Source organism: Petromyzon marinus, chromosome 7 (assembly GCF_048934315.1).
Source record: "Petromyzon marinus isolate PM22_M1 ecotype Great Lakes invasive population chromosome 7, UKy_Petmar_22M1.pri1.0, whole genome shotgun sequence".
In the NCBI taxonomy this organism is placed as follows: domain Eukaryota; kingdom Metazoa; phylum Chordata; class Hyperoartia; order Petromyzontiformes; family Petromyzontidae; genus Petromyzon; species Petromyzon marinus.
Genome location: NC_133673.1, coordinates 3,119,052 through 3,407,409, shown reverse-complemented (window position 1 = coordinate 3,407,409; position 288,358 = coordinate 3,119,052). Strand labels below are relative to the sequence as shown.

Here is a 288,358-nt window from a genome sequence, read left to right as displayed (position 1 = left end):
AACGAACTCCTCTGCCGTGGTAGATCACTGTTACAATTCAGTGGGCTCACATGACATTGACTTCTCCAAGACGGAGGTTCTTTGCAAACCAACCGGCTACCATGAGAGATTCGTTCATGAGGCCATTCACATATACAAGCACAGAGACAATTTCAACCGAGAAGATGGATTCTGGCTTAGTAACCATTGGAAAGATGTTTTAAACCATTTCGGTTCTTAATTAATTGTATTTTACGATGACCTTCAGACCGCAGCTCTTTCGCTGGCATTGACTCTTAATACCTCTCACACCACGGTTAATGGTATGGTTTACAACATGGAGTACAACAGCGCCTCGCAGCTGTCTCTCTCCCCCTCCTCTGTTCCGACCATGGATGAACTCGTCCGTCTGAACGGGGCCTGTAGCTATCCGTGTTGCTAAAGTTGAGGGTAAGAATCCACCCATTTTTTCGCCATATAGCATTGTGATACATAACGACTTAATGTTGGTAGCTTAGCTGATTGGAGAATATATAGAGTTTATTGATAACATGGAGGTAATTTATATTTTAGTTTTGTATTGGTTCACTATATCGTATTCATTATATATTGTAGTGTATACCCAGTTACTGTGAATAGCTCAGATGTGTAGGCCTTGACTTCAACATAGCCATTTCTGTGACCAGTCACAAGCTAATCACTCAGTTATTTCAATGCTAAATTCGCCTAGTTATTTCAATGCTAAATTCTCCTGTTTGATTTGTACTAGGTGCCTTTGTGAATGTGTATGCTCTGACTTTAACATAGCTATTTCTGTGACCAGTTACAAGCTAATCACTCAGCTATTTCAATGCTAAATTCTATGCTAATTCCTTTGTCAAGGGGTGCTTCTGCGGATGTGTATGCTTTAACTTAGCTATTTCAACGCTAAATTCTATGCTAATTCCTTTGTCAAGGGGTGCCTCTGAGGATGTGTATGCTTTATCTTTAACATAGCCATTTCTGTGACCAGTCACAAGCTAATCACTCAGCCATTTCAATGCTAAATTCTATGATAATTCCTTTGTCAAAGCGCTTTGTTTCTTCTCACACAGCTTAAAGGTCGCGATCTGAGCGTGGCTTTTTCACTCTAGCGCTGTCCTCCAGACAGTCTCGTCCCCTTCACCTGATGAAGGCCGCTTGTGTTGTGGCCGAAACGTCGTGAGAATATTATTGTGTTATTTTATTTGATCAATTTATTATTTTATTCTCATTCTACGTGACTTTACCGAAAGAACCAAAGAAGATGAACTCATGTTCCTGCAGCTACTCACCATTCAACAGGAGACAATCATGACGTGACCCCATGTTGCTCAAGTCACATTCTGATCGATGCTCATTTGATCCAGTTATCCAAACCGTTTACATTTTCATGAATTTTTGTAAAACCGTGTCAAATACGATTGTGCAGCCAATCCGATAGTCCTCAGCTTTCAAGCCAGCTTCGTGACTCGGGTCTTGATCAATGTCACAGCCGAGTGGTCACTAGACGCCCCGGTGGCGAGATGTTAACTACCTCATCTGGTATACAGGAGGTCGTGGGTTCGATCCTGATCCTGACGCCTGCTGTATATTTGCTGTTTCCATGTTCTCCCCGTGGTCTAGTAGATTTTCTTCACATTTAGAAACATGTGTTTTAGAATATTCAGCTGCTATACATTTCCACATGATAAGCCACTTAATTAGGCTATCATTTGTGGTCAGATCGCTTCTGAAAAATATCTATATAGCTCAGTAGGCTTTACCTGGTAAAATACATTAATTTCATTGTTTAGTTTATAGACACTCATAATTAGATGAATTATCACAATTCAAGCTCGCGATTTGATTGAAGAATAAAATATTGTATGAAAAAATCAGCACCAGGTTACAATTGTAATTTAAATGTTGCGAGCCATTCCATGGCATCTGGGGTAGCTGAGTGAAGTAGTCCGCTTGTTCCACCAGAACACAGCGTGGTTGTGTTGGGAAGGCAGTCATCAGTGATCTACGCCTGATGGTGTATACCTCGCCACACTCACAGGTTGGTGAGTCATTTGATCTTCTACGCTCTTAATACTAATGACAGCTAATAATGTGCCGTATTCTCTGGTGTATAAGATGCTCCAGAAAGCAAGATGCGCCCCTAACTTGTGCCTGGTGTCAAGAAAGTTATACACATCTGTGAACACACACATACACATTTTGAACTCTAAGTTGTGCCTACAACTTTGGTTTTATTATACAGTATAGCAGGAAAAATATACGTCTCCTAGTCTGGAGAATAGAGTATAGTATTTAGAATATCGACTCTTACTCACGATTTAGACCAGAACTATTTCTCAAAGCAAATACGCAAAAGACAATGGCATTACATCACACCGTAGATATTGTTGTGAGAAGCACATTCTGTACTGCTGTGCCCTTCAGAGAGAGAAGGCGTCAGTCCGCATTGACGCCCAATTGCTGCAAGCGCTCACAAAATATTTCAGCGATATTAGGTCACTGAAACATATATATGAAGGCCTGTGTGTCTCGAGAGACAATTCTTTGTGCTTTCGAGGTCAGCTGCTGGTTATGCAGCGCCTTATGTGGCTGAGTAGGCCAATCTTTTGAGTGGCAATCTTCCTGACACCTATTGTCAAGGGAACAAACACGACCATTACCGATAACCGGGGAACGCGGTCCAGCTCGAGTTGTTGCCATTCCCTTGTCCTCTCGGTGCTGTAAAATGTTAATGACGTGAATTCGACTCGAGGCTGAAGGAGGATATAGGGGGCGGATGTAATCGGTTTGCACAAAATCACAAAGGAATTTGACAACTCTTTCCACGTGACCGTTGAGTTCTGCATTATAAATCACATTTCGGGTAAGCAAGTTTATTCGTAATAATTTAAATCTATTTATCAGGCGCCTTCCACGAATGTAAGAATACGGAAACGCCAAGAGAGAAGGAGAAGATAAATAGAATAAACTGACTTTGAAAATGTGTTTGACGACGAGACTTAAAAGTATCGAAATTATCGGACAAAACGAATTTTCAACGGTAAAGAATTCCACAACCGTGGGGCAACCATAGCACGTGGCCGCTCGCCCCAAGGAACGCAGCCGGGATCGAATGTACGTACAGAAGGGTCAGAATCTGCAGATCTTAACGACCTTGAGGGAGAGTACGGCTGAATTAACTCGTGAAATGTATGGCGGTGGTGCCAGCCCATGCAATGCATTCAAGACGAGACGAATGCTCTTAACGTCTACCCGTTTCAAGATGGAAAGTTCCCTTCATGTGATCGCCATTGTCACAACATAAATTGCGCGACGTGCAATCGAGAATTGTCTGGGAGCTTGGCGCAGCGCTTGCACGCACTGTGCCGCTCGTGAAGTTGGGACACCACCCGCTCCCTGTGAGGTAACACTGACATCACGTGGCAGCAATTTGGCGGAGAATGTATATACGAATGGGCGACGTGTGCATGTTTCCAATGTTATTTGCACGTGTTTTATTTTCTCCCTTTCATGATGGGCCGCCGTACAGAATGTGGGGCGGTTGTTGACTTTGTCATCTTGAATTCAAGTCAGTGGGTCAACTGGTTTTTTTCTGAAATGCGCAAAGTATGAACAAATGTTTCCAATAACAGACTTCACTACGTTCTTGTCATACGCATAACCAAGCTGTTGGTACGTGTTTTCACGTGTAATGTAAGTAAATTAAGGTTATTTGAAAGTTAAGCATTGTTTGAAGTTATAAAGGTGGCTCTTATGACCAGCCAAAATACAAAAGTGATTATATACAATATTTAATTATGATAGCCATTTGATTAAAGCAACACTCCTTTACTCTTTCCATATCATGTTGATATTCAACAAGCCAAATTTAGAAGCTTCAAAATGTTGCACGAAAAACAAAAAACAAAAGATTTTCCGAGTTAATGAGCTAATGTTATTGACATGCCATATTTGTGTCGAGAATAGCTGTTGAACATGTGGTTTCACTAATCAGTGTTTTATATCGTTTGACGTATAATCTGATTGCCGCAACCGATAGACATCGCAGGTGCTCTGCGTGAAGAGTTTCTGGCTATCGTTTCCAAATCGTTTATCATGGAATAGCAGCCGTTGTTCGTGCAAAGTCGACCCCATTCTGGACTTTCTAATTTATAGATGGTGCTTCGTGTCATCCCGCCACGAGCTTTTGCCTGCTCGGCGATTTGGGCCACGGTGTCAGATTTTCCCATGAGCCACTAGGTCTCATGTAGATTTGCGGAATCCTGCCACTGGGAAACGGGCGTGTTACGTGAGTGTGGTGGCACATTCACTGGCATTGCATGAGAAACTCCACCATATCCAGTCAAGATGAAGTGGACATTCCTTCACGAAAAATGCCTTTCTGACCCTCCAGGAAAGAGGTAATCTGCGGTGGAGTAAGGGTGGATATACAATATCCTATTACTGTCGGATCCGTGCCATCACTGGCAGACCCATCCCACGCAGCCTTCAAAGAGCCCCTGTTGTAGTGTTTAACAAACTGTTGGGGAATGTGCTCTTAGTGAGCAACTGTTAAGGCTGGTACAGCACTCAAGTGGGTGGTGTGGCCAGAAGCACGGCCATCTCCAGTGTTGATATGTACAATCCACAGCAGGTAGCAATGCCAAGGACAAGTGTGTATATCACTCACTGCTGATGTTACCCATGGCTGAAAAATTTACTTAGGTCACCGGGCTCGTAGCACGGTGTATGAACACTGAGCCACCGCTTTCCACACCAATCTACACACATACAGGGCATACAATGTACACTCACTCAAGCACACAGCTAAGCAGCTTTAAACATGTATACATCAGTCTACAAATCATAGGCATAATGGCAATTTAAATTTGTTGGTGATTTCCAGAATATCATCAATAGTACGCAAGGTTTCCCTCGCTCTATGTGGTGGATGCGTTATAAAAAAGCTAAACCGCATGAGACAGCTGTCTGCCCAGTAGCGCACACAGTACACACACGCACAATGTTGTCCCACGTCCAACCACACAACCACATAAACGTGTAGAGCAAATTTTGGGTAGAAATAGCTTAGCCGCGAATACGTGAAATTGCGCAAACTGAACAGGCATAAAGCGAGAGAAACGTGGATGTGGTCAATGCTAGAGACATTTTTCCCAAAACCCTGTTTGCTCTTGTGGTTGATTGGCCTCTGATTTTGTTGTTATTTTGTTCCCAGGGACATTCGTGAAATACGTACTGTGTGCACGTGCAATAATAGGCTCATGGGGTCTGTAGATCTACAATCACTTATGATCAGACTTGTTAATTTCGACAAGGTAGTGCCAGTCATGCAGTGGTCTTTGGTGGATAGTCATAGTCACTTGAGATGACTTTCATCCAATCAAGGTGATCGTTGCTCTGAAGTTAATAAATAAACAAACTTGCGGACGAAATTTTTCGGTAATTAATTTAGCTTGGGGAAATAAACACTGCACGCAAAACCGACAAGACAACGTTGAGTGTCTACTCTACTCTCACCTGCAGATGGTGCTATTAAGCAACTTTATCCAGGGACTTGTCGATACCACGTCGGTCACTTTGAAGGCACAAGGTTGTTCAATTGATGAAAAACGTTTCACGTGTTTTTTTGTTGCACACATGTGCTAAACATTACGCCAATATTTTGCCGAGGTATGGCAACAACACATTGGAGTCAAATTCACATACGGGAATCATAATAGTAGAAATGATAAACGTGCGGTAGGCATTACGCATTAATGCTGAAGATTACTGTCACCGTTTCTTTTAGTATGAATACCAATATAATATTGGATGGCCTGAGTGCTGAGGCATTTGAAAGGATGCTACAAATTCTGCCCTAAATTATCTGCTTTGCCATCAATTAACCGAAACAGTGTTTGGTATGTCTATATCTAATCAAAAGCTTCAGAAAACAAGTACCCTAGTTATGTTTAAACAGTGTCACTTTCTAGTTTATGTGCGAATATATGCTGTTAACAATGGTGTTTTTTTTTAACGGAGTCTGTCATTTATGCAACTAAATGCATTATTGTAGATTAACCTGGCAACCTGAGTTTGATCCCTGGCAGTAGGTAACATAAGTGGCGAGTACTATCAGACCTGGTCCTGCGTCACCTCTCTTCACAGAGCTGCAGTGACCAGGGTGGTGAAGTATGGTCAACAACCCACCCATGACCGAGATGGCATTCATCCACAAGTGGATTGATAGGAGGCTCTGATTTCTTTAAATATACTGTATATTTGTAAGACGCTTAAATAAATGGAAAGTATGAATTTTTTTAGAAAAATTACCAGCATCTGAATATTACACTTTAACAATTTTTTTTGTTCTTGGGCAGTGTTATTTCCTAATTGCTTATGCCTCAACAGTACAGGAAATTGCTATTATTCCTCACAAACTTTGCTTTTGTGAGCAGGGCAGTGATATTTTGAAATGTACCTATTTTCCAGAAAGATTCCTGCTAAGATGTGTGAGGCCTTCAAGGCAGATTTCGAATGCCTGTTGGGAATCAAGACAAACCCTCATTTTACCTGCGAGCAATGCAAAACAACTCTGGAAGGTAAGATGGGCAATTGCTGTTCGGAATTTTAGGCTATAAAATTTGTAAAAAAAAATTTAAGTTTACATTTTTTAAATGTTTAACAATTTTCAAAGTTATTGATTTTTTTTATCATATATGAAAAATGTTGCGAGAATCTTTTACACATTAGTCATGGGTGAAATGAATTTATTTTTGTAAGATGGTACAGAGGGGAAAAGAGAGCCATGAAGTTGGCTATCCCAAGAATTTGGCGGGAATCCACGGACCACTCAAGCAACTGCTACTTCTGCATGGTGGACCCTTCCAAACGTCGGACTGCCAAGAATGCACCTGCTATCACGTATCCATCCATCGCCCTGGTGCCACACTGCCATGAGCTCCCCATACCCGCTCCTCCGGAGAGAGAGCAGCCGTCTTTAGAAGAGAGCAGCAAGTCAAAGAGCGAGGACGACGTTGTAGATCCAGATGACAATTTCATACTGCCCCAAACAAAAAGACCTCAACGACTTGATCAGAGATATTGGTCTCACCAAGTCCAATGCTGAGCTTTTGACGTCTTGGCTCAAGCAGTGGAACTTGTTGGATGAAAGTGTGTAAGTCGCAGATCATTGGAAGCGTCACCAACCTTTCTGCAGTTTCTTCACCCATCAAGATGGGCTCTGTTTCTGCCACAATGTGACCAGTCTGTCCGAGGCAATCGGAATCGCCTGTAACCAGAATGAGTGGCACCTCTTCATTGACAGCTCATCCAGGAGCCTCAAAGCCGTGCTTCTCCATAATGGTAACAAGTACCCGTCTCTTCCCCTGGCTCACTCGGTGCACCTCAAAGAGGATTACAACAGCATCAAGACCTTGCTGGACGCCTTGAAGTATGATGAGTACGGCTGTGATGTCATCGGAGACTTCAAAAATGGTGGCATTCCTGATGGGTCTCCAAGGCGGTTTTACCAATTTTCCCTGCTAGCATTGCCTTTGGGACAGCAGGGACACCAAGGCGCACTACCACAGGCAGGACTGGCCACTGCGGACCGAGTTCTCTGTGGGGAGGAACAACGTCAAGTGGGAGCCACTGGTGGACCCCCGGAAAGTGCTGATGCCACCACTGCACATCAAATTGGGCCTAATGAAACAATTTGTGCAATGAATTCCCCAAGAAGCTCACTAGTAAGGAGAAAGCGGCTTGGAACAGTTTTGTCGCAGTGGTTCGTGGCTTCCTGTGCAATCACAAGGTTGAAAACTATGTGGAGCTGGTTGAGACTCTACGGCACAATGGGCTGTAGGATGTCCCTCAAAGTACATATCCTTGATGCTCATCTTGATAAATTCAAGGAGAACATGGGAGTGTACTCGGAGGAGCAAGGCAAGCACTTCCACCAGGATTTACTGGACTTTGAACGCCGCTACCAAGGACAGTATAACGAGAAAATGATGGGAGACTACATTTGGGGGCTGATTCGTGAAAGTGATTTACAGGATAATCGTAAATCTCGAAAATATACTCACTTATACACCTTTTGTAGTAATTTTTGTATTAATTTAGTAGAATACATGTTAATTTCGATTACTATGTTGTTTTTTTCTGACTTTATGTGAACGAAAAGACACAAATTCGCCCGTTTTCTCATTGAAAATAAGTACTTTTCAAAATATTACTATCCTGGTCACAAAAGCAAAGTTTGCAAGGAATAATAGCCATTTTCTATACTTTTTAGGCATAAGCAATTACGAAATAACGCTTGCTACCCAGGAACAAAACTTGTGTTACATGGTGTTATTTATTCTGTACATTCATTAGAATAGGGTTTTACAATTAATTCCACATTGTTGGCTCATATTCACATACAGTTCCAAAATCGTAGTTATTTCCAGTCATACGTTTGTAATTTAAAACTCTTTATTCGCCCTTGCACAAAGAACTTACATTTTTTTGTAGGAGTGATTGCGGCCATAAAAACACATTGTGAGTAAAGTAACATTTTATTGCTTGCAATTATGAGCAGAAGAGTCTGCTCTCAATGCTCACGATTTTTATCGATTACAAAAATGTAAACTTGCACGACAAATCACGAAACATTCACTCTGCTCCATCCAACTCCTATTCAGTTAGAACCGCGTGCCTACGTCCCCCCCCACCCTTCTAAAAGCTCTCACGGAGTAGTCTCCCTTCGTTTGAGTATGCTGAAGGGTGATGATGTCCGACTGTTGACCGTGTGACACGCGCCTCTGATTGGAAGTAAAAAAAAAGATTTATTGACAGCTGCTGTCTGATAACAGTTAATCCTCAGGTCAGGATTTAACCTACGGGCTCTCGTGGAAGCCGGTCTGCATGGATTCGGAAACATCAGGAGAGAAGCATGTGTGATCTCTGAAACAGACCGTGTTATATGCCTCGATGTCAACGCTGTTAAGGTCAAATTTCTGCGTTCGTGTGCTGTATACAATTGTCCATGATAAATCACAACTTCCATGACTCGTCTTATATCTAAATAAATAAGTCGGCAATTTGTGTAATCAGAAAATTAAAAAAATGCAGTGATGCTATTCAAGGTATATACAGAGATGTCATGCACAAAAAGACAAGGTATGTGACACACTCTACAATTAAATTGATTTCCTTTGTCAGAGCCACAGTTTTCATATTAGCATGAAAAGAGCATTTTCCTCGGAGTTCCACATGTGCAGAATAAGTAAAAAATATATAAAAAAATATTCATGAAGGCCCCGGTATGCAATCATTGGTTGGATCCAGAGGAAAAAGAGTCAAAGATCAGTCTAAAGAAGGACCTAATAAACAGCAGGTGCTTTTGGCTTGCTGGTCCCCAAATTTTGAGCAGAAAAAAGTTGCTCAGCTGTACGGTGATAAATGCGAATAACATTTATCACTGCAGGATCATCCATTGTCTGACACATGCACTTACATTACTACAAGTTGGTGCGATCAGGTTAGGGTTTTACTGTCAAGAACAAAATTAATTGGATAACACTCTCTGCCACATGCACGAAAATGCAATTAGAGTTCTATTCCTCGACAGTGTAATAAAAATAATAATAATAAATAACAATTTCAAGAGCGCTGTAACATGGCAAGCCATTACCAGGGCACTGTTGTTGCATGCCCTCATTTCACTGATTTGCTTTTCCAGGTACACGCAGTATCAATTGTATCACTTGGTACGTGTGTTGTGGTGGTATCGACGAGTAATGTTCAGATGTTATGTGCCATGCTACCATCAGGGAAAGTAAATTAAATAAAAAATGGTTTTCCCCTCTACAATATGATTTGAGAGTGCTCCAATGATACCATTTCAATTTGCCTCGGATGTCCCAACCGCCTGGCACGTTAGTTAGAGGGCCTTGCTGCCGGACCTTTGCCAAGTCCCCAGGGAGAGTATTGCAAAGAGAGCTCGAATTAGAAACATTTCACGCTTTTCCAAATGCAGGAGATGACTCATCGAGGTTTGTGATGTATCTCACCTCGCAAGGACTTACAAGCAAGCAAGCCGGCTGGTAAACCGGGACGTGCTGCTTAATCTGTGATGTTTCATTGCAGAATACAATTACCCAATGTGGAAGTAATTAAATACTAAATAAGATTAGTGTTTTTACTTTGTTCTGGGGCGGGGATGTTATCCATTGAGACGTTCAGCCGACTCCTTTTTAATTGGAGGAAAATTGGAGCAACCAAAGAAACCTCACCCATAAGAGCGATAACACTCAAAGAAGCTCCATACAGACTGGCCGCAAAAAAACAATCTGTTGTACTCCTGGCTAGGGCTGAACGATTGATCGATTTTAAATCGAAAACACGATTTGAAAAAAATGCGATGAGCAAATCACAAAGGCTGCGATTTTAAAAGTCCTATTACTTTCTTATTGGAATTGTTTTATTTTTGATTATTAAAACTTTAGTTATTTAGCTTAACAATTGTTCTATGTTTGATTATTCTATTTCAATATTTTTTTTGAATAAATACATGTTGGAAGCAATTAATATATTTTAAGTTCTCATCCTTGCATTAGAATATATAAAGCAGTTCATATTTTGATGGTATCACGTGGTAATGCTCCATCACATGTTTTAAATCTATTGCACAGTGAATATTGAACTGAAGCTTGACTTAAAAAAAATTAAATCGCAAATCAAATCGCAATCGCAATATCTATCAGAAAAATCGCAATTAAATATTTTGCCCAAATCGTTCAGCCCTACTCCTGGCCATCTTGCAATTGAGTGACGTCTGGGAGTCTGTCAGCACATGTCATCTGCTTGCTCCACCAACCGTGCTTCTGACGCGCTGATTGACAGGTGTGTACCCTCATACCTGCATTAGGGATCGCAGGCTCAAGGCGAGCACAAGAGATGAGTCATACATCCTGCATTAATGCAATTGCCAATCACCGCACTTTGATGTGCCTCTTACAGCTGATACTTTCCCAAACATTCTCATGGTTTTGGAGGTTAACTTTGGACAGAGCATCCCCTCGGGCATATTTTTGGAACCCTTACGCAAAACGTGTTCAAAGCATCTCTTTGACCATGCATAATTGGGTCTGACCAGCCTCATGTGAACTATACCTATTCATAATATGTCCAAACAAGATTTATAAGAAAAAGTGATATTAGAGAAGGATGTCTTGCTGCTCTTTTTCCAGATACAATCCCTCCACCCCCTACATTTACCAGCCCACCCATGTTCATACAGGATAACACAAGTCCCTACCTCTGCACAATGAGCATGCATTTACCTCATGAAAATGTTTGTGTCTTTTTCTCGACTGTATATTTTCTGAATGTGCAAATTACGTGAATTATAGAGCAATGTTTTTTTGCTTTTGCTGACTATTCTGCTAATGCGAGAAGATAACATCCTGCTGGAGAAGAGCTTTGGAATGAAGATATTTTAAAGACTCACCTTTGTTTATAATTTCATGATCATTTACGTTCTATGCAGAAATTACTCTTTAACTGCAAAGGACGAACAGCAAAACTCAACACATTTGTCAATGCCACTGCCCTCAAGAAGCATGTATCTATATCTGGCTATATGAAATAGTCAACGCTTTTGGCAATGGTTCTTATTTACAGCAGGAGGAGATGCCAGAGAGACAGCGAAGAATAGTTTGAGACTACGCAATACATCGTGGGGGCCCTGATAGAATTTAATAATGTAAAATAAAATACTCTTTCCAAATTGCAGTTCATTAAAAAATAAATCAGTACAATAAAAAAATCACTTAACATTGTATTTGTTGAAGTACACTTCATTATTTGTATGAAATGTACCATCACTTGCCATATTTTGTGCTAATTATTATAAGTATCTGGCATGATTATGACCTTGGAAATTGTACAATTTCTCTGGAAAATACCCAACTATATAAACGCTGTCATTATTCACTGAAATGTATTTTCGGGAATTTTTATTTGGATAATGCTGGCAGTCAGGGATTACTTCCCGTTAAGATTAATGAGCCTACATTGCTGGGATATTGGGTTCTTACTTATCCCGTAATACCTTGAAACTGCACGTGAGAGCCAATAACTCACTGCACCTTAGCTCCGCGAGACTGTATTAACTGACCTTGATCAGTCTGATCATCGACATAAAGGGAAACCTTGAATTAGTTCGCTTCTGCGAATTCCAAATGCGGACATAATAGCCACCCCAAGTCTACTGATTGCGCCCCCACCCCCTCATAAGCATTGCATTACATCTCATGGTAATTTTGTACGTTGTTAGCATACTTATGGTTGAACTAGATAACTTTCAACACTCGCCGGAAAAGACGTTTTAACTACTAATTTTAGGAATGGCAAAATACGTTGTGGCTATCGTGTGTTTGCAACGATGCAATGCGGAGGTTTGACATTCAAACAGTGGACAAAGTCACATTCCCTGACCCGCATGTTAATATTTTACTTGATATACATCATTCACAGCCTAAACTACAACAATCAATTTTCAAACGAGTTTGATCTCGTTCGTCACTTTATTGCAATTCCACCCTGTTTGGATGCATTGCTCTACGAAGGCAGATTTATTTTTTGAATGAACTTTTGTCAGGTAGGTGTTTGAGGCAGGTACTGTATGCGTTGGAATCAGGGTAGAGGGCAGGGCCTTAATAGAGGAACCTCAAGAGGAGCCTCGAGAATTCGAGTGCATGTGGAAAATGTTGTGCATTTCGTAGCAAGGAGGTGGTTGGTTGGTTGGTTGTGATCAGAGCACTGAGCTGGCACCGCTGAGAACCTGGGTTTTCATTCGGGTGGCCACTCATAATTAAACCGAGATCTCAAGTGTTGTGAACCCGTTAGCAATGACCGCACAGCAAATCATCTTGCAAAAAGTTAGTTTTGCACCTAATGTGGCTACAATTGCCAGTAATATAATTGAAAATTGATGTTTTATGGTCGTGACAAACAGTCTCAAAACTGAAAAACTAAATGAATCAAAAACACTCGTCAAAAACACTGCCTGAAAAGAAAATAATAATGGATGACGGTTTGGGCAATGGCCCTTCATAGCAGCATGTATGTAAATGTGTGACCTCCAATGAGTAAAGAGTTAAAAGGCCACGTGCAGGATTTTTTCTTCAAAAGTCATATAAAGAATCTTTTCTGCAGCCATTGCCTGATACATATGGTGCATTGCTGCGCAATATTCAAATGGATTATTTTGTTTCATGATGAAGATGCCAACGGCACACATTCTAAAACAAAAATACCGGTAAATAGGGGAATGTCATGGCAACATAGAATGAGAAACGTGTAAAAGCTCATAATAGAACGTGACAGCAAAGGGGAGGTTGTAATGGGTGGTGTACACATGTGTAGAACTGAGGAAGCAAGGTTACTGAGACGCTGTGATCGGCATTGGGGTAACATCCAGAATGCAGCAATCACGGGGAAGAACTCAAGACAGTTCTGTGGGAGACTGTAAAAACAGACTTTGATGATCAGGACGGTGCAACAGTGGTGCGGTCTGCCAGAAAGAAGGTGGCGATGCGTGGTTGCATGAATGGCATCGATGCGATAATATCTTGATCTTGAAGCTTGCCCCAAATGGACAGTAGGGTACACATTCACACCAGGCATCCATTTCAATGAAGGCCATTGTGTTTGAAAGCACGTGAAATAATCAACATTTCGAATTAGCCAGGACCGAATTTGCGAATGAATGCAAATCACTCATTTAGACCAAGTGCCCATTCTTTGGCAGTTGTGGAACTTAAAGACGCAGAGGGCAGCTAAATACCGAAGCTGCTACCGGATGAACCTCAACGCCTTTTCAGCGAAAAGCGTCATTTATTGATGTTGATTTCAGTCACGAGAAGCCTTCAGGCACCCGTGATATTTAATTGGTCAGAATTTGATGAATACACTGGCACGTATAAATTATATATTTGTAAACGTGACAATCATGTTGGATGGTAGAGGGGTAAATAACAATAATTTTGGTATAAAACTATCAAGAGGCCAAACTTAAAAGCATATAAAAAGCATTGTGTTACACTTTGGTTCTTTCGGTAAAGTCACGTAGGTAGAAAAATACAATAAAAAAGTAATATATCAAGACGTTTCGATCGTCCTCAGGCGGAAAAATAATCCATAATCCACTGCTGTGGATTCATAATCCATTATTTTTTTCCGCCTGAGGACGACCGCTTGTGTTGCGATCGAAACGTCGTGATATATTATTTTTTTGTTTCATTAAATTTTTCTACCTACGTGACTTTACCGAAAGGACCAAAGAGTATGGATTAGTGCAGTCACGAAAGCTTCAAATAAAGATCATTGTGTTAGCTATGGAAACGTATGTTTAAAGTGCAGTCGTCCACAGTTTTTTTAGTTGTTTTGATGCTTAAAGGTAATACCTGCAGCTACCTGGCATCTGAATTAGTTTGAGTCGTGTGCCTGCCTAAGTACGCTTCATGCAGTTCTATTCCCATGGTGAAATTAACATTAACACCTCGTGCTACTCATTGTCCTCTCAATATCCTTTGAATTCTGCCGCCCAGGTTTTAGAAAAAAATAAAACCACTGATGGTTTTCAGTTTTTTCAGTTTCATTTATTTGGTATAGCCCTGTGAGCCATTCGGCTCTTGAATCGGGCGCAACCGCAACAAACAAAAAAAACAAAAACATGAACAAGAAAACATCTTAAAGTGACTATGTGACTGTGCAAACACGAAATCCAGGAAAAAACAGCAAAACATTCCTGAAAAAGCACCATACACCAACGCTGTGTGCAAAAATCCCAGTGGGATGCAAGTCAAACAACAACCACAAGACAACTTAGATTAAGGCCATCAGTCTAACTCCGTACTACAACAAAAACACATGGCCAAACCAAAATACGTTTTCGACATCACCAAAATAACGCCATAAAAGCAATGTAACAGTGATCATAGGACATTTTCACAATAAACGACATAAACAACATGTAACACCAAACCCTAGAGCCATAACTGATGCCGAGAGTGTCTCCTCCAAATGATTCACAACCACATGTAAATTGCAAAGCTGCTTGAGATGGATAAAATAGCAATGCACCTGAGGAAGATGCTCACTCCTGTTGGCATACAAAAACGATGCATTATCCAAGCTGTTGAAGATATATTGACACCGCATCACGGCAGCACTCAGCCATCTCTCTCTCGATCTCTCTGTTTGCTCCATTATCTCAATAAGTTTCCTTTAATGCAATCACGGCAATGACAAAGTCATTATTCCCAATCCCGTTTAGGCGAAAGTTTGAATTGTGCTCGCGGGTAAACAATTACAGCAACTCGTGGGGATGCCGAGTAAAAGCCACACAACATTAGTGTCCAACACATCGAAGCACGGTAATATAAACTAGCAGTTGAGTAAAGTTTCGCAACATATGCACAATTGTCCTCCCTTGAACCTCCTTCAGTCTCCAATGTGGTATAAGCCCAGCCAGAAGATTGCTAAATAAATACTACAATACCTCAGCTTCACTAGGGAGGTCAGGTGGTATACACTTTATGCATAACAGATTGCTTATATTCAGGCCTCCTGTTCAGGTTCCATTGGGATACAGCAACAATTCATCTTACTTATTTGCACTGCTCACAAGCCAAACACGTGGCTCTCAAGGTATATCATTTTTTTCCATTTCAGTGGCATCAGCAGCCTTAATTTTGGCCCAGACCGGATGGCAGAACTCCACTACACAAATATTTTGCTGTCTTTGAATCGTCTCTCCACATGCAGGGATAAACACGGCATTGAGAACGTATCGCCGTTTGGAAAAAAAAAAATTACTTTATTCGCGTCCCCAGATAATTTCGCGCGGGGAATGTGCTGAAACCCGTCCACTTTGAAAAACATTGAAGACGTTTCATGCGCTGTTGTGTACCCCGTCTGAGTAAGTTGCATTTCACCCAGGGGTTTGGAACGGACGGATGGGCGGCAGACGCTCAATGCGTCCTCTCTCCTGGAAGACTCTCGCACAACAACGATGCCTGCTCAAGCTGGGGGATCTTCGGCGAAGCGCTTTCTGCTGCAAACACTGTTCGCACTTCCGCTCGCAACGTATAACCGTCACAAGCAAACGGATGTCTCTGGAAACTGCAGATAATTCCCATTTCAATGGAAAGCTACAAGTCGCCACATTGGCCTTGGAAGGGGTTAACGGAGCGTGTCGTCGAAGGGTGCCACTGCTGTTCTCGGAGCGCGGTGCAATTTCGATCCGCGCAGACTGGCCGCAGACTCATTTGCATTCATATTGGAAGGCAAGCGATATTTTGCAGAGGTCCCGTAAAATGATTAAGCATAAATTCCCCTCTCGGCTATATTGGGTGACCTGTTTCGACTCTCGACTCGCCGTCAATCAAAATGCTTAAAAAAAAATTGTTGAATCTCCAAACGTGGAAGTCTGCTAATATACCGCATAACAGATATTATATATTTTTTAAAAAAATATTTATCTTTGTCTCATTTGAGTGCACGCATGATGATGAGCCATGCCAAGTTGAACACTGGGGATATGTGGCTGGAAACTCCAACAAATGTTTTCTTAGCAATAGCCGGGAGATATATTTGCTGCCTCTGTTAGTGTAATTCCTTGTTGTTGTCTACAGAAATCCAGCTGGTCCACATCTAACAGTACCCCTTTATCACCTTCCTGTCGTCCCTGTCTAACCTAATCCATTATTAGTCCACTTTGGCCACACTCGTATACATTTGATTTCTCACTTTACTATCTATCCAATATCCGAAATATAAATAAATATAAACCACTTTAGTATGTATGTTGAACTTCTTTTGCACCGTACGTAGCCAGTCATGCTAACCAGAGGTGCAGGATATTTTATATGGAGATGATATTTATTAGTTTTTATCTGTAAAGTTTTTATTTTCAAATAAGCATATGGGTTATTGTTCAAGATGTTACTTAAAAAATATATATATTTCTGCCTTTCATTTCAATAGTATATGTTCACATATATTACGTAATTTCTTTACAACAAATGATAATAGCAATATGAATACAAATACATGTGGATTTACAGCCCTTGATCAATCCACTGCTGGTGAAGACCTGTCTATGCTTTTCCGTCCCAGGGATCGTTTGACCTTACTTCAAGACGCTAGGCAGTGTGGGTTGGTGACCATATTAAGTCCACCTCCTCTTCAGTCAAAGCCATCTTGCAGGTTACACATCTCTGAGCTTCCAGAGATACGTAGCCTGCTCAAAACTCTTTAATCATGAACGATGGTTTTAAATATTTGTTAATGTTGTTTGTTTCATTCCAAGGGGTCTCTATCTTCCCTTGAGGATAAATTCAAAATAACTCTCATACGTGTTGCACATTGCTCCGTGTCTGCGTTGCATTTTTTGAGTGGCCATTCCTTGAGCCGCTTGGATTCAGACTCTCAACTGATCAAAACATTTTTTTGTCATGAGACCACAAACAAAACATGCCGATCCTAATATATATACGTAAAACATATAAACAGTGAGTTTGATTAGCCTATAAATAACCGAACCGGTCATTTATATGGATATATTAACCGCCCCCTCCCCACTCCGAACTCTGGCCTTCGCACCTGATTGGCTCACAAGTGATGAGATCACATTCATTCTTCTATTTAAGACCGAAACAGGAGGAGTATTTCTACAAAACTCTCGCTGTAGCCTGATGAGGCTGGTTTTAATTACTGGCAAAACGTCATACTCGAATGGTAAATGTTGTGGGTTTACTCTCCAACACACCGGTGTGCTGAACCAGTAACGAATTGACATGCTTTGTTTACGTGACAAACCTTACTAATTGGCTGTGTCGGGTGGTGGCAAGTTGAACAACACATTTATATTTAGGCGATCTAACCCAAAAACCTCTATCATGAACAAATGAGCATATTTGCTAATTTCCTCGACATTTGTCACCCAGCTATAACAATGATTGTCCTCGACAACTTGTGCGTACAATTTGTTGTTCACAAGTTTATCCTCAGCGGGCCTTTTGGGGCTTCCCCCACGTGCACGCAGCTAATCGCATCTTATAATTCCACGTCAACGTCGTCAACAGAGGGAACCGGGAAAAAAAGAGCCGTTCTTGTAACAATGGTAACATATGGGCACGGCTCACATTATTCTACATATGCCGTCGCTGTGTAAATAGCCGCGTATTTGTTTCGCTGGTGTTGCCTTGCGTTCTGGCCTGCCGCGTTCATCACGCTTGACTCTCGAGTGTCAGGAACCCGTGGGGTAAACTGCGCCTTGTGGGACCACGCGTTGGACAGCACGCAGGGAGGAAGACGTCGGGCAGACGTTGGGCAGACGTTGAGGTCGCCTGTGCGGCAGCCGATGCGGCGTCACCCCGAGCAGCAAAGCGCGTCAGCTTTAGACATCAGTGTCGCAGGGATTTTCCGTGGTTGTTATCTAGCTGCGGTTTGTGGAATGAACTTGTACGCAGGATCGACCACCGTGTTGGTTATGTGAAAAAAGATATATCGATATGTATTTTTTTTGCAAAGCATTCACTCTTACTGCCACATGCCCTGCTCATGATGCACGGGTGCTTATTTCTCTTGGTCGTCCTGAGCCAGCGGCAGATATTTCACTTCAGCGTGGGTCAACTACCTCCATAATACACCCACTTTTGCCCTTTCGAGGCACCCCGCCCGACCCATCCATCCCTTTACCCCTGCTAGTGCGGAGTGGGAGGATACTTTAAAGCCCTAAGTTAACTGTGCACAATCTGATAATACCTCAGAAGTTAAGTACGCTTGAGCCTGGATAGTAATTTGGGTGACCACTGTATTTTTATAATTTTATTGTTTCCCTTCTACGTGACTTTACCGAAAGAACCAAGAATATGAATCCCTGCAGTCACGAAAGCTTTCAATCAAAATTTCACTATTAACAGGTTGCTATAGGCTGCAGTGCTCAGTGGCATCCAGCAGAGGGCTGCAAAGTCAATTGTTGTAATGTACTTGTATGGTCCACGTCTATGATCCCTGCATTGACTGAATGCCACACTGACCAGCGTGGTGATGTGCGGTCAAATAAACCACCACTTGGGGTTGATCTCATCCAGCAGTGAACTGACAGAGCAGTAGATTGACTAGTGCTGGAGGTGGTGCGTTTTGGATAGCGGGGAGTTTGGTTTGTATTGGAAGGTAAGAGATAGGATGCTGTAATTGACAGGAGGGTTTGGTGGATAGTTTAAAGATATATAGTGTCTATGGCTTTTAAGGACATAAAGCAGAGAGGATAATGGTGAAATACTCACAAAAGGGCAACGTATGCAAATTCTGTTCTATTCGATGTCCCCACGAACCTTTCCTGCTGAAACACGAATCTATTCTTGCGTATAGCAATATGTTCAGGAACTAAATGCCATCGCCGAGGTCTGCTCGCTACGAGAGGCCTTCCGGAGAGAGAGAGAGTTCGTGTAGTTATGCCATTCCACCGTTGAAGGAGTGCAGACCACAGTGGCGACCTATCCCAGTGCATGTGCTTTGAGGTTACAGTTTTCGGCAGTTTCGATCACCGCACGGATTTTCTTTAAATCCCCCGCACGTAAAAGGTGAAAAATCTATTACACGATCCTTTGTAAGCAAACGTGACGGGTGGCTTGCAAAAATCCAAAGATCACGTTACGCCAGTTAATCCTCCTCAAACATCACCCCCTTTTCCCATTGTAGCAGGCTACAACATCAGCACTGCGTTTTTTGCGTGTGTCTTTTTTTTTAAACGCAGTCTAAAGGGCTGGCTTTTAAACGCTTAACATTAAAAAAACTCTTCAACGGACAAACATGGCAGTTGGGTTTTACTGTGAAAACAGTTTTCTTTTCATACGTGAGCGTTTAACAAAAATAATGTTTTTTTGGGATGGCAGGAAAGGTTCTGTTCTATATATCTGTGGCTCTTGTTTTCACAACAAGTGGTGTTTACGCTATCTGGGGCACTGCTTTCTTCATTTTAATTCCTTGCTGCAGTTTCTTTTGCTCCCCGGAAAAAAAGTGAAGGTGGGCCCAAAAAAGAAGCATTGGAATAAAAAAAAATACACCAAAGTCCCTTGTGTAGCATATATTTTTTATGAGCGTGCCAGATGTTTTAGAGTACCTCGCCGTATGGATAATGTGGTAACGTTGCTCCAGGGAGGTGGTGAAATGCCAGGATAGTGGATTAATCATCACAGCAAGAGCATTCCGTCACAATGCTGTCAACAATGCTTCTAAAAATTATACTAATGTATTAAAATTATTTCTTTTAAACTATGGCTGGCCTGACTTAAATAAATATGCAAAAATGTTTTAGAGAACGTTTAAACACGGGTTCAAGGATATCTAATTTATACATTACGTGGTGCATTGAAATGTTACATTCAGTTGCTACCACCCGTCCTGAGAAATATGGTGGGTCATTATTTTGTTAATTGTGCTAACCTGCATTTTAATTGTATCCTTGACCAAGAAGTTAATTTACGTTTGTGTTAAGTTACATTTTTATATTCACAGATAGATGCTGGAAGTAAATGGCAATCATGCGAGAGGTGAGAACGTTTTTGGTATTGTGCTTTACGTTTATTATAACCTTCAATCAGTTAGGACATCCATGCACTGCTTATATTTCAAATAACAAAACAATGCATGTTATTGCATCTCATAACCTTTTCACCTGCACATTGTTAAAACACAAAACCCACCTTGGCACATTTATCCACATTAGCTGAACAACGTATTGTTACTACATTCACCGTCACTGAACACAAGCTGGCGGTGACGTCACCACCACAATGCCCGTCGGCAGGCATGGTGCACAGCAAGGCCAAGTGGGGTTGAGGAGACTCGCTGACGTGCGGCTTGTCACCTGTCCTGATATTTCCCAGGATCGTCCTCTTGTCGAGGCATCCGCTGTCCTGGGACATTTCTACGTCTGTTAAGAATCCCCGATTAGCACATGCGGTGCAAAAGAAGTTCAACATACATACACACATACGACGAAACACCACTAAAGATATTCTTAGCTCTTTCGGTAAAGTCACGTTGAAGGGAAACAATAAAATAATAAAATATATATAACAATAAAAATTCTCACGACGTTTCGACCAAAACACAAACGGTCGTCATCAGGTGTTTCCCTTCAACGTGACTGTACCGAAATAGCTAAGAATATGAATTACAGCAGTCACGAAAGCTTTAAATCAAAATTTAACCACTAAAGATAATGCATTTTTACGTAATGCAGTTTTCCCCTCTACCGTTGTTGTTTAGAGATGTTTTATTTCCTACGTCCTTCCACCTGTACGGTGTGCTATTTTTTCTTTACAATCCAGCTTTCTCTCTGTATCCCAACAAATTGTCGCCGAGTAAAATGAAGCAGGGCCTATTTAAAGGAAATGTTAACACTGGTCGTATGGGGCTCTGTCGTGTATTCATGAAAGCTCATAACAAGTGCTGTTACGAACCAGATTCGAAGCTTTCGTGACTGCAGGAATTACTCTTTGGTTCTGCGTGACTTTACCGAAAGAACCTAAGAGTAAGTGCTGTTACAGGATACAGAGAAACTGTTAGAATACCTACGGATGTGTATGCAGAGTTACATTTGTATTTAATTACTGACCATTTATAGGTTTAACGTTGACCAAAGTTGGATTGGTTGTCACTCACCATTAAAATTGGCCTTGAAATTAAGATGTAACAATGAAAAACAATTTACAGTCCTTTTGCAATCTACTGCAATCTACTACCTCAGATTAGCACGGTTGGCTACGTACGGTGAGAAAAGCGTTCACCATACATACACCCCCACGCCGAGTCCGTTATGGTGGTTGTTTAACCATACTTCATCACGCTGGTCAGTGCAGGTTAGGTGATGAGGATGCCCAGCACGTGTTCATTTCAGATATGTCTCGCCACTGATGGCCAGGAATCGAACCCACATGGGCGAGTTTACAGTGTATGAACCACTACACCCCTCAATATAGATAAAAAAAATCAATGTTTCAACATTCTTTACATTTATCCAGGAAAAGATCACTTTATTTGCGGCAGAATAATTTGGTTCGATTAATCCACCAGCTAAATGTTCCGTTCCATTCTGTTCATAACCCACATCCGCAATTGCTGCCACTCAATGGCATTTCAAAGCGATGCGAACGATTTGAATTGCTGAAGTTTAAATGGTGCAAGATGATGTATGTTGAACTTTTTTTTTGCAGCAGACGTAGCCAACCGCACGAATCGGAGGTGTGGGATTACAATGATGTGCAGTTCCAGTACTGCACAAGGAGGCGTGTACACCACCGGGAGTACATTGTTTTACTCAAAAGCCTAAATCTGAATGTTCCTCATAACTTACCTAATCTGCAAAATGTAACAATAACAGGAGGATGTTCTTGTTATGCTTTGTGCTTTCCTCCCTCCATGTATGTGATCACTGCCAATCACGGACACTCACGTCACTGTATTGGCCTCTTATGCACACTCATTGAACATTAAATGATGATGAGGATAACGATTGTGAAACGTATGATGTTGATATGGGGTGCACTGCACGGCCATTCACATGGATGCTGCATGAGCTTTTTTGTTTTTTGCTACTGCTCAGCGGGTGGAGCCATACATACACACATAGCTAAGTAGGTGTAGGTGTGTGATTAATCACCTCGGTTCATACGCAGGGCTGATGCACACTCATTGAACATTAAATGATGATGAGGATAACGATTGTGAAACGTATGATGTTGATATGGGGTGCACTGCACGGCCATTCACATGGATGCTGCATGAGCTTTTTTGTTTTTGCTACTGCTCAGCGGGTGGAGCCATACATACACACATAGCTAAGTAGGTGTAGGTGTGTGATTAATCACCTCGGTTCATACGCAGGGCTGATGCCATTGTGCAGGGACACGCGTGGCTGAATGCCCGTGCCCTAGTTTTCCAATTGGCTTCCAGGATCAATACAGAACAGTGGCACTCCCCACTCTGAGACAAAACTGGTTTAAAAAGGTGTACGTCGACTTTCATGAAATATTTGTTGGACATTTCACTGGTGCAACATTTCGAGAAAAGTCTGAATATGAAGAGCATGTGAATTGGGCCATAAGCTGTAAGGCTTAGAGCTGTGCTCCTCAGAGCTCAGATGAAAGCTCTGTTAATTTTATTATCATTAAATGTTTGTTCCACACCAAATTGAATCCAAACGATCCAACTCCATGGTATTCCTTTATCCACGTACACTTGTGGATTAAATAAATAATTTAGCAGGTGGCAAGCCTCACGTCTAGCCAACGATCCCTCAACCCCATTTGGCCTTGCTGTGCACCATGCCTGCTGACGGGTATTGTAGTTTCAAATCGACGACATTCAGATGAGAATGAAGTTGATATTTGGATTCGCAAGAAGCGTGAGCCCGTGGATAAGCGGAGTTTTCCAAAATCAATTCAGGGCCGCAGGTGATAAGTGCTCCTGTCCGGTCTTGGCCTGCAAACTCTGCGATGTCATCTCGCTTGTCCACTGCCTTCCTCTGCTTTTTATGCCATCTCTTGTTCACTGCTCCGTTGTTCATTTTATCTCTTAAATTCTGTATCTAGTCGGCTGTTCTCATGACAGGTGCTGCCCATTTCCACTTGAATTCCTTTGCTCTAACGACGCTAACGGTAACCCCCTGTTCCTTTCATTATATTTTCATTGCTTAACCTGTCTTTTTGAATTTATCCCAGCATTCCTCTTCCCATAGATCTTCGGCAAACTTGTTACTGTTTTATTTCTGAGTTAATGGCCATGCCTGTGATCCATAAACTAAAACTGCCAAAATGCACATATTCTACATTTTTATTTTAAGTAACATAGGCAAATCTTCCTTCATGAAGTATTTAAAGACCATTGTTTCCTTGGACTTAATATACTGAATTACTGGGTAACAGGTTACAGATAGTGGGAGAATCACGCGGATGTAGAGTATATACCGGTTGTGAATGAAAATAGTTGCTTTTCCCTTCCCCGGACAACATAAAAAAAGGAAAATTGGAAATATAAAGTATAAAAAACACACCAAACACCACCTGAGTGGCAGGGCCTTTTAAATTCCTGTGTTGCTTGGGATATTTTGCAAATTCCTTGGATAGTTTCTCAATATGGGAGGAAAACAGAACGAGATACAGATAGAAAATCCAAACTCTGCACAGCTAATTGTAGATGTGAATCCTACTTGATGCACTGTCGGCAGTATGCACCACCTTGTTGACACGGAGGCGATTATCCCGTGCACAAATTGCCCCATGTATATGTGCGCTTTGCTAAGCCTGCCACCCAAATCACTCGATTAGAGACGTGCATCGATCTCCACGCGAAATTGCCCAATGGGTTAACATTGGTGGATGTGACTGTTTTGACAATGTTAAGTCACACGGATCTGCGTTTGTAAACTCCGCATCATTTTCTGGTTTGGATTCTAGTAGAATGGTGTATCCCACAATGAGATCATTAATGCAGGATTTTAAGTCCAAAGAAAGCATGGCCTTCATGAAACAAGATTTGCCTATGTGACTTGTGAGAGAAAATGCAGACCATGTGCATTTTGCCAGTTTTAGTTTATTCATTCAAGACATGGCCGTTAACTAAGAAAGACATAAAATGGCTACAAGTTCACCAAATATCTATGGAAATAAGTACGCCACAAAGACAGGTTAAGGAATAAAAAAAGATAATAAGGAAAATAACACGGGGTCATTGTAGCTGGTGTTAAAGCACAGGAAATCACGTGGAAAATGGGCAGCAAACAACGTGATAACAGCTGGCTAGAGGGATGAGAGAGACAGTTAACCAGGGAGTGAAGGCCAAGGGAGGGCAAAAGAGGCAGAGGAGAGACAGCAGAAGAGGTGGCTCCAGTGAGATAACACCAGAGATTTCGGAGGCCACAACGAGACAGGGGCAACTAAGGAAAGGAAGGCATGGAAGAGGATGGAGCAGCCCTTTTCCCAGCAGTGAGAAGTTACAGGATGACAACTACAAGATAATACAGAGACCCAGAGAGTCACATATGGCCTGAGAGACTCACGTAGAGACCCATAGACTCACTAAGGAAGGAATGGAAAAGGATAGGGGAAGTTTAAGGCTGACAACAACAACAAGCATTGTAGACCTGGTGGTGCATGGCTGCGGTCCAGAGGCAGGATTTCTTTCATTCAAGTATTAACGAGGCTAGAATCTGCTTAGCTTCCGAGATCGGACAAGATCGAGCGCATTCAGGGTGATATGGCCGTAGGCCATAGGCAGAGTTTCTGACTTTTGCACATTTCATCTTACATTGTGAAACCTCCAACTTTCTGTTTTGCAAGGTAACTAGGAGATGGCAAGAGAGCATGTGGGTTTATAATCCATGCATACGAATCTTTGAGCAATATTCCCTGATAAGTGTGGGTTTTCTCCAGGTAGTCCAGTTTCCTCCCACATGTAAACATTGTGCAGGAGTCCAAATGCAGGATCATGCTGAAAAAAACATTTTTGAGACTCAATAAAGCTTTTCTGGTAAATTTGCTACTGGTATTATTATTCTATTATCATGTTGTTGAAGATGCACACAGAAAAATATATATTTAATGCAACTATAGAATTGAGAATGTTTATTATAATGGAATATGTCGCACTGCGTAAACGTGTACAGAATGATTATGAGACATTTGTCTGCTGAAACATGTCACATTCATGAATTGTTGGCTATGCAAGGGCGATAAAACAGATTCACCATTAAAGAGTATTTGCATTTATTGTTTCAATATATGGGTGCGTTAACACAGATTAAAGTGTGAATGCTTCCTTAAAAAAACTACTAGTACATTTCTTTGGTGGCAGCCACGGATTGTCCTATTAAACGTAGTGCCATTTATTATGTTCTGACAGTGTTGTATAAACAGCCCTTATGTGAAATATATATGCGGAAAAATCTTTGAACTTTTGTTTTAAAACCTGACAAGCAGACTGCGTAATTTACTAAGCCATTTACAGTAATGTCACAACGAACAAATCACGTATTTTGAGACATGAACCTGCTGTAGGCTAGTGAAAGTTCAACATTATAAACAACATTTCTGAACAATGAGTACGTATAGGTATTGGTATATATGGCTGCTAAATTATGCAAGCATAAAAAATATGTTTCACTCTTGGGCTAGCCTACTGATGTGAAAATTATACGTGACAAGTGCTGTGCACTTAATTACAAGTACACCTTTTGCTGAAATAAATACAATTTGGAGTTTAACTAAACACCACACCTGTGGCTCTCAATATACTGTAAGTTAATGCACAGTATCTTCCAGTACATCATTGAACGCATCATATAATCGCCATACCGGCCAATTATTACACATTAAATTCCCACACGCAAAGGCACGTGACATTTACACATCCAAGCTTTATCCAAATTCTCACAGAATGATCTCACAGCCACTGGCTCTAAGCAACCACTCTGGAATTAATTTCCCTGCTCCTCGGTGTGGAGCCGTGCTTCGAACCAATAGAAGCAAGTGGTTGCATAGTCGTAGGTTAATCGCAAATGACCAAGTGATAGCAATGGACGGATGCATTTAGACTTGAAATGTATACAAAGGATTTTGCCCTAAGAATGCAAATATACTTTGAAGACATTTAGAACTTCTGGGCTTTTCCTTTGGTCCTGCTTGCAGTTATGGGCATGGATGCGCACTCTGAGAGCACCCTATCTGGTCTCATCGTTTCGACCTCACAGGAAGCACTGCGTGCCTCTCTCAAGCTTGGCTACCGACGTTGTGGATTCAGATGACGATCACAGTGAACATCTGAAAATGTCGACAGTTCACACTTTGTTCCCCCCCCCCCCCTTCAGTAAACAGCACAGTATGTAACAGTTTAAATACAAGTGTAGAGGCGTAAATAGCGCCTCTACGGTTTATATGCCGACTACAACTAGAATTAGTAAAGGAGGGTGCATGTACGTCTCGAGGGAGCCGACGGAGACGTGGCGGAGAAGCAGGCCCTACAGCGCAGGCTCCCGTCGCAGAGAGAGAGGGGACGTGCCATCTCAGGGGAGTGAAGGGGGCCTGGAAACGGGGGCCTGGAGGACATGTGACGCTGGCTCTGGTTCTGTGTTGAGAGACACCGAGGAAGGGGCATGGCCAGAGTCAGAGCGAGGTTACACTCGGGAGGATAATAGGGACGGGGTCGGAGCGATCGGGGTTGTCTGGCAGGGGAGCTAACCGTGCGGCGTTGCTTCGGGGGTCTTGGAGCGTCAGTCGTCGGGGACTCAGTTTTTTATAGAGACCCCTTTGGGGGTCTAGAGTAACCCCGAGTATTGTTAACCCATAGCCCTGTTCGGTTGTGAATAAATTGTGGTGCCTCCAGAATTCTGTGTGTGCCTTATGAGAGACGCACTACATCTGGTGCCAGAAGTGAAAATACTTTATAGCTAGGTGATAGCGTAGGCTTAAAATGTACACGAGAAGAAGACAACCTACCAGGGCTTCTTCGGAGGAGGAAGACAAAGAGGGGGTGATCCCCTAGACAACACTGGGAGAGGCAGCCCCGGAGATGGACCACGAGGGGTTTGGGCCTGCGGAGCAGCTCCAGGAGCGTGACCTCGCCACGCCGCCAGCAGCGGGGAGAGACAGGCGGGCGCGTGGTCAGCGCTTAGCCGACCTACTGTCCGCTGTGGCAGTACTCGTCGCGGAGATGGAACTGGACGAGCCAGCTGAACGAGTTGGAGGACGGGAGCTGTGGGGCAAAAACTCCGCTGCTGCTAAGTCCTTCACGCGGGAAATGCGGGAATCGCGGGAAACACAGCCTTCCGGCCACATCTACAAAGGGTGCCAGACCGAGCGTGGGAGACCCTCCAGGACGTCGTCTTCCTTCGGCTGACCGTCGTCCGCTCCACAGGGCCCTCAGGCGAGTCGGGCTACACCACACACCTGGCCCTCACACTCACCTTACTCATCCAGTTCATGCGTCGGTCTTGGTTCGCGTGTGGGGCTGTCCACTCGGGGCGCAGGGCGGGTAGCTCAGAATTTGGCGGCCGACGGATGGCCATGGCGACCTGGTCAGTGGTCGGCGTTGGGCCAACGCATTGTGGCCGCGACCGCGGCATCATCGGCCGTTATTGGCACCGTGCAAGGGGTGGAGGTGTGGATGCTAATTGACACAGGGGCATCCATCACCATCATATCTGAAAGATTTTTGACTGTTTACCTGTTAAATTGGCTAACCTCCGTCCGGTCGATGTCCTGTGCTTTGCGGCCAACGGCGGCTCGTTGGGCATTATGGGGCAAATGTCGGCGACCGTGGCCATTGGCAATATTCAAATAACTGGCCCGGTATTAGTTTCCCCCATTCGGCAGAACCCATACAGGCTGAGCCCGACTGAGAAGAAGCATGTCCGCCATGCAGTCGGGGAGATGCTAGCCGCGGATATTATCGCCCCTTCCGCCAGTTTGTGGGGGGCTCCATTTGTCCTTGTCAAAAAGCAGGATGGCTCCTTGCGGTTTTGTGTGGATTTCCGGAAGTTAAATAAAGTATCCGTTGCCGACGCGTACTCACTTCCGCGGATGGATGATTCCCTGGATTGTCCTATCAGGGGCATGGTTCTTTTCAACCCTTGGCTTGCTTTCCGGCTTTTGGCAGCTGCCCTTAGACGATAGCTCTAAGCCCAAAACTGCATTTTGTACACCCCAGGGCTTGTTTGAGTGTAATTGGCTGCCCAGCCATATTCCAACGGCTCATGGAATTGGTTTTAGCAGGGCTCCAGTGGAACTCCTTTATCTCGATGACGTCATTGTCTTTGCATGTACATTCGAGGAACACCGACAACGGTTGTGAGCCATCTTTCTGAAAATGCGGGCAGCAAATAAAAAAATTAAAGCCGCAATAATGCCATTTTCTGCAGAGGTTGGTCCAATATCTCGGCCACATTGTGAATGAATCCAGAATAGCGATGGACCCAAACAAAATGCCGTGTGTGCGTACGTGGCCGACCCCAAAGATCGTGTGTGAAGTGCAAAGTTTCGTTGGGTTTGCCTCTTACTACCATCGATTTGTGCCTGGCTCTGCAACTATCGCAAAACCCCCCACATGTCCTTACTGCCAAAGGCCGAAATTTTGTTGGAGGAGGGAAGAGGAGGCGGCTTTTGTCGCACTGCAGGAGGGTTTGGTCAAGGCACCTCCTCTCCGCTATCCTGACTTCTCCCGACCCTTTCTCCTCGACACGGACGCAAGTGACACTGGCATTGGCGCCGTGCTGTCCCAGGTGGTGGACGGGGTTGAAAGGGTCGTGGCTTATGGGAGTCGAATGTTGTCCCCTGCGGAACAGCGGTACTGCGTGACGTGACGAGAATTGTTGGCCATCATATATTTCATCCAATTGTATTGTCCGTACCTCTATGGGAGGGCGTTTGAGGTGCGGTCGGATCACGCGGCCCTTTAGTACACGCTGTGCATGGGACAACCGTCCAGGCAGCTCTCGCAGTGGCTAGAGGTCCTTCACAACTATACCTTTAAAGTCTCATACAGGATGGGCGTTCGCCATAGTAACGTGGACGCACTCTCAAAACTGCCACCTCGAGACTCATGTGCGTGCCTCTCGGGGGCGGGACGCTGCAAACCCCATGCTGGGGAGTTGCCTGAGGCTATGGCGGCGTCCACGGACACTCTGCCTCTGGATACAGGTCACATGCGTGATAGGACGCTCGGCCTCACGCATGATGAATGGGGGCGACTCCAGATGTAGGACGCCTTCCTGCTCATGCTGCGGCGCCGTATCGGTCAGGGTAACAGACGAGTCGTTGCATCGGTCATCCTAGACGGTAGCTTGCTGATGAAATGGAATGAAAAATCCCATCGATATGCCATGGTGGTGCCATCTGTTCTGGGGGGGAAGGTTATACGGGCGGAGCACGAGCGGCTAATGCACCTTAGTGTCCAAAACACTTTGGCTGCTATAAAAAATATTTCTTTCTGGCCGGGCATGGCCGACAACGTTTATATTGTGCTGCAAGGTTGCACGGAATGCACTCGCCGCAAACCTCCACCAAGAGTAGATCACCCACTGCTAAAATCCATCTGCGTTTCTCGGGTGAACGAACTTGTCGCGCTCGATGTTCTCGGTCCGTTCCCCATCACTCCGCGGGGGAATAAATACTTATTGGTGGGGGTGGAGTATTTGTCGCGTTGGCCAATGGCCTGGCCATTACCAACCTAGTCAGCTGAGACCATCACAAACGCGTTCCTTCATGGCTACGTATTAGATAAAGGCGCCCCAAACGTCTCTTGACAGACCAAGAGGCAAAACAAAAATTCATCCAAGCTGTTGAAGGAGGTTTGCGAGCAATTGGTTACCAAAAAGGTGCATATGTCGCCTTATCACCCCCAGACAGACGGTATGGTGGAGAAGTTACACAGAACCCTGACTTCAATGTTTTGCCAATGTGTCAATGAAGCCCAGTCTGACTGGGACTTACAGGTTCCAGGCATGCTCGCAGCATACAGTTCCGCCCCGCACGCTTATACCAGGTTTTCCCCGTTCTTTTTAATGTATGGAAGGGAGCTTGACCCACCAATTGATGTGCAGCTCAAACCACTAGAGAATTGTACTAGGATATCGAACCCCATGTGGCTTACCCTACAGCGATTAGCACAAGCTAGGAAGGCGTCTCGGGGGAACTCGGCCTTGCGGCAGGCGGCCAACGAACGGCTCATCAAGCCTCGCCAGTCCACTACCGTATGGACGCCAGGGGACAAGGCGTGGCTCCACTGCCCCCATGTCCCGATGGGTACCTCCCAGAAATTACATAAACCATGGCAGGGGCCGCTCGAAGTGGTGGAGGTGAGGAGTGAACAGTGCGTGCTGATTCAGTGTGGTTGCCGCCACTGGTTTGTGTACCTGTCGTGGCTAAAACTTTTTTTCCACCTGCCGTTAGTCTTTCATCTCCACTTCCCGAGGGCTGGGTGTCTGGTCAGCCCGATGAGCTGGGGCTCGCGTCGGCTGATGTCCTTCCTCAGGACAGTTCTATCATTTCGTCCGCAGGGTCCAAGTGCCTAACGGGACCAACGTCACCGGTCATACCGGCCCGGGGGGAACGGGGGAGTCACTCGACCCCTTACCACATGGGGGTTCTTCGGCTCAGGAGGTGCATGCTCGTTGAGCCATATTCCGGCTGCCCCCTAAGCCTCCAGGGGACCCGCACCCTCCTCGCTTGACGGCCCGGCATCAAGGACTCAGGCAAAGACGGCTCGATTTAAATGACCATCCTCTGGTGTCAAAGTGCACCTACACCCGTGGTCCGCAGCCGCCACTCGAGCCAGATGGGTCAATGGCTGACCCGGGCTCATCTTGTGCTCGAGTGCGGTGTTGCATGTGCGAGGTGTAGTTGTAGCCTGTCCGGGGGGTGGCTCGTCCATTGTAAATAGTTGTAACTAAGTTTTTTTATCTTCTCTCTTCCTCCAACTCTTCTTCTCTCCTTGGTCCTGTACATAGTGTATATATCGGTTCTTCCTCGTTTGGGATTATTTGTTGTTGTTGTTGTTGTTCTCTTGTTGCATTCTAAATTGGAGGCCCACACGTTGTGTTGATGTAGAGACGTAAATAGAATCTCTATGGCATATATGCAAGGTGATGGTTTTGATTGTGTCCTCAGATGGTTCTTTCCCATCACCTTGCCATACATAGCAGGGGTCACCAAAAATAAGATTTCCAAAATCTTGAGCAAACACAAGATCCAGGCTCGATTTAACACAGTACATTCAATTTGTCATCTGATCCCAACTGTGAAGGATAGGATCCCCGATATGCAATACCCTGGCATCTACAAACTAAGCTGTGTCTGCAGCAGTAGTTACATTGGGGAAACTAAGCAACATGTCTTCGACCGTGTTCGTGAGCATAAGGCAGATTTGAAACACGGTAGGACCAATTCCTCGGCCGTGGCTGATTATTGTTTTAACGCAGTTGGCTCACACGAAATTGATTTCTTAAAGACGAAGGTATTTTGTAAGCCCACTGGCTATCAACAAAGATTCGCTCATGAAGCCATCCATTTCTACACACAGACACAATTTGAACCGAGAAGATGGTTACAAACTTATACAGGAGGCCTAGTCTCTCATGTGCTTGCCTGCGAGTTAACATGAATACTCACAATGTATTGTGGAATTCCCTATCGTTGGAAATTCATTTAACCGACAATGTGGAAACTTTAAAGTCACGTCCAAAAACACATTTTCTTTATTCCTTTTATTATATGTTGCTCTCTTTCTCTCTTGGCCTTTCCTTAACCTTATTCTCACAAGGCACCTTATAAATAAATGGAAATGATTATTGTTGTTTTCAGGTCCATGGAACTGTACCCTCAGAGTGGATCCCATCTCCAGTTTTGATGCACACCTCACCTGGTGCACAGATTTCACCAACGGACACGTCTCAATTTGACGATATTAATTTAAGTAGAGTAATTTATTTAAGAACCGATTCTTTTATCTGTTTTATTTGTGCAGGTTTGTACCCCATCGGTAGCGTAAATGTAACAGTATGTACTTTGCATGTAATTCTCATATACTCTATGTAAATAATTGCTTCTCAAGCAAACACCATGCAATGCACCTACCATGGTCATAACAACGGATTTTCATAGATGAATTGAAGCATTGTCAAATGCCTGATAAATATTGAATGCGCATCTCATTTGGATTTGCTTGTAAAAATTTTACTGAAAATTTCACAATTTTTATGAACTCGCAAGTTCATTCACAAAGTATTTTGTCTTCCTCACATTTGCTGAAATAATTTATAAAAGTTATAAAATAAAGGTCATATATATGAAGCAGAACCTTAAAAAATATGTTCATGCATTGTTTACATATTTTGTATTCATCATCATGTTGATAATGTGCCTCACAAATCCCATGCAGTGCATTTCAAGGTGGTTATAGCATGACGAAAACCTTTACCCTCAGTTGAGGATTATTTGATGTGGTTGCGGAGTGTGCCGAGTTGGTGACATTTCAATGTGTGGTTATAACTGACTCTGCAATACCTTTCCTGGCCTTAGAGAGGACGGCACAGGCAGTGAGCTCCCCACACCCAGGATAAACCGCTGAGCTCGTGGGATACTTCCAGTGTTTCTTTTCTAAGACGATTGTGAGTTTCAAGTTAATTTATTAGGTATAGCCCTGTGAGCCATGCGGCTCTTAAGTCGGGTGCAACCGCAACAAACAAAATATGAACAGAGAACATCTTAAAGCGACGACGCGCAACAGAAACATCCTGGATAACCCAGCAAATCTAAAAAAAAAACGTATTACAACGCTGTGTGCAAAAATCCTAGTGTGATGCAAGTAAAATAATAACCATAAGACAATTTAGATTAACCATATGCTTTCAAAATCACCAAAATAAAGCTATGAAAACAATGTAACAACAGTAATCATCGGAACTGTGATTCTCATTTAACAATAACCAATATACATAACATCTGCGACCAAACTAGCAGCCATAGCAGGCAGCATGCCACTCCCAGTGTATGATGTGTGAGTGAGTCAGTGGTAGTGTGAGTGAGTGTATGATGTGTGAGTCAGCGTATGATGCGTGGATCAGTATGATGTGTGAGTGAGTCAGTGGTAGTGTGATTGAGTGTATGATGTGTGAGTCAGCGTATGATGAGTGAATGGTTCAGTGGTTGTGTGAGTGAGTGTATGATGTGTGAGTGAGTCAGCGTATGATGAGTGAGTGTATGATGAGTGAATAGGTCAGTGGTAGTGTGAGTGAGTGTATGATGTGTGAGTGAGTCAGCGTGTAATGAGTGAGTGTATGATGAGTGAATTAGTGTATGATGGGTGAATGGTTCAGTGGTTGTGTGAGTGAGTGTATGATGTGTGAGTGAGTCAGCGTATGATGAGTGAGTCAGCGTATGATGAGTGAGTCAGTGTATGATGTGTGAGTGAGTCAATGTAAGATGAGTGAGTGTATCACGGCATCATGCACACCATCACGGCCTCCTCCCTGCCATCACGGCCTCCTTCCCATCATCACGGCCTCCTTCACGCCATCACGGCCAAGTGAATCGCATGCGATGACATAACATCAGGGAGGTCACTCCGCTTCGAACAATAACGGTGGCTTATAAACCGCCTTGTCTGTCTTGAACCAATTCTCTCAGGTCAGAACTGCAGGAAAACTCGTTGACTCACACGAATGGTCGCTGATTGGACATTCCCAATTAAGCACAGCTGTGTTTGTGATGAACATTTTTTCAAGTTCTCAGATTCTCATGTTTCTGGGCCCAATTTTGGGTTTGAGTTTGTATATTCGTTTGTTGAGATTATACCAAATGTTTATTGTTAACGTGCAAAATGTAAATATTTTGATTATTATAAATATGAATCACTGACTGTTTTGTTTTTACTCTCCAGCGGCAAATTAGTAATATTAATGTAAGTCACGCCATGGTAGTTATGTCATCTCCTGTGACCGTAACGTTTTTGGATCAGTCCGAAACTATTTTCTTTCGTATCATTAGCAATTTTTGCATGTAGGCCCATATTTTTCCGATTCATACGTGAATATCGGCAACACATCCATCGCTTATTCAAGCATAAAATGAAATGCTTTTTTTTGCTCACTGATAGCACTTTTGCGACTAGTTTTATTTTAGAGTCCACTGTTACAGTGGAGTAAAAAAACGCATGCTCATTGGATAACCTACACTGTTGCTGCCACGTGATCCAATATATGCCCACGTTGTCTTTGGCAGATTATTTATCAGCATGGAATAACGCTGAATGACAAAATATGAAATGGTAAATGGTAAAAATATATATATATATATTTATGTGGGTGGTCTTCAACATTTCAGCGGACATTTTTGGTGCCTTTTTTATACTTGGAAAAAATATTTATCAGTTGCAAAATAAAAACTGCTTCTTCTCAGCTTGTAGTTTGTAAAACATGTCCCTTTTTTTTACTTTGGCAGTTTATGTTAAATCTCTGTGGGAATCTTTCACCAGCGGCCCAACTGCGCGAGAAAACATGCACGCGCCGTGTTTAATCTGCCCGCTCTCAGCTCGAGTCAGGGTCGCCTCACGAGAAGCCACACTCACTTCCAGGTGCAATCGACCACATGCCAAAGCACCCCCCCCCCCCACCGCCAAAAATGACAATTCCTGGACAGGATAAATGAAACCTCAATGCATGTGTGCATTCCTCGTAGTAAACACGGATTCTAGGCATGAGGACATCATTGGCGGAGGCTTGACAAACATTGTATTGCTGCCCGGATGGTTGCCGTGGATCATCAGGCCAAGCTGCCCACCAATAAATTCCAACTCGGCGAGGGAAAATTGGCATTGGGAGGACCCCCACAAATCCTAGGGGGATGACTGAGACAAGACTTTTCACGTATGTATGTTGAACCTCTTTTGCACCGCACGTATCCAAGCATGTTTATCGGAGTTCACCAATCGTGCATTGTGACAATACACAGGATTCAATCATACGCACATTAAAACATTGTGGCATGGAGTTCAAACGGAACAATTATTACCACAAGCTTTCAAAATCAAATCCGTTCAATATTGAGATTGACGTCAATATGCACGCTCCGTCTCAAAGCTTGTTTACTTTCCAGCGCTGCTATGGACCACGCGTGTCCACAGCCTATTCTCTACACTCCCGTGCCGCCACTTTGCCGCTGCCTGTTGTGCACGGCACACCACGTAACCTTGTTCTATTCATCCCACAAATGGGCCCAACTCACATTCAGAATTTCTGTTTGGTCCATTGGCTTTGACTTGTACTGTGGTTCTTCTTTGGTTCTTTCGGTAAAGTCATGTAGAATGAGAATAAAATAATAAATTGATAAAATAAAATAACACAGAATATTATTGTGTTATTTTATTTTATCAATTTATTATTTTATTCTCATTCTACGTGACTTTACCGAAAGAACCAAAGAAGATGAATCATTGCAGTCACGAAAGCTTTAAATCGAAATTTGTACTGTGGTTATTGCGCTTTGAACCCGGCAGCAGTAATCTCGTGGTTAGCCCGCTGTGCCACAAATCCAGCGACCTGAGTTCAATTCTCGCTCACGGCCAAAACCAGTGACGATTATCTGAACCGATCCTGGGCCTCCCCCGAGGTCGACTCAGCCTCAAAATGAGTACCTGGTGCGGTGTTTAAACATCGCCACTAGGGAGACGAAGGCGGGCGGGCGTGATCTTGGCAACCCACCCCCTCGTGTGCTGTTCCGACTTTCACACAGGTGCTCGCCAACAGCACTGGCCCCTAGAGTCTGTTAAGGCTTTTCGGGGGATCTTTGTTCTTTGATACAAACCCGGAAACCCAAATTCAATCCTCGGTCACGACCAACGTCATTCGCGAGTGAGACCAGAACCGGCCCTGTCTACCTCAATCCCATATCCCCTCCCAACCATTCATCAGCCTGTACTGACCAGCGTGGTGAAGTATGACACCCCCCCCCCCCCCCCCGCAATCAAATATGGTGTAGAAAAGCCTTCATCCATTGTTGGATGGCCAATGGATGGACTTTCCGAAAATTATTATCGGTTCCCATTAGTTTGGTCAGGTCATGGTTATATGAAAAATATAACAACATAATAATTTGAGTCATTGTAGAGAATATAAGCAATATGATATGCCGCTCTGCACGTAAAAATACATAATACATCAGCCCCCGTAAGAGTGCACATATTTTTCAAGTTTTTTTTTTTATTGAACTAACGATTCATGTACACACAGAGGGCATGCGTGAAAATTTACACCAAGAGAGACACAATTTCAAAAACAAAGACTTTTACCAACGGGGTTTATTTATTTATTTTGAAACCTATGCCGTGTGTTTCAATAAACTCAACATCCCTGGTATCTACTTCCTTAATTAGGATAATCCTCTAGGTGGCGTACAGAATTTTAGTAGAATTTAACGTCAAACTCTGGACCGGATATTACATACTGTGTCTCATCAGCAGTCAGACTTGCTTAAATCAATTCTGCCAAATTGCCAAATGTTACAGACAAAGATATTGGTCATATCTCGACACCAAATTATATAATACATAACACAACAAAATAATAAAACTATAATAACAATTTATAAGGCACACACATTTTGTGAATCGGACCCAATATTCGATCGAGAACTTGGAGATGTGAAGCTAGAGCTCAAAATCCCTTGTATGCCACCCTGAACACGTCAGATTCTGAACGGGTGAGAGCATGAACAGGTGAGAGCATGAACAAATTGGTAAGATTATAAACAGGTGAGCACCTGAATGCCCGAGTACCTGAACAGGGGAGAGCCTGAACAAATTGGTAAGCTTATGAACAGGTGAGCACCTGAATGGGTGAGTGCCTGAACAAGTGAGCCATGAGCTGCTGCTTGGATCATACATAAAATAATCATTAGCATCATTGTGGAGAACATAAGTAACAAAATACATAAGCAGAAATCCCTCCGTGTACAAAATAAAAGTATTTTAAAGTTCATCTATTTGAAAAATAGACAAAAAAATTGCGAAGTTTGTTATTTCTCACTCGTAAGCAGCTTTCTGTTCATCGGTCAATTTGTAATTAAGAAAATTGACAAAGCCAACTTGGGGTGAGTTTAGTTAGTAAGATGACACGATTAACACGGAGTGGGGACAGGGGACAATGATACCATTGTTATTTATTTAATGATTTGCCGAAGTGGCATTGAGCAAACATTTAAAAGCTGGAAGTGATATAGTTTGTGTTGCCTTATATATGTAGAAATAAAATGTATCTTCCTTTTACTTATTTAGATATTGGTAAGCATATTTAGATTTCTGTTTTATCGTGAAACTTTGCAACTATTTTTACAGATTTGTCTGGGAAATTGATTTTCACTGGAGAAATAACATTTATATTATGTAGACTCTCCAGCACTATAAAATAACTGCTGATGGATTTGCTAAATCTTTCCGGATTTCTATATTATTCAATACAAATGCAGGGGGAAAATGACATTTTTTGTTTGCGCAGTGCAGGGAAAATGTTTTTTGTGATTAAAAACAAAGCATTTTTTCCGTAGCACAATAGATAAAGGACCGTTACAATTGAATGTCAAAAATGAAATATATGAGTTAAGAGCCCTCTGTTCTAGCGCTTTCCATTCCACAAGGTGCATTGTGCACATTCCCCCTCACTACACCCCTCCCCCTCCCCATAAAACCTCCATTTACCCAGCTGCCTACAGTCGAAATGCCTCTCTGTGAAACTGGGACTTACAAAGAAAGAAAGGAAGGAGACTCACTGGCCTTCAATATGAAAGCCTTCTGGGTATGTCTGAAAATGTCTTTTGAGCAATGCAACGAACAAGAACGTTCTGAAAAGACGAGAGATGTCGACAAATCAATGAAGGCTGCCAAGTGACGTCAAATGCAGGAAAATGCGATGTGATTTCAGACGCGTGACCAGCATGGTAACCGGCGGCAAGGAATGGAAAGGGAGGTCACACCGCAAAGATACGAAGGTAGGAGGAAGACCGCGATCTGAGTGGACGTCAAACATAAAAAAAAATTGGAGGGGAATGAAAGCCGTCTCAGTTGAACGATGCGGTGACGGAGAGAAGTGGAGGAAGTGGCCATGCCTCAATGTCCCAAAAGGCCAAGGGACTCGGAGAAGGAGACAATCTATCAGAAACAGAAGTAAGGGTGAATGTGAGATTGACACTTCATCCATGGTGACTGCTGCCCAATTCCCCAACTCTGAAAGGGACAACCTGTGACCTCTAAAAACCTCGACACCACAATCTGATTAGCACGCTTGGCTACGTACGGCGCGAAAGACGTTCAGTGTACGTAAGACACACACATTGCAATGCTTATAGTTACCACACGTCCCAGAGTCGTCGTATGCTGCACATTTGTGGCTCTTGAACCTTCGCGGCGGCCACTCTGTCCCCGTTCCTCAGGGGGCGTAATGGAGAGGCCCTCCCGCCCCTCTCCCGCATAGCGGAATGGGCCGCATTTTCATTGCAAATTGCGTAATGGAGCCGACATTCCAGAAAACACAATCGTCATTCCACCAAACAGAATGACAGATAAACGTGCATCATGAGTTGAGCCCACTGTCCAAGTTTTGCGCGTATTGTGTATGCGTCTACGTAGGTATAAACCATAGCAAAGGAATGCACTTTTTTTACGATGACCTGCTTGCATTAATGCTCCACTGGCAGTGTCACATATTAATTCGTAAAATGCAGAATACAAAGACGCAGAGACGGCGAGATATTTCACATTGTTCGTAGTTCATAGGCGGCTGCTCTGTGTAAATCCAGTGCTGTTTGGGACGGCGGTACATTTGACTCCCTCTTCCCTGCCTTCCTCCTCCTCTTATAATGACTCTAGCCTGTGAATGCTGTCAATTAAGGGTAAATGGAGATGCCCCATTGACTTTGCTGGCAACATTGCGGAGTCAATGCGGGGGGAACCAACATTGCGGGGTCAACGTGGCAGACAATGCAGCCAGGGACGGGCAGTCTGGGCGCCACAAAGCTCAAGTCTTGAAATTGCTTCCAGGTGGAGGAAGCTGCCCTGATTGAGGTCTAGCGAGGCTGGCCACGGTGAGATCATGCCCAAGTAGAGGGCATTTAAGCCACGTTAAATTACCGTGGAAATTCACTTTTGACTGAATTGCATTAGTGTCATAATCTACAGTACCGCAGACTGCTTCATACAGAACCCATGCCAATGAATCACTCTGCGCGTGTCTCCTGTGCCAAGCCAGGCATTGATCTGTCCATGAATTAGTACTCTTTTTTAAATTACTGAACCAAACGAAACGTCATGGACTCATGTGAAATTGCGATAGAGTTAAATGTATTGACACTTCTGACCTAATCTTGACCTTGAAATACCTAAACAATTTAGCATGACATTTAACGAGTGTATTGCAAAGCACGATACATATTACATATTATTCAATAATGCCATAACTTCAAATGTTAAATGAGATACCTTCCTTCGATGAGTGGCCACAGATATATGAATGCCATAGTGTGCTCAGACCCTTCAATTTCCCACAACTGTAACCAAGGAGTAATGAAACTGCATTGGAATGCATTTGTGAATGTCACACTGAAACCATAACTGCCGGCATGCGTGGAGTGCAAATATTGCATAAACAATGCATTCACCTGTTTTTTAATAAGCCATGGGCTAGAAATGAAATGTATTTATGGACACTGAATAGAATGCCAATAAGACTGTCATTTTTTCGTGATTATAAATGAACATAACTGCACATTCGTGTCTCTGCATAACACTGACTACAGATATGCAGATTTGGTACGAAGCATTTTAGAGTACAGTGCTCGTGCCAATTTCATTCAAGGTAAAGGCGTAGCCCCGCAAAGGCTTGCTCACACTCCTGCTGGTGGAATGGAGCTCTCGACAACCATTCTAGAGGGCACTTTGGCTGACTCTTCGACGCTGGCCAGACGTCTTAGAAGAAGTGGGAGTACCCTGACTTTTGTGTTAACTTTGTTGTGCTTCCCCCCCACCTCTGATTAGCGTGGTCATCTACGTACGGTGTGAAAGAAGTTCAACATACATATATACCCACACTTTTCCCCACCACAGCTGACCTATCTATAGATAAATTATTGTGTCCTCATTTATACAGTGTGATAGCCATTACACCACGGCAGCATTAAAAAATATCATCACAGAAAATGAATTAAAACATTGGTAGAAATATCAAACCACTAATTTGAAACAACTAATTTAGTTGAGGGTGTTTTTTTAAGCTGATTTTTGTTCAATAATAAGTGCTATATAACACTTTCCGTGTGCATGTTTTGGAACAGCACTGCTCACCTTCTTTGGTTCTTTCGGTAAAGTCACGTAGAATGATAATAAAATAATAGCACTGCTCACGTCAGTATTTGACAACTACACCTCCAGGCATTCCCAGTGAAACCAAGAGCATGTGATATAAAGTTACAATAGAGATCAGCCTAACAGCATATTGTGTAAACCAGTCCGATACAGCACCTGTTTATATACAGGTATACGGATGAAGACAAAGCGCTAATAAATTAGAATTATAATTCACCATTATGTTGTTTTGCGCCAGGTTGTGTGAGCTTGCACGCAGGGAACGCTATGGAACCTAATCGTGTTTTAAAAAAAAAAAATGTTGTGTTTGTTGTAACAAAATGTGAGCATGGTACAGATGTCACAGTACCTCCGGAGAATAGTCCCGACTCTACTGAACCATATAAAATAGGTGGGTGAGATAAAGAGGTGGGGGGGGGGGGAGAGGGGCTCTCTGCTCACACCAAGTGGGGACATCACGTCGGGGAGAGGATGGAATGGAACTTTAAATGCCGAAGGGATAATTGGGGAAGCCGGCATGCGGGCGGGTGTGGTTATTAATCTTAAAGGCATTGTATTTATTTCGTTGTGTCTATTATCTGAGGTCTCTTTGGTGTTGTTATTTTTTTGTTTGGAATGGGCTGCGGTCGCTTTGAGATTTATGGGGGTTACTTTAGCGACATTCATGGCCCACGTCTGGTTGAACTTTTTCCCACTTCACGTGCCCGGTCACACAGCCCTTGTAGCGGTGGGGAATGTTTTTTTTTTGTTTGAGTAAAGACTTTATGAATCCCATGTCAATTGAACTCTCGTGAGTTTGGACGAGCATTTATTGTCAAAAAATGCACCCTGATGACTGACTTTATTGAGTACGAGTCAATACGGTGCGTTGTGTGCTGACATTTTCAACTTTGAATTGTGTCGCAAGTGAGTAACAGTTCACTTGCAACATGACTGCCACTTTTCATGTTGTATTGTCAATGCAGAATATGGCATCTTATCCATCATGCATGCTTCCTAACATCTGTGTGGTGTGTCCTATCCACGCCTCTACACAGTCAAAACTTCTGTTGGCCACAATTCCACCGTAAAAGGAAGCATCGCAACAAGTACATACGCGCAGTTGACTCATACAATCGCTGAAAACGGTGACATTCCTTTGCATTGCAACTGCAAGTTGAAAGAGAGAACATCTATGACGTTTCAAAGCTACATGGGAATTACTAGAGTCCTTTGTGAGGTGCATGTTTAGCTTCTAACATGCACAATTATTGGGTGATATTTACTTTTGCGAATGCCTCGGTGTAACAAGTGTGTGTGTGTATATTGGCAATTATACAGTCTGGACATGTTAACAAAAGGACTTTCCTCTTGAGTGATTTTGACATTCTATGCAAGACTTACAAAGTATCTTTATACTGAAATCTATATAATGGGTTTGTTGAATAAAAAACAATTATATATAACACACATTTTACCTTTCTGCCCTTTGGATTCGCCATTATATCTGTCGATCAGGCCTGACTGCAGCTATTCGATTTCTGATCTTGCAGGCTGCCTACTTTGCCTTCTTACTAAAGCTGGCTCAGGGAACTATTTGAAAAGTAACAGAAGATTGGAGCTCCAATCTTCTGACTCCAATGGGCTTTGAAAAATAAACGACATGAATGCTCTACATTTCTACCGCAGCTCAGAAGGCTCACATCGAATGCTTCCAAAATGTCAAACATTTCATGGCAAAAAAAAGTCTTGATTTAAAGCTTTCGTGACTGCAGTAATTCATATTCTTAGTTTTTTCGGTAAAGTCACGTTGAAGAGAAACAACAAAATAATAAAATATATATAAAACGTGACTTTATCGAAAAAACTAAGAATATAAATAAAGTCTTCTCAAGTAAAAAAAAGGCTTAATGGGCACTCCACGTAATTGAAATGTAAGTGCGCGACTTACGAGCGTGGTTGTTTCTCCAATGCGTGTGTGCTTGTGTGAATGGTGTTTTCGTGTTGGAAGCAGAGTAATAAATTATTTTGATAGAAATACAAGGTTCTTAAAAAAATGCGAACACGTATATGGAAGTTCTCGTTTTTAATGATAACAAATGTATGTTAATAGCTTCAAAAAGTCTCCACTTGTTCGCCGGCGTTGTCAACACGTGCCTGGAATCTTATTCAGGTGGTCTCCAGAGCCCGGAGGAAGCACATTTTTCGTGATATTGTTGCAAATTCTCAGAAGTGTTAACATTTTTGAAGCACCCTGTACACTCATTTGCTTACTAACAAGGTCACAACACATTAGCATTGCTGATAATGGTGTGACGCTGCATTGTCATCATCCGCATTAATGTTTCATACACCTCTTCGCCTTCCACAATGGTCAAAAAATTGGTGTGACTCTACAGGGAACGTGTATGTCGAACTTCTTTCGCACCCATACGTAGGCAACCTCGCTCATTAGAGGTGCTGGTGGAAGGGTGGCAAACTGAACACAAAACGCAGTTCTAAAGAAATTAGTTTTCAGTCTAAGATGAAATTAGTTTTCAATCTAGAGTTCACGTGTACGTGTAAAATAGGTTTGTGTGTATGGCTTCCCATGTTTGTAATATTCTTGTCAGAAAAAAAAAGCTTTGACCACTTTGTTTGTGTGTATTCGATATATGAAGGGTGTTTTTGAAGGGAATGGAACCACATTTATCGGAATATATTTTTTTTCCCGAACCACATTGGCTTAGTCAGGGTCATTCATGAATGCACACATCCAGAGAGTGGATAATTGAAGCAATCCCAACAAACATAAAGTAAATATGAAGCGAGTAAATAAATAAATATATATCCCCCCCTCATCCCCGCCGCATAGTTTATACAGCCAACGGAAAATACGTTGACAATGGAGAAGAACAGCATACCAGACTCGTAGTGAGAAAAGTTTTGCCCCCTCCCTTGTCAGTGATGTACAAAGAAGGGCCACTCCAAATCAAATATTCCACACCTGTGCTGCCATCACCACCACTTTCTATGGAGCTACACAGGTGTTTGGTGTTCGGTGAAAAGCGTCTTGTTCTGTGTCCAACGGTAAGTAAAGGCTCCACGAACCCCATCCGTGCACAGGCTTGCAAGCTGTTCAATACAAATGTTAAACAACTCTCACACTCTAACCTTTTCAGGTGCAAGACTAGCTGGCGGGGGGGTGGGTTAGGTTCATAAAGGTTATGAGGTGGGTGGGTGGGAGGAGAGGATTGCGGGTTAAGGGTGGCCCGGACAATGGACTTCACATGGGGGACCCTGGATCTCCATGGAGCTGGGTCTGATCGCACTTACAGATGAACCACGATGGATCAGCACCCCATTCCCACAGCAATAAACTAAAAAAGAATGAACTTAAATCTGTGACCTCTCTATGGTAAGGAAGGAGCAAATAATGACCTGGATCGCATTGCATGTCAAACCTTAAGTTGCGCGCAATGCATAACTGCTACAGAGTAACCGAAATGGCGTGCGCAAAAAAAATGGAGAATGCCCGTCGAGGATAATGGTCATCGGAAACGAAACACGCAGGTCATTGAAAACAGAGACAAAGTGAGGGCCATGTTACACACACTTAACACAGTTATTGTGAATGTACTTTCTGTTCTCTTTCATTTGTGTGTGTTTTTTTTTCTTCTGAAAGGGTTGGCCGTAGGATATCGGCATTCTTGCGGAGCTGCTTTTTTCTTTGCATTTTTTTTTTAAAGAAGCTTGTTATCGCAGATCTTCTCGGGTTCCACACGCTGTGATTGTGTGAGCGCTGCCCTACCCCGCGGGCTGGGAAAACCGGAGACTCCGTCCTTTCACATTGCGGCAGCACGGGGGGGGGGGGGGGGGCGGCGGAAGTGGGCATTAACCCAACGGGTCACTTTTTTTTTTCACGGCTCACGTTTCTTGACCTGTGTGGCCCATTAGGGGAGGAGCGCACGGTATTAAGCAATGTCTACGACTACATTGGGCACCTGCAATTGTGTATACAAATTAAGCTTATTTTCACCGTGATTTTCTTTGTCCGTTCGTTAATTATACATTGTGTAACAATTTTTTTTTCATTTCTTGGTCCTGGGTAGTAAGTGTTATTTCCACATTGTGTAACAATTTTTTTTTTCATTTCTTGGTCCTGGGTAGTAAGTGTTATTTCCTAATTGCTTATGCCTCAAAAGTACAGAAAATTGCAATTATTCCCAACAAACTTTGCTTTGGTTACCAGGACAGTGTTATTTAGAAATTTACTTATTTTCCAGAACATTCCAGATAGATTCAGTGCTGAGTAAACTTGCAGTAACTTCTAGAACATTCTAGAACTTTCCAGTAACATAAATAGTAGTTTAAATGCAGGTGCCCTAAGCCAACCAGTTCAGTTTAGTTCCAGCTGTCTAAGTGGATACATATCTGTATTTTTCTGAGATGGCATCAAGAGGCTGCAAGCATCCGGCAGACGCATTTTGCTATGTCTGCTGTCAATTTATCAAGACAAGAGCGAAAAATAACTCTGTGGAAGCATCTGCTAAGTTGTGTGAGGCCTACAAGGCATATTTCGGCATGCCTGTCGGGGATGAAGACAAACCCTGGGCACCTCATTTCACCTGCGAGTAATGCAAAAAAACTCTGGAAGGTAAGATGGCCAATTTTTGCTCGGAATTTTATGTTATAAAATTTGTAAAAAAAATTTAATTGTAAAAGTTTAAAAATTTTAAATGCTTTACAATTTTCAATGTATTGAAAAATATATATATCATATATGAAAAATGTTGCGAGAATCTCTTACACATTAGTTATGGGTGAAATAAATGTATTTTTGTAGGATGGTACAGAGGGGAAAGAGAGCCATGAAGTTCAATATCCCAAGAATTTGGCGGGAACCCCCTAACCACTCAAGCAACTGCTACTTCTGCATGCTGGACCATTCTAAACGTCGGACTGGCAAAAATGCACCTGCTATCACGTATCCGGACCTTCATCCATCGCCCTGGTGCCACACTGCCATGAGCTCCCCATACCCACTCCTCCGGAGAGAGAGCAGCCGTCTTTAGAAGAGAGCAGCAAGTCAGAGAGCGAGGACGACGTTGTAGATCTAGATGACAATTTCAGGGGTGGAGCTGAGGAGAGACACCCATACTATCCCAACCAGAAAGACCTCAAGGACTTGATCAGAGATCTTGGTCTCACCAAGTCCAATGCCTAGCTTTTGACGTCTAGGCTCAAGCAGGAACGTGCTGGATGAAAGTGTACAAGTCGCATATCAGAGGAAGCGTCACCAACCTTTTTACAGCTTCTTCACCCGTCAAGATGGGCTCTGCTTCTGCCACAATGTGACCAGTCTATCCGAGGCAATCAGAATCGCCAGTAACCAGAATGAGTTGCGCCTCTTCATTGACAGCTCATCCAGGAGCCTCAAAGCCATGCTGCTCCTTAATAGTAACAAGTACCCGTCTCTTCCCCTGGCTCACTCGGTGCACCTCAAAGAAGATTACAACAGCATCAAGACCTTGCTGGATGCCTTGAAGTATGATGAGTACGGCTGTGATGTCAACGGAAACTTCTAAATGGTGGCATTCCTGATGGGTCTCCAAGGCGGTTTTACCAAGTGTCCATCCTAACTTTGCCTTTGGGACAGCAGGGACACCAAGGCGCACTACCACAGGCGGGACTGGCCACAGCGGACCGAGTTCTCTGTGGAGAGGAACAACGTCAAGTGGGAGCCACTGGTGGACCCCCGGAAGGTGCTGATGCCACCACTGCACATCAAATTGGGCCTTATGAAACAATTTGTCAAAGGTGTAGACAAGTAGTCGGGATCCTTCAAGCATACCTTCAAGACTTCTTTCCTAAGCTGTCTGAGGCAAAGGTCAAAGCCGGTGTCTTCGTCGGACCACAGATAAAGAAGATCCTGAAGTGCAATGAATTCCCCAAGAAGCTCACTAGTAAGGAGAAAGCGACTTGGGGACAGCTTTGTCGCAGTGGTTCATGGCTTCTTGGGCAATCACAAGGTCTAAAACGATGTGGAGCTGGTTGAGACTCTGCTGAAGAACTATGGCACAATGGGCTGTAGGATGTCCCTCAAAGTCCATATCTTTGATACTCATCTTGATAAATTCAAGGAGAACATGGGAGCGTATTTGGAGGAGGAAGTCGAGCGCTTCAACCAGGATATCCTGGACTTTGAACGCCGCTACCAAGGACAGTATAACGAGAAAATGATGGGAGACTATCTTCTTTGGTTCTTTCGGTAAAGTCACGTAGAATGAGAATAAAATAATAAATTGATAAAATGAAATGACACAATAATATTCTCACGACGTTTCGGCCACAACACAAGCGGCCTTCATCAGGTGAAGGGACGAGAAAGTGGTTTTACAGTATAATCGTAAATCTCGAAAACTACTCACTTCTAATTCACTTCTAGTAATGTTTCTATTACTTTAGTACAAATGCATGTTTATTTTGATTCATATGCTTCTTGTGACTTTATGTGAACGAAAATATACAAATACGTCCGTTTTCTCATTGAAAATAGGTACATTTCAAAATATCACTGTTCTGATCACAAAAGCAAAGTTTGTGGGGAACAATAGCCATTTTCTATACTTTTTAGGCAAAAGCAATTACGAAATAACACTTACTACCCAGGAACAAAAATGGTGTTGCATAGTGTCATGGGTTCGCTCTTTATGCAAGTTTTGCGCGTGGAGGAGTGGATCGCATGTTCAGCGAGCCGCGCTAAGGCACGGTCAAGGTGCTGGCGCGCTTTCCGCTTGTTGCAGAAGCTCGCGGTTCGAAACCAGCAGCCACAATGGTTAATACTGTGGCTGTATTAACCATACTACTGTGGGTATATTAACCATACCACTGTGGGTGTATTATCCATAAGATACTCCACACCATCTGCTTCACAGGGGATATTGAAAATCACGGGATATTAAAAAATAATACACCATGTGTGCTGGCATCATCGTCCAAATGTGTTATTATTACGTTGCAACTTTCCTGATAGGGTAAAAAAAACATAGCAACATTTCCCCAATTGTGATGCTTCTGCAAACTAAATTTGTCTGTAAAACATAGCACCTTCGTGATACCGTTGTGCTCTAAGAATTGTGGAAGCAGCGCATATATTCAAGATTTGATTTGAGTGCTTCAGCCCCAATAATGTTTGGTGCATTCTTCACTATGCTCATCAGGGAAACGTGCTAATTTTCCTGAACCTGCTTTTAGTTATATAACACATGACACAAAAACGTATTTACATCTTGGTGGAAACTTTAATTAACAAAATCCACAATCAGACAATCAACCTCCGACCCATATCTGCCACTCCATATCAATGAGATGTGTAAAAAAATAATACAAAATTCGAATGCGTAACTATCTCCTATGATCAGGAAATTTATAACAGCTTAGTCTTCTAGGGAAAACTTCTTCATGATTCAACTTCTTTGGTTCTTTCAGTAAAGTCACGTAGAATGAGAATAAAATAATAAATTGATAAAATAAAATAACACAATAATATTCTCACGGCGTTTATCAATTTATTATTTTATTCTCATTCTACGTGACTTTACCGAAAGAACCAAAGAAGATGAATCCTTGCAGTCACGAAAGCTTTAAATCGAAATTCTTCATGATTGATCGTAAATATGTACACAATAAATATACTCTACAAACAATTCTGAATTGAACAGCCCTGAGGATAATACATCTTCTGTTGCAATAAGCATAACATACCAATGATTGTTTCTAAGATAGCAAACCATTTATTCTTTATTCAGAGGTAATAATATTCTGTAGAGTGCAAACTTTTTCACATTACATTTGCACTGTTAATGATTCGGGGGTGTTTCTTTTACGGCCATCAAATACCTTATTTGTTCATTGTGCAATATTCCTGAAGGAGCCTGAACTCGTCCTGAACTGTTTTTGTCGTTGCTGCTGCTGCTGTGCTCAAGCAGCACCACGGATCTCCCGTGTAAAATATTCATTTTATTTGTAATCAATCAAATTAACCTAAAACGAACGTAACCTTAAGGAGAGCTGAGTGGCTATACCCCATGTGTTAACCATGAATGCCCCCCCCCCCTTCCCACCGATTCAATAAAGGTTTTGATTCAGCCACCCTGAATTCATAGGCATTCATGACAATTCATTGCAATCTACAGCCTCATATAAAGTATCAGCAAGCGTTAAGTCGTGCGGTCTTCAGCACATTTTTTGTGCAATGAAAGATCGCACTCCAACTCCACAAACTACATGTCACATGCAACATTAATCAGTTAAACTATGCAACATACACCTTAACTATTGGCAACAATAACTCTCCCTCAAATTCTATGTTTCTTACGGCACTGAAGCACATATATTAAATGAGTACCCGGTGTCGTGTGCAAACATGAGCACCGTTGGAGACAAAGGTGGCAAAGTGTTGTTTGTGTCCACCCGACCCCACGCGTGCCATGCCGGCCTGCATAAGTGCTCGCTAAACAGGACTTGCACCAATTATCTGTTCAGGTTATAGAGGGGAACCATTTTATCTGCCATTGCACTTATATGAGGCATTTAAATCAATGCCCTTTTAAAACAAACGGGGTTTTCTATGCAGCTATTGTTACGCAACAATTCCGCACCCAATTGCAGTGAAATCTGAATGGAGAGAAGTTTTTGCTTCAGCCCAGCCTAGGTTTACTATAACGTATAACGAGGTGCTATTGTACTTCCAATATATATCTGGAATCGTATCAAAATGAAAGCTGGCAGTAGTGCCAGCCTACACTGAGGACACACGTGGCTGAATGCCATGTCAACACCAGGTCAGGCTTGACGTCACGCAAGGCTAGCCGAGTGGCAGCATGTGTTCGCATGCCATGCCGGCATGAGTGGGCTCGACACTGGATTTCAGTTGCCGTAGAAATTCAGTTTCATTTGGGGAATGAAAACAGTGTGTTCTGCTTGCCGTAGATAGCGAAAAAAAGCATCTGAGCCACTCTTTCCCTAGCTTCTCTGCACTTACCTTCCTTACCTACTTCCACTTTGGATCTCAAAATTTGTAAAAAAAAAATCTAACAAGCCGTACTTATTTCACACAGTACGTAGCCAAGCACGCTAATCGGAGGTGCAGGGGAAGGACAACAAACTAAACTAAACATTCAATTGAAATGAGATGGATTAATTTACTTCCCTCTGATTATAGCTTGTGATGCGAATCAAATATTGTATTTTCACCCAATAGATCCTGTCAGCAGCACGTTCAGTTATTGGAAATTTGAATCCATGAAACCTCGTTTCAAACCACATATCCCTTCCCTCCCATAACACTAATCTTTCAATCGTTTTTATTAGGAAATACTCACATACATATTAATGCCGGAACAATTGTATTAATTTTAACTTTAGTTTAAACAAAAATGTAACCGGTTCTCTCACTCAATGTGTGAGAAAAGAACAACAGTTTGTGCTCTGCCTCAATTGGCTCTGGTTTTCAGCAGCCATGTCATGAAAGTTATTTTCTTCTCAACTCCTTTTACTGCCCCTGCTGAGCAAGTGGTGGAAGTTCCACGTTCCTATGACGGCACGAGTATATCTCTACCGTCGAGTTATTGACTGGTTTTGACCAAATGACACATTTTGCCGGAGAGTTAAATCTGCTCCGGTCAAACGCTTGCAAGGAAACAGCTGTTCGCTTGTGCCGCTGGTAATGAAGATGTCTGCTTTCCGTCACCTTCTCCATAAAGGTGCACCTGCCCGAGTATGTTGCAGCAATGGGCCCTCCACTCTACCCGCCTTTGCTATCAGGAAAACTTATTCAGATAAATGATCAAGTTTTATAGCAGCTGCGTAGCTTGCTTGGTGTCCTACTTAAGGATCGTTGGGTAGCGTTACATTTATTGTTGTTGTAACGTGCTGACCCGCCCATACAAGACATATGTGAAACAAACCTTCATGGCTCATTTTATTCCTCCAATCTAAATAAAAATTCTGATTCTGATTATGCTGGATATTCTGGGACCTAATTTCATTGACGACATTTGAATTTAAGGAAGCTGCTTGGTCTCATAATCCACACAAAACTTGGCACATCGCTTAAGATTCCTGTCAATCACCCTAACTGCTTTGTTCTGTTAATAGGTTTTTCCCATTTTTCAACGGTTTTACTTAACTTGACTCCTATGTTTGTCGTGGTCAAATCTTGTAATCAAAATGTAGTCTACTTTCTGTTGTCCAATGAATTCCAAAATGTACACACGTACTCAGATCCGGTGACAATGCATGCCTGTATCAAAATCGGCATCAATGGATCAATTAATAGACTCTTTTAAAGCAATTCACGTTTCTATAGACGGCTCATTAATGAAATATTTATGTGGGTAGGTCAAAAACGCCGCGGTCCCAAAACTCTGGAATCTCCTCGCCCAAGAAGCAGACGCCACTTGTCTCTTATAATCAAGATGTCGTCCACTTCCCGTTGGCCAATCGAGTAATTTACTTTTTAGTGCACTTTAAAATAAAACCGTTGTTTTAACAAACTTTATTTAAGGAATTTATTCTGGCAACGAAACAGGTGTTGATGTTAAAACACCAAACTGAAACCTTTTTAAAAGGAATCATGTCTGCATTAACCACAATTATTGTGGTCAGAATACAAACAATAAACATACTCTGATAATATATACATTGTCCTTGAAACGGATTGGTCCACACCAGAGACAGCTTTCTTTTGAGCCTCGTCTCAAACGGTGTTAGACCAGAGGACGTCCTCTGACTACAAGCATTGTGGTTAATGCAGACAATATTCCTTGTAAAAAGGTTTCAGTTAGGTGTTTTAACATCTTAACACCTCATTAGACCTCCTTTGCCAGTACCAAAATGTAATAATAGGGTTTTTCCTCTTTTTTCTGGCAACAAAACTGAAACCTTTTTACAAGGATATGCATTGTCACTGAAACTGATTGGTCCAATCAGTTTCAAGGACAATGCATATATTATCATAGTATGTTTTTTTGTTTGCATTTTGACTGCAGGTATTGTGGTTAATGCAGACGTGAATCCTTGTAAAAAAGTTTCAGTTTTGTTGCCAGAAAAAAGGGGGAAAAACGCTATAGGAATAGGTTTTACCCTTTTAACTGGCACAAAAACTGACACCTTTATTCAAGGCATCATGTTTGGCGTCTTCTGGTCCAACACCAATGGAGACTAGGCTCTAAGAAAAGCTGTCTCGGGTGTGGACCAATCAAATTCAAGGACAGTGCCAATATTATTGGTTATTGCAAACATGATGCCTTGAATAAAGGTGTCAGTTTTTGTGCCAGCTAAAAGGGTAAAACCTATTCCTATATCTTGTTTCTGGCAAAGGAGGTCTCATAATGAAAAAAAAACCCCTATTATTATTATTATATCTTAACACCTGTTGTTTTGTTGCCAGAAAAAAATGGAAAAAACAATTAAACATATTTTGGTCCCATGATGCTTTGTACTGGTTATTTTGAAAAAAAGGTTTTTTTGGATAAAAAAATCGAATTATTCTTCCGAACTTGTCCATTGGTTACATATGCTGATATGGAGAAATGTTCTTCTGGATTGCCCACAGTGAGAAGTCAGTGAATGGCCACCGGAAGATAATATTACAAAACTACTTCGGAAATTATTTCACTATTTTGCCCATATCTGCTACCAAATAGGTAAAAAAATTTGCCCTGTAAAATATTTGTCACATAACCAACTAAAATTTAATGAAAGCTGAAATATGCAGTATTATTTGAAAATGCCTAATTACGTTTTTCTCTCAATGTAATATATGTACTACACTTGAGGACCTGGTTTAATCGTCGTTGGCTGCCTCGTCTGAAAAGCAAGCAGTCTTGAGTAGGACACGTCGCTAGAAGGGATGATGGCCAATTGTCAAGAAGAATGATGGAGTGGCTGCCAAGGCAATGAACGCATCACAGAGGAGCATTTAATTCAAGTGCTAGGGGGATTATTACATCGTCAGAACATGAGGGATTGTGGTGACCCATCCAGCAGTATATTGCTTATGGCTGCTGATGACGACCATGATGAAAGAAGCTTATACCGTTACCCAGGATTTCATTAGTCTCAGCTGAGTACTTTGGTATGGGAAATCGTTCCCTCACCACCTCCCATGTGAAGTCTATTCCTTGGCTTGCAATCAAAAAATTGCCCTCACTCTACTTGGCCTTGCTCTGCATGAACTCTGTCACACAAGATGTCGACAAGGCAACCAGCACATAATGATGAATGCTGTTGTTGCTAGTGCCAACGCCATCATTCTTTGAGTGACGTCCGCAAATTTGTGCGCGTTATAAATTGCATTATTATTATTAGTACATGAACCTGTCACACCCAGTGTCATGGTGAAAGATGCTTGTTATCGTGATTGTGTGTGAAGTTTGTATTTCTGCATCAGATACAGTTAACCTCATGCATGTTTGGAGCAATTATGTTATCAATCGCCCACAAATTTAAATGTGGTATGGGTAAAATGAGGGCTAGGTTTATCTTGGTAAGGCCAAGTCTCAGATCGGGAACTGATTTCGAGTGTGCAGGTTACTAGGATCAGTACGCGGGGCGAACCACCATATCACCACTCCCGTGAAGTGTACGTTTGTGTGTATAAGTAATATTACAAGCTAATTTCAAGCTTGGCACAGATTCCATTGTAATGTAAAAACTACTTGTAAATGGCACAGTGTGTTATTATTCTATCTTTCAAGGTCGTATATATTATAAATCAAATTTGTGCTCTCATGGCAATTTAATGAAAGCAGAAATATGCAGAATTAATGAAAATGCCTAATTACGTTTTTTTCTCTCAATGTAATATATGTACTACACTTGAGGACCTGGTTTAAAATAAATAACTTTGCTGAGTTATACTTTTAAACGTTGTGCTGTTGCTGAATCACTATCCCCTTTCTCAAAACGACTCAACTGGAAAGACACATCTCCAAGCCAATTGCGACAAATCCACATTTTCAGACGTGCCAATTCGACCGAGTTAAGTGGTTCGCTGACAATTTTTGAAGCATTTTTAACCGCACATCACATTTTCACGGCAAAACTATGAATCGTAAAAAAAATATTTTCTATCAAAAAGTTTTATATATATAAAAAAGCGGTATTAGCTTTGAAAATCGGGGACAAGGCCAAATAAAATTTCGGCAGTTTTCCGCTTAAATCAGATGGGCTGTGGCAAGCGTGAATTTTTCTGGCAATGGTCACTGCTAGGATAGGACAACTTCTGTTGACTTTCCTCAAAGCGGTACTCATTTAAGTAACCTTGCAAGGATGGGCCAAACACAAGCCACACATTTATTTGGTCTCCGGTACCACAGATAACTCACAGATAAGCCAACGCTTCTAGATTTAAAGCTTTCGTGACTGCTAGGATCCATACTCTTTGGTTCTATTGGGTAAAGTCACGTAGGTGAAAATAAAATAACAAAGCTTACTTTAGCTACGAAGCATCAGCGTGCAGTGAGGAATTGACATGCTTCCTGGCACATGGCGTCCATGATGCGGCATGAAGACACGTGCAACATAAAACCTCCAATTCAAAAAGACAGACATGCGCCTACATTTAATTGCATGCTGCAGATTATTGCACAACGCTTCCTAAGCAGAATTGGAAAACGCGTATTATCTTGAGTTGTGTGCTTGTTGCCAAAAGCAACGCATGTTGATCGTTTGATTTTTTTCCCCCCCACCAACAAATGTACGGTACCATTCCGCCAAAACTGGCCAAGTTAAACATACTCGGTAAAGTGACGTAGATAGGAAAATAAATAACTAATATATCACGCCGTTTCGATCGCAACAACAAGCGATCGTCCTCAGGTGAAAAAGAGAAACATGCCTCTGTAACGAGGCATTGTATAGAGGGGGAGGGGGGGAGGCCGTAAAGAGGCGAATGGGTGGGGATAAAATTCAAAGAGGGCTTGGGTGAGAGAGAGAAAATAAATGTGACAAGGAAGCTTAGATAATCAAGATTGGCCAAGTGAAATTCACATCCACCTGGGCTGCATGCACGGGTGACCACACATCAGAATAAACGTAAAGCTCGTGGAGGGCTTTGCTCCCGGAGTTATCACTGAAGGGATAAATATCCCATTGTGAAAACCGTTATCAGGCCGCCCTTTGTGTGTGTGTGCGTGTGTGGGCCCTCTGATTGCTTGCAAGCAGATGTCTCCCTCCGAATCAATAAAGCGTAATTTCATTGGCTGTGTAATGCCACTTGGAAGCTGTCTCGCCTGTCGCTACACTTGAAGTTCCATTCAGTTGCCATCATGCGCCATCTTCTTTGCGCTTGTGAAGCACGGACCCCTCCCATAGGAACATCTGCACCAGCTTGAAACGTTCAGGCTGCTCCTGTATATGATTCAAGCTGGGTTTAAACATTAAGACTACCGTTGTAAACACCTGTACAAGTTGTATTGAGACCATGATAGGTGATGACCGTTTAGCGAACAATTTTTACATACTTTAAAATGTGACTCAATTCCTCTAGGCTATGGAAACTAAATAACAAAGGTACTAAGAGTGTTCTCTTAGGAAGATGGTGTAAGCCGTGTAGTTTGCAATTTATGGCTGTGTTCTTACCACTTCCTATTAGAATTTCACTCACTCTAGGAAAATGTCTTCTTTTAAAGATCCACGTTTTTTAAACCTTCACAAAATGAGAAACAAACAGGACGTCAGTCCGTATTCATGCCAAGAAATGGTCCATCCGTCATCAAGACCAAAAAAACGTATATTTTGTAATCGTATAAACAGTATTGTCCTTGTGAAGCCTTTGCACTTGCTATCACGAGAGATGGTATCAGGCAGAGCACTGCCAATGAAGATGACTCTATGGCCACTTTACGAAGGCAAGTGTTGATATCTGGTGTGGAATGATTTCAAACCCAAAGCCGAGCACGCAATCGCTGACTTCAGAAGTAACCTCAGATAAGACATATGCCAAAAACGACTGGGGGGTGGGGTGGGGTGGGGGAACAATTAGGTAATCTCCATGAGTTGGCTTTTCCTGGTTGCTTACTCATTTGATTGCACGAGTCATTTATTATAACACACAGTACTTAAAACTATTTCCATCGCAGTTGGTGAGATCAAATGTAGAAAATATGTAAAAATGTGGTCGTAATAAGACGTACATTTGTGCATTTGATACTATAATTTGTTATGCATCACCTGGATTTTAAGGGCATTAGCTTGCTAGATTTGTATGATAGAGCCTATCAAGACAGAGTGAGTTAAGCTGCAGATTGAGAAAACAAATCTCAGCCTTGACGAGAAAGAAACTTTGTTTGAAGTTATATTTGGGTAATAAACACAACTTCTCATTATTCATTATTCTCCGAAAATATCTTCTATTGGCACCTTGAGTCATATTCGTGGAAATTCCATATTCTTATGGCCAGGGAGAGGGTATCCAGATGACAGGCACTTTTCACTCCCCCCAGTCAGAACTGGTGTGGGGTGTCCTACCCCCTGAAGTGTTCTGCACGAAGAACCCACAAATGGCGGCCAACCTCTAAGGCTGCCACTATGCAAAATAGTACTCATTGGAATAATTTCATTTTCAACTTGTAATGCTCCATACAGTGTTGGCTCACTCTCAACGAGATACAATGACTCATAGACACGAGGAGGAATCGCAGACCTGTGGGAAGGCAAAGTTGTTTTAAGCATTTCTTACTTAACAAGCCTCAGATTTTACTTCGAGCATACAATTCATTACGAAATTTTTTTTTTACCATTATCCGACCAGCGTTTTGCTGGAAAAATGGCCATTTTTTTGTGCAAACTTCGTAAAATGTTACAGTTTGCAATTCATGGAGCTCCATTTCTCTCCACTTGCAAACAACTTACTTGCACTTATCGGTGTGCTCATCAGAACAAATCAGAATCGGAGCCCAGTCTGTTGGTTTCTGGCAGTAGGGTGGGGGATCATGCCGTAACTCGATAGTCCCTCGCCCTGCCCCTAACGTGAATTTCAAGCTCAAGATGTCATCGTGGCCAACGCTGTTGATGCTATCACATCTTACTAATGCATTAATATAGCAGATAAGCACCCGATCCATTCCAGGGGCCTATGGTGTCAACGTTAGTTCGTGATAATGATGGAGTGGATTTTTTTCAGGAAGTTAGTATGATCGACGGATATTTCAACAAAGCCTTATGCAATCCCATTCATGAATTGGTCCCCTCGTCTAAAAAAAATGGCACCTCATAAAGCACGATGCCTCTAATAGTCTGATGAAAACCAGCATAGTAGAGCTGCACATTGTTATACTATACAAACAAATGCCCCTTTTTATTTGCTGATCTAATAAATGCATACAAAATAATATTATTGATTCACTCTTCAACACACCGGTGGGCTATAGAAGTGAATTTTTGTCCTTTGTAAACGTGACACATTTTTTACTGTTTGGCCGTGTCGGATGGTGGAGGGTTACAACACAATTATAAATAACGCGATCTAACCCAAAAACCTTTATTATAAATACTATTGGTCGCAAAAGCCTACGTGTTAAAAAATAATATTGTAATGGCAATTACAGATATTTAAATATAATTATGGATGGGACATCCGGTCTTCATGGGTCATGTGCTGGCCTTCAATACCAACGATACTATGACCGGCAAGGTGAACTATCTTTTTTCCTCTGAGAACACCATATGACATTGTCAAACGAAAATGCTGTATAAATAAATATATATTTGAGATCTGAGAAACAGCATTTATCAGATCGAGTGCATCTTGTGACGTGGCTATTTCAGTGTCGTGTGTTTTATACAAGCGATGTCGTGCAGAGAATAATCGTTTTTCTCAGACTTTTGGGCCCTTCCACAATGCTGCAAGACATCAATCAAACACAATGAGCACAGGTCTGTATTGAGGGGACAGTTGAGTGTGACCCATATTTAATTTACTTGATTTTTTATTTATTTATAGGTTTCAAGAAGCTTTTAAGCTACAGTTTAACTAAAATGCATTGATTTTTTTTGCAAGAAAGAAGGCCCAATTTTGTTTCCTTCGGCCACATTTGAGTATATATATATTTTTTATAATTGATAGACATTAAGAAGAATTATTAAGTAAACTTAAAGTGTTATCTAACAAAGCTAAGTTTTACAGACTGCACTATTTGTAGCTTTATTTCAGAACGTGTTGATTAAAATCGCTTTTGAGATGATTACCCCTACAATATTTTACAAAAGAGGAATATTTTCTTAATATTTTAAATAAGGCTTCTCGTGGTAATTTGAAATGTAAAGCAACACAAAGTGAGCAGTGTTGTCAATGTTTCAGATTGCTCAAATAATACATTAATGGGTTTAAACATTAGGTAACCTGTTCTAATCGCAAGTATTTGGCCTTTTGTAGACCAATTGTGCATGAAGGCAGGGTGAGGCAGTGTAATCTGTCCTTGTTCAGGGCTCAGAGCTTTGGAATGACAACACAAAAGGAATGAGAGGTTGGCTTTGGAAAATCCTTGTCACAGGCCATCTCTAGTTGTGTGGTCTGAGCTGAGAGCTTGAAGGATGCTAATGGTTATTGGCTACACAATTAAAATGTAAACATCAATGTGCACTGCTCATTGTGAATTAAGTCGATGTGTTCACATTGCGCAGGTGACCTATTAAATTGTGAGATGCACCAGGAAACATTGGTCCAAAAAACAGTAAATGTGCTTTCCTAATCGACAGGGTATTCGAAGGAGAGCTCCGTTCATGACTGTTGTCTGAGACCAAAAAGAATGACTTTGAACTCAACAGGTTAATGTACAGAACCTTGCCTGATTGATAACATTTTACGTGAACAAAACAACCCTTGCACTTACACCACAATCTTTCTCACCCAAACATCCAACAAAATCTCCACATGCGGGTCCGGTCCCAAGCTAGATTAGTCGGGACTAGGATTATAACTTCACAATCTATAAAATGCTTAAAATACATACGCTGTCAGAAGATGATTGTTGCCAATTACTCTTAAAAAAGTTTTTTTAAACCCCGGGCAATTTACCATTCATTATTATCATCGCGAATTTTACTCAGGAACTGAAATATTTATGCAAAAAATTAAACGAATGACGATAATCATGGCATGTCAATATTTTCCATAACTGATGATTGCATACACAATTATCGTTGATCTTATAATGTACAATATACTGTATCACCACACCGTAGGAACCCTTAGAGTGGCATACGTGATTTTGTACACGTATGCCACTGTAAGCAACAAACGTGTACGAACGCAGATCTAGTACGCCGCATGACTCATGACATGTTGCGTACTGAAGAACGCGGAAACCTCCCTCCGATCCACTGTGTGGTCCATACTTTGGGTGGGAGGCAGTTTCCGTCTCACGATCCACCCGTTACATGTTTTCCTGTTACCTTCTGACACAACTAATTACCGGCATCGAGGCGAAATGCACGTCATTAACTGAATGACACGACTATTACAATGTAACGCCATCCTGAACATAAATGCTCCTGCTGCATCGGACATTTTAGAGAATGTGTGCATACACGTGAATGCCATCGTGAATGAAACTGAGGGGGGAAAAATCTATGTAAAAAATGTTCTTTAACTTTTTTTAAATCAATGTATAACAGAAAAGACTCGCTAACATGTTATGTTACATGTATAAATATATCTGTCCCTTCAGACATTTTAAATTCTTAATTTTCTATTATGAGATCTCTCATTTACAGCAGTGAATATTGGTGTCAAAGGTTATTTAAAGCTTACATCACAGCTGATAGCCTATATTAACTGGGTGGCTATACGATTCAAACTAGCTTACTCTTGTAAATCAGTGGCCATTTCTACCGACCAATATAGCACAAAGCCACCTACATGGTGACAGCAATATGAGTGTTAAACTGGCTAAGGCTATTTTCATACCTTTAAGGGCCATCCATTTAGTCCGTACGCAAAAATCTGTCCAAACTTGACCCCTCCCCCACTCCCTGTACGCCCGCGGACCTTTTACCCCCCCCTCCCCCCCCACCTGCGTACGAACAGCTTGACGCCCCCCCCCACTCCCCCGAATCCTATTGAACGACCGATATTTAATCGACGCAGAACCGATCAAGGATTAATAATATTAACGTGTTTAAGCAAACAGATAGTCCACCGCCGGAATATCTAATTTGAAGGCCAATGTAGATAAATTATTATCGAGGCTTCACCCACCCCCCATCCCGTTTCCTATGCGTACCTACATTGTCACTAGACCCCCTTTAGGCAAGCGTACGCATTTGGGTTCACCCCCCCCCCCTCTCTCCCCTCCATGCGTACGTACTAACTGCATGGCCCGAACAAGTCACGTTATAATCACCCTTTCACCCACTCACGGTAATTCGATAACCTTATACGGTATTCCACGGCTGCTTCTGTATTCGTAGCGCGACGCTCAATAATCATAGAAAATAAACTCCACACAGTGCAGCAGGTGCTTCCATGAACATATATATTTTTTTCAGTCACGAGAGAGCGTTACCAAGACCAATGTGGCAGCGTGCTAGCTCGATGTGTGGGCTGAGCCCGCGTTGCTCCAGTTGCCAGACTGGCCCGATTAGAGGGAAGGCCCATAGGGCTGTACCTACGGATAACAGGTGTTGCACACTTGAAATGAAGGAGGTGGGCAGGTGCGTGGAATTTTTTCCGGGTGCTCCAGTTTTCCCCCTCCACATTTGGTATTTGTCCGCTAAATATTTCCACGTGATAAACCACTCCGTTGAGCTGTCACGTGTGGCCAGATCGCTTCTGAAAAAGAGCTACATAGCTCAGTGTGCCTTACCCGGTAAAATTAAAAGAGTAGTAGTATAACCAGGAGTGATCCACAATGCCATTGGTGACAGCTGCACCACGCTTCACACATTGCCCTCGCAGCCCCAGGATGAATTTACTCAGAATAACACCGCTCTCGCAGATACATGCAACAAAGGTCGTGAAATAACGACACGAGTTTTTTGGGCAGAAATATGAGACCGCTTTAGAGTACAGCTTTTATTTTATAAACACAACTGCTCCAGATACAAAAAAAATTCCATCAGTGTGTCGCACGCAGAACTACAAAGGGCGATTACGTCTTGCTTGACGGGTCCAGTGTTTGTGTGCGCAGTGCACATAGCGTGCATGTGTGTGTGTGTGTAACACGTGTGCGCATCATCCCATGGGTCGTTATGCAAGTCTCTTTGTTATTGTTGTTGCACTTGGAATTTGAAGCCACAGAGAGTCGCCATCTGTTGATTCACCTGGTCGCGCAGTCTTTATGCGCATTTCTACAACGGCTTTAAGTGCACACGAGCGATGTGTTTTTTTTTTAACAAACAGCAATGAGAACGGAGAGTGCGTGGCAGCAGCAGCAGCAGCAGTGTCAAAGCCAAAAAGGCACCAGTTACAAGAAAAAGGCTATTTGCCTGCGTATTGTTACCGGTCTGTTTACTTCTATTCAGCTTTTATTTGTGCAAAAAAAAGGTGGCTTTCCAGTCCCTTCTTTGAGTGTTATTTTAACTTTTGCCATTAAATCTTGTACAAACATTTGTTATACCGCACTGAATGAACAGGAGTCGGTTCTGGACACACTTGGTGGGGGTCGGTCTCTGGTGCATTTGGTTGGATGGCTGAAGCTAATGGAAAACTCTCAGAATTGTTGAAGTCGTTTGCTACAATGCTTAAAACTTTGACGACAAAGCCATGTCACCGTGTCTAAATATTATTAATGTGCATTTACGCGTAGAATTTTATTTTAATATTCCACTAAAATCTTATCACTGTAATCATACGTGGGTACATTTCAGTCACGGGCAATTTTAAGTTATTTTTGCGTTTATTTGCTAAGATCGTTTTAAACGTTTAGCTGTTTATCACGAGACAATTTGGCATTTGGCTGGCAAACATCTCTGCGAGGTGAGTCAGTGGAGCGCCATCCTGGCTTACCAGGTAACACCTGGTCACCCAGTGGGCCAGTTCAGTCGTGTTGGTCACACGACCAGAGTACACAAAGCCATTCTTGCTACGTTCTCACACCCACTGGGAACCAGACCTGGTCGCCTAGGTATGGCCCTGGGCCATGAAAGGGTCAGCAGCAGGGCCCGCGCTGCCAGTGACAGGGTCCTCCCGTTTCAATTCCCCTTTCGACTCCCCTCCCGCCCCGCCCAATGCAACCCAGTGGAAAGCGATCTTTCAAAACAAAACAAAAATGTACGTTTTAAAATAACGCTTCACGCAGGCTCGGATTTGGGGTTTGATTTCATTCCAAAACACTCATTCCTGAAATTTGCCCAAATATTTCAATCTGTCCCGAAGATACCGTGCCGGTAGTGTGAGGCGAAACCTTGAGAGAAGGCACGCTTAAACACACAGCCCAGCCCAGAGAACGGAACTTGAATTACAAGCGGCTGTGAAGAAGAAAAAAACCCGGCACTTTGACTGAGCTTTCACGTTGAATATTGCCATGTAAAATGCAAATTTTATGATTACGCTACTGCGTAGGATTTTAGCAGCTGTGCTACTGCACACGGGGACGCAATCCTTAAGAGACGAACGCTGCTTCTGACTGCCACAAATGGTACCTTCCAGATGCTCGCAAACGCACGCTTCCACTCGTTCACGAACGCAGTCGTTATTAAGTCAGACATGGGATTTTAATTATCCGCGGAATGCAACGTTTGTTTTAAGGTCGTCTTAGCGATGGGGCGCGCCGCTCCGAGCAACGTACGATCAATTTCAGCGTCTTGCTCCAGATGGGCGATGGGCGAGCCTTCGCTCGATCAATGCGGCCTTTTTTTTGTCGTTGTTGCGACTCGATTGTTCTCAATGACAGACGGTGTGAGCTGTCATCCCATTGTACACAATTCAAGTCGACGTTGTCTCGCTCGCTCAAGCGGGCGCTTAGCTCCGTTTGTGTCCTCGAGCTAATGGTGGAAATGACACGTTCCTATGGTGGGGTGGGGGGGGATGGTCAGTCCACCCACAGATCAATCAATGCGTGGTTTCCTTTACAGGCATATGGCATATACGCTCTGACCGATACTTTACGTGATATGTACATATAGTTAAAAAAGGTAAAGGTGCAGCACTGTAATATCTCGCTCACGCCGCTGCTGGCGGAAGGGCCTCCACTAGGGGGAGCTCCAGAGAGCCTCTCTGCTGGGTTCTTGGCCTACTCTTCCATGTTGTTTAACGTTTTTGAACGTTGTTGAACTTCTGTTGCACCGTACGTAGGTACGGGGGGGAAGAACAACAAACTAAACACAAAAAAGTAGCTTTAAAGAAATGAGTTTTTAATCTACATTTAAAAGTGCATAGCTCCAGTGGCTTCCTAACATATGAAGGAAGATTATTCCAGACGGCCGAAATCGCGCAATGCAGTAACCATCTTGTTCGTTGGCTCGCCAAAAGCCGCTGCGAGGATGAGCGGAGTTCGCGTGATGGTTTTTGTTCCTTGACGAGATCAGCAAGGCATTGCGATTCATTTGTGGAAAGCGCTTTGTGTGGTGGGTCAGACGTCTTGGAAGAGGTGGGCGCACACGCACTTTAACCGATCGACTCACTGTGGCCGTACCCGTTGATACTGCTGGATGGACAGCGGCGGGGGATTGAAGAAACTCGCATCGTTGTTTCAACCGCTGCCTCGGCAGCCCGAATCGAACCGTGGACCTCTGGATTTTGCAAGTCCAGTGTGCTGACAGTTACATCACAGCATGAGTGACGGTGACATCCTCGGGAGGGCTTCATCCAGCAGTGGAGTCATTGGTTAGCCATCGAACAGAGACATTCACTGCATCACGCGCGTGTCAGATGGGCATCTACGGCCATCCGGAATGCTCTCCCTTGCAATGTTAGGAAGCCACTGGAGCTTCACACTTTTAAATCTAGAGTGAAAACTCTTGATAACTGATTTTTGTGTTTAGTTTTATTGTCCTTCCCCTGTACCTCCGATTAGCATGGTTAGCTACATACTGTGCGAAATAAGTTCAACATACATACATCATGGACGATGGCACATCGTGTTTATATGTAAAAAGGAAATTTCAATAATTTAAGATATAGATAATGTGCAAATTATGTTCGCGTGATTTTGATATTTAAAAACTACATGACAAGGCATGATACCGGTAATATATATTTTTATCCACAGTTTAGAGTCAGTGGACATGTCACGTAATAAAAGATGGTGGTGCCCTTGCACAACTGCACATTAGAAAAGAAGGGAGCTATTTGATGTGTCCTCAGAGGGTGCGAAAGGCAAGTAAAATTGATTAAATAATCAAACTCAAATATTCTTAATCATGGCAATGTTTAGATATTGCTGTAAAGGACAGCAATTGTGATGTCAATAATGTTTGCATGACCAGCCAGTACAAATTAAGCCACAATTTGGCAGTCATAAGAATAAGTGTAGGAACAGTTTATTCAGTAAATTCCTGGCGTGATGCATTTAGAAAAACTGTACGCCCATTGAGTGCCAAAAATTTCAACTGTGATTGTAGTGCCTTATCAGCCATAAACCTATATGAAGGAAATACGTTTTCGTCTCGAATGATCATCGCCAACGAAACCTGAATTCATCATTACGCCCAGGCTCTTCAAGTTAAGAAAAAAAAGCGAGTCTCAAACTTCTTTTGTAAAAGTATTGAAGATATCTTTTTTGGCGGGGCAGAAGGGGGGGATGCAGGATCTGATAACAGTTTGACTTCCAAGAAAATAGACAGAGAGTTAGTCACCAGTGCTTCCTCCTTTTGCGTGTTGTTGGAGACCAAATTAAACCTCAGGTGAGTTGGAAATGCCGTGTTCTGTTAAGAAAGGGTGTTTCAACACGACATTACAATGGTGTCTTATGGTTGTTATTGTTTGACTTGCATCACACTGGGATTTTTGCACACAGCGTTGTATTACGGTGGGGGTTTTTTTCTGGAAGATTTGCTGCTTTATCCCAGGATGCTTCTGTTGCGAGTCGTCGCTTTAAGATGTTTCTCTGCTCATATTTTGTTTGTTGCGGTTGCACTCGACTCAAGAGCCACGTGGCTCACAGGGCTATACCTAATACATGAAACTTGAAAACTTGAATACACGTCCACACTCTGCATGTACAACAACACACGTTTTGCGAACTCCACCACGCGGCCCATACCTCCTATCCCCCTTTTGGTCTCCCATCTGCGCAGAGCTCTGAAAGAAGATGTACGTGGAAGGGAGTTATGCAACCATTGATGCAGTCGTTGCTTCAGGACCAACTTACAAGATTTCTGTGTCGATGACATTATGACGCCTGCAGACTGCCGTGACAAGTGTGGTTTATGGTAAGAGTTAAGTTTAGAAATAGTCTATCACGTCGATGCAAATAAATGTTGACTGAAAAAATAACATTTCCCTTTCATTGGACCGCTGTTGTACAATGACCCCAGTGGTCACATATGAATGACATATCCTGGGGCAAAACACGATCAACAAAGTCCACACCAACAATTTTTTCTTTTAATCCTCCGAACAATAAACACAACAACAACAACAATAACGTTGTTTCCTTCTTCACCGCCAAAAGAAGATATTCGTGTACGTCCCAGAAATTGATGGATGCTGTATCTTACAATCGGCGAGAGACCCGTGGCGGACTTCTGATGGACAGAATGCCGCAAAAGTTTATTTTGAAATTACTTTAACAACCCATTCCGTGGTAAGCGCCGCCAAAGCGAAGCCCGCGGGAGTCCACGGATCGGGCGCTCACACGGCCACGTGGGATCCCGTGTGGCCTCTTTGTATCACCTTGGTAAACCTGACCCATTTAGCCTACGGCTCCAGGCTGAGGATGACAGATTTATACATCACAACTGTGTGTAAACTTAACAAAAAAAATCTCTCCCTCTCACCCTCTTCTCATTATTTCTCATCTCGGTCCTTCCCCCAATTACTCCCTCTCCCCGGGAAAATAGAACAAAAAAAATCCATCTGTCTTTAAAGGTAAACACGTCTGAGAAAATGACAGTAAGCTCGGCGTGTTGTCCAACTGTATACAATGTGGCATAGAAAGCATGCCATTGTGCGCGCGGGCAGAGCAAACCTATAAATAATTACGGTTGTACCTGGCTACAGCCTACACCCAGCGCATGCACACAGAGCTGTATTCATGTCAAGGCACTTATGTAAGCATTGCGAATCTCGCCCCATGTGAGTTTAGCTCGCTAGATACACGTGTCAATCCTTCAAGGCATGCCTGATGCGCATATGCAAATGATACATTGACAATCCGCAACACGCCTTGCACGTCATTTGTAACGACTGGTTTTGTAGAACGCTGTTTGTATACATATGGTCAAGTATCCGAAGGAGAGCCCAGATAAACAATGTGTTACATGAACCATTTGAGACTTTCCACTTTTACATGAAAATGCTAACAAGATGCAGAACATGGCAGTGCCGTTTAAACATTGCACCAACTTAAAAAAAAGGCTCGCAGGTTTTCACGATTAACTTGGTAATGTATGATATCAACTTCATTTGGCTGAACGTTGTGTTTCTAGCTTGGCTGTGTTTTTCACGTTGTAGTCAATACATGTTAGATACACTGCATACATGTGTAACCATGTCGACATTGGCAGTACAAGGCATGAGTATTGTTCCATGGAAATGGCCATTTATATGATTTTATTCGCCTCACTGACTCTCACGACTTTTTCAGGAGGCTTTTTTTTGGCCAATACAAGTTACGTTTATACGTATTTGTAGCTGTGGAAGGGATCCAGAGAATCCACAGGAAACCCACGCACAACATGGGGAGAACATACAAATTCGACACAGAAAGGTACCCGAGTCGGGATTCGAACCTAGGAACCTTCTTACTGTGCAGAATGAGTGTTACCACCGTGCCATCCCGCAATACAATTGTAATACATCGTAGAACTGTTATGCATATTCATGCGAGAAATCCGAATTTCTTGTCAACCTGTTGATTGTAAAAATATTAAAAAAATAAAACATTTTACAACCAAAGTCTTCATTTAGAAATTTTATTTTTGATGGTTATTTGGCAGTGGTGCACAAATAAAGCAAAAACTCAACACATTTGAACATAACACTGTCCTAAAACATAAGAAGAGATGACATTTTGGGCAATGGCCCTCATTCATAGCGTAACATAAAATGTTTAACTTTAGATTGGCCATCAATGCTCATACTTCACAAAAGTAACTTTCGTGATCACACTCTACTTTTTAAACACTTAATAAAACAAAAATAAAAGCTACGAGGTCATACCAAGGAGATAGCATGCCTGAGGGTAATGCTTATAAAGCATTTGTATACGTTAAGAAGAACATCTCAAGAGAATCTCACTGCATTCAGACAATGATACTCTGCAGCTGTACATTCACGTATCATGGAAAACCAAATAGTTGTACATATTACATTTCCAAGAGGAAATGTAAGAGACGGGAAGGATATTTCATACATTGTGACCACGTTTTTTTGTTTCACTGCATAAACGTGTGTGTTTTTTATCGAAAGGTAAAGCGACAAAAGGTGTTGTCTGTTTTTGTTTAAGAATTGATAAACACGCAAAAGAGATTTTTGCAAATGTTACCCGTAAAGTACACATTATCCAAGAGTGCATTATGTGCCCGTGTCACTGAGGATGACATTACGTTTGGCAGTGTGTGTGTGTGTTTGAGCACTATGGAAACTACACAAGTATGTGTGAGAGCAAAACAATAATCCTAAACATCGATGATTCTCAACATCTTCTCACCTTGACTGGAAATGTTAAAAAGCACAAGGCGGGGTTTCTGTTTAAGAGACGAGACGCTGATCTGTCCCCGCTGGGCAGGACCGCATTTTCACTCTCGCGAACACAAGCTCAACCCTTCTCATCTCTTCAAGGAAGATCCCAGCGCCGATAATGTTGTCAAAATTAAAGGCAACACAAAAACAAATCTTTCACACCCATCCAACAAAACAAATCAGTAGGCGAAGACTTTTTGATTTCGCAGATATGTCATAAAATACCACCCCCCCCCACGAAAAAAAATGACTACAAACGGTCGGATGACCTGCGACAGGTCTCAGGTGATCCACGTTTTTTCACGGCGCGTGATTATTTAATGGCGTTATGACTTTGCCGTTAGCAATAACAAGGTCAGGCATTAGATGTTTTTTTTTTACTGCATCATATGTGGTCGAAAGTTTGTTCCACAGATATCATCTACATATGCTACTTTTGCGCAAAATGTTGTCCTTCCCCCTTACGTCAGATTTTAATGTATGTGTGTATGTTGAACTTCTTTCGCACCGTACATAGCTAACCGTGCGAATCGGAGGTGCGGGGAAAGGCAATAAAATACACACACAGAAGCACAGTTGGCAACGGTGCGATGCGAAAAAAGTTCAATATACGTACATACAATATGCACACGACCTGAAATTATCAGGCAAATATTCACACAACACTTACAGAATGTAGATCAGACAGTGTGCTTTAATTTATTCAAGATAAGTCAGCCATAATAATAATAATAAAATCAAGTGTACTAAATGTATTGTGGGTTTACCAAAACGAAATAATTAATACACACCATATCGTAATATCTCTCGATGTAACCAGTCGCCAATTGTTAGCCGTATAGCAGCGAGAGTAGCCAACTTTGAAATGAGGCTACGGTGACTAAAGGTGTATAAATATGTCCTCATGGGAACCCTCGGCACATTCAATCGACTCGTTCAGTAGGCAGCTCCTGTAGAGAGCAAACAGCCACCGCACTGCAGTCCGGAACGAATGTGTAAACGAATTGTTCAAACCATATAACAGCCCATAAAGGCATGTTTATTTCGCCATGAAGACTCGAATGTAATAATACACTGAAGGAACACATCATTACTTGCTGGGGGAATGCGTGGCTATCTTTGGAGACGACCAGCAGCAATGGTAATATTAGCTGAGAGTTTTGCATTTTAAAAAAAAAATGACTCGTAAAATTCGGCATCCGCCTCGCAATAATCAACCGATGCAGTAAGCGGCGCTGCTGCTGAAGTGGGCTCGGCTGGGGTAACGTGCAGCAATTAGCGACGCGAGTTTAAAGGCCCCCCGGAGCTTAACGTGCGCCTTGCTGCCACTCGAAGTTGTGCCAGGGAGTGGCAGCAAGGGAGCAACAGGGCGGCGCACACGTTGCGGGCAACACATCCTCCGTGTGCCCCATAGAGGCAGCCACTCTTAGATCCGCCCTGCCCTCTGTCCTCCCGGGTACCCTCCCGTAGGTCAACGTGTCTGTTGCCCTGCTGAGCTACGTCAAGCGCTGCCGTCTTGGGGTGCTGCACACACATCACGATGTCTCGCGAGTTTGACTCCGATGGCATCTCACCGATGCGACATGTGTTGGGTACAACTCCCGGCACGTGATTGACCACTGGGTAATTCAAGGAAGATCACTTTGCGATACTGGCTGCTGTGTTTTGAGGATCTGCACCCTGGTGTTGAGCAGCAGACAGCAAGCACAGCATTGGATACATTTTGTTTGGTGTGCTGTTCCCTGGCCAGATGTGTATTGTGTCCTATATAAGTAATATTCTACAATAAAAAAATAACATTTGAATAGTGTTAATATTTCGCATTACTTTGTATGTTTTAAATGAGTGCAATATTTTACATACTGTATTTGCACTGATGTAAAGCATACAACATTGACTTAAAGCTTTCGTGACTGCAGGAATTCATATTCTTTGGGTCTTTCGGTAAAGTCACGTAGATAGTGACTTTACTGAAATACCCAAAGAAAATCCAACATTACTGACACATTTTTTTCCGTCTTTACCCAATAACAAGTATTTTGAGAAATTCGAATTCGTACCATCTTTGTAATGTTAAGAGAAGCATTTTGAATCGACATTGCCCATGCACAATTGAGCTGAACTACATTTATCGCAACCACGAACACGAGGACATTGTATTTCCACTGTATTGCTCTCATCCCAATGCTGACAAATTTGCTGCATATCAGTCAATGATAATTTCACGCAGCAACATTTCTGCATACTGCGTAATCTTGGCAGGACCCTCCTAAAAAAGAGTTTTAAGACTCAGTGAGGCCTCCCTGGGTTAAACGAGCATATAACAATAGAGCATAGTAACACAAATATCTCTCTCTCTCTCCCCTTCAGGATTCCTTTGTAGGTAGTAGGTTGGACACTGCTTTCATATTGGCTTCGCCCCTCTATATCGTTTTGTTGTATCTGTAGTGACATCGGGGATGTCACTGTAAGGTGCCGGCCTGAGAGGGCCACGGCACGCGATGCACTGTCGTCATCGCGTACACCCCTAAGGCGGGTGTAGTACCAGCCCTAGCGGGGCTTGGTGAGCGCTGGGATACCGCGTGCACCACGCACGGCGTGCAGTGCGGGCTCCCACAGGGGGCAGTGGGAGAGTGTCAGCCCAGGGGCAGGGTTGCCCCGGGCCATGGCACTCTGGTTGACCCCACAGACACGTGATCCGGAGTGTCCACAGAGAGGGCACCAGGTGGGGGGAACAGGGTGTGATCACGTGTCCGGGGAGAGCTCTCGGGAGGGATCGAGAGGGAGCTAGAAGGCTCCAGAAGACGGGCGGGGCCGAGTGCGGAGCAGCCTTCGTAGCTGTGGGGGGATATAAGGCGGGTCCCTGAGAGGGACCGGGGTCGCTGGATCCTACAAGCTGAAGCTCCACGTCCACAAGCTGAAGCTCAACGTCATGCAAGACATCAACACGTGGTCGAGGACCCGAGAGAGAGGGCCCGACCCTTCGTAGCTGTAACTCCTCAGCGTAGCGTAATAAGCTGGGTGGTCACCAACCTAGGCTGTATCTGGTGAAGGGGCAGTTACCCCTTTCTGTTAGGTGTTGATGTTATCATAAAAGTGTTGCCTCCAAAGGACAACGTCTGCAACTCAGTTGGACTCACTTACATATCTATAATAAATTGCACTTGAAGTCGTAACTGATTGGCACGTTTTGTTTACGTGACAAACCTTACTAATTCGCGGGTGGTGGCGGATTTAACGGCATATTTATATTTACACGATCTTACCCATAAAAAAACCTTTATTATTGATCATATTTGTCACGAAAGCCTACGTGTTAAAGAGTTTGGTTTTATTTTTGCATAATTTTCTTTTCAAAGATTTGCAATATTATAAATATGTTTACTCGTGAACATCTGGCGGAGTCTCAGGATTTATTTTTCAGGAAGATCCTGTTCGGGATTATTTTTCTTTTGGGAGGAAATTGACCTCCGTGACTCCATGCATATGAGGAAAGAATCCTCCAACTCTACAGATGGGTCATGAGCCTACTTACTGCAGATCTAGATTGCACTATATACTGCTATAAGCACCCCATTTGCACTTACACGCACATATCTCGCACATGATTTCAGCATGGGCCACAAGTCACACCTACTGCAAGGATGCATTTGTATATAGTTCCTCAAGCGGCTAAAATGTATGACACTGTGCATTGGCACGTATTATAGGGACTGTCCCTACATATGCCGTGTTCCTATGCTGAGTAAGTAGAGACCTTAATTGTTTTGAAAGCTAGACAGAGATGCACAATGGGCTCAGTTGACGAAGAAATTGTTTACTAATCTGAGTCTCTACCGTAAGCAATGACTCTGGGCCATGTGATTCACAAATCACAACGACTGGGGCTTGCTGACACATGTTTTCCTTGGTGCTGTAATACTATCCGGCAACACTATACATAGAACTGTAAAGTGTAAGCAGACTGACTGGCTTCCTCTTGCCTCTTATGTAATTCAGTGTTTGTTAGATGGCAAGTTTTTTGGGGTTGATATCGTGTATTGTCACTAGCCCCTATTTAACGAACAAACAATGCAAAATCAAGGCTTCAAAGAGATCAGAGGAGCATGTATTCAGTTGTATTTTTAGTTGTGACGTGCCTAAGGTGTCAGCTCTTCTACGATCAGGTGGAACTTTTCCAAGCTAATAACTTACAAATCTGTTACTGCAGCCTGGTTAGAAAAACACCAGATCAAATCACACTATTCACTGTATTATCTTTTTAAATGTCGGTAATTGTTCCATACCAAAGCACTCAGAGTGGTCAATGGGTTGACATAAGCCATTGGTGCTTCAGTGAGGTTTCAAATGAAATGAAAGTAATCTTGCAGCCCAAGGCACTGCTGGCAGAAGGGCGTCCACGAGAGAGATCTCTAGAGAGCCCCTTTTAAGAGGGTATTTGGCCTACTCTTCCACAGCGGTCATAAATACTAAAATAAAAGAAAAATACTAAAATACATATACTAAAATAAAAATCCCAGGTTTTCCTGCCACACGAAGTCCACTTTGACGTTTTGGGCAGTAAGGGCTTAAATTGAGCCACGATGATCAGCCCATGGAATGGGAAACCGTCAAACACGCACACACACACAGGTTTGACACAGTCGTGGAACATGCTGTGCATTGCTGAGATCTCGCACTCTCAGGTTCAGGCGCAATCGCTGAAGCGCTGCAGCTAGTTGCATAGCTCCGATGAAATCCCCTCGGGTGCACACTTTAGTTTTGAAGATGCATGAGAAGCGGCGAGTCCTGTGCAGCAAGAAGGTGCAATTACATCAGCGAGACAGCAAATATTCCAGAAAAAAAGCAATGTTTTCATTTCTATTCAGTTGTTCCTTGGTCACATCAATCATTTGTATCTGAGTGCATCTGAGTGTCACCGTGAGAAGGTAAAAGTGGCAACAGCTGCACACATTGGGATGTCTCTGCTTGGCACTTTGCTAAGACAGTGAAGTCAAAGAGCCAGTGTGTCAATGTTCCACTAAACGGCATGAGAAAGTGGTGTAAATTCCACAATAATATGACGGGGACCAGTCTATCCGTCGGATCACTCTTGACTACCAATAGCAGTACTTACGTTATTGACCTCAGAGGGATGATGGTCTGAGTTTTCCAGTAACAAGGTTAAACTTATAAACGAATATAAATATAATTTAGTAAAATTATTGGACTATTGGCAATAGTGCACAAAGACATGTTTTGAAATTTGGGACATTATGATGTCATATTTTCCTATGATCAAGCGGTGTGGTGATTTTTTTTTCGCTTTTTTAAGATTTACAACAGGACACACAATTACAAAAACAAATCCGCATTAGTTAGAATTAAAGTTGTGAATGTTTGGCCACAATTTTCACCTGGTTGTGTTGAGGGCTCCATGCTGCCGTGTTACAGTGGTTCGCTCACTGATCACGGGTTCGATTTCACAGCATGGCAGTGCAAACTGTTGGTACGTTTCATAATTCTACCCAGCAATAGAAATGGGTACACCACAGTTACGCGATTGGCAGTGCACATGTGGTGGGGTAAACTGGGGGTATTCCGATGTATACTCTTTGGTTCTTTCGGTACAGTCACGTAGGTACCTGCAGTCACGAAAGCTTCAAATCAATTCCGATTTATTCCAAAATGTCTGACCAGCATGGAAAAGTCGACCAAAGAACCACTTTGAGTTTCTCTCCAGAGCTCCCACTCACTGAGGTCCTTCTGTCAGCATTGGTACGGGCAGGTAATTTCAAGGCTGCACCTTTACCTTTTACCTGTACCCATACATTTTTTACTAAACCACATATATATTTTTTTATCTTACCAGGTAAGGCTCACCGAGCTGTATAGCTCAACGAAGCGGCTTATCATGTTGATATATATATCCTCTAAACGCGTGATGCTGATTCTAAATGTGGAGGGAAAAATCTGAGGACACAGAGACCATGGGGAGAGAGCTGTAAACTCCAAATATACAGCAGCAGGCGTCAGGGTCGGGATCCACCCACACCACCTGTATACCAGGCGAGGTAGTTAACATCTCGCCACGGTGGCGCCCCATGGTCAGTACAATATATCCAATGGTCTAGCTGATTTGTGCTATGGCAATGTGGAATTCCCATTGACAGTTCACGGCTGCCAAACGAGACGAGCCCTGCCCCACACTCGCCAAGCATGGCGACTCCCTTTGTTGACTTGATGTGGGTGGCCAGATATCAAACTACAGGGCGGCCCATGAGTCTGGCATCATAGGGGAAAAATAACTACTTAATATATTTTGTTTGTTTCTGCAGGCCCAAGATATACCTGAGTCAGGAAGAACGAGTCGAGATCATGCTACTCGGAGGAAATCGGAGTCGGAGGGGGTTCGCTGTTGAATTGAACAGACTGCATCCAGACCGCGAGCCAATAACACAGAGCTGTGTTTCCCCTCTAATTCCAGACTCATGGCGACACCTTGTTGAGTCACCCAAAGCGGTAGAGCAAAGTGGAGACTACCGCGCGAGTAGCTCCTGCGCTGCCGCGCCACGCGGGACATTCCTGCACGCTACAGGGCATTAAGCGCAGAACGCACGTAACGGAGTTTGTCGGCTCCTTGTGTCCGACAACTTTTTGACGTCACGTCACCTCGTATGTTGAGCCTCAAGGCTATTATGGCTACGGTGAGGAGCACAGCAACTATGTGCAATGAAAGCATCGATCTGAACACCTTCACGGATTGCCGTTCAGCATCGGGGTATCACGAAACGTTTGACCAGGCACAGTGTACAGACACAGTGATTTTTTTGGGGTGCCTTCAAAATGGGCACAAGGAAACATAAATAACACAATCTTGACTGAAAGCTTTCGTGACTGCAGGAATTCATATTCTTTGGGTCTTTCGGTAAAGTCACGTAGATAGGTTCAAAGAAAATAACGAAAAATAATAAATAAAAACTGCGACGTTTTGATCGCAACACAGACTGTGCTTTAAACACAGCGAGCGCCCCAGCATCTCCGCGTCCCTCTGCGCGTGTGTGTGTTGCACCATAACTCATATATTACCTGCACCCCCGATTAGCGTGGTGGGCTACGTACGGTGCGAAAGAAGTTCCACATATGATAAATAAGAATAGGTTTTACCCTTTCTGGCAATAAAACAGGGGTTCAGATTTTAAACACCAAATAGATACCTTCTTATAGGAATCAAGTTACTGTATTAACCTCACGTACTTGTGGTGAAAGTTAAAAACTAACGTCCTCTGATTATAATATATGCATTGTCTGTCAAGGAGACAGCTGTCTCTGGCGCAGGCCAATCACTTTACAAGACAATGCATATATCATCAGAGCATGTTTGTTTCCATGTTCACCGCATGTACGTGTGGTTAATGCAGACTTGATTCCTTGAAAAAGGTTTCAATTTGGCGTTTGAACATCTTAACAACTGTTTTTTTTGCCAGAAAGTGTTAAATCTATTCTTTTTTTCTCTCCAAACTTTGATACTTTCAATTTAAGGTCCCATGATAATAACACACCTTTTAAGAATTTTTTTTTAAATGTTTTTCTACGATTATAAGTAACAACATTACGAGCATTAGTCACTGTTCTCCTTCATTGTCTTATTGTATCCTCATGCCGATTATTAAGTCACCTGATAATTTTTAGTTACAAGCAAAATCACAATTATGCAACATTACGTAATTTAACTGGTGATTTCTGCAGAGCCTAATGGTTGCGAGTCCAATCGCGATGTAGATCGATGATGCGTGGGTAGCGATGCCTTGGGCTCGTTCTCAGAGTGTTTGACATTAAGAATATCAGCTTTAAACAGAGGTCAGTGCAGCTTTGTTTGGGTTTCAACACGTTTAAAAAAAATCATGTTATCACAGTTATGGCTGTGCACTAATTATAATTGAAGAGTATCATCTTTCAAATTACGCCCTGGCAAGATATTGCACACTTTTCAGAGGACAAGAATAACAGTAAAGTTGTTTGCAACCCTCAAAAACGCTAAGATGCCAGCTAGCAACCTCAGTAAAGATGAGCGTTTTGAATTATATAAATTAAAAAAGAGGGATGACATTGTCATCCTCTCAGCCGACAGGGGCAATGCCACTGTCATCATGGATAAAATAAAATATAACAACAAAATTCAAGAATTACTCAACAATGGCAGCTATACAAAAATAAAAAAGAGATCCCACCAACAGCCTCGTCATACAAACCAACAAATTCGTTTCTGATTCAACCGCATTAATTGATCAAACCAAACAGTTATCGTTGAAACCTTCCCCTGCCAAGCCACCAAGATTATACGGCTTACCCAAAATACAAAAAGTATATACACCCCTCCATCCCATCGTCTCTACTATCAACTCCCCCACCTACAAACTGGTTCCTTTTCTGTCTGAAATCCTGCGGCCTTTCACTGGAAAAACCACCTCTGTGGTACAAAATTCTACTCACCTGGTATCGACAATCAAGGGTATTTCCCTGTCCCCAGACGACTTGCTTGTCAGTTTTGATCTAGTTTCCTTATTCACCAAAGTTCCTGTACCTGACACCATTGCAATCATTGAAGACTTGGTTCATCAAGGACTAAACACTGAGGTACCCCCCTGGTGAGACACTGCTTAACCAATACATACTTCACTTGGAATGGAACTTTCTACAAACAAACTGAGGGCACCCCAATGGGCTCCCCCCTATCTCCGGTTGTAGCCAACATTTTCATGGAGAAATTTGAGATTGACGCCATCCAGACTGCCATTCTGCGCCCAACCTTATGGAAGAGGTACGTGGATGACACTTTTGTCATCAGGCCACATGGCCGGCCTGCTCTAGACCAATTCTTCGACCACATCAATTCCATACACCCAGCCATCAGATTTACCATGGAAGTCGAAAAAGATGGCAAGCTACCTTTTTTGGATGTACTAATAAAAAGAGACCTGATGGTTCAATGAGCCACTCTGTCTACAGGAAAGCTACCCATGCAGATGCATCCCTGAAACCGGATTCCCACCACCATCAATTCCAGACAAATTCCCTCATCAAGACTCTGCACCATAGAGCCCAATGCATATCTGACCAGGAATACATAGCCAGTGAACTCAAGCACGTACACCAAGCTCTTAAGGCTAATGGTTACTCCGACGACACAATCCGCAAAGCTATCACTCTAACCATAAAGAAGGACCCTCTTGAGGAGCCATTCAAAACCATTACTTTACCCTACATTGTGGAGATCACAAAAAAGATCTCCAAAATCTTGAATAAACACAAGATCCAGGTCTGATTCAACACATTACATAAAATCCGTGATCTGGTTCCGTCTGCAAAAAATGTGATTCCGGACATACATTACCTTGGTGTCTACAAACTAAGTTGCCTCTGTGGTAGTAGTTACATTGGAGAAACCAAACGACATGTCTTAGACCGCATTCGTGAACACAAAGCAGACCTAAAACACAGTAGGACCAACACCTCGGCCGTGGCAGATCACTGTTATAATTCAGTAGGCTCACATGACATTGACTTCTCCGAGACAGAGGTTCTTTGTAAGCCATCTGGCTACCATGAGAGATTCGTTCATGGGGCTATCCACATATACAAACACAGAGACAATTTCAACCGAGAAGATGGATTCTGGCTTAGCAATCATTGGAAAGATTTGATAAACCATTTCGGGTCTTAATTGATTGTTCACGCTTATGGTGGCTTTCAGACCGCATCCATTATTTTCGTCTCCCCCCTCCTCTTTTCCGAACATAGATGGACTCGTCCATCTGAATAACTGCCCAAATAGCTCTCCGTGGTGCTAACGTGAAAAAAACGCCACTTTTTTCATCATTTTTTTGCTGTGATTTTCACACCTGATGATGATTGCTTGCGTTGCAGTCGAAACGTCGTGAGAATTTTGTTGTTTTATATTTTTATTATTTTATTGTTTCCCTTCTACGTGACTTTACCGAAAGAACCAATAATATGTGTTTACAATCGTTTATATTTCCTTGCAAGATATGAGAATGAAATAAAATTGCCCAACCAAAAATAAAATGCTTTTGCCGGTCACATTACAAGCAACGCGCGAATAAACAGCCACGTGGATGAGTGCTTGAAGGGAGCCGTTCGTGTCCCAAAGTCAATGAGTGGATGGAGAGAGCTGCCGGCGAGAGCCTCGGCTCGCATATTCATCCCCCGAGGCAACGTGCGCACAGCACAAGACGCTCTGTGTGCGGAGTAAAACAATCCTCCGTGACCGGCTCCAGGCAACCAAGCTGCCGGCAGCTGCTTATGGGAGACGTTACATGCCTCGCCAGGTATACGGAAGGTCGTGGGTTCGATCCCGACCCTGACGCCTCCTGCTATGGTATTTGGAATGTGCGTGTTCTCTCCGTGGTCACGTGGATTTCTTTTCTGGACCCTCCAGTTGTTCCCTCCACATTTAAAATCAACGTGCGTTTAGAGTATTTGGCCGCTTTCAATGTTAACATCATGAGTCACTTCTTCGAGCTATTTATTTGTGGCCAGGTTGAGAAGGAGAGCTTATAGCTCAGTGGGCTTTACGTGGTTAAAAAAAGTTTAGTTTTAGTTGTTCTTGTTTGACCTGTTCAGTTGGAGAGTTCATTTCAGGAACAAGTACGAGAGGTCCAGTGCTCCATTGCCCCTCCCCCCCTCCCCATCACCCCACCCCCACCCCACACCTTCCCCACCTCTAGTGGGGTCATCAAATACGATATGAATGTGTAATGAGTTAAACACATTAAATACTGTATGTACGAGATACAGTAATAATGTTTGAGGCAGAAGTATAAATCATATACACAGTCTCAGCATGATCAGTTATGTTATTATAAAAATACAATTAATCCTTATTTATCCATCAAAGCCATGCTGAGCCCAATGATTATTTCTCCATTGGGGTGTGCATTAGGTTTATATATTTAAGATGCTTTCAGACAATTAGTGATGAGTGTTTATACGTGTGGGAGGATACCGGAGCACCCGGAGGAGACCCGCCAAAGCAAAGGAGTAACGCTCTATCCCCCTACAGATGGAAACAAATGCCAATTAGTCAACTTCTCCTGGTGAGCCAGTGTATGGCATTTTTGACGCGCTCGCGAAGGAGTTTCTGCAATAGCTCGACACTGCCTTGCTTCATCTAGCGTAACCAATTGTAAATGTCGGTTTATATCCATTTCATGCCAAGTGCCTGAACAATTTCAGTTGTATGTTTTTTGGTGATGTGTTTACCTTTTTTGTACTTTGCACTCCTATCGTGTTTTTGTAATGTTTGTTGTTGTAACGTTCTTCCACCCCCGACTGGACATCTGTGAAAAATAAGCTTTATAGCTTATCGGATTCCTTCAGTACAAATACATATTCTGATTCTGAATTTAACTCCTCTGTCTGGTGATAATGTTTGTAAAAGGCATTGCAGAGAGGAAACATTACGTAAGTCAAAGGTTACGTTGGCTCAGACCTGCTAGGTGGCTCAGCAGCAGAGCGAGCTATTGCCAGTTGGAAGGTCGTGATTTTTTTTGTTGTTTTATTTTTTACCCACGTTACTTTTCCGGAATAGAACCAAAGAGTATGGATCCTTGCAGTCACGAAAGCTTCAAATCTGGAAGGTCGTAAGTTCAAATCCTGATTGTTGGTTGACTCAGTCCATCATCCCTACGGGATCGAAAAAAAACGACAACTTTGTTTGGAAGTCAACAGTGGTCGCCCTATAAGTAGGTTCGTTCACGCCACAGAAATGCGGAATTTCCACCACTGGCTTATGGATGTGAACAGAAGATGAGTACTGCTTCCATGCTCATTTCAGCAGGAGAACGCTCTGACTTTCGACTTGAGATTATTTTTGTAATATTTGCATACAATTGGAAGATTCTATAATATCTGTCATAGCAATTGGTGAACTAATCTGTATTCAGACAAGGTGTTCACCCTCCTCGGGTGGCAGGCAGGATGCTTGTCTGACGCTGCTTTCCCAGGACATGTACGAGCGTATTCACAAATTTGGCGGTCCTTCCTTGGCCCATTACATTGCAGAGCACAGAAAGTGTTTGGACCACACCTTGTCTGACCTTTCGAGCTGCACAGCGATTACGAGGTGACCCTACGCCAGTACCAGGGTGACTTTGACCTTAGATGAAGTGGACACTGCCTGTTGCAGGCACATGCTAGTGTTGGGTGTGTTCGTGTTTTCTGGTGTGGGGAGCGATAGTGTAGCGGTTAGCGTACTGTGCAACACACCCGGCTACCTGAGTTCAATTCCCGCTCTCGGCCGCCAACATCAGTGACGATTATCTGAACCGGTCCTGGGCCTCCCCTAGATCGACTTAGCTTAAAATGAGCACCTGGAGTTTTGTGTGGTGCTGGTCACCCACCCCCTCGTGCACCATGCCAGCCTTACTAAGCGCTCGCTGACAGCACTTTCCCCAAACATTTGCTGAGGATACATGGTGAATCTTTGTCTGGGCTAACTGCATGCTGAAAGTAACAGATAAGCAACAACATTGTGTTTAAATTTACAGGGAATTTTCTTGAAAACGTTCGGCATTACTCTTTGGTTGGTCCCTTCACCTGATGAAGGCCACTTGTGTTGTGGTCGAAACGTCGTGATTTTGTTGTTTTATTTTTTACTTCCGTGACTTTACCGAATAGAACCAAAGAGTATGGATTTTTGCAGTCACGAAAGCTTTAAATCTAAAACGTTCGGCATTAATGTTGCGATTTTTTTTTTCTTCGAATGACAAGCAGCTTGCGGCGCCGATGCCACTCGTAACTTTTTTTTCAAATTGTAACAGCGTTTTAAAATGTGTTCTCCCTTCAAGTGCGATGAACTCTCGTGCTCTTCTCACGATGGCAATTACGCATCGTGGACGGTCGTGGGCCCTCACGAGGGCTCCGGAGGGGTTGGGCTGCATCATCGTTCTGGCTCCTGGCTGACTCGTGCCGTGCGTGAAGTGGCTGTGCGGACTGGGCCGGACTTCAATGGCTGAGGGGCCTCTTGTGACAGCCGCTGAGGGGACACTGCGGCACTTGCTGTGGAAAGTATGGGATTTTCCGCACAATTTAAGTGCCGTTTAATTTGGAACAAAAACTAAAAGATTCACGGTAATCAATATTTCCACGATTTGTCACCTCCCCTCTCTGAAATATTTTCCATCGTCGTGGCACCATAGATTCAGAGGCGCTCCGTCACGCTACGGTGAACTCAAATTGAACACAACAATATAAGAGCCAGTTACTCTCGCAGCGTTCTTTGGCCACTGCATCGCGCGCTTTCAGATGCACTTCTGCGGCCGCCTGGAACGCTCTTCCTTCCGATGTTAAGAAGCCACTGGGGATATGCACTTTTAAATAATCTAGATTAACAAACTCATTTATTTTTGTGTTTAGTTTATTGTCTTTCCCCCGCACCTCTGATTCGCATGGTTAGCTCGTAGGGTTGTTTAGAATTCTCACGAAATATCGTTTAGGTTGAACAAAAGCATGTTACACAGTAGCGTAAACATTTATTGTGAAGGCAACAATAATTTACAGCCTTGTCAATCCACTGTGGGATAAAGGCCTCCTCATGCTGTGTTGATGTGGGGGTTGTGTGACCATACTTCACCACACTGGTAATTGTGAGTTGGTAAAGGCAATAGGACCCACAACTGGTTCCTATATCATTCTGCCACTGATGTTAAGCCGTGGGTCAGAACCAAACTCAGTTTGCTGGGTTCACAGCGTAGTGCGACAACAACTGCGCCACCACTCGGTGCAGATTTGTACGTGTAAAATGTCACGTGTGTTGACACATGCTGCAATGCACAGGCACTCACACCAAACATGTTGCACTATTTTGGGAAAGAGTAATCATTTACCATAAAAGAGCCATCATTGGAACGAATATCTTCATGTGAGCTGCCTTGGATCCGAAGCCCGACACGGTAATCTTCCTGTTGAAGGTATAAAACATTTTTTCTCTCTCCCACGCAACATTATTGCGTGAAGCCTGGTCTCATCGCTAAGTCTATAGTTTTTTTTTAATAAAGATGAGTTGCTATCTACTATAGTCAAAATATTTATAATCCAGATGTGGGTGGGGACACTAATGGAAGATGTTCCAAAGTGAAACAAGGCAGAGCTTTGTCCCCTCCTCGCTCGTAGAATTGCAATGATAAAGCCCCCATGATTTACTGTGGCGGTACGTCTGTGGTATGCAACTGTTGAGATTCGTACATCATGTCAAGTCACCAGATCAACACCCCACAAACTCCCTGCCCCTCTTCTCCATCCCAACTCGCCTCCCCGTTCCCTCCTAAACAGAGCCGTGGATGTTGACGCACGCTCAGTTGGTCAGTCGCAGGGCGGTTGTGTCGCAAGACAACTTCGCCGTACTGCAAATATGGGGAACATCGGTGGGATTACAGTTGAAAAGAAAATGCGGCGATGTGCAAGGAAATGCTCCCCCGCTGTTGCTTTTTTTTTGCAGTGCGTCGCGTGTTCTTCAGCAAAACGTCCCGGACACTTTCCTCCACTTGCTCGGAGCTTCATTGGATACGTACATGAATAGCGTACGCGGTGAATGCAACAGATGGTTGTGCTTAAGAGATCTTGAAAGGCCTGACAATGCTTCCTAATTGATGTGCTCTGTACACGCAGCAGACAATTTTTGCTTTGTCAGGTAACCTTGGATAAACACTCAGCTTCTCCACTCTCGTGTCTTTTCACGCAGTTGCTACAACCACAAAAAAAGTGTATTCAATTCCGATTATTTGTGAGCAATGAATAGAGGGTTGCACAACACAGAGAAGACTTACATCGAAAGTGTCACAGGTTAGGACGCTTATCCGTACCTACGATGACAGAGCAAGGAATTGCCCCACGTGGTGCCTAATCTGAAGGCTGTTTTACGATGCATTGGTAACATTTAAATAATTAAGCCACATTCGTTATTGTCAGGCATACACAGACACTGAAAGCCATTTACTGTAATTTAATTTGCCTATTGTTGATGTGAAACATGGAGCGCAGTGTACGTGTGATAGACGTCTCTTATCTCTATTGATACATTCCCTGGCTGTTGTGGTTTGAAAAAAAGGAGAAGCAACAAGAACACATCTTTGGATAAGAAGAGTTTTGGTTAGAGTGTGTAACCCTATTATCAGTTGTACTGCAGATAACGGTTTCAAGAATGTCTCATCTTTGGAAAATAATAATCAAGTTCAGCTGGCTAAATTTGAATAACTAAACTTTTTTGTATATATCTCGTGCATTCTGTGACATAACAAGGGGTATTTCTAAGCAATCCCCAGTGTTTTTTTTGCCACGTGTATATTTATTCACGTGATTGTGTACAGAAATGCAAAAAAACAATTCCATAGCAAATGTACGTAACAATTCATGTAAAAAAGAACGTGGCACGCCATGTGCTTGAATCTCCTCTTAATTATATATTTTTTAAAAAAAATAATTACGTGGAAGAGCTGACACACAAACCTCGTTTAGCGCGCCCACTTTCCAACCTCGTCATCGGTCGACACTGCCAGGTATATGGTGGTGCGGCACATAACAGCACAGTGTGTGTGTGTGAGTTCTACTCCTGATAGCCAGAGCGTGCTATTCCCTGTCCGCCTGGTCTAGTCGCTTTGCGTGCAGAGCCACTACTCTAACACAGCCCCTTGCTCTGTGTTCAGCCTGCCCTCTGACTCCTCTCATGCAAAGTTGCATTTACTCCCAGCTCCGGTAGAAGCTGCAATTAGTGACCGTGGCCAATGAGTGACTCCGGTCAATGAGTTTTATTTATTTATTTAGTGATTGCTTTTGCACGTAGCTGTGACTGTGCTGGGACACCTCCAGCCCCTACCCAGCAGCAACAGCAGGAAGTCCCGCTCAGCCCCCACCTGCCTTCTCTTCAACTGACAGGGCGCCACGGTGGCTAGGAGATGTTAACTACCTCGTCTGGTATACACGAGGTCGTGGATTCGATACCGACTCTGACACCTGCTGCTGTTTATTTTTTGAGTCTGCATGTTCTCCCCTTTGATCGGATGGGATTTTTTCCTCCGGTTTTCCCCTACACATTTAGCAACATGGGTTTATCGTCTTTGACCGCGATAAATATCCACATGATAAGCCACTTCATTGGGCCATGATTTGTGGCCAGGTCGCTTCTGAAAAAGAGCTACATAGCTCAGTGGGGCTTACGTGGTAACATTTTTTTAAACTTTAGTTTAAACGGCGACCGGCCGAACAACTCAAAAATAATTTATAACACTTTAGTTATAATGCTCACAATAGTTGACTTTGACTCTACCACTCCCAGCCTCTGCCCTAATAAAATCTATGTTGCTTGCGCGTCCAATCGTTTGCACGTTCTAAACTGGATTTCTGACTGTCCCTCGACAATTGTCACGCAATTCATTTCACATGAGCTTCAATTGTCAGTTATCTATCTCTATTTATTTGTCTCCAAATTATTGTCTGGTTTCATTCGTTTCTCTCTCCACGCGTTCCCCTCTGACCTTTCAGGCCTCTAAGAGGCCCTTCTCACTGCCATTTCACCTTTACCACACATATCGCAACCTCCTGTGCTTTAAATATCACTTGAGTCTCTCTCTTTAAACCTTCACCACCAACCTATCTCCTCCTTGCGCCACAAGCTCCACCTTACCACTTCCTAACATGTCCTCCTCTCCGTGGCATTCTGCTTCATCCCGCGGGTCTCAGGTGACTGTAACCACCAGACGAGGTCGCGGTCCATTCCCCTTGATATCATTTTTCCTACATGCGAGGTCGTCATGAACTTTTCCATAGTTTACTTTATGCGAATTTGCATGTGTGCACGCCGCAACAACGTTTGCGCACGGTTAGAGTTAACAAGAGGATGCCATTGTTTACCAATAACGTCAGAGTAAAATCCCAGGGGCAGCTTGCCGGTTAGCAACGCTGCTGTAAGTATTTTTGCGCTCGTCTTTTTTACTTGCTCACGGATGAATGCAAGTCATATGCGATTAATTAACATGATCATGTCTTGGCTCTTCTGTGCCTGCGCACTGACAAAGGCAGTTCTCACCTTAAATGTTTTAGTATGGATGGATACTTGCCCTGGGTCGATCACGCCAATGATGTGGGGCGTGAGTCATAACAGAAAAATCTGGCAACGCTAATCCGCACAGCAGATACGGCATTGTGTCTGTAGCATTATGGCCAGGAAGAATGTCCTCCAGCCATCTTATCTGCGATTTCTTGGGTATATATAAAACACAAAGAATTGTCTGGCCCTCACATTCACATATAAGATGGTCAAGAACTGCTCGATCGACTACGCACAACATATTTCGACGCATTGAGATTTTTAGACGACATCGCATCTCGAGATGATCCGAAAAAGTTCGAGAATCGTGCTGGAAGCAGCTGGGTTGATGGTTGAGGAAGAGTCAGGAGATGGCGGCGGGGGCGCGACGGGAAAACGTTTCCAGTCAGAGGTGGATCCAGCCAGCTGGCTCAGTGGTAGAGCGAGCGGCTCGCAATCAGAGGCCGGCGAGTTCAACTCCTGTTTGTCGGGATTGACTCAGCCCATCATCCTTAAGGGGGTCGATAAAATAGGTACCATTTTGTAGGGAAGTCAAAGCGTCTTTGTCCCGTAGACAGCTTCTCACCCGCAATAGGAATGTGACATTTTTACCACTGGCTCAGGGCTGTAACATGGGAGATGAGCGCTGCCTCGATGTTCATTTGAGCGGCAGGAATCACTTTGAGCGAGGTCTTGAGTATGGACTCTGTGGGGCTGCTGGGGGAATCTGTGCATTGTTGTCTCAATTACAATTAATAATGAGGAATGGTTCATTAATGCATTGGTGTGCCTTAGTAAGCCTGAAAATCCTTTTCACTGTGCAGCTTATCGAGGGCGATATTTTAAACCCAAGCCACCCCCCCCCCCAAAGCCATGCACAAATTCACAGTTTTCAAGAGACTAGTTTGCACACAGGAAACATGAATAATTATTGCAATTAAAGGCCATCCTGGCACAGAGTCAACATTAACCTAATTTACATTGTAATGATATCATGATCTGTGTGTAAACAAATCCACTTTTCTCATCATGTCATGACAGTGGTGTAATTGGATGTCGTGACATTAATCCTAGGTCTTATGGAATGCAAGGTTTTTCCACGAATAAATGTAACCTTGGGCTTCATTTAAAGGTAGGCACTATGCATTTGTCATTTTTATTGCCACGAATGCCAATTCTTTGGCGTGCCAAGCTGTGTGCAAACCAGATAACCATGAAGCCCCTGAAAGTTTCGTCAAGATACATGTAGTAAATATTGTAATTTCCATAAATTGTGTTAATCATGGTGACCACTCGGTCACAGATGATGTTATTCAAAACACCACACCGTCACTTCCTTTAACTGTCATATTTCACAACTGTTGCATACGGTCCAAGTGTTTGGGCCGTTATTCTGCCTTGGCTTGAATTTTGTCAAAAACTTTGCGGGGTCGTGACCTGCTTAGCGAGCGCTGAGAGGGCATGACTAGACATTGTGCCTCATTTGTGTGCTACCTTTTTTGACCCATGCCACCACAAATTCAGAGCATCCTTTCGTCATGGCCAGATGCAGTGAAGGAGATGCAAAAGAAGAAGGTGATACTGTAAATGAATATGATGATGAAGCATGTCAAGATTATTATGATTTTCTACCTACGTGACTTTACCGAAAGAACCAAAAAGTTTAAATGTCAAAAAAAGATGATCTGGAGAAAACTAACACATATAAGGTAATGACAACGTTGATGTTTGCACATATGGGTAAATTAGACCACTAGCTGGAGTGCACTTTCCTAAATGACGCATTATAGCGGCCCACAGACTGGATTCAAGGTAGAATTGCGCCAATTCCATGCACCAGGTGTCAGCCATACGTTATCCAATGACGTTTCTGATTTTTATTGGTCAGCTGGTATCAGAGCCGATCACTGACCACCACTGAGACCTCCCAGACTACCACTTGGAATACCGGAACCACCAGATCTATCACTGAGACCACCAGCACCACTGCCACTGATGCCTGCACGACCCTTTTTACCACTTAAGACATTCGGGACCACCAGAACTGCCGTACTGACCATGGTGAAAAAACCAAACATTTGACAATGAAAAGGATGATGACAAAAACATGCGCCATTCAAGTTACACACACAGCACACATCACATAATGATGTCACACAACCCATATAGTGGTCCTGTTGATAGTTTTGGTTGTCCCGGAAGTAGTCCCTCTAGTCCCATTGATTTGAGTGGTAGTTAGGGTTGCCGGCCTCTTCCCAGAACATTTATTCGTCAGCCGAGATCTGTCCAAACGGTGGAGTTACACCGTCATAAAGTTCAACATAATACCAGTACCAGATCTCGTTAACAAATGAATTCCCAAGCACCCAAACACAGATAGCCAACTCTTAGACCGTCTGGCTCAAGCCCAGACAGGAGGCAACCCTAGGGGTAGAGCTGGTGGTGAGATTTGTTGTCTAGTGATCCCAATGGTCTCAGTGGCAGTCCCAGTGAAATGGCCAATGCCATATTCGATTTTGGTCAATCCTGGCCCGGCTGGAAACGGCGTCGATACTGGTCGGCCAGGCCACATGCTGCCACATTCTTTTCGACCACATGACATTGAATGAGTATGCACTCCAAGTTTCGAAGTTCTATATGCACTATATTTCATATTCTTCCATGAACTATGTTTCACCATTCACTTACAGATTATACAGGAAGCCATCATGTACGAATACATTCGGTCTGAAGTTTCCGCGCACGTGACTTAAGCTATTCAATTAAATCTGTGCATTGTGGCAGGGCTTGTACCCCTGTATGAGTCAAACTATAAAGTCTAATCAGACACAAGCTAAAACACTTTGAAATTGTTAGACTGAATATTAATCATCCAAGCAAAATATTGTTGTTGGAAAGACACGACATTGTGCTGATTACTGAGCTCTATTGATGATCAACTTTAAGCTCGACCTTGGCGAATGTTTCACATTTCCTTGGTAAATTTGTTACATATCTGCGAATCCATTACTGTCTTTCCATTTAAGCCTGTTACATTAAGGTAGTTCCGCACCTCATCCGCATTACCTTTATGTCCTCGCAGTGTTTGCACAGAATAGCTGTACCATATATTCAGGGAAGGCAGTACAGCTTTCCTTGGGATGGTGGTAGATTGGGGAGGACTTCATCACGCATCGGATTGACCATGGTTGATAATGACGTTTCCCCCTTTACTGCAAATGCGCAGTAAGTTGCTATTCATGAAAGAGAGCATGCCCATATATAAAGCATAACACTTTGATACTTGGGTTTTAGAATCCACGTGGGGTACAAGCGCCAGCGATTGTAAAAGCCGTTATACAAGTTGCTGAGAAATGTAAAAGTGGACTAAATACGGGAGCAGGTTTTTGAAGCCTGAATAGAAAAATTGGAAATGGTGTGAATTCAAGTTTTAGTTATGGCTTGAAGCAGGCCTTCTTTTCGCCACGATTATTAAAATGAGCACCGTTTTAAGTTTTACATTACAAGCTAAGGGCTGAAAGCACCACTCCGTCACCCGTAATGAGATGAAACCCACTTTGAATTGTTATTGCGCAGTTCATTGTTACAAAATATATATTTTTTAAAAGTACAATTTACTTCCTTTGTAATTATTTTAAAACTTAAAACTTAAAATAATTGCCACAGTTTTGAATGATATCATCTCCCCATGCCGTATTCCATCCTTCCTCGTGTTGCAATGCCACTGTCAATCTCCTCAAGCCCACTTAACTTTCATTATTAGTCAATGTAACATATCTAATTTATATTTATTTTGTATTTCACATGTTTCCCTTTCTCTCATTATAATCCTCAACATGCATATCTTAATGCTTTGGACACTTTGCAGCTCATGTTCCATTATCTTTGTTAGTCATGATGTTCCCAATCCATGTAATAGCAGGTAATATGCACTGATTGAAAAACATACTTTTGAGGCGGATTGCTTTATATGATCAAATTCTATTTAACAAAAACACTCAGACCTGCTTTACCCCCCAGCCTCACCATACAAATGTAATTTCCCGCTTACAGTGGTAGAAATTCCACGTTCGTATGATGGGGGTGATTATATCCGTAACACAGCCCCTGTAGACTTCCCCGTAAAATGGAAGACATTTTATAATATCGTCTTACTATTGCTATAATTATAGTCATTTCATTCTTAAAATTGTAAGGATGCTGTTTTAATGAAGCTTTAACCAATGTTTAAAATGTAAAATGATTGCTGGTAACATCTCTTCAAATTCATAGTAAGACTATTTGAGCAAAACCACAGCTCATGTTTTTTTTTTAGTTATTAGGCCCACCGTAGCATGGTTTTGTAGAAGTTTCTGTTGCTGTTTGGAGTGACTTGATGTTCTGCCATAACAAGCATCTGTCAGCATTTCACAACTTGTAAGTGTAAAATGGGCCGAAATAGCTCCTCACGTGCTAATAATGACACAGCAGGGCAGGGTAAGCAGATTGTACATTTGGAGCAGGATGCAGACGATAAGTATTGTTGCCAAAGGGCAAAATGCACAACTTGACCGAATGGTTGATGCAAATTGGCTGATGAATTATCCCATTGCAGGGGATTGGAGACTTACAGAGTTTCATGTAAATACGCAACGTAAGGACACATTCTTCAAGAAGCAAGTTTGGCCGTTGCTCGGACAAATTAGGTTGTGATGAGCATGGAAGACATGCTGCAAAAGGTGATGAGTAAGTTTCCGGAACATTAATTGATGTGGCATCCAGAATTCGGCGTTTTTGCCAAGGAGACCGAAAGCCAGATGGTGGCGGGGGGGGGGGTATTGTGAGAGCGTACCTTGGTGATCGGATGTGGACTGTGAACATTTTTATGGGATTTGGCAGAAGGAAGGACGTGATGGTGAAGTGTGGCAGCTTCAAAGGCGTTGAGTGTGATGTCGCCCTCTGCTAGATTTCATCAAGTATTAAAAAAAAGCATTTTGAAGAAGACTAGGCTGAATAATAATGCATTATTAAATCATTATTCGAGCCAGTTAAGATGTTGTTTTAACATTTACAAGGACATTCCAGGAGTATTAAGATGTCAGACTTCAACCGTTTATTAATGTTGGATAGGCACAGCAATAATATTTGAGAGTTGGGGGTGTGTTAAAAATATTATTATTCCAGTGGCCACTACAACTTTTATTTCTCCCTTTAGCAGAAGAAAAGTACAACCTGGAACAATTAGAACTTTCATAAGATGAATAAAAAAACACACACACCTACATTTTTTTTCCAACAGGCTCGTGCTGAATTGATTAGCACCACACACAGAGACTTCTATTATCACATCATGAAATACCACACATTGTGGATTTTTTTTTTATTCTTGCCGGGTGATCCATTTGGAGTTTTCATCCAAGCCTTTTAATCTTAATTCATTCTCACAAGACCTCCAATGGAGTCAGAAAGTTCTCTCAGACATTGAAATTGTTAATGCTGAGCCTTGCATTTTGGCTTTGTTGTAGCATGACACCGACTAGACACGGATGCCACGCAGAGATGAAATGCAGGTGTTAAAGAGCCTTATAAAATTAAATATTTTCATAAATGGTAACATATGTCGTTGTGTGCATTGCGCAAAACCAAAACGCACAAACGAGGACGGCTAATAACCCATCCTATGAAATTGTGGACCTCTGTTCACCATTTTCATTACTGTTATTGCAGATTCCACTTATTCACGTGATTTCTCTGCATCACTGACGATTAAACAACCGTTTTCTACAACGCTCTATCGTCGGAAAAATGTAGTTGTTTTTCAGATGAGCAACGCGCCGTGGATGCGCCTTCAGGTCGTCGCGTTGAGAAGGCGACCATGGTAAAGTAGCTACAATCCCCGAGGCCTCCCCCACCCTCATTGCCTAGCTTTCACCGCTAGATAATCATTTGTAAACAAATGCATATCACCTGTATCAGGTGCCAATTGATATGTGAATTAGACAAAATATTTTTCATCGTCCATGTCTGTTAGAAAAAATGCATCGGTTGAATCAACTGGAGTTGAAAATATTTGGTTGCCATCATGTGGGTGGTCATTTTGCTGGCTGTGAAGTGAATTTTTGGGTCTCGGATTTCTTGTTATTTTTTTTTATTGATAGAGTAAAGTTAACACGTGAGTTCATGACTAATGTTGCATAGTTATCAACTTTCTGCGTCAATGTACGGTCGATAAAACTAAAGTATATCCGGGGCTTGCTGACATTTTGAGCGATGTACATAAATGTATCGAGTATCTCAACTCCAATTTAATTATGTCAGCTGCATTTAATGCAGACTTTTTTTTCCTTTTCAGTAACCAATTTAAGTCCATAACTGCATGATGGAATAACTGATTTTTCGTCTCATTCTAGTAAGAGAAGAAGGACATTGTGGTCCTAACTCAGTACACTCAGCTGGGTTCCACTGGGCTTTGGTTTGCGCACCAAACGAGTAACACGGCCGACATACGTAGATGCAATCTTTGCGAGAATCACCCGAACGGGATGGCTTACCAGCAGCGAACTCTATGAAAACGTCTACAAGGCGGTTTAGTGTCACCCCTGTCTAAACACACGTGCCGCTTCATCATAGTCATGGACATTTTACGTTTTTGACAATTTTGTTGAAGTGACATTTCATCCTAGAAATGCGTTTCACCCCTATTTGAGCAAACACAGCCTTTGGATCTCGAGCTTATAATGCTGACATTGGTCATTGGCACTTTCATGGGTAATTTAAACCTGTGCCATCGACAAGAAAATAACATTTTATTTTAGTATGCGATACTATCCACAAAAGTGATGTATAAAATAATTGCGTATAATTTAAAGGTAAGACTAAAATAAGTTTATATGTTTGAATCACTGTGACTTAGAGCATTTTTCAGCAATGTAAGTCAGTCTATTGAAAACGTTTATGCAATTTAACACTTAAACGAGCATGTTCATAAAGATAAATGCATTCATATGTAGTACTCTGTATTGTGGGGAGCGATAGTGTAGCGGTTAGCGCGCTGCACTATGAACCTGGCGACCCGGATTCGATTCCCGCTCACGGCCAACACCAGTGACGATTATCTGAACCAGTCCCGGGCCTCCCCTAGGTCGACTCAGCCTCAAATGAGTACCTGGTGCGGTGTGTAAACATTGCCACTAGGGAGACAAAGGCGGTCGGGCGTGGTGCTGGCCACCCACCCCCTCGTGTACCGTTCCGGCCTTCATAGGTGCTCGCTAACAGCACTTGCCCCTACAGTCTGTTAAGGCTATACGGGGCATCTTTGTCTTTGTGCCATTGGAGGAGCAGTAGTATAGTGATTAGTGCGCTGTGCTACGAACCCGCTCACGATCAACACCAGTGACGTTTATCTGAACCGGTCCTAGATATCCCCTAGGTCGACTCAGTCTAAAATGAGTAACTAGTGCGGTGTGTAAACATCGCCACTGGGGAGACAAAGGCGACCGGGCGTGGTGTTGGCCACCTACCCCCTCGTGTACCGTGCCGGCCTTCATAGGTGCTCGCTAACAGCATTTGTCCCAACAGTCTGTTCAGGCTATACGGGTGAATCATTGTTGTTGTTGTTGTGCCATTGGGGGAGAGGCTGATTATAAATTAGTCAGCTGATTGCCCTCTTGGTGCATTCACCTCTGCCAAAATCACGTGCAGCACAGAGAGACGAAGGAAGCATATTTCAGAGACCCTGAGGCGACAGGCATATACAATGTCCCCTGGCCAAACCCACATTTGGTGGATGCAGTCATCTTTACCACAGGGTGGAGGGGGGGGCGGTACATTTATTTTTGGAAACTTCCTGTCTGTGATGAAAATTCATCTTCTCTGCAACCTATTATGCTCCATGCTGAGGATAATAATGTATCGTCGCCTGCAGTCATGATCTATCCACTGCTGGATAGATCATGATCTATCCACTGCTGGATCCTGGTTAGGCAATGGCCACAATCCATCTTGCCCCTCCTGTGCATCAGCTGATCTTGTTGTCCTATATCCGCGGTAGTGCCCTTGGGTGTCCTTCCGCCTTTGGCTGCCACTGTATTGTGGGCATCCATGTATGTTGAACTGTTCGCCTTTTGGCGTTCTCTGGTCTGACACTGGTGAGACTCAGTGCCGGATTATCCTCGTAGCAAAAATAGCGTATGCTAGGGGCCCCGCACATTCAATGGCCCTGCGCTAAATGCTTTCAAGCTATCAATTCCGGTTCAGTGATTCTGCACTTGCTCTATTACTGTAGTACTATACTGCCTTCAACTTTTATGAACAACTGGGTGTTTAAGGTTAGCGACTTTGTCGTATTATCTGGCTGCATAGCAAATGAAAAAATACAATTACTTTACTATGCAAATAAAAAAGATAATGTTTTTAATATTTACGTTTTTTTTTTAATTTAGGGCCCCTTTATAACATATGGTACAGGCCCCGCACTAGCTTTATCCGGCACTGGTGAGACTAGGCCCTAAAAAAGGCTGTCTCTGGTGTAGGCCAATCAGTTTCAAAGACAGCGCATATATTACACTGTGTAGCAAGTATAATTTGTTCCAGCGTAGTCAGTATTATTTCCTAATTGCATATGCCTCAAAAGTGCATAAAATGGATATTATTTCCCACAAACTTTGCCTTTGTGACCAGGACATTGATATTTTTAAATTTACATATTTTCCAGAACATTCCAGATAGATTCAGTGCTCAGTAAACTTGCAGTAACTTCTAGAACATTCTAGAACTTTCCAGTAATATAAATAGTGGTATAAATACAGGTGCCTTAAGCCCACCAGTTGAGTTTGGTTTCAGCTGCCTAAGTGGATACAAATCTGCATTTTTTTAGATGGCATCAAGAAGCTGCGAACATATGACATACACATTTTGCTATGTCTGCGGCCAATTTATCAAGACAAGGGCGAAAAAGTACTCTGTGGAAGCATCTACTAAGATGTGTGAGGCCTACAAGAAGGCATATTTCGGCATGCCTGTCGGGGATAAAGACAAACCCTGGGCACCTCATTTCACCTGCGAGCAATGCAAAAAACTCTGGAAGGTAAGATGGACAATTGTTTCTCGGAATTTTATATGATCAAATTTTGATTTGAAGCTTTCGTGACTGCAGATATTAATATTATTGGTTCTTTCGGTAAAGTCACGTAGAAGGGAAACAATACAATCATTAAAATATAAAACAATAAAATGATCACGACGTTTCGACTGCCACACAAGCAATCATCATCAGGTGTGAAAACCACAGCAAGAAAATTGGAAAAAAAAGTGGCGGTTATTTTTATCGTTAGCACCACGGAGAGCAATTTGACAGTTTGTTCAGATGGACGAGTCCATCTATGTTCGGAAAAGAGGAGGGGGGAGACGAAAATAATGTTTGCGGTCTGAAAGCCACCATAAGCGTGAACAATCAATTAAAACCCGAAATGGTTTATCAAATCCTTCCAATGATTGCTAAGGCAGAATCCATCTTCTCAGTTGAAATTGTCTTTGTGTTTGTATATATGGATAGCCTCATGAACGAATCTCTCACGGTAGCCAGATGGCTTGCAAAGAACCTCTGTCTTGGAGAAGTCAATGTCATGTGAGCCTACTGAATTATAACAGTGATCTGCCACGGCCGAGGTGTTGATCCTACCGTGTTTTAGGTCTGCTTTGTGTTCACGAATACGGTCCGAGACAAGTCGTTTGGTTTCTCCAATGTAACTACTACCACAGATGCAACTTAGTTTGTAGATGCCAGGGTACTGTATGTCCAGAATCACATTTTTTACAGACGGAACCAGATCACGGATTTTATGTAATGTGTTGAATCGGACCTGGATCTTGTGTTTATTCAATTCTTCGACCACATCAATTCCATACACCCAGCCATCAGATTTACCATGGAAGTCGAAAAAGATGGCAAGCTTCCTTTTTTGGATGTCCTAATAAAAAGAGACCTGATGGTTCAATGAGTCACTCTGTCTACAGGAAAGCTACCTATATGGATGCTTACCTGAAACCGGATTCCCACTACCATCCATCCCAGAAGAATTCCCTCATCAAGACTCTGCACCATAGAGCCCAATGCATATCCGACCAGAACACATAGCCAGTGAACTCAAGCACGTACACCAAGCTCTTAAGGCTAATGGTTACTCTGACTACACAATCCGCAAAGCTATCACTCCAACCATGAAGAAGGGCTCTCTTGAGGAGCCTTTAAAAACCTTCACTTTACCCTACATTGCGGGGATCACAAAAAAGATCTCCAGAATCTTGAATAAACACAAGATCCAGGTCCGATTCAACACATTACATAAAATCCGTGATCTGGTTCCATCTGTAAAATATGTGATTTTGGACATACAGTACCCTGGCGTCTACAAACTAAGTTGCCTCTGTGGTAGTAGTTACATTGGAGAAACCAAACGACATGTCTCGGACCGCATTCGTGAACACAAAGCAGACCTAAAACACGGTAGGACCATCACCTCGGCCGTGGCAGATCACTGTTATTATTCAGTAGGCTCACATGACATTGACCTCTCCAAGACAGAGGTTCTTTGCAAGCCATCTGGCTACCGTGAGAGATTCGTTCATGAGGCTATCCACATATACAAACACAGAGACAATTTCAACCGAGATGGTGGATTCTGGCTTAGCAATCATTGGAAGGATTTGATAAACCATTTCGTGTCTTAATCGATTGTTCACGCTTACGGTGGCTTTCAGACAGCAACCATTATTTTCGTCTCCCCCCTCCTCTTTTCCGAACATAGATGGACTCGTCCATCTGAACAAACTGTTAAATCGCTCTCCGTGGTGCTAACGTTAAAAATAACCACCACTTTTTCAAGTTATCAAATTTGTTGAAAAAAAATTAAATTGCAAAAGTTTTTTAATTTTAAAATGTTTTACAATTTTCAACGTTATTGAAAAAATGTATCATATATGAAAAATGTTGCGTGAATCTCTGACACATTAGTCATGGGTGAAATAAATGTATATTTGTAGGATGGTACAGAGGGGAAAAGAGAGCCATGAAGTTCGCTATCCCAAGAATTAGGCGGGAATCCACGGACCACTCAAGCAACTGCTACTTCTGCATGGTGGACCCTTCCAAACGTCGGACTGGCAAGAATGCACCTGCTATCACGTATCCGGACCTTCATCCATCGCCCCAGTGCCACACTGCCATGAGCTCCCCGTACCCACGCCTCCGGAGAGAGAGCAGCCGTCTTTAGAAGAGAGCAGCAAGTTAGAGAGCGAGGACGACGTTGTAGATCAAGATGATAATTTCAGAGGTGGAGCTGAGGAGAGAGACCCATACTACCCCAAACAAAAAGACCTTAACGACTTGATCAGAGATCTTGGTCTCACCAAGTCCAATGCTGAGCTTTTGACGTCTTGGCTCAAGTAGTGGAACTTGTTGGATGAAAGTGTGCAAGTCGCAGATCAGAGGAAGCGTCACCAACCTTTTTACAGCTTCTTCACCCGTCAGGATGGGCTCTGCTTCTGCCACAATGTGACCAGTCTGTTCGAGGCAATCGGAATCGCCTCTAACCAGAATGAGTGGCGCCTCTTCATTGGCAGCTCATCCAGGAGCCTCAAAGCCGTGCTGCTCCATAATGGTAACAAGTACCCGTCTCTTCCCCTGGCTCACTCGGTGCACCTCAAAGAGGATTACAACAGCATCAAGACCTTGCTGGACGCCTTGAAGTATGATGATTACGGCTGGGATGTCATCGGAGACTTCTAAATGGTGGCATTCCCGATGGCACTCTAAGGCAGGTTTACCAAGTTTCCCTGCTATCTTTGCCTTTGGGACAGCAGGGGCACTAAGGCGCACTACCACAGGCGAGACTGGCCACAGTGGACCGAGTTCTCTGTGGGGAGGAACAACGTCAAGTGGGAGCCACTGGTGGACCCGCGGAAGGTGCTGATGCCACCACTGTACATCAAATTGAGCCTTATGAAACAATATTCCAGAGCTGTAGATAAGGAGTCGGCAGCCTCAAGTACCTTCAAGACTTCTTCCCTAAGTTGTCTGAGGCAAAGGTCAAAGCCGGTGTCTTCGTCAGACTACAGATAAAGAAGATCCTGGAGTGCAATGAATTCCCCAAGAAGCTCACTAGTAAGTAGAAAGCGACTTGAGGACAGCTTTGTCGCAGTGGTTCGTGGCTTCCTGGGCAATCACAAGGTCGAAAACTATGTGGAGCTGGTTAAGACTCTGGTGAAGAACTACGGCACAATGGGCTGTAGGATGTCCCTCAAAGTCCATATCCTTGATGCTCATCTTGATAAATTCAAGGAGAACATGGGAGTGTGGGAGCGTACTCGGAGGAGCACGGCGAGCGCTTCCACCAGGATATACTGGATTCTGAACGCCTGCTACCAAGGACAGTATAACGAGAACATGATGGGAGACTACATTTGGGGGCTGATTCATGAAAGTGATTTACAGTATAATCATAAATCTCGAAAAACTACTCACTCCTAAATATTTTGTAGTCATTTTTGTATTACTTTAGTATAAATACACATGAATTTGTATTCATATGTTGCTTTTTCTGACTTTATGTGAACGAAAAGACACAAATTCACCCGTTTTCTCATTGAAAATAGATGAATTTAAAAATATCAATGTCCTGGTCACAAAAGCAAAGTTTTTTTGGAATAATAGCCATTTTCTATACTTCTTAGGTATGAGCAATTAGGAAATAATACTTCCTACCCAGGAACAAATTTTGTATTACATCGTGTTATCAGAGCATGCTTGTTTGCATGTTTCACCACAAGTTCGTGTGGTTAATGCGAACTTGGTTCCTTGCAAAGGTTTCTATTGGGTATTTGAACATCTTAACACCTGTTTTTTTGCGAGAAAAGCTAAAACCTATTCTCATTTTTTCATATGTGGAACTTCTTTCGCACCGTACTTAGCCCACCACGCTAATCGGAGGTGCAGATAATATATGTTATGATGTAAAGCACAGCTGGTGTGATTATGTGCTGGTGTGCGCGTGTTGCATGTGTGTGAGGAGCAGTGGTTAGCGCGCACTGCGATTCTCGCTCACGGCCACTAACAGTGACAAATAAATAAGTTGGTCCTGGGCCTCATCTAGGTCGACTCAGCCTTAAACAATTACCTGGCGCCTTGTGTAAACATCAGCGCTGGTACCCACCCGCTGCGCGTTCCGTGCCGGCTTTCATCGGCGGTTGCTAACAGCTTTTGCCCCAACAGTCTGTTCAAGGTAATACGGGCGGTCTTTGTCTTTGTGTTGATCGTTTCTTTGTGCCTCTATCGCGGCATGTGCGGACAGCTTGCAGGGACCGTGCGAGTGAGCCGCACGTCGCCTGCCTACAACGTGGTCGCTTTCTTCCGTGCCTTGGTGTCCCTGCCTCCGCGGTTCGTGGATGGACGAGTTATTTTACTTTGTATCTGCGGCAAACAAATATTGATTTTGGCATCGTTTAAAATGCGCGGAAAAATGCGTGTTCAATAGTCCGAGGTTAATGGTATTAATTTTGCTGCGTGGAGGCTTCGCCTCATCCACCACACGTTTTGAGGATGAGAAGAAGCCATCCTCACAAGCAGGACAGGACAAACCGCGGATAACAATGGATAATATAAAGCATAGGGCCACACATATTATGAGCTGTTGCAGACCATTGAACTCCAGCAGATAATAGGAGTTATATGTCATAGGGTGGCGGATGACAGGAGTTCTGTTATATGAAGGTAATAAGCCAATCTCAATGCTTCCTGTGTGCTTATCGGTGTACCTACACACGTCTGTGTGCATGCCCTGTTTTGAAATTCGCAGGTACAAAAGCAGCATTGTATTCTACCTTTGGTATTTCCCACATTTCCACTTACGTCAAAATGAGTTTTGATAAAGTTTACAAAAATCCCCACTCGGTGCCGCTCAGACATGCCAATGAACGCAACAGTTGTTCTTTTTATCCGGGGTTTCCTAAATGTTATCGGGTACCAATCTCTTAACATTTGCCGTTTGTGGCAGATGAAAGTGATAGCCACTGTGCCATGTGAACATTATCAGGCAACACGCAGACAGATGAGAATGCCTGTTACCTTTACATCTGATACTGAGCACACACACAACACACAACATGGCTTTGCTACAAAAAAACTACCTACCCTGTTTTTTCTGGTGATTCTATCAGCAGCAGGTTGCTTAGCAAAAAAGCAGAAATATTGTGATCCAAATGGCCGTAATGTGTCTCCATACAACAAGGCTATTGTGCGATATAGCAATTGAGTGACATTTCGTGGGTACTCAGGCTACAGTGACTGCGTTTCCACTTGCAAATTACCGCAATGTGCTAAAGTAGGACTGAAACGTCGCGCAGACCTGCCGGTCTATTCAGCAAATGTTCCGGTGAGGTAATTCTAGAGCGAGTTGCTTTTTTGGATCGCAGCTGTGAAAGGAAGGATGTTTAAATGAGCGTCAGTGTGCTACTTTGCGCTGTGTTTGCAACATCCATCGGACACAATGGCCGTTTATATGACTCTCAATATTAATGAATAATTATATAATTGCTGACTAATGCTGCTATTGATAATGATGATATGTTACAGCAGTTATACAACCAATAAAAATGTACTTACTGTTCGCAACAGGTGGGATACATCACTCACTTTTAAGATTGGTAAAAATGGAAAATCTTTGAATTAGTATGTGCTTGCCATACAGATTTTACAACGTGATGAACCATGAACTTCTGTGAATCGTCAGTGGACATTTCACCAAATGTGTGACCTTTATGTCTCACTAGCCTAGCCATCTGGCAGAGCCAGAAATATTTTCTGTTTTTATTCATGCAGGGTGCCACCTGAACAGTTGAAGTGGCAAATGTAATGGGCCGGCAATGTACAAAGGGAAGCTTTTTCACGTGAACCAAAATAACATTAAAATTTGATTTAAAGCTTTCGTGACTGCAGGGATTCATATTCTTGGTTCTTTCTGTAAAGTCACGTGAGTTTACCGAAAGAACCAAGAATAAAGAATAACATTAACAAAACAAAAAATGCATTGTGTATTTCATTGGTTATCTCACACAATTGGAAGTATTTATAAATCCCTAAATAAATGTTTTTTTAATAGTGTATGATTCACATAAGATTACAATTGTTCAAGGCCTATCTGGAGACCATAATCCCTAAACTGCAAGCATGTCTAAGACTCGATCCCGGTATTAACCGAAGCATTTAAGATGTAAATGTTATTTTAAATAATACAACATTTAATTAAGTATCACATTTTTATTTCAGGTATGACCACCAGGGATACAAATTTTAATACAATATTTGCTAAAATGCATAGAAGATAAGTTTAACACGTAGGCTGTCACAATCAATATTATCCATAAACCTGTAAAAAGTTACGCGAACTAACCCCCCAAAAAACCTGTATTATGGATGACAGTAGATACATAGAGGCTTGGCGAGGCATTTAATCAGCAGTGGATTGATTGTGGCCGATGATGATGGCGAAATATAACGTAATTTAGATACCCTTCAGTTTTAGATATTAAAGGCAGGGTGCCGAATGTTACATTATTTTGTTGTTGGTTAAACTCACATGGTTAAACTCACATGCACCGGATGCTTCACAATAACAAGAGGCGTTTGTTCCAGAGGGTTGTGAGCTCACCTCGCACTTGCCTGTGGGAGAACTCTTGACGTGGATGACTCTTGTGGGCGATACTCATTGCAATCAGTTCGTGAAATCAATTGGGATTTTCCATAATTGCCCCAGGTTATTGAGTGGCTCGTTGCAAGAGGCCATTGGTTCTTTTGAATGACTGTTGACATTTTTCCACAGAATAGGACCTTTACTGTGCTATGGCTGGTCCACAAGGAGGTACATATATGGAGTATCTTGCACAGTGTTTGAGATGATATGTTAAGTATATTCATTAATATAGTTCAATGCATTTGCAAACTATGAACAGGATGGCAAATAGGCAACGCAACATTGGTTACGTGAATGACGAAAGTTTTTATTGCAGAATAGATGTGTTTCTTGTGAATTTTTTTTTAGATTACATGTATAAAATAAAAAAGAATTATTATTTGTTATATATTGCTGTACAGCCAAGCAAACGACTGGCTCTTAAAATGGTTTCTTTTTTCCCCAGCATAAAATACAGAAATTCTAATTGTATGCAAATTTTTTCTTGAGAAACTAAATCCCTTATTTACTGCAGCTCCCTATTTTTGGACTAGACAGATGGATGTTTTCCAAAACATCCATTACCGTACTATCACCAAGTTCCAAGCAGAAATCTGCAATGGGATGCATAATTTTGTTCAAGCCACTGGCGAGCATTAATAAGTGTTTGGATTTGGCAGCTGCGCCAATCATAACCAACGGGAACAAATTACAGCCTTGAGGGATGGCTCTGCTTGACACCGCAGCCAACACGGACCCAGTCGTGATCTGCCGTGCTAAGGACCTCTAGAAGCCAGGAGCAGGGCACGTGAAGGAGCATTGGTGGTGTGTGCAAGCCCTTACTAAGACATGCCGCTACTGACTTTCTCAGTCATTCCTTATTGGTGACATCATGATGGAGCTCTTTCAGCCCGTACAGCTGAAAGTGCAACGGCCCAGGCTGCAGTGTATGCTTGCCGAAACAATAACCACTAAAAGTACTGCATTCCATGTTCAACGCGAACGCCGCCGCTGAAGTGTGCAATATTGTTTCAGAAAGAAAAAAAAAACCTCATTGTATTACGCTACATCCAACCTTTTCACACAAAAAACGTGTATTATCTGAAAAACTTGTAGTAGTAGTAATAATAATACGTTTAAATAATAACGCTAAAATGTAAAAAAGAAAATGTTCACTTTAACACGTAGGCTTTCGTGACCAATATTATACATTATATAAGTTTTTGGGTTAGATCACGTACATGTAAATGCGTCGTTAATCCTGCCACCCGCCGACACAGCCAATTATCACGATTTGTTACGTGAACAAAATGTGTAAATTCGTTACTAGTTCAGCACATCGAATTGCAAATGTTAACTCTCTCTCTAACACACCGTTGTGCTGAACTAGTAACGAATTGGAATGTTTTGTTTACGTGACAAACCTTGCTCCATTGGCTGTGGTGGCGGGTTTAACAACACGTTTATATTTACGTGATCTCACCCAAAAAAAACCTCTATTATGGATTTTTTCCTACATTTTGTAAATACATTGAGCTATAACTGGGCCATTGTGCACCAGGATGGAATCGAGGACTGTTTGGTGGACGCGTTGCCATAAAATGTTTATTTCTGCGGTTGTAATCAGGAGATGTGGGCAGTCGGGCATTTGAAGACATTTCTCCCGAGGTGATAGTTTTTCAAGATAGGGAATCTTTATATAACTAAAGTATTTTTGAAAAAAATGTCCAACAAAGAGTGTTTCTTGTATCAAGCTGGCAGTAAATCAGATACACAAATGTTAACGTAACAGATTACTGTTGAGCTTTAACATTTTGTACGTGACACCAGTCAGTATTTCGGGAAAATTGTGTCACTCAGTCCTTTTAGAAAGGGCACCGTGATCGAATTCATTACAGGTGTGCACTGTGAGTACAAATGTTTAAACAGGTGATTTACGATTAAATGGGTGATATGAATTTCGGCGGGTACACGTGAAGTTATCAGGAAAGTGACATTCTATTGAAAGCATTAAGACACATGGTACATTGTGTCGAGTTTGTTTTTTTAAACTCATCATTGTACATGCCAACATTTTTTGCATGAAACAAGCAGCACGATACGTAGTTGGGCTAGTGCACGATACGCCACCTGCGACGTATAACAATTGAAGGCCACAGCCGAACAAGTAGTGCCGTTTTCTCCCAATTATAAAGCACACTTCTATTCACTGTGTGTTTTGGGAAGAGTCGGGGGTGCTTGCGTTCCAGATTTGTATGGCTTTACTGACACCGCACACAAGTTTGGGTTGCATATTATTTTCAGGAGCATCTTATAATTCAGAGAATTTAGTCATGTATAATTAGCGATTCCTTTTATATATCGCTATTTATACAACTTGCGCCTGACAACGTATTTACAATTTGTAACGCACAGGGGTGCGGTGAAAAACACAGACAAGCCGGAAAGGGAGCCAGGTGAATTTCCAGTGCCGACACTTTCCCAAGCTCCGTGGTCATCTATATATTAAGATGTTTTCAGCCACGTTAACCATTAGGAAACAGGGTGGGGAGGGGGGAGCGGCAACACTCTAAGCCATGCAGATGGAACAGCAGCAACATTTTCTGTCCCACCTTCTCGTGGAAAAGCTAGAATATGGCATCTCGTCGATGCCCAGGGGAATGGAGTTTCACAACATCTGTGCGACCCAGCAACCCTGGCTGCCTCGACAGTGGTGGATTACAGGCGTGCGCGCAGCCACTAACAAGAGGGGCAGGATTATACCCAGGCCATGTGAACAGATGCCTAAGCTTATTAGCAAACACCTCAAGCCACCTATGAGATTAAACACGAAGCAACCGGATACGCGAGGGAAATAATGTCATTATTTTTTTTTATCAAAGTCACTAGTGGAGGGAGCCACATTCAGTGAAATTAAACTTTTTGAGGGGATTTTGATTGTTCACACAAAAAAAACACCAATAATTATCAAAGGCCACTCTGCAAGCATGTTTGTACATATGTTTGTATATTGACCTTCTTTCGCACCGATGTAGCCAACTGTGATAATCGGAGGTGCGGGGGAAGGACAATAAACTACACCCAAAAAGCAGTTCGAAAGAAATGTTTTCAATCTAAGAAGAACTGAGTTTTCAATCTATAGTTCATGTGTATGTGTAGAATAAGTTCCTGTGTACGGCTTCTCACGTTTGAAGAATTGTCAGAAAAAAAACGCTTTGACCACTTTGTTGGTGTGTATGCGATATGAGGAGGGGTGTTTTGGAGGGAATGGAACCACATTTATTAGAAGACATTTTTTGTGGTGGTAACAAACTACATTGGCTTAGTGAGGGTCATTCATGAGGCATGGGGTGGGGGCTGGAGGGGGCTGAGCCCCCTTCCTGCTGAAGGCTGACTCACCCCCCACCCCCCCTAAATGATTATCATCAAGTCAAAACCTTTTGGTAAAATATGTACTCCGAGTAGTGAGTTTTACCCAAGGTTCATCATATACATAAGTGGCAGAATGCATGATAGACAAACGCAGATCATATAGTCTCTTATATTGAGCGTTCGTATTTGCTGTATTGTATAACACTCCCTTTTAACAAGCATGGCATCGGCATCAGAGAAAGTGGATTTGTTATGGTATGTGCTCTTCAGTCACAAGGCAGTGTGAATGATTATGCATTGTTTTTTCAATCTTATGTTTAAAAACATATCACAAATGATAAAGAGCTTTCAACTAGTTAAATAAAGGGCATTGATATATCTGGCTTATTAATGTATCAGTTTTATATCACCTCTAACATGCTCTCTTAAATGTATAGTAATTTTTCCTCATTCTAATTTACTGACATTAAATTGTAATTAAAAGAACGGTGCGCTATAATAATTGAAATCCAGCCCATGTCTATGAAGTCTATAAATGTCAAGCCTCATGAAATGTATCCCTTAATGTTCCATCGCAGGATTTTAAAGCTCTTAAGCACGAGCGTTAATGTTAATGCTTGTGCAGAGTAATGAACCAACACCGATGAGATCATAAGTAGTTCAAGTTCCAGACTGCCATCTGAGATTTGTCTTCTTATTCTTTCGGACGGCAGGATTGAATATTGCACGCAATAAAAATGGCAGACATTGATTGCTGAGGATTTTTTTAAAGTTTATTTTCAATGTAATATAAAGGCCCATGTCACTTCAACAAAATACAAAATGCCAGAAACGATTTCTGAAAACAAAATAGGATACGGTTCACTGAATATTAATATATAGACAATAGATCATCTCTTTTTTAATGTATTCATCTACAGCATCCTTTAGCAATCACAGCACAAAGGCGAGCAGAGGACTGAGTCTGTACATCCCTCAAAGTATCAACAATCTTAGGAGTCTCTACATTTTGAATAAATACACGGTATATACACGCTATCATAACGGGCGAAGAGTAGATATAGCCAGCATGTTTTCTTTAAAACAAAATAAAACAAAAAAAACATCACAGCAGTTCCCTTTATATTGCATGCTTTTAAATCAATCTGTGATTTACATTTAATATAGACTTTACTGTGTATGTAATATGGTAACTGTAAAGCACTCTGTTGCATTATACCCCACAATTGTAACAATAGGTATAATCACTCAACCATAAAAAATAAATACAAGTTAGTACAGTTAAATTTCAATATGTATATAAAAAATATACTGTACCCATATAGACTTTGCTTACATTTTTTTCCTGGATATATGCACTTCCTAAAATATAGTTTAATTTTAAATTCATTAAAAGTATACTGGTAAGAGCGTTCTGTTGTTACTGTGGTGCCGTCATAACTCCTTATATGTCAGTGAAGACCTTTGCTGAGAATCACTTATGATTATTTCGTTTCATAATTCGGCAATGTATTGCACAATTGATAACTGTCCTGTTTAAATAACCAGTGGTTTGTGGAATGCACTCCAGCCAAGATAGCACTTGGGATAATATAACGTATTTAGCAATTGAAGCCAGAGATAAACCATTCCCCCAAAATATGGCTGTTTAACTGGTCTTACCGTTGCACACGTTTTAGGAATTTTCCAAAGTTTCTGATATCAGATCCACTCCAGCAAAAATGTGCTTGTCACATCAAAGAAGCTTGTCTGATAAGAAACATCGCTAAAAAGCGTTCACTTTACATGACATTTAGTGGTTCCAAGGAAGAATGCCTTCTTCCACGATGACACTATTCAGCCCGCTGGACCTCATAAGAGTCGGCTTTATCTCGTGCTTCCAAAGCTAAAATAAATTAGTTTCATTTGCTATACATTCTAGACAACAACTAAGCTCCAATTCTACATATTGTGGCGGTCTAATATACAGAATGTCCAGGTTACTGGAGATAGTGCTCACCCAATTCGTAAAAACGAGTGTGAGTTATTTGCAAATGTGTATTCGGCCACAGTAGGTATATATGTGTAAGCTTGTGGTGTCAGTTGCAGTCATGTTTCTTCTTGAAGGTATTACAGTGATGTTGGTGAATAACGTGATTAGGTAATGAGGCGTGGACAAATGGGCATGTCTGGATCTGCATTCATCCCACAATACAACACCCATTGAGTCTCAAGTGCACAGGCACAGACACAAACATTTTAAGAATGCTGTACACTCCGATTGCTTGTATTGTTAGCCACGGCTGTCAAAAAGGATCTCAAACAGTCCCCTCCTCACTCTTTATAGATGTTAACCTAACTATTGTTGGTTAGTTTATGATTATCTCTAGACAATGCTTTAACAGTGGTATGTTTTAAACAAAGGTTATATCCGGCGACCAAGTATCAGCATATGATAACAAATATATATATATTTTAAAAATACCACGGTTAAATTTGCATTGTTGATCAAATGTGTCCTTAAATAATCATTTGAACATTGTCAATTCAATGCAGCAGAGTGAAGATATTAAAATTATGAACTGTTGTTTATACACCACATATCGGAAAATGGGTGATTGCAAAAGGTTTGTTTAAACGTTCGTATCAACGTGGTTTTAGAGCAGCAGATGCAGCAGTAACAGATTGCCAACATAAGAACAATGTCGTGTTAAGCAAATTGACATACCAACTAAGATGTGAAATGTGTATCGCATGAATCTTCTTTACGTGCTTTATTCAGATTTAATTAGGCTTGTTTTTGAACGGTTTACTTATCAAGTAATATCTGCCAGCTGACAAGTAATTAATGTCAAATTATGAACGTTTTGCATCTCTGCACTGTTGAGTCTCCACGTTGCAATCTGTCGTTTTCCATATTATTCCACCTTTCTTTCCCCCTGTTCTTTCGAATAACTGTTGAAGAAAAAATATTGGGTTTTCATCATTGTTTATTTAAAGCAGAATATGTTTTCTTTGATTGAAAATGAAAGGGTAGTATTGCAGCTTGTGTTTCAACCCTATTATCAATTCTTTCACAAGAAATTTAATTTCAGGTCAAAGCGTGACCTTCGATTACACTGCTAGATGATTGCAGTCAGACCACGAATACCATTATTTGAATCTTTTATGAAGGCAAATATCACTGGGGTCTCAATAACAATGTTTTGTGGGCTAGAGGTGTTAACATGTAAATAGCTGTAGAAATCTTATCATATATAGATTTCTATAGTGCCTTCGTCCAAGGCGCTTTACACTTATTCAAAGTTGTATATTAGATGATAGTGGTAAAAAAGAGTGGGGTTATTAAAAGTGGTGGTGTAGTTTGGGTGATAGTAAGGAGGACAGGTGGGCGTGTTTAAGGAGGGATTGGTGTAGGGGTAGTGACAGCGGTCAGGGTAGTGCCAGGGATAGTGGTAGGGGTAGTGATAGGGGTAGTGATAGGAATAGGGATTGTGACAGCGGTCGGGGTAGGCCTGGTCGTAGCCTGGGGGGCCAGGGCAGGGAGTAGCAGTAGGACAGGCAAGGGAGAAGAGAGGGGGGTTGTTTTAAGGGAGGAGTGGAAGCAGGTGGTTAAGGATTATTGCTCCGTGTGCTGCAGTGGGAGCTGGTTCCAGGGTAGGGGAGCGAGACGGGAAGAGGAGCGGGACAGCGAGACTGGACGCAGGGCGAGGGTGGCACAGAGAGGGACGGTAGACATTGGGAGAGTGGAGGATGGGATGGGACAGGGTAGGGAGAGATGAGAGAAGCAAGAAATGGTGGGAAAAGCGCATGGAGGGATTTATAGACGAGAATGAGACATTTTAAAAGACAGCGATAGGAGACAGGGAGTCAGTGGAGTTGGGAAAGTAGAGCAGAAGTGTGGGAGTTTGGGCCATAGATGTGGGATTTCTGAAGTTCACACCTGGAACCTTTCCACAAAACACCATCAACACTAGTTTGTACGGTTATGACGATTGTTAATCACAGACGGTTCATCTCTATCGCTATTGTGATTCTCCTTCATGAATGAGTCATAGATAACAACGGTTACTGAACTGGATGGAAATAACCCATGCTGTTAGCATTCAACTAAATACTTGCAAGCAGATTATACATCAGGTTACATCTGTAAAAGTGTCTACTTAGTCAAAACGGCAACATGGGCAAGGGGAGGTGGGTAAAGTGTGGTAATGGAGTCAGGAAGGATGGATGGAAAAACATCGGCATTCTTTATAAGAGTGCCCTAAGCGAGCATGTACGGTTCCTTGGTGCTTCGCATAACACGCGATGACTCGAATGAATGGTCAGAGGCTCTTGTCTGGCAGTGGCAGCTGCATCACTGCCCGCCTGCTTTTCGTGTGTTGTGCACGTGTCCATTTGCCGGCACCACTTAGGGCAGCAGCTTCCCCCGTGGCTGGTAGAAGCAGGCCCGGGTGCAGGCTTGCAGCTGCTCGGACGAGGCGTCGGAGATAACCGAGCCCTCTTCGTCTGTGTAGGCCGAGTCACACGAACCCCTCCCTCCCCCTCGCCTGCTCTGCTGGCAAGGCACCAGCCGCACCCCCGGTGACCACAGTGGCTTCCAGACCTCCTGCACCAGCGGGTCGGACGAGAGCTGCGTCGCTTCGGCAGAAACGGTGGAGGAGCTGTCGCAGCCGGCGTCTTCAGGGCCGCGGTAGTGCCGCCACACCAGCCGCTTCCACAGGTGGCTGAGGTCCTGTCGTGCGAGCGGGGTGAAGAGCAGGTAGAGCAGAGGGTTGAGGCAGGCAGGGAGAGGGGACAGCAGTAAAAGTAGGGTCCTGGGCACCTCAGGCTCCACGAGGACTAAACGTAGCAGTCCTGCAAAGGAAAAGAAGGCCACGGGACAGTAAAGTACGCAGTCGATGAAGATCAGCCAGGCCACGTGCTTCACCATGGCCCCTTCGCTGGGATCTAGTGGATCTTCCTTCTCCAGTGAGCAGTAGAGCCAGGTGTAGGTGATGGCCATGCTGAGGAATGCGAGCGAATTGAGCAACACCAACGTGGCAAGGTAAGCCAGGGATGAGCTGTCTCCGTTGGGAAGTGGCAGGCAGAGCGGAGACTGCCCGTAGTTGCCGACGTGGAACAGAGGCAACGCGGCCATGGCCACCGCTAGCGCCAGAACGATGCCGGCCATGACCCAGGCCGGCAGCATCGACGGGGCCTTGCCGTGCCTGGACAGCCGCCTTACGCTCAGGGCCCGCTCCAGCGCGGCCGCCGCCAGCAGAAAGATGGACGACTCGGAGGCGAACACGGCCGTGAATCCCAGTGCCCGGCAGCCAACTCCCGTCTCCCAGCGCGCGCCGAATTCGGCGAAGCGGCCGTAGGTCGCGGCGTCGAGGCCGGCCATCGCGCCGCTGTAAACGCCCGTCAGCAGGTTGGCGAGCGACAGGAGGCCTAGCAGCAGGCGCAGGGAGGTGAGCCGCTGGCACGAGCAGAACGTGGCGAGCGCCACCACGGCGTTGGTCGAGATAGCGAGCAGGAAGATGAACCACACGCCCAGGCGCACCATCCAGCTGCCCAGCAGGTACTCGCATGGCTTGAAGGCCCCTGTCAAAGCCATTCACTCCAAATGTAAGTTCACAACGTCGTTCTGCTGTTCAACACACGGGCTTTCGCGACCTATATTATCCATAATAATAATAATAAACGTTGTGGGTTTACTCGCCAATACACAGGTGGTGCTGAAATAGTAACTAATTGGCATGTTCGTTGACGTAACAAACCTTTCTAATTGGCTGCGTCGGGTGGTGGTGGGTTTAACAACACATTTATATTTACGCGATCTAACCCAAAAAAAACTTTATTGTGGTTCAGTCTGCTGTTCTCTGCGAAACAAAAATATAATGAGGTGTAGTCGGGTGCCTGGCGATAAATCCGTTGTGCTCTATTGTGACGTCTTTGGAATTGTTATGATAACGAGGTTGTTTAGGAGGGCCACGCTTTATGATGCCACTGAGGTTATTGTAGAGGGTGGTGGTCCAGATGTTTTGTGACTCCCCCCCCACCCCCCATGAATTGACCCCATAACACATTTTTTTCGTTTGCATATTCATGTATGTTTTCAATAAACCTTACAATAAAATATTGAGTTTCAGAGAATTCAATTGGGGGGGGGGCACAAGACATCTGGACCGCCCTGTACCGTGTGCTTTCGACTCCGAGGGTGAACTGTGACAAATCGATTGCGTCAAATTCACGCTCAATACCATACGTTTGTGCTTGAGATGTCGTGTGCTGTATACAGGGCATAATGTATGTCGAGGTGGTGTACCTGGCGTTGGTGTACAATGCACAGTATGCTGTAATTTGAGGTCATCCTCCAGCTCCAAGAAGAACTCATCAGAATCCAGATCGTCTGCCACAACAACGGATGATTGTTAATATGCGACATTTGCAAGCACATATCACAAGCAGAGCATCGTCACCACGGCCAACGACGTTAATGCCACCACACCTCAGTAGCCTCCGATTACCACGGTTGACTATGTACGGTGTGAAAGAAGTTCAACATACGCACATAATTTACCATCATCACTTTCACAAATCCTCCAAATGTTGCACAGCACACATTCAACCTCCACAGTCTGCTCTCATAGTTTCCCACCATCAGGACTCAAGTGTTTCCCTTGGTCACGATCTCATCTCTGGGTGCCACTCAAATGCCTGTCTCAGGAACCTCCCCCCCCCCCTCTATCATCCTGCACGTGTGTCCCACTCATCTTTCCACAGCGTCTTCCTGATTGCATCTACAATGCTTTTTACACCCGATTACAATGCTAAATTCCAAGTTGTTTGCCGTATTTTCTGTCATGAAATTCCCATCACAAGTATTAATGTATGTATTTAAATACAATGACAATATTTTCTGTATAATGTGTTATTATTGCAGTACATGCACAGAATATTTGAAAATGCTATTTAAATTTTGAGCACAGCATCGGCATTAAACGTCTAATAAAATGTCAACTAAGATACTCGAATAATTATATTCCCAGAGCCTGCTATCCACAGCAGGTAATTGGTGTGGGATTGTTACAATTTATTTCGCACGGTAAGTAGCCAACCATGCTAATCAGAGGTGTGGATTGAGGTTCACGTTTGGAATCCAGCGGCCGCCCTGATTTTTACTGTCTGTGCAATTGCCGTAGTAATACAATGCGCCGCCCGCTTCACTCACAGTGGACATTAAGGATCCGCCGACGTCATTCACAATGACGTCGGCCGCTGCGTGTCGGCATCAGGGTCCGAATTTTTCAAAATTCGACAATTACACCACAAATTACTCAATCGGAAAACCACGTATCAATCTCCATCGTCACCACTGACTGGCAGACAAAAATTCATTTGCAGGCTGGGTGCTGAGTCGCTATTTGTCTACAGGGACAACTGCCACTGGGGGTGGCTTTTCAAATGTTATGAGATGTTGATGTAGAGGGCTCCAAGATCCCCTGAAATATAGGGCCCTCGATATCAAAAACATGATTATTTTTGTAGTTTGAGAGAGATAAATATACCAGCAATTTTACGTTGTATTTTTGTTTTATTTATATATACAAACTTTTGTACATTTTTGTAAAAAAAAAGCCTTACAAAAATGTTATTTTTGAGGATTTGCTTTTCCTTTAACTGAGAGTCTAAAGACTTTATTTTTATGACCAGGTCTTATTGTCGGATCAAGAAATCTCTTTGCAATATGTTGCCTGCCATTTCCACCACCGAGGGACAGAAATTGGCGGTCGTCATGACCCCAGGACAGCATTTGGAAAATCCTGAGCCGAAGGTCACCGTGGACTTTTGAATCGGCCGTACGGTGGCGGTCCATCATGAGACAACATAGGCAGAATGTATAGGGAATGTGTGGTTGTAGTGGAGTTTAATCCACACGTCAAATGTGAATGAATAATACGAGTCAGTGTACTCTAAACAAAATTAAGTGAACATTTGACATTAAGCACTTTGACAAAATGTAACAAGAGTTAACAGGAAATGTCCAGCCTGTTATGGGTGATATTCTGCAAAAAGCCGTTCTCAAAATAGTTCGTATTTAAAACAGATACCCATTTACATCCATGACGCAGTGTTGCGGTATTAAAGTAAGATTTTCTCAAGCATCACTTTAATTATCTGTGAATCCATGGAGAAGGACACACAGACCCCCTGGCCTCAGAGTGTAGTTTTATTCAAAGGAGATGATGTGAGAGAGGCATTTGGCTGTGTATAATCATGTATAATTTGACAGTTTTGAACATTTTGTAACTTCTACTGCTATACTGGTTAACATTTATCAGTGTTGTTAACTTTGATATTCAAAGATATATTTAAAATAGCGAAAACCGCGAACAGCAATGTCTTGAATAGCTCCTTAAACATGTCATTCCTCTTAGTAGTGGTGTCGCGGTAAACTTAAAACGTAGGATGTAGATCGCTGTGTAGAAGCATTTGCAGGGGCGTTTGCCAAAACAACAAATAGCGTTTAGAGGCTAAGCCAATGGTTGTTTCCCCGTGGTTTTAACAGCGCGGCTTTGGAGTCATAGTTTTGAACCCTTGGTGGACTTTGCACCCGTGTTGCCTTTGCGGACCCAGATCACGATGCCTGTGGATCATCAGAGAGTCGTTTGTGCTCAGAGAGTAGAGTACAGTGCGCACCGTGTAACGCGCAAGTGGGCTTGCGACGACGCATCCGTCCATTCGTTCATCGATTAACGTAGACGCCGACGCTCACAACACGTGCAGAGAATAGCACGTGAACGATCAATTACTGCTTATTTACATAATTTGAACATTTAATGCGAATGTAGCATTTAGGCAAAGATAGTGAAGAAGATAGAGAACTGTACAAAAGAGAGCAACAACAACAACAACAAAAATAAACAGTGCAATCGAAATACTGAAAATGTGACCCAGGATTTAGTCGATCATTGAACCGATTTATAAACCACAAACCACGTGACTACACAAGAGTTTTTTTTGGGGGGTTAGATTGCACAAATATAAATGTGTTGTTAAACCCGCCATCACCCGACGCCACAGCCAACTTGTAAGGTTTGTCACGCAAACAGAACGTGCCAATCCGTTACCAGTACAGCACACCGCCTGATCATGCTAGTTGTAATTGCTGGCAAAGGGTCATACTCAGATTGTAAATGTTGTGGATTTGCTCCCCAATACACCGGTGTGCTGTACTGGTAACGGATTGGCACGTTCTGTTTGCGTGACAAACCTTACAAGTTGGCTGTGGTGTCGGGTGATGGCGGGTTTGACGCTAATTTTTATTTTGCCCGATATAACCCCAAAATAACCCCTCTATTATGGATAATATTGGTCGTGAAAGCCTACGTGTTAAACTCACGTGACTACATTTATATCGCTCGGGAGGGTGAATAGCTACTTGAGTGGTGTATACATTCTCCAGCCTGTTCCAAGAATGCTAAGCCTTGCATCAGTGAGACTACCACCAAGCTGAGCCCCTGTGTATGTTTATATTGGAGCCAACATGAAAGCGATTCTCTACAAAAGGAAGCGAGGCTTCAGTTGAATAAAATTGTCCAGATTATGGTTGTGCAAGACGCCCCCAATAGACGGAGGGGGAAAATATCCTGCACAAATCAACCTAGAAAATATGTAATCGCAGTGTTTTGCTACTGGTTTGGTGGCATTGAGTCTAAAGCAATAGGGGTATTATGGAGAATAATACCAGGTGTGGACAACATATGCAGAGGTGCACGGACGGGCATTCACAATATGAGGGTACATGTCAACAGGGATTAGTGTGCAACCCCGCGCTTCAGTGTACGCAGATTAATGTTACTGCAACTCCATCCACGTGTAATGTGAACCTGCACATGTATACAATTTGGTGTTATATAGCATCACAGTAATACAACGGGGTGTCTATAGCTACTTTGGATACTTTGTACCTCGCAATTTACTCCCCCAGCTGTCCCCTCACCACCAGTTTTTGCTTTGAATTGTTTCTTAACTTGTTTGGCTTATTTTTGTTTCAAGCCGTTAAGTCTTCAAGTAACATTAACATGATCACTTGCATATAATTGGCGCGATTAAGTAATGACGTATTCTTCCATTGCATGTATTGTGGGCGTAGTATCGATTTCGATCAATTAATGGATGTATTTTTGTTTCTATATTTTGTGCATCCTCTCCTTTGAATTAGACTACTAGGCCAGCGGGTCTGTGTTATCCTTCCCCCATGGATTCACAGACAATTCAAACTACGCTCTGCACTCTGAGGTCAACGGGTCTGTGTTGTCCTTCCCCCATGGTTTTCCAGACAATTCAAACTACACTCTGTGCTCTGAGGTCAACGGGTCTGTGTTGTCTTTCCCCCATGGATTTCCAGACAATTCAAACTACACTCTGTGCTCTGAGGTCAACGGGTCTGTGTTGTCTTTCCCCCATGGATTTCCAGACAATTCAAACTACGCTCTGTGCTCTGAGGTCAACGGGTCTGTGTTGTCTTTCCCCCATGGATTTCCAGACAATTCAAACTACACTCTGTGCTCTGAGGCCAACGGGTCTGTGTTGTCTTTCCCCCATGGATTCACAGACAATTCAAACTACGCTCTGCACTCTGAGGTCAACGGGTCTGTGTTGTCCTTCCCCCATGGATTTCCAGACAATTCAAACTACGCTCTGTGCTCTGAGGTCAACGGGTCTGTGTTGTCTTTCCCCCATGGATTTCCAGACAATTCAAACTACGTTCTGTGCTCTGAGGCCAACGGGTCTGTGTTGCCCTTCCCCCATGGATTTCCAGACAATTCAAACTACACTCTGTGCTCTGAGGTCAACGGGTCTGTGTTGTCTTTCCCCCATGGATTTCCAGACAATTCAAACTACACTCTGTGCTCTGAGGTCAACGGGTCTGTGTTGTCTTTCCCCCATGGATTTCCAGACAATTCAAACTACGCTCTGTGCTCTGAGGTCAACGGGTCTGTGTTGTCTTTCCCCCATGGATTTCCAGACAATTCAAACTACACTCTGTGCTCTGAGGCCAACGGGTCTGTGTTGTCTTTCCCCCATGGATTCACAGACAATTCAAACTACGCTCTGCACTCTGAGGTCAACGGGTCTGTGTTGTCCTTCCCCCATGGATTTCCAGACAATTCAAACTACGCTCTGTGCTCTGAGGTCAACGGGTCTGTGTTGTCTTTCCCCCATGGATTTCCAGACAATTCAAACTACGCTATGTGCTCTGAGGCCAACGGGTCTGTGTTGTCCTTCCCCCATGGATTCACAGACAATTCAAACTACGCTCTGCACTCTGAGGCCAACGGGTCTGTGTTGTCCTTCCCCCATGGATTTCCAGACAATTCAAACTACGCTCTGTGCTCTGAGGTCAACGGGTCTGTGTTGTCCTCCCCCCATGGATTTCCAGACAATTCAAACTACCATAATACACTTTTTTTAGTTAGATCGCGTACATTTTTGGGTTAGATCGCGTATTTACGTTAGATTGCGTATTTACGTGATCCAACCCCCCAAAAAAACAGTATTATAGATGATATTGGTCGTGAAAGCCGACGTGTTAAATTCGAACTATGCTTTGCATTCTGAGGCCATGGGGCGTGTGTATCTTTCCCCATGGATTCAAAGACAAAAAATTCAAACAACGAAAGGAGAAAACCTTAAGTTCAGGCGTCGGCAATCAGAATAACAAGAGGAGCGATTGTTATCAAATTAGGTGAAATTAAAAAAGCCCCCTCAATATTTCAAGATCCGCAGTGCACTGTGGGTGAATACAAGATGGTGGTGGTCCTTAATAAATAACGGTCACGAAGCAGTTCCTGAAAGAGCCACACGCGGCTCCAGAGCCGCAGGTTCCCGACACCTGCCTTAGTTCTATACCTCAATGCAGTGTATATACTCTCTCTATATATGTGTAAAACGTGTGCATTTGTTTCTATGTAACAATTATAAGTGAGGTGTTGGTGTGTCGCAGCCAACACAGAGGAGACCGGACATCATAGAGAAACCAATGCTTGGTCGGACATAAGGACAGTGCGACGGTGTCTGTACGAGACTGAAGAAACATCAAAAACGGAGTGGAATTGAAAGTTGTTGACAGTGGACTCGGAGTTAGAAGGAGAGAGAGCGAGCAATAATGATGTTCTAGATAACTAGAGAAAGCAATGGAGTTCCTTGAAAATTGGTGTAATGCTTTGTTTAGTGTGTATGCCTGTTGAACTTCTCTTGCACCATACTTAGCCAAGCCATGCTGATTGGAAGTGCAGTGGAAGGACAACAAACTAAACACTAAAAACAGTTCTCAAGAAATTAGTTTTGAATCTAGATCAATTAGTCTTCAATTTAATGAGCGAGCAAGCTACCAGTAGATTTATGTATCATATGCAGCTCATATATCGATGTAAAGATGTGCGAGTCCAGCTGCAGCTATTAAAGTGCAATGTAGTGAAGGTTTTAGTGACGGTGGTTATTCGTCACTGGATATGTGAAATGGAGACGTTTTTTTATGTTTGTCATACCATGCACATATTAATCACAATTAAAATATTTTACTGATAGGGCTTTGTTTTGTAGTGCATGCTTTCTGGGCAATTGTGGATTTCTGTGCTCGTAACGAGTTTAATTGTGTTTACTGCTTGCTTTGCTGCACCAAGGCACCCTTGTAAACTCGATGTAAAATTTTCTAAAGAGCACATTCCTTGATAAATATGTTCCATGAGTGAATAAAATTCCTGGCTCTCTTTTTGCCCCTGCCCCCACGTAAAAAAAAAAAAACTGCATGCAGCACCCTTGGTGAGAAGAGTTTTAAAGCTCTTGTAAAACCTGATTTAATGCTTCAAATGAAACGTATATGAGACATTTAACGTTTTACGCGCACTGTTCATAGCTTCGATGATGATGGTAATATATTTGCTCTGACAACACTGCATGGGTGATGAAAACAATGGTCTTCAAACGTGCACGTCATAGCGTCTCCGCTGTTTTTGTTGGGCGTCATGGGGGCGAGATGTTAACTACCTCGCCTGGTATACAGGAGGTCGTGGATTTGACTACGATCCTGATGCCTCTATATTTGGAGTTTGCGTGTCTCTCTCCCGGTGGACGCATGGATTTTTCTCCGGGTGCTCCGGTTTTTCCCTCCACATTTAGAAACGTGCGTTTAGAGTATTTGGCAGCTATACATTTCCACATGATAAGCCACTTTGCTGAGTTATCGTTTGTGGCCAGGTCGCTTATGAAAAAGGGCTATATAGCTCAGTGGGCCTTACCTGGTATGATAAATAAAAGAGTTATATCTGTTCTTTTAAAAAAAATGAGCATGCATGCCCTCGCAATGTGGTGCACAGAAAACTGATTTTCTGCCGCTGTTTTGTGTCCGACACGGATGTCGCTTTTGCATAGAAACTCACATATGTCTGGTTGGCCAAGGTACGTTTGAACGTCTCTCTTTTGGATATCCTCTCCGTCTGAGAGCCACTGGTTTTGTCCAGAGACAGGCGTCTCACAGTAGCCATAAGCGCAGCACTGGTACGCAAAGGGCACCTCCAGTGTCCTGCAGAAAGTTCACAAATGAGTGCACAAAGTTACGAGTTATCAGTGGCACGACTGACACAATAACAATACTCTCATATTAATCATGTTAAAAAATTGGAACGCGCTGCACATTATTCAGAATCGGAATATTTATTCATATTGGAGGAATCCGATGAGCCATAAATCTATTTGTTTGCAGACGTCCAGTAGCACACTCTCATAGAGAGAATTTTTCAAGAGGCGCAAGGAAGAATCACAGACCAGCGTGAAGGCAGCCATATGATGAACCGGCACAAAATAATTGCCCAAGTTCTGACATCCTCTATACACTAAGGTGCTTTCAGCCAATGAATGCGTGTGTTTTAAAACAACAATAATAATTATTATAAAGACAACCTATCTGCACCTGACGTCTTTGACTCAAAAACAATTTTCTGCAAAGGAAAGCTTCAGTTCGGTGTCTTCATATTTAACGTGATAACGTTTAAACAAGTGTATTGTCATTATTGACAACATTCAACTCATCGAGCCAGCTTACTTCATCATTGTCAAGCAACATAGATGGTCAATCCGGCATTCGATGAATACCTCCTGCGTCGCTGACAGCCCTTCCAGCTTCGTGATGCCGTTGTGCATCTCGCTCCTACATCTTTGCTGATGTCACCACTCCATGGTGGTGTGTCTCTTCTTTCCTTCACGTTTCTCTCTTTTATTGACTGCTATTCAGTCACCAGTCTCGTCCATCGGCCGTCATCGATTACCTTTCTCCGATCGAAGCATTCGTCTTTCTTAATTCTCAGCACACATCTCGCTGTATATATTTTTTGAGTTTTACAAATCCATTTACATCTAAATATGTGCAGCTCGTATGGCCCTGTTGAAAGTGAACTCTTTTATGAGAAGCAAAGAGACTAAACCTTTTGCAATGCATCGTATTTTTTTTGGAAACTGTAGTTGTTTATGTCTATAAATAATGAAGTATTTTTTTCGGTGTGTGTTGAACTTATTTCGCACCGTATGTAGCCAACAGCGCTAATCGAAGGTTGCGGGGAAGGACAACAAACTAAACACAGACAAAGTATAGGTCTGATTCAATACATGCAAATATATAGCCTTGCCAAGGATTTTCCATTATGTTTAAAACTTCAGAAACGTTAGAGCTATAATGCACTACCTCAAATACAATTGCGCTCGTGTTCCAAAATGTGGGCTAACAACAGACATCGGCCACGGTATACTACGTGAATATACAAATTGACGAGGTTTTATTTTCCTCGATGTCTGAATTCGTGACGGTTGATTGCTTGAAATTAAACAGGGGCAATCTTTGTGAGATAATAAATATTCCTACCATTTACGCAGCTCATTTTTTTAAAGTCCTTTGGTTTAATGTTTACACGTGGCCACTGAACAAGCAGTTGGAAATGCTTTCTTGGAATTCACATTGAACGCTGATAGATGACATAAGTGAGAACACGTGTTAGCCCATGCGACATACTAGAGCAAGTCAACTTGGTTGGCAAAACAGAGGCTTGTCAGAAGGTGCTTCCCAGCCACTTTGATAGCAGGGATTATGCCTGTTCACGTCTTGCTCGATGGCAGTGGGGGAAAACGCTGCTTTTCTGTAACGTCAAACTTCCTTTTTTTTCAACTCCTTTAATCTGCAGTGCATGATGTAAACTGGGTGCTTCACGGTGGATCTGGGTTTTGTTCCAAGTTTTGTTTTTCGTTGGTGCTGGCCTGCATCTGAGTGCTCCTATCCTGCATGCATGCATTGCGTCTTTAATCCAAATACAAAGAAGCCCCGTATAGCCTTTAACAGACTGTTGGCGCAAGTGCTGTTAGCGAGCACCTATGAAGGCCGGCATGGCACGTGACGGGGTGGGTGGCAAGTCTCCCCAATGCACATTTTTACATCTCGCATTAGGTACTCATTCAAGGCTGAGTGGGCCGAGGGGAGGCCCAAGGACCGGTTTAGATATTCGTCACCGATGTTGACCGTGAGCGGGAAGACAACTTGAGTCACCGGATCTGGAGCGCAGTGTGCTAACCACCAGGGCACGACTACTCCCCACACGTATTTGAGACAACACACACCGGAGGTGAGGGAAGTGCTGAGTGGGGTTGAGGTGGATGAGTGCGGGGTTTCCCCCCAGCTTCAGGTGCACCAGTCCCTCCAGCCCTTCCGTTGGCACCCACGAGAGTCCATTGGAACTCAAGTCTCTGCAAGGGGGGGGGGGGATGACATACGTCTCGCAATCATCACTCGCAAAACCAAAACGACAACAAACGGCGCTTGCCAGTATTTCCAGACTCACAACTTCGCCAAACACTTAAGTTTTTTTAGTGTATTTAAATCTGAATTAATTCGGTTCATGTGTTGAATTTAGAGGCAGTACTAGATCAAGTGCAATCCTAGATTCTTCAATTGCTTTATAGTTTTATTTTAGGTACGCAGTAATTATGCACAAGAATGTTATTTTGAAAGACGTCGATCAATGCACTATTCGGGCTGATTCTACAAAGGGGTTTTTAAACTGCTTACACAAGTTAGTTGCCAATTGTACAAATTTACTTTTCTGTGATTGGGAAATTTCTATCATCAAATTGCAGAGTTCTAACATGCTAAATGTTATTATTTCCTTTGAGTAATATTGAATCTTAAAAAAAGAAACACATCTAAATGGAGTACAGAGTTAACCGTGAAGATCTGAATGATAATGATTTATTTCACAGCTGTAAAAGGTGGCTTGCCATGGAAGTGATCCACTCCCGCAGATGCACAGACGCATAAATGGTCAAACAAGATAGTGTATGAAGCGGTGTAAAGGGATGTAGTGAGATCAATGAGTAGAAGAAATCAGAAAGATCCAGGCGCAGTGGTGAGCTCATTTTCATGAAGACACGGTGGCTCAGTGGAATAACATGAAAGCAGTTGTAACTGGCGGGCTCATACAACGCTGCAAAGGTTGATCACAATCTCTGAAACATATACCTACTCCTTTTTGTCTTTGCACATTTTTTTGGTGTCTTTAATTTTAGCTACAACCTTAAAGGCAACAAGCACATTCTTGATTTGAAGCTTTCGTGGCTGCAGGAATTACTCTCTGGTTCTTTCAGTAAAGTCACGTAGAAAGAAAATAAATTGAATAATAGAATACAACGTTTCGATTGCAACACAAGCAATCGTCATCAGGTAGAAAATAAACCTAGTAAACTTAGGAATACAATGCAATAGAACACAGAGAGTCGGCGAACACAACAGTCAGTACCATATCTGGTTCATTACGTTCTTCCAAAGATTGCTACATTTGAGAGAGAGACAAAACACAGACACGGGGACACACGGACAGACACACAAGCAGAGAGAGACAACACAGAGACACAGAGAGAGACACAACATAGCCTCTCTCTGTGTGTCTCTGTGTTGTGTCTCTCTCTGCTTGTGTGTCTGTCTGTGTGTCTCCGTGTCTGTGTTTTGTCTCTCTCTCAAATTGAGCAATCTTTGGAAGAACGTAATCAACCAGGTGGGGTGTTGACTGTTGTGTTAGCCGACTCTCTGTGTTGTATTGCATTGTATTCCTAAGTTCACTAGGTTTGTTTTCTACCTGATGACGATTGTCTGTGTTGCAATACAAACGTCGTATTCTATTATTTAATTTATTTTCTTTCTACCTGACTTCACCGAAAGAACCAAAGAGTAAGCACATTCTTATCTCCAGTTATGCACGAACGTACAAACACTTGATTCATCAAATTGGAAACGCGTCTCGGCTAACTTGGCTCGGGAGGGCACCAAATTGTGAAGGTTAAACAAGCCGGCAGGGCGCGAGGGGAATGTGTAGCCCCCCCCCCCGCCCCCTGTGACGGGCTCGCTGGCCGAGGGGGGCGCAGGGGGTAGAGAGGGGCCCGAGCGAAGTGAATGGGCAAGCGGCGGTGGGGATGAGGAGGTGATGGAGGAGGAGGAGGAGGAGGGAGGCGCAGCTGCTCACAGTTTGCTGAGGCCGCGCAGGGTGAGGAAGGCGTGTGGGTGGACCTCTTGGATCTTGTTCTCGCTCAGATCCCTGAGTTACAAACAACACGGCATTCTTGGCATGGCACCCTTGGCCTGCAGCAAAGGACCCTTTCTTTAATCACAGTCTCTAAGGCGTCCTCTGAAGTGAAATCCAATAATGAAAACAAACATCACTGTTTCTGTTGCATCGAAACTGACATATTGCTTATATGTTAGCCAAATAATTGTCAGATGTGATTCAATGTCCATTCTTGCAGATGGAAGTGAATTGCCATAATCATCATTATTATTCTTGTTATTATATTCAATAGCACAATACATTTCTGAAAACTACATGTGGAAATTCTGAGAGCATATTGGAACGGCACGAGGTTTGTTTGATGCCTTCTTAACAAGTTTTAAGATACTTTATTTTTTTGTATTTGACGTAATCTGCAATACGTATTTCATTCCCTCAGGTCAAATGATTGCATGCCATTACTCACCATATGGAAATTTTAAAAAAACCCCTCTAATTTTACATCTATAGGCACACTTCCAAACGTTGTGAAGCAGACAATAAAAAACCTCACCCACGCAAAAACGTTTCATGTTCTAGTTATGTTTTTTGATTATTTAATGTATTATTTAAATGTTGTGATTTATTTTATTTTATACCTACGTGACTTTACCGAAAGAACCAAAGAGTATGTATTCCTGCAGTCACGAAAGCTTCAAATCAAGATTGTAATATACATGTTCAAATTTTTTTTATTTCCCCTCATCTGTAGATTTGCTGTCTATATGAAGGAGAAACAGCAAGTGGTGTTTGGTGCGTTTGGGTGAAACTTAAAAAAAAATCATAATCAGCGCAATACATAATCTATCTACTGCTGATTGAGGCCTCCCCAAGCAATCACACTCTAACACGTTGTTGAAATCCAACAAACCATCTAGCTCCTTGCATACAAGCTTATTTCATCACTCCATCTCCACAGTTTACGTAGTTTCAGGCACATTCCCTTCTATGGTTGACACTCCAATGTTAGTCTCGACCTTGTGTTCCCTTTTCTGTCTCTCAGTCTAACAAGTGGGCTCAGTAAAATTGAAAATTTTGTCCCTCAGAATAACTTACATTTCTGTCTCTCAGTATAGCTTCATTTTGTCTCTCAGTAAAAAAAATGCATTTGTGTCTCTCAGTAGAACTTTAATTTCTCTCTGTATAAAATGAATAAAAAAAACCCGTTCATGCTTCTTTGAGCACTCTTTAGCTTCGAGTCCAGGTTGTAGGTTAATGTCTGTGTTTCTGATCCACATATCATAGCAGGCATTATGAGCTGATAAACACTTCTTTAGTCACATCATTATGTTGCTTTCCATTGTTGAGTTCAGTTTTTTAAAAGCATTTCAACCCTCTCTTGTAGACTTATTTGATCATTTTGATCGTGATCCATTTTAGATTAAACACCCTATATACATATATTTTGATGCACTTTCCAGTTGCGTCTTTCTGACCGATGTCTCCAATTGTCCAGATAAATTATTTGCACATGCCTCGCTTTGCTTTGCTCAAGCTTACCCTGAGCCCCACTCCTCAGTCCTCACTGTCAGTTTTTTCTGTTCTACGGTGTCATTCGTTCCATTGACAAATCAAGAGTCATAATTCCTCACTGCGCCCACCCCCCTCCACCTTTTGAATAACTGGCTCCTGCTATGGGATACGATAACTTCCTCCTGCCACACAGAAGTGATGCGACTGGCTCCTGGGCCATAAATGGCCATGGGAACCATGATACATTGGCTGGAGGGGGGCGGGGGAGGGAGATGCCGACGTGTTATTGTTTCTAAATCACAAAAAGTACCAAATGTTCAGCAATGTGCCACGTCCACATTGTTCATAAAGCGGCTACAGAACACAAATATTGTGCCCGCTGCTGCTGCTGGAAATGGTTATTGCTGTTTGGTGGGCTTCATTCTATCAGCTTCCCTGAGCGAACATTGAGATCCTGAATGCGTCACTTGAATTACGTAAGATTTTTTGGAAAAAAATAAGTTATGCTTCAACGGTTTTCCGAACATAACGCTATTTTCATTAAGCTGTCAGCTGCATTTGTTACAATTGCTACTGCGCTGCATGGTTGTAAAATAGCACAGCTGTCACAGTCATTTAACGTTTTATACTTCTCACTATTCGAACGTTTTGAGCTGCCTTGTGATTAATCTTGAAAGTGGTGTTTAATTGAAACAAATGGCCATGCTGTCAGTGTAAATATTGTCACAATTACTAAAAAAAGTGCAGTTGACGATAGCAACGGTCCTCTGAGATGAGTCCCTCACCATAGGCAATTCATATTTGTTACGTCTTTCTCTGCAACTAATTTGACCAATTTTAACAATAGAAAAACATGATGCGTGATCCCAACACGTGCTCAAAGAGTAGATGTTTATATGCACCTATAATACATCAGCACTCGCTTCATTTGAAGGACTTACAGTGATTTCAAGAAGGCAAGATATTGAAAAGTGTCTTCCCCAATTGCTTTCAATTCGTTGTTCTGCAGAGATCTAAAAATAAGCACAAATGCAATTAGTACGTCCGTTTATTCACTACAATCTCCCTCCATCACATTTTCCCAATAATAATGTTATATAAGTATCTGTCAACTTGAGTTTTAACACACATGCCATATTTTGCGCTGAGGAACCAGTCACATTTCATACGATCAATTATTTACGTAGGCTTTCGCCGCCAATATTCTGATTCATAAACTAGTTTTGTATGCATTGTAAGGTAACACAATTACATCATTTAAGCCAACACAATAGCCTCGAAGTATCACTTCTGCCACTCTCTGCTCCCAGCGCAGACTGATGACATCACACCCCCTGTTTAAGGCCTAAGACTGGAGTATATTTTACACAATTCTGGAAACTGCCTGATGATGCAGGTTGTAACTGTCAGTGAAACGTCTGAACCCATTTAAATGTTGTGACATTGCTCTCCAACACACCAGTGGTGATGCTGAAGCAGTGATACATTGGCACATTTATTCACGTGACTACTTTATTTATAGGCTGTGTCGGATGGAGGAGGGTTTTACGCCACACATTTTATTTATATGATCTGACCCAAAAATATAAATTCTGAATCAACCAATAACCCGTTCATGTTTATATTTAGCCCTGAAAAATAAGTCAATTATACTATTCACTCAAATAATATTAAGGCTGTACAAACTCAACACACAGTCGTAAAATATATATTTTGTTACTTTTTCAAATGCTCTCCAATACACCTGTGTGCTGTACTAGTGACGAATTGGCACGTTCTGTTTACGTGACAACCCTTACTAGTTGGCTGTGTCGGGTGGTGGCGAGTTTAACGACACATTTATATATTTACGGGATATAACCCAAAAAAACCTCTATTATGGCGTAAAATTAATATTTTGTTACTCTTTCAAATGCCGTAGGAAATATTTTTTTAGACGTCCTTTTTAAAAAAAAAATCATCTGAGATCAAGCGGTATTTGCTTGGCAACAAACGGATGGGCCAAGTTGATGGACATAGGAGTTGGCCTTTGAAATGTTGAACATACCGTATCTATACTCTCTGGTTCTATTGGCTGTCCTCCAGACAGTCTCGTCCCTTCACCTGATGAAGGCCGCTTGTGTTGTGGCCGGAACGTCGTGATTTTTGTTATTTAATTTTTTTACCTACGTGACTTTACCCAATAGAACCAGAGAGTATGGATCCTTGCAGTCACGAAAGCTTTAAATCTAGAATACCGTATCTATTTTAAACAATTTCCTAATTTATTAGCATGCTAACTTGCACTCGGTGTGACAAAAAGGGTTTGTTCTTGGCACATGTTGCGAATGGCTCCCACTTCGTTACAAACATGCTTTCGTATCATAATGAGTTATTTTTTGTTTGTTTAGATCGTGTAGGCATGATGGCAACATCTCTTTTTTATTATTATAACCCTCCATCAATGGACAAAGCCAATCAAATTAAGTTTGGCACGTGAGCAAATATGCCAATTGATTTGTATTTGTCAGCAAAAACAAGAGTAATGTTGAAAAGGGAGGAACATTTTTACAATTTATGTCACCCAAAATTAACCAATTATGAATAATAATATAAGATGGTGACAGACTTCGTATAAAATTAAGCTTTCGTGTCATTAAAAAAATATATCCCTCACCAACCAGTACAAAGACAAACAATCTGATTACGATGTATAAAGTGCACTGTCTTTAGAAGAAAAACACAACTTTCACCAGCATGGAAATAATTACACGAGCCTCTGCTCAACTTCCACATATAAGTATATCTATATACACACACACACGCAGTATGGATGTGCACAAAAGTTCGACATGTGGGTTAAACCAAGGATGCCCCTTACATCTCCTCTAGAGCCAGGCATCCCTGGAGGCTGTGAAGAGTCTGGATGTGGTTATTAGACAGGTCTCTGGAAGAAAAGAAAAAAGCAACACAATATTCAGGGATTATTAATGATAATCTCAAGGGCTCCATAGGGCTGTGCAGGTCTTGGCTCGGTGGCCTAGTGCCAAGTGGATTCATTCTTAAAACAGAGCAGTTTTCTTATAACTTAAAGAGTATTGCATTTGGAGATATATATATATATATTTATTTTCTGGGACCCAGGACACCCGTGGACACAGTCCATGGACAGCATCTTCCTCTGCCTGCAGTGATAGCTGTGGGTCCATTTAGTTCAGAAGTAATAACTTTCTTCGTTATTGATATTAAACTCATCTCTTTCGAACTGTTTTTTTTTGGTGTTTAGTTTGTTGTCCTTCCTCCACACCTCCAATTAGCACGCTTGGCTACATACAGTGTGCAATAAGTTCAACATACATACATATGTTCAAAATTTGAATTAGCTGGCATGCTAAACCAAAGAGCAAATACATCACCATCATCTGAAACTTCTTAAGTGTGATTTTATTCTTCTTAAGTGTGATTTTATTAATACATTTTCTCATTGCCAGTATTTGCCATTACCATGCAGTCCAGGTGTTATTTACATATTAGGTATATATATTTATGTTGAGTGTACATGTTTGTCAGGAGGTATAAAAAGCTGGGCTGTGATGGCCACCAAACGGATCGACTGCAGTTCATTGATATGGACCACTTGCATCCGGAGTTTTGGCTGCAGCCCATTCTATCTTTGAAATAGTACTGCATTTTTATACCAATCCATTTTGGTTGCGTAAATGAATTCCACATGTAAGAATCAGCCAAATGATTCTGGTTACATTACAATATGGCCGAGAGCTGCTTCATTCATCATCCAGCGATGTGAGCACTGAGCACCAAATCTAAAATAAATATATCTTAGCTCCATACCCACCTGACGATTTACTGCTCATTATTGGATGCATTGTTCCTATTGTGGGACGCACGTTACAGAGAGCTTTGATGTGTGCAGCTGGAGAGAGGTGTGCTGTCACTCACAGCACTTGCAGCTTGTGCATTTGCTTGCAGAAGTCTTGGGGAAGTGAAGAAATGTTGGTCCCAGTTAGAGTGCTAGTTGACATAAAGCATAGGCAATGTTTTGAATAAATACTGTGTGTTTTTAATGAATGGCAATTCCATGTAATAGTTATTATTATTACTACCACTATCAATATGATAAGGTCATGCGATAATATTTCAAACAATAACATTTCACCAATGGATGGGTAACTCATACCTCTGCAGTACGAGATCCAGTCATTTTAAACAGTAAAGAATAATGTATTTATGTTATTCATTTCCAAACAGTATTTTATTATTCGTTTACCAACTTTCCGGCAAAGTTTGCATCTCCACAAAGACTTTTACAAAACAGTTTACTCTGTTCAATATTAGCTCATATATCAATGTTTTATCTGTAGTACTGTCCATTACTAATGTGTTATTTACATGACACAAAATATACTTTGTTGCCAGACTGACATTTCACTTAAAAAAGACTACCAATAGTCACTCAGATAATAGGGCATCACGAAAAAACGACTGTGTACTGCACAAACCTGGTAAGCAATCACGGTATACAAACGGTTTGCATTGTATACATGTTGATATGAAGATCTCTCATTATTTACAGGGTGTTTATGCAATTTCTGAACGTGTTTTGCTTGCAAACGTAATAACGCACGTTACATTTGTGTTGCAAGCAAACAATATCAACCTACTTTTAAATAATGTATAGACAGCCACAGAGGCAATTGTCATGATGCAAAGGTATTTTTTTGCATGATTGCGTTCCCAGCAAAACATGCAAACGTTGGGTCAAAGTTGGCATTTGGATGGAACTGGTGGACCAACATTGGCCCTACGTTCCATGTTTGCTGGGTATGGCCTGCGAGCGCTGCTAAAAGATGAACGCTGGCAAAGGGCTACTCACAGGCTTTCCAGGTTCGTCGTGCCATTCAGGATCGGCAGAAAGTCGACTTCAGCAGCCCCACGGAGCAATCTGACATTCGGAGACAAATTACCTTGAGCGTTGACTTTCTCGTGACCACTTATATTAGTTAACTGCGCGATTGCGAACCATGTACTCGAGAATAAATGTGCTCGAGAATAAATGTGCGTGCAGTAACTAAATAAATGGAATACCCTACATGAATGAATGAATGCATAAATAACAGAGCAAAATTTCTGAGAATGTAGACATTTAAATTGCGCCTGCATGTGTTTTTCTAAATGTGTTTATAGACATTTATAGTGGTGGTTAAACACAATTTATAGCAATATGTTTAAATAAATAGGTAAAATTTAGGGCTGTGATTGGGCTTATTGCCAGTGCAGCTCCCAAGCTTTGAAACGCTTCAGAATCGTTAGATATATGTAAGTCTGTCTTGAAAACCCACCTCTTTAAACTGGACGTTTACCCCCTAGTTCTGGCCGTTTACCCTGGTTCTGTTTATTTCCTGCTTTCCATACACAGGGCATTGGCATCTACGGAATGAAATACACCTTACAAACGTTTCAAAGCTTCCTCATCAGAGATAACCATTTTAAACTTCCCTGTTATTGGTGTTTCCTCACTGAGGGCTTCACTGCTGGGATGCACCCTGGTCAAAGCCGACACCACCCCACTTACCACATGGCATATAAAAACAAAACATCTAAGATTTTGTGGATGGGAAAAATGCAGCAACTCTTTAATACTTTTGCTATTGATAGATTAAATATGCATGTGCGTTTGACAAAACGTGAATGTGTTTGAATGTGTCGTACGACAAGGATATTTATTTTCACGAGTTGTTAAAAATGAGTTCCACGTTGTTGGACGTCAACAGTGCTTGTCTTACGTATAGACCAGTACCTGCCATGGTAATGTGGAATGTATACATTTGGCTTAGTGGTATTTGTGGAAACGGATGCTATGCCCTTGTTTGTTGGAGCAGGGAGCCACTCTGAATTGTGAATAACACAAAAACTGCTGATGCAGAACAGCTATATAGTCAAATGTATTCACGAAAGAAACCATTCATGTGGGCCTGTGGAATGCACCCAGTTTAAATTTGACAACTGCTCCAAAGCCTTTAATTCATCACATCTTCAGCAACCAATCACGTGGCAGCCACTTCATAGCAAATGCATCTGCATTCTAACTATTCAGATTATGCCCTGTCACGCTTTCTCACGCATGACAACAACTCCGGTTGTGCTTCCAGGAAGAATTAGCTGACTATTTGCTGATGCAGTGCTTCCTGGTGTTACCGCATCATTAGGGATGGACGTGCCTACAGCAGAGCCTGCAGCAGAGCTGTGCGGCCCGAGTGAGCAAGCTGGAATCTCAGTGGGCATTATCCGTGCATGCCTCGATCTGCCAGCGGCGTGTATGCGGTGCAGGCGTGGTGCAGGTGTGGTGCACGTGTGGTGCCGGTGTGTGGTACACGTGTGGTACAGGTGTGGTACAAGTGTGTGGTGCAAGTGTGGTACAGGTGTGGTACAGGTGTGGTGTAGGTGTGGTACAGGTGTGGTGCAGGTGTGGTGCAGGTGTGGTGCATGTGTGGTGCATGTGTGGTGCAAGTGTGGTACAGGTGTGTGGTGCAAGTGTGGTACAGGTGTGGTGCAGGTGTGTGGTACAGGTGTGGTACAGGTGCGGTGTAGGTGTGGTGCACGTGTGGTGCAGGTGTGGTACAGGTGTGTGGTACAGGTGTGTGGTGCAGGTGTGGTACAGGTGTGTGGTGCATGTGTGGTGCATGTGTGGTGCAGGTGTGGTGCATGTGTGGTGCAATTGTGGTACAGGTGTGGTACAGGTGTGGCGCAAGTGTGGTGGAAGCGTATGCGTACTTTACTTGTCTCGAAAAACCACTCAGTGCCATATACTGTAATGAGCTGCTTTGTTTTAGATCATTCCATATTAATAACAAACCCAGGTAAATGTTCAGCCCTGCAATTGATTACTCATGCTAATGCTGGCAGAAGGGACTCCACTAAAAGGAGCTTTCGAGAGCCCCTATAGAGGCTATTTTGGCCTCCTCTTCCACAATGGTGAGATGATCTGGAAAGAGGTGGGAGTGTTAGCACTTCACCCACTACACGTGACCAGTGTCTAACTCTGGTTGAACCCATTTACACTGCTGGGTGGACAAATGTTGGAAGGGGAGATTTAAGAAACGTGCCCCATTGGTTCGCTCTGCCGTGCCAGCAGGTCGAACTGGCGACCTCTGCATTGCAGGTCCAGTCTGATAATTACCATCGTAACACGGCAACGTGTTTACCATTAAATAATAACCATACTAAAATCACTAAACATGTGTTTTAGAATGCTCCCGATTGAACCTCCCCCCCCACTCCCCATGAAACATCAGAAATAAAAATGTACGTTTTGTCATTAATAGCTCACTACTTGGCTTTCCAAAGAGGTTTACCATCTGCAGACTTGAGAGAGAGACATGTTTAGATGTACTGAATGCACACGCATGTAAATGTGTGTATGTTTAGTGGTTCGAGGGCTGCGCTACGAACCCGGTAACCCGAATTCGGTTACGAATATCTGAACTGGTTCTGGGCCTCCCCTAGGTCGAGTCAGCCTTAAATGAGTAACTGGTGTGGTGTGTTCAACATCGCCACTCGGGAGACAAAGACGGCCAGGCGTGGTGCTGGCTACCCACCCTCTCGTGTGACGTACCGGTTTTCATAGGTGCTCGCAAATGGCTCTTACCCCAAAAGTCCGTGAAGGCTATACGGGGGTCTTTGTATGTGTGTGTGTGTGGTGTGTGTGTGTGTGTACGTATGCAGCGTGGTTGTGAGACAGAATGGGAGCCCGTGTCTGCTGGCACACTGTGCCTCTCTGAGAGCACTTACAGAGTCTGCAGCTCCGCCAGGTTCTGGAACGCAGTCTTCCCCACAACTCGGATGGGATTGTCATAGAAATGGCTGTAAAAGTTAAAGTTTAGAAAGATATGTGAATTTGGAGCTTTCGTGACTGCAGGAATTATTCTTTGTTTTTTTTCGGTAAAGTCACGTAGAATTATAAAAATAACATAATAGTGTGCGACGTTTCGATTGCAACACAAGCAATCATCATCAAGTACAGAAGAGCTAAATTTACGAGAGAGAGGAGACACATAACCGCAGATATATGTACAGACACAGATACAACAGGGGATACAGAGAGAGAGAGAGAGACGTGGGAGCACACTAAATCAAACAGGTTTTAGCAAGATTTGGAAACTATATAACGCAACACAGACGGTCGGTCAAAACACAATTAACGCAAGGTCAGGTTGATTACGTTATTTCAAAGGTTGCTAAATTGTAAGTTAAGTGTGAAATTTAAAATCTAAAAAATATACAGACCGCATACACATATATAGACTTGAGAGAGAGACACGTGACTTTACCGAAAAAAACAAAGAATAATTTAGAAAGATATATCTATATTTTTGACATTGCGCAAGACTACAACCAAAATACATTTCTCAATTTTCTCATAAAATTCAAGCTTTTTTCATTTAAAATGAAAAACATGTTAAAAGTGATTTGTGCGAGCACTTGAAACTTTTCAGAATATTAGATAGACCATAACACATTGTCCCATATGAACAGTGGGGTAGTATTTTATACAGAAAAATGGAACAGATCTGCCTGCCATATTTAATACGGTTCATACATCACCATGGCACGCATTAGGTATGTTCAATATATGAGAACAGGTAAAATTTCACAGCCAACAACAATTCAAAGATCAAATATTAAACTGTAAAACAAAATCCACAGTGCGCCTATTAATTCTCTGATATAAGATGACTGCATGAAGCGAAAGCTTAAAGTAAAGTATTACGTTTCTTTCAAGAACATTCACACTCTAAATGTACCAATCAGTGTAATTCTGCAAAACCCATAGCAGAACAATATTGCACTACTGCGTAGGATGCCACAGTTCTGCGGCGTGCTGTCCGGGACGATGTCCGACGTTTTGCTCAACATGCTCGGAGAAGAAGAAGCTTCCAGCACATGGAGTGAAACGTCGGGTGTCGTGCCAAAAAAGACATGGCGCAATCCGAACACGCGCCGGACAGTGACTACAACATCACGCGTGGACACTTAGACCAATCACGATGCTTTGTTTTTTTTTTTGTGTGTGTGTAGTGTAGTGTGTAGTGTGTAGTGTCCTTAACCATGAATAGACAGCGCCATGAATTGAACTGGGAAATGTGTGCAAAGTAGCTTCTTGCCGAGTCTGCTGACCACCGTGTCCCGTGCCAGAGTAACGCTGCCCCTGTATAGCGGGTGCACGTGAGTCTGCGTATGTTGTGAGTGCTCGCAGGGCGAGGCAGGCGCGTACGCACATGGTTTTGAGGAGCGGGTTGCTCCGAAATGCATGCTCAGGAATCATCTCGATTCTGTTGCTGTGAAATGCTCTGAAAAAAACAACACAACAGAATGATTTTCAATGCTGGCAACCAGCCTCTGTAAAGTCACGCGATATGACAAGTCAAGCAATGATGACTTAATAATTGCATGTTATTGAAAGGGAAGAAGTGTCTACATTGAGATTAATTAGGAAAATACTCAGAGGCCAGTGGTTGAAATTTCAACTTGTGCGCCAACTGGCTCAGTAGGGAACCAGCCTTCTGACCACTTATTTGTCCTATCTGATTGGCCGAGTTCAGATAACCTCTTAATCACAAGGTGAATAAACAAACCTGTTAGCTTTTTAACTTTGACGAACATGATTTTCGTTTTTTTTAAGTACCAGCTTAAGATCGGTATCAGTTAACACGTGGATTCAATGATTGATTCTGACAAATTCTGTTAATTAAATGTGCTTACGTAGAAAAACGCGCATTTTCAGCTAATTTAATCTGACACTATATATTTTTTATGGCACATTAAACACTCTAAATGCAGTGTTGTGCTATAGTTCAGATGATGAATATATAACTTGAGAAAATCGGAAAGTCCTATAATAATACGTCTTACAAATATATCACTTGATCTCTCTGTAACAACAAATGACTGCTGTGCTGGGCTTCACGATTAAATCATGTGATACAGATGTTCCATGCGACACACATTGAAATCCTCCAGTCGGTAACACTAAAAATGGGGAGGAATTATCATTATACATGCAAGCATTGTTACAGTGGATACAGCACTGCACAATTAGTCCAGTCACCTGAGTTAAATGCCTGGCCATGGCTAGCATCAGCTCGTGAGCGATATTTGAACCGGTTCTGGGATTTCCCCAAGACTAATGTATCCTCGGTTGACTGCCTGGTGTGGTGTGTAAACAGTGGCACTAAGGGAGACAATGGTGAGTGGGCATGGTGCTGGCTTACAACCCCCTCGTTTGCAGCGCTGACCTGAAAATGTTCTGGTTAAAAGCAATAGCTCCAGCAGGCTATGTGTGTGTGTAGTAACCATATAAATAAATTACATCAAACAACACAGTATTTCTTTTACAACATTACTTAATTAACACATTCACCACTTTGTGTTTCTACTTTGAGCAACAACTTTGTTTCTGTGATATTTTTTTACACGAGCGTGGCGCGTTTAAGTCTTTTTTTCTCTCGTATACTTACAGCTCCCTAAGGTTAGGCAGGTCTTTGATGGCCTTTGGGAACTGAGAGAGCTGATTGTAGTTAAGATCCCTGTGAAAACAGTAAGCCCACACGTGCACACCTCCATCAGATCCTGTAATAACTTCGGGGAACGTGTGTTTGTACAGCGGGGGCAACGGGGGGTGGGTGGGGGGCTTACGTCGTTTGGACAGGATGGGCTTACTGCAAAGCCGTCCATTCAGGTGCAGAAAGAGGAAATATGTGCTGGCAATATTTATATTGCCTAGGGTTGTGGGGACAATGGGGCGCGCTTCACGGGAATCTTGGTGCTGACCTTCACGCTGTCACAAGGTGGCTTGAGATTGCCAGAAGTGGCTCAACGGAAGATCTCTTTAAAGAGTCTAAACTCTGCACCTAAAGAATCACGCTATTGAGCAAAGCAGAGTAAAGCCACCTCTGTCACCGATCACAATCCACGCGGGAAACTCGCGCGTGCACGCGGGAGGTGGTGGCGACGATAAACCGTTGTTAAAGAGGTCCTTGACGCGCTCTCAAACAGTAAAAGGTAAAGGCGCAGCCCCGTAATTGGTCGCACACGCCACTCCACACACCTACAATTTGCGCGGTTGACTCCGTACGGCGTGAAAAAAGTCCACGATATTAACGGTGTTTGGCTGACTCTTCAACGTTCGTCAGACGCCTGGGAAGAGGTGGGAGTCCTCACGCTTTACCCCAACCACAGCTTGCGATCCGCAGATCGACTAACTGTGGTGAACCCATCTAGAAATGTGTTGGATGGACAGAGGCAGTGAAGATCTAAGAAACCTGCACTCGTTGTTTCGACAAACGCCGCGCCGGGAGATGGAATAGAACCGGCGACCTCTGGATTGCAATCCAGCGGTCGCCAACGATTACACCACAGCAGCGTCTATTTACACAAAAATGGCACGGGAATTTTCTCTCTTCTGGTATTTTGCAAATTATTTCATTATAAAAACATTAACGAATAGAAATAATGCTGAGGATGTTTTTAAAACATCATTGATATTGTTGATAAATACTTTGAATAAACTGTGTCGATGGCCACTATCAACAAAGCAAGCACAGCATACACATTTTGTTGGCATCAACTATTGATACTTAATAGTAATCAGACTAAAAAACATCATCCCTGGATAAATATTTAATTGTTGTTTCAAACAAATGTTTCCATTTCTTTGGAAGTTTGCTTTTAAGTGTAAAAAAACCAAGATCTGCTCCTAGATTTTCAAATATAAACTAGAAGTTAAGAAAACCTGCTGTTAAAAACATGGCTGTGTTGATACCATTGGGGAAAACGGGTTTCTCCAAACATAAAGGAAACAACTGATAACACACACAAACGTAACCTCATGTCCTCTTGTGTTAACTTATCCTCTATACCACACCATAATCGAGATGTGAACTACCTCGCCTGGTGTGCACGAGTTTGTGCGTTCGATCTCAACCCTGACGCCTGTTGTATATTTGGAATTTGCATGTCTCTTTCTCCCTGTGGTTGCGTGGATTTTCTCCGGGTCCTTCGTGTTTTCCCCTCCACATTGAAAACATGCGTTGAGAGTATTTGGATGCTAGAAACCTCCGCGTGATAAGCCACTTCGTTGAGCTATAATTTGTGATTTAAAGCTTTCGTGACTGCAGTAATTCATATTCTTAGTTCTTTCGGTAAAGTCACGTTGAAGGGAAACAACAAAATAATAATATATATATAAAACAATAAAAATGTTCACGACGTTTCGACCATAACACAAACCGACACACCTGAAGACGACCGTTTGTGTTATGGTCGAAACGTCGTGAGAATTTTTATTGTTTTATATATATTTTATTATTTTGTTGTTTCCCTTCAACGTGACCTTACCGAAAAAACTAAGGATATACTATAATTTGTGGTCAGGTCGCTTCTCTACAGGCCTAACTCACCCAATGCCTACGCCTCTCAACAGTCAATTCCCTTGCTAGTGGCAGGCGAGACCTTTTCCGTTTCTGCAGAAAAGTTCATTAATCTACAATACTGGCAGAGAGATTGGTCTGGAATCCATAAATCGTTTGGAAAACAAGTTTGGTCATTTGGATGGTATATTTTCCCTATTTTTCAATGTTAGCCATTGTTAGTTTTACCAAACAGATCATTGATCATCATAACATCTCATCACTGCTGTGTGATGTCACACAACTTCGCCTCACAAAGACAAAGGTCCTCCGAAGAGCCTTTTTAATAGGCTGTCGGGGCAAGTATTGTTAGCAAGCAACTATGAAGGCTGGCACCTTGGACACGAGACGGTGGGAGGCCAACACCACGCCCGGCCGCATTTAGCCGCCTTTGTCTCCCGAGTGGTGATGTTTACACACGGGATCAGGTACTCATTGAAGGTTAAGTTAAATCTATGTGAGGCCCAAGACTGGTTAAAATATAGAACACTGTTATTGGTCTTGTAGGGGAATTGAACTCTGGTCCCCGGATATGGAGCAGGAGTACAATGCGCTCATCCCACCATCACCTCCTCCTTCCAACAGACAGATCGTGGCTCTTTTTGAGATTTCAATTCTGCTGAAGCATTTTCACTCTCAAGAGACCGTGCTTGTTTTTACAGACTGACCCTCTTTTTGTAGCGAGTCGGGGCGTTGAGATGGCTCGCCTTACCAGACGTTTTACACCTGTGTAGTACCCTATACAGGTGTATCCCGAAACGAACTGCTGTAAGTCGGGTCAGCACTGAGCATGGTTTCAGTTTCATTTATTTGGTATAGCCCTGTGAGCCATTCGGCTCTTGAATCGGGTGCAACCGCAACAATCAAAAACATGAACAAGAAAAACATCTTAAAGTGACTATGCGCAAACAGAAAAATCCAGGAAAAAATAGCAAAGTCTTCCAGCATGGTAAGGAATGGTAAGGAAAGGGCCTGGATATAGGCACCAGCTAATCAGAAGGCGAACCCAGTCCAATCGGAGACGCTGATTATATTACTAATCAACGCTTCGCACGAGTTTTCAACGTTGTGATCGACTCTGGCTTAGAATGCACGTGCTCTACACAATAAAAAAAGAGCATGCTTTGCAGACGTTCGGAGTGGCAGACGATTGGAGACGTCCGAGTGACAGTAAGAGAGCCATGAGTGGGTAACCGTTTTCTTGCTCGTGTCGTTGGGAAAGATTCCGCTGGTGTTAGAATTGGCAGTGATTGTGCGAACACTAGAGATAGCAGTGATTGCGTTGATGTTGAAGTTCCCCTTTCAACAAGCTGCGTAGCCCACTTTATTAATGTCCTCGTTAACGGTTAGTGCACCTCTCGTTAAGCCAGCACAGCAACGAGTTTCTTCCGCGTCGAGAGTTCTGCGCAGAGTTCTCCCGAGCACGGTTGACTACGTGGGGTGCGAAAGAAGTTTAACATCGTACATGCCACCTGCCATCAGTGCTCGACACTCGAACGGTCCGTACTCACGGCGCACAGCTCCAACGAAGGCACGCGTGCCCACAGGACGCACAGACGTTTGCCGCTCGTGGATGTCCGTCGTGTGACTCTGAATGCACCGATATCACCCTGGTGGTGTCGGTGCCACGGCGCGTGCGTGGTGTCATCAGGCAGGTGCAACGTCTCCCCAAGATTCACCTTTACCCCTGGCTACCAGGCGTGAGAGATGTACGAAAGTAACGAAGGATTGTAAATATTTTATGTTTATTTAAGGGTGACTTTAAAGCTAATGGAGGGGGGGGGGGAACCTGTAGATCACTCACATTTACATCTTACAGGGTAATTTTTTTTTAAATTAATGTTGAGATTTAAAGCAATATTAACAAATCGCATTTATTTATTTAAATTCGCATTATGGATGTGCATTAGAGGGGAGGTGGTGGCGCAATGGTTAATGTACCATGATAACCATCACGTGACATTGAGGTTTTTTTTTCTCTGGATTACGGCTCACATCAGTAGCGAGTGATATCTGAACTGTCCCCCCCCCAATCCCCCAACTTCACGAACCCACACGAAGCAGGGTGGTGAAGTATGGTCAAACCACTCACATTGCCTGAATTGTCAAGGCGAGGCCTCCATCTTCCAGTTGATTCATAAATGTCTGTATAATATTATTTTTAGTGTCGAGAGATCCAGTAACCAGTTAAATGCGAAATAGTGCCAAGATTGCTCGTGGAAAATAACTGTAAACGTATCTTTGTCCGTAGTCGCCCAACAAGGCGCTTTTAAAATATTTACATTTGTGATTTTTTTACTTCATTGCTTATAACATTTCAAATTTTTTTCAATGCACTGGCCAAATTAAATTAAGTGCATTATATTCCAACAAAGTTAATTTAGCGGATGTGATACAAAAGAACTCGTAATATTGGCTAAATCCAATTAAGATGTGGCTATACAAATAAAATAAAGCCAAGTTTATCGAACGATATTATGTGGTGTGTATACTTATATGTGCGGAAAGCTCTTTGTAGTCATTACAGAAAGAGAACATCAAAATTGTAAAGGCAATACTGTTTTGAACATCCCACACCCTTTCAAAAAAAAAAGTGAAAGTATTTCTGTGTTTGTTGTGTGCATAGCGGAGATGAAATCGAGCAAGCATTCCAGAATCTCTGTATATCCCTCCCCTGGCTGATTTGCTTTTGTTTTGATGAAGCGAATGCTATTGAAAGGACACAGAACAAATATCTTCACATGCCTCAGCTTCAAGCATTTTAAACCAAACTGCTCGCAGCTAAATTTAAACTCTTCCTCAATGGTTTTCGGTCAACGTTTAGGCTGCTCAGACTCCTTGGTTCTTTGATCTGTCTATAGTTGCTCTTCCACGTTCAAAACTTCAAAGCGATGAATAAATAATGCATTGTTGTTTACATGGCGTGTGCAAAGTTAGTTTTATTCTGTTGGGTTAAGGTTTTGCTGCCCGCTATCGTGCATGAATAATTTAGTTAGTAACATTATTCCTGAAGTTGTTGTGACTTACGAGCCCTATTTAATGTTCGTGTGTGTGTGTGTGTGTACGCACGTCTTCCCTGTACAGCCTCAACCGGCTCTCAGTCACACCGCGATTGTACACAGTCAACGCAACCACTGCTCGAGTCACCAAGGTCTCCGCAATCTCTCACCATTGCACTCATCCTTATTGATGGAGTTGGGAAATCAAAAAGATTGCACAGGGACTTTGAAGTGAACGCGGCGTTCTACCCAGCTAGCTGCCCAACAAACTACCGCATCCGTTTACGATAAAATTCCACCAACTCAACGTTCTTAATAAAGCGGATGACGGGCATTAAGATTCGTCACATTCGAATGGAAATATCGTAATGATTGACGGTCGTAGCAGCATCATGCTGAAATATAGGCCCATTGAGGCATTGGCTCTTTTGCAAAGGAAACATTGGCTACAGCAAGGTGCATGCTTAATTAACGTTTATCCAGTAACACTTTCCATGCAGAATAAACATATACATTTTCAGAGGTAACTGCGGCATGTATATGAGTACCAATGTACAATCGTTTATTTGCTGCACTACCTATGCTTGTCAATAATTTCACAGGTTCTTTAACATAATATTTTCAATAGAGGTTATGAGAAACAAACCTTCCACTCGATAACAGCAGTAAACTTGAACAACCTCACAGCAGGAAAATTAGTCGTTACAAAATGTCCAAATGTTGCGTCTTCCTGCAAAAACGCATGACCGATAATTGAAACCTGTCTAACACCTTATTCAAATTACAAATATGTGTATTCGGTTCTCCATAAGTATCAAACTAAGCAGATAATATTCCTTGCAGATCTGTCCTTCCACATGAATGGTAAGAATACATTTTTGTACATCCCATCAGCCACTGGGCCTCTTGAAAATGCATCTATTCAGCATAATTGGTTTAACACAATACAACTCTTGGCTAGTTTCAACATGCAGTGGCTCATCAGCTGGGTCTGACTAGCTTGAACCAATGCTGTTGAACTGCCAGATGTATGTATGGATATTGAACTACTTTCATACCATACGTAGCCAACCGTGCTAATCGGAGGTGCAGGGGAAAGATTAAAAAAACTAAAGACAAAAAGCAGGTCTAAAGAAATTAGTTTTCAATCTAGATTTAAAAGTGCATATTTTAAGTGGCTTCCTAATATTAGACAGAAGAGCATTCCAGACAGCCGCAGAAGCGCATCTGAAAGCACGCGATGCAGTTGACTGCCTTTGTTCAATGGCTCGCCAAAAGCCACTGCGAGGATGATCAGAGTTTGCATGATGGTTTAAATGATGTTTACTGGCAATGATCCTGTCTGTTTGAAATGGGTCCTTCAGTAATGGAGAATACAAGTAACAAATAAGCAGACGATACCCATTCCTCAATATCTGTCACAAGAAGTTGGTTCCCTCTAAGAACAAGGGGTTCCTTCTCACATTATCCCCATGCCCTTCGTCCCTTTCGTGTTGCCAGCTCACGGCAAGGAGCAGCCCTTGTCGCTGGCGCAGCGTAGGGGCCTGACGTTCATTCGCCGCGTGAGCTGCGCCTCTCCTGCGTCGCACGCGCCGAGGATGAGGCTCAAGGGGATATACACTCTGGACCTTTTGGGAGCACAGGTAACAGCCGGGCACATCCCTCAACCGCGATATGAGACGTGCAGCAAATTGACCACTGTTTTGCGCATCTTAAAGAAGTTTTCATTCACTGCACGTGACGTAACCTTATTTGGAGGGGTGCTGTGTCCGCGATGGGGGTTGTGTGCCTTCAGAGCCACAGCGATTGAGACAGACCTGGTGTGGTCTTGGATTGTTGTTGTTTTGTTGCCTTGCACACACTTGCAGTCGGTCTTGAAAAATATGCAGGAATTGATGTACGATTGCGATGTGTACTTCCATATGTTAAATATATCTCTATCTTGCTCTTGTATTATTTCTCTTTCTGACACCTGTGAAAAAAGAGCTTCATAGCTCATCAGATTCCTTCAGAGCTCATCAGAATACGAAGTAAATACGGTGCAGTGTAACGCCATTTCAACCAACGCAATTTTACTGACATTTATTTACAGTACGGTATTCTGACACTGCATCGTGGTGTGCTATAAGACAATCGGAATATAAATTCTTTATTGAAACTGAAATAGAACAACATGTGCACTTTCGATGTACACGACTCTATGCCTAGGTGACACCGACAGGGTCGGCATGTGCTGGCAACCCACTCGTGGCCACATTCCAGCTGTTGTCTGTTGTCTGGCTATAGCCCCGTCTGCTTCTGGGAGTGCGATTCCCAGTTCCAGACCAATCTTCTTTGATGTTGCTGGGCTATTTTTTTTTTGCTCTCACACATCCTCTCTAGTGCTTGTCCCACTGATGTTGCCAAAAATAAGAAGGTTGAGAAGAAATCCACTTGTCCATCTTAACTATGTGAGCGAAATAAGCAAATCAACTATATATATTAAACTATTACTATTTCAAGCGATTTTTATTTTATTTTACCAAGTAAGGCCCACTGAGCTATGTAGCTCTTTTTCAGAAGCGACCTGGCCACCAATGATAGCTGAACGAAGCGGTGAAACGTATAGGAGACATGTTGATTCAAAATGTGGAGGGAAAAACCAGCGGATGCAGATAAAATCCACGCGACCACGGAGAGAACAGAAGTGATAAACACTTTCAATGCAGGGATATACATTTAAATGCTGATAGTTGATTACTTTTAATGTCAAACTATGTACAGCATGGCATCGTGGAACTGGCAAGTCATCCTCCATGTGCGTACTAAGCTTTTGTTTGCATAATATTTTTTCGTCGAATAATTGTTTAAGTGGCTTATGACAATCTCATATCGAAAGTTAACTGTCATTTTCATGGGAACACACCCATTGATCGTTTTAATTCGAGCAGGACTGTGAAAACGTCAAATTTTAAACGCGATAATGTGAAACAGATGTAGGGAAACATCCGAATTACATGTCAAGTGTGAGACTTAAGAATGTACGATTTTACGTCCTACCTTAAAATATACATAACAGTTGCGTTGTTTTCTCTGAAATAATTGCTAATCGTGTCAAAAGTGGAATTTAAAAGGCGTGTATATCAGAGCCTTTGAGTTCGGCACAAAAAAATCTGCAAATCGTCCTGGAATGAGGACAACGTGCTTGCGAATTTCTAATTGGCTTATTTTGGTTTACATTGTGTAGGTATGATGAAAATTTTTCACGAGAACCCTCCAGCACCCGACAGAGCCAATGGAATAAAGTTGTCAAGTGGACAAAAATGCCAAGTGATTTTTGTTAAACTAAAAACCAGAATTGTTGAAAAGCGGGAAACATTTTGAGGGTTTTGTGTACGATCTTTCGCTAGATGTTACAACCAATATCATCAGGTGTCAACGAAGCGCTCAACTCTCGCGTGAAAGGGCTTCCTGAGCCGGGTCCTAAAGTCGGTGCCATTGCTTTTCTGTATCTCCCACAATGCCTTGCGACATTGCTCTTCCTTTCCATCAGAAAACCACCGCCGTTCACTGCACAGTCCTGGCAAAGGAGGTCTCATAGTGTAAATGCTTACCCCGAGCTTTCAATACTCTGATAGTGTGCTGCTTTTGAGTTGTACGCCTTTGGGTGTCTTCTGGTCCAACACCAGTGGAGACTAGGCTCTAAGAAAATCTGTCTCGGGTGTGGACCAATCAATTTCAAAGACAGTGCATATCATTATCAGAGTTATCTCTTTTTGGTTGCATTTTGACTGCTTGTGTTGTGGTTATTGAAAACATGATCCCTTGTATAAAGGTGTCAGTTTTTGTGCCAGATAAAAGGGTAAAACCTATTACTACGTCTCTTGATCTGTTGATCGCCCCCCTGCCCCCCCCCAAATGATGGCCCCGTGACCTCTGACCGTCGCTTCTTCGTGAAATGCTCCCGCCGTCTGGAACTCCATTCCCATTCGTATTATGTAGCCGTCCAATAACCGACTACTTCCACAGTGCACCTGCTCCAGCAAAACTGTCAATCGACACGGAGCTGGGTCTTGAACCTCCGCTGAGTTGCATGAAAAAATATGCGCTCCGTTCACGAAATTGTGAACGTTGAACGTGGGTCTACTGATATTGTTCGTTACAGTCTGCTTATTTTGTGTTTTTTTTGGTTTTGCATCGTCAAAACTAAAGTACATTTCTGTTTTATTTTGTAATCGTTGATTCTTGAAAGGGATTCTTCTGCTTAAAATACGCGCACAGAATCTTGCATTTTAAAGTCGATTGCGTATAAGTAATGCAAATTATATGGAAATTATACATTTAAAATCAGTTCGTTTAACACGTAGGCTTTCGCGACCAATATCATCCATAATAGAGGTTTTAGGGTTAGATCGCGTAAATATCTAAATGTGTCGTTAAAACCCTCCACCACCCGACACAGCCAACTAGTAAGGGTTGTCACATAAACAGAGCATACCAATTCGTCACTAGTACAGCACACCGGTGTGTTGGAGAGCCAAGCCACAACATTTACAATGTGAGTATGACGTTTCGCCAGTAATTACAACTAGCTTCATCAGGCGACAGACAGATTTGTGGAGAAATCTTAATGTTTCGTTCCTTACATAGAGGAGTAGATGTGGTGACCACGCTTCTGCGCTCTTGCACAATGTGGGGGGTGGGTGGGGAGATTACTGAGGCAAGGTACATGATGCATGTGCATTATGGGAGCCCTTTGATCTTGTCCTTCCTGTCTTTTGTGTTTATTAAAATAGCCCTACTAACGGTAATCCCTATTGAAGTACGCTGCCCTTTGTAGGCATGCATTTAAATAATGTATTATTTTATTATTCGCTTCCACGCAGCACTAAGACCGTAACTATCCGAACGGTTAAAGTTATTTTGCTTTCTTTGAATTTCGATAGATTATCTAATTAGTCTTGGTCAGTAGTAGCTAGTTTCTCTTATGTTCTTTTAGTCCCGTGCTGATCATTTGTCCTGTTTGCTTAACATAACATTTGCCACACGTACAGTTAATCCTGTACACACCTGGAGATAGCTTCGGTAATATATCTTTTGTACCAGATATTAAATTCTGTATTTTATGTACCATGCCAAATCTGACTCAGATGTTTTGATTCATCAGTTACTCCCGCAATGTACGGTATTTTGATCGTTTCAATTACTTGGGCAGTTTCAATGCTCTCGTTATTTTATTTGGTTTTTGGTATTCAATGCCCTGCTGATTTGTGCATCATTGTAACCGTTAATTTGCAGCGCTTCTTTAACATGTTTAATTTCAGTTCTCAGACTGTCACCATCTGACACTTTCTTAGCTCGATGAATGAGCGTCTTGATAAGAGCAGATTTCTGTGCGGGGTGATGGTGTGACTCTGCATTCAGATAGGCGTCAGTATGCGTTTTCTTCCGGTAAACACCGTGTGTTATTTTATCATTTCGACCCCGTCCCAGCAGAATATCCAGAAATGGTAGAGTTTTGTCAGCTTCCACTTTGAGAAGCAGTCACGAAAATCCAAATTATCCGGCACCGCAGCTCTGTATAGGAATACTAGCTTAACTACCCGGCTTCGCCCGGGACTTGGATTCACCACGCCCGGCCGCCTTTGTATCCCAAGTGGCGATGTTCACACACCACAGCAGTTACTCGTTTGAGGCTGAGTCGACCTAGGGGAGGCCCAGGACCGGTTCAAATCATTGCCACCGGTGGTGGCCGTGAGCGGGAATCGAACTCGGGTCGCCGGGTTCATAGCGTGGCGCGCCAAGCACTGCGCATGCGCGGGTCACATGACAGATGTGACGTCACAGCTCACTTGCCGTGCAAAAAATATATATGCATTATTGAGCTCCCCCTTCCCCTCCAAAAAATACCAAAGTGTAATTTTATAATTTTTGCATGGTGTACAGTCTGGAAAGTACCCACATGACAAATTACAAGTTTGTTGCATGTCGGGAAGTACGCTAAACATTTTGAACAGACACACATATTCACAATTTTTTTTTTTATATGTATAGACGACTCAAAGCAGAATGGTCCAAGGTGCCGTGTGTATTCACACAGCCAGTTTTTAATTCACTTTGAGCTCTTGCATCTGACCTCGCGGTCTCATCTCTGGACGGGAATTACTGTAGCCGCTCAAGTCGGGTGCGAAACGTTTCAAATGTTACCGTGAGCATCGTGATGGGCATGACACATAAACCAAAAACAAGTGGCACGTGTGTGCCACGTTTTATAAAAAAAAAAATTCTACATTATCATAAGCTCCATATTTAGAAATTGAGTAGTACCTCGATATTCGCGAGGGATATGTCCCGGAGATGCTCGAGAATAGCGCTTCATGCCGATAATGACAATTGGGCCCCGAAAATTAACTTCGATAAATACATTAATAAACCATGAAATACATGTCAATAATCTCATCAGTTTATCTCATCAGTTTATCTTTCTCTCTCGATGCAGTCGTGTAGCGTTCCAGATGCGATTCCCAGGAAGCGGAAATCGCGCGGAGCAAGTGCGTGAATAACATATGCATGTTGAACTTGTATCGCACCAAATGTAGTCTAGGAGATGCGGGGCAAGGCCAATAACAGGGAACACTGTATACGTATCTTACTGTTGACAATCGCCAACTCCGTCGTAGAATTAGCCACGTTATTTACTGGCCCGATTTAAAATGATCATGTTTCATCGTTGAATCGGTTGCCGTTACAATGGTTGAGGATTCATTTTAATATCGCAATAATGAATATTGCCATCGGCCGTTAAACTTGTCAAGGAGTGAGAGGAGTTAAATCAAGGCAGAGTCGACGGCTCCATACAAAAGCAAGCGCAACGTCCTTTGTGTGCCCCTTTGTTAAATGTCTCCAAAGCGTGCCACGGTTCAGATTCCATTATGAATGCCATCTGCAGGGTAGTTAACTAACTGATGTTACGTTCCAGATGTATTCGACTCACAGTATGGCTTTAAAGCACACACTCATTCGCTGGCTGAACTAATAGCCTCGTGCCTGGATGGGCGCAGGGTCGTATGGTGGCATAAAATATGAGTAAATGTTGTTCAAATGTCAAGTACTGAGCGCAACAGCCGTATCATTGTCCTTGGGTTACGACATACTGAGAGTACTATCAGGCAGAATGATGCCCTGAAATATAACAGGCTCTGGTGTGCAGAGCTAGTTGTTGGCATTTAAGCGCCGAGTGATTACCAAGAAATACGGGGTGTATACGATAAAAAAAAAGTTAATTATAAAGCGCACTCACAGAGTCTCAAGGTTGTGCAGGCCATTGAAGCAACGATCACCAAGGCTCTGGATCTGGTTATTGTGCAGGTGCCTGGAGTAAGGGGTGGGAGGACACAGGGGGAGCACTGGTTAGCAAACAGCTCCACATGAGCCTGAAAAATGAAGCAGAGTTCCCAACCTCCCAGCTCAACCTTCTCAGCCCCCCCCCCCTCCACCACCGCACCCCCCACTGTGACGCAGGCCTGCACCACGTCAACCGGCCAGGGCACGCGAGAAACTTTGTCTCCCTCTGACCTATTAAACGAGTGACAAATCGCCCGTTAGTTCATGCCTTGGCATTTATTACCCCCCCCCCCCTTTTTGTTGTTGTTGTTGTTGCTTTTACTCGACCGCGAAGGGTCCTCCCACGGTCAGGCAGGAGGGCAGAGGTGTCGCGCGATGCCAACGCCGCCTACCTTACACGGCGCGATGCCAACGCCGCCTACCTTACACGGCGCGATGCCAACGCCGCCTACCTTACACGGCGCGATGCCAACGCCGCCTACCTTACACGGCGCGATGCCAACGCCGCCTACCTTACACGGCGCGAGCGCCAACGCCGCCTACCTTACACGGCGCGATGCCAACGCCGCCTACCTTACACGGCGCGAGCGCCAACGCCGCCTACCTTACACGGCGCGATGCCAACGCCGCCTACCTTACACGGCGCGAGCGCCAACGCCGCCTACCTTACACGGCGCGAGCGCCGAGCTTTGGCAACGACACTGGAGGCTGAGCCGAGCGCCTTGAAATTCATAAAAAAAAAATAAATGCGCAATATTAATCACGTGCGACTTTCCCAAGCACGATGTAAGACGAATGAATTCTCCCTACCGTTCTGTTTACGTGCGGCGATAACGTGCGCAACGTAGCATTTGAGAGAAATACTGCAGACCTAGGGGTTTGTTTTGAGACAGATGAAGGGGAGGGGGGGGTGGGAGATGCTTCCAAGCTGGTAAAATGGGGGGGGGAGGGGGGCTCAAACGCAATCACAATCAGGGCCGCTGCCAAGAGAGCGCTCGCATTGAGGCAATTCAGTGGGCCAGCAGCGTGGACTGGCCAAAGTGTGCATTTAATAAGCACCCATCTCTTCTGACATCACGGCAATGGAAATGCCAGTGACACAGATCTGCCATCGTTCCAAACACTCGCTCAACTCGCCAAGTATGCACTTATGAGAGGTTACAGGCATGAAATATTGTTACAGTGCGGGGCAAACTGAGAATTATTGCCGTCGGATGGTTTCATTTTTACCCGAAGCCAATTCAGTGGCATGCTGGGTAAAAATGTCAGGGGTGGAACAACTAAGTGAGTAAAAAAAAATTACAATGTATCCATTTCCTCTAACATGACAATCGGATTACGTGAACTATTTTTATGGGCTCTAGAAATGTATATTAAATGGTTTTCCCCAATGCAATAATAGTCACACAATATTTGTTTCATTCGCGTTAGGGTTTCATCATGTGATATCCTTCTTCTTCCACGCATTTTGTCCCACTCGTTTGGGCCGTTGTGCTTGTCAACCTTCTCCATGTTGCCCTGTCCTGTGCCATCATGTGATATCCCATATTAGTTAAAATGAACTGCAATGTACGTGAATAAGTATTCACCATTCATATGCATGGGGAATGAGCTATAATTCTTGGACGTGATGACAAAACAAGAGACTGAATGTAATGTGTTGACTGTGGAAATTATAGGCAAAAGAAGGCGGGGAAGGCAGCACATTAAGTTACAACAGCAAATTGAACAATTGGATGCAACCGTCTAATGTATGTACGTATGTTGAACGAATGCAACGTTTCTTGAGTGATATCATAGATGGAGCTAAATGGAAGAATGGCCATGATCGCCAACGTTTTTTTTTAAGAAAGAACATGGAACGCAGATCTATTTACAATTTCACAATTGTGAGAAATCTCAACAAAGCGTACAACATTAACAGTTCACTCTGCCCCTTGACACGTGTCCTCGAAATAACCCTCCACCCTTCCCCATGTGCTCACCAAGTTGTAAACATAATGCGAGTTATAAATGTATTTATAATGTCTGTTGGCATGTCAGTAAAGGCATTTGAAGAGGTTAGATGAAGTGTCTTAAAAGCTTCGTAATATCCATTCAAAAAGCACCACCCTTACAATTATGTCACGTATGACACACGCCAGCCATTGCCTCGACGAGTGAGATATGTTGACTGGAGGCAGAAGATTTCAGTAATCGTGGGTCACAATGGTGGGGGAAGGGCAGGGGGAGTTTCTAAAACTATAAACTAAAGCTCTTTCTTTTTTCTTTTTACCAGGTAAGGCCCAATGAGCTGCAGAGCTGTCTTTGAGAAGCGAGCTGGCCACAAATGACAGCTCAACGAAGTGGCCTACCCTTGCGGAAATTTACAATACTCTGAGCGCGTGTTTCTAAATGTGGAGGGAAAATCCGGAGGACTCCAGAGAAAAATTCACGCGACCACAGGGACAGACATGCACACTACATATATATACAGACGTCGGGGTCGGGATCGAACCCACGACCTCCTGTATACCAGTCGAGGTAGTTAACATCTCACCACCGCGTCTGTGTATGCAGAGGCGACAGGTTTTTTTGTTTTTTGTCCTTCTCGTGCCCCTCCAATTAGCATGGTTGTCTACGTATGGTGCGAAGGAAGTTCAACATACAAACATACAAGCATACAAGCGTGTGAATTCACATGTATTCACCAAACTCAGGTGAGCGGGGTGTAAGTTTATCAAGAAAGATGATTAACGTGCATATTTGCCGACGGTCAGAAGGCAGATGGGGCTGTATGCACAACCGTGAACCTTGCTGGTGGCTACATAAGCCCACTGGGATGATGGGGGAATTATGATGACTTTCCGTCAAAATAATAAAAGGACAGGGTAACACAACGTTACTTAATTGTGTAGAATCAATGCACTCTTAACTAGGTCTTGACAGAATATTGAGCCATAATTGGTGTACATTTTTATACAGGTCAGACGTGAATGGCAATTGTGAGCCTATTCAAAGTCACTCCGAGCTGATTACCATCCATTTACAAATGGTGTCAGTTAGCCTTCAGCCGTTTACAAAAAAAAAATATGGGCCGTCCCATCGACAAAGGTCTGCTGACATTTAAAACTGATCATATCCCGAAACCTGCAGCATTCTTATTTCCTCGGGGTGTAACATTCTAGGCAGACAGGTTGAGATGCCTTCAAAGGTTCTCGACGACGTGAATTTGCGTTGTGTTACTATTCCGCAATGATGTGTAACGCTCAGAGTGTGCTTCCCACTCAGACACCCAACAGTGCTGGTACACTGTTGGGACGCAGAGTCATGCCTAAAGACAAATACAAAATGAAGCGTGTGCTTGTGTGCACGTGGACACAAGTACACAATAGCGGCCAGACATCGCAGGAGAAATATCGCAGGGCCAGAGGCGTGAGGGTAAGGAATGCGCTCTTCTAAGATGGCTAGGAGTCAATGGTGATGTGGGGATGGCGAGTGCGTTGCGAGATGATTGCGTGGTGAGCATAAGAGATTCATGCTGAGCAGTGGGCGAGCCTTCTATGGGGGAAAAAAAAAACAAGACCCGGTTCCGTAGCTGCCAGGGCAAGACGACGTGCACGCATATTACGGAGACTTTTTTGGCCGACTTAAAGAAAACAAACAAACGCAACGTTAAAGCCAATGAAATTACGAGAAAAATTAAACACCCCCCCCGTACAGCAGGTGAACTTAAAAAAATAAAACACGGTAGGTAAAAATATTAGTTGTTCAAATGTTTGTTATTACTACTTATTATTAAGTTTGTTTGAATGACCTGCTCGACACACGTAGTTATACAATCATAAATCCTCATGTAAACAGATGAACATAGTCACTTTAAGATGTGTTTCTTGTTCGTGTTTTGTTTGTTTGTTGTGGTTGCAACCGATTCAAGAGCCGAATGGCTCACAGGGCAATACCAAATAAATAAACTGAAATAAAGAAACTGTTTTATATGTTTTATTATTTTATTGTTTCCCTTCTACGTGGTGACTTTACCGAAAGAACCAATAATATAGTGCTTCCCCTGTTTTATGGAGACTCGGGAATTCAAATGTTGATATTTGGGCAATCACACAAGTAAGCACATGATGACCGATTATATTTAACAATTGTGTTACACACTACACTTTACACCAGATGGCGTGCCTCTTGTATCCCTTGAAAGATAGACTTTTTGCTGTCAACAGACTCTAATCGTGTTCATATACATATATACAGTGGTCCCAAAGTCAGGGCACATAGGGTTATTACATTTATTTTAACATTGGCATTAAAACATTTTAATTGGTTATCCTTTAAGTTCATATTTTATCTCTTATCATTATTAATATCTATTTTTATTCTTCTTCCTTTTCAGATGACATTTAAAACTGGAGTGGAAATTGTCTCAAGACGAACGAGTTCAATTCATTTTACGTACGATAAAGAAGGCAGCTCTGCGATTTCGTAAAATAAAGATGATAATAACCCTACGTGTCTTGACCTTTGTGCTACCCTATATACATAAAGATCATGTTTATATTTGTAATCTCTGCAGAAAGTAACACTACCTGCAGCTTTTTGGCAAAAAAAAATACTCTTCTGGCTCACTCAGTAGCAGATCAAGCAGCCTTCGTGTGGCGAGGCTTGCTGGATTTATTGCTCAGTGTTGTTGCCACAGAGGCATGGTGATCATTGCCCAAAAAGTATGGTGAACTTGGGCTCATTATATTTCCCAGTGTTTGCAGGGTACATCTGACATCATAATTTTGCCTGGGGCTCTCTCACAGCGAGCGATATGAAGTTGCACTTCATGATGACATTCTGTCTTTGGGTCGGAGGCAGCACGTTATTACAGGTGTCATCTTCAGAGCTCCCTTCATCTGGATTATAATGACTTGCACCCAGCTCAAGTAATCCATGCTGTGGTTTCCCCAGACAAACAAAATGATACTTTTACGTTTTTTTCCTGATCGTGCTAGTTGGGTGGGCGATTTATATATATTTTTTTACCTTCCTGAGCGTAGCTGCTAAGCAATATTTTAAACGTGATCATCACATTACAACTCGAGAATGAATTTCCTGGAACAAACTCTTTGTTTTCAATTGGCACGCATTGGAAAATGTCACCTTGCTCTCGACAGCCAAGCTGACGACTGGCAGGTGGCTTCCCCCGTGCCACCAGTATTGGGGACGTGCTTGTTGTCAACGTTTCTGCAGCGTCTGGCGGCTGTCTGGGGATCACGCTTGTACATCATGCCTGCTGCCGTGGGCGCTCACTATCAGAAGCGACCCGGCTATCACAAATGTGGAGGGGAGAAACCGGCGGACCCGGAGAGAAATATCCACGCGACCACGGGGAGAGAGATATGTAAATTCCAAATATACAGGCGTCAGAGTCGGCATCGAACAGACGACCTCCTGCATACCAGGTGAGGGAGTTAACATCTCACCACCGTGGAGCATGTAAACAAGGACTTCCCTGCACATAGTGACTGCACAGTGATCACTCATAAAAGCACCTCCGTTTTTTTGTACTTTTCCTTGCTGGATACATTGATCAATGAATAAAAAAATGCATATTTTTTTCAGAAGTTATCTTTTTATACCCAGCTTTGAATATGGTTACGAGCAGTATATGGATCGTTTTGTAGTAAAGTAAAGCGTGACTTAGCCTTAGAACATCTCGATCCATGCCATCTGCAAGGAAATGTAAGCCAAACTACCCACAAACTCTCCCAAAAGACCTTAATCAATGTGTTAAGCTCCTTGTCCTTCTGGCTTGTGAGTCCAGTGTGGTAGCCCCTATGTCACAGTGGTTCCATTGTATTTATGTACATATTCTACTCTCTTGGAGAGAAGCTGTCATAGATTCAATAAGTGAATAACTTGTTAAACCTGCGGTTGTGCCAACCCTTAGGGCAATTTTTGGCTGTAAAACAGACTGAATAAACCCATGTCGTATATCGCCAATGCTGTACAGTGAAGCCTCTTTTTTCATCAAAATTCGTATAATCCACCACAATATCTTGATGAACTTGAAACTCTGGAAAATAATTTGATTATTTCTTTCTTAAATAAATAAGAGGCTGATGTGCTTTTGAACAACAGAGACTTGCTCCATATCAAACAGTAACATTGATTGTGAGTGAATTAATAAAACGGGTGATTTTCACCAACACAACCCAGATTGCTAAATACGCTCCAGGAATCTAACGTCAGACATCAAGATGTATTGGGGACCAAGTTGAGTGGAGGTTTGTGCGGTTGGACGTATGCTGGAGGGCACACATTGTGTTTTATTTATTAGTGGGAGTCAGTCAGCAATACTGCATTGCACAAGATTTCACAAAAAAAGAACGAGAAACATATTTGAGGCATTCATCATGAATAGTTCCATTGTGTGCACTAAACAAGCTAATGTACCTTAGGTGTGCTAGGTAATCAAAGTGTGACAAGTGTTGTAACCAACATTCTGACTCAGTGGCTGCCTACAAAGGAAACACAATGGAAGGCTTTGCCGCCGTGGTACATTTTGTGAGTAAGACGAGGGAATGAATTCATGAAAACGGCCGTGCTGATGAGAAGAAGTTGTGTCTACACGGGGAGACCTTCTTGAAGTGAAAAGAATAGAGCAGCTGATATCGGTGCATGTCAATGTTATTAATGATACAATGTACACAGAGGTGTATCTATTTCCTCATTACCTAGGTTGCTTCATTATTTGCATGAGAGCATTTAAGGCCTAGTCCTATATAATGCTATGTGATTTAAATACTGGTGTTGAGAGATTCCTCGTCATTGGAACAATGATTCTCACCACACCCGTGTCACATTCAGCTGTGCGTTGTAGGCACACGCTGCAAGGTAAATATCAGCAACAGTCAAGAGTAATCAAAGTTACAATAGCAGAATCCGTAGTGAGGAATGCCCCACCAATAGATCGTAACATTATCGTGGTGGAGGGGTTTGTGTGTTCCACTGACCCTCAGAGCTACTGTATGTCACCTGGAGTCCTGTACTCCTGGTAGGGTCTCCCTTTGGGAACAGGTCTGAGGGGGGGGGGGGGGGGAGATTCCAGACAAATTGCGGTAAAAAGGCCCTCATGAATGGTTAATAAATACAAAAATCTGAGAACCTCGCCCGGAAAAGGGATACCCCTTGAGCCAGGCCTGGGGGTGGTGTTCGCCGGCAACTGCCTGTTGCTCGGGTAACCCACGTAACCGGTCGGGCCCAGCCCCAAATGGCTACGTGGCACCGTCCTGTGGGCCCACCATCCGCAGGACAAAGGGTGCTGGGCGGGTGTGCGATGTCAGTATGGCAGGGAGAGGGATGGTCTCAGATGAACTGGACCTTGGCGATGGACACTAGCTATTGGGACGTGGAATGTCAGATCACTGCGGGAGAAGGAGCCAGAGCTGGTGGAGGAGGTGGAACGGTACCGACTAGATATAGTCCGTGTCACCTCCACACACAGCATTGGTACTGGAACCAAACTTCTCGATCGGGGATGGTCTCTCTCCTATTCCAGGGTGACCCCTGGTGAGAGACACCGGGCGGATGTGGGGATACTGACAAGTCCCTGGTTAGGTGCTGTTCAGTTGGAGTTTGCCGCAGTAGATGAGAGGGTCGCCTCAATGAGACTTCGGGTCTCAGAAAGGAAAACTCTGACTGTTGTCTGTGCTCATGCACGTAAAAAAAGCAGTTCAGAGTATTAGTCCTTCTTGGAGACGGTGGGGGTCGTGGCGTAACAGAGTGCTGCCTACCAACTCCATGCTCTTACTATGGAGTCGGTAGGCAGCTGAAGAAGGAGGCTTTCCGAGCACTGCTCTGATAAAGGTCATCCGACTCGATGTGAGCGGTACCGGCTTAACAAGGGGGCGGCAGCTGCAGCAGTCGCTGAAGCAAAAGTCTGGGCATGGGAGGAATTTAGAGAGTTCACGAAGAGGGACTACCAGGCAGCCTCAAAGATGCTCTGGCAAACCATCCGACGCCTTAGGAGGGCTCTGCGTGTTTATACAGCGAGGGAAACAAGTATTTGATCCCCTGCTGATTTTGTACGTTTGCCCACTGACAAAGAAATGATCAGTCTATAATTTTAATGGTAGGTTTATTTTAACAGTGAGAGACAGAATAACAACGAAAAAAATCCAGAAAAACGCATGCCACTCACTGTAAATAAACTGGACTAAATAGCATTGATGCAAAGCTTATCAGATTAGTTGTAGTGGTTTTAAGAGGCACAGACTGTTTTCAGTAAGAGTGGCGTAATATTGACCTCAACTAAGGAGATAGTCGAGAGGTGGAAGGAACACTTTGAGGAGCTCCTCAACCCGGTGGAGGCAGCCCTGGAAATAGCCGGGGGGGGGGGGGTTAGATACATCACAGCTGCTGAAGTTGCTAAGGCGGTTGAGGGCCTTCATAGCGGAAAAGCTGCTGGAGGAGACGAGATTCGCCCAGAGTTGTTGAAAGAGCTGGACAGTGTAGGAGTGTCGTGGTTAATTTGCCTCTTCAATGTTGCATGGAAGGTCGGTACAGTACCTCTGAATCGGCAAACTGTGGTCGTGGTTCCAATTTTTTTTAAAAAGGGGACCAGAGGGTGTGCTCCAAGTATAGAGGAATCACACTCCTCAGTGTCCCAGGTAAAGTCTATGCCAGAGTGCTAGAGAGGGGGGTATGCCCGGTGGTCGAGCCTCAGATTCAGGAGGAACAATGTGGTTTCCATTATGGGCATGGAACAATGGACCAGCTCTTTTCTCTCTGACAGATATTTGAGGGGTCATGGGAGTATGCTTCTCCAGTCTACCTCTGGTTTGTAGACGTGGATAAAGCATATGACCGTGTTCCCCGGAATGTCTTGTGGGAGGTGCTGCTGGAGTATGATGTACCGGTGCCGCTTTTGTGCGCTATCCCGTCCCTCTATTCCCAGAGTGAGAGCTGTGTCCGTATTCTTGGTGTTAAATCAAAGTCGTTCACTGTGGGTGTTGAACTCTGCCAATGGCGCATCTTGTTTCCACTCGTGTTTGTGATTTTCATGGACAGAATATCGAGGCGCAGCCGAGGTATGGACAGTATCTAGGAAGAGGGCACGGGGGTGGTGTCACTTGTTTTTGCATGTGACGTTATCCTCTTTGCACTCATCAGTCTGTGAGCTCCAGCATGTACTTGAACGGTTTGATGCCGAGTGTGAAGTGGCTGGGATGAAGATCTGAGGTCAATGTTCACTCCCGGCAGACGGTGGATTGTTCTCTTCAGATGAGGGGGATACAGCTGCCCTTAGTGGAGGAGTTGATGTACCTCGGGGTATCTTTCACGAGTGATGGTAAGTGGGAGCGGGAGATCGGTTGGCATATCGGTGCGGCGTCCGCAGTGTTGTGGCCACTGTGCTGTTCCGTGATAGTGAAGATAGAGCTCTCGGTTTACAGGTCGATCTACATTCCCACCCTCACCTATGGTCATGAGCTTTGAGTAATGAATTAAAGGATGAGATCGCGGGTACCAGGGCCCGAAATGAGGATTAACTGCAGGGTTGCCGGGCTCGCCACTCTCCGTGATCAGGTGAGGAGCTCGGTAATCCGGGAGAGTCGCAGAGTCGAGCCGCTGCTCCTCCGGATGGAGAGGAGCCAGTTGAGGTGGTTTGGGCACCCGGTAAGGATGCTCCCCGATAGACTCCCTTTGGAACTCTACCGGGCAGCACGTCCCACTGGGCGAAGACCCCGGGGCCGGCCCAGGACACGCTGGTAGGACTATGTTCCTCAGCTGGCCTGGGAATGCCTGGGAACGCCTGGCAACTCCCCGGGAAAAGCTACAGTCTGTCGCCAAGGAAAGGGAGGTTTGAAATGCCCTAATCAACATGTAATATTACTATCTTATTAAAACGTGTACAGGTAGCTTAACTAAAACGATTGACAAGAGAGCCTATACACTTTATGGTGTAGTAATCACTATGTATATTTAAAAAAAACTCAGATTAAAATAGTTTACCATTGCTAAGCCTGAGTTACTTTTTATGCTTTGATAAAAGAGTAAGGCAAAATTGCGGTGGCTGCATTTGAAGAGGAGAGAGTTAATGGTCCGGAAGATGGATTTTGGGTTCCCAGTGCCCTCAGGCTATTTTGAAGAATTAGCATTCAGGCTAAGAAAGCAATGGCATTCTAATAACATTTAAAGAATAAAAGTCAGCCATGCAAACATTGCTCATGCAACTGCTAATGCAGTGGCATTTTTTGTCTACCCTTGCATGCTGACAAGATGAATTGTATGTTATGAGCTTAACCACACTGTCCCTCCACTTAAACGAATCTCACGGGTCAGCTTTCTGCATTTCACTTCTACATTATGAGTGGGTAGATGCGTGTGTAGACGCCTACGATTACTCGAAGCTCATCACGTGTGTGAGACTCCCATCTTGATGGCTGGGCAATGCCCGGTGGTGAGTTGCTTTCTGAACAATGTGTGCAGAATTTTGAGCGTTACTGACTCATGGATATGAAAAAATCAACACATTCGTCAAGATTCCTGCTGCCATAAAATAGAATATAAAACAAAATATATAACAGGTAATGTTTCGAACAGTGGCCCTTCTTCATAGCAGATACATAGATAGGCTAGAGAGATAGTGGATCAGAGTGGGATACTACACTTTAACATCACGGTGCCTGATGAGAATTAAGTATAAACAAAATTCTGATGACCGGATTTTCAAATTGGCATTTGAATAGATACCTAATAGTAGCTATAAAGTAAGACAAACCCCTTTAATAATGATAAAATCTACGGGCATTTTACATGCACTCCATTTTCCATCCACAAAATTAAAAATAGCCCCAGGCCGAGGGAGATTGACAGTTCTTTTGTGTTTCTTCCATTTGTGTTTCTCCCTTTAAGAGTGTGCTCCTAATCTCAGCTCGTTACCTGTATAAAAGACACCTGGGAGCCAGACATCTTTCTGATTGAGAGGGGGTCAAGTACTTATTTCCCTTATTAAAATGCAAATCAATATATGACATTTTTGACATGGGTTTTTCTGCATTTTGTTGTTGTTATTCTGTCTCTCACTGTTCAAAGAAACCTACCATTAAAATTATAGACTGATCATTTCTTTGTCAGTGGGCAAACGTACAAAATCAGCAGGGGATCAAATACTTTTTCCCCTCACTGTATATCAGAGCCCATGCTCTTGATCAGGGTCCAGAACTGCACTTGAGAGCATCAACTAATCGTGGTCCTGCAATGGTGCTGTGCTAATCCTATGCTTTTAAATACTGGATAATGCATATAAAGGTAAATATATTTAGAAAATATGTCCTGAAGAATTTTTTTTACTCAACAAGAAAAGCATAAATTATACACATCACACAATTGTTTTCAATGCTCGACAGTTTGGAGGGCCTTTTGCCGTCAGTGGCGTGAGCTGAACCTTTCTCTGTCATGGGATTTTCCAGATGGGTGGTTTTGTGATTAAAGATATTTACTCGGCTGCCTTAATCTTTCATGGGTCGATAAATGAATAGTCTATTGAGGGAATACAGAAGTTGTTTCCGTACGGTCCTTTCCATGGGAATGTAGAATGTTCAGCTCTGACTCGAGGCATCAGTGAAGATGAGTACTGTCTGTATGTGTTAAACTTCTTTCGAACCGTACATAGCTAACCGTGCTAATTGTAGGTAGGGGGGGGGCAGGACAACAAACTGAACATGAAAAGCAGTTCTAAAGAGATTGGTTTGTCAATCTAGATGATTTAAAAGTGCATAGCTCTCGTAGCTTCCCAATACCGGAAGCGCATCTGAACGCGCGCGATGTAGTGACCACCTTTGTTCGATGGCTCGCCAAAAGTCGCTGCGAGGATGTCTCATTGCTCATTCGAGTAAGCAGTCACTCCGAATGTGTGCAGTCCACTGGTTTGTTTACACACACACAGCTTGCATGTGAATTACAATTAGAATTGCAAAGTGTCTAAATATTTGGTCTCTTTTTAACCTGTTTTTCAGTATTTAAGTGTGTAGAAATGTACACTACGTTTGTGCATATGATGTCGCTTTTTACGTGCCTCCGTCGAACCCACTACATGTAACGCATGCACACGTAAAGTCTGCATGTTTGCAACCATGCCGCATATATGTGTATCCGTTATGTGCGCAGAATATATATTGCGTGGATTTCAATAGACATGAAGTTCAATTAAATTTTATCGCCACTTAGGAGGTTGCAGGAGAATTGAAGTAGATAAATAAACTGGACTAAATGGCGTTGATGCAAATCTTATCAGTTTTGCTGCAGTGGTTTTAAGAGTCCCTCTAGCCTTGCTGTTACATTTTCCTTTGTCGTCCGCCAGCCTTCCTGGCTTTCTGCGACAAATCAAACACTGTCCCAATTCACAAGCAGGCAATGAAAGAAAATACTCCACCACATGGAGCACTGTGATTTCCAACCGACCTCATTAATTCTCGATCCAAAGCTCGAGAGAAGTGTGTAAATGCACAAGTGACAGATGACTTTCAAGCACGCGTATTTATGCATTTTCCAAGATTCGGGCACACTTTCATTCCACCACAGCGGCCTCGCTTAAGGCCACATGTGACTTTTACAGCCCCAGGGAGGATGGTTAAAATGATTGGATTAGTTTATGACTTATTGAACGGGATGGTTTCATGTGTTTGAATAATTGAAGGTAAGCCTCAAAGGGCATCTTTTAGAGTTCCCCTGGAACGTATATCAGGCTGATGTTGGTCTTTTTCGTTGATATTAATTACCTTCCATAGATCTGTAGAAATGTGTCTGTCTGCTCACATTTGGAGACAGTGTTTGTTTTCACATTTGACCCTGACAAAAATCATGTTCAGCCGTTCAATCAAGTGTAATGCCATTACTGGAAGTACACAGAGTGGTAAATCCAGGGAATGTGCGTTTGTGTTGTTGACACGTCCTCTTCAAGTTCAGGACAAGTTATGCCATTGGAGGCGCCATAATGGGAGAAATAGATGTTCATGGAATTGGTTGTTGTTGTTGTTGTTTTAATATCAGACATCTCGTATCGAAGATATTTTAAGGACTGTAAAGCTCCGGCTATCTTCCCACTTGTCTGTGGTTCCTCGGCAAGTCTGAGATGCACTTTGCATGGACGCTGCTATATACAACTGAACGTTTTATTATGCACCACTAAAACTAAACGATTTCATTACGTTGGAGAGCGACGGCAGTGGAATGTTTAGATTTGGACGTGATCGCCGAGTGGATTCCAAAACACGACGTCCTGGCTAAAGGGGAATTCAGTGACCTCCGTTGATTTGTTTACACGTATCACTGCTGCACTCAATGCCGCGTGAGTGTGATATTTCAGGATACATTTTTTTACGTTCATTTGCTGTATTTACTCAGAGCGCTTGTTTATTTTATTGTGCAGAAACAACTCTGAGGCCACCATGATGAATAAATACTTGCATTATAAATATCAATATGTGTGTGGCGTATAATTACATTCACTTCATGTTTCAGGAATTTGCGTTTTATAGTGGGAACATATAACTGCATGTGAACGAGTATGCACCTTTTGCGGAATGTCGATTTGAACTGAAATTTGGACAAAAACAGCTGCCAAATCGTTTCCAATAAACAAAAATGACTATTAACTGTCCGTCAAGCAATTAAAAAAATAACAAAGGAAAATGTGAACACATAATCCAATATACTTACAGATGGGTAAAAGTAATAATAATCAACTACAGTTGTTAACATGGTTTTTGCTGTTTTTTGCTTTGTATGACCAACAACCACATGAAAAGAAATTGTAAAACACGAGTAACCGGATTGATGCCCATATACAAATCTCTAGCAACAATCGTAACATATTTAGCTGTTTAACTTAACCCCCCCTCCCCATGCCAGCCTCTGTCCACCCAGCAGTATATTAGAGTGCCCCACAATCGATCTGCAGGTTGTATATGGTGGGTAAAGGGTGGGTATTCCCACCTCCTCCAAGAAATCTGTGAGAAATAGCTTCACAGCTCATAGGATTCTTCCAATGTAAATGCATATTCTGATTCTGAAGATGTCAGGGAAAATGAACCTCTCCCTCGTGAAGATCCTTCTGACAGCAGTGGCATGAGCGAGCAATTTTCATGGCTGCACCTTGACACTCACACCATGAGAGGAACGACTGAAGCAAAATCCCTGAATACGAGCCAATGAGATGGTACGGTTGGCTACGAACGGTGCGAAAGAAGTTCAACAATCTGGGAAGCTTTCGCCATTGAAACGATCGATGCATATATATGTTGAACTTCTTTTGCACCACACACATGTAGCCACCCGTGCTAGCGTCGCACCCTTGCCTTCTCAGCCAAGGGCACGCGCCAAACGCCTGAGCCTGTGCTTCCCCTCGTACTGAGCAGAATTATCGCTGCGACGACGCAGCATCAGTTGGCGTAAAGCTAGCCTGCCTCACGGCGACGCGGGAGAAGGCAACCTCGCACCTACGAGCCCGCTGGCAAGAGCTCGGTCGCCGCGAGCGAGCGAGCTGACGCGACGTCACTCACAGCACGACGAGGCCGGAGAGGTTGCGGAAGGCGCCGTTGGGGATGTGCGCGATGCGGTTGAGGGCGAGCGTGAGGGCCTGAAGGGCTGGCAGCTCGTTGAGCGGGCCCACGGGCACCTCCGTCAGCGCGTTGTCGTCCAGCCACAGGTGGCGCAGGCCGGCCACGCCGCGCAGGCTTCCCGCCGGCAAGCGCGACAGGTGGTTGGCGTCCAGGCGTCTGGAGGAGGAAGGCGATTCCAGGTCAAACGGGGTGGAAGGAGGGGAGGATTACGTTCACGGTCGACTCGAATCGTTTGCGAACTTTGGCATCTTCCGTGCCATTGAAGGCGCTATCTTTCACGGATGAGCATAGTCTGCAGTAGTTTCGCAGTGGGTGACGATGTTGCGATGCGGTTTTACTCAACCGGGTAAATTTTCGAGTAAATTTGATAAATGTGACCGTGAACCTCGGGCACACATGGCCTACACGAGGCTGCCACGATAATTGAGCATTATTTGGCTTCCATCATGGGTGACGACCTCAAGCACATACGCGCAATAATTACAGCAGAGGAATCACACCATGTATAAAGGTTCACAACGCAGGAGACGAGAGTCTACATAGAGTGCAACAATACAAGGGCTGATATTTCTGAATCGAAAATCTTCACCATCTGGGGTGGGTTGGGGAATTAATTTAGTATCAAATAACTGAATCTTGTCAGCGTATTATTAAATAATACATATTACAATTCCTTATAGGAGAAACACATACTAATTAACGGATTACTAACATAGCATATAATCACTAACACACATTACAACTAATTACTAATCTACAACTCATTACTAATCATAACCATTGATTGATTACTAATCGATTACATAATTGCAATACCCCCCCCTCCGCCTCAAATCACTGCACCTGAATGAGTTAAATGATGACGTCACCCTGCTGCTCTATTTAAGACCGGGAGCAAGTGAGGGCTTTATCATTCTGGCGAATTGCCCGATTATGCTGGATGTAATTACCAGCGAAACGTCGTATTCAAACTGTAAATGTTGTGAATTCACTCTTCAACACACCGGTGGGCTAAAGTAGTGAATTATTTGTCTTTTGTCAACGTGACACTTTTTTTGCTGATTGGCCGTGTCGGGTGGTGGAGGGTTATGACACATTTATAAATAAACGCGATCTAACCCAAAAACCTTTATTATGAATAATATTGGTCGCGAAAGCCTACTACGTGTTAAACAGCAATGCTCACGACAACACTTAAACAGAACCTTAAATTAAGAGTGCGTTTTACACTCGGGTAGCAGAAAAAAATAGTGTAACTGATGATCATAGTCCGTTCTGCTGATATAGCCCATTCTCCCGGGCCTACATCAGGCGCTCATAGTTTGATTGCTAATATGGAATTCAATGTTCATAATGTTATAATTGGCAACCAATGGAAATGCATGAAGAACAATTGAATTAAACGAAGTGTCTGTGCAAAATGTTTTCTCGTCAGAGTCAAACCTGGTAGTAAGCGTGGTGCTTGCCATAAATGAACCACAATACCTTGCTGATCTCGTCAAGGAGCATAAACCATCACGTGAACTCTGGTCATCCTCGCAGCGGCTTTTAACTAGCCGTCGAACTTAGACGGTCACTGCACCGCACGTGTTCGCCTGTGCTTTTGTGGCTGTCCAGAACGATCTTCCTTCCGATGTTAAGAATCCACTGGAGCTCTGCACTTTTTAAATTTAGATTGAAACATTAATTTTTTTTCTCACTGCTCTTTGTGTTTAGTTTTCTGTTCTTCCCCCCCCCTACCGCCAATTAGTATAGTTGACTACGTCCGGTGGGTAAAGAAGTTAAACATGCATACATGTGCTCACAGTGGCGACATTCAGATGTGAGCCTTAACTAAGCCAGGGCATTTACATATGAGGCAACCTTACGTTGGGCTAGCACATGATATGACTGACATTAATGTGCCGTGAGCTGCCACTCAAGCATTCAGTGCAGTGATCTCTGTGCGTTCAGTATACGTGTAATACGGATCACGCTGACGTGTATTACATTGAAATCATGCACGCTGGCGCAGCATGCTTCTCTCCGATAGGTCGGCTACCTATAGGAATTTCCTGAGTTAATGTATTCTGACATCTCATAAAAAGTCTGAGACATTTGGAAAATAATCCATGTTATCAGAAACTCCGTAGGATGTTGTCGTTCGGTTTTAAACATCTCCGCACTGACATCCACATCCAATGGTTTTATGCATCTGGGGATCCCACTGGTCCCGACTGCCTTGAATAGTAATGAAGCGTGTCGGCCTCCAATCTTACTCAGCATTAACCTTTGGCATATCTACCACACGAACTCGCATTCTTTGAGAGAATGCGTCCACCGTCCGCCACCCACATAACGACGGTTACATTTTTTTGCGACTGTGTGTGTTTTTGTAACACCGTAGCGCTACAATCCCAGTAGCCCGTGTATTATTGGGCACCGTGGTGGCGAGATGTTAACTTCCTCGCCTGGTATGCATGCGGTCGTGGGTTCGATCCCGACCCTGATGCATGTATATTCAGAGTGTGCATGTTCTCTCCGTTCGTTTAGAGCAGTAGTTCTTAACCTGGGGTGCACACACCCCCTGGGGGTGTGAGATGCCCTTTCTGGGGGTGCGAGGCGTGGCCAGATTTTTTTAGAAGGTAAATTATAAAAAAACAAATTAAGCACGGGCGCGTGAGTACAACTACTTTGTTTCATCAAACCTATGTACAGTATTTATTAACATTATAAACATTTTTTTACGATTGAGAGCCAAAGGGGTGCAAGCTGTGGTAAAAGTTCAGAACCACTCGTTCAGAATTTTTGAGTATTTGGTTGCTATACATATTCACGTGATAGGCCACTTCGTTGAGCTATCATTTGTGGCCACGTCGCTTCTGAAAAAGAGATGTGTAGCTCAGTGGGATTTCCCCATTTGTTTTCAATTGCCATTGAAACTAAATGTGCCAAATGGCATTGGAACTTGTCCTCGGCTTTCCCTTCGTCATCTCAGGATTAAGTAAGTGGCTGGTGCAGTGTGTGAACATCAGCACTGGGGATACAAACGTGGCTCGGTACGGGCCTGGCCACACTACTGCCTCGTGCACCATACCAGCCTTAATAAGTGCTTTCTGAAAGCAATTGATGTGATTAGTCTGCATGTCATATTTACAGTGTGCATACACGTAATTCAAAACGCAACTGCATCTCTACACCTGGCATGTTTGCATGAGCGTGTGAAGTTGTGTGCACAGGAAAACCTCCCGAATCCAGACTCCAGTAAGCCAGAATTATCATCAAGCGGCAAAGGGGTACCAAAATAAATAAATGAAAACACATTAAAAAAATACAGTAAATGAAAAGAATCCCAGACCAAATTGCCCATGGGATGCTGGGTTGGGATACAACGTTCTGCAGTCAATCCACACGTGGTGCAGCTATAAGATCATCATGAATCAGACAAGGCCATCCCATGTATGCATTTTATGTAATTCGCATTATTTTATACATAAACAAAAACACCTATGCAGCATTCCAACTTTGCTTCAAGGCGATAACTAAACGGCTCAGATGCAGGTTTGCTAGCGAGGGCCTTGAGAGTTCACCTGTCATTTGTGAACTAGATTCATTTATCTTCTTGGTTCTTTCGGTAAAGTCACGTAGAACGGAAATAAAATACTAAAAATAAAACATAATAAAATAAGATTGTCACGACGTTTCGGCCACAACACAAGTAGCCTTCTTCAGGTGAATAAACAGGACTGCCCAGAAGACAGCGCTTGAGTGAACACTGCCAAGCACGGACCGCGTCTTTTTAAGCTGTGTGGGCGGAATTAACATAAATTAACATGAATTAGCATCTTACCCAGCACCGCCACCGGATCGGAGGAGGGTGGTGACCGAGCACACAGAAAAGGAAATCAGGGAACAGCCAAGGTGCGCTGCTCTGTCCTGTGTTGCGTTATAACTATGCTATAAACTGGACTACTATACAATACAATATTATAGCTTCCAATCTAAACTACATGGCACAATATCATATCCATAGACAAAATTACACCTTTGAATTATACAATGCGTTACTATATACTACCCTATATTTTAGACTATAAAATATTAGACTTGTAACTTTACACTATGTCTTATTCTATCAACCCTACTATATACCACACTGCTGTATATTCACTATACAATTACGATACTATATATTGCCTTATGAATTATGTTAAACATTACAATGTTGCATTATTTATTATCATATAATATGCTATAAACCATACCATTGACCGTCGTGTGAAAGGTATTAAGAGGCAGTGCCAGCGAATGGACTGCGGTCTGAAGGTCACCGTAAAATACACTCAATTAAGAACCGAAATGGTTTATAACATCTTTCCAGTGGTTACTAAGCCAGAATCCATCTTCTCGGTTGAAATTGTCTCTGTGTTTGTATATGTGGATGGCCTCATGAACGAATCTCTCATGGTAGCCGGATGGCTTGCAGATAACCTCCGTCTTGGAGAAGTCAATGTCATGTGAGCCCACTGAATTATAACAGTGATCTGCCACGGCTGAGGAGTTCGTCCTACCGTGTTTTAGGTTTGCTTTATGTTCACGGATGCGGTCCGAGATATGTCTTTTGGTTTCTCCAATGTAGCTGCTACCATAGAGGCACTGTATGTCTGGAACCACATCTTTTACAGACGGAACCAGATCACGGATTTTATGTACTGTGTTGAATCGTACCTGGATCTTGTGTTTATTCAGGATTTTGGAGATCTTTTTTGTGACCCCCGCAATGTAAGGGTAAGGTGATGGTTTTGAGTGGCTCCTCAAGAGGATCCTTCTTCATGACTGGAGTGATGGCTTTGCGGATTGTGTAGTCGGAGTAACCATTTATCTAATATGCACAATTAGGCAAGCTCCCAATTACAAATTGCCCTCTTCCAACTTGTTTTAATGCTTATGTCTGTCCATCCACGATATTATGAATGCTCAAATGCAATCAGTTGCACAAAAAATGTCATTGCGCAGACCACGGGATAACTTTACCGGTTGCATTTTCCTAGTTGCTTACAACACTGCAAGTGTAATGTCTGTGTCGACCATCGTGGCAGCTTCCAACTCAGGAGCCTTGTCACCCCCTTTGACCGGACTCTTCTTGGAAAGCCCCTTCGCTGTATTGGGTATGGGGGTTATGGCCAAATTAACACGGAGAGGAAGAGTGCCAGCACTTGAATTTATGTAATTTTTATTTTTGAAACCTTGTGATCACGTACCGCAAGTGTGAGAAATGCAGCTCTGAAGGTGCGTATTGTTTCGAGTGTATTCAATGCTTCGTGGTATATTGCACCAAATTTAAAACAAGTCCAAATTGTCCCAATGGGCAAATGAGTACCAGGCAGTGCTTAGCTCTACCTCTTATTCCTGAGCCAGTTTTGGAATTGCCACATTCCTATGGTTCTTTTGGCAAAGAACATTCTATAATTTGACCAATGTTGACTATTGAGGAGCGATGGATTAATTCAATGCCCAACTGAATATAACACCGCGGTCAGACCTGTACATGACTGTGGCTGCATGCCAATTGCCTTGCTGCGACGAAGGCAGTCGCACAACGTGGCACCGGCTAAACCTGTGCTGCAGCATTGGAGATCTTAAAAAAATGTAACATAAACGACATTACACACAAGGGGGCACTGCTTATTTTAATGAAGAAGCTGTGGTGTTCGAAACAGGGAATGGGATGGGGGAGGTGAGGTGGGTGGGTTGTAACATCTTCCGTCTCATACTCGGAGACAGGATTGATTTATTGGAGCAATGCCTGATTTTTCCAGCCTTCCCACATAATTTCAATCACGAGCGTGTCTCGGGGCAGGGAAAAGGGAGCCAAGTGGTCCATTGCCAACATAACCCACAGCTGAGCAATTCCCTTTTATGGACCTTTCAGGGAAACAGGGGGCCGGGTGGCTCACGTATTTTCTCCCAGGTTTTCTCAGGCCGCGTGGCGATGGGAAGACACATCGACACTCGCACGTCACCTTTGTGTGAACGTCACCTATCTGGCAAGAGATGTGTCGGCAAAGATCTAATATTAACCGTCTCGGCAAAATGACTTGCTGGACTGGATTAGCAAATATTCCGGCACGAAAGGCTTTAATCAAATAAGCCACCATAGCAATTTACTCTAACCACAAATATTGGATTACAGTCTCATTAGAGCCTAGGAAAATGCAGTGTAAAACGTATTAATTTATTATTGAGCACATGCCCTTCCTGAAGCGATGTTGCCCAATATTGTGAACCAATGTTAATTTAACAAATATATAAACAGGAACAGAGAAATGGCATTTCATTAACCGTTAAAAATAACTCATTTTGCCCCCTTGGGTCTGGATTATTTTGGAAAAAGTACACAGCAACCAGTTGTGGTGGGTTAAATGTAATCTGACAAGTCTCCGATGATGAATTGAGGCGATATTTTATATGATGCCATCACAGCGGTCAATTGCAGCTCTTGACGGTGTCGGGATAGGCCCTGACAATATTCAGTGGTACACGTTTTCAATGTGCACATTCACCACCGTAAACTATTCCCTATTCACTGCCTGATCATGGTCTCCTTTTGTCTGAGCCTACCCTCTTAAGCCACCTGTAGCTGTCATTCACTCGTGCCTTCATGCACCTTGAATTCATGTATTTGTTCTCCACTTTGGGCATATCTTTATATATGCCACACCCCCTGCCCCCCACCCCTCTTAGCTACAATTTATCGTAGATTTAGTTTTTAGTTACGTTTCACTTCGCGTTATATTTGCTATATTTGCATTTTAATTTTCGTAGATTTTGTTCAGTGTCCGTCAGGTGTAATTCCTACAGAGTGGTACTACAGAAGCCATCACAGCACATCATTGCAATCGGGGGTTTTCCACCCAAGATACGTGGAGTCGGTACATAATGTAGGTTCATCAACTCAATTGGCAAAGGTGTCTTGAGGTTGGCCTCTTGCATCATCTTATCACAGGCCTCAGTGGAAGGTGAGAACATGCAGATCGTTGAGGATTTGTGCACAATCAGTGAGCAATGTATTCAATCGAGTGGGTTGTGAGAAAGCATGGCATGTTTTTTGATGGGATGCATGAACCACTTTGGAAGAATATAAACAAGGAAAAAGCCTCAAGTAGAATGATGGGATGTTGTAGAAGCAGACCTTGGTTGTCAGTCATTAACTTTGCAACAGTTGTCAAATCAAGAGAAGCAAGTGAGTTATTGCAAGCCGAGTCAAAAAATTAATAAGGGCTAATATAATAAATGAACACATGAAGTAGATTAACAAGTATTAATTTCGTTTATATACGAACCCTGACATAAAAATGAAGCAAAATCCATTTTTATATATGTTCTGAATTTAGTCTTTAATTCTTAAAATAAAGTGACTGCTGTTTGCTTTAGTATCATAACCCGGGACAAGATTTAGGTTATGCAGGCCATGGTTTTTGTTGAAAAGCTCCTCTCACAGCAAACGAGATGAAAGCTGTGATGATGAAGATGGTGATTTTGCCAGCATGGTGGACTCCTGGATTCTCACTGCACAGTAATTTACTTCGGAGCTTGTGAAAGCGCAATATCTTGTGCACATGTAACATTACAGACACTGAATATATTTGCAGGGGTGGGCCATTAGATTTGAGTTCCACAGCCCATAAACACCCATTAATTGGCTGAAAGCATATTAAAATTAAAACCAAATGCAGGATCCTCCTAAAAAAAGTTATACGACTTAGTGTTGCTTTCCTGGATAAATAAGTTAACTCCTTAGAATTATTAAAGAAAATTAAGAAATAATTATAAAAAATGGTATAAAAGCGGCTCTTTAACTTACTTACATCGCTACGGTCCAAATGCTCACTGCCATACTGGCAATGCATCTGAATGGTCTCTACCCCTAATTGGCGTGACGCGAGGGTGAGTTGATGAGTCGGTGGCCATGTCCAGCTGAGAGACATGCGGGAATGCAAAGGCTGCTTAATGGGGCAGAGTTAACGACGCATGAGTGGACACATGCTGGCGGTGTGCAATCACACAGCTCCCATTAGTGGGTCAGATGAGTGAATGGGCCGTAATAACGGGATTGGGTTATATAGCTGCGAGTTTGTAAGTGGACATCATTAACATCTCTGGGGCCTCTGTAGTTCAGGCGTACCTTGCACAGTGGCATTTCCTTCACGTGACGTAATCTGGACCTGACCACAGATAGTAGTAAATACCACTGCAGTTGCAACAGCCTAAACGCCCTCACCCAAGAATAATAAAAGATTAAACACAGGTCTATACAAATATTGTGCTTATCTACTCATGCCTACACAAGCTATGTGCCACATGCTTTGTAAGTAATACATTTTACAATGAATCATTACGAGACGTTAATATTTGTAAATGCCGTAGTGTAAATATCTAAACTCGAGTTTCATCCTATGGGCCATTTGCCACTTTATTAACTACCAGCTTTACTACCCGGCTTCGCCCGGGACTTGGATTCACCACGCCCGGTCGCCTTTGATCTCCTCAGTGGCGATGTTCACACACCACACGAGTTACTCGATTGAGGCTGAGTCGACCTAGGGGAGACCCAGGAACGGTTCAAATAATCGTCACAGGTGGTGGGCGTGAGCGGGTTCGTAGCGCAGCAAGCTAACCGCTACACTACAATGCGTTACGCTTCCACATGCGCGGGTCACGTGACATATTTGACGTCACAGCTCACTTGCCGTGCAAAAAATATATATTCATTATTGAGCTCCCCCCCCCCCCAAAAAAAATGTATTTTTATAATTTTTGCATGGTGTACAGTCTGGAAAGTACCCACATGGTAAATTTCAAGTTTGTTGCATGTCGGGAAGTACACTAAACATTTTGAACAGACACACAATCACAACTTTGCCTTTTATATATATGGAGATTACAGTGCTTCCTTTTAGTGCTGGTTATTTTATACATATAAAAAAACAACTTGGTGTATTATGTCTTTGAACCAACATGGATAAAGGATAATTCATGTTTGTGTTAAATGCTTCCATATATAGCCGTGTAACATAGCAAGATAACATAATACATTACCGATACATTCCTATGAATATGACATGCAAGAATGTCTGGGCGATATAGAGATGATGCTCAACTGTACTGCCGCAGAAACAGCAGAGGCTTTAATAAAGTGTAAATAATTACACACAAGTAAGTGACACATTCCCCATTGGCATGGTATGACTATGTTCAGTTATGTGGATCAGATGTGGAATGAGTCACACTCTCGGCAGGGTAGCTAAGGAAAAGCGTTTGACCGATACGTGTCGTATTTTTTAAAACGTGTTAAGAGACTCTGTGAAGCTGGTGTGCAGCAGTCTTCCACGAAGAAAATAACAAATTGTGTGGCTGATTAACGTTGTTGGGTTTGAGCCACAATTCCACCGATGTAAAAGGAGCCAAAATATATTACTTAAAAAAACGATTGCAGAGGAGTTGTATACTAAATCTCAAACTATTCAAAACTTTTAAGTGGCTTGGCATGAGATAAATTTGCCCATGTGGTATAATTAATTTTGCTTAAAATGTGGCTTGAAGGAAAGGCCTTCAATAAAATAAGGCCCACAATTCTGTCAGTGGGCATTCCCCATACTACTTACTATGATGGTGTGTGGACTTTTGAATGCCATTGTCTTTAGGGTATATCTATCTCTCTATCTCTATCGCATATTACTTTCCAAATCCAGAGGAATATGCATGAGCCATTAAAAAAAAATCTGAAATTCTACTATGTAGACACAACTTATAATGAACTGCAGGCACATATCTGGAATGATGCACATGTGTGCTTGCTTACAGGTGTAAAAAATGCACTGGAGCAGTGTAATGCCAAAAGTCAAAATGTGGACATGATGTGTATGTGTATGAATGTGTGTGTATAACCTGGGTCTGTCCTGTGACGTCATGTCAGGGAGCCTTCCACACTCCATGTGACTTCGGAGTGGACCTGGCCTGGCACAAGCGCCCTGGTGACGTCACCGCCACTGAATGGCGGCTGTTGTTGTATATGTGTGTGAACTGTGGCGTAGGGGCACATTGTGCCACCAAATAGGTGATCCGAGTTCGATTCCCGGTCAAAGATAACATCAGTGGCAAATATCTGAACCGATCCTGAGTCTCCGCAGGAGCCCCCAGCCTTATATGAGTACCTGGTGCGGAGTGTAAACATCAGCAATGGGGAGATAAAGGCGGCCAGGCGTATTGCTGACCACAACAGCAGCAGCTCGTATGCAGTGCTCACTCGATAGGCGCTTGCTAACCGCACTTACTCCACCAGCCTATTAAAGGCTACAGGGGGGGATGGTTGTCTTGTGTGGGTGTGCACATGTGTGTGTATTTAAAGTATGAGTTAGTTTCCAGTTTGAATATTTGCCAGTTTCCTGAGCTGACTGTTACACACCCCCAATGGGATAAACTGCCACGAGGAAACATTTGTCTTTGGGATGACATCATGGGCACGTCCTATTGACACAACAACAACGATGACAACTATATTGGTCATTTACCCCTAAGTGCCAGCTCGCACTTACCACTAAGCGGTGGTGACGTTACTACAATGCCAGCGCCAAGCATAAGCCACAACAACATCAGGTGGAATTGTGAGAGTCCCCTGTTGTGAGTTAACGGGTCAGATACTGCTAGTGCGATTTAGACAGATGGTCACAGCCTTATGAGAAACTAATTGCAATCCCTACCACGCTCGCTCCACATAAGCTGATTGGAACTCTGTAAACATGCACACATAACAAAAACAACCACTATATATACACACACACAGTATAGAAACGCCCTCTCTAATAGCCCGGATGTATTGCCACGGTGTCTATACAGGTTGACACACACCAACACCCCAAAACATAAATAGGACACAATGCACACATGCCAAGGAGTTGAAACCTGGGATAATGATACCCTGCCAATAATTAGAACACTACAAATTAGACCACACTTGTTTTTTTATACATTCACTACCTGTACCATCAATGCACGTGTCACATTTTCACAGACAAACACATATATGCCTCGATTTAAAGCTTTCGTGACTGCAATGATTCATCTTCTTTGGTTCTTTCGGTAAAGTCACGTAGAATGAGAATAAAATAATAAATTGATAAAATAAAATAACACAATAATATTCTCACGACGTTTCGGCCACAACACAAGCGGCCTTCATCAGGTGAAGGGACGAGACTGTCTTGTGTTGTGGCCGAAACGTCGTGAGAATATTATTGTGTTATTTTATTTTATCAATTTATTATTTTATTCTCATTCTACGTGACTTTACCGAAAGAACCAAAGAAGACATATATGCCTTTCACAGATAGCCACCATGAGCTGGACAATTTATTGCACGACAATATGTTACGTGAGGATGTGTTTGAAGGTCGAAGACTCCACTTTGGTCACCACACATTCCAGTCAAAGTACCAGATCCACTCTGCGGATACGATAGTTCTTCCCAACGAATCCATAACAATCAGGACACAAAGTCCCCAAAAACCCACAGAGGTGGTTTTCAATTTTGACAAAGAAGATAGGTGAATGCTGATTTTTCCACGTGAAAATGCAATGGCAGGCTAGCTGAGATATAGAACAATGGGGGATGGGAAATTCGCTTAACTCAATAGGATGGAAACCGATTAAGAATTATGATGAAACAGTTGAGGGAATGTGATGGAAGGGTGACTGAAGGTTGAATAAACAGAAGGAATGAGGACATGTGAGTGAATTACCTTGAATGTTGGCAGTGTACAGGTGGACACTAAGCACAACAACGTGGAAAACCTTCATTCCTGGCAACAACATGGGACAGCTGTTTAACACCCACGGGTATAAAACACGCGCAATTGGATGTGTTCCTGCACGTCCTGCTTAATAGCTGTCCGACCATGAACAGCAATACTCGCAACACCGAGTTGTGCTTCGGTTAGAATGCCCGACTTACAATATTCTTTTTTACATGGTAAAATTCCTGGTTGGGGTGACAGACCATTTAATATCTTTGTGGTTGACAAAATTAGGACCACTCTTTGTAACGCCAACAGTGCTTGTCACATGACTAGACTGCCCCCACCACAGGAATGTGTCATTTTCAGCACTGACTCAGGATTCGAAGGAGAGAGGGACCACCGCTCCAGTGCTCGTATTGGCAGAGATGCCCTCTGCATATGACTCGTGAAGTAAACCTTCAGATAAAAACAAATATAAGCGAATATTTCAACGTGTCGTAGAAAAACCCGGATTTCTGCCGCGGTGCAATGGTTGCAACACTGCGCGTGCACGCCAGATGTGGCCGCCAGTTACACCTCCCGGCACGGGACATTGAAACGGTAGTGCGGGTTGTTCCTTGAACGCCACCGTCTCCGTCCAAACCAGCAGTATACAAATGGGACACCTCAGTGAGTTTTTCGGCGGGTAACGTGTGGGCACTCCCACCACCTGCAAGATGTCTGGCCAGCGTAGAAGAGTAGGCCAAAAAAAAACTCTCGAGGGGCTCTCCATAGCTCCCTCTAGTGGGGGGGGGGGGGGGGGCGCATCACATAAGCGGTGGTGTGAGCTAGCAATTTACCCGTTAACCATAGAAAATCCATTAGAGTGTCGACGCACCACCTGCGATGGTTCCAAAATCACGGGGGGCCATAACCCAGCACTGCAGCGACTTTTCACAAACCTCGGGGATTTAAACAGCTGCGTCTGTCTGGCTTGTGTGTTCACACTCATCCTTTCCACACCTCCGCCCCCACCCCCCCCCTGCTCAAAGACCGTAAGCGAACCACTTTTGTCCCTTAGTTTGCCGAAGTGATTTAAAAACCAAGGAAGGAGATTCGCTAAATCCTTTCACGCCCTGTTAAACTGCGGGCGCGTAGAGCCACTTTGTGCCACTGCACAAGTCTCAGGCCATTGCATGAAGTTAACTATAAGGGATTATGTAGGCCTTGCACCTACTTGTAAATTAAATGTATAAATATCACCAGAGGCCACACCAAAGTATAAACAAATCTATCGATGTTTTAAAGTGTCCATTGACAATATCCTTCACAGGACATATTTCGCACGCTCAAGCAATGCACTCGTGACATTGCATTGCACAATTTCATAACAGCGACGCAGTGCTAAACTGCACAGAAAACAGTGGCGATTGCCTCCTATGAAGAGGGCTGTATTATATTTCAGCAATTTCATGTATTCCTTGCAATCGCTGCAGTGTTATATCTTTCGGGATATCATCACCATCAACATCCGCGATCAATCCACCGCTCGATTAAGGCCTCCGCAAGCCGTTGCCGTCGTTCACGGCACCGCGATGCAAATAAGCCACCAAGCAGCCGATTGCATCTCGCTCCATCGCATTGGGTGTCCTTCCTCTGCGGGTCCCTTTCCATTCCTTGGATGCCGCCATCGACAATATTCTCGACCGCCGGCGAATGCAAGCAGGGGTGGGTGGGTGGTGGTGGTGGTTTAGAATCTCTCCACTGGTTCGATGCGTGCGGCGAGAGGGCAGGCGAGGTGGACCGCGTGTATTGGGGAAGAGTGTTTAACGGCACGTGGATTTGCGACGATCGCAATGCCCGCGTACACGCCGCTGTAATCACGTGCCGTGCAGCGGATACACACTGCCTTGCTTCATTAAGGCGGCCGCCGTGGGTGGAGGCTGGCGGCTTGCACACGAGGTGTCTCGCATTGCAAACCGACAAATCAGCTCGGGAAGGGGCGAGGGAGCTCGCAGAAAACACAGTTGCTAATGTGAAACAACCCCGAGGGCCCGCGGGCTGCAAAATAAACATGCTCCTAATTGCCGCACATTGAAACACATTTTCTCCGTAACTATTTGAGTACTGCCGCGTATTTAAATTGCTGAAAAGCTACCCGTACATCGAAGTTGCCGCATTCTTTCATCATTGAGTGACGGAACGCCGAGGCATTATGTCCCTTGCCGGATATATGCGCACTCTCCGTCTGAAATGAAACTGCGATGCAATTCTTGCCGCGGTCATCATGCCGCGCGGCGTTGCGTATGCGGCATTCGGGAGCGTTCTCAACTGCACGGAGCCAGCCACGTGTGTGAGTGGAGAGGCTGGCTGCTGCTTCGCTGGAAGATGTGGAGAGAAAGGTGTTTTTGGCAAGGATGGGCGACATTTGTCATTCGGTTGGGTGGCGAAAGGAAACAATGTGATGGAGCTTGTTACCAAGCCACATTAAGAACAACAACAAAAAATCTCAAACTACAAAAACACACACACACGCGCGTTCTTTCTCACCCCGCCCCTCCATCCCTTCTGCAAACCGCGGAAGACCCACACGTAAATTGTGCCAGCGAGAAAATATTCTGCCGGGGGACCTTGCATACAAACCATAGCCACTGCCATAGCAACCGCCCGGTAAGAATATTTTTTTAAAGATGCATCAAAGTCAGGGTTCTTGCGCTCTGGCAACGCACACACCCAGAGAGGCATCCTTCAGCAAACAGATGCCGGCAGCAGAGCTACATTCCGATAATTATTTGAGCTCGATGACGTTCCGTCACTTGCCTCGTGAACAGAACACTTAAAATTAAGTTTGATAACTCTCCTACAGTCTGCTGGCAAATTGTTGTCATAGTCGTCGTCGTTGTTGTTGAGGCACGATGAATATTGAAAGCAGATGTGTGAGTGTCGCAAAGGTGTCACATGTCTGTGATCCCGTACGGAACATACTCGAACAACTACCAACACCTACCATGTCTTCTGGGAAACTCTTGAGGTGGTGTAATGTTTCCTTTCTGCCTCGGCGATGCGAGTAATTGGAGAAGATTAGAGGGGCTGTATTATAATATTTGCATATTTATTCCACATTAGTAACATTTATTGTTTTAGGAATTACATTATTGTCAGACATTACTTTCCAACTTATGGAATTACATTGTTCTGTTATATATTTTCTAAGTATAATGTGCATATAAATATGGCCGCTTGTGTATTTATTTAGTATTGTGTACACAGTGATTATCATCGTCGTCAGCCATGGCGAATCAACTGCTGGATGAAAGATCTGCCAAGCTGCTATTATCGTTTATGATCTTGTAGTCCAACAATACACCTCTAGCACCTGAACACGAGATGATTTTCACCGCTCCATCTCCGATCGTCGATTGTTCTCTGCTTGTGTATACATGTATTGTAGATGCGGGGAGAGCTAGGAACCTGGCCAACACCAGTGACGAATATCTGAACCGGCCATGGGCCTCCCCTAGGTCGACTCAGCCTCAAACGAGTACCTGGTGTGGTGTGTAAACATCACCACTGGAGAGACAAAGGCGGCCGGGTGCGGTGTTGGCCACCCACCCCCTCGTGTGTGGTGCCGGCCTGCATAGGTGCTTGGTAACAGCACTTGCCCCAACAGTCTGTTCAGGCTATATGGGGGATATTTGTCTTGTGTGCGATAAATTATATATACAACAATCTTCGCGACAAATTCATTAAGCATTTGATTGATTTGGCAAAACTGTAAAAAACTAAACTTAATCACACAGTGATGTGCTCAGTGCCTCTGAATGTAATACATTAATGAGATGATTAAATAATTAATTCTGACCTAATATTCCTAAATGTGCCTTAGACTGTTTCACTCAGCCAGAGTTAATGATAATGAACCCAAAGATGTCGAAAATTGTTTCATCTGGCTCTTTGGTTCTCAGTGGTTAAGGGTACAAATATAAAAATGCCAAGGCTATTTTTGTCTGTGACTAAGATTCGGTTATTAACGTGGACATCCGATAAACCTATGGGTGCTTCAGCCTGGCTGCCATCTACGTTTGGTAATGAAACTGCATACTTTTTTTTAGAAAGCTTTTGCAAACACTTACCCTGCTTAGTCTACGAGCAAACCCCTGAAATCTGAGAAATGGTTTAAATCTTCTCACGTGACATCCCAAGAGTAAACACGCATTTGGCTGTAAATCTCTGTGGCGTGATCTGATCGCCTCCGTTGTTTCCCGCAATGTATTTCGTTATCTTTGCTCTCTTGAGGAAATGTCTTTGTCCTACACCAGGGGTCGGCTCCCTGCGGCTCCGAAGCCGCGTGCGGTGGCTCTTTAAGGAATGCTTCTTGACGTTGGTTATTAAGGACCACCGTCTCATATTCAAATGTATTGCGGCTCTTGAAATATTGAGGTTTTTTTACCGAATTCGAAGAAAATGGATCTTCTTGTTTTTCTGGTAGCTGACCCCTGTCATACACCAAACCAAAACCGATTTTAGAAATGTATAGTTACACAGCCATACTCAGTTGTTTCCACACACAAAAAAAATACGCAAACATGCATTCCTAAGATGTAATTAAGCATCAAATACATTCTTAAGGTGTTTTAGTGTTTTAACTGTACATATTTTACATTTTTGATCGAGGATTTTTAAATTTGCCTTTTGAGAGTGTTTAGCTGCAACTCCGATTACTCTGCAACGCCAAGTCGAAGTGATTGCCTGCTGAAACGAGTGGTGCACATTTGCTGCTTTGCAGTCTATCCATAAGACACCCAGCGTTGACTTCCTCACAAAAGTGGTGCTGAATGTACGACCACAGAAGGCTTATTATGGGTCGTGTCAAACCCCCAACCTGAATCTGAACTCGCAAACCTCTGACTGCGAGCCGCTCGCTCAACAATTGAACCAACTGACCACGCTTATGATGAAACATTATTGTATTTTACAAGCTTATGTCAGTAATTTGGTTACATTTGATCATATTTTTGTTCCAGTTCTCTATCGCAAAATAAATATTGTAGCATGTCTGTATGTACTCAACTGGCTATAAATGAAGGACTTCAATTATCAACCCTTAAATATTGCTAAACCTGGTTCTTGCAAACATGTCATGGATTTGAAATCCTCAGATTATCTCTCACTGCACATGGTGTTTTTTGAGATGTACATATGTTGAACTTCTTTTGCACCAAACGTAGCCAACCGTTATGAGCAGAGGTACAGGGAAGGACAAGGCGTGTGTCATGCAAGTGTTGACTTTGTTTATTATCCCACAACACAATTCTATTGCTATCGCTAGATGTTAAGATCATATTAAACGCAGCAGGCTGGATGTTGCTTTGTCAAACAGCAGTGAGCGCGCCATTAAGAGCTGCTTCGAAAGCCAATGCAATCAAATCAAATCCATACTGTTTCCGCAACGGCTAAAGACCAAGGATATTTTCAACATTGGCCACTGCTCATATTTGCTACTTTGCGAATGTAATAAAAAAACATTTGCAGGTTCCTTCAAGAAAGAGATTTGGGCCAGATATGGCATAGTGAGAGAGAAATGCAGAGGTTGTTTTAATGACTGTTAAATCTGATTTGATCTCACTGCAAAATCACAGCCACCAAACATGGCTTTGCTGCTACCTTAACACAATGCAGCTTGGCATCCAAATGTTTGGTTTCCTGACACATCTGCCTCCAGGATATTGATCGAAGTTCCGCAGCCAGAAAAAAACATCGCTGCACTCCGTGGAAGGGTGCCACACATGCAGACAAATGTAAAAAAGTTAAAGTGCCCTTATTATTACTGGGATATCACATAATATGCTTGAGGTTTGTGGACACGGCAGACTTCCAAACAATTTATTTTCAGATGGCAAAAAAAAACAAGTGGACCCACACTTGTTAATGCACTAAAACGCCAGCTTGAATTTCTCTATTCACCACTGCATAATCCCTTAAGCAAAATATACATAAAAATATATATACCTTATACGTACCACATGTACAGTGGGAACATTTGGCAAGGTACCCACTATTCAATAATAGAGGGTGAAGCAGTCATGCCTCTATGTGCCCAGGTCGCCATGCAGGCTTCCATTCTGGATATGAGTTGGAAGCAGACTGTGAATCGGAGTTTCAATGTCCAACACTTGGTGGATGCACGGGTTGCCTCAGCAGTCCCAGTGTTTGGCTTGACTTTACGTACGGACGTGCCCATTCCAACAACTCATCCTCCCTCGGTGTTTCCATCGCCAAGAGGGTATTACCATGCACCAATTAAAAAAAATGTGCTGCAGGAGTAGTGAAATCTAAGGGTGCGACGCTTCATTTTGTTGGCACTGTGGGTGCTTTTACAACCCACGGGCAAAGCAGTTGTCTCCTGACAGTCCCAGACCCACTGGGCATGTTGAGTTGGTTTTCATTTTTTCGTGGAAACTGGGTGCACCAAATTCATGTCGCGGTTTTTCATTCAATGCGTATCGGGGGGGGGGGGGAGGAGGGGGGGATCGCGGCAGTGAGCAATTGACGGTGGGAATTGGGGCGATTCGTAATGGCGTGAGCACGCTCGCCTCCTGAACCAAAGGACTAAGCCGACCAACGAGGCGCTGCCTATCTCACAGAGTTGTTTTTCGTTGTTGTTGTTGTTGTCGTTGTGGAAAGCGACCGTGGTTATCATCGACCGGGATTTGAACTCACGGCACGTGGTACCACATGCATCACGTGTGCCCACTACCTTGTCATGAAACCTCATCGGATATGAAACCATCGTATGCACTGCACAGAAAGTCATTCAAAATTTCGTCCTCATGAAAAGGTGAAAACCAAACTCCTACGCTACAGTATCTCCAGTATTGATTTACCGCAGTTCCAACTGTGGACATTGTAAAGTGAAGTTCAATAATATCTACTCTAAATGAGCAACAATAATCAAACGTGAATTGCATGAAAATGCAACAATTTCATTAAATAATATTTATATATAATAGGCAATGTGAATAGCAATGGCCCGTGTTTACAACACACACTTGCAAACCACTGTCTAAGCAGCATCACCGAATCAATTGCCATCAATTCTTCAGGTGCAGCAGCGAGCGTTGAAGATTGTTTGTTGCATGGCATTGTGAGGCTGGATGTTTTGTATTATTTTAAAACAATAGGAGAGCATGATATGGGTATTTTTGTTGTTGTAATGTAGTTACATTCATTAATGATGTTTGCCCGGAGTAACCAGAGCCTCACAATGCGTAAATAATAAACGAAAGGCAAAACAGCCGACGCTCGCGTTCCTAACGAGGACCCAGGACTCCATCACGGGTCGCGTGTCCCTGGACGAGCGGGTTGGCATGGCTCAAATGCCTCCTGTCTGATGCCAAGTGGCGCATAAACAAGGCACGCTCAAATTTACGCAAAGTCCTGGCGTGTGAACACATTCTAGGAGGCCCCCACCTCTGGATGGCAGTGTGAAGAGTGCCCTTGATGCATAATGCATCACCTGCCGTCAGGGAAAATGCATTGCCGCTGTGAGTCAGCGCCAAAGCTAGTACCACGGAAAATATTTATCTGAAATTTGGCAGAGGCAAGTGTCGATTAATCTTCAAATTGGTCAGTGGGAGCCGGTCATTACCTGAACATGAATATCCCAGGAATAAATGATATCACAATCGCTCATGGAATAACCTGGAATGTGAAAAGCACTGGCAATGTGCTGTTCATTGCCCGTGCTTGTAGATGATGTTCAATGCGGAGAGGTTTACATCGGACATCGAGCCTTGATGAGATGGTTTTTACAATTCAATTGCTTTTATGGGGTTCTTCTTTTTGGCTGTAAAAACGCAGTGCAATTTCTAAACCAAAGGCTATTTCTCAAATAACTACCATATTTTATAGTCCAGCTTATTTGATAGTTTCGTGTTATAAGGCAGAGATAAAAAGAATAAAAGTGAGTTGTGTTTCTAATTGTAACGGTTCCTCAAAAATATTGGTATCGTTTACTTGAAAAGGAAAATTAACGTATTTTTATTTATAAATGTATAACAATATGACACCTGTTTCACTTTTCTTATGCCATTTTTACTGATTTAGGAAAATATTTTTTTACTCGGCATTATATTAAAAACAAATTCATACGATTCCAGGAAATTATTGAATTGAGAGTACTAAGAAGGGGATGTAAATGTACATTTACATAGCAGTGTGATTGCACCAGTGGTTATGCAACATTGATTGTACACGTAGCAGGCACAGGGTGATCATGCCACTCCAAGCGTTGTTAACTACCTCGCCTGGTATACAGGAGGTCGTGGGTTCGATCCCGACGTTGACATCTGTTGTATTTTTGGAGTTTGCGTGTTCTCTCTCTCTCTCTCCCCGTGGTCACGTGGATTTTTTCTCCGGGTCCTCCGGTTTTCCCCTCTACATTTAGAAATACACGCTTAGATTATTGGGCTGCTATAAATTTCCACATGCTAAGCCACTTCGTTGAGCTATCCTTTGTGGCCAGGTCGTTTATGAAAAAAAGCTATATAGCTCAGTGGGCCTTACCTGCTAAAATAAACAATACAATTTAATCTTGGTTCATGGTTAATTTGGCCCGGTTGGCAGAGGACACAGAGACTCCCTGCTTCAAGCATTGACTTAATCGTAATTTTTTACCACTCATGGAAAATAGGCACTGGTTAATACAAAATGAACACAAAAAACTTGCCAAAAAGTTACAGCAGTTTTGTCATGAGGTCAAACTCAACGGACCCAATTAACGTGACATCGTTTGGCCATCACTCCAAGGTTTCATTGTGGGATGACAGCGACAATCAAATTCAATCGGACCCACACTCAGCATTGAACAAAACACTAGCAACTGACCCTGCACAAAGGCACACCTGTTCTTCCGCGACTCGGAACGTCACAGAGAAGGGATTCTGTGCTGCCAACGACGGTGGCGGAAAGATTCTGTGAATACGAGGACACTTTCCGTCATCATGTGAAGAATGTTAATCACCCTCTGAGGATGAGGCTCGGGTGGGCAGTGCTGAGAGGGCTCGGCGTTCAATTCGCACAGCAAACAAATAAACAAACGTGTGCATATTTTGCGACCACCTCTTCCACGACTTTTTGTTGTTGCAGAATTTCCGCGCGCAATGTTTACGTCGGCTTCTTTCTGCGTCTCTCTCAAACGTTGCGGCAAGCACCGGAATGGGACCATGTGTGCACCAGAAGAGGATGACGGTGATGAAGATAAATGATGTGATGATGTTGATTCTGCTGCTGATGGCAACAGTGATACCAAAGATGCAGGGCAAGTAGTATTCCTGGAATACCCTTAAATTGCCTTTTAAGAGCTTTTTTCATGTGGAATGAAAATGCAGTGCACAGTATGAAGAGAAACCCCATGCTTAAAAGGGAGAACATGTAACATCCACACATATATATTAACGAATCTACTTTCTGTACTGCCTTCTCCTGGCCACCTTGTGGCACAGAAGGTTCTGAAGTTTTGCACGTTTCTGCGTGCTGGATTGCAGGTGGAATATCGTCTGCGGAATTTCCTGCTACAGCTGGAATATCCACAAAAGCGTGAAACCAAACTCTCCATGATGCGGCCCACTATCTCTGGATCGTGGCTTGCAAGTTCAATGCGCTCGTGCCTTCATCTGTAAATGAAACGATGCAACAATCATGGAGTGATGTTGCTCCAAACAATGTATTGGTCAGTGTCGTTCCATCAATCGTGGGTTGCAACTTTGTTGAACGCCACTTTAATGTTGTTGTTGTTGCGCACTGCACATCTCGGTGATTGATTGCATGACATTATTAATTTGGCTCGTCATGAGAACCGGTAAACGCAATTCTACTTCGTGGACTAATTTTTGATCTGAGGCCATGGATATGTTTACCAATAACACTGGTACGGACTCATCTCAGCAGTGCCCTTCTTGTTTCACGGAATATTTCCGTAAAACGCTTCGAGAAATAATTTGCCGACATGGAACAGTGCGACGGGTCGGCAATAAAGAACTGCGCCTTCACACCACTGCAGTGTCTGCCACAGGATGTTGCACAACATTTGAAGGCTGCACAGCCCTGATGATTTAACACGTAGTAGGCTTTCGCGACCAATATTATTCGTAATAAAGGTTTTTTGGGTTAGATCGCGTTTATTTATAAATGTGTCGTAACCCTCCACCACCCGACACGGCCAATCAGCAAAAATAAAAGTGTCACGTTGACAAAAGACACCGGTGTGTTGAAGAGTGAATCCACAACATTTACAGTTTGAGTGAGCTAAAGTTGTGAATTATTTGTCTTTTGTCAACGTGACACTTTTTTTTGCTGATTGGCCGTGTCGGGTGGTGGAGGGTTACGACACATTTATAAATAACGCGATCTAACCCAAAAACCTTTATTATGAGCCCTGATGATGTTTACAACGGCATTCGTGACCATTATTAAATCACTCCATCGTCGATCACTGATATATCGCCGTACTGAATCTGTTCTTTCGTGTGCACATCGTTCCCTTGTTATTCGCGAGGGACACGTTCCGGAGCAAATTTCGCGGATAATGATATTGGGCTATGAAAAGCTCTCTCTTAACTAAAATACTTAAATAAGCTATGAAATAAATGAACATCATAATACCACAACAAAATGTATCGGTTATAATTAACATAAAGTAAATGCGAATTAATATTAAAGTATTAAATACTGGTTTATAAATGAACTTAACTTATAATGTGATGATGCTGCTGCACGGTAGCAGCATCATCACATTCTCTCTCATCACGTTATCTCATCATTTTACCTCATCAATTTATCTCATCTCATTGTCCCTCTCTCGATGCAGTCGTGTCGAGCTTCAGACCCAATTCACGGTTAGCCAAAATAGCGGTAGGCAAGTTCGTGAATGTACGAGGGGGTACTGCTTCGCTACACTCAGCTGATTTCCCATCAAATGCCAACGTTGGAACCAGTTAAAATGTTCTGTTGAGATTTCGGAAATGAGCCACTCCTTGATATTATTCTTTTTATTTCTGGTTATTTTGCAATATTCGTAATTATACACATGCGTATTCAATTGAATCACAAGACAATAGTGTATCTGTACACAGTCGTGCATACTTTTCTGCTAACGTTCACGTATGTCATCATTCATGGGCGGGCGGAGGTGTCTCTGCACAAGATTTACGAGAAATCCCTTGCAGTCTTTATTGCCGTACAAAGAGAACAGGTAATACCAGTCAAGGAGTGTTTGTGTGGAACCACAACACCATGTATAGGAATCCACTCCCCGAGAAACACTCACTTCACATTAAATGCCGAATAAAGCATTTCACAAATGACAACTTTGACACCTTTCTGATTGCGGAAATGAATGGCGCAACTAGCCACCGCTCAACTGCACACGGGAGCGACCAAGACTCATCGTAACAAACAAACAAACACACGCGCTAAACTTGTGCAACTTCTGTCCTGTAACCATGATCCGTGATTGTCGTCAAATACTTCACGGATGCTCCGAATGCAGCCAACTGGATTGCACTGAAGTGAGCCGCTAATTTTGAGTGAACATTTTTAAAAAAATACGCAGGTGTGGCCAATCAGGTAATTGGAATAGGGATAAAAAATGTTTTGCCACTGCGTTGTGTTCCAGTTGTGCAAAAACTTAGCGTTGCACACGGCTCTGAGTATTTCAAGATGAATGCCCGTTCGGAGTGAGTGCCCTGTGATAGGATAATTGCCGTTCGGAGTTTGCTACGTATTGGAGTTAAGTTTACACTTTGTTGAAAGACAGCATGGAAAATAAAACTAAACGTGACTTTACCGAAAGAGCTAAGAATATGAATTACGGCAGTCACGAAAGCTTTAAATCAAAATTTAAACGATACATTTTTATATTATTTTACCAGGTAAGGCCCACTGAGACATACAGCTCTTTTTCAGAAGCGATTTGGCCAGAAATGATAGCTCAACGAAGTGGCCTTATCCATGGAAATGTATAGTAACCGCATGTATCTAAATGTGGAAGTAAACACCGTAGGACCTGGAGAAAAAAATCCATGCGACCGCGGGGAGAACACGCAAACTCCAAATATACAGCAGCAGCAGGCGTCATGGTCGTGGATCGAACCCACGACCTCCTGCACACCAGGCGAGGGAGTTAACATCTCCTCGCCACCGCGGCGTCCCAGACTCGAGATAATTAAATTAACCAAATGACCTCGAGTCTGTGCAATGAGCATGTCGGGCGAGGATCAACACGCGCGTGTCTCTTTGGCACTCCCTGTGACGACTCAAGAGATAACTTAAACCGTCACCTTACATCCTTCCAAGGTGTGTATTGCCACAGCTGTATGTATTTATACTCTATAGCTGCGCGGATTATAACTTTCTCTCTCTCTCGCTCGGTGCTTATCTGATGATCCGTGGTGTACGAAAAGAACCCTTTCAAATTACGCAGCAACGCTCACATTTCCGCAGCTTGGGTGAACCGTTAATACTTGGTGTGAAATACCGTGTCGTATGTGTAAACTGAAACGGTGAACGCACTACACGTGCACACGGGCACAGCCTTCTAGGCGTGGGCGATAGAGTGGGTGCCCGGGACAAGAAGCCACACGGAGCACCACGAATCTATGAGGGATGTAAAAAAATGTGCGGATGAGAGGAAGAGAGAGAGATGCAGAGTAACACAGATGTGTGTGTGTGTATATATATAGACAAAGAGAGATAAGAGACAAATACACAGACTAGTATACTAAAGCTTGCTCTGCATTCACAAAGCAGAAGTATAGGGTCCGGGGGGAAGTGTGGAGGGAAAGAAGCGCTGTCACTCCTGGACTATGAGTAGTTACTCTGGATAGATTGTGATCTTGGCTTTGAACAAAAAAAGGGCCAAATTGCAATGTACTTCACCTGGCCGTCAATCATCAGTGCTCTAGGCTGATGCACTATTTAGACGGCTGAGCTTAAACCTGCCCACAGACTGTGGTTTCAGGAACAGGGACAATGCCAGCGGATAAATATAACTTCATACAGCATCCAAAATACTACACACATTATTAATAATACTAAATCAGTGTGCATACGAAACGAAGAGAGACACGTATGCCCTCATAACCTCGTCACTGTCATCGGCCACGATCAATCAACCGCCGTCGTCGTGATGAGCCGCCTCGCACGGGCACGCCGGCTGATTTCATTGCTCCATCTCCGTGGTGGACGTGCCCCTCTCGGCGACCTTCCCACCCTTGGCCTGCCACCCAGGGTTAGTGTTCTCGATCACCGTCCGTTCGAGTGACGTGTCCTGCCCAAGCCGACTTAATTTCCTTAACAGTTTGAGTGATTCCTTTAACCAGCATACATTCTCTAATCCACCTCTTTTTAGTCTCTCAATGCACCACCAAGCACGCATCTCTCCATACCGCTTCGTGCAACTTCTCAGTTGTTGCCCCCTTTCGCAGCCGTGCAGCTGCAAAGGTGCAACACATTCTCCAGACTAAATGTACTGCTCGGGAGGCTACCGTGGTTTAATGGCCAGAACACTGGACTTGTAATCCAGAGGTCGCTGCTTTGATCTCCTAGCACGGCAGTTGAGCAATTTTTTTCTTAAATCTCCCCAAGCTTCACATAAATTTTGAACCACCTCTACGGGGATGATTTCCACACAACTCACACTTAACTTCAAATGTAGCAATCTTTGGAAGAACGTAATCAACCAGGTAAAGGGTTAACTGTTGTATTAACCAACTCTCCGTGTTGTATTGCATTGCATTTTTAAGTTTACTAAGTTTGTTATCACAAACTTCCTATTTGTCTCTCTAAATTTTCTTACCGGGTTTGTCAAGTTCCAATTTCTCTCCTCCAGCCGCTCTCATTGACATGCTAATTTCTCTACCCCCCTCTATATAATGTCCCATCACAGAGTCGTTGTTTCTCTCTGTGTCTCTGTGTGTGTCTCTCTCTCTGCTTGTGTGTCTCTCTATGTGTCTCCTTGTCTGTGTTTTGTCTCTCTCTCTCAAATCTAGCAATCTTTGAAAGAACGTATTCAACCAGGTGGGGTGTTGACTCTTGTGTTGGCCGACTCTCTATGTTTGCATTGCATTACATTTCTAAGTTTACTAGGTTTGTTTTCTCATTCATTTGTACCTGACGATGGTTGCTCGTGTTGCAATCGAAACGTCGTATTCTATTATTATTATTTAATTTATTTCTACGTGACTTTATCAAAATAACCAATGAGACGCTCCAGACGCTTCCCCCGCAGCCCCACCCTGGCCTGAGCGATTCGTGCGCGCGTGCGCAGCGGTGAGACATGACGATGACCGTGGCCCGCACCTGTCGTGGGAACTTTAAAAAGAAAACAACAGCCCCCTTAGGTCAGAGCCGGTTTCTGAGATTACATTAAGATCGAATGGCCAGATCGAATCAGCTGTAAAGCTATTTAACCTTCCCATGCGCCAGGCGTGGCCAGCAGAGGTAATTGGAGAGAGGGGCCTGCGTGCACTGGTGTGCTCACAACACGTGCGACTGGCCACAGCTGTCACGAGGAATTTATAAAAAAACCCGTTTGCAAATCACTCTGGTGCGTCTAAATAGAGCTCTGCTTGGCGCCTGGGTTGGGCATTAATTCAAGGCTGGATCCGCGTTGAATTAGCCACTGTTTAAAACAACGAGTGGCGAGGTTTTAGACCACCAACCGAGCGAGGATTTTTCTAGAACGGCTGTCACGGCACCCCGCGATTAAACTGTGGTTTGTGGGGAATTAATGCCACAATAACTCTTGGCATCCCCACACATCCCAAACTGTAAGGCAATGCTCATTTGCGGTCAATGCAATCATAGCGATTGCATCAGCACTACCTGGGAGCAGTCTTTGTGCGCTCGTGTTTGGTTTTTCATGGAGTGACCCGGTTTCCATTGTGAGCGGAGTTCATTCTAGATTTGAAGTTCATCTCTCCCAGCTCCGGCATTGTTCGCACCAGCCGTGTTGCGTACCAGGTGGCTGATGCTCACTCAACCCCCCCCTCCCCGCCCTCTACTTCTCTCCCCCCTGGCTCCTCCCCCCCCCCCCCTCTTGCCTTATATAATATCCTTGTTACGAGCAGCTCTTAGCCACTACAGCAAATTACTTCTTGCTGTGACTATCCCACCTGATGACGGAGGCTTGTGTTGCTTCCGAAACGTTGCGATCTGATTAACTTTATTTTACGTTTTACTCACGTGACTTTACCGAAAGAACCAAAGAGGAGTTGAGTTCATCTACACACACTACGTGCCGCCATGAACATCTCCCACCACCATGGGAGCGTTTACGCCAATTTCTAACAAACAACAACAAACCCCCAAAACGATATTAAAATAAAATATAAATGGGATGTGAAATGACATGATGCCATCAATTTGGCATGCGTAATAAATCAGAACAGTATCAGCACTGAGATAAACCGGACATGTTCGAGTGAGCGGTCGGCTGCTTTGCTGAATGCTTTTAATCTGGCAGCTGGATCGCAATCTCTGAAAGCTAACTTCAACAAGAACTCTTCATTACAACACATTTAAGCCCATTTCCCAACAAAGTGATACTGACTTGGTAATGGAATGACAAGAAGTCCGATCGATCCCCCCCCCCCCTCCCCCAGAACAGTCGACCTCAACTCAATTTCTCAAAACCAGAACGGGAAAGGAATGAAGTTGCCGCGGAAATTTCAACCGTCGTGTAGAGGGGAAGGAGGTTACGGGCAAGAACTCGCTGGCAGAAGCACTGCCCTGAGAATCCACGCCTAATTCCACGCAAAAGCGCTGCTGTGATGTGTGTGACATCCACTTTTTGTGCGTGAATCTTGCACTTTTTTTTATTCCTTAATCGGATAAAACTTTTCAAAGGGACATTTAATATTTGAAATTATACGATTTCTTACCTTTTATTTATTTATTTATTCGTTTGTATTATTCATTCATTTGTATCTGATGTGTTATGTCTGTCACAGAAACCGTGTGTTGTTGTTATTGATGAAACCCGACTTAACAGCTTTTTACCTCACAGGGAACTTCAAAATAAACTGAACTAAACTCAAGCCACTGATTGTCAAACTATGATTGCCGTCACGAAAGCAGGTGTTTATCATTTACATTCGAAAGGATTTATGTTAAGGCACAAACACTGTAGCAAATTAAACGTCTCAAATTTTATTTTAAGGTGATCACAGGTGGCAAGTCAAGCGGCATACCAAAAACAACATTCCACCATGATGATACTTCCAGTTTCAAAGTTTAGTTGGGCCGTTGCGTGGGTGGAGTGGCTGCATGTATATTGTTCAAATGGCCATCGAGTTAATGGTCAGATTTCCAGTGGGCCTGGGTCATCCATTACTTCACGTAACATCCCCACGTAATGCCGCCGCCTGTCAGGGTTGCCCCGATGATCGGAGCAAAAAACTATCGTGAGTCTCACCGACGAGGTGGCTCAGCGGTAGATTGAGCGGCTTGGAAACGTTGCGGGTTTCATATCCTGATTTGGGGGGGTTTGACTCAGCCCACCATTCCTCTTGAGGTCGATACAAAGAAAGTACCGCTTTCCGGGGAAGTCAGTGGTGGTTGTCGTACGGAGAGACCCGCTTCTGTAATAGGTATGTGGAAATTTAACCACGAGCTCAGGGCTATACATGTGCGATGAGCACTGCCTCAATGCTTATTGAGCATGGTTGGCTACAGTATGTGCGGTGCGAAAGAAGTTCAACATGCATGTGTAGAGACAGTGCGGGTGCAGGAACAGTATGCGGCCCAATGGTCAGGAGGGGTAATTATGGAAGGGGAACCATCTGGGAAGTTCGGGAACGGGTTAGAGAGTTCGAGGCACGGAGTGAGATCCACACCGGGAATAAAAGGAGGTGAGAGGCAAGGTGCGGGGCTGCCAAGGAATCGGGGCCGACTTTGGGCCATCGCTGTCTTCACATCGTCACTGTCTTCGTGTCGTCGCTACTTCCGTGACACCCCTGGCCCAAGTTACGTGTGCATCATCCTGGCCCAAGTTATCTGCGTGAAGCGCCCTAAATAGTAAGCATCGAACATCTATAGTTCAAGTTGTCCGAGAGTCACGACACATGGATGCATACATTTCGGCTAAATAAATCATTGTGACTCCTTGGCCTTCTGGCCTCTGCTTGCTCACCCACGGGATAGGCTCACGCGATAAAAAAAAACAAATCGAATGCCCACGATATCGCCGTGGATTGTGATCCAGTTTGTGCACAACGTGGGCTTGGCTCGAAGGTACTCACAGAGAATGGAGCCCTGCAGTGTCTCGCAGTGCCTCTCTGGGCACCTCCCTCAGCTGGTTGTTCTGCAGCATTCTGGCGACGGGAATGAGAGAGAGAGAGAAGAAGAAGCTGTTAGTCCTGATTGAACAAGGGAGAAAAATCATGAACACACGCGGATTCTCGTCATGCTTTCCAATCGGCCCTCGAACGTCTTCAATTAGCGATAACAATGGTCGCTCTCGTGCCGGGCGTGCAGGAAGTAGCACACCTATAGGCCGTGATGAGACAATAGGGCTCAGCGGGGTTTTACCACGGGAGGCGCAATAAATCCTTTGATCAATGTGGCCAGTTTATTTGCAAGTGCACTAGCAATGCAACCTAATAATAAAGCGTTGCTCACATTGGGTCATCTTCAGACGGGTTTGTCATGTCCCCTTCGTTGCAGATGAATGTTCAGGCTATCTGTCACATTGTGTGTCATGGCCAGTCATAAACTATAACCAAGGACTTTACTATAAAGACACTGAGTATCTGTCATCTGGACGGTAATCACGAGTACAAGTGCCACTTTGTGGGGAAGGCAACAGTGGTTATGCTATAGACTCGCCACTGCCATAGGAATGTGGAATTTCCACCACTGGTTGAGGGCTGCAACCTGGAGATGAGCACTACCTCAATGGTATTTTGGGCCGGAACTCACTTGACAGTTTTCAAATACATTTTCTCACCACCACTATGGAAATGCCCATATACCATTGGCTGGGTGGTAATGCTATATCCGTAGGTGGATTGCTGTGCTTCTTCACGACTGTCTCTATATACTCTATAATCTAGGGTTTTCGGTTAGATCGCGTACATATAAATGTATCGTTAAACTCGCCACCAAACGACACAGCCAACTAGTAAGGTTTGTCACGCAACAGAACATGCCAATTCGTTACTAGTACAGCACACCGGTGTGTTGGAGAGCAAATCCACAAGATTTACAATCTGAGTACGACGTTTCGCTAGTAATTACAACTAGCTCCATCAGGTGACAGCCAGATTTGTGGAGAAACCCTCCTGTTTCGGTCCTTGAAAAGAGGGATAGATGTGTGACGTCACTTGTGAGCTCTTCACGTGAAGGAGGGGATTCATGAATGTGTGTAAATGGCAATGGGTATCCATTGCTGGTTGGGTTATTAATTTGGTAATCAAGGCACATTAAGTATGCATATTGTTCTTCTACCTCCTGTAATTTCCGTGAAATAAAATAGCAGTACCTGTTATTGTCTGCGTACACGTAATCCTCATTGAGGTATGGTGACTTGTACAGGCATGCATTTCAACAATTGTATTATTTGATGATTCACTTCCAAGCAGCATTAAGCCTGTAGCTATCCGAACGGTTAAACATATTTTTTTTCCCTCTCAATTTCTATAGATTCTCTAATTAGTCTTGGCCAGTAGTTCCTAGTTTTGCACAGAACTTTAACGTTATCAAAATAAATTGAGTGCCCTTGTTGGCACGCGTGTTCTGGCACTGCCGACAGTTGCGTTTGGAAGCATTTAATATTTATTTGGTGTTCTTTTAGTCTCGTGCTGATCATTCGTCTTGTTTGCTCAACAAAGCACTTGCCACAAGTGCAATTAATCCAGTACACACCCTACATACGGTGCGAAATATGTTCAACATACATGCATACACGTTGCTAAAATGCTAAATGGTTATTTTAAAACGCCATACATTTCATGTTGGTTTGAAAATTCTGTCAAAACCATGACGTCCATTGTAATAAAATGCAACTGTTTGAAATAGGCCCATTTCAGTCAGGCAAAGGATCATTCAATGCTGTAATTTAATTGAGAGTTAACGTACGTGCAGAATACTGTGCAGAAACGCAACGGTCTGGTTGTTACCCATCTGCATCCATTTGTTTTGCGCCATTCCCATCTCACGTGTGCCATCGCTTCAAGTTCTTTGGCTTCTTCTGACAAGAGTAAAATGCACATTTTCTTTGGCTTTGGTAACAGGTCGTTGGTGCGTGTCGGTAGACTCTGCACTTTGCACACCGCACGTATGGCACGCAAATGTGCTACCCCATGAAGGCCTTCGGTGCAAAAACAGCAAACTCTTAACACTGGATTACATAGAGGAAAGCCAAGGTTGTAGAATAATTAACCTGTACCAGTGCTGGTCAGCTGAATATTTGATGTTTGTTGCTTATTATGTGAAGTTGTTTGTATATATATATACAATTCATATCTGGCTGCTTAGGCAATCACCGACTTGGTAAAGATCACAATTTGTTTGCGGTCTGTTCACTCGTTCAGTTTATAAATCCTCAATGACAACTGGGAGTTAGAGTGTGCAGCCGAGACGTTGACCCAGAGAGCAATGTCAACGTCCAGAAATCGACATTACGAGCCTGAGCACACGAATGGTGGCAAATGTTAGACAGAGAAAATAAACGGTGGACAGCAACAGCTGAAAGGCCACCAAGAGGTGACACAATACTGTGCGCCCAGCTGCCATAGCAACCCTTTACAGGGTTTGATACATTGAGGATATGGTACCGTAATATGTTACTCCTGAAATGTATGTCAGGAATGTTTAACTTCTTTCGCACCGTACGTAGCCAACCGCTCTAATCGGAGCAAAGGCCAACAAAACTAAACACAAAAGGCAGTTCTAAAGGAATGAGTTTGCAATCGAGATGATGATTTAAAAGTGCATAGCTCCAGTGGCTTCCTAATATCGGAAGGAAGAGCGTTCCAGACGGCCAGCAGAGGCGCATCTGAAAGCGCGCGACACAGCCAAAAAATGAAATAAGTGCAATGTACCCTCCCCCATCTGCATGCGATGATCTGCTGCGGTCTAACCCGCTTCTCGCTCAGGCCAGACGAGTCGGAGTGCTCGCGGAGGGCAAAGCTACAATAGCCACGACACCACCGAGTTTCTGACTTCAGTGGACTTCACTGGCAACCCGGCAAATGATGCACGGGGTTCGTTACCTCGCAGAACGTGACGAACGTACGCACGGCCAGGGCTTCTGTCGTGGCCCTTTCAACCGAACAAGAATCGAGTATTATAAACGTAATAACTATCGTAAACATTGTACTGAACATAAAAAAAAATCACACATGGCAGTAGAGAAGGCGTATACAGTAATGTGCATTATGTAATTGGGCTTAATTATAATAATAAACAAATCATGGTTTCACATTGCTTTGCTTAAGGCACATTCATTTGTTCTTTGCAACCGTCTCGTATTTTAAATACCATCAATTGGAACTGTAAAGGATTTATACGAATTTCTTATTCCATTTTCAGGAGCCTTTGCTGATGTGCACTATATATAAAGATTATGCATAACGTTTGCATTAAATATAGCACATAAATACAGAATGTTAACAATGTATGTAGATTGCCAGTGATATTTGATCCCAACATGAATATAAATTACTCCTTGATTTTTTAATTACTGTAGCCATGTCAAGGGAACATTTTAATCTATTTTCAACATTTTACATCTCAGTTGCTCCACTTATTCCCCCCAAAGAATGGGTGTAAAAACACCAAACAACGCAAACTGGCCCTACAGATAACCACGAATAATTAAATATATACAGTATTTCTCACCAACACATACCGTATTGTGCATGTTATACACATCTTTGTTGAAGAAGGGTTCAATGAACAGAAGATGTAGGAATAGATGATGATGAAAAGGTATACAGTACATGTAGCACACATACTTGTCTGTCTGTCTGAACATATCGAACGTCTTGACATTGTGACTGTGGTTGTATTGGACTGCCAGGAGCAGTAATATTGTAAGCACAACTGTATCTGGTGTTCACCAATGTGGTGTATCCGAGCAGAGCACTTATTGGTCGTGAACAGGTCGCTAGGTCCATAGCACAGTGCGCTAACCACTGCAAAAGACAAAGACCCCCCCCCCCCCCCTGTATAGCCTCAACAGACTGTTGGGGCAAGTGCTGTTAGCGAGCACCTCTGGAAGGCTGACACGGCACACGAGGGGGTGGGTGGCCATCACCACGCTCAGCTGCCTTTGTTTCACGAGTGGCGACATTTACACACCGTACCAGGTACTCATTTGAGGCTAAGTCGACCTGGGTAGGCCCAGGACCGGTTCAGATAATCGTCACTGCCGTTTGCTTTGAGCGGGTATTGATCCCGAGTAGCCAGGTTCGTAGCGCAGTGCGCTAACCACCTGAGTCATCGCATTGACACGCGCAACACACACACCAAACAATCTACGGACTTTACTACAAAGGAAAAAAATGTTCGAATACGTTAACTTTGACCCGTTTGGTGTTTAATTTCTCACACATCCATAATTATATTTACGTATGGAATAACTTTTCTGCAAAGTCAACTTTTTAATGTAGTAACGGTGAAAATGAATAGTCAAGTGCCCACATTCTAGATTTGAAGCTTTCGTGACTGCAAGGATGAAGGCCACTTTTGTTGTGGCCGAAACGTCGTGATTTTTTGTTGTTTTATTTTTTAACATACGTGACTTTACCGAATTAAAACCAAAGAGTAAGTGCCCACATATTTAAACCTTTAACATCGCGTGATCTGGTGGGCTTTTCGTAAGAAAGCGAGCTCATTGTTTATTCCCTTTTCTCCATCTTGTATTCTATCTCATCTCATCTCTCTCTCTTGCTGTACGCATGGGATGCTCGCACCACGGACGGAGCACTTGCTCACCAATAAGTGACGCTCTCATTAAAAGCGTGATGCATAACAGAAGAGGCTGAAGCTTCCCAGCCACAATTTGGGATCAACTCGAGCAGCCCTAGCTCAGGGAGGATATTGCCCCCCCCCCACCACCTCCTCCGCGAGGAGGGTGGAACACCCCAATGGATTTTCTGAGCCACTTATTTAGGGTTTGCGCTGTCACCAGAGAAGCCACGGACACCCCTCGAGGCATCTATCTGTACAATGCGCACCTTGTTTGTCCGTCACGCTCTGTTTCTCGCAAACGGTACGTTGCAGGAAAAAAAAATGTATTAAGCAAAAAGTTTCTCTTGGCGAGGATATTCCTGAAAAATTGGCGCTTTTTCCCAATTTTGCCCCTGAAAATTCGAACGAAAACAAACGGCATCCAAAACAAAGTGATGGAAGCCAACATATTCGTAAAGAGTGACTCGCATTTTATCAGTACAATCGTCCGGAAGTTGGCTTCCCCATTGACTTGCATTCAAACTGGTTCTGTATGACGTCGTCGTCCCGCGGTGATGTCACACGGACAGGGCGTGTGACATCACCGTTAGGACGTCATTGAATTGATTGCAGAACTCTTCTGCAGTGCGTACGTGGCCAAGGAGGGCGTGATGAAATAATTTACCACGCAAATGCACGGGCAGTACTAGTTGGGAATTATCTCTTCGACAGCAGCTGCCTTACAAAGGGTTTCAAGTCCAGCCTCTGTGCCATCTCAATTGGTCCACGTCAATGCTCAAGTCAATTGAATAATTGTTAATCTATGAAGGGTTCAGTTAAGTTGTCCACACTGCCACCACAATGCCAAGTGTCCTTGTGTGCTGAGGGATTGCTGCTGTTATTTTATTTAATTCTGCAGGGCAAGAGTGAATTACAAACCATCACTGATGTGAACAACATGCGGTCATTTTCATCATTACCAAAAATTCCCTTTTGGCTTGATAATTATTTACATTTGACATTCATGACATTCGAATAGGACATTCTAATAGAACAAGGCTATCACGTAACAACTATGTTTTCTAGATGGGTATAGTTTGCCAGTTGGGAGATATTTTGATATTTTTTTGTCTTCTTAATTGATGGTGCAAATGCCACTTCCTTAACACAAGAATGCATTATGCTTATAATAAATATACATTGCAAATCCGCATTCATAGCGAAGCAAAGGGTATACGGATCGTTCCAATTCACTTGGAGCGCAATCATCATTGCTCCAACACTGATGATGTTCGGTATCACTGTTGTAATCCATGCCCACGGTGTTGGGTTCCCATTAGGATGGTCCGCTGGCATGTCGTACCGAACTGGGATCCGCCAAAGTGCTCTCAATGAGAACACGGCTTTACTGCAGGGGGTGTCTTTATATTCATTGCAACAGAATAGTCGTGCCCTTTGTTTAGACTGCACTGCTTCGTTGCGGATTACGAACAGAAGAGTGTACATGAAACGGAAGAAAAAAATATACCACAACTGACTAATAAATCTTGACTTAAAGCTTTCGTGACTGCAGGAATTCATATTACGTGGGTCTTTTGGTAAAGTCACGTAGATAGGTTCAAAGAAAATAACAAGATAACAAAAAAACTAGGACGTTTCGATCGCAACACAAGCGGTCGTCATCAGGAAAAGGGGGGTTAGCTTCGAAAGACAAACTGCTTCTAAAGGTTTGAAATGGCCATAGCCCAATTGTCAGCAGCCAATGCGAATGCAAGTGGTGGGCAGTGACCACGGCGGTGGTGGTGGGCTTTCCACCAATCAAAGGGCTACCAGGTAAAAAATTAGCATGTCAATGCAAGATCGCCGAGCATCCTCCACGGCGAGTGCACCAAGGTGGCTCTCACATTAACATAGCCAGCTTAGCGCACTCGCCGTGAAGGATGTGGCCACTTGACTCTTCATTTTCACCGTTTCTACATTAAAAAGGTTGACTTTGCAGAAAAATAATTCCATACATGAATACAATTATGGATGTGTGCGATGGAAACGTCGTAGTTTTTTTTGTTATTTTCTTTGAACCTATCTACGTGACTTTACCGAAAGACCCAAAGAATAACTGACTTATACTTCTCAATATTTACTTGAAGGCCATGAAGATGCACACGCAGTTGTTTTTTTTCTATTTTTGGCAGCATTTTTTTTTCATCGGGCACTTGTTATGGACAGCACACACATACTGTATGGCGCGCAGTCAATTTACATACATCACCCCCTTCGTTAATTGTCTCTTAAGCAGAGTCACACAAGTTATTTAAGGATGTTTGCACATGACACCGCGGCTCGTCTCCCCACCTCCCCCTCCAACGAGGTGCAATGCAAGGGGTGTGATCCTTCTCATGCAATCATCGCCATCGCTCACGGGGATCAATTTGAGGATGGGCAAACCAATATTTAGCGTGAGTCGATTGGTGATATGTTAACCGTGGTGGTGTGAAGTTGTCTTCGCAACGTGCTACATGTTTGGCTGTTGTTGCAAATGCACGGGCTAAAGTGTTAATTGTGTGATCGCCATTGATTACAGAGAAAACTGTATTTCATTATCCAGACTGCATAACTTCAAGGGGGAATTTTCAAACATTTGCTCTATCTTATGAAGATAGTATGGATATGACTGTGGAACCATTTAAAAAGTTGGTCACTGTCTTCTGGTGTCACCTTCACAAATCCCAAAATGTCATAATGAATCATAATTTTACAATAATAATAACAGAATGTAAATGATTACTGTTGATAAGGAGATAACAAATATCACAATCATATCACTTTGTTAAGCAAAGAACACTGACACCAGTACGTACGTATGTATGTATGTTGAACTTCTTTCGCACCATACGTAGCCAACCCTGATAATTGTAGCCAAACGTGCTAATTATATAGTTATACACAGTGGGTCATTAATTTGATAGCACAAATAATACTTATAGCTAGTGGTAGTAGCTAGCTTCAATTGCTATACTGTTCTTCAATAAACATTTTTCATGGAAACAAATTCCTGATAGATACAGTGTGCTTGTGTATGCCACTATATGAATACTTGTTGCATTCAAACGTTTTAATCAATGAAAAGTGTTGGAATTTTACCATGTAAATCTGTTATCCAGTAACAATATTTATTCATTTGTAGTGTGATTCCACACGAGGAATCTGATAAACTAAAGGGTCTGGTTTAAGCTTATGGGTATGTGGCATATGCTATGGGATTGCTTCATAATTACTGTGTGAAATGGTGGCCTTCGTGGCTCGAACCTGTTTGTTTAAGTAATTTAAGGGCTCACCGTAACATTCACTCTTTCCACTGCACCCTTGAGAACACGAGCCCTCGAACATTGCTTTACAATTATTCTGCCATGATTTTCCAGCAGCCATTTCATTGCACGCGGCGATTAAATTCAAATAAATATTGCCACTGGCCACGGTGAAATGCAGGACAGAGAGAAAATAAATCTGCTGGTATCGGGAGAACTTAATTAACAGAAATAATAAATATTCGTTTTCAGCAAAATATTAAAATAAAATGTGCCAGCCATAATTGGTGCAATATATAACGCTAAGACGTATTTGCATGTATTTAAAAAAAAGTTTATTTTATAGCAAAATGTAGCGATGGATTTTTTTTTATCAAGTTGCACCCATTAAGAGCACATTATGTGGAAACAATTGTATTCTGCCTCAGCCGGTATAAACTATCAATTAGTTGGTGATTACATCGGTGGTATTTACATATTTTAGCAATCGTGCAGGGTTATAGAGCTCTTTATTTTCTTTGAAATAAAAACAAATCTGTATCAATACGTGTTTATTTTACAACGTCACATCACCACTCCACCAATGCGGCTGTCGTTACCGTCCTCCGTATCCCAAGCGCTGGAATGGCAACCACTGAATGCCTCAGTTGCCCTCCACCCCCCCTTTGCTTATCCACCTGCTTGCCTGTCTTTTGATCAAGTCCGCTTGCGTTTCTAATTCATGATCGTTCTACGATTTCAGAGGATTATTCACTTCATCCCAGGTGCCAGGGGTGACAGTGTTAATCCATGCATACATGATAGAATGCAGGTCATCGATGTTATTTAATTATGAGCTGCGTTGAGAGAGTAATTGAGTTTGGTTCGTATGCAATGCATAGCCATGGGATATTTTCAATCCATATTTCAGTGGTAGTGCACAGATGGATATCTACAGTGAGGGAAAAAGGTATTTGATCCCCTGCTGATTTTGTACGTTTGCTCACTGACAAAGAAATGATCAGTCTATAATTTTAATGGTAGGTTTATTTGAACAGTGAGAGACAGAATAACAAAAAAAATCCAGAAAAACGCATGTCAAAAATTTTATAAATTGATTTGCATTTGAATGAGGGAAATAAGTATTTGACCTCCTCTCAATCAGAAAGATTTCTGGCTCGAAGGTGTCTTTTATACAGGCAACGAGCTGAGATTAGGAGCACACTCTTAAAGGGAGTGCTCCTAATCTCAGCTTGTTACCTGTATAAAAGACACCTGTCCACAGAAGCAATCAATCAGATTCCAAACTCTCCACCATGGCCAAGACCAAAGAGCTCTCCAAGGATGTCAGGGACAAGATTGTAGACCTACACAAGGCTGGAATGGGCAACAAGACCATTGCCAAGCAGCTTAGTGAGAAGGTGACAACAGTTGGTGCGATTATTCGCAAATGGAAGAAACACAAAAGAACTGTCAATCTCCCTCGGCCTGGGGCTCCATGCAAGATCTCACCTCGTGGAGTTGCAATGATCATGAGAACGGTGAGGAATCAGCCCAGAACTACACGGGAGGATCTTGTTAATGATCTCAAGGCAGCTGGGACCATAGTCACCAATAAAACAATTGGTAACACACTACGCCGTGAAGGACTGAAATCCTGCAGCGCCCGCAAGGTCCCCCTGCTTAATAAAGCACATATACATGCCCGTCTGAAGTTCGCAAATGAACATCTGAATGATTCAGATGACAACTGGGTGCAAGTGTTGTGGTCAGATGAGACCAAAATGGAGCTCTTTGGCATCAACTCAACTCGCCGTGTTTGGAGGAGGAGGAATGCTGCCTATGACCCCAAGAACACCATCCCCACCGTCAAACATGGAGGTGGAAACATTATGCTTTGGGGGTGTTTATCTGCTAAGGGGACAGGACAATTTCACCGCATCAAAGGGACGATGGACGGGGCCATGTACCGTCAAATCTTGGGTGAGAACCTCCTTCCCTCAGCCAGGGCATTGAAAATGGGTCGTGGATGGGTATTCCAGCATGACAATGACCCAAAACACACGGCCAAGGCAACAAAGGAGTGGCTCAAGAAGAAGCACATTAAGGTCCTAGAGTGGCCTAGCCAGTCTCCAGACCTTAATCTCATAGAAAATCTGTGGAGGGAGCTGATGGTTCGAGTTGCCAAACGTCAGCCTCGAAACCTTAATGACTTGGAGAAGATCTGCAAAGAGGAGTGGGACAAAATCCCTCCTGAGATGTGTGCAAACCTGGTGGCCAACTACAAGAAACGTCTGACCTCTGTGATTGCCAACAAGGGTTTTGCCACAAAGTACTAAGTCATGTTTTGCAGAGGGGTCAAATACTTATTTCCCTCATTAAAATGCAAATCAATTTATACAATTTTTGACATGCGTTTTTCTGGATTTTGTTGTTATTTTGTCTCTCACTGTTCAAATAAACCTACCATTAAAATTATAGACTGATCATTTCTTTGTCAGTGGGCAAACGTACAAAATCAGCAGGGGATCAATTACTTTTTCCCTCACTGTATATATATACAGTAAAAGGTAAATGTGTGAATATGTCTGCCTGTTTGCAATATTTAGCATACTTTCCAACATGCAACAAACCTGAAATGTGGCATGTGGGTAGATGCCACAATGTACACAATGCTAAAAGTATAAAAAAAATACTTATATATTTTGGGGGGAGGGGGGCGCAATAATGGATATAATATTTTGCACGGCAAGTGAGCGGTGACGTCACTTCTGTGATGTCACCCGCATGCGGCAGCGTCACGCAGTGTGCCTGCTGACGTCTCGCATCCCCGTCCCCCCAACCCTCCGCGTAGGCCGTCTATTAATCCAAGACAAGAATCCAAGTCTCGGGCGAAGCCGGGCAGTAAAGCTAGTATTTAATAACATCAAATTGGTTTATCTGGCCAGCTAGCTCATCGGTATAATGAGTGGCTATATATGTATGTTGAACTTCTTTCGCACCGTATGTAGCCAATCGTGCTAATCGGAGGTGTGGGGGAAAGACATCAAACTAAACACAAAAAGCAGTTCTAAAGAAATGACTCGCAATCAGAATGTTAAGAGTTCAATCCTTTTGGGGGTTGACTCATGCCCATCATATCTCTAGGGTTGAGAAAATAAGTACCACTTTATCAATAGTGGTTGTCCTATGGACAGACTCACCTCTGCCATATGAATAAGGAATTCCCACCACTGCCTCAGGGCTGTAAACAGGAGATGCACACTGCCTCGATGCTCATTGGAGCAAGAAATCACTTTGACACTCAAAAGCCACATAAGATCTACTCAGTCAAGCGCTGAAATCCATTGCCAGCAGTTAATATTCTGATTTAGGCACATAATATTTAATCTCATGCAGAGTACACTCATTAAATAAATGAGCAGGCAATTGAAACTGCAGCTGTTCAAGTCTCCTGTTCAATGTCAAAGCATTTATTCGTTAATGGTTTATCAGACCACATGTAGCTGATGAGACTCAGTGTAGTTGAGGCCATTTCAAGAAATCACTTGTTTGTGCAAATGCTCATTAAACATATCGCCTGATTAGCAATCATTAAATAATGCACCAGATTCAGCCAACAGCTTAAAATGTACAGATATAAGTGCACGTTGCAATGCATAGATATCTACACGGGTTTCAATGCACAATCAGCGGTGCAGTGTGTGCAAAAAGCAGCATGGGTAAGTATACTCACAGCACTCTTAAGCTGCCCAGTCCTGCAAAGGAGCTCTTAGGTACATGGGCCAAGTCATTGCCAGCCAATCGCCTGCGACGAGAAAATACACACATGCGATCGAGTTACCGAGTGAGCGGCAACATGTCTTGGCGAACAATTCATATATACACTGTGCCCCATATCTAAGTACGTTAGGGTGTATTGGATGTGTCTGTCATTCACCATCAACAGAAAAACATATAAAGTGTGGTTTGTCCAATCGCTCTCTTTTTATTCAACGATGGTAATTAAAAGAAGAAAGACAGTGTAAATGTGCCGAGTGTCGTGTTAAAAATTTTTTTAATATAGGAATTATGTAATTGGGTAGCGGTACGAGTGAGCTTGGACAATGTGTACATTGGCAGCATTCTCACAAACAACATTCCACACAGAATGTTAAGGTCTGACTGTAGGTTTAACAAACATTAACATTTACAATCTGAGTAAATGTTAATGTTACAATCTGACTACTCAGATTGTAAATGAATCGCTATCAGAAGGTTGTAAATGTACTCAGGTTGTACATGTTGTCGATTTGCTCTCCAACACACCGGTGTGCTGTGCGAGTAACAAATTGGCACGTTCTGTTTGCATGACAAACCTTACTAATTGGCTGTGTAGGGTGGTGGTGGTGGTGGTGGGTTTAACGACGCAATTATATTTATGCGATCTAACAAAAAAAACCCACGTATTATGGATACCTAATTAATAATGATATAAAGTGTTCATTAACTGACGTGAAAAAAACCCTCAATTTTTTTACATTTTTCTTTTCTTATGGTTAATCCAAAAACATGCCCATAGCTCATGGTTCCTGCCCCATTTCAACAAGGTATAGTATAGAGCCTTAGTAGTTCGTATCATAAATGTTGTCACAAATTAATTTCTTGTTTGCGACCACCCGTCTTTCTTTTGCAAACAATATTAATTCCTCTAACAAATGGCAACGCATGCTCGCATGTGTTGAACAGCAGTGTGGCTGCAATAATTTATACAATTGATAAGTTCAGCCAGTGACCCTATTTGATTTTTCACAAAAGGGGTTATTCTAATTATCAATTATTTAAAAAAATATATATATGTATAACGATTTATTTCAGTCATTAAGCAATTCCTCGACGCATTCTACTCGGTTTAGTGTGCATGCAGCAAAATGAAACATTGGGTTCTGACTCTCATCATGCTCTTTAATGTATCAAGGACACAGGCATGCGACTCCGTGTTGATAACGTATATTGTGAACAATGTGTAATGAATACGTGTGTTTGCCAGTGTGTTATTACTGTCATCAATCATCATATGTCAAATACTGCAGCTTAGAGCGGTTTGTATCACCTGGTCATTTAAAAAATATATATATGCACGCAAACACTAATGACCTAAGGCCCTTCAAATGCTACGTGCCTCTTACTATGTTCGTGACACTGTGACATGCTGACATGTATATTATTCTGCAGTCTGGAACGCAGGTGGATGTGCAAGTCACTTCAGAAGCGTGAAGGATTTTCTATGATATTTGTTATTTGGGGTTTCATTGAAAGAGCAGAGACGTAACTTTCCCCGCAGGCTCTTACGCGTCGGGAGAGTAGGGCCATTTCAAGGGAAGATGAAATGTGCAGCTTCAAAAGGGTGTCTGTGATGCAGGGGGGGGGGGGGGTCGAGGTGGTTTCACGTTGGCTGTGTACAGTGCTTGTCACTTCTTGCTGCAATTGAAATTTTCGTTGAGAATCCAAAGAAGGTGCCACAAATTAACAAGCTGGGAGGCCACGATGCAAGATAAATTAAACAAACTCATCAGCAGCACTTGCCTTCATTTTTTTGTTCTCTTTCACATATAATCAGCGCGGTTTCAGGCAAAGGCCCTTTGTGATATCTGACGATATATTTATTTATTTTATTTCCAAGGCAATGTTGTTGACACGTGTGTTGATGTTTGTTTGTTAATTGCAGTGTGACCGAAATTTGTATTCAAGAAATATGGTGGGTTTTAATCACCACATTTACATACATGTTGTCTATGATATAGATTTACAGCGTGGCATGTCCCAAAGATAAATAGTTTCATACTCAAATCGCCCAATGTAGCATTACTGAACCCGTACAGACACATATCAGAGATATGTAGCATTCAATAGCTCTTGATACCTATGGCAAGTTTTTTTTTTACCATGTAAATGATCGTGGCAATGTTCACTGGCTATCTTTTCTTGGCCGATCATGCGAGGGTTTTGTCAATTGTAAATTAATGCCCCAATGTCTCTTTTGCAAATTATGCTATCCTGGTCTCTTGGGGTCTCACCTCGCTAAACAAATACACTCGCATTATTACGTTCAACGTGTATAGCTTTCACAAATGTAAAAAAGGTTTCCTGATGTCAAGCAAGATTAGGAAATGCTATTTTTAAGACTAAATGCAATCGGCCAATGTTATTCCATCAAACAAGTCAAGGATGTCATCTCCATATCTCCATATATATAGAAGGCAAAGTTGTGATTATGTGTTGGTTCAAAATGTTTAGAATACTTCCCGACATGCAACAAACTTGAAATTTGCCATGTGGGTACTTTTCAGACTACACCATGCAAAATATCATAAAAATACACTTTTGGGGGGGGGGGGGGGAGCTCAATAATGTATATATTTTTTGCACGGCAAGTGAGCTGTGACGTCAAATCTGTCATGTGACCCGCGAATGTGGAAGCGTAACGCATTGTGGTGTAGTGGTTAGCGCGCTGCACTACGAACCCGGCGACCCGAGTTCGATTCCCGTTCACAGCCACCACCGGTGACGATTATTTGAACCGGTCCTGGGCCTCCCCTAGGTCGACTCAGCCTCAAACAAGTAACTCGTGTGGTGTGTGAACATCGCCATTGGGTAGACAAAGGCGGCCGGGCATGGTGAATCCAAGTCCCGGGCGAAGCCGGGTAGTTAAGCTAGTTGATATATAAAAAAGCATCTTGTATCTCATTGGAAAAGGCAACTATCAAGATGCTAATGTGCTTAATTTTTCAGGCTCCGCAGTGGCTCTGTATCATGTTGTTTAAAGGGTAATGCAAGGGGGCACTTGTGGCTGGTAACTTTTAAAAGCGTCATATGATTTATTTTTATAGCTCTTACTTTTTGTTGAGGCAAGTTACCCACTGCTGTTATTTTTTTTTGAAAAACCGAACCTCTTTCAAGTACGATTTTGCTCACTTTTAGATCAGGATCGAGGAACTTGCTCACCTTGTAAATATTGATCTCCGAATCGCTGACGCCTGCTCATTTTTGCCGCGTCCTTTGAATCGGCGAGACGTCATGCGAATAGTTGCGTGGTGAAAACACGCAGCATATTGCACTGTCAGGTGATTAACAGAGCGACTGAGGTTCACGTTGCTGAATAGTTCATGCGACAGGAATAGCTGCCTCGCCGGTGCAAGTTTATTGACCAGGACGCATGTCACCAATCTGTTGCCAGTGTCTCTTCGCGTGCGTCACTGCGACATTCTGCCGCTCGCACTAAAGGTCCAGGCTGAGCGTTTCTCACAGCGCGTTACCAGAGGGCATATTTATTTTCAGACTCAAGGGCATTACAAGCATTGTCCGTGACATTTTCTTTGGGATGAAAAAAATACTTTGATTCTGGTCTTTCAAAAACAAATACTGCACACTAGCGGTAGCCTCGGGACTTTTGTGTCTCGGTTAAAAGTCAATAGCAGTGCCCCACCTTGGAACTTGGCGGAGTCGAGAAGCAGCCAAGAAAGCGGGCAAGATGAAAGATAGTTTGAGGTTATGTTAAACGTCTTTTTTTATATTTAATAAAGATTGAAATGCTGTGCAGCCACCATGCTCTTTTGCTCCTGTCAGCTGTTTCTTTTTTTGCTGGCGCTTAAACGATCATATGCTTTGAAATGTGCATGGCATTGTGGGAATTTTGTTTCAAAGCTGTGACCGAAACACTTTAATCTCACAATTTTGTCCAAACTGCATATATGGTATTCTCAGATATTGTAGCTTCCATCACAGACGATGTTGCCAGATGTGTTCCCATATACATCGACATACTGTATAACTGTATGTGCCAATGATGTTAGGGCTTTAATCGTTGTCCTTCAGCTTGCTCAATCCAAACGCCTTCCTTGTGGCAAAAAATAACAACGACAGAAAAGAACGTAACAACTTTTCGTAATCATCATTAGACCTTCTTTGCCAGTACCAAAATGTAATAATAGGGGTTTTCCCCTTTTTTCTGGCAACAAAACTGAAACCTTTTTACAAGGATTCATGTTACTGCATTAACCACAATACCTGCAGTCAAAATGCAAACAAAAAACATACTATGATAATATATGCATTGTCCTTGAAACTGATTGGTCCACACCAAGGGACGGCTTTCTTTTGATGATGTAGATGCTCACCACGAGCCCTCATTACTTTGATAGTGCATTCTCTTTGAGCTGTACGCCTTTTAGCGTCATCTGGTCGAGCACCAATTGGGTCCAGGCTCAAAAGAAAGCCGTCCCTTGATGTGGACCAATCAGTGTCAAGGACAATGCATATATTATCATAGTATGTTTTTTGTTTGCATTTTGACTGCAGGTATTGTGGTTAATGCAGACATGAATCTTTGTAAAAAGGTTTCAGTTTTGTTGCCGGAAAAAAAGGGGAAAAACCCTATTATAACTTTTCGTAAATTAAACTTACGAGGGAAAAAAAACAAGCAAATGGAACTTCAGAGTGAACTCAATAACGAGAAAGATTGACAACAAATGTGACAGGGAAAAGGACCGATGCAGAATAAGCAACATTTCATGCCCTTCTCCGGGGCACATTGATGCAATTTCAGTCGCGCCTGCAGGCCGCGTGCGCTATGTGTCACAGCGATCGCAGGCGTATCCTCCACACTGCGCTCCGAGTCGCACGGTAAGGTGTCTGTGTGAACACAGACACGCTCACGCACGCGCACGCCTGTCTGTGTTTGTGATTTCAAAAAAGAGACGTGACTGGCTTTTGTTATAAATGAGCTCACTTTTTGGGAAATATGTATCTCCTGCTATGAAAGAAGACAAACGGCGTGTGCCCATTCACCGTACCGACAAAAGGCACAGCAAGCAAATACAGCAATGTATATTTAATGCAAAAGCTGAGTGTTTCAGACATTAACTCTGCAGCATTGTGGATGTAAAAAATGTTCTCAAGCGAACACTTGCAAGACAATGACAAATCCACGGCTCCAGGAGAATGGAGAAGACATCACGTGAAAGGTGTGGCTATTGTGGCTACCGACAAAACGCTTTCGGGTCGTGGGACATCCTGTAAGATCTACATTGTGAATATCACGTGATTTTCCCGCATCTAAAGAGCAATGCCTTCTGAAACATTTCCCGCACCTCCGATTAGCACAGTTGGCTACGCACGGTGTGAAAGAAGTTCAACATACATAGATTGGCTGCCAACAGACACAAACTAAGCCATGTTGCAGATGTAGCAAGGATCCCATCACAATAGTGAGGTGTGCCAATGTCACGGGTAATAGTGGCCTGAGATGATCTCATGAGTGCAAGCCAGAAATACCGTGGGCCCTCATTAATATCCACGAAGGCAGGCTCTGTGATGAGTGCAAGGGGCAGAGGAAAGAATACATGAGACACATAGTCGGCGGCAGATTATTACTACACATCCGACAATACCATCTTGGTAATATATGTCGTAATGTTGTTGGCGAACACTTAAAACTATAAACTATTTTTTTTATTTTACCAGGTAAAGTCAATTCAGCTATATAGCTATTTTTCAGAAGTGACCTACCACAAATGATAGCTCAACGAAGTGGGTTATCACGTGGAAATGTATCGCAGCCAAACACTCTAAATTCATGTTGATTCTAAATGTGGAAGGTAAACCCGGAGGACCTAGAGAAAAATCCACACGACCATGGGGAGAACCTGCAAACTCCAAATATACAGCAGGCGTCAGGTTCGGGGTCGAACCCACGACCTCCTGTATACCAGGCAAGGGAGTTAACATCTTGCCACCGTGGTGCCCCAAGAGGCAATGAGGGCCACGTGAAATCTCGCCAGTCCTGTTCTATGGTCATGCACTGTTAGCCCTTTCCAATTCCGATGACATGCGTACGTCATCCGTTTTTCTTCCAATGCCGTGTATGTCATTGCAACTGAATCAGAAGAAAAACTAAAATAAAATAGCTCTATCGGTACGTATTCAGGTCAAAATACATTCCGAGGCTCCCTCAAGGGCATGCGGGAGGGCATGTGGTACAGTTTGGTGCCAACTATTAATTAGTGCGGTCATGACGCTAGGGTTCTCGGCGGTGAGCACAAAACATTAAATTAACGCTGACCGCTTGCGCATTCCGAGATTCCGTGGTGAACGGAACCCAGCCTGAAATTTGCAGATGTCTCGGAATGGGAAAGGGTTAATGCAATAGTGTTGGTTGAAATTGGAGCCTGACACTCCGTGAACGTTCCTTGCCAGTGTATAATGTGCTAGCTCATTATGTACATATTTTGATTTAAAGCTTTCGTGACTGCAGGGATTCATATTCTTGGTTCTTTCGGTAAAGTCACGTAGAAGGGAAACAATAAAATAATAATAATAAAACATTTCTCATCAAGACTCTGCACCATAGAGCCCAATGCATATCCGACCAGGAACACATAGCCAGTGAACTCAAGCACGTACACCAAGCTCTTAAGGCTAATGGTTACTCCGACTACACAATCCGCAAAGCTATCACTCCAACCATGAAGCAACCTGGCCGCAAATGATAGCTCAACGAAGTGGCTTATCACGTGGACATGTATAGCAGCCAAATACTTTAAACGCACGTTGATTATAAATGTGGAGGGAAAAACCAGAGGACCCGGAGAAAATCCATGCGACCATGGGGAGAGAGACGTAAAAAACTCCGATTATACAGCAAGCGTCAGGGTCGAGATCGAACCCAGGACCTCCTATATATCAGACGAGTTCGATTACATCTCGCCACTGTGGCGATTTTGCGAATGCTAATTTACAATCTTAAGCCACATTTACTTCATAGATCCCAATGCCCTGCATATGGAAAGCAGGAAATAAACCTGAAAGGGAAATAGCCAGAACGAGTTGGGCTGCAGGCCAATTTAAAGAGGTGAGTTTTCAAGACGCAACTTAAATAGCTCCAACGACTCTGATTGTCTTTAATTTACCAAAGGTGAAGAGTTTCCTAGTCTTGGAGCTGCACTTGCAAAAGCCCGATCCACCCCAGGGACAGAGCCTTGTCTATTCTACACCCAATGTTACTGCTTGGTAATTCTGTTAAGGTATTACCAGGTGGTGAGCATAGTCCAAGGATAAATATTCCTGGGTGTATGATTAATTGGCCCTCCATTTTTCCATTCCTGCATCAGATTTAGCAGGGGTGGAAAGGAACGTAGTTGGCCCCAATATGTTTTCAGGGCTCTATAAGATAATTCAATTCATTGAACCAAATTCAAACAAGATTTTTTAAATGTAATGCTTATGTTGTATTTTATACGTGCAATGCAATGTCAATATTTCAGCAGAGCCAATTTTGGAAAAAAAAATTTGAGATACACCTAATTATCACATCACACATTATGCAGCCTTCTCTGAAAATGAGAAGAAATTAATAAATGTGTCCAGTTTCCCACACCGTTCTTAAAAAACAAAGGGGTTGGCTACGATATTTGCACAAACTAATTCATGTGTAAACCCCAACGAGGTCCCTGTGATCTTCGGATCGATTTCTCCTCAGTACCACAAGGTCAAGGCTCATTTCCTGGGGTGATAATAATAAGAGTCCTTAGATATATTTGTCTGTTTTGAAAACTCATCTCATTAAATTGGCCTATCTACAACCCTTTGGTTGTTTATTTCCTGCTTTCCATACAGGGCGCATTGGATCTACGGATTAAATTTGCGTTACAAATGTAAATTATTTTAATTAGTAGATTACGTTGTCACTCATTATACGACCCATTAACAGGATCTCCAGTTGCGAAAAGACATTCCAACTGATTGGTCACATCTCGTGCATTAATTGAATGCAGTGGCTATAGTCAGACGATTAATGAGTTACCTGCCTAGCCTCATAAAGACACAAAGACAAGACGGGCTTAGGGTCCAGTGCTTAATATACCTACCGCTCAACCAATAAACGGCGGTCTGCAAATATCAGGCATCACTCAGCATTGTTCAGGTTCTGTAGCTGATTGGCCACTCCAGAAGGTCAATATCAAAAAGTTAAACCATGTGCTTCAATTGCCACAATGATTTCGGTATAATTTATGGCAGAAAAAGAGTCAAATTTCCACTGATTTCTGTACATTTAGGTAATTTTTATTTTTTTTATTTTATAAGAGCAGTTTCTGCTAACACACAAAAGTGGCCATTGGTATTCTGTGTGAGCCTTTGCTATGTTTTTTTCACGTGAAAATGTGTTTCATACTTGCATTTAACGCAATGTTTCTTTATTTTCAGGTTCAAGTATATTATATCGTGCATGTTATATTTTGGCTGCATAGATTTATCTTTTAACCTGGGAGGTCTGACGATTCCCCCACCCTCCCCGCGATTTGTGCTGGTCAAGCTTTTGATCCCAGAAACCATATCATTGGCATGTGGTGAATGTAGCGGCCACTAATGGCTGGATCAGCTCACGTGGACCTTTTATCGTATAAAATCATCAATTAACCGATGCATCATTAAGCCTCCACTAAATACGGTTCCAAATCCCTGCGTATTGGATGAAGATGACGAGCTGGGCCCACAGTCCATAGACAATTGACTCACACAGCAGGCACCCAATGGGTGCTTACAGAGAACAAAACCTCAACATTTTTTCTTTTCCTGAATTGTATAAATCTCATATTTTTGGTTCTTTCTCCTTTGTACGCAGTATTTTGAACTGTGTGTTCGTTTAAGTATTTTGCGTATCTCAAATTGTATTGATGCAATTGTTTTACACTTGCACGAAAAACGCTCCGTGGTACTCTTATTGTGAGGGGCGTGTTGTGATATCAAGTTTGATTGATTGAATACTTTTCATGCCACGATAATGTATTGAATTTACATTATCAACAAGAAAAAAATAACAACCCATCAAGACAGCAGATCGTTGCCCCTGCGTGAGTAGTGGGGCAGTGAGCCCAACCACCTTCCCTTTCTCCTTGTGGTCCGCGGATCATGTGTAACCCCCTGTTCCTGTCGCTCGTGCTCTGCATCGGGCCTTTGTTTATTAAATAACTAAGCCCCCAAAAGATTAAATACAATTTTCAAAAAGCGCCACGAAGCTCCAGCAAGTGCTCAAACAAATTTTGGCTTTTGTAAAATCATCATCATCTTCTTCTTCTTCATCTTCTTCATCCGCGATCAATCCACTGCTGGATGAAGGCTTTCTTCCTATGCCGTCACCACCTCTCGTGATCCTACGATGTAATAATCCACCTATCCACCCACACACGAGCTGGTGTTTGAACGCTTACGCCATATGTCTGAGCGGTTGTTTTATTTTAACTGCGAAACTACGTTATTGCTTTGTAGCTGCATTAAAGGGAAATGGCTGAGTTTTGAGGCCCTTCAGTAATACACTCGCCTCCGATTAGCATGGTTGGCTACGGTTTGAAAGAATTTCAACATACACACATACATATTCTTTGGTTCTTTCGGTAAAGTCACGTAGATAGAAATATAATAATAAAGGGAATAAAAATGAAAAACAAATATTTGTACAAATATAAACCACGACGTTTTTATCACAACACAAGCGGTCGTCATCAGGAAAAGGGGGTCAACCTCTCAAGGCAAACTGTTAATAAAAGTTTTAAATGGGTGTAGCCCAAGTGTCAGCAGCGTGGGCGGGGCCGCTAATGTCAATGTAAGTAATGGACCACAGCGGTGTTGGTGGTGGGTTTCCACCAATTAAAGGGCTGGCAGGTAAAGGTTTGACATGGACGTCGCTCAGTTGCAGTAGCATCGGCGGGACAGCTAATGTTAATGTTAAATTTCGATTTAAAGCTTTCGTGACTGCAAGGATTCATCTTCTATGGTTCTTTCGGTAAAGTCACGTAGAATGAGAATAAAATAATAAATTGATAAAATAACACAATAATATTCTCAAGGCGTTTCGCCCACAACACAAGCGACCTTCATCAGGTGAAGGGACGAGACTGTCTGGTAGGACAGCGCTGGAGTCCAGACAGTCTCGTCCCCTTCACCTGATGAAGGCCGCTTGTGTTGTGGCCGAAACGTCGTGAGAATATTATTGTGTTATTTTATTTGATCAATTTATTATTTTATTCTCATTATACGTGACTTTACCGAAAGAACCATAGAAAATGTTAATGTTGCTGACGGTGGAAGTTGCTGCTAGAGGTGATGGTAGTAGTCAACAACATTCAAATTAGCTGCCCCGCACGAGCTGCCCATTTTAAACCTTTATAAAACAGTTTTCCTTTAGAGGCTAACACCCTTTTCCTGATGATGACCGCTTGTGTTGCGATCGAAACATCGTGGTTTTTATTTTAATGTTATTATTTTTTTATTTTTTTCATTTTTATTCACTTTATTTATTTTTTCTATTTACGTGACTTTACCGAAAGAACCAAAGAATATGAATTCCTGCAGTCACGAAAGTTTTAAGTCAAAATACATACATACAGATTGTTATTTACAAAGTTGGTCGATTGATTTGCACTCAACATGTCCGTAAGCTGCAATGTTGCTTCCATTAAGATACTGTGATTTGGTCACGAACAGATGCCCCTCCGATTAGCACGGTTGGCTACGTACGGTGCGAAAGAAGTTCAACATTCATACACGCGCGCATGATTATAGTGTGAATTTGAATTGCTAACATTTCAAGAAATTTCAGCACAACTGTGTGCATTCCACAGAAGAGCGTGATACATCAACAAAGTCATTACATGTTGTTGCCTGCAGCTCATTATCCCAGTCTTTCTTGGGCGATATTTAAAATCCATTTAACGTTCTACAATCTACGTTTGCGTTTCTATGGGGGGAAAAAATAAAGATAATTACATTGCAAATCATAGCCCTGGATAAATGTAGAGGCATGACAGCTGTCAAGTTTTTCCTTGCACAATCGCATTTAGTATAAAGTGAGCAGCTCTATGTGCACATTAATAATCACGTGTGTTGCGTGTACGTACTTTGAACTTCTTTCGCAACGTACGTAGCCAACCGTGCCGATCGAAGGCGCGTGCTGAAAAATTGCCGCCAAAGAAGAGGGCGCGTCCAACGGGAGGGCAAGTGTGGAGATTGAGCGACGAATTGATTGGACGCTCGGGAAGAAGCTGGATGGTGGCATCACTGGGGAGGACCTTCATCCAGCAGTGGATCGACCGCGGCCGACAAACGCGACAACCCCACACATGCTGCGGATCGCATCGCGAGTGATATATTTGGTGAGACGTGACGAGAAGGAAACATTGTTGTGGACTAAGCTTCACGAAGTTTTATACGGAGCACAGTGCGGTACGTAACAACAACATGCACAGTAAGGAGACGTGCGAATGTGAGAGTGGCGACCTCATTAACTTGATTTCATTGCAGAAAACGATGACAAGCTAAGTAGAGTATGTGTAACCATAACCGTACGAGCTGAGTTACATCGGTAATATGCTCAGACAGTGTAGGGTTGGCCATGATATTTTGTTCACGAACAAGATGCCGTACGTTCACTCAACCAAACATGTAATCATCATGTAATCTTAAGAAGCACTGTTTTGAGAGCTGCAATGAGCTAATTTCGACTTTTAAAGTATGCTTACAAACAAGTAAAACAATTCACCCTCGGACCTCAAACGCGCAGTGCCTGATTAATCATGGGGCCGGTTTTCTTTGGACAACGTGTGCATGTGTTCACTCGTTAAAGTCCAATTATATTTGATTAAATATGGAAAATAATCCCCCACAGAAAGAACAGAGCTTACAGAATTGCGATTTAAATTGGGAGGGGGGGGGGGGTCTGTCCCTACAACACACGTGGGTAGGGATTCCCATAAGCGATTGCTGCTGGGAGCACCAGAAACACATGGGATGGTCCATTTTTTTATTTCCTCTTTTTTTAACTTGAGGTCAGCTTTAGGCATTCGGAATCTTCGTTGGTGACCCACGGGGGCAGACCTGGATTCGGCAGGAAGGTGAGATCGACAATCCTTAAGGGTGGAGCTAAACTCCAGATTTCAATCAACAAATTATGACAGTTGATTGATTTGGAGGCAAAGGAGGGAATTGATTGCTATCCCAGGACTCACAGTGTCCATGTCAAGTCTTCTGATTCTCCATAGATCCAAGGTGCTTAAATATCCTGATAGGGATGTTTTATCCTCTCCATTTGGGGCTGACAGCCTCTCCATGGAACATCTCACCTCCCCTCTGGGGATCATGATCTTCTTATCAGATCATATTAGCTCATGCTTAAGCCACAGAGGGTCAAGGGGAAGAAATTTCAATTTCATCCCAATCCCATTCCCATCGGAAATCTTTCCAGTCTCATCTCATCATCTCGTGAGCTTCTCAACAAATGTTATGCTCACTTTGTGTGTGTGTGTATATATTGAGGTAGTTTAAGGTTCAGAGTAGTAAGCTGGCTCTGCTGGCATCTTGGGTTTGAATCTGGGCAGACACCGATGATAAACTGGGTTCTCAAGTTTTAATGAGTTATAGGGTGTCAACCAAGTCAGCAATGACTGACAACAAAAAAACTATTCTAATTAATTTGGCTTATCCCAACTTTCATTTTTTTTAAATGTAACATTGATTCATGTGCGATAAACTATCTATACAAGACATTAAAAGGTGTGCCCCTGTTGTGGATTAACGAGGGCCTATTGAAGTGACCTCACAAGTAGTTATATTTACATCGTTTTCTGGGGCTGATCTCTGATGAGCAGCAATGTACTTCTCCTTGAATGGGATCCTACTTAGTCCATTTAGAAAAGCCTGCTGTATCACTAAATATCTTGTTATATCTCACAATTAATGTTATATTTGAAATGCGGAAAACTGTTTCGGTTGCTTCCATATTAAAATCAATCCAGGAGTATCCATTTAAATCCAAGAACATGGTCTACCAATAGTAATTTAGTGGATGTTCACGAGCATCATCTTGAACAAAGAGAAATGAAATAATAATGACAAATAAAATCATAAAATTCCACAATTTATTTTCTAACATTCTACGTATCGTAAGAATATAGGAACTTTTTTTTATATTCAGTCAGCCAAACAATCCGGCATAGGCTCATTTATTCCCAGGGATTACACTGCGTATTGCACCCTGCTACCAGTGCCAGCAACAAATCAATCAATCACAATTCAAGGAGCGGAATGAGTACATTGGGAGCAATATTATTGGCTGATTGGTGCCTATTGCACAGTGCAATAGGCACAGTGGGGCAGAAACGTTGTAAAGACAAATGATATTATTTTCAGTGGTTCGCAATGCTTTTTATACATCTTCATAGACACAGACAACGGGGGCAATGCAGCTGGCACCTACGTCTGCCAAGAGGCTGCTATTCACGCTCAGTGCATGATAATTATCGCTGACTATGGAACTCCAAAGCCGTCCAGGAAACAACCAACATCCTTCTGAGTTGTCACAAAGCACATTGCTAATTTCCCCCCCTGCTTTACAAACAGCTAGGCATTATCCTGAAGCACATTTTATTTGTCATATCCATGCAAGTGTGGAAGCAGCAGTACTTGTTTGTAGGCGGTACATGCCAAGTCTCCATGAAACGTCGAAGTGATCGTCTGGTAAGCGAAGGCTACGCGACAGATTCTCTGAGTGGCCTTGTAGCGACGCTGCTATTTTAACATCACACAGCCCGCGCCTTGCCCCCCCCCCCCCCCCAACTTCTCTCTCTCACCCTCCTCCCTCTCACACCACACTGCATGCTTTTGCTGTCCTTTCTGGCAGTGTCTGGGAGATATTCGTATTCATCGAGGATTAATTCAGATGATGTCAGTAAATTGCATTCCTATGATTCTAACATAAATTCAGCATCGTATAAGAGGTGCCAACTTCCTGTGCGATAATCATGCTCAAGCTATGGGGATTAGAACAACACGGTTATTTACAAATTGCTGTTATGTTTAATTATGTTCAGCTGTGCTCGTGTGCGTATTGAACTTATGGCATTCGGTCGTGGTGTATACTTTGTACACGTTGTGTACAAAGCAATTGTGAGGCTTGTAACAATTCACCCCCCTGGGATCTGATGAATTGTCATGACGGTGGTTTGCGATTGAATACAAGAATCAGTTCCATTTTGCCTCATTTAATTTGCCTTCTCATTTGTATTGTTTAATGGCGTTTTATCTCTTTTGACACAGTTTGTTCACTCCACTATCTAAAATGTAACATTGCCATATAATTTGCAAACAATTGATTCTCAGAACCATGATTTGATGCATGTAAACCGAGCATATGCATAATTGCAGACCTATTAAATGCTCAATGACATATACATGTATTCGAAATGCACATAGCATACAATAATCTGGTAGTCAACAATTTGTTGGATATTTTCGAAATTTAACAGCTGTGTTGTTCACATTCGACGCTTCATTACACTACACACCCACACACGTCACATGCACGCCATGCATGTTAGGGTGGACATCTTCACATCCGTCATTCCAGAGTGTTAAGGCAATCGTGAATTCTCTAGTTTTGATGGCTATTAATCTGGCACATGCAATTTCAGCTTTAGAGCCTCATAGAGAAGAAAGATCGGCACCCCTCTCATCGGGCCAGGGGACAATCATAGGACACGGTGTTTTTGAATTCCATTTCGTTGCAAGCAACGTTTGACCCATGGCACAGCACGAGAAGGTGACGAGAGTCAAGGATGTCACGTATCGAACAAGAGAGAGGAATGGGAAAGGGTGGGTAGAAGATAAAGGGTGGTAATTAAAAGGAAAGGGATGGGAAATGAATGGAAACGTGGGAACAAAGGGCCAGGAAAGGTGAGGATAGGGAGGAAGGGGCCACATAAGGGCCTTGGCGATGCTGCACGTAGCAACGTCCGTTTTCAAAGGGGGCGGGACGAAGGTTTCAGAGTGAGGATGGCCACATAGAAGTCACGTGGTTTACGGGAGGCTTGAGCTGGTTTAGATATTATAAAGATGTGTGTCTACATGGTCACATTGTGATGGTAGTGGTGGTGGCATATATTCTGTGATGGAGGGTCAGGATTTATTATAAACCACTTTGTGGGAATAATGGATATTTGCTCCTAAAAAAATGACTGCATTGTTTAACTTTAATTAATTAAAATTAATAAAAATGTGTATTTAATGCCAGTCAGACATCACCCTATAGCGCATGCATGTGTAGTCTGTGATGATGCAATTGTTGTATGCGAAATGTAAGCTTGTATTGGGGAGGTGTTCATCTCGCAGCAGATTGCCATGGTGCTGTTGAGTCATTAAACCAATGAATACGATTAACGCAATCGTATCAAGCCATTTACATCTCATAAAATGACATCCGATTTAAATGATACATATTTTCAAATTTGCACCCAGGATTTAAAAAAACGTAAATAATCGTAATAATATGCACGATTTGGCAATAATAGATTGGTACATAGAAATCAAATATACATTGTAAAATTACAAATCCAATTTTACAAGATAAAGGAATAATAGACTGGCTGTTGGTTAAATAAAACATAATACGTATGTTGAAGGAATAACCTATGCTTTGTACCAAGCGATGGAAAATACATACAGCGCGGTTGGCTACACACGAAAGATATTCAACATACATACGTACTATATACGGTGGTAGTAGTGTGAATTTAGGTCGCCGTTTGTAGTCTTTGAACATCATAAATTTCATGAGAATTTGACCCCAAGAGGACCCAGAGTTTCCAGCACACAGGCCACTGGGCTGGGTTAGCAGCCCAGGAAATGGGCCACTCGAGTTGCCTGGTTCAACAGCATGGCCCAGATCCGTGTCCGTGGGGTCGCTCCCCTCCACACCAAGTCCCTCCAAACGTTTTTAAAAAAATGTTCTTAAAATAGAAGGAAAAGTAAAAAATATATATTTTTAAACTAAGTTTGTTAAAAAAATAAAGGTTACAAGAAGGGTGTCCCCCCAAGTATCGTAACAACATCATTGCCATGGTGATATTTATCGCATGGCAGTGGACATACCCAATATGAAAATAACTGTTGTATAGACGTCCCGTTAATGTTGCTTTCCGCAAATTGATAAAACTCTTCAAATTGATAAAACTCTTCATCACAAATACTCTTCACTGGATCATTTCACAGAACAAGTTCCGATTTCAATATAGTTTAACAAATGAGTTGTTGAATGATCGAGCATGCGACTTAAATGTCTTCTTTAGGAACACATTTTTTACCGCTTTTCTTTCTTGCATTTAATTTTGGAAAAGTACTCTGTCCTGCTTTTGGCTGCCTTTCTACTTCATTATTTGATCCCGATTTGTTCTCAAAACTCGTTCTAGGTCTACCACATATTCTGTAGTACGTGACTTTTACAAGCATTGACCCATTGCACATTCAGTGTTTCCTTTAACATGCTGCTCAACCCTAAACCATTGGTGGAAATGTCACATTTACCCTCGTGCAGGCCAAGAGTGGTGCTCGCTTAAGGTACCCAGAGGTACAAGGTACAATGATTCAATCCGAGACCAGTGTTTAAACTTACAACCTTCCAAATGTCAAGTGCAGCAACCACGCACGTCACAACAGCAGCCTTTTGTCAAGCCATTGCTGAATGAGGGCATTCCCATATTGTGTGAGTTTTGCGGTGTCTAAAACCACATTTCACCACGCTACCCAGTGTGGATTGGTGAGGTGGGGGGTCAGAACTGGTTCAGATATCACTCGCCACTGATGTTATCTTCGATCGGAGATCGAACTCAGGTAACTGGGTTGATAGTGATGTGTGTTAACCGCTGTGTCACCACTCAGCCTCCACCCACCACTACCCCATCCCTCTTTACGACACCTTACCTGAACGTTTATGATCATGTAAACAATGTTCATGCAGCGCAACGTGTAATGAAAGACATTACAATGTAAACATTTTCAAACCAAGCAACTAATTGTATGCTTCGATTTTAAAGCTTTCGTGACTGCAGGGATTCATCTTCTTGGTTCTTTCGGTAAAGTCGCCACGTAGAAGGGAAATAAAATAATAAAAATAAAACATAATAAAATAAAATTCTCACGACGTTTCGGCCACAACACAAGTAGCCTTCTTCAGGTGAAGGAACAGAACTGTCGGGACGACAGCGCTTCAATGAACACTGCCAAGCTTGGCAGCGTCTTTTAAGCTAGGTGGGAGGAGCAGAGCGCCTTGACAAAGGAGTTTACAAATCAAACAGGAGTATTTAGCATTGAAATAGCTGTGTTAAAGTGTTGGATTAGCAGGGTGTTAAAGTCAGAAATTAGCATGTAACTGGGAGATTAGCATGATGTTAATGTGAGAGATTAGCATGTATATGGTATTCATTATATAGTGTACTGTATACCCAGTTACTTTATGTAAATAGCTCAACTTATTGAATAATATATTGAGTACATTTATTATATTGATGTAGTTTATACTTAGTTTTTTCACATCGGTTTATTGTATGATAATTGGGTAGTTGCAGTCCTTTAGCGTCAATATACTAAATGCCTCTGTTGATATGTAAACTCTGACTTTAACATAGCCACTTCCGTGACCAGTTACATGCTAATCCTTCACATTAACATCATGCTAATCTCCCAGTTACATGCTAATTTCTGACTTTAACACCCTGCTAATCCAACACTTTAACACAGCTATTTCAATGCTAAATTCTCCTGTTGATATGTGAACTCCTTTGTCAAGGCGCTTTGCTCCTCCCACCCAGGTTAAAAGACGCTGCGAAGCTTAGCAGTGTTCATTGAAACGCTGTCGTCCCGACAGTTCTGTTTCTTCACGAAACTACGTGAGAATTTTATGTTATTATGTTTTATTATTATTTTATTTCCATTATACGTGACTTTACCGAAAGAACCAAGAAGATGATTGTATGCTATCTAAATTAACAAGGAATGTAGGAAGCGCAGCCCTACTACTATAAGAGAATTGGAACCTGTGAATAGCAAACTGTTAGCATCTAAAAAAACGACGTTAAGGCAGATGTGTACAAGAAACGTATAACAACATCTCCTCGCGTCTCCTGGGTGTCTGTAGTTCCCTCAGCCTCGTTTTCCAAGACGGTGTATGCCATGGTATGTCAGTCTCAAGTGCCATGTTGCATGCAACACACATATACAGTGAGGGAAAAAAAAATATTTGATCCCCTGCTGATTTTGTACGTTTGCCCACTGACAAAGAAGTGATCAGTCTATAATTTTAATGGTAGGTTTATTTGAACAGTGAGAGACAGAATAACAACAAAAAATCCAGATAAGCGCGTGTCAAAAATTTTATGATTTAATTTGCATTTTAATGAGGGAAATAAGTATTTGACCCCTCTGACAAACATGACTGAGTACTTGGTGGCAAAACCCTTGTTGGCAATCACAGAGGTCAGACGTTTCTTGTAGTTGGCCACCAGGTTTGCACACATCTCAGGAGGGATTTTGTCCCACTCCTCTTTGCAGATCTTCTCCAAGTCATTAAGGTTTCGAGGCTGACGTTTGGCAACTCGAACCTTCAGCTCCCTCCACAGATTTTCTATGGGATTAAGGTCTGGAGACTGGCTAGGCCACTCCAGGACCTTAATGTGCTTCTTCTTGAGCCACTCCTTTGTTGCCTTGGCCGTGTGTTTTGGGTCATTGTCATGCTGGAATACCCATCCACGACCCATTTTCAATGCCCTGGCTGAGGGAAGGAGGTTCTCACCCAAGATTTGACGGTACATGGCCCCTTCCATCGTCCTTTTGATGCGGTGAAGTTGTCTTGTCCCCTTAGCAGAAAAACACCCCCAAAGCATAATGTTTCCACCTCCATGTTTGGCGGTGGGGATGGTGTTCTTGGGGTCATAGGCAGCATTCCTCCTCCTCCAAAGACGGCGAGTTGAGTTGATGCAAAAGAGCTCCATTTTGGTCTCATCTGACCACAACACTTTCACCTAGTTGTCCTCTGAATCATTCAGATGTTCATTGGCAAACTTCAGACGGGCATGTATATGTGCTTTCTTGAGCAGGGGGACCTTGTGGGCGCTGCAGGATTTCAGTAATTCACGGCGTAGTGTGTTACCAATTGTTTGCTTGGTGACTATGGTCCCAGCTGCCTTGAGATCATTGACAAGATCCTCCCGTGTAGTTCTGGGCTGATTCCTTACCGTTCTCATGATCATTGCAACTCCACGAGGCGAGATCTTGCATGGAGCCCCAGACCGAGAGAGATTGACAGTTATTTTGTGTTTCTTCCATTTGCGAATAATCGCACCAACTGTTGTCACCTTCTCACCAAGCTGCTTGGCAATGGTCTTGTAGCCCATTCCAGCCTTGTGTAGGTCTACAATCTTGTCCCTGACATCCTTTGAGAGCTCTTTGGTCTTGGCCATGGTGGAGAGTTTGGAATCTGATTGATTGATTGCTTCTGTGGACAGGTGCCTTTTATACACGTTTACAAGTTGAGATTAGGAGCACTCCCTTTAAGAGTGTGCTCCTAATCTCAGCTCATTACCTGTATAAAAGACATCTGGGAACCAGTAATCTTTATGATTGAGAGGGGGTAAAATACTTATTTCCCGCATTAAAATGCAAATCAATTAATAACATTTTTGACACGCGTTTATCTGGATGTTGTTGTTTTTCTGCCTCTCACTGTTCAAATAAACCTACCATTAAAATTGTAGAATGATCATTTCTTTCTCAGTGGGCAAACATACAACATCAGCAGGGGATCAAATACTTTTTTTCCCTCACTGCAACTTAAATGCAACAAAGTATGTTGTACGCAACAAAGAAAACAATTATTTGTGGATACATTGTCACATTGCTGATATTATAACATTGCGAAAATGCTTTCTTTTGCCAAGAAACCGAACCATTTCCACGGTAAAATACATTGACATTATAAGAAACAGGCTGCAAAGTAGGGATGCATGCTGATATACGATTTTGGAAAGGTTAAATATCCACGATAGAGGGAACGTTATAATGCTAGTTATCAATGTAACTAATGTAACTAATGCTAGTTATCAATGTATTTGTGCAACTGCCATGCACGAATGTGCACTGCCCTCTGCCCATATTCTCGATTTTCCTACAGCCGCTGGTGCAGATAAGATGTCGAGGGGCTTCACTTATTATCCACACAAAGTAAAGCCAACAATTAATTTTAACCAGTACTGTGTCGTGTGTGAGAGCAGTATCCATCTTTTACTTGTGCATGTGCTCTGGATATGGGAAACCACAGAAAACCCAGCAATGAATTGCAAAGCAATTTTCAAGCAATCAGCCTGAGTTAGTTGTGGAACTCAAGTGTTTTTGTCATATTACCCATATTAACCATACCCAGGAAGGCGATCCATACCCAGCAGGCCAATCCATACCCAGCAGGCCGATCCATACCTAGAAGGCCAATCTATAGTCAGCAGGCCGATCCATACCTAGAAGGCCAATCTATAGTCAGCAGGCCAATCCATACCCAGCTGGCCAATCAATCATGTTCGAGTGTATCACTCCAACAGTTATGTTATTTTGTCCAGCGAATGTGTGCACTATTTGTTTTGCTCACATTTATTTACCGCTAGTTCTCATAGGGACTACTAGCAAATTTGAGATGGGCAACGCCCTGACCATTTCTTTTATGTCTTAATTTCTCAATCCAACGTTCGGTACATATTTCCCAGTGTCCCCCGAGAAATGCCTCGGTGATGCGTATATTAATGGCATTAGCCATGATGACCCCTTGACCTTGATGGCACTGTGGCAGAGTGGCCGACTCGCTGGCAGCAAGGTTGTTAATACAAATCCCAGGTGACCAGTGAGTGGTTCTAAAATAGATAGGCCCAGTCCTCGAACTGATTTATTACCAGAGCTGCCGAGGGGAGGGGGAGAAGGTGCGGACCTGTGGGGTGGGCGGTGGTATTTTGCCGTGGGCCTCACACAAAAGAGGGCCTCAATAACAACCCTGTGGCTGGTGGAATAAGGGGGCCCCACGTGGCATCCTGCCCCAGCCCTCCAGGGACCTCTGCGCATCCCTGATGACTGCTAATGACACGAAGCCAATTGTTGTTTCCACCCAGCTTTGTTCATTTCAACGTCCCAATGCTCCTTTTGCACTCCACTGATGTCACCGCGTAGCCCCTTGGGTCACGGTTAGCTCAAATGAGGTTAAATGCCACGCGTTTCTCTAACCCTGTGGCTTCAACCAAAGCTATTAGACGTGTGACTTACAGTTCTTGCAGTAGCGGCAGGTGGCTGAATGCAAACGGCTTCAGTGACGTCAGGTTGTTCATGCTCAGGTCTCTGCAAAGGGACAAGAAGCACAGCAGATTTAGTTCTCATGATTGTAATCGATTAGTAATGCGCGTCCATGTTTACAATCACCATTGGAAAGGCAATGGTATAATACCAAATGAATGTACGATGTGTCGTGAAACTACCCACAAACCTCAATAACACATTGCTTAACAAATCCTAAATGGGAATTATTGCATAGCAAATGTGACATTCTACTACGAGTATATTTATGCAACTTTACATCGTACAGGAAAAGAGCGTGGCAGCAAAGGCAGATTGCACACCACTCTGTTCAACATTCTCCACTTTTAAGCGACATGCACGGTAGGTGCCACGCTTACTGACGCAATGCAATTAAGCGGGTTGTCTGACAGGAGATGCTAAGCCTGCCTGCCGTCTTATCCAATTATGAGCAATGAGCTCCTGTAATGTACGTGCCATCCTCTCTACGTTTTCAAGTCCAGAGCTCTATTTAATTATGTTATAATTGTCACAATCAACATTGTTCTTTGTGTCATTATATAGCGTAATAGTTTAGCAAAAAAATGAACCATTTGCTTTCATGGTATATTCTCAAATTAAAATCTCGTGCTATCACCTCACGTGAGCAGGATTGCTCGACGTGTTGTTCTGATTGGTGTAGAAATCTCAATATTGTTTGTTGGCGGGGTGGGTAAAACTTGACAGATTTATGAGCACATTGCATCGTAATCCCATCGATCAAAACGTAGCCCCTGGAAATGCATGTCAGTGGCTTGAGTCTAGAAACCTGTAATACTCTGCAACGCAGCCTAAAATTCAGTACCTGGCAATATTCGCTTGCCAACATCAGCCGTCAAAACACAAAGGTGGATTGTTTTCTGATCTACTACCCACTCATGTTGTGTGAGCAGGTAGCCAGTTTCGCCGACCAAAAAAAAAGTAATTATTAAAAAGGCCATTAACAAAGGATATGCACTATTCGAGCGTTCCATCATGAGCTCTAATCTCGATTGACGGAGAGTTATCTGTCACAATCTACCCTGGGTCAGACTAATGTGGCACAGGCAGTGCGGTATTTATGACACAGTTTGACTGAATTGCTGTGTGTTGAACTGCATTCGCACCATACCGATGCCGACTGGGCTAACCGAGAACCAAGGCAGAAAATTTGAGTACATTTTCAGAGCTGGGCCTTTTTTTTCACATTCATTCAGTTCACGCAAGCTTCAAAATTAAATAGTAATGTTTTGTTTTTTATACATATAATGGAAAATTTTCACCTGCCGGGGATTACACTGCGGGTATCTTAGCGTCTTCCTTCTACCTCTTTCAAGGTAACATTGTTTGCTCAGCAAACTTGAGCTATGGTCAGTACAAGCAACCCCAGCTCCTGAGCAATAAATCACACCGTTTAGGAAGCTGGTAAAACCCTTTCACACACCTTTTGGTTACTAGAGGGTGTTTGTTTAACCCCATTATGTTGATTGATTTACGACTGGCAGTTTTCATTATCTTAAAAAAAAGTAGAATTTTCACAGTTTATTAACGTAGCAGCTGTTTTACTGGACAATGTTGGGATTTACTACGTCAAATCGTCGAATGATCTTTACATTAACGTCATTAAATGTACACGAAGAAATGTGGCAACATAACAAAAAAAAGCCATTCAAGTTATGTTCATTCTCACACATGTAGCAATCTCCACAATTACACAGTTGCGTTTACAGAAGGCGATAAGACTCATGGCACTGTCGTGTCAACGAACACTTGTGAAAGCTATACGGCCTTCCTTAACGAAAGTTAAGATAATTTAGGTGGTTTGTTGTTTCTATAAATTACGACGCTATAACTCAAGATGTCACCGAGGTGACAGCAGTTGGCCGAGCTTGTTTTTAAGTGTTTGAATGCCGTAACTTTGAAAGACACGCATGTTACCCGTTTCTTTGAAAGATACTGTACTGTGGTTGAGTGAATGACTTGCACCTCGGGTTTAAAACATTGCAAGCAGAGCATATCCCTTCAATGGGGGACCCTGCTTGTATCGTAATCTAGACTGGCCAAATATGTCTTAAATGTACCACCATTACAAGAGATCAATCAATTGCAGTAGCAGTATGGAGCGTACGTTCTTCGACTCCTGGGTGGGGGCAGCTGAAAGAGTGAATGGAGCAAGTTGCCTATGAATTCTGGTTTCTCTGGATTGAGAGTGCAGTGCCCATACTGATACACACTGTAAAGTGTATATACACCTCTGAAGAAGCATTACATATCCGTACTTTCCTCGGAACTTTACACTTGTTGTCCTGTGGACAGACTGTCCCCTGTCATATGAATGTGGAATGTGTACCCACTGGCTCTGTGCCGTCAACAGCGGTGAGCACCATCCCTCCCTATTCCTCCCGCGAAAGACGAATTTAGCATGCCCATAGGTTAATATGAAAACAGTCGTAACAGTCTGACACCAAAACCAACGTCTGTTTACACACGTTACGTGTAGGTGACTGCAAGATCGGCTTTAAAAAGTGACAAGTCAAAACTTGAAATGTTGCATTTTGAATGTTATGAGGCAACGCTCGGAACACGTTGCTCCCTCGTTCAATGCCGAGCATCTCTTTGAATTTGATGGCAATGAGGCTTTATAAATAGTGTGTCCGGATGGTAGGATTCCAGCCTATCCGGTTTGAACGTTGCCTGAAGGGGGAGAGACAGCCACCTCAAAGGCGCCGCCGTCGCCGCCGCCGCCAAAAGCAAAAAGGGGGCATGCGAGTTCTCACTTTTGTTTGCCACCGTGCGAGGCTCGGCGCAGTGTATCCACTTTGCTTCACTCGCGCATAAAACGAAGCACATTACCGACTTAACAAGTGCTCGTGACGGTTAGGAAGCAATCACGGCTCACAGTGAAGGGATCGCACGCGAACCGGCTTCGTTAGGGAAGGGAGGTTCTGTGCATCGGACGGAGGGCAGAATTTTTGTTGAGGTTGTGCTGGTGGGACCCCGGACGTGCAAGTTGGAGTTTTTTGCTCTTTAAATTCTCGCACGGTGTCATGCACGAGTCTTTTGGGTCATTTTATTGCAGAGCGCACGTGTCTTCTTGGAAATGCAACGCCGATACGTTACGATCGGCGAAGTAATTTGCCAAATTACAAACGGATTTACATTTTATAGCAAAACTTAATGGTGAAATATCGTTCGTAAAAGAATCATGTTATACGACAGCCAAAGCCATTCTCTGGGTCTTTTGGTAAAGTCACGCAGATTGGTTCAAAGTAAAATAACAAAAAAATTACGAAAAAACGACGACGTTTCGATCTCAACACAAGCGATCGTCATCAGGAGGAAAAAAAAAGACGATCGCTTGTGTTGTGATCGAAACGTCGTAGTTTTTTGTTATTTTCTTTGAACCTATCTACGTGACTTTACCGAAAGACCCACATAATATGAATTCCTGCAGTCACGAAAGCTTTAAATCAACATTTCAAGCCATTCTCGTTCAAGGTATTTTTGAAGGTTTATATAATAACACGTGTTAATATGGTGTTTTACCGTGTGAATATGGAAATGACAAACATTTTCTGGAGCAAAGTTCACGTGGTAAATCATTTTATAAAATTACAAATGCAATGGCAATCACGCTCACCACGTTACCTATTGCTGTATTGGACATTCAAATTACTCAAACACCACTCAATTCCATTACAAGCCATGAGACGTTAGTGGTGGAAATTCCACATTCCTGTGGCATGGGCATTTCTATCGAACAATCTATGTTGGGTTGCCATAATGCATTTTTTTAATCAAGCAAGCAAGGTGTGATTGACTGGGTTGGAAACAAGTGATCATTCTGTGTTTTCGGTTTGGATATGGGTATGACAAACATTTCCTGGAGCAAAATCCACGTGGGTTACTTTTTTCTGGCGACATATAGCCAATCGGCTTAGGATGCCTTGAGAAATGTTGCATTCCCTTTACTATTTTACCCTCACAGTACATTAATTACCTTTTATAATCACTTTGAAATGCGTTGCACATGGCCGTATGCCATGTAAATGTGCAAAAGGTTCGTGATTTATTTTACAAATTACAAACCTAAGACTTAAGCTAATTTGAAACCCCATATGTACGTTCGGATGTATCTACTTTCACAGGATGTGTGCTGAAGTAAGGCATTACTCTGAAATCTTGGAAACTATGGATGTTGTCGTGTTATGCTAAAAAAAACCCTGCACTTGCAATCCAGAGATTACTGGTTCAATCTCCCGGCGTTAGAGTTGAAACAATGGGGCAAGTTTCTTAAATGGGTTCACCAAAGTCAGTCAATCGGCAGGCCGGGTATCGTGGGGCAAAGTGTGTGTACTCCCACCTCATTCAAGACGTGCGGTCAATGTGGAAGGGGAGGAAAACTGAAAGTATAGAGAGGCTCTCTCATTGGTATCCTTAAGTCGAGGTGCTTCTGTCAGCAAGCAATGTCAGGGCTGTACCTCATCCTTGGAACCTAAACTAGTAGCAGCGTGCGTTGGGCTGTGAGTCATTTAATATTCTGTTTCGTATTGACAAACTTTCCTTTCGTCTGTTAAATTTGTACTGTATTCTCATAGCAGATAAACAGGAAAAACTTGAGTCTTCTCAACAAGAGCAGAAACTATTCCCGTTTTTTTTTAAATCAATAAACATACGTGTGCCCACTGGCAAAGGAATTGCATTTTATGTACGCACATTCTGTTCATAGTAAAATGCAGTAACTATACTGTGCACATTATATACGGAATATGGACACGCTGTGCAGAGAATACACAGTGCATGATACAGACTATACATATGTCCCAGCTTGGCAGATAAACCATTGGGCAAATTTCTGAAGTCCCCCTCCGCTACCCACGGCTGACCACCCAGCTGTATAAATGGGTTCACCACAGTGAGTCAATAGGCAGTTCTCGTGTGCGGACTCCCACATCTTCCAAAATGTCTGGCTATTATGGAAGAGGAGGCCAAATTTCCTCTCGGGGTGGGGGGGGTGTCATTATGCCGGCAGTGGCGTGAGCCACGCAATTGCAGGGCTCTGCCTTGAACGCTTTGTTTACAATTATAGTGTTCATATTCTTGGTTCTTTCGGTAAAGTCACGTAGAAGGGAAACAATAAAATAATAATCTTGAATAAACACAAGATCCAGGTCCGATTCAACACAGTACATAAAATCCGTGATCTGGTTCCGTCTGTAAAAGATGTGATTCCGGACATACAGTACCCTGGCGTCTACAAACTAAGTTGCCTCTGTGGTAGTAGTTACTTTGGAGAAACCAAACGACATGTCTCAGACCGCATTCGTGAACACAAAGGAGACCTAAAACACGGTAGGATCAACACCTCAGCCGTGGCAGATCACTGTTATAATTCAGTAGGCTCACATGACAATGACTTCTCCAAGACCGAGGTTCTTTGCAACCCATCTGGCTACCATGAGAGATTCGTTCATGCGGCTATCCACATATACAAACACAGAGATAATTTTAATCGAGAAGATGGATATTGGCTTAGCAAACATTGGAAGGATTTGATAAACCATTTCGGGTCTTAATTGATTATTCACGCTTACGGTGGCTTTCAGACCGCATCCATTATTTTTGTCTCCCCCCTCCTCTTTTCCGAACATAGATGGACTCGTCCGTCTGAACAAACTGTCAAATCGCTCTCCATGGTGCTAATGTTAAAAAACCGCCACTTTTTTTTCAAATTTTCTTGCTGTGGTTTTCACACCTGATGATGATTGCTTGTGTTGCAGTCGAAACGTCGTGAGAATTTTATTGTTTTATATTTTTATTATTTTATTGTTTCCCTTCTACGTGACTTTACCAAAAGAACCAAGAATATTAATCCCTGCAGTCACGAAAGCTTTAAATAAAAATTATAGTGGTGTGGCAATGATTTAGCGATGTGGCTGAAATGAGATCATTTGTACTCCTAGCGACGGAAATAAATCCTCTCTTTTCTTATTCTATTAGTTTTGCGATATACACAAACTATATAATGAATGTGCATAATGCAATTTAGCCCTGTATGACAAAAATATGTACATCAACATGATGTATGTAACAGTGTGCCTGTCTCAGTGCCAAAGCAACACCACCGAGATCCTGGTTTCACATTTAAAAGCTCCCAGACAACATCAACCCAGCGAGCCTGCTAACTGTTTATCGAACGAAAGAAAACCCTCCGATGGAAGTTAATCCCCTTTACACCAGCTCCGAAGACGTCATTCGTTTTGGCTCATATATACATGGTAATAAAATCTGTACACACTGTGAATTAGTACCGTCTTGAAGTAACGGGTAAAACAGAACTCTTTAAGAGACGCCGTAAATAGTTGCGTGGTCTCTTTTTGCACGGTTCCCTTGTGTTGTTTTGTTTTCTGTTGGCTTTACAGAGACACTCAATGAGTTCCTCATCCCACGGGTTAACGCCGGCGGTACGATTTATCGACGCGATCCAAATGTACACAAGTAGGTACACTGGTCACAATGTTGTAGGAAGTGATCGCGTTTATAACTAATCGTGAAAATTCAGCCCCCATCATCTGATTGTGGAATTTCCACCGCTGGCTCAGGGCTATGAATGAAAAAAGAGCACTCCACTACTCCAGTCACTGGAGCAGGGTGGAACAATCTCGCTTTTACTGGAGCAGAAACACAATGCTTGAACCGTCCAGGTTTCTAGTAAGTTTGTGTATTTACAGCATTTATGGCCATTGACAGACCACTATAAACACCTAGTAGCCATAAAACCATAGCTATGGTATTTGTTTTCTGATTTGTCTATTCGTGTTATTGTAAATGTGCTACTAGTATCCACCTTTGATGAGAACCCTGTTTAATACAACTCCTGCTTTATTGCAAACATAAAAGAAGGGCTACATTAATAATCGCTTGTTCTGCCATCGCAGAAGAAAATGCTTCTGACAGAGCAATATGTTCGTGCTTTACCAATTTAATGTCAGGAATTGTGATAAGTCGCCTACATTTCAGTAAAGATTTATATTGATGCATTGTGTATTGCATGTGCATTGAACCATGTTATATAATGCAAGTTATAGAAATGTCGTTGCTTATGTGTTGGGAATATGTGAACGAATTGTCAACATTTATATTCTTGATTCTTTCGGTAAAGTCATGTAGAAGGGAAACAATAAAATAATACAAATATAAAACAATAAAATTATCACGACATTTCGACTGCAACACAAGCAATCATCATCAGGTGTGAAAAACCAGAGCAAAAAAATGAAAAAAGTGGCGGTTTTTTTACGTTAGCACCACGGAGGGCGATTTGACAGTTTGTTCAGATGGACGAGTCCATCTATGTTCGGAAAAGAGGAGGGGGGAGACGAAAATAATGGATGCGGTCTGAAAGCCACCACGCTTACGGTGGCTTTCAGACAGCATCCATTACGGTGGCTTTCAGACCGCGACCATTATTTTTGTCTCCCCCCTCCTCTTTTCCGAACATAGATGGACTCGTCCATTTGAACAAACTGTTAAATCGCTCTCCGTGGTGCTAACGTTAAAAAAACGCCACTTTTTTCCAATTTTTTCCAATTTTCTTGCTGTGGTTTTCACACCTGATGATGATTGCTTGTGTTGCAGTCGAAACGTCGTGATAATTTTATTGTTTTATATTTTTATTTTTTTATTGTTTCCCTTCTATGTGACTTTACCGAAAGAACAAAGAATATGAATCCCTGCAGTCACGAAAGCTTTACATCAAAATTTAAAGTCAACATTTATTTAAGCAATTTATCCATTTTAAATTGATATTTAAATACAATGCTAGCTCTTGACTTAAACCTTTCGTGATTGCAGGAGTTCATATTCTTTGGGTCTTTCGGTAAAGCCACGTAGATAGAAAAAATAAATAAAATTAAAATCACGACGTTTCGATCGCAACACAAGCAATTGTCGACACCTGAAGACGTGGCTTTACCGAAAGACCCAAAGAATATGCTAGCTGTTTGTAAATCCAGGCCTCCCGAAGCTAAATAATCCATAGGGTTGTTTGACCATGCTGCACCACGATGAATGCGTTTATATATTAGAATACATCATCTTTTGGATGTACCGTGTGTAGCCAATTGTTTTTTTTTAGTTACCAGCATTTCCCTGCAAACGCAAATACTCAATGTTCGTTCGCAAAAGTACCATCCAGGGTTAAACACATGGGAGCGTGAAAGGCACACTGAAACTTGAAAATGTATAACACTACAATAAACTTTAAAACGATGCACTTCATGCATCAAATTAATGCTCTGGTGTACGCTGGTATAATGTTTTGGTTATTTAGTGCAAAAACCGTGTTAGAATATTTAGTAAGGCCTATTGTAACAGGATGCAGCACTCGCGTGCAACAACAAAAACTACTGAATGAGAGCACCTTTCAAAAGCGTCGAGACTGCGTTGACATTTATGTGAAGATAAAAATGCAATGTCAATAATAAATCAATCGCAAACTTCAAGAGTGTAGCTGGCATGAATTGATATAGAGTATATATATCTTTCAGTGAATCCAGGAGCATACGGCCCCTCCTTGTCCGAGTCAGCTATGCAATGCAGGGAACGAGACAGAATGCAATTGTAGCAATGCGACACTCAAGAATGCAGTTATTTAAAGCCATTTAACCCACGAATCAAAGTACAATAATTGCTTCTTATGCATTGCATTGAAAGTGGTCATCGGAGGCTCAAAGGGTTAAAAGATAGAGCCTTTAATCATAAACAGTGGAAGGTTTTTTTTATTCCTCTAAATCCTGTAATTGTCCACCAAAAATGAAGCTTTCACAAAAAAATGCCTTTTCCCTGTCACTTGCAGGAAGGGAGTCGGGGGAGGGGTAGAGCCACTCCGCGAACAAACACCGATTGTGGGACTCGGCACACTTTGATCTGCTCCTTCCAGTAGCCGCAGCAGCCGCAGCAGCAGCAGCAGCAGCGTCAAACCCGGGCACTTTCATTCACACAAACAGCCCACTCGGAGCCCTGGCCACCACCACCCCCACTCCACCTCCCCCAAACCCCCCGCAAGAAAAACTGTTGCGCTAAACTGTTTTTAATTGCATCATTAAGGGCTAAGTTGGACAATTAATCTTTCAACGAGAAGAGCAGGGGAAGGGCCGGTGGGGTGGGGGGGTGGGTGGGTGGCGAGCGAGCGAGCGGCGAGAAGGTGAGGAAGGCTGACAATGTTGGCGACGCGCTCACAATGGGCCCCATTCAGGTGGTGCCAAGCCCGAGCACAGGGCCCTGCGTGCCGCCGCTTTCCCACGGCCAAGGGGGCCCCCGAGGCCCTGGCTTGTGCGACATTTATCCGTGCAGCTGCTGCCGTCACAGCGCACAATGAGGCACCGCCAAAGCTTGCGGCCGGCCCGCTTTGCCCTCGCGGGCTCTTGCCGCTTATAATCTTATAAACGCCTGAGTTCACAACGGAGCAGCGTCGTTAAACCGGGACCCAAAACCTCGCGGAGATTTCTAGATTTACTTTCGGGGTGGGGTGATGGGAGAAGGCTCAAATGGCACCCGTGGCCCAGGGGCTGCTCGTTGTTGCTGTGACCGCTCTTCGCCCGTTATTCGCAATCCACATGCTGATGATTACATTCCATGCGCATCGGTCAAGAGCCGGCTGATATATTGAAGAGATGTTTGCACAATTTGTACGGAGTAGATTATTATTGCTGCTGTTATTACTTTTAATGCGATAATGCATTTATGCGCTTTGCACCTTTTAATACGAAAATAGTTTGTGTGTGTGTGTGTGTGCCCACATGATAAACCAATGATTTGGTGGTGCTGCTGCGCTGGAAGTGGTGAACAGGCACAAGTCACATAAGACTCGGGACATTCGTCAATAGCACTGTGCTCCTAAAGAGGGAAAAAATATCATAGGTGACGTCATGAGCAATTGCCCTTCTTTATGGCATATACAAAAAAAATGTGTGCCTACGTGTCAGTTTATAGCTGCTATACATACTGACATACACACGATTTCTTCTGATTTAGTGGTACCAGCAACTGATAATATACGATGGGCATGGAACACTGGTGCAAAAGCTGACAGAAAATTATTTCGAATCACGGTGGTGAGATGTTAACTCTCTCGCCCGGTATGCAAGGAGAGCGTGGGTTCAATCCAGACCCTGACGCCTGCTGCATATTTGGAGTTTGCGGTGTCTCTCTCCCCGTGTTCGCGTGGATTTTTCTCCGGGTGCCCCAGGTTTCCCCCTCCACATTTATAAACGTGCGTTCAGGGTATTTTGCTGAAATAAATGGCCACGTGATGTATGTTGAACTTCTTTCGCACCATATGCAGCCATCCGTGTTAATTGGAGGTGCGGGTATGGGGGTTGAAGGGCAACAAACCAAAACACAAGAAGCAGTTCTAAATAAGCGATGGAGCCACTTCGTTTAGCTTTCATTTGTGATCGCCGGATCGCTCCTGAAAAAGAGCTATATAGCTCAGCAGAGCCCTTACCTGGTAAAAAACATTTGACGTTTAGTTTTTTTTAAATGCGCTCAGAACAAAACAACCAAAAACTGCACAACGCCGTGCAGAGAGGCGGAACGTCAAGGCGAAGCCGCCGTAGCTCGCACATTTGGCGGTGCAAAGAGGAGGCGGCTCAACCATCCGTTAAAGCAGATTAATCATTGTTTCCTTTTCATTCATTTATTTCGGAGCTCTCTCTCTCTCTCTCTGAACAAAGCTGGAGCCGAGCCAGCCCAAAAGGGGAGGACGCCGACATTGTCACTGGAGCTGTGTGGGGACCAGGCCACCGCTTCTGCTGCTGGTGGTAGCGTGGAGTGGGTGCCGTGGAGTGGGTGGCGTGGAGTGGGTGGCGTGGAGTGGGTGGCGTCGCCGCTGCTGCTGCTGCTGCCCACGCCGCCGATTGCCTTTGTTGTGCCTCTCCCATGTGTTGGCTATTCAGCAGCGACGATGTTAATGAGAGGGCAGAGAAAGCACCCCCGTTGCTTCCGCACTCATTATCGGCTCGAGAAATGTATGTTTCACTTTGTACATTAAAAAAAAATGTTTCCATTAAGAAATGAAAAAGTGCGGTATTCTCCCCCCCCCCGCCCCGTCTCAACGCTTTACAAACTACAGCCGAGAGGACATTATATAATGCACACGGCATGTTAGCACGATGGACTTAACCACTTGACCTGTCCTGAAATAATTAATCACATTGGCAGTGCTGAAGTCAAGAAGTCTCACGCGAGATGTCTACGCATCAGAAAACATTGCCGTTCGTGTCGCATTTAATACTTTATAGATGCAAATGTGGTCTCTTGAAATAATTCAGGCTAAACTGAGTAGCTCTCGAAGATAATCGACATGAAAAAGAGGTATCAACGGGCTCTCTCCTGGTTAAGAAAATATTTCTGCGTCCGCTATTCATGTTTACTATTCCTGAAGGAGTGCTGTAATGGTGTAACGGTTGGCGCACTCGTTGAAGGCAATCTCCGGGAGCGGCAGTTGAAACAACGGAATAAGTCTCTTAAACCCTCCTGTCTCTGACCACCCAGCAGTGTACACCACACTGTATCAACTAGTCACGTGTGGTGGGGTAAAGTGTAGGTACTCCCACCTCTTCCAAGATGTCTGTCCAGCATGAAAGAGGAGACCCCCATATCATCTGGAGAGGATGTCCAGAACTCTCTGTCCAGCATGAAAGAGGAGACCCCCATATCATCTGGAGAGGATGTCCAGAACTCTCTGTCCAGCATGAAAGAGGAGACCCCCCATATCATCTGGAGAGGATGTCCAGAACTCTCTGTCCAGCATGAAAGAGGAGACCCCCATATCATCTGGAGAGGATGTCCAGAACTCTCTGTCCAGCATGAAAGAGGAGACCCCCATATCATCTGGAGAGGATGTCCAGAACTCTCTGTCCAGCATGAAAGAGGAGACCCCCATATCATCTGGAGAGGATGTCCAGAACTCCCTCGAGTGGAGTCTCTTTTCCTCCAGCAGTGGCGTGAGAAAATATTTTCAGGACTACACTTTTGCCTTTTAAAAAAAATCTGTGTGTAGTTCTGCATTTCGTTACTGAACATTAGACCTTAGAGAAAGTGTGCATAATGTCTGCCTAAATGTGTGCATTGAGATCCTTGCATGTTAACACGTGCAGCAGGTGAGTATCAATTCAGTGGCTAAATGAAATAAATATTTACAAAAATATGTTATCATCGATATGGGAAACAATTACACAAAGAGAGATCATGGTGTGCCTGCTTATCATTACGATCCCATAGAAGTGTGCATCGCTAATCGTGAGAAACAGAGCGCGGGTTAACCCAAAGTTGCATCTGAATGCTTTAGGTGACATACTTGGATGTCACATTTTACGCGATAATCACCTAAGGGTGAAATGCACTGGATTGATAGACTGAGATAAGACAGTTGCAGTTGGAACACGCACAGAACGCGTGAGCATGTGTGGTTGGCCACTACAATATCATCTTCATAAAACTGTTCACAGGATGGCACTTTCTCTTCACTGGCACTCGATTCCATTATTTTTGCGTATGGCAAAACGCTCAGCAGCTAAACACCAGTGTCGCGGCCTGCTAACTGGAGAGATTTAGTTTACTTCTGCTATTCCTCCGACGGTGGGCAGACTACGGTGGTTGACTACAGTGAGAGAAAAAAGTATTTGATCCCCTGCTGATTTTGTTCGTTTGCCCACTGACAAAGAAATGATCAGTGTATAATTTTAATGGTAGGTTTATTTGAACAGTGAGAGACAGAATAACAACAAAATCCAGAAAAACGCATGTCAAAAATTTTATGGATTGATTTGCATTTTAATGAGGGAAATAAGTATTTGACCCCTATGCAAAACATGACTTAGCACTTGGTGGTAAAACCCTTGTTGGCAATCACAGAGGTCAGACGTTTCTTGTAGTTGGCCACCAGGTTTGCACACATCTCAGGAGGGATTTTGTCCCACTCCTCTTTGCAGATCTTCTCCAAGGCATTAAGGTTTCGAGGCTGACGTTTGGCAACTCGAACCTTCAGCTCCCTCCACAGATTTTCTATGGGATTAAGGTCTAGAGACTGGCTAGGCCACTCAAGGACCATTTTCAATGCCCTGGCTGAGGGAAGGAGGTTCTCACCCAAGATTTGGCGGTACATGACCCCGTCCATCGTCCCTTTGATGCAGTGAAGTTGTCCTGTCCCCTTAGCAGAAAAACACCCCAAAGCATAATGTTTCCACCTCCATGTTTGACGGTGGGGATTGTGTTCTTGGGGTCATAGGCAGCATTCCTCCTCCTCCAAACGCGGCGAGTTGAGTTGATGCCAAAGAGCTCCATTTTGGTCTCATCTGACCACAACACTTTCACCCAGTTGTCCTCTGAATGATTCAGATGTTCATTGGCAAACTTCAGACGGGCATGTATATGTGCTTTCTTGAGCAGGGGCACCTTGCGGGCGCTGCAAGATGTCAGTCCTTCACGGCGTAGTGTGTTACCAATTGTTTTCTTGGTGACTATGGTCCCAGCTACCTTGAGATCATTGGCAAGATCCTCCCGTGTAGTTCTGGGCTGATTCCTCACCGTTCTCATGATCATTGTAACTCCACGAGGTGAGATCTTGCATGGAGCCCCAGGCCGAGGCAGAGTGACAGTTCTTTTGTGTTTCTTCCATTTGCGAATAATCGCACCAACTGTTGTAACCTTCTCACCAAACTGCTTGGCAATGGTCTTGTAGCCCATTCCAGCCTTGTGTAGGTCTACAATCTTGTCCCTGACATCCTTGGAGAGCTCTTTGGTCTTGGCCATGGTGGAGAGTTTGGAATCTGATCGATTGATTGCTTCTGTGGACAGGTTTCTTTTATACAGGTAACAAGCTGAGATTAGGAGCACTCCCTTTAAGAGTGTGCTCCTAATCTCAGCTCGTTACCTTATAAAAGACACCTGGGAGCCAGATATCGTTCTGATTGAAAGGGGGTCAAATACTTATTTCCCTCATTAAAATGTAAAGCAATTTATAACATTTTTGATATGCGTTTTTCTGGATTTGTTTGTTGTTATTCTGTCTCTCACTGTTCAAATAAACCAACCATTAAAATTATAGACTTATCATTTCTTTGTCAGTGGGCAAACGTACAAAATCAGCAGGGGATCAAATATTTTTTCCCTCACTGTATATGGTTCCCTAGCATTGACATACACACACACATAGCCACAAAATTCTGATGCAAAAAATGCACGTATTGGGCTTTACAGCACCACTAATTATGGTAAAGTACAAAGTATTGCCAATGGCATTGTTTTCACAAACGCATGTTTGGTATAGTGATGGATAGACTACAGATATTCACTCTCTTACAACTATTAAATGCAAACACTAACCACTGTAGCGACGTATTAATAATCTTCAATATCTGAATGGGATTTACAGGAAATTTACTCTAATGGGAATACTGGGATTTTGTTTCTAACTTAAACTGAACAAAATAGAATTACTTTACAATTAATTACGTGTTTGTTAACAGGGACTGAATGTGCATTTTTGTAGATGCCAGTCATGTATAGCTTAACAAGTTTCAGCTTGATTTCATTTTACCAATGCACTTATTTTCTCATGGCGATTTGTCGTACGTTATTAATGGGTATTTACATGTACATTTTACATTCCGGTTTACACGATGCAGACATTTGACACCACGTTTTTAATGTTGCGCCGATTCCGTCATCAGAATCAGGAGTTGATTTCCTGAGGAGTGCCCATTGAGCTATTCGGCTCTATTTCAAGAGCAACCAACGCAGCATCTACAATAATACTTATGTATGCAATTCTTGGATGTGAACTAGTTAACATAACCCTTTGGTCTTGGCTGCCTAGTTTATTAATCAATGAGTCTCCCCCACTCATGTAAGTACAGTATAGTCAAATCGAAAACTTTAAGTTTGTATATGGCGGCTATACATTTCCACATCATAAGCCACTTCATTTAGCTATCATTTGTGGCCAATTCACTTGTGAAGAAGAGCTCCATAGCTCTGTGGCCTTACCTGGTAAAAAAAAATGTTTATTAAATTTAGTTTCATATCGTACTGTTACTAAGCTCACAGTAGGGTAACATTTTAAACATATGGGCCATACCTTCAGACAACGCATCTTTATCAATACCACTATATGTGCCTTTATGCTTTCTCCAATTTTGTTGTTTTGTACAAGTCATCGCTCTCTGTGTAATGAGCAGAACATGGATGAGCCTAATGATCATTCATGAAAGAGCGATGGCCAGTTCACGTGTACCATCATCATAAATCACAGTCAAACCTACTTTCAAACTCTTCTCTCTCCACAATTGTACAATGATGATACGTTATAAAGATGTGCGCCCACGTTTTGCTTTCATCCCACGACACAGACGTCCATTCATCTTCTATTAGAATATTTCAGATGCAGTATGCACAGAAGTGATTATAAAAAAAAAACTGTTCGTACTCAGCGCTAACATATTTGGCATTCCTCCGTTGTATAGGTGCCTAAAACAATCTCCGTGATTAATATGGATCGATATGAATAGCTGGTGGATGCCGCGAGTAAACATTTAATATCCCTTCGTCATTTAATAGCCAGATGGGGGTCTTACACGTGGAAGTTTTGGCCATGGCCTGTGCGAGCAGAGAGAGAGAGAGTGCACGCATTTTGGATTCGTAGTTTGCCGTGGTTAACGCTTCTCGAAACAGATTGCTTGTGCCACGACTGACGCTGCCTCAAGATTGTTTTACCATCTGCTATGTAATGTGCTCAATGGCCACACGAACATTATTGGAAGTGGCAGCATGCCCTGCTACGCTGTCAGGTTTGCGGACACCTCGCTGGGCTTTCATCCAGCATCCAGCCATCCTGGCATTCGTGCTGCAGTGAGCAGGAGCGGCAACGGGCAACCGATGCAATTATGTAATTGAATTGTGTGCTTGCAATCTAACAGGGCATATTTAAACGTGAAAATATGCGTCGATGATTACGTTTTTTTCCCCAAACCTCGCCGATAAAATTGCAATAAATACATATTTAATAAAGCTGGTGGGAAGATGCGCGGTTTCTTATCATTGATGATGCTGTCCTCAATCAAGATGTAATGTTGGTCAAATAAAAGTCCTTGCTGTCACCGACTTGTCAAACACGAGGGTGGCAAACATTTAGGTTATAAACGTGATGGTGATGACATTATATCCATCTAGCGTTAAAGGGGTACTTGAATGGTCTTTGTGTCAAATGTGTGAACTCAACCACTGTATTTGTGTCTCAGTTCACATACCGAGTCTTTAAAGGGGTAATCTTCTTCATCAAATGCACAGCGCTTTTGTCAATCCACTGCTGGATGAAGGTTTCCCCCATTGCCATGTCAGTCACGAGGGTGTTTTGGCCATACTTCACCACACTGGTCAGTGCAGGTGGGGTGGAGGAGGGAGCCAGAACCGGTTAAGTTGTTACCTGTTCGCCGTGATCAGGTCTCAAACTCAGGTCACGGGGGTCACAGTGCAGTGTGGGAACCGCCCGGGCCACCACTCGGCTTACACAATAAAGTGGCACTCCGTTTTGCACAGCGCATTCGCACATTCGCCTATAATTATCGCACCTCGTGGCACGATTCCAATAACCGAGATTATAAGATAACAACTCATTAAAGTGTTTAATCGCGGAAACCTATGACTTCTGAGATTTCGTCTTTTTTTAAGTCGGTCATTGTTTTTTTTTACGTTTTTGTTGTTGTTTAATTGCACCTTTGGTACCCTGAACACATAAGGTCATTGCTGGCCCTGATTACATTAACACTTTTCACACGTTAATTTCCATTACATTAACTGAAGTGGAAAATGAAATGGCTTACGGATTGGAAAACGACAAGCATGAACTGCATCTGAAATACCCACAGCGGAGCTACGTAATTATATCGCAGAAAAGAACACGATCTTGAAATATTCTAGAGCAAAGGGGATGATTGGCTTGGTGGACTAAATCCCCGCATATCACTGCGCTGCCGTCAAGACATCTCGAGGGCACACAGTTCATCACCGGCACAGGTATACTATGTACTCTGTGCAAAAAAAAATAAAGAATGACATTAACAACACACTGCTTATGAATGATAACACTGCGAATCTTAATATCGCTGCATTACAGCGCGGGTTTTTTATTCATAAACACGCCCCTGGGTGCGTGTGGGTGTAAATACACGACGGGTTTACGTGTTATTGATGGAGTGATGGCATGGTGGTTAGCAATGCAAAGCACCGTGAACTCGGCAAACCTGAGTTGAAACCCCAGACATCGCTAACACCAGTGGCGAGTGACATCTGGCCAGTCCTGGGCCTCCCTCGCCACCCCCTTTACCGACCCGCAGTTGACCAACGAGGTGAAGTTATGAATTTTGATTTAAAGCTTTCGTGACTGCAGGGATTCATATTCTTGGTTCTTTCGGTAAAGTCACCACGTAGAAGGGAAACAATAAAATAATAAAATGATGAATAGCTTTCATCATTTTTCATTGTTTTATAGATTTATTATTTTATTGTTTCCCTTCTACGTGACTTTACCGAAAGAACCAAGAATATGAGGTTAAGTATATTCACACAAACCATTTGACTGACATGGCATGGGCAGGCTTTCATTCAGCAGGAAACTGAAGAAGGGCTGTAAATATTTTTGTTCAAATATATATTTTACATACACATAAATTATATATGCACATAAATAGGAAGTTCGTATCTGCATGTTGGTCTAATATGTTGGATTAAAAAAGAACGTCTGACATCCATCTGTACACAGTGCATAGCACGTGAAACTCCCCCCCATTATTTAAGTCTTCCATTGGATAAGCAATGCACTTTACTCATAACTCACTGCCCATGTACAACACAGCAAGGGTGTCTGAGTCTGTTGCTCACAACTGTTATCAGGAAATCAAATTTCACAGCGCAATCTTGTTGGCGCTTAATAGTACTCTGATGAGGGGAACCGGTCTAGAATCATTGCGTCCTCAATCTCGTAGATTCACACGTCAAGAGACAGGAGTCACGTTTCATCACACCCTGCGATTTCAGGAACCATTCGGAAGGTCACACAATTGTCCAAGGCGAACCCTTATGATTTCCTTAGGCACCCATTTGATATTGATTTTTTTTTTACATTTTATTTTCAAGGGCTTTGTGTGGATTTTTTTTTTAATTCCAGATTTGTTTTTTGTAATTGTTCTACACTAACTCACCGATACGATTATTGCTCACAACCATATGCTGTTCACATTTCATAAATATTTGTCGGCATCCCAGCAATTGGTCGATGACTTTCACATAAGTGCCACGTGTGGAAAAGTCCAAGGCCCATCACACTTTTTTAACCACACCCGCACACCTGGTAGCTAACACAAGCATGCAATTATTCGTCGATTAAAATCAGTTCATATGCTTTGTGAGGTACGTGCATAACATTGTGTGTGTGTGTGTGTAACAACGAACGCTATAATATAGTGCTAGCCAACAGCTGAGAACAATGTGTATACACTCACAATGTCTTATAGTTCAGTTATAATGCACTCACTCCACACGCCAATGTTTCCAGAACGCACCTTTACCAAGCAAACATGAAACATAATTGTAGATGCCTTACATTTAGAGCAAACACATTGAGGTCACACGTATATAAATGTGTGTTTTGATGCCTAATTCAATAACATCGGATCCCATTAATCACGTCAAAATACATTGAGTAAGGGGAAATTGGATAACCTGCAGGGTTATCATCGAGCACATATTGCAGTGTTTCTAGTTTTCACAATTCGGATTCAAACAATTTTAACACTTGCAACTTTTACTCTGCTAAAATCGCAAATGATTGTGTTTTTTACAGTATCCAGATGGGAAATCATGTTTACCTACACAAAAGAGCAATACTTTTAACTAAACGAAATCTCGCTGGCAGGTCCACTCATTAAAAATATGAAACTTCTCATGATTCAGTTTGTCTCCTCAAGTAAAACTCTGTATATGCATGTTATTTTTTGTCTTTGTAATATCTTAGTGTTTTCACCATCGTGTAAATACACACTCCATTGAGGAGGTTGGATTCGATTTGCACGGTTTATTATTTAACTTAAGTTTTGCATCCTAATCTACTTTGTTTTCTAAATGTATTCTTGGATAGGTGTCACTTTCGATGGAGACGTATTGACGCAATGGGCTTTCATTGCATACAATAAAGGAGTGCATGCAAAGCATTTTAAAACTGCACAAAACTGGGATAATCGTGTGCCCTATGTGCACAATGCAAAGCCCGTGTCTCTATATATGTGCCACATTTTACTGCTGAACATATTGCTGGGCAGCAGCGGCAGCAGCAGAAAAATAACCGATCAATCCTCCACAAGAACGGCCTTAGTGGCAAGCACACGAATCACAAGGCTACCGAACCTTTGTTTATGCCAGGAAATTCGCAATGGAAATAGAGGCCGGCAGATTGGGTCAAATCATGCTAGGCACGCACGTACGAATGGACTGAAAACTGAATAAGAGACCTGCTTGCAAGCGATATCAGCAACCAACGTCTGTGCACCGTGGCAAAACGTACATCCAAAATCTGCCAGGTATGTTTAAAATAAAATTTTTGGAGGATGTGAGGTGAGATGTGGGGCAAGTATAATTCAGTCTGGGGAAGATAGGGGCCAGAGAGTGTTGTGGTATGTGACCAATATGAGGGATAAGGAAGGGGAAGGAGTGTTGAGGTGATAGAGGATGAGGTGAAATGTATTCCGCCTTAGGGGACTGTGAACTGTGATATTTCGGGTCATAGTGATGCACACGTGATATTCATGCAGTTACAGGGTATCATCTAAGAATGTTCCTTCAACATTGTTGACGAATGTATATTAGTGTTTTCTATTTCACGTGAAAAGTAATATCATTAATATTTTTTGTTAACTAAATTACCACAGCAAAATCAAAAACTGTAGTGTTTCATTTTCACAGTTTCCATGATAACATCTAAAAATGTACACGTAATGCAGGTAATGTATAGGCTTGGGCAATAGTTAGAGATAACATGTACGTAATGTTTTTACGTGGCACACTTCGTGGATTTAAGTGTGATGTATATATTTAGTAGAATCTATGAAAATTGTAAAGCCACATTTGCCGTGGTCATTTATCTTAAAGATATAGCCCTGAACCCAAGAGCCATTCACAAGCCTCCAAAGCAAGCGAGGCAAACAATGTGAGCTCAATTTTCTTTGTTTATTTGATTATCCGCATCCGACTGATGCGGCATCGGAATGACTCCCCCACCCCCACCATCACTGCCATTCATCATCAGTCCTGCAATGCCACAATCCATCTCATTCCTGCGCATCAGCTGACCTCGTTAACCAATCGACTGAGGGGTTCATCCTCTCAGATAGGTTCCCTCCTTTGGCTGCCACTCCGTGTTCTAGTCTCGACCACACCGTCGTTTATTCCTTTACAGTGCTTTTTGATCCACGTGTTCTTTTTTTCTGTCTCTCGGTGTGATTCCCAGCATTGGTCTCTCCGCAATTCTTTCTATACTCTTGTTTGTAATAACGTATTCGCTGCCGTTAGAGTTCCATGTCTCCAATCAACACGTCTCCGTGGCAGGCAGCGTGCACCGAGCGAACATTGTGTATTTAGGAACATTGCTATGCTACTTTTAATTGTCAAATTTAATTATACAAAATCACTCCAAGCTGCTCATAGTCACGCCTCTTTATTTAATTGGTCCACATTTAATGACCACATAATTCAATAACGATTTCTTGATTAACTATATTATTTGGTCATACTGGAACACCATGGTGCAAGTAGATCTCATTGTATGGAAATCACATTTAATGGACGTAAATTGCTTTACGTAATTTTAAGCAGTTTTCTTTTCATGAAGTAGAAAAACAACTGTTGGACCAGTCTTTCTTAATATGAAATGAAATATAGTTACGTACTCAAAACCAGTCTTGTACACTGTGTTGAAACTAAAATAAAATATGTATTTGTGATGTATGAAATTGCGTAAATGTGTTCCATTGTGATTGCATGTGATGAGCAATCCTTGTCTCGTTTATTTTATTTGCATAATATGTTAAATATGTAAGTCAATGTACAATGAAATTAAGGCCAAAGTATTATTTTGCTTTTCATCCTCATAATTTCCCTGCTACTCCCTCCCGTAAAGCACCACCTTCTCCACCTCACTACATGCCAGATGCATGCCCACTCTTTCTTCTGTCAGTATCCTCAAGTCTCAAACAGCAATGAATAGCTTTTATCATTGGATCCATATTTAAATGTTCTCATGTCTTGTCTGAAAAATATATATTTAAGTTTCTGTGTTATCTACCATTATGAAGTGTAAGAATTACTACACTGTATTGCCTCGCTGTAACATTATCAACATCTCCCTCTGAAATCAATTTTTCATCCAAATTAATCCTATATCTAAACGGTACATTCTGATATAGCTGGAGTAATGGGTCTGTCACATCTTGGCAAAAGGTACAGCCCTGCAATGTACTTGCTTGTGCCACTGCTGGAGGAAATTCCTTCAATCTGGTTAGCTCTTGAGAGCCCCTCTAGGAGGGTATTTGGCCTACTCTTCCATGTTCACCAAACGTCCTGCAAAGAGGCGGGAGCACCCACACTTTACCGAAACACACGCACACTCATGTGCACGTGCACGCTTGCAGAACATAAGCTGGCCTGATTATGACGAGATATTGGCATAACGTGTGATCTGGGACAGTGTTGAGATTCACGATACACATCATTTTGCTGTGCATAAGTGCATTCCCAGGGTGAATCCGGATCGAGTCACTTTCAAAATGAAATAGGCAGGCAAGCAAAACCACCCTATTGACCCCACAGAGAAATGTGAGGACGTGTAGCATGCTAGTCCGTCTCACGTTAAATCACCGTGATCGTCATTTGGAAGGAAACGCACCGTTGTTCTATTACCAGCTGTGCTGCAAGCACTTAACATAATTAGGCACCTACGTCAATGTGGCATTTAGTACTATGTGAGTGTGGATTCTAATAATGAACAGGGTGGTATCTTCCGTGATGGCAGAAACACCCCCCCCCTCCATTGCGCTCAGACCACTTGCACGCCGTTCCAGTGGGGCCTTTACACCGCGCCCAAGTCTGCCCTGCAGAACTCAGGAGTGGCGGCAGTGATGGCAAGGTGTAAATCTTGGCAGCGAATCGCAGCCCTAATCTGTCTGATATACATTCGCACACGTACACGTGTGGATACGTCTCAGGGGATTATTTTAGCTGTTGGTTCAATGGGGTGCCTTTTGCCAGACACGTCTGGCAATACAGCAACGTTTGTTTAACCTACGTGACTTTGCTGATGAGAATCATAACTTTGAAACCAGTGGATGGTTTTCTTGCTGAAACAAAAAGACGGGTGCTGAACCAGGCCACTGCTTAAACATGCCATCATTTTCTTAAAAAAACAATTGGCACAAATGTTTCAATTGAGAAGTTATATTTGCTATATATTTGCACTGGACAATAGCGAAAGGGAATATAGCATGTGTAAACCAATTATTTTTAGAATGAGCTGTTATGTTATGAGCATCACAACATATTTTTCAATCGCATGATAATGAGAATATGGACCTGCACCAATGTTTGTGTACGCATCATATCACAATGTTTGTATGGGGTGCAGTTATTGCTTTCCTGCTTGGGTAAACGTGAAGTCGCAAGCATAGGTAAACATGTGTATGAGAAGAGATAGTAAGGCATATTATGGCTGTGATGAGCGCAGACGTGTATGGTTTACATGAACAGTTTTTTTTTTATGGGTGGAGCGGTTGTATAGCGGTCAATGCACTGCACTACTAACCCGGCAACCCGAGGTCGATTCCCTGCTCACTGCCACCACCATTGACGATTATCTGAATTGTGCCTGGACTTCCCCCTAGGTCGACTCAGCCTTAATTGAGTATCTGGTGTGGCGTGTAAACACCACCACTAGGGAGACAAAGGCTTGCTGGGTGCGGTGCTGGCTACCCACCCCTTCGTGTGCTGTGCTGACCTTCATTAGGTGCTTGCTAACAGCATTTTCCCCAAGTCTGTTCAGGCTACGTCGGGCATCGTTGTCTTTGGCTAAGAAAATAAAATGTTACGGAAGGAATCAGTTGCAGTTTCAATTGAAATTATGTTAAATATCTTCATATTTGTATACCAGTGCACAATTAGTGTGTAATTTTACAATTGCCTACTTCAGTAACATTTCAGCAATTACAGTGTTATGAAAACTAAGCAAAAATTAGATGATCAGTGTATTCACTGTAAACATCCAAAAGGTATAACTGGGTGGCCAATCGTCTGAAGCAAAGGGGTCTTTATTTAAGTCTTATTTCCATATCCATGTTACCTTTATTTTTAATTTGGCTATGTTAGCAGAAAGTGTCCACATGGTTATGTTCACAAAACCTCACAGATATTAAACCGTCGCTAAATTTTCCCTTTAAATATAGGATGGTCTTTGGTAATTCGTACCTACCAATAATGTAATTGAGTCGGAAACATGGGGCAGAGAAGGGCAAATGCAGGTGTAATGCATGTAATGGTGTGAAATGCTGGGTTTTCTCCAGGTGCTCCACTTTCCTCCAAAACATAAACGCTCGTTAATTGCCCGAGAACACCTTTCATATAGAGAACCACAGAGCTTGGGAAATTCTTGGCACCGCATCACTGCCTGGCTTCTACCTTCCCGCTTGTCTGCGGCTCCTCTCACCTCTGAGTTGTTCTCTCTCGACGAGATGAGCAAATACTGTGTGCCCGCAGCACAAATGTACGTAATTTATTATCAATACATCGATGAACATACATTCTGAAACTCACGATACATGCATCAAACCAGGTGCACTGGAAGGAATGTTTGTGCGATTTATAAGCATTGCACGCAATCGATTCGCATCACCCTGTGGAGACCCGAGATGCGCTGCCATTACCTGCAATATGAAAAAAACAAGATTCTTGAAGAAAATCACAACCCTGAATTTTAACAAATAATTGTTTTTGGAGGGAGGGGGGGGGCGGTTCGAAAGGTTGCGGTGGGGTTAAATCACTCCACACATCCCTCACGTACATCATTATCTTTTAACAAAAACTCAATACGCTTGTCAATAGCACTGCCCAAAACGGAAAAAAACCCCGTACATAATTGGTGACATTTGAGGCAATGGCCTTGGGTTTGGGTTATTTGTGCAACTCTGACAAAGAGGCTTCGTAAATTGTTTAGTTTTTGTTCTTCCTTTCGTGCCACGCGAAGCTTACGCCGTGCAGCAAACACGACCGTTTTGTCCCGTCGCACTTGGATCATCAGAACCGGGCGAGGCCCTCTCTGAATGTGTTCACTGGCTGCAAAGCGCCGTGAATAAGGTCGCGGGCTCAGGGGTTGGTGCACGACAACTTACTCCCAACCCAGACGAGTGGCGGGCCCACAGAGCCGCTTGGGTACCGTGCAAAAAAACGTTTTCACGCTGGAGTTCCCCGTGATCCGGATTCAGTGTTCAACTGTCATGAAGGGGCGCCGCGTGGCGAGTTATTGACTCCCTCGCCTGGTGTGCAGGAGATCGTCGGTTTGATCCCGACCCTGACACCTGTATATATATAGTTTGCATGTTCTCTCTCTCCCCGTGGTCACGTGGATGTTTCTCTGGAACCTCCCGTCTTTCCCTCCACATTTAGCATCAACGTGCATTCAGAGTATCTGGCTGTTGCTATAAATTTCTACATGACGGTAACCCACATCGTTGGGCTATCATTTGTGGCCAGGTCGCCTCTGAAAAATAGATACATAGCTCATTGGGCTGCGGCTGCATCCCATGTGGTGATCCCGGAGGTCGTTTGTGCTAAACACTCTGTCCTGCACTCGCACTTCATGGCACAGGCCATAACTCAAAATGAGTGCGTGTTTTGTCACGAGTTGAAGCCCTATTTATAAAGGCTGTCGGCGTAATGCGGAGAGCTTGCAGGTGCATGCGCAAGCGTTAGGCGGTGAACACTTCCGCTAGCCCACAGATTCTGTAACGGCATCATTAACGAATCGCTTTCTCCCAATGTTGCAGCGTGTGCCGTAGCTTTCTTGTGAGGTGCAGTGCGATACTCTACGTAAAACGGCGTCAGAGGCCAGAGTTTTCCACCGTCCACTGTCAGTTTCGCAAGCGATGCCCCCAAATGTGCTGCGCCAACAGGGCCCAGCCTGTCACCAAAATCCTACATCGTGTCACTTGCGGTCTGCTTTCATTCAAAGTGCAGCCATGCACTTGTCGACATGCATGATGGTAATCACGTTACAGATGTTTTTACAACAAATATTTAAACATCAGAGGCACAAAAGCACACCAAAAGTACGAACATGCAAACATTTGATTTGCACAAGAAGCCATTTTCTCGAGACTCACTGGCACCTCAGGATGCCCCCCCCCCCCCATTCCATCCCTGTGGCATGAGCAATCAGGAAAAGTTATAAACCAACAGCAAATGAACTGCTCTGTAAGCCAGAGGCACGCACAGACATTGTGTATAATACTCACTCACCATGTATATACAACACCCCATGCTCGCTTATCTTGTGTTGTTAATAAACAGCGGTGGTAATGCACCCATGCCAGACTGCAGTGGTCACAGTGACGATGCAGTTGGAACAAAGTACCATCGAGCTAACATCGTATAAATATTCAGTTACCGCAGTAATCAAAACGCCAGATTCGCATTTGAACAAAAATCCAATGGACTGTCAGTTTCGTCCTGAAAACATGAAAACATGCCAATGAAAACCTGAAAATGTATCAATAACCAGCAATGGGGCAAATTAATTAAACGGTGTGTTTCAACCATTCCAGCACGACTGAAATTGGGACTTAAGTGTCTCCATGCTCAACATAGTGGTATGGCAACAGATTTAACAACAACAACAACAGCAACAACGAAAAAAGGTAGCAAGATAAATGGAAAGAATCGGCCAATTTCATGAAATGTAACAACCGTCAAATGTATGCGCCATGTATTCTCGAACCCTTCATAGTGAGAACAAATAGATAGAGCCCGGGGAAAGTCATTAAAACATGTTCGGAGGTGCATAGGAATAATGTCTTACAGCAATCGATGGGAGGTTGAGGCAGAGAGCAGTGAAGCTGAACGTAGAAAGCGTGGCAGGGAAAGCAGTTGGGGGCGACATCCGTGAGTGGCAAGGATCAGGTTTTTTGTTTTTGTTTAAAACGATGGATCGTTCGTGCACGAGTCGATGGGCTAGCGAGCGGATGCAGAGGAAGGTGTGAGCGAAGGGGTTCTCGTTCAGAGTTGAGTGAGAATACCAGCAGGAGCAGGCTGTGATGTTCTCCGATAACGCCGGGTGTTGCTTTCATAATGCGAATGGGATATCATGCGATGAATGTATTAGGGATCGCATGTTTTATAACGCGGATGCGAATTGGATGTAACGCCATTGAGTGATAAGAGCGACATCGCGTGAGTAGGAATACGCGGTTGTACGGCTGCCTCGATGTAGCATCGCACAAGGCGGGATGCTGCTGGATGCTTCTAGATGCTACCCACGCACCTCAGTCTTCAGTCTTTGTTCAGCCTGCATAGGCATCTCACGTGTGAACGCAACTACCGCGTTAAAGGAGAACAGACTGTATCTGGATTTTGCAATTATGCATTCTGCAGTGGTATATGTGTTCAGTGAAAGCATTAAGAGCCTCTTTCTTTAGAAGCACATTCTCAAACTGCAATTTGTTACCATGGCACCGTGATAACATCTTGTGGTTCCTAGTTTATGTATGCATGTATGTTTAACTTCTGTCACACCATACGTAGCCAACCGTGCTAATCGGAGGTGCGGCGGAAGGACAACAAACTAAACACACAAAAAACTGTTCTAAAGAAATGCGTTTTCAATCGAGATTTTCAAAAGTAGGTGGCGATGACATCATCATCATTATGCGTAGACGACCAACTCCTATTATGGCTTCATTAGCCTCGTAGAGTGTTTGGGGCAAGAGAGATGACAAAGCACATGATAGGTGGGTGCATGCGGTGCTAAGCAATGCCAATAAAATATGGATTAGTGCTTACACCCCCAGGCAATAGCAAGGACCTTTAGCGAGCAGTACATTGCCGTGGCCATGAGCCAGACTGAATTCCACTACATTTTGCACCCCAGCCACCATATCCCTCCAGCCCCCCCTCCAATCCCCCACCACCCCCAATAAAATTCTTACGACATTTCGACTGCAACACAAGCAATATTTTTTTCCGAACATAGATGGACTCGTCCATCTGAATAACTGCCAAATCGCTCTCCGTGGTGCTAACGTAAAAAAAAAACCGCCACTTTTTTCAAATTTTCTTGCTGTGGTTTTTCACACCTGATGATGATTGCTTGTGTTGCAGTCGAAACGTCGTGAGAATTTTATCGTTTTATATATTTATTATTTTATTGTTTCCCTTCTACGTGGTGACTTTACCGAAATAACCAAGAATATGAATCCCTGCAGTCACGAAAGCTGTAAATAAAAAAAAATAGTTAAATGAGTTTACGAATTGGGTTTAAATAGCAATATGTTATGGTTACATTGGCTTGAACAAATGATCTAATCCCGTAAGCAACCAAGAGTGTATTTTCGGTGTCCACGTTTATTGGAAATGTGTTTCTACGTATTTCAAATGCTATGATTGTGTAATGAAGCTTTTTAATTGTAATATTCTGCATAATGAGCGCTTATTAAAAACTGAGTACACTACGTGTATTGTCACATGGAAGAAAAAATATCGTTGGAGAACATGTATTTATTTAATTTCATTGTTCACAAGAGGAATATATTGTGGCTATTGATGTCATAGATTTCACAACAATTGCTCCCTCACGTGATTCGATTATAAAATGATATCGTTGTTGGCCAAGGCAATTACCAACCTTCGGCATTGAACGGTAAGAGAGTGTGATTCAACCTCGCAATGTATGGCGGCGTGATGAATTGCTAGAAATTATAATTGCAATCAATAATGGACCGGGCAAAGAGTGAGTCACAATTTATGTCGTACTTTTCCACGTTAATAGTATGGCAGAGGAGGCTCGTGAAGGCATCAGGACATGTGAGGTGGATTACAACGCCAACAATTAGACCTAGGTGAAGCTCGTTGCTAATAGCATCCCAGCGCAAGCAGTATACAATTCCACATTCCTATGACGGGGGCCAGTGTGTTCATTGAACAAGCACCTTTGACCTCCCACAAATTGGTGCTTATTTTATTAACCCCCCCCAAGGGCAATGGTTGACCTCTGACCGTGATTTAAACTCACAAAGACCCCCCCGTAAATGTGTTTCCACGTGGGGTAAGTGCTGTTAGTGAGCACCGATGAAGGCTGATACAGCACACGAGGGGGTGGGTGGCCAGCATGCTCGCCCGGCCGCCTTTTTCTCCCCAGTGGCGATGGTTACACACCGCACCAAGCACTCATTTGAGACTGAATCGACCTAGGGGAGGCCCAGGACCGGTTCAGATAATCGTCACTGGTATTGGCCGTGAGCGGGAATCGAACTCGAGTCGCCAGGTTCGTAGTAAAGCGTAGCGCTATCTGCTGCACTACCGCTCCCCATTTAAGCTCACACACACACACGCATACAGCAGGAGAAAGTCCTACAGACACCCCAAGGTCAGTGATGGCGAGTGCCCAGTGTGCTGGCTAGCAAGTGCAACCGTAGGGGATCCACTCTTAATGGAGCGACACGATGTAGCCTGTAACGGAGGCACTTGGATAAAGGCACGTGTTGACCTTCAAGGGCTCCTCGTAAAAAAAAATGGAATCTATTGTTTGCCTCTGTGATAGCGAAATCAATTGCAGAGCGGCTCGCATCGGCATTGTTGGTAAGAGGCACGTACGGCATTAATGAAACTACCCAGAGGGTTGGTGACACTAATGGCAACGCACAGTGGCTGCAATAAAAAAACAAGGCTCAGGGTGTTGATGGGAAATTTGCGTCAATAACTTTTCATCTGTGAAGCCACTGAAGTAACAATGACGCGCTCTCGCTTAAAGTGCCGGAGGTCTCTGACTTTATCGCAACTCCTTGCTCGGGTCCAAAAACACCCAGAACGCCTGCCTCGTCGGGACACAATATCCCGAATTGAAAATCATCATCATTATTACGAGTGTGGGATGTGAAAAGTAATACTGCACTGTGTATGAAACACCCACTAATTGCCTGAAAGCGTCTTAATGCGAAGAGAAGTGCCGAGCAATTGTTGGTAGCGCTGACTGCCCGCCTGGCACCCTTCCAATGTTTATCTGCGGTTCTTACTCGGCGATTGCGAGATGCAATCCGCATGACCGACGACGAAATATTAAACTAAACATTAAATGTGTTTAATTATTGTTATCGGTAGATTCGTACTATTGTTAATCAGAAATAGGGTAGACATACAACAAGTCTTCATAATAAAGGTTTTTGGGTTAGATCGCGTTATTTATAAATGTGTCGAAACCCTCTACCGCCCGACACGGCCAATCAGCAAAAAAAAGTGTCACGTTGACAAAAGACAATTAGTTCACTACTTTGGCCCACCGGTGTGTTGAGTTCACTACTTTAGCCCACCGGTGTGTTGAACCGGTTCAACACACCGGTGGGCTAAAGTAGTGAACTATTTGTCTTTTGTCAACGTGACACTTTTTTTTGCTGATTGGCCGTGTCGGGTGGTGGAGGGTTACGACACATTTATAAATAACGCGATCTAACCCAAAAACCTTCATTATGAATAATATTGCTCGCGAAAGACTACGTGTTAAACATACAAGTCTGCATGTTATTTATCACAAACCGCTATACTGGTAGGTTGTATGACATTCCGACCGAGAGCGCGTCTCTTTCCAACGCAATCAGCCACAAAGCTCATGATGGTGTCACAAATATGTCACGGATCTAATTGTGGCAAACGGTGTTTGCATTCAGCTGCATTGCACCATGTGGCAACGATTTTTGCGTTGTAATAGGAACGATCAATATTTATTTTCGCAAGGAAGTTTAAGTCTCGCGACGTATTCTTTCGTAATGCATTTAGAACAACGTGCAAAAGCACCCTCGAGTAAATAAATAAAAGTGTTGTTTGTATCACCGGTATGTAACCCATAAAACCCATAAAAGCTGGGATCTGTCCCGTGACCTCCTGCCAGCCGCGAGCCTTCCATGATTCACGTAGACTCAAAGTGCACCAAGCCGGGTACAAGCGATGTGGTGACGTCACATAAGCACGCCGATGTGACGAAGCTATGCGTGCATTGAAGTGTGTTTAGGCATCCCCGCCACTGATGCTGCATTCAGGTTTCATATTCAATACAATTGTGGATTTAGCGTTCACACCCTATGAGCCCAAAGCTCATCGCTTGGTTGTGTTTCTCACCTTGGACTTACAGTATGCAAATATCATTCACAGGGGGTGGCCAGGCATTGCTCTATAACCTGTTCACCACCGACTGTGACCTCTGACCTAACCCTTACCTTTCCGCATAACTGACAACCACAACGTGTGGACACTTTGACGTCTTGGGTTTGGTCGTAAGAAAGCCTCAAATCTATTACGGCTACATTTTTCGTGGCAGCTTGTTTGCAACAAAACGGTTTAAAGGGGCATTATACGCATCGACAGATGCAGGTCCTCCGGGCCGAATGCCCACGTCACGCACCCCTATGCGGAGTTAATCTGCCTTTAGGGCTGTTTAACTGCGGTATAAACGTGCTATTGGACTCGTCCTGCTGGCTTGTATTCCTACGGTAATACGAGTTGTCCCTGGAAATAATGCGTGCGTGTGTGTCAGCGGTGCGTAATGCGCAGAACTTAATAAATAAATGATTTCACATCCACTGGCTCACCTTGGTGCCTGCACACTCTGGGATGCGTCCCTAGCGAAGTCCTCAGCACCCTTCCCCAGCCAATGCTTTAATTAGATTCCCGCTTGGCCTATTTCGCTACCGCTGCTGAATCCATGACCTTCATTCACCCACACTTCCTCCATCCATTACACACTTGTCCAAATGTCAGTGAAGTCTGGCGAGAATTGTATCTTTTTTTTTCTTCCTGAGAATAATCATATCACAAACGTTACTGTTGAACCTAACGTTTTTTTTTGCTTTAGTTGTATTCTTTACATCTGTGACAAAGAGCTATATAGCTCATTGGATTCCTCCAGTATAAATACATATTCTGACTCGCGTAGTAATCTTATGGGCACCCTTATTGATTGCTGTCCGTACACATTTTACGGCAAGTTTGTAAACAAAACAAACAGGAATTGTCCCGTGTTGACCAACGATTGTACAGAGTGCGCGCGATATGTTGTTGACATTCAGAGAGGCACGAGGAGCAGGGATGGAACCTCGCAGAGTCAAGGGCGAGCTCCTCTCGCCGCCAGCGGTGCCCAGGACGTCTCTCCCCCTCGCTTTCTCCCTCTCCCTCTCTCTCTCTCATATCGGTTCATCACAGAGCAGCGACCCAACCCCGCAGCGCCTCACGGCTCGAGCCACAGCGCCGGTCGCGTTGCGGGGGTATGCGCCCCCCGCCCCCCCCCTGCCCGCGCGCGTGTGTGGCGGGATCGGGGTACGCGGCCCCTGCCCGCGCCACGCGCGTTCTTTCCAGAGCCCTCCTCCCCTCTCACCCCGACCGTAATTCACGGCAATGTCACCGCGTGTCAATGTCACGCGTCGCCGTGAGTTCCCATGGCGCTGTTCCATTCTCCCCAATTGCTGGAACGAACAGAGCGCAGGGTCCACGAGACACGGGCGGATGCATTACGGAGGCCTGCGTCCAGCAGTGTATCGATCGTTGGATGATGATCATTGCCTCTCTTTCGTGTTCCACTTGTACCATTTTCACAATTTGTTCTGCTCACACCTGCATAGCGTCTGCACGTGTGACCCTTTGCAACGACAACGTGATGATCCCTACGAGCGCTCCTGTTGTCGCGTTGCACCGCACAACGCGAACGCGTCCTTTTCCCCGTGTTCATATTGGGCCCTGGAAAGTGCACCGTGAAGTAAAAGCGCACGGAGCTACCGGCTCCATTGCAGCTGACGTCCCCTTGCGCAACCACCTGTCCACCACACCAAAGCCTGTGGCACGGCGCCAAGTTGGCACCCAGGGCTCACGGAGTCAACTATCGTGATCCACAGGTCACCACTGCCCCAATGCAAACGCGTGGTTTGCTGTTCTGCTCTCTGTGCACGGGCTGCGCGGAGCGCAGCAATCAATCGCCAGGTTTATGGCTTTAGGCCCCCTCTCTTAATGACTACTACGCCCTGGATTACACTGCCCCCAGTGAACACAGCCCCCGAGTGAAATGTCAATGGATTGCTCTCTCAACGCCCGATTTATTACACAACCCGGTTATCTTCACGGCGCTAAGTCCCGCTTATGACAGTTTATTGACGACGTTTGTTGTATGCCCATGTTATATCGACTCGAGTGCACTATCATGCCTGCCATATACAGGAGGTATTGGATACTTGATCTGTAGTTAGTGGGAGCCTACACAGTAGCTTTTGATGATCTATAAACATGCGCTTACATTCGCCGTCATCAACTGAATGCGGTGGCTATTGAAGCAACTGAATGTGCAGATTCATCGAAGGCCATGGGTGGGTTGAGACTTTGCGAATATGTCAATCAACAATTAACACCGCGCGTAACCGCCAGTCATCTCTGTAAAGGCGGCTGATCTTTACTTTGTTAAACCCGCCTTGGACACAAACGCGTGATGCCAATCAGCGCTTAGTTGTGAGCAGTATCCGCTGTTATCCTTCGTGAATCGTCAGCAATCGCCATAGAATTGCCAACGTGACGTCAATTAATTTCCATTAAAACTCGCATTTACTTACGGAACACATACGAGATAATCGATTTGTATCTTTATTATAATTCACCAAAGCAAATGTGGTACATACGTCAACAGGGGAAAGTTGTACATCCACAAAAGGTTATCGATCACGTTTGGTTTAGTTATGATACTGTGATTCACCGAATCGTCGACCCAATCTTCAAGAGACACTGAGCACGCGGTCACCTCGTGTGGGCCCTCAACCGGAGCTGCCGGTTATTGCGCGCATTTCCATCGCAGCTGGCAATGCAGAGACATAGAGATGTATGAATGTTGAACTTCTTTCGCACCGTACGTAGCCAACCGTGCTAATCGGAGGTGCGGGGGAAGGACACCAAACTAAACACAAAAAGCAGAGATAGAGAGATGGAGACAGAAAGAGACAGGGGCAGACAGAGACTGACACAGGGGGAAGACATACAAAGGGGCAGAGAGACAGAGAGACACTGCAGCAGACAGAGAGACACACAGAGGCAGACAGAGAGACACAGAGGGGCAGACAGAGACACACAGAGGGGCAGACAGAGACACACAGAGGGGCAGACAGAGACACACATAGGGGCAGACAGAGACACACAGAGGGGCAGACAGAGACACACAGAGGGGCAGACAGAGAGACACAGAGGGGCAGACAGAGACACACAGAGGGGCAGACAGAGACACACATAGGGGCAGACAGAGACACACAGAGGGGCAGACAGAGACACACAGAGGGGCAGACAGAGAGACACAGAGGGGCAGACAGAGAGACACAGAAGAGCAGGCAGAGACACACAGAGGGGCAGACAGAGACACACAGAGGGGCAGACAGAGACACACAGAGGGGCAGATAGAGACACACAGAGGGGCAGACAGAGACACACAGAGGGGCAGACAGAGACACACAGAGGGGCAGACAGAGACACACAGAGGGGCAGACAGAGACACACATAGGGGCAGACAGAGACACACAGAGGGGCAGACAGAGACACACAGAGGGGCAGACAGAGAGACACAGAGGGGCAGACAGAGAGACACAGAAGAGCAGGCAGAGACACACAGAGGGGCAGACAGAGACACACAGAGGGGCAGACAGAGACACACAGAGGGGCAGATAGAGACACACAGAGGGGCAGACAGAGACACACAGAGGGGCAGACAGAGACACACAGAGGGGCAGACAGAGACACACAGAGGGGCAGACAGAGAGACACAGAGGGGCAGACAGAGACACACAGAGGGGCAGACAGAGACACACAGAGGGGCAGACAGAGACACACAGAGGGGCAGACAGAGACACACATAGGGGCAGACAGAGACACACAGAGGGGCAGATAGAGACACACAGAGGGGCAGACAGAGACACACAGAGGGGCAGACAGAGACACACAGAGGGGCAGACAGAGAGACACAGAGGGGCAGACAGAGACGCACAGAGGGGCAGACAGAGACGCACAGAGGGGCAGACAGAGACACACAGAGGGGCAGACAGAGACACACAGAGGGGCAGACAGAGACGCACAGAGGGGCAGACAGAGGCACACAGAGGGGCAGATAGAGACACACAGAGGGGCAGACAGAGACACACAGAGGGGCAGACAGAGACACACAGAGGGGCAGACAGAGACAGACACACACACGGAGAGGGGCAGAGACGGAGAGAGGCGCAGAGGGGGACCCGCGTACTCACAGGAAGGTGGTGAGCGGGCTGATGCCCGCCGGGAGGCACGTGAGCCCCAACTCGGAGCAGTCGACCCTGAGGACGCGGGGCTCCTCCTGGCAGCGACATCGCGGGGGGCAGCGCCCCCCTTCCCCCGGGCGAGCCGCGCAGTTTGTCCCACACAGCACCAGCAGCAGCAGCAGCAAGGACAGCACCGCCTTCCGCGGCGAGACTGGCATAGCTCTCAGTTGCGCGTGTGTCCCTCTCTCTGTGTATCTGTCTCTCCAGCTGCTTGCCTGTGGGCGAGTTGTTACCTGTTGCTACAACTCGCGCCTCTGGGAGAGAGAGCGAGAGAGAGGCAACTCGAAACGCGGAGTCGCACTGGGAAACCGAGTCGCTGGTTGACACACATATACGAGAGGGAGGGAGATTACGTCGGGCGTCAAGAATGAAGCGCGTCCACTCGTGTACCTATAGCCGTGTTGCCGTACACACACACACGTGTGGTGTACACACACAGCAGCAGCAGCAACAGCGTGCCTACAGCCACAGCTGAGACTCGTGTTCGCCGCTCGTCGTGCACTTTACTTTATAGGAGCGCAAAGTGGAACATTGCGCATCGTAGCGCGATTGGCCCCCGCCCCTATATATACACACACACCCCACACACACACACACCCCACACACACACAAGGCTTCTCTCCATTGGCTCTCGCGCTCCGACACTCGCAAGCACGCGGGGACGCCGCGGGGGTAGATGTTCCATTCTCTCTCTGCTTCTTCATCTTCTTTCCGGCAGTCAGAAGAGACACGTCTCTCTCTCTCACACACACACGTAACGACAGAGATCCGTCCGTAAGAGCCTTTGGCAGACTCCATACTCGTTGGTTTCTCTCGGTAAAGTCACGCAACTTTACCGAAATAAACCAAGGAGTGTTGGATCCCCTGCAGTCACGACAACCTCAAATCTAGATTCTTTGGCAGACTGTTGGGGGCGAGTGCTGTTTGCCAGCACCCATAAAGGACACCGCGGCACACGCGAGGGGATGGGTGATGTTTAGGCGCCCGCAACCAGGTTCTCGTTTAATAAGGCTGAGTCGACCTAGGGGAGTCCCAGGATCGGTATTCGCCACTGTTATTGGTCGAACTCGGGTCGCCGGGTTCGTAGCGCAGCGCGCTAACCACTGCGCTACCGCTCCCCACAAAGACAAAGATCCCCCGTATAGTGGAAAGAGACTGTTGGGGCAAGTGTCGTTCGCGAGCACACACGTGTCATGCGTGCAGCCTCCTGATACAAGCGGTAACAAGGGGTGGTAGCTTCGCCAGTACGCGTGGAGCACGCGAGCGGGTGTGTTGGATCGTGCTTACAGAGACACACACGCACGCCATGCAACCTGTGCGACACGCGGGCACGAAACGGCACCACCACCTTGGAACAAGTGGACTGCATTCAGCTTAGGAATATAAAATAGCAATTGATTGTAGCACGCTGGCTTTTTGTATTGTTTCCTAACGCCATACGAAGGAGTACAAAGAATATCGCAAGTAATGTGCACATAAGCAAGTGAACGAAAAGCGTACACCCACATCGCGTACCTACATACAATAAAAACAAAGATCCCCCGTATAGCCTTAACAGACTGTTGGCGTTGGCCGTGTGCGGGAATCGAACTCGGGTCTCCAGCTTCGTAGCGCGATGCTACAAAGCGACACTGCGGCTCCCCGTGGGTGCTGGCAAACAGCACTTGTCCATTTGACAAAAGACAAAGATGCCCTCATATTTTGATTTGAAGCTGTCGTGACTGCAGGAATCGATACTCTTTGGTTCTGTCGGTAAAGTCACGGAGGTAGAAAAATAAAATTGTTTTTATTTTGTTTAATTTTTCTACCCACGTGACTTTACCGAAAAAACAACAAAAATAAAATTATTATTTTGTTTTGTTTTTCTACCGACAGTACGTGACTCTACCGAAAGGACCAAAGAGTATGCCCTGATATATTTCACAGACGGTTGGGGCAAATGCTACTAGCGAGTAGCACCTATGAAGGCCGGCACAGCACACGAGGGGGTGCGGATGGCGAGCACCACGCCCGGCCGCCTTTGTCTCCCATGGTACGCTGTTTACAAGCCGCACCAGGTACGTATTTGAGGCTGAGTCGACCTAGGGGAGGCCCAGGGCCGGTTCAGATAATCGCCACCGGTGTTGGCCGTGAGCGGGAATCCAACTCGGGTTGCTGAGTTCGTAGCGCAGCGCGTTGCGCTACCGCTCCCCACACACGTGGAGCACGAGTAATGCACGTAGGCACGTGTGCACGTGTGAGTATATATACTCACGTGTGCACATGAGTATATATGTATACTCACACACAGACGGCCACGAAAGATCCCACGCCGTGTGCGATCACGGAGTGACACATGCGCGTGAAAATTTAAAGTTTCACTCGTTGCTCGGACAACCCAAATATTCTAGCCTGGTTGTCAACTCCTTGAACAGACGACACGTAGAAAAACACCCGCTGGATGGAAAATAACAAATCCTTTCGACCGGTGCATATTTGAATGTTACATATAAGCGATGCCCCACGTGAAAAATATACGTATATGTATTTGTGGCATGTGTGTAGCGTACGAAGTGAAATCCGCACACCAACTCAAGCCTACGAACCCCTCAGACCAAGAGTGCTCGACTACTACTATAGACTCTCCTACACCACTACTACTATAGACTCTCCTGTGTACCACTACTACTATAAACTCTCCTGTGTACCACCACTACTATAGACTCTCCTGTGTACCACTACTACTATAGACTCTCCTGTGTACCACTACTACTATAGACTCTCCTGTGTACCACTACTACTATAGACTCTCCTGTGTGCCACTACTACTATAGACTCTCCTACACCACTACTACTATAGACTCTCCTGTGTACCACTACTACTATAGACTCTCCTGTGTACCACTACTACTATAGACTCTCCTGTGTACTACTACTATAGACTCTCCTGTGTACCACTACTACTATAGACTCTCCTACACCACTACTACTATAGACTCTCCTGTGTACCACTACTACTATAGACTCTCCTACACCACTATTATAGACTCTCCTGTGTATTACTACTACTATAAACTCTCCTGTGTACCACTACTACTATAGACTCTCCTACACCACTACTACTATAGACTCCCCTGTGTACCACTACTACTATAGACTCTCCTTCACCACCACTACTACAGACTCTCCTGTGTACCACCAATACTATAGACTCTCCTATGTACCACTTCTACTATAGACTCTCCTACACCACCACTATTATAGACTCTCCTGTGTACTACTACTATAGACTCTCCTGTGTACCACTACTAATATCGGCTCTCCTGTGTACCACTACTACTTTAGACTCTCCTACACCAATACTACTATAGACTCTCCTGTGTACCACTACTACTATAGACTCTCCTGTGTACCACGACTACTATAGACTCTCCTACACGACTACTACTATAGACTCTCCTGTGTACCACTACTATAGACTCTCCTGTGTACCACGACTACTATAGACTCTCCTAGACCACTGCTACTATAGACTCTCCTGTGTACCACTACTATATAGACTATCCTGTGTACCACGACCACTATAGACTCTTCTGTGTACCACTACTATAGACTCTCCTTTGTACCACTACTACTATACACTCTCCTACACCACTACTACTATAGACTCTCCGACACCACTTCTACTATAGACTCTCCTACACCACTACTACTATAGACTCTCCTGTGTACCACTACTACTGTAGACTCTCCTGTGTAGCACTACTACTATAGACTCTCCTACACCGCTACTACTATAGACGCTCCTGTGTACCACTACTACTATAGACTCTACTACACCACTACTACTATAGACTCTCCTGTGTACCACCACTACAATAGCCTCTCCTGTGTACTACTACTATTATAGACTCTCCTACACCACTACTACTATAGACTCTAAGGTGTACCACTACTACTATAGACTCTCCTGTGTACCACTACTACTATAGACTCTCCTGTGTACCACTACTACTATAGACTCTCCTACACCACCACTACTATAGACTCTCCTACACCACCACTAATATAGACTTTCCTGTGTACCACTACTACTATAAACTCTCCTATGTACCACTACTACTATAGACTCTCCTGTGTACCACTACTACTATAGACTCTCCAACACCACCACTAATATAGACTTTCCTGTGTACCACTACTACTATAAACTCTCCTATGTACCACTACTACTATAGACTATCCTGTGTACCACTACTACTATAGACTCTCCTACACAACTACTAATATAGACTCTCCTGTGTACCACCACTACAATAACCTCTCCTGTGTACTAATACTACTATAGACTCACCTACATCACTACTACTTTAGACTCTCCTGTGTACCACTACTACTATAGACTCTACTACACCACTACTACTATAGACTCTCCTGTGTACCACCACTACAATAGCCTCTCCTGTGTACTACTACTAATATAGACTCTCCTACACCACTACTACTATAGACTCTAATGTGTACCACTACTACTATAGACTCTCCTTTGTACCACTACTGCTATATACTCTCCTGTGTACCACTACTACTGTAGGCTGTCCTGTGTACCACTACTACTATAGACTCTCCTGTGTACCACTACTGCTATAGACTCTCCTGTGTACCAATTCTACTATACACTCTCGTACACCACTACTACTATAGACTCTCCGACACCACTTCTACTATAGACTCTCCTACACCACTACTACTATAGACTCTCCTGTGTACCACTACTACTGTAGACTCTCCTGTGTAGCACTACTACTATAGACTCTCCTACACCGCTACTACTATAGACTCTCCTGTGTACCACTACTACTATAGACTCTACTACACCACTACTACTATAGACTCTCCTGTGTACCACCACTACAATAGCCTCTCCTGTGTACTACTACTACTATAGACTCTCCTACACCACTACTACTATAGACTCGCCTACACCACTAATACTATAGACTCTCCTGTGTACCACTACTACTATAGACTCTCCTGTGTACCACTACTACTATAGACTCTCCTACACCACCACTACTATAGACTCTCCTACACCACTAATACTATAAACTCTCCTGTGTACCACTACTACTATAGACTCTCTTGTGACCCACTACTACTATAGACTCTCCTGTGTACCACTACTACTATAGACTCTCCTACACCACCACTAATATAGACTTTCCTGTGTACCACTACTACTATAAACTCTCCTATGTACCACTGCTACTATAGACTCTCCTGTGTACCACTACTACTATAGACTCTCCTACACCACCACTAATATAGACTTTCCTGTGTACCACTACTACTATAGACTATCCTGTGTACCACGACCACTATAGACTCTTCTGTGTACCACTACAATAGACTCTCCTGTGTACCACTACAACTATAGACTATCCTACACCACTACTACTATCGACTCTCCTACACCACTACTACTATAGACTTTCCTGTGTACCCACTACTACTTTAGACTCTCCTGTGCACCACTACTACTATAGACTCTCCTGTGTACCACCACTACTATAGACTCTCCTGTGTACCACTACTACTATAGCCTCTCCTGTGTACTACTACTACTACTATAGACTCTCCTACACCAATACTACTATAGACTCTCCTAGACCACTATTTCTAAAGACTCTAATGTGTACCACTACTACTTTAGACTCTCCTGTGTACCACTACTACTATAGACTCTAGTACACCACTACAACTATAGACTCTCCTGTGTACCACTACTACTATAGACTCTACTACACCACTACTACTACTATAGACTCTCCTGTGTACCACCACTACAATAGCTTCTCCTGTGTACTACTACTACTATAGACTCTCCTACACCACTACTACTATAGACTCTAATGTGTACCACTACTACTATAGACTCTCCCGTGTACCACTACTGCTATAGACTCTCCTGTGTAACACTACTACTATAGACTCTCCAGTATTCCACGACTACTATAGACTCTCCTGTGTACCACTACTACTATAGACTCTACTACACCACTACAACTATAGACTCTCCTGTGTACCACCACTACAATAGCCTCTCCTGTGTACTACTACTACTATAGACTCTCCTACACCACTAATACTATAGACTCTCCTGTGTACCACTACTACTATAGACTCTACTACACCACTACTACTACTATAGACTCTCCTGTGTACCACCACTACAATAGCCTCTCCTGTGTACTACTACTACTATAGACTCTCCTACACCACTACTACTATAGACTCTAATGTGTACCACTACTACTATAGACTCTCCCGTGTACCACTACTGCTATAGACTCTCCTGTGTAACACTACTACTATAGACTCTAGAGTATTCCACTACTACTATAGACTCTCCTGTGTACCACTACTACTATAGACTCTCCTACACCACTACTACTATAGACTCTCCGACACCACTTCTACTATAGACTCTCCTACACCACTACTACTATAGACTCTCCTGTGTACCACCACTACAATAGCCTCTCCTGTGTACTACTACTACTATAGACTCTCCTACACCACTACTACTGTAGACTGTCTTGTGTACCACTACTACTATAGACTCTCCTGTGTACCACTACTACTATAGACTCTCCTGTGTACCACTACTACTATAGACTCTCCAGTATTCCACTACTACTATAGACTCTCCTGTGTACCACTACTACTATAGACTCTCCTACACCACTACTACTATAGACTCTCCAACACCACTTCTACTATAGACTCTCCTACACCACTACTACTATAGACTCTCCTGTTTACCACTACTACTATAGACTCTCCTGTGTAGCACTACTACTATAGACTCTCCTACACCACTACTACTATAGACTCTCCTGTGTACCACTACTACTATAGACTCTCCTACACCACCACTAATATAGACTATCCTGTGTACCACTACTACTATAAACTCTCCTATGTACCACTACTACTATAGACTATCCTGTGTACCACTACTACTATAGACTCTCCTACACCACTACTACTATAGACTCTCCTGTGTACCACTACTACTATAGACTCTACTACACCACTTCTACTACTATAGACTCTCCTGTGTACCACCATTACAATAGCCTCTCCTGTGTACTACTACTACTATAGACTCTCCTACACCACTACTACTATAGACTCTAATGTGTACCACTACTACTATAGACTCTCCCGTGTACCACTACTGCTATAGACTCTCCTGTGTAACACTACTATTATAGACTCTCCAGTATTCCACTACTACTATAGACTCTCCTGTGTACCACTACTACTATAGACTCTCCTACACCACTACTACTATAGACTCTCCGACACCACTTCTACTATAGACTCTCCTACACCACTACTACTATAGACTCTCCTGTGTACCACCACTACAATAGCCTCTCCTGTGTACTACTACTACTATAGACTCTCCTACACCACTACTACTGTAGACTGTCTTGTGTACCACTACTACTATAGACTCTCCTGTGTACCACTACTACTATAGACTCTCCTGTGTACCACTACTACTATAGACTCTCCAGTATTCCACTACTACTATAGACTCTCCTGTGTACCACTACTACTATAGACTCTCCTACACCACTACTACTATAGACTCTCCTGTGTACCACTACTACTATAGACTCTCCTACACCACCAATAATATAGACTATCCTGTGTACCACTACTACTATAAACTCTCCTATGTACCACTACTACTATAGACTATCCTGTGTACCACTACTACTATAGACTCTCCTACACCACTACTAATATAGACTCTCCTGTGTACCACTAATACTATAGACTATCCTGTGTACCACGACCACTATAGACTCTTCTGTGTACCACTAGTATAGACTCTCCTGTGTACCACTACTACTATAGACTCTCCGACACCACTTCTACTATAGACTCTCCTACACCACTACTACTATAGACTCTCCTGTGTACCACTACTACTATAGACTCTCCTGTGTACCACCACTACAATAGCCTCTCCTGTGTACTACTACTACTATAGACTCTCCTACACCACTACTACTATAGACTCTAATGTGTACCACTACTACTATAGACTCTCCTGTGTACCACTACTACTATAGACTCTCCTGTGTACCACTACTTCTATAGACTCTCCTACACCACCACTACTATAGACTCTCCTACACCAATAATACTATAGACTCTCCTGTGTACCACTACTACTATAGACTCTCCTGTGACCCACTACTACTATAGGCTCTCCTGTGTACCAGTACTACTATAGACTCTCCTACACCACCACTAATATAGACTATCCTGTGTACCACTACTACTATAAACTATCCTATGTACCACTACTACTATAGACTATCCTGTGTACCACTACTACTATAGACTCTCCTACACCACTACTAATATAGACTCTCCTGTGTACCACTACTACTATAGACTATACTGTGTACCACGACCACTATAGACTCTTCTGTGTACCACTAGTATAGACTCTCCTGTGTACCACTACTACTATAGACTATCCTACACCACTACTACTATAGACTTTCCTGTGTACCTTTACTACTTTAGACTCTCCTATTTACCACTACTACTATAGACTCTCCTGTGTACCACCACTACTATAGACTCTCCTGTGTACCACTACTACTATAGCCTCTCCTGTGTACTACTACTACTATAGACTCTCCTACACCAATACTACCATAGACTCTAATGTGTACCACTACTACTATAGACTCTCCTCCACCACTACTACTATAGACTCTCCTAGACCACTACTTCTAAAGAGTTTAATGTGTACCACTACTACTATAGACTCTCCTGTGTACCACTACTACTATAGACTCTACTACACCACTACTACTATAGACTCTCTTGTGTACCACCACTACAATAGCCTCTCCTGTGTACTACTACTACTATAGACTCTCCTACACCACTACTACTATAGACTCTCCTAGACCACTACTTCTAAAGAGTTTAATGTGTACCACTACTACTATAGACTCTCCTGTGTACCACTACTACTATAGACTCTCCTACACCACTACTAATATAGACTCTCCTTTGTACCACTACTACTATAGACTATCCTGTGTACCACGACCTCTATAGACTCTTCTGTGTACCACTAGTATAGACTCTCCTGTGTACCACTACTACTATAGACTCTCTGACACCACTTCTACTATAGACTCTCCTACACCACTACTACTATAGACTCTCCTGTGTACCACTACTACTATAGACTCTCCTGTGTACCACTACTACTATAGACTCTCCTGTGTAGCACTACTACTATAGACTCTCCTACACCACTACTACTATAGACTTTCCTGTGTACCACTACTACTATAGACTCTACTACACCACTACTACTATAGACTCTCCTGTGTACCACTACTACTATAGACTCTCCTACACCACCAATAATATAGACTATCCTGTGTACCACTACTACTATAAACTCTCCTATGTACCACTACTACTATAGACTATCCTGTGTACCACTACTACTATAGACTCTCCTACACCACTACTAATATAGACTATCCTGTGTACCACTACTACTATAGACTATCCTGTGTACCACGACCACTATAGACTCTTCTGTGTACCCCTACTATAGACTCTCCTGTGTACCACTACTACTATAGACTCTCCTACACCACCACTAATTTAGACTCTCCTGTGTACCACTACTACTATAGACTCTCCTGTGTACCACCACTACTATAGACTCTCCTGTGGACAACTACTACTATAGACTCTCCTACACCACTACTACTATAGACTCTCCTAAACCACTACTTCTAAATACTCTAATGTGTACCACTACTACTATAGACTCTCCTGTGTACCACTACTACTATAGACTCTACTACACCACTACTACTATAGACTCTCCTGTGTACCACCACTACAATAGCCTCTCCTGTGTACTACTACTATAGACTCTCCTACACCACTACTCTATAGACTCTCCAGTGTACCACTACTACTATAGACTCTACTACACCACTACTACTATAGACTCTCCTACACCACTACTACTATAGACTTTCCTGTGTACCACTACTACTTTAGACTCTCCTGTGTACCACTACTACTATAGACTCTCCTGTGTACCACCACTACAATAGCCTCTACTGTGTACTACTACTTCTACTATAGACTCTCCTACACCACTACTACTATAGACTCTAATGTGTACCACTACTACTATAGACTCTCCTGTGTACCACTACTGCTATATACTCTCATGTGTACAACTACTACTGTAGACTCTCCTGTGTACCACTACTACTATAGACTCCCCTGTGTACCACTACTACTATAGACCCTCCTGTGTACCACTACTACTATACACTCTCCTACACCACTACTACTATAGACTCTCCGACACCACTTCTACTATAGACTCTCCTACACCACTACTACTATAGACTCTCCTGTGTACCAGTACTACTACAGACTCTCCTGTGTACCACTACTACTATAGACTCTCCTGTGTAGCACTACTACTATAGACTCTCCTACACCACTACTACTATAGACTCTCCTGTGTACCACTACTACTATAGACTCTACTACACCACTACTACTATAGACTCTCCTGTGAACCACCACTACAATAGCCTCTCCTTTGTACTACTACTACTATAGACTCTCCTACACCATTACTACTATAGACTCTAATGTGTACCACTACTACTATAGACTCTCCTGTCTACCACTACTACTATAGACTCTCCTGTGTACCACTACTTCTATAGACTCTCCTACACTACCACTACTATAGACTCTCCTACACCACTAATACTATAGACTCTCCTGTGTACCACTACTACTATAGACTCTCCTGTGACCCACTACTACTATAGACTCTCCTGTGTACCAGTACTACTATAGACTCTCCTACACCACCACTAATATAGACTATCCTGTGTACCACTACTACTATAAACTATCCTATGTACCACTACTACTATAGACTATCCTGTGTACCACTACTACTATAGACTCTCCTACACCACTACTAATATAGACTCTCCTGTGTACCACTACTACTATAGACTATCCTGTGTACCACGACCAATATAAACTCTTCTGTGTACCACTAGTATAGACTCTCCTGTGTACCACTACCGCTATATACTCTCCTGTGTACAACTACTACTGTAGACTGTCCTGTGTACCACTACTACTATAGACTCCCCTGTGGACCACTACTACTATAGACTCTCCTGTGTACCACTACTACTATACACTCTCCTACACCACTACTACTATAGACTCTCCGACACCACTTCTACTATAGACTCTCCTACACCACTACTACTATAGACTCTCCTGTGTACCACTACTACTATAGACTCTCCTGTGTACCACAACTACTATAGACTCTCCTGTGTACCACTACTTCTATAGACTCTCCTACACCACCACTACTATAGACTCTCCTACACCACTAATACTATAGACTCTCCTGTGTACCACTACTACTATAGACTCTCCTGTGACCCACTACTACTATAGACTCTCCTGTGTACCAGTACTACTATAGACTCTCCTACACCACCACTAATATAGACTATCCTGTGTACCACTACTACTATAAACTATCCTATGTACCACTACTACTATAGACTATCCTGTGTACCACTACTACTATAGACTCTCCTACACCACTACTAATATAGACTATCCTGTGTACCACTACTACTATAGACTATCCTGTGTACCACGACCACTATAGACTCTTCTGTGTACCACTAGTATAGACTCTCCTGTGTACCACTACTACTATGGACTCTCCGACACCACTTCTACTATAGACTCTCCTACACCACTACTACTATAGACTCTCCTGTGTACCACTACTACTATAGACTCTCCTGTGTACCACCACTACAATAGCCTCTCCTGTGTACTACTACTACTATAGACTCTCCTACACCACTACTACTATAGACTCTAATGTGTACCACTACTACTATAGACTCTCCTGTGTACCACTACTACTATAGACTCTCCTGTGTACCACTACTTCTATAGACTCTCCTACACCACCACTACTATAGACTCTCCTACACCAATAATACTATAGACTCTCCTGTGTACCACTACTACTATAGACTATCCTACACCACTACTACTATAGACTTTCCTGTGTACCTCTACTACTTTAGACTCTCCTGTTTACCACTACTACTATAGACTCTCCTGTGTACCACCACTACTATAGACTCTCCTGTGTACCACTACTACTATAGCCTCTCCTGTGTACTACTACTACTATAGACTCTCCTACACCAATACTACCATAGACTCTAATGTGTACCACTACTACTATAGACTCTCCTCCACCACTACTACTATAGACTCTCCTAGACCACTACTTCTAAAGAGTTTAATGTGTACCACTACTACTATAGACTCTCCTGTGTACCACTACTACTATAGACTCTACTACACCACTACTACTATAGACTCTCCTGTGTACCACCACTACAATAGCCTCTCCTGTGTACTACTACTACTATAGACTCTCCTACACCACTACTACTATAGACTCTCCTAGACCACTACTTCTAAAGAGTTTAATGTGTACCACTACTACTATAGACTCTCCTGTGTACCACTACTACTATAGACTCTCCTACACCACTACTAATATAGACTCTCCTTTGTACCACTACTACTATAGACTATCCTGTGTACCACGACCACTATAGACTCTTCTGTGTACCACTAGAATAGACTCTCCTGTGTACCACTACTACTATAGACTCTCTGACACCACTTCTACTATAGACTCTCCTACACCACTACTACTATAGACTCTCCTGTGTACCACTACTACTATAGACTCTCCTGTGTACCACTACTACTATAGACTCTCCTACACCACTACTACTATAGACTCTCCTGTGTACCACTACTACTATAGACTCTACTACACCACTACTACTATGGACTCTCCTGTGTACCACCACTACAATAGCCTCTCCTGTGTACTACTACTATAGACTCTCCTACACCACTACTACTATAGACTCTAATGTGTACCACTACTACTATAGACTCTCCTGTGTACCACTACTTCTATAGACTCTCCTACACCACCACTACTATAGACTCTCCTACACCAATAATACTATAGACTCTCCTGTGTACCACTACTACTATAGACTCTCCTGTGACCCACTACTACTATAGACTCTCCTGTGTACCAGTACTACTATAGACTCTCCTACACCACCACTAATATAGACTATCCTGTGTACCACTACTACTATAAACTATCCTATGTACCACTACTACTATAGACTATCCTGTGTACCACTACTACTATAGACTCTCCTACACCACTACTAATATAGACTCTCCTGTGTACCACTACTACTATAGACTATCCTGTGTACCACGACCACTATAGACTCTTCTGTGTACCACTAGTATAGACTCTCCTGTGTAAGACTACTACTATAGACTATCCTACACCACTACTACTATAGACTTTCCTGTGTACCTCTACTACTTTAGACTCTCCTGTTTACTACTACTACTATAGACTCTCCTGTGTACCACCTCTACTATAGACTCTCCTGTGTACCACTACTACTATAGCCTCTCCTGTGTACTACTACTACTATAGACTCTCCTACACCAATACTACCATAGACTCTAATGTGTACCACTACTACTATAGACTCTCCTCCACCACTACTACTATAGACTCTCCTAGACCACTACTTCTAAAGAGTTTAATGTGTACCACTACTACTATAGACTCTCCTGTGTACCACTACTACTATAGACTCTACTACACCACTACTACTATAGACTCTCCTGTGTACCACCACTACAATAGCCTCTCCTGTGTACTACTACTACTATAGACTCTCCTACACCACTACTACTATAGACTCTCCTGTGTACCACTACTACTATAGACTCTACTACACCACTACTACTATGGACTCTCCTGTGTACCACCACTACAATAGCCTCTCCTGTGTACTACTACTACTATAGACTCTCAAACACCACTACTACTATAGACTCTAATGTGTACCACTACTACTATAGACTCTACCGTGTACCACTACTGCTATAGACTCTCCTGTGTAACACTACTACTATAAACTCTCCAGTATTCCACTACTACCATAGACTCTCCTGTGTACCACTACTACTATAGACTCTCGTACACCACTACTACTATAGACTCTCCGACACCACTTCTACTATAGACTCTCCTACACCACTACTACTATAGACTCTCCTGTTTACCACTACTACTATAGACTCTCCTGTGTAGCACTACTACTGTAGACTCTCCGACACCACTACTACTATAGACTCTCCTGTGTACCACTACTACTATAGACTCTCCTACACCACGACTAATATAGACTATCCTGTGTACCACTACTACTATAAACTCTCCTATGTACCACTACTACTATAGACTATCCTGTATACCACTACTACTATAGACTGTCCTACACCACTACTAATATTGACTCTCCTGTGTACCACTACTACTATAGACTATCCTGTGTACCATGACCACTATAGACTCTTCTGTGTACCCCTACTATAGACTCTCCTGTGTACCACTACTACTATAGACTCTCCTACACCACCACTAATATAGACTCTCCTGTCTACCACTACTACTATAGACTCCCCTGTGTACCACCACTACTATAGACTCTCCTGTGTACCACTACTACTATAGCCTCTCCTGTGTACTACTACTATAGACTCTCCTACACCAATACTACTATAGACTCTAATATATACCACTACTACTTTAGACTCTCCTACACCACTACTACTATAGACTCTCCTAGACCACTACTTCTAAAGACTCTAATGTATACCACTTCTACTATAGAATCTCCTGTGTACCACTACTACTATAGACTCTACTACACCACTACTACAATAGACTCTCCTGTGTACCACCACTACAATATCCTCTCCTGTGTACTACTACTACTATAGACTCTCCTACACCACTACTACTATAGACTCTCCTGTGTTCCACTACTACTATAGACTCTACTACACCACTACTACTATAGACTCTCCTATACCACTACTACTATAGACTTTCCTGTGTACCACTACTACTTTAGACTCTCCTGTGTACCACTACTACTATATACTCTCCTGTGTACCACTACTACTATAGCCTCTCCTGTGTACTACTACTACTATAGACTCACCTACACCAATACTACTATAGACTCTAATGTGTACAACTACTACTATAGACTCTACTACACCACTACTACTATAGACTATCCTAGACTAGTACTATTAAAGACTCTAATGTGTACCAATACTACTATAGACTCTCCTGTGTACCACTACTACTATAGACTCTCCTAGACCACTACTTCTAAAGACTCTAATGTATACACACTTCTACTATAGAATCTCCTGTGTACTACTACTACTATAGACTCTCCTACACCACTACTTATATAGACTCTAATGTGTACCACTACTACTATAGACTCTCCTGTGTACCACTACTGCTATATACTCTCCTGTGTACCACTACTACTGTAGACTGTCCTGTTTACCACTACTACTATAGACTCTCCTGTGTACCACTACTACTATAGACTCTCCTGTGTACCACTACTACTATACACTCTCCTACACCACTACTACTATAGACTCTCCTACACCACGACTAATATAGACTATCCTGTGTACCACTACTACTATAAACTCTCCTATGTACCACTACTACTATAGACTATCCTGTATACCACTACTACTATAGACTCTCCTACACCACTACTAATATAGACTCTCCTGTGTACCACTACTACTATAGACTATCCTGTGTACCATGACCACTATAGACTCTTCTGTGTACCCCTACTATAGACTCTCCTGTGTACCACTACTACTATAGACTCTCCTACACCACCACTAATATAGACTCTCCTGTGTACCACTACTACTATAGACTCTCCTGTGTACCACCACTACTATAGACTCTCCTGTGTACCACTACTACTATAGCCTCTCCTGTGTACTACTACTACTATAGACTCTCCTACACCAATACTACTATAGACTCTAATGTGTACCACTACTACTATAGACTCTCCTCCACCACTACTACTATAGACTCTCCTAGACCACTACTTCTAAAGACTCTAATGTGTACCACTTCTAATATAGACTCTACTACACCACTACTACTATAGACTCTCCTGTGTACCACCACTACAATAGCCTCTCGTGTGTACTACTACTACTATAGACTCTCCTACACCACAACTACTATAGACTCTCCTGTGTACCACTACTACTATAGACTCTACTACACCACTACTACTATAGACTCTCCTGTGTACCACCACTACAATAGCCTCTCCTGTGTACTACTACTACTATAGACTCTCCTACACCACTACTACTATAGACTCTAATGTGTACCACTACTACTATAGACTCTCCTGTGTACCACTACTACTATAGACTCTCCTGTGTACCACTACTACTATAGACTCTCCAGTATTCCACTACTACTATAGACTCTCCTGTGTACCACTACTACTATAGACTGTCCTACACCACTACTACTATAGACTCTCCGACACCACTTCTACTATAGACTCTCCTACACCACTACTACTATAGACTCTCCTGTGTACCACTACTTCTATAGACTCTCCTACACCACCACTACTATAGACTCTCCTACACCAATAATACTATAGACTCTCCTGTGTACCACTACTACTATAGACTCTCCTGTGACCCACTACTACTATAGACTCTCCTGTGTACCAGTACTACTATAGACTCTCCTACACCACCACTAATATAGACTATCCTGTGTACCACTACTACTATAAACTATCCTATGTACCACTACTACTATAGACTATCCTGTGTACCACTACTACTATAGACTCTCCTACACCACTACTAATATAGACTCTCCTGTGTACCACTACTACTATAGACTATCCTGTGTACCACGACCACTATAGACTCTTCTGTGTACCACTAGTATAGACTCTCCTGTGTACCACTACTACTATAGACTATCCTACACCACTACTACTATAGACTTTCCTCTGTACCTCTACTACTTTAGACTCTCCTGTTTACCACTACTACTATAGACTATCCTGTGTACCACCACTACTATAGACTCTCCTGTGTACCACTACTTCTATAGCCTCTCCTGTGTACTACTACTACTATAGACTCTCCTACACCAATACTACCATAGACTCTAATGTGTACCACTACTACTATAGACTCTCCTCCACCACTACTAATATAGACTCTCCTAGACCACTACTTCTAAAGAGTTTAATGTGTACCACTACTACTATAGACTCTCCTGTGTACCACTACTACTATAGACTCTACTACACCACTACTACTATAGACTCTCCTGTGTACCACCACTACAATAGCCTCTCCTGTGTACTACTACTACTATAGACTCTCCTACATCACTACTACTATAGACTCTCCTGTGTACCACTACTACTATAGACTCTACTACACCACTAGTACTATGGACTCTCCTGTGTACCACCACTACAATAGCCTCTCCTGTGTACTACTACTACTATAGACTCTCCAACACCACTACTACTATAGACTCTAATGTGTACCACTACTACTATAGACTCTACCGTGTACCACTACTGCTATAGACTCTCCTGTGTAACACTACTACTATAAACTCTCCAGTATTCCACTACTACCATAGACTCTCCTGTGTACCACTACTACTATAGACTCTCCTACACCACTACTACTATAGACTCTCCGACACCACTTCTACTATAGACTCTCCTACACCACTACTACTATAGACTCTCCTGTTTACCACTACTACTATAGACTCTCCTGTGTAGCACTACTACTGTAGACTCTCCTACACCACTACTACTATAGACTCTCCTGTGTACCACTACTACTATAAACTCTCCTACACCACGACTAATATAGACTATCCTGTGTACCACTACTACTATAAACTCTCCTATGTACCACTACTACTATAGACTATCCTGTGTACCACTACTACTATAGACTCTCCTACACCACTACTAATATAGACTCTCCTGTGTACCACTACTACTATAGACTCTCCTGTGTACCACTACTACTATAGACTCTCCTACACCACCACTAATATAGACTATCCTGTGTACCACTACTACTATAAACTATCCTATGTACCACTACTACTATAGACTATCCTGTGTACCACTACTACTATAGACTCTCCTACACCACTACTAATATAGACTCTCCTGTGTACCACTACTACTATAGACTATCCTGTGTACCACGACCACTATAGACTCTTCTGTATACCACTAGTATAGACTCTCCTGTGTACCACTACTACTATAGACTATCCTACACCACTACTACTATAGACTTTCCTGTGTACCTCTACTACTTTAGACTCTCCTGTTTACCACTACTACTATAGACTATCCTGTGTACCACCACTACTATAGACTCTCCTGTGTACCACTACTACTATAGCCTCTCCTGTGTACTACTACTACTATAGACTCTCCTACACCAATACTACCATAGACTCTAATGTGTACCACTACTACTATAGACTCTCCTCCACCACTACTAATATAGACTCTCCTAGACCACTACTTCTAAAGAGTTTAATGTGTACCACTACTACTATAGACTCTCCTGTGTACCACTACTACTATAGACTCTACTACACCACTACTACTATAGACTCTCCTGTGTACCACCACTACAATAGCCTCTCCTGTGTACTACTACTACTATAGACTCTCCTACACCACTACTACTATAGACTCTCCTGTGTACCACTACTACTATAGACTCTACTACACCACTAGTACTATGGACTCTCCTGTGTACCACCACTACAATAGCCTCTCCTGTGTACTACTACTACTATAGACTCTCCAACACCACTACTACTATAGACTCTAATGTGTACCACTACTACTATAGACTCTACCGTGTACCACTACTGCTATAGACTCTCCTGTGTAACACTACTACTATAAACTCTCCAGTATTCCACTACTACCATAGACTCTCCTGTGTACCACTACTACTATAGACTCTCCTACACCACTACTACTATAGACTCTCCGACACCACTTCTACTATAGACTCTCCTACACCACTACTACTATAGACTCTCCTGTTTACCACTACTACTATAGACTCTCCTGTGTAGCACTACTACTGTAGACTCTCCTACACAACTACTACTATAGACTCTCCTGTGTACCACTACTACTATAGACTCTCCTACACCACGACTAATATAGACTATCCTGTGTACCACTACTACTATAAACTCTCCTATGTACCACTACTACTATAGACTATCCTGTATACCACTACTACTATAGACTCTCCTACACCACTACTAATATAGACTCTCCTGTGTACCACTTCTACTATAGACTATCCTGTGTACCATGACCACTATAGACTCTTCTGTGTACCCCTACTATAGACTCTCCTGTGTACCACTACTACTATAGACTCTCCTACACCACCACTAATATAGACTCTCCTGTGTACCACTACTACTATAGACTCTCCTGTGTACCACCACTACTATAGACTCTCCTGTGTACCACTACTACTATAGCCTCTCCTGTGTACTACTACTATAGACTTTCCTACACCAATACTACTATAGACTATAATGTGTACCACTACTACTTTAGACTCTCCTACACCACTACTACTATAGACTCTCCTAGACCACTACTTCTAAAGACTCTAATGTATACACACTTCTACTATAGAATCTCCTGTGTACCACTACTACTATAGACTCTGCTACACCACTACTACTATAGACTCTCCTGTGTACCACCACTACAATATCCTCTCCTGTATACTACTACTACTATAGACTCTCCTACACCACTATTACTATAGACTCTCCTGTGTTCCACTACTACTATAGACTCTACTACACCACTACTACTATAGACTCTCCTATACCACTACTACTATAGACTTTCCTGTGTACCACTACTACTTTAGACTTTCCTGTGTACCACGTCTACTATAGACTCTCCTGTGTACCACCACTACTATAGACTCTCCTGTGTACCACTACTACTATAGCCTCTCCTGTGTACTACTACTACTATAGACTCTCCTACACCAATACTACTATAGACTCTAATGTGTACCACTACTACTATAGACTCTACTACACCACTACTACTATAGACTCTCCTAGACTACTACTTCTAAAGACTCTAATGTGTACCACTACTACTATAGACTCTCCTGTGTACCACTACTACTATAGACTCTACTACACCACTACTACTATAGACTCTTCTGTGTACCACCACTACAATAGCCTCTCCTGTGTACTACTACTACTATAGACTCTCCTACAACACTTCCTATATAGACTCTAATGTGTACCACTACTACTATAGACTCTCCTGTGTACCACTACTGCTATATACTCTCCTGTGTACCACTACTACTGTAGACTGTCCTGTGTACCACTACTACTATAGACTCTCCTGTGTACCACTACTACTATAGACTCTCCTGTGTACCACTACTACTATACACTCTCCTACACCACTACTACGATAGACTCTCCTGTGTACCACCACTACAATAGCCTCTCCTGTGTACGACTACTACTATAGACTCTCCTACACCACTACTACTATAGACTCTAATGTGTACCACTACTACTATAGACTCTCCTGTGTACCACTACTACTATAGACTCTCCTGTGTACCACTACTACTATAGACTCTCCTACACCACCACTACTATAGACTCTCCTACACCACTAATACTATAGACTCTCCTGTGTACCACTACTACTATAGACTCTCCTGTGACCCACTACTACTAAAGACTCTTCTGTGTACCACTACTACTATAGACTCTCCTACACCACCACTAATATAGACTATCCTGTGTACCACTACTACTATAAACTCTCCTATGTACCACTACTACTATAGACTATCCTGTGTACAACTACTACTATAGACTCTCCTACACCATTACTAATATAGACTCTCCTGTGTACCACTACTACTATAGACTATACTGTGTACCACGACCACTATAGACTCTTCTGTGTACCACTACTATAGACTCTCCTGTGTACCACTACTACTATAGACTATCCTACACCACTACTACTATAGACTTTCCTGTGTACCACTACTACTTTAGACTCCTGTGTACCACTACTACTATAGACTCTCCTGTGTACCACCACTACTATAGACTCTCCTGTGTACCACTACTACTATAGCCTCTCCTGTGTACTACTACTATAGACTCTCCTACACCAATACTACTATAGACTCTAATTTGTACCACTACTACTATAGACTCTCCTCCACCACTACTACTATAGACTCTCCTAGACCACTACTTCTAAAGACTCTAATGTGTACCACTACTAATATAGACTCTACTACACCACTACTACTATAGACTCTCCTATGTACCACCACTACAATAGGCTCTCCTGTGTACTACTACTACTATAGACTCTCCTACACCACTACTACTTTAGACTCTCCTGTGTACCACTACTACTATAGACTCTCCTGTGTACCACCACTACTATAGACTCTCCTGTGTACCACTACTACTATAGCCTCTCCTGTGTACTACTACTACTATAGACTCTCCTACACCAATACTACTATAGACTCTAATGTGTACCACTACTACTATAGACTCTCCTCCACCACTACTACTATAGACTCTCCTAGACCACTACTTCTAAAGACTCTAATGTGTACCACTTCTAATATAGACTCTACTACACCACTACTACTATAGACTCTCCTGTGTACCACCACTACAATAGCCTCTCGTGTGTACTACTACTATAGACTCTCCTACACCACAACTACTATAGACTCTCCTGTGTACCACTACTACTATAGACTCTACTACACCACTACTACTATAGACTCTCCTGTGTACCACCACTACAATAGCCTCTCGTGTGTACTACTACTATAGACTCTCCTACACCACAACTACTATAGACTCTCCTGTGTACCACTACTACTATAGACTCTCCTGTGTACCACTACTACTATAGACTCTCCTGTGTACCACTACTACTATAGACTCTCCTGTGTACCACTACTACTATAGACTCTCCTGTGTACCACTACTACTATAGACTCTCCAGTATTCCACTACTACTATAGACTCTCCTGTGTACCACTACTACTATAGACTCTCCTACACCACTACTACTATAGACTCTCCGACACCACTTCTACTATAGACTCTCCTACACCACTACTACTATAGACTCTCCTGTTTACCGCTACTACTATAGACTCTCCTGTGTAGCACTACTACTATAGACTCTCCTACACCACTATTACTATAGACTCTCCTGTGTACCACTACTACTATAGACTATCCTACACCACCACTAATATAGACTATCCTGTGTACCACTACTACTATAAACTCTCCTATGTACCACTACTACTATAGACTATCCTGTGTACCACTACTACTATAGACTCTCCTACACCACTACTACTATAGACTCTCCTGTGTACCACTACTACTATAGACTATCCTTTGTACCACGACCACTATAGACTCTTCTGTGTACCCCTACTAAGGACTCTCCTGTGTACAACTACTACTATAGACTCTCCTACACCACCACTAATATAGACTCTCCTGTGTACCACTACTACTATAGACTCTCCTGTGTAACACCACTACTATAGACTCTCCTGTGTACCACTACTACTATAGCCTCTCCTGTGTACTACTACTACTACTATAGACTCTCCTACACCAATACTACTGTAGAGGTGTTAACTACGCGCTGTTGCGTAACCCGCGTTGCCACCAGGGCGGTGCAGCATTACCCCTGGGTACAACGGTTGGGGCCAGTCGAGGTGAAACGGATCGTGGCCAGGGTTTGGTGCGAACCAATCAGACAGTTCCACGTGGGAATGTGTGATTGGTTCTGCCTGGCCACGAAGGGGTATAAGACGGGTGACCCAACGGACCTCGTGGAGTTCTCTCCCTGCACGAAGACAGAAGACTGGGCTGAAGCCAGCTAGGACCCTGGACCAGCCTCTCAGCCCTTCTAAGGGCTAAGGCTCGGCATACCCAGTGGTCAGGACCCACCGGGCCAGCGGTGGGTCAGATAGCCTCCCCTAGGTCCTAGCCGGAGGACTAGGATAGCGGTAGACGTGTGAGTCCCGCCAAGTCCGGAGGTTGTACCTCCTTAGGTATCAAGGAGGTTAGCGGTAGACGTGTGAGTCCCGCCATGTCCGGAGGCTGTACCTCCCTAGGGTTTCGGGTGAGGGGACCGAATATCCCTCTGTGTGTGTTAAGCGTTGTATAAGGAAATAATACAATAAACAGAGTGTGCCTCCTAAGAAGTCTGCTCGTCCTTACAACACTACAACTGGTGTCAGAAGTGGGGTTGAAAATGGAAACCAGAAGTTCAGCCCACGCGCGGAGCCAGAACGAAGATAACGCTGTCTCACCTCCAAGCACCGCCAGCTCCGCTGAAAACGCTGCCGCGTTGACGGCCGCCCAGCCACCGGTTGAGCAGCCGGTTGCTCCCCCTGCCATGGGGGACGGACTCAGGGCAGCACACGGCCGTCTCGCTCAACTCCGACACGCCGCGGCCTCCATTCTCGAAAAGATCAACTTGGAGGTTGCGGGCGGGCCGAGTCAGCCGCCGGCGGACGTTCCCGCCATCGGCCGGGGCAGACATTTTGATTTTCCCGCCGGGGAACCACGTGATTCCGCCGGAAGTGGAAGCCAGGGGCATCCTGGGAACGCGGGGGGCCAATCACAACCCGCAACGTCATTAGCACGCGACGCTGCGGATTCAAGTTCCTCAGCGGACGCCGCGTCATCACTGTACCGACACGGTACAGTAGACTCTATCGGCCGGGAAATCGCCGATCTCCGGCTCGAGACGGTACAAGCTGAGGGGGAGACGACGTCCGCCCTCCAACAACGCCTGCCCATCTTCCGAGAATTCACATCTGAAGGGGGCGACTGGGCGACGTTCCAGCGTCGCTTCCTGAGCCACCAAGAGATGGTGGGCTGGTCAGACGCACAGGCGCTCCGAGCACTACCGGCCACTTTGGATGACGACGCTCTCGCCTCGCTCCTCACCATCCCCAGGCAACAAAGGGCGACTCTTCAATCGGCCCTCCGACGGATGTCCGACGTGTACGGGCCTCCATCCGACGTCCGCAGCCGATTTTACGACAGGCGACGCCGCCCTAAAGAGTCTCCGTTGGCATTCCGGACTGCTCTACTGGCGATGGCAAGAGCGGGTTACCCTCGCATGGACGACGAGGCCATCGATGCCATCGTTCTCCAGAAGATGCTGGAGCTGGCGCGCGAGCTGCGCATCGTCATCCAAGCGGTGGACGACGACAGTATTTGCTCGCTACGAGCCGCTCGGTGCATCCACGCACATCTGCTGCTCCACACGGAATCGACCATCGCCGCCTCGGCTTCGACGTCGGAGCCTGCCAGCAGGGACGCCGAGTTCTCCCCCGACCGGGCCTTCATGGCGACCAGGTCAACGGGCGGGCGATCGTCCGACCACGCTGGTCGCCGCAACGACCAGCAGCGGGGACGGCCTGCTCCACGCGGCGACTTGACGTGCTTCAACTGTGGCCGACGAGGCCACATCTCCTCTGACTGCCGTGCGCCTCGACGACGCCCCTCCGCATCCCGGGGCCAGGACTACAGGACGTCCACGGCATCGCAACAAAACCAGGCAAGTCGCGACGCCTCTCACGCTCGGCCCTCATTCACACCATACACACTGCAACGCACCATAAGAAGGGCTCGCGATTCGGCGTGTGATGGGGGGTATTCTGGCGTTTGTTCGCGGCCACTCAAACCTGGGCAGTGGTCTGAGTTGGCCCATAGGGTAGTCGCGGCGACGGCAGGTTCGTCCGTGGTTGTCGGATCAATCGAGGGTGTGGAATTTCGCGTGTTGGTCGATACTGGTGCGTCGGCTACGATCATTTCGGATCTGATTTACAATATACTGCCCGTACGATGCCGCCCCTTGGAACGGGTTTCTATCCCGTGTTTCGCCGCTAATGGCAGTTCACTTGGCATTATTGGGCAAATTCGGGCGCAAATTTCGATTGGAGACATTAAATTGGCAGGGCCTATTTTGGTCTCTTCTTCCCTCGCCGTGCCGTGTTTGTTAGGCACTGATTTTCTCGCGAAAATGCCTATTAAGATCCTTGTAGATCAAGGCTGCATCGAACTCCCGTCGGGTCGACGGATGGCGTTCTTGCCCACACCCTCACATCTGCGCATGGCTAGTGCCTCGGTGCAGGCGTTTGTTGCGAGCACAGTCCGCATTCCGCCAGGGACACAAATGCTCGTGCCCTTGCAACTTAAAAAACCGCTAGCCCCGGAGGCCTCGGCACATGGCATTTTGCTGGGGCCTTCAAACGCAGCTGCTAAGGGGTTAGATTTGGTGGCTGCACAGACCCTCGTAGCAGCTGACAGGGAGCCGTTCTTGCAGGTTTTGAATGTCGGATTGTCCACAACCGTCATTCCGCAAGGAACTGTGCTGGCTCACGCGACCCCGGTGCCGTTGGGGACCGGAGTCGCGGGACACGTGCATGCCACGCCGCAGGTCCTACCTCCTTCCGAATCGGATGAGAGATGGTTGGACGCGCTCTGCAAAGACACGGGTGATCTGTCTCATTCGCAGCGATTTAAATTGCGCGCTCTTCTGCGAGAATTTTCCGATGTCTTCAGTAAATCTAAATTTGATATTGGCTGCACCAAGCTGCTGCGTTACCACATTGATACTGGTGACGCTGCCCCGATTCGACAAAACCCGTTTCGGTTTAGCCCGGCGGAGAAACAGCATGTTAAATCGGCTGTGGATGACATGCTGAAGGCCGATATAATTTCTCCCTCCACTAGTCCCTGGGGTGCTCCAATAGTGCTGGTCAAAAAGCATGATGGCAGTCTCCGTTTTTGCATTGATTTTCGGCGCCTAAATAAAATCTCGGTAGCGGACGCCTACACTCTCCCTCGTATGGACGAGTCATTGGATGCCCTCGCAGGGGCGCACTATTTCTCCACCTTGGACCTTCTGTCGGGGTTTTGGCAACTCCCCCTCGACGAATTGTCAAAACCTAAGACTGCTTTTCGGACACCACAGGGCCTTTTCGAGTTTAATAGATTGCCCATGGGTCTCCACTCGGCCCCAGCGACGTTCCAGAGGCTCATGGAGCTGGTCCTCGCTGGGCTCCAGTGGGACTCATCTCATTTATCTTGACGACGTCATCGTCTTTAGCCGCACGTTCGGCGAACACATCGAACGGTTGCGTGCTGTCTTCTTGAAAATGCGGGCCGCTAACTTGAAATTCAAGCCGCAGAAGTGTCACCTTCTGCGTGAGTCTGTGCGCTATCTGGGCCACATAGTTAGCCGCTCGGGTATCTCTACCGACCCTGAAAAAACCAAATGTGTTCAACATTGGCTGACCCCTACATCTGCGGGCGATGTTCGTAGTTTTATTGGTTTTGCGTCGTACTACCGGCGGTTTGTTGCTGGCTTCGCGACGATTGCCAAGCCGCTCCACGCCCTTACGTCAAAAGGGGTGGCGTTTCATTGGGGGGACGCAGAACAGGCTGCGTTCGACTCCTTGCGGAACGTGCTCGTGACGGCACCGTCCCTTGCGTACCCCGATTTTTCTGTGCCATTCGTGTTGGACACCGACGCTAGCAATACGGGGATTGGGGGTGTTCTGTCCCAAAAAGTTGATGGCATTGAAAGGGTTGTTGCCTATGGTAGCAGAGTCTTGTCTCTTGCTGAACAAAGATACTGTGTGACCAGACGTGAGCTGCTGGCCATTGTTTTTTTTATTCAGCAATACAGGCCGTACCTGTATGGTCAGCATTTTACCGTGCGATCTGATCATTCGGCTTTACAGTACGCTCTGCGGGTTGACCAACCGTCCGGGCAGCTTTCTCGGTGGCTCGAAGTCCTTCAGGACTACGATTTCAATGTCACTTACCGTAGGGGTGCACAACACACGAATGCCGATGCGTTGTCTCGCCTTCCGCCGGCTCAAAAATGTGCGTGTTTTTTGGGCTCGGGCCGTTGTAAGCCGCCACTGCCTGCGCAGGTCGCGCCTCTCACAACGGTGTCAGCCGCACTTCCCGCCGCCTCAGCGCCGATGTTGGATCATGCAGATCCAATGGCCAGTGACGATTTGCTGGGGCTAACTTTGGCCGAATGGGGTCGGCACCAGGGCGAGGACATGTCATTATTGAGGTTGCGTCGCCACGCGAATAATGCGGTTCCAAGACAGGGCAAATTTAATTCATTTGTCATGAAGCGTGGCTTGTTGATGCATTGGGATGCTGACTCGTGTCAACATAAAATCGTCGTGCCATCCGCCTTGCGATGCAAGGCCGTATGGGCGGCGCATGAGCGTTTATTGCACCTGGGTGTTCATAAGACCATTGGGTTGTTGCGGTTGCAATTTTTCTGGCCGGGCATGCTGCGCGACGTCACTGACATTTTGCTGGGATGCACCCATTGTGCGCAACGTAAACCGCCGGCTAAACCGGCATGTCCACCCCTGCAACCCATTTCGGTCTCTCGTATAAATGAGTTGGTGGCTCTCGATATTTTGGGCCCTGTTCCTACTACGCCACGGGGTAATAAATACCTTCTGGTTGGGGTAGAGTATTTTACACGGTGGCCTATGGCCTGGGCCCTCCCCAACCAGTCGGCGGCGGCCGTTGTGGACGCCTTTGTTCAAGGCTACGTCCTGGACAAGGGCGCACCAGAACGGTTGCTGACCGATCAGGGAAGAAATTTTTCAGGAGCCTTGCTGACTGATGTGTGCCGCCTGTTGGGCACTAAGAAAGTGCGCACTTCGCCCTACCATCCCCAGACCGACGGCATGGTGGAGCGCCTTCATAGAACTCTCACCGCTATGTTATGCCATCAGGTCGATGAATCCCACCTCGATTGGGACTTGCAGGTTCCGGGGGTCCTCGCCGCATACCGTATGGCACCTCACGCGGCGACGGGATTTTCCCCGTTCTTTCTAATGTACGGCAGGGATGCCTTTCCTCCCGCCGACGTTCGGCTGGAAATCGAACAGCCACCGCAAAAGTCAAAGCTCGTTGACCACTTGCGATTCAACCTCCGTAAGTTGGCCGAGGCACGGGAGGCCGCCATTGAAAATTCGGCTTCCCGCCAACGGGCGAATTTGCGACTGCGGGACCCTCGGTCGTACACGCATCGGTGGGCACCGGGAGACAGGGCATGGCTCCACTGCCCCCAGGTGCCGGTGTCCACGTCGGCCAAACTCCTCAGACCATGGCGAGGCCCGGTTGAGGTAGTGGAAGTCCTGCGTCCCCAATGTGTTAAAATTAGCTGGGGACGGCGTCGCTGGTGCGTTCACCCCTCTCGGTTAAAACCCTTCGTCACGCCACGCGTCCCTCCACAACACACACGACATGGGGGCCGAGTGTGCGACGCGTCCGACGAGCCGGATGTTGCCCCGTTGGTGCCTAACCCACAGTGCAGGCGTGTCATTCCTCCTGCAGATGACGCGGGAGTGACGGCTCCATGCAGGCCACGTTCGGCCTCAATGGACCGTGGAGCAGCAGGTGTCCCCGTGGAGATGCCTAAAGGCCCACCGGATGCTCTGGCTCATCCTCCTCCTTCCCTTGTGCCGCCGACAAAGCCTGCCATCCCCTACGATGGCCCCGCGAAACGCACGCGCGCGAAATCTCGCCGGTTGTTATAATGTTTTTTTTGGCATGTCTAGTGCCTTGTACATACGTTATGTTGTTAAGGGGGGTATTTATAGGGGTTTAATTGTTCTTGTTGTTCGTGAGGCACACTCACAATTCTTCTACCATTGGTAATTTCGGAGTTTCCCATTGTTGCAGCCGGGACGGCTGGAGCTTCCGAAGGAGGGGGTGATGTAGAGGTGTTAACTACGCGCTGTTGCGTAACCCGCGTTGCCACCAGGGCGGTGCAGCATTACCCCTGGGTACAACGGTTGGGGTCAGTCGAGGTGAAACGGATCGTGGCCAGGGTTTGGTGCGAACCAATCAGACAGTTCCACGTGGGAATGTGTGATTGGTTCTGCCTGGCCACGAAGGGGTATAAGACGGGTGACCCAACGGACCTCGTGGAGTTCTCTCCCTGCACGAAGACAGAAGACTGGGCTGAAGCCAGCTAGGACCCTGGACCAGCCTCTCAGCCCTTCTAAGGGCTAAGGCTCGGCATACCCAGTGGTCAGGACCCACCGGGCCAGCGGTGGGTCAGATAGCCTCCCCTAGGTCCTAGCCGGAGGACTAGGATAGCGGTAGACGTGTGAGTCCCGCCAGGTCCGGAGGCTGTACCTCCCTAGGGCATCGGGTGAGGGGACCGAATATCCCTGTGTGTGTGTTAAACGTTGTATAAGGAAATAATACAATAAACAGAGTGTGCCTCCTAAGAAGTCTGCTCGTCCTTACAACACTACACTACTATAGACTCTCCTGTGTACCACTACTACTATAGACTCTCCTACACCACTACTACTATAGACTCTCCTAGACCACTACTTCTAAAGACTCTAATGTGTACCACTACTACTATAGACTCTCCTGTGTACCACTACTACTATAGACTCTCCTGTGTACTACTACTACTATAGACTCTACTACACCACTACTACTATAGACTCTCCTGTGTACCACCACTACAATAGCCTCTCCTGTGTACTACTACTACTATAGACTCTCCTACACCACTACTACTATAGACTCTCCTGTGTACCACTACTACTATAGACTCTACTACACCACTACTACTATAGACTCTCGTACACCACTACTACTATAGACTTTCCTGTGTACCACTACTACTTTAGACTCTCCTGTGTACCACTACTACTATAGACTCTCCTGTGTACCATCACTACAATAGCCTCTACTGTGTACTACTACTTCTACTATAGACTCTCCTACACCACTACTACTATAGACTCTAATGTGTACCACTACTACTATAGACTCTCCTGTGTACCACTACTGCTATATACTCTCCTGTGTACAACTACTACTGTAGACTGTCCTGTGTACCACTACTACTATAGACTCCCCTGTGTACCACTACTACTATAGACTCTCCTGTGTACCACTACTACTATACACTCTCCTACACCACTACTACTATAGACTCTCTGACACCACTTCTACTATAGACTCTCCTACACCACTACTACTATAGACTCTCCTGTGTACCACTACTACTATAGACTCTCCTGTGTACCACTACTACTATAGACTCTCCTGTGTAGCACTACTACTATAGACTCTCCTACACCACTACTACTATAGACTCTCCTGTGTACCACTACTACTATAGACTCTACTACACCACTACTACTATAGACTCTCCTGTGTACCACCACTACAATAGCCTCTCCTGTGTACTACTACTACTATAGACTCTCCTACACCACTACTACTATAGACTCTAATGTGTACCACTACTACTATAGACTCTCCTTTGTACCACTACTACTATAGACTCTCCTGTGTACCACTACTTCTATAGACTCTCCTACACCACCACTACTATAGACTCTTCTACACCACTAATACTATAGACTCTCCTGTGTACCACTACTACTATAGACTCTCCTGTGACCCACTACTACTATAGACTCTCCTGTGTACCAGTACTACTATAGACTCTCCTACACCACCACTAATATAGACTATCCTGTGTACCACTACTACTATAAACTATCCTATGTACCATTACTACTATAGACTATCCTGTGTACCACTACTACTAAAGACTCTCCTACACCACTACTAATATAGACTCTCCTGTGCACCACTACTACTATAGACTATCCTGTGTACCACGACCACTATAGACTTTTCTGTGTACCACTAGTATAGACTCTCCTGTGTACCACTACTACTATAGACTATCCTACACCACTACTACTATAGACTTTCCTGTGTACCACTACTACTTTA

At 43.5% G+C, this 288,358-nt stretch overlaps 1 protein-coding gene across 2 annotated transcripts; it reads right to left on the bottom strand.

Moving 5' to 3' along the window:
* Positions 1 to 104,660: 104,660 nt before the first annotated feature.
* On the bottom strand, positions 104,661 to 257,745 carry LOC116939855 (leucine-rich repeat-containing G-protein coupled receptor 5). Of its 2 annotated transcripts, XM_032948780.2 has the most exons (18): positions 257,176 to 257,743; positions 222,518 to 222,589; positions 201,099 to 201,170; positions 189,425 to 189,496; positions 160,312 to 160,527; positions 145,731 to 145,802; positions 133,503 to 133,571; positions 132,264 to 132,335; positions 130,777 to 130,848; positions 127,862 to 127,930; positions 126,928 to 126,999; positions 125,849 to 125,914; positions 123,930 to 124,001; positions 121,435 to 121,506; positions 119,540 to 119,665; positions 117,319 to 117,461; positions 110,199 to 110,282; positions 104,661 to 109,474 (listed from the first exon to the last, which is right to left on the bottom strand). In XM_032948780.2, exons 1-18 carry the CDS (start codon positions 257,382 to 257,384, stop codon positions 108,300 to 108,302), a joined length of 2,805 nt encoding a protein of 934 aa, XP_032804671.1. In that variant the 5' UTR covers positions 257,385 to 257,743; the 3' UTR covers positions 104,661 to 108,299. The 2 variants fall into 2 exon arrangements, with proteins under 2 accessions (XP_032804671.1, XP_075921379.1); XM_076065264.1 differs by lacking the exon at positions 145,731 to 145,802 and having other exon boundaries at positions 257,176 to 257,745.
* Positions 257,746 to 288,358: the final 30,613 nt, after the last annotated feature.

Bases quoted from the DNA above. Each gene is read 5' to 3' on its own strand.
- LOC116939855 (XM_032948780.2), bottom strand. From the start codon at position 257,384: ATGCCAGTCTCGCCGCGGAAGGCGGTGCTGTCCTTGCTGCTGCTGCTG. The intron at 119,666-121,434 runs GTGAGCAGCTGC...CCCCCCTTGCAG, and splicing joins CTGCGCGGCCTCAGCAAACT to AGACTTGAGTTCCAATGGAC. The intron at 109,475-110,198 runs GTACACCACCTC...TGGCTTTGACAG, and splicing joins GCATTGTACACCAACGCCAG to GGGCCTTCAAGCCATGCGAG.